This window comes from Dermacentor silvarum, chromosome 3 (genome assembly GCF_013339745.2).
Source record: "Dermacentor silvarum isolate Dsil-2018 chromosome 3, BIME_Dsil_1.4, whole genome shotgun sequence".
Classification (NCBI taxonomy): domain Eukaryota; kingdom Metazoa; phylum Arthropoda; class Arachnida; order Ixodida; family Ixodidae; genus Dermacentor; species Dermacentor silvarum.
In genome coordinates this window covers 200,158,895-200,433,894 of record NC_051156.1, presented here as the reverse complement: position 1 = coordinate 200,433,894, position 275,000 = coordinate 200,158,895, and the positions used below count along the sequence as shown (strand labels likewise).

The window sequence follows — 275,000 nt, the reverse complement described above, 5'->3', positions numbered from 1 at the left end:
ACAAAAAGCATAGGCTCAGAGATTTGTGGTGCGAGGCGGAACCCCGCGCCGATTCGACCATCTCGGAGGCAAACCCGCAGCTTGTTTACCTTCACTTGTCGAATGAGACGTCACGCTCGGCTGCGGTGCATGCGGCCAGTGCGGCTGCCTCGAGCGGCGCAGTCATTTGTTCGCGCAGAGACGTGGTCGCTGACATAAGGACTGTTTGCAGTGTGCGCCGAGCGTACGCCCGCGGACGACCGTAATTTATTTGGTCAGCTTGGGCGCAGCGGTCTCGCGTGTGTGCGTGCTCGCACGCGCGTGTGTGTGCGCACACGTGGCCATGCGTCGTGCAAAATCCATGCTCGGTTCTACACTCGTTCGCCGTTGTTTGGTCGAAGCGAAACGCGCCAGAATGAATCGTCGTCGGGTACGACACGACATCGCTCACTCGGGAGACGCAGAGAGAGAGAACACGACATTTGCCGAGGCCGCACGCTTTGCGTTGTCTTGCGTCAGCGGTGGAATCTATTTGGAGGTGCAGAGCGTGGCCTACGCGTAACATCAAGTTGCCTAGCGTGCTGACAAAGCTACAATGTACGCTTATTGTTGAGTGACTGCGCGATCAAGAACGAGCAGAGTAGAAGCCGTCGTGCCCCCCAAAGCATACGCTTCCCCAGCACCGAACGGAAGCCGCTGGTTAAGTTATTGGAGTGAATGAATCAGGGGAAGAATATTCAACGTAAGCGCAATAAGAAAGAAAGAAAAAAAAGAGGGGGAGGGGGGGGACAAACAAACAGAAACGATTAGAGTTTTCCTTACTTTCATGTTTCGTCGCTCCCGGTTCTTCGTTCCCGGTACTATTCAACGTACAAGCGTCGAAGCACAGAAGCAGTCGGCTAACTTCTAAATTTCCTGGTTGTGTTACCTCGTTTTCGCGAAGCTTGCCTGGGGACTTTACTGACTTCTGGAGACTCCGCGGTGCAGAGGCATGCCCAGATTTCTAAGCTGTTTCATAACTCTTGCAGTTCAAGAACTCGGGGCCCCTAGCAACTCCGGTCTTCTTCGGGCGGGGGATGCGGTCGTCGATATGGAATTTCTCAAAGGAGCGTAATCGAGGAACGCGAATAACGGTGTTTGTTTAATAGGTAATCGCAACTATAGTAGCACTTGATTTAGACGGGCTCTGTGCGTACTTCGCAATGCGCGCAACTCTCGACTTCTGATGAAGTCAGGATGACATGCTGATACTGTAAGTTCACATAGATAGATAGATAGATAGATAGATAGATAGATAGATAGATAGATAGATAGATAGATAGATAGATAGATAGATAGATAGATAGATAGATAGATAGATAGATAGATAGATAGATAGATAGATAGATAGATGCGGCCAATGAAAAGCTGGAGATCATCATATTCATGCATGGGAGTCGTCTGGATTTGAAACTTTGAAAAGTACTCGCTATCAATGTTCATCCTCCACTGTTTTCGTCCTCAACGTCAACACTTTTGTCTCTTTCTCTCTTTACTACCCGTTTCCCTTCTACATTGCTGAGTAGCAGGTAAGAACTTTGATTCAGGCAGGCCTCTAAGCTTTTCGACAATAATAACTGTATCTCTATCGCCGGAGATATTATTTGCAGCGCATGCTACTCCAGGTGCATGGTGCAAAATGTGATGTACACAGCGATTAAACAAATAAGAAACACTAGACAGCATACAATACGTAAACGAACATGCATACACGCAATAGAACAATGCACACAAATAAGTCTCATCGAGACACGTAGCTGCAGCTGTAAGTTGCTCTGTCCATGCGGCCAGCGAGAATGTTTCGGTACTCACCGAATTCACCTTTGTAGCCCCATTTCGCATTGCAGGAGCCTGTGAGAGAGAGCGAGAGAGAAAGAAAACGATACAGGTTAGGGCACATGAGACGTGGCCAAACGCAGCGTCATTAATTAGTCGATCACATCGCCTATATGTGATTCATGATAGCAATAATTTCTACAGCGGGAAATAGACGGGAACAATGAAAACAAGGCCCACACGCTTTCTGCAATAAATATTCTTATCACAGATTGCCAACTCGACCAAATGAATATGAAATGGTCGAATTTATAGCATTTAATTAACCACTTCACATAGATTCCAACACGTGCGTTGGATCTGTATCATTTTTACAGTTTTGATTTGTCTTACATCTTAGCACCACGGAGGGCTATAAACACGCGTTGACGAATTCGATACAAACTTTGTCCCCACCACACCAGACTGCTGAAACATCATCTCTCTCTCTCATTTTTTTTCCAACTTTCGAAGTAGGCGATATCTGTCGTGTTTCGCGCTGCTTGCGAACAAGTATTTTTCTCTCCTTTTCAAGCTAGTGGGCGTGGTGTTCCCCTTTCAGGAAACAATTACTAGCCTGCTTCTATACCACTTCTACCACTACTACTACTACTACTACTACTACTACTACTACTACTACTACTACTACTACTACTACTACTACTACTAATAATAATAATAATAATAATAATAATAATAATATGACAATAACTGAAACATAATAATAACTGAAAAAGAGTGACAAGGCATTCTCAGAAATCGCGGACGATGAGCTATTTGCAGCCGCTCGATAGTAAAATGCAGTGTTGCGTAGATGTATCACAGCGTTTGGGTGTTGCATTCTTAAGCGAGCGACAACCACAACGGGGGTGCATGCGGCGCACATTCGACGTAATCACGGCGTCGCTTCACCAGGCGTCAGCGAGTCCGCTTTGACTGCTCGGCAGAAATGTGCATACTATGCCTATACATCTACTAACTCAATCGCGTAGTACCCCCCAAAAATACGCACTTCGGACACAACAGAAGCGCGGTATATATATCAACCCGCAAGCAGGAAACGGACGTGTCAGCGACGGGGGACACCATGGCGCTATAAAGATCGTACAGGAAATCCGCTCCACATTATTGGCGAATGACATTTTCCAGCCGCGGTCGCCGTGGTACGCGAAATCTTGAAAAATCCGCCAGGGCTTTTTAAAGCAAGCAAGAAATGTGAAAAAAAAAGAATTATGCAGATCTAACAAGCACGTTGAAGTGTGTATACATGCGAAGCAGAGCTTTAGCGAACCGGTTAATGGTATAAATGGGATACAGCTGACGGTGATGCGGTTACAATTATGCTTATTTTCATCTTATGCAACACGTAACCTCATGCAATGTAAGATCCGCCGTGGTGGCGTAGTGGCTTTGGCGTTGCACTGCTAAGCCCGAGGTAGCGGGATCGAATCCCGACCGCGGCGGCCGCATTTCGATGGGGGCGAAATACAATTGGGGGCACGTTAAAGAACCCCAGGTGGTCAAAATTACGTCGTGCCTCATAATCATATCGCGGTTTTAGCACGTAAAACCCCAGAGTTACATTCCTGCAATGCAAGACAGGACATTTTACGGTAAACATTTGAAGAATGTGAAAAAGAAAGAAAAAAAAAAGAAAATTCGAAAGAGAGAGAACAGGCGCGGACACGAGGCTGAAGAAAGAAGGATACATCTCTGTGCCCAGGACCATTTTTGCCAGGCTATACACAAAGCGCTCCAAATCTCCGCAGTATGCCGAAATAAACAACGAAACCCGTGTTTCCGATCCAGGATCGAGAACAGGGTGTTTCTCGCATTGCCGAAAGATAAGCAAACGGATGGAGTCACCAGAGACTCGAACCGCGAACAGGAGAACTCAAGACGGTGCACGGTGAATCTTTCACGGAGCCCGGCCCCGGCAGCGCTTTGAAGGCGGGTAAAAATAAGTTGTTGCCTTCGATATAAACATCGCCTCAACTCCCAATGACCGCTCATCTATATACTTGGAAGTCATGCCGCCCTCGGGATCAGCGTGCCATGAATACACAGCGATCAGCGGCCGATTCGAGCGTTTAAAGCCGCTGCCCATCCGTCGGCCTGGAAATAGCACGAGCACCCCCCGACTGGCTTCCACGAAGGCGCCCGCCGGCATTCCTTGGTGCGGCACTCTGAAAGCCTCGGAAAACCGATCGCACTCTTCAACTTCGGGACAAGCAAGGGTTCGTTTGCGATACCACTGGCTTCGCTCTCCCTTACAAAAATGGCTCTTGAATTTCTGATTGCATCGTGATGTGTTTTTGATGATGCATCAGAGTGTTATGATACACTCAACAGCTAATGACTTTTAGCATCAAGTTTGGCAGCAGTCGCTCAGTAGAGAAATCACATCACGATTTTTGCAGAAAAACGTATGCAAATTTTCAGCTTATGTACCTGCTGTACAAACACTAGATAGATTTAACATAAAGTTTACAGCAGCCACTCAATAGAGAATACACACTAGGATTTTTGTAATTAAATGTACAAAGGTTTCTATACCGCTTACTGATGTATAAACAATTCATAGATACATACTCTAACCCATTCATGCAGTGTTCTAATATATATAAAAAGAAAAAAAAAGAAACTAAGATGTTTTAATAACTGCTTTGATAAAGCCAAGTTTCAGATTTTCGCTTCAAGTGCAACTGCCGCGATGTTTGTGGTGAGCGCAAGCGCAACATAACGTTAAAGCGAGGGTAAATCGCTTAGCGAAGTTCTTAAGAAACACTGAATGAAATTTCAAATCCAATAAAGCGGGAACATTTTTATGGTATAACCGTATATATCGATGCTCCATATATGTGGAAGCCTTAGTGTAACCTCTATGGAATGCAACCTACATGCACGTTTTCCTGCAAATATACAGCATAATTTGCTACATTACGTACGTCGCAAGTACAGAAATGTGACGGCGTTGGTTAGGTGTCGCTTTCCCGGGCATACTATTAGCAGAGAAGGGATTGATAGAACGGGAGTCGTTACAGGCACAGGAAACTGTACAATATACAGATAGGCAAAATGCTAGACAGCTATGCCTAATACATGATTATCTCAAGCAGGCTAGGTGACTACTTATCGACACCCCGTTTCCAAGAGGAAGCCGATAGAAATAATAATAATCATCACCATTACAAAAATTCTGAGGGTTTTACGTGCCAAAACCGTGATCTGATTATGAGGCACGCCACGTGTACGCTATAGTGGGGGGCTCCGGACTATAATTTTGACCAACTGGGGTTGTTTTAACGTTAGCTAACTGTAAGTGCACAAGCAAACGTTCTTACGTGACGCTCTCATCGGAATGTGGCCGCCGCGTTCTGAGTGACTGATTGATTGACCGATTGATAAACTTCGGCGTCGTATGTAAAGCAACGCAGAGGCTATGGATCCCCACCGCAGTTAAACGCTACGCGCATTTGCTTTTGACCCCGTGGGTTTACAACGTGCGCTTAAGCGTGAGTACATCGTGCGTGCTGTACCGTATAGTTCCCGCCCTACCGGGATGATGTGGTCCCCTCGGTCGGGAATCGAACCCGCGACCTCGTGCTCAGCGAGCAGTACGCCGTGTACCTATATACCAACGGTTACTTTGGTAGCCATGTACTAATGCAGTGCGGAGGGCCAATACCAACGTGAGCCGGAGACGTATAGCGTGAGCGGCGTCAGTGTTCTGGTGCCTTGCCGAGTAGATGATACTTATTTTTAAAAAAATATTCAATTACGTGTCCCTTGGTTGGATCAAACTTCCCTTTCCCAGTAGAGAAGCCCGACGCTCTAACCATTAGGCCACAATCGCACTTTTTTGTTTTTGTTTTCTTTATTGCATGAGAAGCCACACATGGTGCCAGCGCCAATTAACTTTTTGAGATGATCGTCACGAGTGCGCATGCGCGCGCACAAGTTTCCTTCGATCACGCCAGAGACGCGGGAAATGAAATGGGCAAATTTATAGCATTTGATTGACCATTTCACGAAAGCTTCGCTTCGCATAGATTCCAAGATGTGCGTTGGATATGTATATATATTTTTTTTCCTACTATGAACGCCACTATGTTCTGCTTAATATTTACCACAAAGAAATTGATTCACATCACTTGAGTTTGTCAATGTGTTCATTTCGCTCTAATCTAAACATATATCCCCTACAGTGGGGTGATCTTGATGGTGGGGGCCGAAAGAATGGTGTGCTTAGGTTCGTGCAAATACGGTATATAGTAGCGCTGCCTATAATTGTTCACCTGTCGCATTGCTGCTCTGTTTGTTTCATCAATTGTAGTGACGCAGTACAGGTTGTTGTTGTTAGCCGTCACTGGCGCCCATTTTTCTTATGCTCAGCAAACCAAGACTATCGCCTGTCTCGGTTCTTTCTCATAGGCGTCATCAATTACCCATCCAAGGAAAAATCATAAACGCTTTTATGGCGCGGTCGTTTTTCACTGCTTATAGTCTCTGAAACCATCTGGCTTTCGGTCCTATAACGCGCTCGCAGTTTCAGTTTTGAAATAAAAAGCCACGTTCGAACTATACGTAGCCTATTTTGCATGCTGTTCCTTCTCCATCTTTCGCGGGTACTAAATATTCTCGAATCACAACCTCGATCTAGAGAATATAATTCCTTCAGAAGCTTGCCTATATTAGCAGGCAGTTACCTGTTAGACACCTTAGCCTCCAACCATACCCCCCCCCCCCCCCCCTCAGCACCTACTCCCATAGAAAGAAAAAAGAAATGAAAAAAAAAAAACGCATTAGGCAGCTTCCTACCACCTATTGAGAGCGGGAAAAAATGCAGCCCCGCATTTGACAATACATTATTTTACGACGCGAATCTATACTGACCTAAAAAGGAAGGTCCTAAAAAAGGAAGGTAACTAATCCTAATCCTCGGTGATCATTTGCAAAATGGCCAGATGCGTAGTTAGGCAGATTAAAAAAAAAAGTTATTGCGACGCTTTCGCTCCACGATCTTCAAGGTTAGCAGGCAGCCTCGTCTTCTTCGTATTCAGCAGATTAAAAAAAAAAAGTGGAGACCACGTGCGTGCTCGTGCGTTGGCACGCACTCGCACACAAACGCGCATGCACTTTACTTGTATTATAGGAGGACGGCGCGCAGAGGACTTTCTTAATCTTTCTTTCTTTCCCAATCTAATGCGTGCGCGCGTGTACATGCACTATATAGGTATACGTATATCATCCCGACGATATGCCGGGCGGGAAAGAGGGGTGGTGGATATATTTACTATTACTTCTTTTCTCGGTGTCGCCTGGTCTTCGCCTATAAAAGTAAAGCGCGTGCGCGTGAATCCCCCGAACCGGAATCTCCGCAACATATAGATATCGAACGGAGATGGCGCCAAATGGTGAATGGCGTGCCCCGCATGCATAATCGATGTCAAGGGCAGTAGGGCGGAGGATAGCCGGCTCTGGCTTCGCCTTTGGATTAAAAAAATGAAAAAAAAAAAGAAAAAAGGACGAAGAAAGGCACGAGAGGAACCAAATTGGCGCTTAGTTCGCATTGTCGTTTTTTTTGTTTTTTTTTTTTTGTTTTTTTTTGTTTTTTAGTGAGAGCAGATGTACCTCAAAAGGTGCAGAAATTATAGGCAGGGATCACGACGGCGGCTCAGCCCACACCACCTAGATAGCACAAGGCCTGTGCACTTCGATCCATGACGTCATGCTACCTTCATGCCCGACTGCCATAGATTCTAGTGGGGATGCTCCCGAGTAAGCTGCGGTGATTTTGACGTCACCACTTTCGTCACGCCAGTCTCGGCAATGGGAATTTCGGGCCCAGGTAGCGTGACGTCATAGACCGGAGCGAACAGGCCTCGTGCTATCTATAGGTGGTCTTGGCTCAGCGCGGTATGCACTATTGTCCATCGCGGAGCACGCGCCTATATGCACCGACTCCTGTTACTAGGTGCCCGGCCGCTCACTCAGTGTGGGCGATGTACTCGTCCGACGTAATTTGGGTGAACGCTGGAAAATCGAACTATAACGGCGGCATGTATCGCTTACAGCTGAGAACGGTAGACACACGGGAAGCCTGCTCGATTGGTTGTTTCCTCGGTGTGTGGGGGATGGGCCGAGAAATCTGACGTTACATCTATAGGAGGGCTTAATAATATTAAAGAAGGGATTTTGAGAAGTGTCTCAGTGCGGGGGAACAAAATTTATTAACTGGGAATTTCGAACCTGTGAGAGATTGGGGGAAAGGCAGTAAAGTTGGCCACGGCAGCGCTCGGTTGGCTACCCTTCACTTGGGAAAAGGGGAAAAGAGGGAGAGCCAGCTGTGTACAGATATACTCTCGATCGTTCTACATAGGTTCCAGAAAGTAAGCGGAACATATTTACAGATATGTTCCACTTAGGTGGCGGAACTTAGGTGGAAAGAGATTATTATGTTCCACTTACTTATAAAAACTTGTGTTGAACAATATTAATAGTCACATAAAATGCCACCAGCATAATGTTGCACTGCTTTCATGTCCAAGAGCGTCGGTTTTCTTTCCGTCCACACACTTGACTAAGCGGCGCAACACGCGCCAAGCGCGCTTCGCCGCCTGCTTTACATACCGGCACCTAACATGAGGCATATGCATTACTACGCACGAATTCAATCAGGTTCGGAAGGAGCTCCAAATGACCTTCTCAGGGCAGCTTTCTTTCTTTGTACTTTCTTTCTTTTTTTTCTTTTGCTGAAATAGTTGGCCTTATATCTGACTATCGTGTTCACACTGCGTCAATAGCGAGCGGGTGGCTGTAGTCCAAGCTCCCCGAGGAGATCAGCCGAACACGCCATTGCTTAGGCAACAAATGAGCCGGAAACGTAACCGACGACGACGCGAGATCGAGACGGGACCTGCTGATAAAGCGCTCATCGCCTCGCATACTGCGCCGCATTATCGCGGGCGAAGAACGTGATCGGTCTCTCTGCCGTGTTCTTCCATGAGCAAATAGTTTTCAGTGTCCCGCGATGCCAGGGACCAAGCGTATACGGGCAGTTCCATTCGCGATGACGTCCCGATACCGTGGCGGAGTGACTTCTGAACGCCGTGTGCGCGTTCTTGAATGCGTTCAGAACGCGGCCTCTCTCTCTCTCTCTATGCACGTGGAGGCTTCAGGAAGCCGGCGGAGCACAGATGGCAGTCGGTGTATCAGTCTAAAGCCGGATATTGTCCTCAGAGCGGGGCTTGATTAGAAGTTGAATCAATGCTGCGCAGATGCCATCGAAAACGATCGCGACGCGCAATTTTCAAGGAAGTGTGGCTTCGAGGCGAACCGAGAGGGCATGCGGGAGTATATCCATCTCGCTATAGCAATGTCAGATATTGATCGGAATCTTATATCTCACTTTTGTTACGCTGTCTTTCTATACAGCGCGATTATCTGATACATCCTCCAACCTATTTGTATATATACGCGCGTAAACAGAAGTACGAAAGAGAAACAAACGATCGGTATCGTCAAACAACAGGGCGAGGCTGTCGTAACGCGCCCCATCTCAGGGGCGGCAGCCGCCAACTCTCTTACGACGCGTGTCGAACTGCTCAATCGTCTTCGCTGGAAACAAAAGGACGGCGCTCGGCGTTGGCTCGAAATACATGCTAGTTTTGTTTGTCTTCTTCGGAGTCCGGAGCCGCTACCGCGCTCCTGCGCAGTCGCGTATGCCGATAGAGTGATGAGCACGGAACAAAGAACAAGAAATGGAATGAATCATCATGGAAAAAGCGCTACTAAAACTACAGCAAAACAGATACCGCGTTCGGGTGAGTGTCTTCTTGGCAACGTTTTCACGGTATAGCGGAAGATCACACAAAACGAAATGTACGACTGATTATTCTTTCGCTGGTGAGAGTAAACAAGGAAGAGAGAGCCCGTGAGAAGAAAATAAACAAACAAGTAAACAAAGGCCCTGTACATTGAAGTACGATGAAAAAACTGGTTTAGAGAAAAGAATAGCAATAAGCATCAAAGTACCACCCGCACACGTCTTGTCGTGTATAAGTCCAGCGGCTCAACATAAACTGTATAGGGATGGTCGCTGATTGAGACATTAAGTTTTGAGAAAGGCTAATTACACTAATTCTGTCACGTACGCTATAAGGCGCTGAGTCGTGCTCCCTAAAGGGCTGCAGAAAATAGCGCCTCTACCTCTTCACAACCACAATCTCTACGCATTTGTTAACGCTGCTTGCGTTTGGTATAGTACGTTGGCATTTCGACATTATACCGCGTGCTACAGAATTGTAAAATCTCGCAAACAGAATTATATGATATCGCCTGCGGCAGATAGCATAATTCTAGTCATCGAGCTGGATTACTCAAAGAGGCGGACATTACTTGCACGAGAAATCGAAATGCATAATCGACTAATCAACCAAATTTAGCTAATTAACTTTCCACTTATTTACATTACGGCACATATCGCAATGCACGAATTGTAGCTGATGAGTTAGCAAGGCGTATTCAATTGGAACGAATTTTTCAGGATGACAGCAATTCTGATGACAGAAAGATCGTCGTTTGCCGAGTCAGGCAGCTCTTCACAATTTCAGGATGACAGCAGTCCGGATGACAGAAAGATCATCGTTTGCTGAGTCAGGCAGCTCTCTCTCTCTCCCCTCCCTACCCCCCCCCCCCCCAAAAAAAAAAGAAAAAAAAAGAAAACAACGGGTTTAGGAGAACTTCCGCGATGAAGGTCATGAAGGCGGCGTGACGATCACAGCATTGTATACGAGCTATAGCGCGCATTTGTATACACGTACCAGTCGTCTACGAGAACACACATGCACGCGGTAGACGCGAACACGGTTCCCGTCGGCAAGCGAACGTCTCTGATCAGACGGTCATGGTTGCATGCCTACGGTGGCAACCTCAACGTGGTACGGTTCCAAGGTGGACGACGTTCGATAGCTGCCATTACGAGTCACTTCCAGGTCGATTTGTTCGCATGCCAGTGACGTGGGCGGAGGACGCGCGCAGCGACGTTATAAGCGCAACCACCGTATCCGACGGCCGAAAGGCGTGCTTAGATTAAACGTCAAGAAATAGTTGTGCACGCCCTCCTAATGGTCCGCCTTGTCCGATGGCGCGGAGTCAGGGAGGCCGCGATTCGCAGCGGCGTCTCAGTCGAAGACCGTGGCGGCAGGCACAGTGGTGTACAGTTAAGCGTGCATGCCACAGGGGGACGAGGGCAAAAGGCGGGTCTGCTCTAGGGAGCCTACATGCAACGCTGTTGCACGTAGGCTCTTGCATGTAGGCTCCCTAGTCTACTCGTATGCGAAGCTACCTTGGGGCTGACCCATAGCTTCATGCACTACATATGAGCAGCCGCAGGGGCAACGGAGCAACGTTGTAAAACAGCACTTTTGGCCTATTTTTTTTGTGTGTGTGTGTCTGTGTGTATATCTTCCAAAGACCCCTTGTACAAAACATTGCACACTGCCTTCAACATTTTTTTTTCGACATTCACTCGGAAGTGATTACACAATATATTCATTCTGGGTGTGAAGTACGGTGCATGTGTAAATGTAAAGAAGTGGTTTACTCGTATTCTTGTCATCCGCTTTCGGGGAATTTGACACTCGATTGCTCTAGACCTCTGTGTCGTTCCAGACGGCCGAATGCAACCTTGAGGTGTGTTTCGAAATCGCTCAGATTGAGTGAAAATACCGGACGCGGAAGCAACATGGCAATGTACTACACATATTTCCATCTTCATCTGTGCGTTTAAGCAATGAAATGCAGTTTTTACCATAGCAAACATGAGGAGATGATGGAGATAGTGGAGACACGGAGAAGCAGCTTTTGGCCTTTAACCGTGGTATTTAAATTCTAAAATTTTTTTTTCGAGTTCATATATAGTATAGCAGTAGACAATAAAAACCCCCTTGAAGAGCGATGATGTCCCATAGTTGTGTTCGGGTCTCAGGAGGATATAGAGAGAGCGTTTAATGATATCTAGAGAAGTTAGCCTATAGCGACAGACCTGCATGCTATTAAAGGTACCCCAGGTGAGATGATGACGGACGAAAGAAAGGGAGTGAGTGAGGTAAAAAACAAAATTAAATTATGGGGTTTGCACGTGCCAAAACCACGATCTGATTATGAGGCACGCCATAGTGGAGGACTCGGGAATAATTTAGACCACCTGTGGTTCTTTAACGTGCACCTAAATCTAAGCACACGGGTGTTTTTCGCAATTCGCCCCCATCGAAATGCTGCCGCCGTGGCCGGGATTTGAACCCGCGACCTCGTGCTTAACAGCGCAACACCATATCCACTAAGTAACCAGAGCGCGCACAGTGAACTTGAACGTGAAGCGCCAGCAGAAACCTCGTCGACATGCACGTTGATAGGTGTATAGGGACTACCTCGCAATCGCGATCTTTCATGTCCCTCCAGAACAAACTTTATTAACAGGATTTTGAAACATTGAACGTGCGTATTCTGACGAAAAGAAAAAAAAATGTCACAGTTTCGCCCTAAGGGCGAAGCAATGAATGCGATAGCAACACAGCAATGTCATACGAAGTAAGGTGAGCGGCTTTGGTAGCAACAACACGCAGAACTGTTGTCGACGCCATCGGCGTTTTGCCCGCGTTAGCTCAAAATGCGTGCGGCGTTGGTGACTGTTGCTGGAGCCTCTGATATAAATAGGCACTTGGTGCCGCAGCTAAACGTCGCCTCCCTTCCCTCCCCCTCCCCCACGGCCTCTCGCGCGTCCGAAGAAGGCGCGTTTGCTCTACATATATGGTGATTGTAAAGGAGAAAAGAGACGCCTACTTCTGCAGCCCTTAAGCGAGCACGGCGCAGAACGCGCGTTTGTTCTCCGCCGTGCGTTCACTCCCCGTGAAAGACGCGCCCCTCGCGCCCTTTCACTCGCACATACAGCGTTCGGCGCGCGGCGACGATTTCATCTCCAAATGACGTCATACGGAACCTCACGGCGACGGCGACGGCGACGGCGATCGCAATCGCGATCTTTCAGGTCCCTCCAGAACAAACTTTATTAACAGGATTTTGAAACATTGAGCGTGCGTATTCGGACGAAAAGAAAAAAAATCACCACCCCTTCCACTCCGTCAAGATGGTCGTATAGTGAAGCTGTGCATTCGCGGCAGCTTGGCAGGCCCGAACGGCGCTATACTTGCGGGGGATGGGACTCGTCGGCGTCCACGAGCGACGGCGTCCCTAGCGCGTTGCGGGGGATGGATCGCGTAAACCAGCAAGCGAGCAGCGCGACCGTGCACCCACTACTGCAGCAGCCATATTGCTCACCGCATAATGATGATGATATTAGTTTAAATTTTGACAGCGCCACCTCTCGATCGTGTGTGTACTTTAGTTCACAACGCCAACGTTACACATATTTCCGTTCCATGGTGGAAGGCACAGTCGTGCACATTGCCTGTGGCCTGGCTATAAGAACCAGTTTCCACAGCCTTCACGCTAACCGTATTGCTTCGGATCCAAATTCTATAGGGCCAACATTGCCTGGAATCCATCACAAGGAACCCCATCACTTGCTCTAAGTTATATTGTCTATTTCGGTCAACATTTGCTTTAGCGCTTGCGACAATTGCTAAGCTTAAGTAGCATTCCTAACAAGTTCAATACTACGCATGTTTCTTTTTACTTAATCATGACGGCGTTCTTGTTGGAGACATCATATATAAAATAGTAGGATAATATTGTGAACACTGTGTCGTTTCAGAAAAGTATAGAATTCTTTCTCTGATTTCTTTTCCGTACTGGTACTCCTTCCAAACCAGTGGCGTACTCATTGCAAGAGAATCATCGCTCTTGCCAACACTCTATATTAATGGTAACGCGGCGATGCTTGAAGCTGTCGCTGCAGAGGCTCCCCTCTCTAGTCGGGGTCCAGGGCGACGAGGAGGCTGACGCCCTGGCAAAGGCAGCACACCATGCCAGTGTACCCCTCAGTACCGCTGTAACAACCTTCGACTTCGTATATGCAACGCACACCTTACGGCTCTTGACCCGGATCGGCGCGTCGCCAGCGGTCGACCCGCAGGTCCTTTTCCTGATCGCGGCCTCACAATACAGGAGGGGTCTTTCCTGCTGCGGCTCCCGACCGGCTGCTCCTGGACGGCATCCCGGAGGTACCGCAAAGGCCTGGCTCCATCCTCGGCCGGCTCAGCGCGCGGCCAGGTCGAAACATTCGAGCAACTCCTTTGTTTCTGCCCCGCTTTCCTCAAAATTTGACGAATCATTCCACTTGGTGAAGGTGGATGACCAGCAAAGCTGTAGCACATCTCACAAGGTTGGACAAGGGTACGTGCATTAAATTTTCACCATTTTGTAATGGTAGTGACGATAGCTTTGTGCTTACTCTGATATACACTGATTGGTTCGGTTACAACCTCAGACAGAATCCTGGCCTAAGTTAAATCTATACACGACCGCTGTTGAGTAGTTGAGTTGCTTGGATTGGTGTGGAACTTCAAACAAAACTCTTCTAGCACATACTGAGTGAAGCATTTCTTGTCTGGTTTTGAAATGTCCACATTGAAGTATCCAACGATGATCACAGGGGTAGTGACATCATGGCTAAACCATGCAAAGTGCGTGGTCATGAACATCTCGATATCACACTTGGGTGTGCCTGAAGATACATACGCAGTGGATATCACAATTCCATTTTTCGTTTGTACGGCACAGACATCCCCACAGTCGGTGGCGTTGTCCTCTGGCGAGCCAAGGGTGTACGGTTGTACGCAAGTATTGTCCTTTGCGTATATGGCAATGCCTCCTGCTCGTAAGTCTATGTGCTGTTCACAAACGATTCCAGCGTGCCCATCGACTTGAAACAATGCATCTTGATTGAATTATTTAATTATTATTATTATTATTATTATTATTATTATTATTATTATTATTATTATTATTATTATTATTATTATTATTATCATGGCGGAGTACTTGGAGCCTACTTCACCAACCGCCGCGGGTCGGCCCGGTACTGCACTACCTCCGGGATCGGCCCACATTTTTGCCCACGGACACGACAAATGCATTGGGAGGGTAGACGTACACAGCTTTGCTGTAAAAATCGCAGTCGGGAGAACACTGCCGTATGTAACAGGTAAGTATTGTAGGTCTCGACGAGACAACGAGTAATATAGACGACGCACGTATGTGCATGCGTGGTGCGTGCAGGAGGGAAAATCAGCTAAACGTCGTCGTCACGACAGCACCGCGGTCATTTGCTTTCCTTTTTTGTATTTGCTTTATGTTTTTGTTTTTCGCTTCGTTTCTTGTTTCTGTTCGTTACTCCGAAGACCTTTGTGCAAGCGGAACAAACGAGCTGCGCCCCGCCCAGGAAATGTCGAGCGCTAAACGGTACAATCGCCCCCCCTCCCATACCCACTTCTGTTCTCTCTGCCAACGTGTGCACGAGGCAGTCGGGATCGAACGGGACAAGACGAGACGGATAGAGTGAATGTGTGTGAGAGAGAGAGAGAGAGTAGATAATGAAGGGAGTAGGAGGGAGGGGTAACAAGAGTTGAGTTGACCTTATAAAGTAGTATAGTTCTGCGAGCACAGTCCTTCAACTCACCGTTTCGCGTACTGCACGAAAACAGGTGAAGCGAAAGGGCAGCCAGCCACGGTCCCCGCCTCTTGTTCATTAGACGAGTTGTACAACGAGCGAGGCCTCGAACATGGGCCGCCGCTTTGAAAGCGAGACGGCAAGTTTTCGGACGAAATCGAGCTCGCGTGCATCAGTCGGAAACAAGGATTTAAAGTTGATAGAAGGAGAGAGAAAGAAAAAGGTTGAGAGTAAGAACTAGTGGCTCAATGGCTGAACACGGGTGTGTTTTCCAGGCAACCCGCGAGCCCTCAATGAATCAGATAACGATTCCTTTTCATCTATTCGTTCTTGTTCTTGCTCGCATTGCTGTTCTTATCCTTTCGGAATAGCAGATATTCTTGTTGACGTGTTTCGTTGTATATTAGTGGTTCTGTGGATTTTGTGTCCGAGTTCGGTGAGTGTTGTGCTTGGAATGTGGCACACAGGAGAACCCTCACTTGCAAGTGTCCATGAACATTAATGTCGTGGGAACATTTATTTTGTGGAAAATTTTATATTGTTTACGCGAACTTGTTTACGTGAACTTGTGTACGCGATCTAAAGTCTCTGCGCTTTCTGTTTTTGCAGTTGTTGCTCTTGTTTTGAACGTTATGAGCAATACTACCAAGCCAGAGAAGAGACAGATGGCGCTCACATAGGCACGAAACGAACCTCTCTTTAAATTCAGTTTTCTTTTAATGCCGTCCTTGGAACGGGACGGTTCTTTGCATCAAAATACGCTCGCTACATTTAGTTCACCCTCGCCAGCCTACGTTCGTTTTAATTCCCTTTTCTTTACCACGTACAGTGAGGAATGGGGAGGGTAATCTAAGAAACACCAGTGCAGCGTCGAGCCCCGTTCTAGGAAGCGCAAATTGAGGCACTGAAATTCCAGGCTTAAAAGAATATAAACATGATAACGTGACAACTTCCACGACAAGTTTAGACGTTACGGCAATCTCGATTAGGCACGCGCGAGCGCCAGTCACAGAAACGCTGCACGAGCTGTACTTTCCATCGCATACGTACGCGTATACCATAGCGTACTATTAACAAGCGGTAAGCCTTTTCCATTATTATTATGATATTGTTCTTGTTGTTTTCCAAAAGAACTACAGTTATGAGTGAGATTGGATATCAAAGCAGTGAATTATTCAGCAATACGGCGTGCGGTTAGTTCAGTCGCGTTCTCCAAACGATTGAGAAAATTAGCTTTACTCAACCCAGAAGAACGACGCGAGGGTGAAAATAGCAACCGCATGAAAAAAGGCGCATGAATGCTTGTTCATTAACCAGACGATGAGTCTTGCGCCGGCTAAAAGAACGATTTTGGAGTCTCGTTGACCTTTTCAACACGACGCGGCCGGCAAGCCACGGTAACGTGCTGCAGTTCATGCCGCAGATTGTACAGAGTGCATGCTGATTAACTAGCGCGGCCGCTATCAGATAGCATATTGAAGAGTCGAAAGCTTTGCGCGCACAAATCGGACTCGGCGGAGTGGATGCATATTGCTTGTGTATTGATGCTTACATATTGCATATTGATGCATATTGATTACGAAATTTCCACTCCCCTGCATGCACGCGGGCACACACACACACACGCACGCACGCACGCACGCACACGCACACACACACACACACACACACACACACACACACACACACAAAACACACACACACACACACACACACACACACACACACACACACACACACACACACACACACACACACACACACACACACACACACACACACACACACACACACACACACACACACACACACACACACACACACACACACACACACACACACACACGTGAGCGCGCGCGCGCTTAGACTGATAATTTTACCGGATACGCAATGACGCAAAAGCAACAGACGGTATTTTAGCACAACTCGGGCATCACGCTTTAAATCTCAAATAAGTTCGCATTGCGATGCTTCCTCAAAGTCGGTGTTTCAAGGTCCGCTGCCAACCTTCAAGGAAGTTTTGCACCGCGATCGACGGTATGCGTCTGCACTGCTGCTTTTCGTCGAAGCATCGTCGTCGACCTTGCTACATATAGACCAGAGTAAAACGAGAGAACAGGACGCACTCTGAACCGATACATTGATGGTGGGCGGCCACTGAGATTTCCAAGCAAGATACGGCGGAGCTTCCGCCGGGAAAACCGCGTTCGCGTGCCGTACTATACGTCTTTCGTGAATCGCCGTAATTTGCCTGCGACATCCTTCTGAAGAAGACGCGATATAATCTACCGCTCAGGTTTAAAAAGTTGTGGAAACTCGATGTCTCTGCGCATGCCCCCACGCATCTATACAAGGCCTGCGTGATCTTCACGTACAGATTACTGACTCCCCCCTGAAACTTTCCGCCATCGAGAAAGCGGTTTTGTATCTTGCGCTTTGGAACGACGCTTTCAAAGTTTACTTGCAAGATCAAGAATGCTGTGTGATCATGATGACGACAGTGTGCACTGTAATTTGCGCAACGACCACATAGATATCGGTAACACAAAGCCGTTTCTCTCTCTCTCTCTCTCTGAATAGAAAATGCGGCTGCCGAGACACGAGTCGAACCTTCAAGTTCATGCAGGCGCTCACGCATGTCCTTGAATGTATAGCGCTAAACAGGGGGTTATATGGGAGAGAGTGCACACACCACTCTCTCCAAACCTTGCAACACTTTCACGGTTTCTTGAAACACACGCAAAGATATACACTTGCGTCGCGGTTCTATTTTCTTCCCGTGGTTGTATACACGTACGCCTATGACGATCACCGCAGGGTTGGGAATCGAACCAGTGTTCTCGTCGTATTCAGTAGCGGAACGCCAACAGTAGCTGAACCACATACCACTGCGAGAAAACAGTGGTACCTCTACAGGCTCGCTATAACGTTAGTCGAACATTACCCGCTTCTGGGTGAAATGCCGTGTTATTATAGATGCTGGTTGAGGTTGGTTATAGTTGAGTTGATTATTGTTGAGAACGAATTTAATCTTTTAAAAAGCTTCTTTGAGATTAAACGAGTCCTCGTCTAGGGGCTAGGAAGCTCGAATATCCGGCCCTTGGCACGACTTTCTTAATGTTCAGTGCCACGGTAGACAGACTTCGCTTTCTTATGCAGCGTGAGTCCGAACACGATTCCGGATAGAAGTCTTTCGGTTCAGTGATTGCCTGCAACACATCCGCTTCCTCATCCACAGTTGTCATATGCCTACAGCCTCCTCGATCGACTTCTTCACGCATCCCTTAGCGTGCAGTTGTTGCTGGCCATTATACTGGCCAGCTGGCCATTATACTGACTTGCTCCCAGAACGGCCTCTCTGCTCTTTGCGTAAGTAAGCGGTACTTATTTCATACACGCACGAGAGCTGACCCGGACACTTCGGAAAAGCCTATCGGACTAACGGCGGCAACTCCAGTCGATTCCGGCGTTATCCGAATAATTCCAATACGGGAAGCGATCCACCCGGAGAAAGCGAAGAAAACACAGTTCGTTTACCAACCGCGTGCGAAGCTCCGCTCATTTCTTTCTTTCTTTCTTTCTTTCTTTCTTTCTTTCTTTCGTTCTCTCCCCTAAACCCTTCCCTGATGTAGGGTAGCAAACCAAAAGCGTGTATTTTTTTACATACAAATTTAAAGGAGAGGTTGGCGCCTTGGCAGGGAAAACAAAAGCTCGAAATACGCTGAATACAGTCAAGTATCACGAACACTCGCGAAGTTCCCGTTTACATCACCATGTACGTTCCTTCCTTTATCTTTCAGGAAGTATTTCGGGCCGAAATCCGCTTGTGCTCAACCGGAGATACACGCGACTGCTGCTCCCTCGTGTTTCGCGGTTCGCGCTACTGCTCCCGCCTGCGGGCAGGCACTCGCAAGCTCTCTCGATTGGCTCAATCAGATTATACAAGCACGCCGGAGTTGCCATCCAATCTGATTGTGCGGCCGCACGACTGCCGTTGGACTGCGTGTAAACGGCCCTGCTGCGCCCGCTACGTGTACTCGGATATCGCGTAATCCACTATATAGCGACAGCGTCCCGTAGAATTTGTTTTGCGACTAAATTGCACACATGGGATGTACACTAGTCGCTTATCAGAACGATCCCCAACGTTCGTTTTCGGTGCATCCGTTTGGAAAGTGCGTCACGGCGCAAATTTTCCTTCTTTAAATGCGCAGAGAGAGCGAACAGAAGTTTTTGGCACGCCAACCACGAGATGTGTTAGTGCACCACAGCTTGCCAGGTGTGGGAAAAAAAAAAAAAAAAGGTTAGAAGAAAAAGTAGATAACAGTAGAAGATAACGACATTTTTAGAATAACTCGCACACACCGGTAATCGCCCGAATTGTGCGCCCGGTCAGTCAGTAAAGGACACGAACTCTTTTGCTGTAGAACTTCATTAAAATGGGCCCTGAAAGAGCTTTAGTTCAATACGGCTGCCAGTTTCTGTATACGTTCGTTTACACGAAGCTGACGCGAGCGCGTCGCGTCAGAAGTCGTAGTGAAATGGACCAACCCGACCACGTTTGTTTACCAGGCGATGAGTGGTTATGCAATTGTGCAAAGTTTGGTATGACCGTTTTGAATTGAATTTTCAATAGTAAGCATTACCGGTGATGGAGGCGGTTTCAAGCTCAGAAGCACTCTCGTTTATGTCGCGCATAGTACGTACGTGTGTGTGTGTGTGTGTGTGTGTGTGTGTGTGTGTGTGTGTGTGTGTGTGTGTGTGTGTGTGTGTGTGTGTGTGTGTGTGTGTGTGTGTGTGTGTGTGCGTGCGTGCGTGCGTGTGTGTGTGTGTGTGTGTGTGTGTGTGTGTGTGTGTGTGTGTGTGTGTGTGTGTGTGTGTGTGTGTGTGTGTGTGTGTGTGTGTGTGTGTGTGTGTGTGTGTGTGTGTGTGTGTGTGTGTGTGTGTGTGTGTGTGTGTGTGTGTGTGTGTGTGTGTGTGTGTGCGTGTGTGTGTCGACGGATGGATGGATGGAGTTAAACTGATTTGCCTCGTATTCAGAGCGCAGCACTACATAGCACAGAAGCAAGCCCTTGAGAGCCTGTAATTAGCCCTACGTCGCCGGACTCATGCGCAACGGGTATATCCGAGGCGAGAGAATCTCCCAACGAAGCTTTCTGTAATGGGCCGATCATGTTTGAACGGCTGACGGGCAATGCGCGCACCGTCGGTATAACGAGCTCGCTGACGAGCCGGCCGCGTCCGCCCATAAAGAATCCTGAACGGTTCCCGTACCGTTGTCCAGAACGGGCGCTTCAAAGAGTTTTCGCGTGTTGGCTCACATGACGACCCAAGCTCCTCGGAATACCCCGCAAGGGTCTCGAACCGTTGTCACCACGCGCTTGATCCTTCGTCGAAGCCACCGCACCTTTCCCGCTGCGATGCGACGTTACTTCGCCGCCGCCTCTGTCTTGGGGTGGCTTTTACGAAAGCCTACTCGTTACTCACTGTAATGGCTGACACAGCTATACGTATGTGCGACTCGTGGGGCTGAGTTGAGTCGCCTCTAGGGTTTTATTCTCTGTGACGGCGACCCAGCGCAACCTTGTTCGGACTGTCGTTACAGCGGCTAGATTCGAGACCATCCTCAGAAACGACTCTTGGATAGTGGCCACGCTTCGCTGGTACCGAAAGCAACGAAGGAATTATTGCAGCTCGTGAAGTCGACTGACCTCGGTGGACATCTGTAGACTTGATGTGCATGCCCACCGTTTGCGTGCAGCTAGCTATAGTCCTCTTTCGCTCGCTTCATCTTTAGTTTGGTCACCTTCTTCTGCTGAGGAGAGCCAATCCAAAGAGAGCTCATGTGTCGGCCAACTGTAGATATACGTATATAGATTGAACTTCTGCAAGGCAAGTTCTGTGAATTAGCTTAGTGCCTGTATTCTCCGCACAACTTTAGCAGCAATTTGTTTTCGACGTGTCCATTTCTTTTTCTGCCTATCTAATTCATGCGGTTTAATTTCGCAGACACTTATGTCCATTTCATTCCCCATCAAACCAAGTACAACGTCGTCAACTTCAATGCTCAGGCAGCCCATGCACATTTTCTAACCTCCCTACGTTATAAAGTGACTAGTCAACACCTGGAGAGATCTGGATGTCTTGCGGATCGCACTTGGTGGTATCTTTAAGATAAACAAGATTTCTCGCTCCACTCCAGGGGCTCATGTTGGCGGTTTGTGGGATGCTATCTTGACGCAGATGATGCGCCGAATCGGGCGCGCGGACGCGTGCGTCGTTCACAACAGACGACGTGGCCTTGATTGACCGCAAGTATTTCTGCTCGTCGAGTTGACATGGCAAACAACGTGTCGCAACTTGCATCATCGCGTGTTTCACGCCCTCCGAACGAAGATAAATCGTCACTCGACCAGATGTCGAATCGAAGGTGACAAAGGAAGAAAACGACTCGTCAATCATCGGCGCGTCAAGGGGGGAAAAGGTTAGCAGAGAATTAGGCAAGAACCGCGCTAATTGATTCTCTCACGCAGAAAGCTACTATAGAACGGGGTGACGCGAGATGGGACCGGGGAAGGACACAGTCAGGAAATGACGCCTAATTAGATAATTGAGGAGGAAAGAGGGCTCCGCTGGAGGCCTGATGGATAACACACGCTCAACGAAGACGGAACACACTGTGGAATAAATATTGACTCGCTACTTGCAAACAAGAAATAAGGAAATATTTTTATGAAGCTCTTTAAAACGGGGCACCCCAAAGAGCAGCACTGAATCAGTTTGCATTGATAAAGCGTTCTTTCAGAACTCTATCTTCATAAAGTTCATGGGGAGAGGTTGGTTTGTTGCTATGGCGTAGAAAATGACCGCCAAATATTCTTCTTTTTATTTCACGCCGAAACCACAGCGCCGATACGCCAGTGTGACGTCACAGATTTCAACGCTTTATCTTTCTTTTAAGGGGGGCGGGAGGGGGTAGAGGGAGCTAGACGGGGGCTATTTAATGCAATGAAAGTTGTCCAAACTCTCTAAGTTCAGTCTCATCATCGCTATTTTAGAGTACAATGTAGACCACCTTTACCAGTAAAAAAAAAAAAAAAAATACCTATTGCCTCAGCAGATGCCCTTAAATTTCACATCATGGTGAGCTCGTGTGCGAACTCCAAGGCAGTGTAGCAACCTGCCATTTAAAAAAAAAAATTCCTTGTTTACGTTTTCTGACTTACCAAGCCTTTTCTCACGCTAAGAGCGTTTCCTTTTCTCTTTCTTTTTTCTTTTTTAGTGGTATCGTAGAAAAGCTATTTCCTATTACAGCTCAAATAAATGAAAAATACAGGAGTCTGTCAGGCTATCCGCCCCACATTCAGATGAAAGCGAAGCCTCGTTCCATTCGACGAGCGTTGAAAGTGTTGCCAGTCAAGTGCTTCTACAAACACCACCTCCTGCGTACCCTCGACATGGGTACCACAACAGGACAATAAAAACAAACAGAACCTTCCGTATCTACGCGTTAGCGTGGTTTCACGGTATAACCTTTAAGAAACCCATATGGCGGCATACTTGCACAGGTAGTTATGTCACCGGAGCCAACGTTTCTATAGAGTTTGTATGTACAGTAACTCTATACGTTTCTAGAAGGGGACTTGTTTTCATCAAGTCTCCTTGAAATGTCTTGTTTTTGAGTTCCACCTAGGTATAGTATTATAGGAGAGTGTGCTATCGACGAGGTTGCAGCGCGTACAGCCTAGAATGCTGCCAGGGACATTCTCTGCGTTTCCTTTTTTTTTTAAATTCCTGGCAAATAACAACAGCGCACTGGAAAACGGAGACGAAGGAAGGCGTAGACTCAACACTAGCGCTTGTGTTGTGTCTACGTCTTCCTTCGTCTCCGTTTTCCAGTGAGCTGTAGATTTAGAGCGATAGCTCTACTACTCCAGGTACAAACCCAGAAAACACCTGGTTCCGTAAATCTGACCTTCAAGCTCAGCCAAGGTCAAACTGGGACTTAGCCTGCCACTACCGGCGGCTGCTGCGCACGCCGCGTGGGCGACCATGTCTTGAAAGCGATCTGCGATGTGGACAAAGTGCGCGGTCGCGCGGGCCTCATCTTCAAAGCGATCTGCGATGCGTACAAAGTGCGCCGAGTGCGGGTAGCTTCGTATGCGCTGTGCTTTCGACGCTTAGTTCGCGTTGAAGCGAGACGCAGCATGAAGGTCAATTCGCTACAGCTGCCGCGCCGAGCAGCGTCTGTGTGTTGTCTTGTGGTGCAACTGTAGATGCGGTAGTTGATGACTGCGCCGAGTAGCGTCTGTGTCTTTTCCCAAAGCAAGCGAAACCGTGCTATCGCTCGACAAACTTGGTTTAACCGCGTTCAACCACGGCAAATTTTTTAGCCACGAACCACTACCAACTAGCGCAGCTTTCTATACCCCAGAGTAGTTTTTTCCATATTACTGCGCCGTAGTGTATACATATCCGCTTCCCTTCTGCAATACGTACTAACGAGACTTTCTCTGGCGGATATACAGGCAGGATGCAAACGATCCGAGCGCCGTCGTCTCCGCGAGGCTTAAACAAAGAAAGCGTCGCCCATCACGTGTGCGGCGCTCGCCGCCGGCAAACGGAAATCTGCCGGAGAAGCTCGTGTTGCACGCGAGTGTCCGTCGGTTCCCACGACGCGCAATCGCCCTTCTAGACAGTTCTCGCGAGCCGCTCGCGTGCGAACACAAGCGCGACTGCAATGTGCGGGCGGCGCCGCGCGCGGCCCCACGCTGCGTAACCCTGGCCATAGCTATGCCCTGGCCCATTGCGAGAGCCCACCTTGACCAGAATGCACAGGCACGTCGTATATTGTTGAGAGCGCGGACATGCATCATACGCGCGTGTGCGCGTATTATACATGTCGCACAGGACATGTGGCTCGCGCGAGCGACCACATGTCCACAGACACAGACCAGGCATTTCGCAAGTGCAGCACCAACACCACCTAGATAGAGCACAAGGCCTGTTCACTCCGATCCATGACGTCATGCTATAACCTAGCCCCAAATTTCCATTGCCAGGGCTGGCATGACAAAAGCGGTGACGTCAAAATCACCACGGTTTACTCGGGAGCATTCCCGCTATAGATTCTATGTCAGTCGGGTCAGGTATAGCATGACGTCATGGATCGGAGTGAACAGGACTTCTGCTATCTAGGTGTTGTTGGCAGCACCTGCGGTATATGGATACGGTATAGAGGTCAGCGACGCAGCTCGCGCTTGCACTTCATCGCGCTTTCGCGCCTGTTAGCTTAGAAATCCAAACGAAGATAGTGGTAAACATGGAAAAGAGGGAGGCTCGATGTTATTAGCAGTGGAATGTCGCTGAATCCAACGTTTCGACAGAGGACGTCGTCTTCGTCAGAGCAGCAACAGCAGCCTGTAGGCTCCGACGAAGACAAGTCATCTCGTCAGAACGTTGGCTTCAGCGACATTCCTTACTGTACCACTGATAATCACTGTCAGCTTAGGGCTTAGGTTACTCGAGTGGCCGATGTACGGGCACGCTGTAAGAAGGGAGAAGTGCGCCTTGTGGTGGAGGCATGGCGCATCATTAATAGTGGCATAGCGCGTGCGTAAGTCAGCCCTCGATTCTCCTGCGCAAACAGGAATTGTCACGCCCAGAGGGTTATCCTTCGCGAAGGCCCGCACGTTTCCCTGATTAACGGGTTTGCGCGCTGCCTTCCCTTATTTGCTTGCGCAAATAAGTTTTGTGTCTTCTTTATTTTCCGCCACTGTGCCACCTTTCAATCGATACCCGGCGTTTTGAGTTGTTGTTATTGTTGTTGTTTCGTTACTACTTGTGTTCTTGATTGCACGCCTGCCATTCTGTAGCATACCCTCCCTATTCCAGCGTCAGCAAAAAAAAAAAAAAAGTAATTTATTACGCCTTACGTATAGGCTGTACCACTTGATTTTCACTCTCCACGCCTGGGCTGCAAAGAAATCATATTTCACTTTCGTAGCATCCGTGACCTTTAGACGTTTGCTCGTGACTGTATGTTCAATGTGAATGCGTGACATTGCTGCCAATAATAAGCGGTGCATGCTCCTGCGAAAACCAAGCAGGCCGAAAAACAAAATTTCACGCGTTCCTCGGAGATCGACACGACAAGGGGCAGGACCATCGCCGAAGGAATTCCTGTTAACCGAGGAAGAAGAGCAACTCCGCGACAAAAACAGAAAGAACCTCGGAACTCAGCCAGTCTAGAACGGGAGAGAGAGAGCGGCGACGACAGACTGCGACAACCATACCTCGCAGTGGTTGCGCCATAGGCAGAATGCATCGGCATCAACGAGAGGCCCTACGAGGCGGCCCCGCGAACAACGGAGAAATGAAACGGTTTATCCTAAGGCCGCGAAATCCGGAATGCACGGCCCTGCAGAATGAGTTCATGAGAGTGGCTCGTTGGGCTAGTTGGTATACATGGTTATACTAGGAGAATGCCAGCAAACTTGAAAAAAAAAAAAAATTAGAAGCAGACATAGACAAAGCGGCGGGAAGCCACCTTCCTGTCGCTTTGTTTATGTCTGCTTCTCGATTTTTTTTTCAAGTTTGCTGGCATTCTCCTAGTATAGCCCTGCAAAATACCCGAGCAACGACACATTCCTACAGAACGTGCTCGTTCGTCTCCTGAAGGGGGCACTTCGGAAACGCTTCTGACTGCATGCACCACTCCTCACCGCTCTAGGCTGTCGAGAATCGGGAAAAACAAAAGTTGAGGCGTCACATGAAGTTCACGTAGAAAGCATGCTGTTCGCACTCCCCCTGAAACAAGAATAAAGCGAATTCCGGATGAACTAAGGGAAGCGGTAAGGTCGCTGTCATGTGAGCAATGGGTCTGTTAAGCAAGCCTATTCCTCGACAGGTAAGCTGCACATGGCGATTAAAAAAAAAAAAAAAAGCCACAGCTGTTCCATAGAATACCAGCGAGTTTTAATGAATGGGGGCCCCCGGTTGAGTTACACACTGGGCAGCAGCTGCCGAAGATGAGTTCCCAGGAAGTAAAACGCGAGAACTTGCGCGGGCCATACATCACGTTGCACTGTATACGCGTGACATAAAGGCGCAACGCCAGCAGCCGGCAGAGGACTGACACAGCAGGGAAAACAATGACACCCTGGGAACGCAGCTGTCCTACACAGTACAGCACGGCAGACCAACTCCATGCCGCCCGACCAGGAAAAAAGAACGTAGAAATGGTCTCACGATACGTGAGTGGGTTGCGTCACGTGGCAGAGATATACCAGGTACGGCCGCAAAAGATGGTCTGCGTGGGGTATCCATATCCTCCAAGCGGCACAGGACGCACAGAACACAGGACGCTGGCAAACATCTGCACGTTCGAACATTCCTGATCGGGCATAAATAAGATCATATGGACGCCTGGCCAAGCGGGGTTGGAGGGAAAGGCGGTGGACAGGGTCGCTCGAGGGCCGATCACCCGATCACCCATCACCCTGCCCCTGAGGTACCCGTTCCAGTATCGTGTGACTATTCGTCCATTCTAACTTATAAGGGTACCCGAAAAAAATACCCCCCCCCCCCCCCCCCCCCCCCAACCCCCCAACCCCACCCCCGGCGTTCACTCACCAATGAGGAGGCCGACTTATCCAGACAGGTACCTACCCCGATTTCCACCTCCTCAGTAAAATCATAGTCCCCATAATAGATTGTGAGAAAGTATTGAGGGACTATGGTAAAATACACCACGTTACCCTTCACGCTGCCCGTGGTGTTCCGAGAATCCACTCTATTCCACATCACATGCCCGTGTCGTGGAATCACTACCTACCCCCTCCCCTCCCCCATCCAACACCCGAGCGCGGAGCGGTGGGAGTCGCTTCTAGCCAGCGAGGTCCTGGACGATCAGCTTAGCCAGATTGACAGGGCACGCGGGGCGGCGACGGGCGTGCAGAGCCCAGGACTGCCTCCTCCTCCCCCCCCCCCCGCCGCAGGACCAAGAGCCTCCGATCTTCGAAGACTAAGCGCGAATCTTACAATCGCCCAATAAAGGTTTTCATCCATCGGCTCAAGAAGGGGAAAGTCCCACGCATCTTGAATTTTTCGCTTAGCAATTTTCGAGAGTCATCAACCACACAGAGTCTGAAATACCACAGTGATGATAAACGAATCCTGAAAGGGAAAAAATTGCCATCCGCCCGACCATGCAGTAGCCGAAGCTACATAGAAAACCCCATGCGGGATTCTTTCCAGAAAAGAAATCTGCTCGCCTCCCTAGTTAGCTGAGATGGTAGAGCGACCGCCCCGGAATGGCGTTAGTCCCGGGTTCGATTCCCGTACCTGGGCAAGTTTGTTTCTTCATGCACGATGATTTATTTCCTGAGAGACCAATGCGGGTTTCTTTTGTATATCGTCGGCTATCTGTGGGGTGAATGCCAAACTTTCCCTGTCATGAATCTGCTCCCGCCTTGCGAGATTACGCAGAACTGGTTAGCAATAGACAAACTCTAAAAAACGAACACACGTGTCTAGGTTGCGTAGGAAAAAGTTTGGGGAGACAATGAACAAATATTGGCATTTTGAGGAACTGAGGGCTGTACCCGAGATGTCACCACACTCATCGAAGAGACATTAGTCTGTATGGCAGACTGTCTTCACCGGCGAGATATAAATGTAATGCCGGCGAACGATGTCATTTTTACAACGTTTATCGCGGGCAGCGCAAGATCCCGCACGTGTGGATATCTCCCTAAAGTACACGAAAAGGTATTAAGGTTAGAATAGGGAATAAAGGAGATCACTGACGAACCCCACGTGTAACAGAAGGGGCGCTTTTCCAGCCGTCCAGTTATACAGCTTGGTGGCGCAACCCACCACCTCGTTTCAAAGTGTTCATATTAGTGATGCAAAACTATCGGTAAATTGACTATTGATAGCATCGATAGTTGTTTTAAAACTATCGATGGTGCTACTTTCGATAAACTATCGATAGAGTGTCACCATCGATAGTGCAGTCGGTGTTACTATCGATAGTACCATCGGTAGTGCTTGTACGTCCTTGTATGTACGTGTGTATACATTCGTGAGCAGACTTGTTTAGAGCGCTGGACTAATGTGCTGCGGAATAAATAATAGTGCGCAGCTGCTGTGTCAAGGGCAACATGCTCGTTCCTTGCCTTTATGTCTATATGCAGCTTCGATTCAGTTCAAGCACTGACCTTGAAACCGAGCAAGCATATACGTGCCGAAGTAATAATTCCACTCGAATTCAGCTCAGAAGCAGGCGCGCCAAACCATGCATCTCGGGTCGCTGTTGCCAGAACAACGAGGACATTTGCGACACTAACACTTTATCCAGCAACTGTACGTAGGGTGCATCTGCAGAGCTCAGTGATGGGTAGACGGCGATAACGAAGAGTCATGTCATAGTTATCACCACCGCCATGATACCACGCACTCGGGGAACCAAGTTTATGCTGCAATTAGTTCACGCTGTTGATTTCATACTATCGATAGTACTATCGAAATTACTATCGATAGCGCTATGGAAAGTTTTTTTTTTACCATGGATAGTTCGATAGTGATTGAACTATCGATAGCATCGATAGTATTATCGACAGTTCTGCATCACTAGTTCATATGCATGCTTACAGCGCTTGAGCGCGCGCGTGTGTGAAGGCTTCCTATATAGATCTAAGAACAAAGTGTTGCGCAGCCGACTCACTAAACATGGATATGGTTATCAAACAATATAACGAGATCATGCCCCAAAACTGAAGCCAGACCGCCACCTGTGTGTCAATAGTTTTAGGCTGAGGTTCGAGCGTCTTGGCAAGTTTTATGTGAGGCCATGGTACCATAAGTACAGCCAAAGGCAGTACTTTAGCCAAGAACAACAAGCTTTTATGTTTCAGTTATCCATGCGCTTACATTAAAAGAACGAGATAACTTGAACTGTGAACGGAAATCTGCTGGGGGGGGGGGGGGGGGGGGGCTCTTTCAGACGGTATAGAGGCAAGCGCTACAGCTGCATCTTCCGCAACTGGAAAGAAGATGCAGGGCTGCCACTCGAGCTATTATGCCCGAAATGCTCGAGGGGCGCTTTCGCCGATGGCGCCGTCGTCTTAGTGCTGTCCCGTTATCGACGGCGTATGCGCCGCTAGCGCACGCCGTCAATATATATATATATATATATATATATATATATATATATATATATATGAAGGGCTTCGAGAGACACGGGGTGCCTGTTTTGGTAACGCGTGCTGGGAGCTGGACGTTCATCTGTTGTTGTTGCCTCCTAGAAGTTTTGTTTCTCGAACTTTTCTTTTTTCAGGCTTTGTCCTCTTTTTTTTCTAAGGACTTTTAAATTAAGTTGTAGGGTTTAACGTTCCTAAACTGCACACCGTGCGTTATGAGGGGCGCCCTCTAGTGAAGGGCTCCGTATTAATTTCGACCACGTGGGGATCTTCGACGGAATACTAAAGTGCTAAATCAGTTTCGACTGGTAAAGTATTCCTTCAAAACCCCATTTTCGTTGATTTCGCGCTAATTGGTCGGTTATTAGAAAACATAGACCAATGTTCCTTGTTTATTCTTTCTTTTTTTTTTTTTTTTTTTTTTAGTTTCGAGCAGAAATCTAAGCGCCGGTACGTCTGCGTGCCGTCACAGATCGCGAAGTATTTTAGCCGTTGTGCCTCAGTAAAAGTTCTTGCAACTTGTTAAATTCAGTCTCCGGATTTTTCAGAATACAATGTCGTCTATCTTCACAAAACATATATATATATATATATATATATATATATATATATATATATATATATATATATATATATATATAGTATAACTGGGTCCGAGCAGTCGCGTCAAATTCCATGACGTCACGGCTGGCTGGTGCGGGAACTTGAAGGCGGCGTCACCATCAGACCGTTGTTTTCGCGTCTGGATGGATGGATGGTTGGATACTATGAGCGTCCCCTTTTAAACGGGGTGGTATGTTGCGCCACCAAGCGCTTGTTCTTATTTTGCCTAATGTCCTACCTATATTTTTGTTTTTCTCTCTTACGAAGCTCCCTCCCGCAGAAAAAGTGTCTTTTTTTTTTTTTCGTAGAATAATAGTTTACTAATACAAACTCAGAATTGTTTTATCTTTAGTGTACCTTTAATAAAATGCAGCTGAACAGCAGCGTTTTTTGCATGAAGCCCCTGCCGAGATGCGGCTGCCGCGACCTGGAAATCAAAACCGCAATCTCGGGGGCCATAGCCATAACGTGGCATCTGAGATCACACTGACGCCGGTGCAATCTCAGAGGCCACGGACATGTGCCACCACGGCGCGCGTGCCAGAAATTCGAACGGCCGCGTTCGCGTACGAACAAAATCCATGACCCGTGTTCACAAAACGTTCTTATACGCTAGACCTTGTTCGTAAGATCAAATTTCAAGCCAATCTTGATGTTGGGCATATTATTAGCGAAGGTCGCTGGCCAATGGCAAATAGCGCTAACGAAAGAAGAGCTTTGTGAATTCGACCCCATGGTTTCTGTACTATTCAGTGATTGTCCGAGTGCTTCAAACACAACTGCGTCGTCTTTGCCGTTTTCAAAAGGGCGGTACGATACCCGCGTTATCGCACCTCAATTCCGCCAGCCACTACAAAAAGAAAGTTAGTAAGAACCAGACACGACCAGTTTTATATGACACTGGAGCTATAAGAAGTGTATATTCCCCTAGTCCGCGAGCATTTTCGCATCAGCGGCTTCTGTTTCTCCGACTGTATATCGCGCCTGCCCCGAAAGTGCTCGCCAACTGCAAGAAAAAGTTTTGAACACACTCGTGGAGCGCCATCAGAAGTTCCGCCCCAGCGAAGAAGCGCGAGAAATACAAAAAGGAGAGATAGGCTACGACGACGATGAAACGCTGGAAGGAGGAACCGACTGGGAGCAGAGTGCGAGGGCTGAGCACGGTATCTCGAAATTGGTTCGAAGAGAGGAACCGCCGGCAGAGTAAGCGATATAAACTGAATGAAACTAAAGAAAGAAAGAGATCACGATAGCGGAACGACCTGCGCACGTGGTCACTGAGGAAACTGGACTCGCAGAAACCCGCCTGCTCTATCTCAGCTTCCCCGTAAACTGCTTCGATTCAGAAGCGAGCAAAACAAAAATAAAGTAGAAAGAAAGAATAGGAAGAAGCAGGTGAAAGAAAAAAAAAGAGACGTATACATCAACAAGAGGTTGAAACAGAGGCGAGCTGTGTCATCATAGTAGTACCAAAGCGATTCCAGTTGCGGTCGCAGCTTCTCCACTTCTTTCTCTTTGATGTCCTTAGCTTCTTTTTCAATCTTCGCGTATAGCGATTTTGAAAAGACAAAAAAAAAAAAAAAACCGCCGGTTGTTCCGAGTCGGACAATACACACGCGGTTCAACTCGTTCAATTCTCAGATACCCGAGGAAAAAAAAAAAAAACACACAAAAACATATGGCATTGGAAAAGACACGAAACCGAAAGTATAGGCGTATATAGAAAGTGTTGGTGATGCACTCTGCAAGCAACCTGGTTTGCTGCGCGCGGAAGGGTAGTCCGGGACGGTGGGTATATGTAGCGCTGTACAGCGCAGCGGCGGCAGTTCGTATAAGTACGCGGCAGCGGTGAAGCCCGGGAGGAAGGAAAGGAGGAAATGAGGAAGGCGAGGGCGGTTGTTTGGCGCCCTGTTTCCTTCACTCACTCCGGGGCCGGCGGAGCTCGGCCGCTCGACCGTGAACTGAAAGTGCGGCGCTGGCGGTCGAGCGCTGACGCTGCGCGCCAGCGCGCTTATCGGACGACTTGGGCGGCCGGGGAACGCGTGAGAGAAGGGTTGGGGAGCGTGGCGGTACGTCTGAAGGGACCGTGACCGTGCGACCGTGAGCGAACTGCCCCGAGGCTGGCAGCATCCCTACGCTACCTACCTCGGGGAAGGGGTGGCCCGTTGGCTGGTTAAATTCTGTTGGTGTTGTCAACTTAAAGAATAAATAATGGGGTTTTACGCGCCAAACCACGATCTGATCATGAGGCACGCCGTAATGGGGGACTCCGGAATAATTTGGATCACCTGGGGTTCTTTAACGTGCACCTAAACCTAAGTACACGGGTGCTTTCGCATTTCGCCCCTATCGAAATGCGGCCGCCGTGGCGGGGATTTGATCTCGCGATCTCGCTTAAAGCAGCCCAACACCATAGCCACTAAGCAACCACGGCGGGTTTGTTGTTGTTGTTGTTGATGATGATGATGATGATGATGATTGCGCGCGTAGGAGAAGTTGGCATCGTGTGCGATGCCGGCTATTCCTTTCATGTATTCTAGTTCTTTTCATGTTTGCCTCCATGTAGCTCCAGAGTACACACTAGAGGCCGTCACACTTCTTTGTTTTTTTCGAATAATTAGATAAGGAATAATCAACGATGAAGATGATAATGTATCCACGCACACTCGCGCGCGATCCTTCATCACTGCCTATAAAGCCAAACAAGAGCGCAAGTTACGTACAAGCGCCCAATTGTCCCCGTACAATGACTCACCGCTGGTTGGGAGAAAGACGAACGCCGCGAGTTATGCCGGGGAACGCAGCACTAAGAAGAAGATCGCTAAACGAGGCCGTAATAGCGGAGCACGAGGTCACTCGGACGCACCACGTGAGCTCCTATACGCAAACACGAGGGACGCGCAGACCCAAAACAAGAAGGAAACCCAGTCATCCAACAATCATATATCATTACGTCCCGCCAGGCGAACATTTCGTTTCCCCGTCAACATTCGGTAAACGTAGACTTGGGTGGCCTCACCAAGAGGCTCGAAACGCACGTGGACCGTGTTACTTCTGCCTTTCCTTCAAGAAATAGACGAAAAAAAGGAAAGGCGGTATACAATCAAGCGATGTATTCGAGAAGCAGAGAACATACATTACCTCCCCATGTCACATATGCATAAATGCGCGGGATGCATAAGAAAGTGCAAGCATCAGCAACTGGCTGCGTATACATGGCAACGGCCACGGACCACGGAGACACGCATAGAAAGGACGTCGCTTGTCTCTCGTGTTCTCGGCGTCGTCGGTGCCGGTCGACGGAGCGTAAAACAAGCCGCGGCCGGTTTTCTCACATCCTTCACTCCTGACGTTCCCGCGTGTCCCTCGTTGAGCGCACGCAGAGAGAGGGAGAGAGTGACACGCGCACACGAAGGCGCATGCACAGACTACACGCGAGGAAGCGCGCGCTCCATTCCGCATCATTCTCCTTCTATCCTCGAGCGCGCGCTATCACACGCATACACGCACGCACACATATATGTACGGAGGTACGCAGACACATGGGCACGTATGCACTCTCATGCAAGCACACACAACGCAGCATCTCTTTCACATGGACATGAGAAGGTACGTAAATGCCCCCCCCCCCTCCTCGCCCCCTTCCCATGCGCGCGCACACACAAACATACACACAGAAAGACGCAGGACGTGTACGAACACGCACACGGCAAATCCACGCGTCCCCGGTAGAGCAAACCCACACACGCAGGCACACGCAGTACGTGCACACACACATACACACAAATGCACGCACGCGCGCCCGGTGGCATAAAACAAACGGACACACGACGGGGGCGAAGACAACCTCCTGCTGCGTGTAAGAAAAGAATCCTCTTCGCTTTGGCCCGCCTCCACTCATTGTGAGCAGGAGACAAGACGTGTGTGTGCGCCCCCCCCCCCCCCTCCCCCCTCCTTCCCCTCAGTTGGCGTAAGTACGGCAGTAAATGAAGACCACCCCGACCTTATTGCAGTCCCCCCCTTCCCCGACCTTCTCATTCTCTCTCGTTTCTACCGTGTTTGGCGAGCGGTGTCGCGTCGCGTTGTCCGGCGGCGCGTCCAAATTAGAAGTTCGCGTGTCAGCAGTCGTGAGCCTCCATTCTCGCTCGCCTTCAATCAGCACGGCCAGAGACAACGACGCTGCCGACGTTGTCGGAAAGGGGGAGTAGGTGCTTGTTACCGCTTCTCGTGTTCGTTGATTACGTTGCGGCCGAGAGGAGAAAAAAGAAATATTGTTTCCTTTGTGCGGGAGTTTCTGTTCTTTAATTGCCTTTCTCAGGCCGTATGGGTAAGTTGAAGCGCCGAGGGAAAAAAAGAAGCGCTTCGGAAAAGTATTTGCCCGAGCTCGTTGAATGCGCATCGCAAGAAAAGGTTTCCGGCAGAAAACACTGACACTGACCTGATGGGAAAGAAGACGCACGACACGCAATGCAGGCGAGTGTCACCGGAGAGCAACCTTTTCTGTGTTGACCGAAATAAAGGAGAAGAGATATGTGCGTACGGCCGAGAGACGTTCGCTCCGATCGCGCCTTGCACACTGAGGGCGAATGGTTTCAAACAGTGGGACCTTCGGCCCCATTAGAATCAATTATCGTCGTCAAGCTAATTGGAAAAGAGAGAGAGGAACAAATAAATAAAAAAAGTGCACACGTAAGGCGGAAAGGGAGACAAGTGGGCTGGCGGGGAACGCTTCACGACACTACTTCGTCACGAAGTAGTTTGCGAGGACAGGTGGACCTCCCGTCTCATTGTGAAAGACAAAAACAATAAGGACTTAAAAAAAAAAAAAAAACGGCGTAACCTGAGTATGAAGGCGATTCACAAGCCTTCTGCCACCATGTGCCACCTTGCTGCCACGGAGCACCAAATATATATATATATATAGCACGAAAGTAAGCAACTAGTGCTTTCTTCTGGCGTATAAAGTGTGCTTTCAAAATAAAAGGGCATTGATTATGCAAGCCACAGTGTTGTCGTTTAAACAACTGTACCTCATCGAGTTGCTTTGACGAGCTTGTAGTGGCTAAACCCACACGCCCAGCGTAAAGGTTCTCAATGAGACCCAACGTATATATAACGGAAAGAAAGCTGCTTGTTGTATATCAAGGTGTCAGATTCTAATTCAAGCATTACGAGTAACCGCTGCTTAAAAAAGCGAATGCCGTGTTCTGCTGCATAACTCTCGCACCTGTACGTTAATAATTCTTCGTTTCTCGCATTTATCCGATCATTTATTTATTATACGCGAAACGCTCCGAACGAAGGTAACCTTCCGCATAGGCAACAAATAGCGCCAACGTTGCGCACCTATAAAAACGCAGTCAGACGCGAATGCGCATGCTCTGCACTCGGCGTCTACATACCCTAGCTAAGTATAGCGTTGCCAATTAGGTTAGCATCAGACTGTCTTCCTGCCCTGACTTTCGTTCACCGCCCTGCGCGCTCTATTTTTAAGCCGGGGTCGACAGGTATACACCCCCTTGCCGTTCCGGTTAATAACCCCACTGTTTCCCCGGGAACGCTATACGGATTTAAAAAAATAACCAATAGTTAACCGCAAGCCTAATGAGAAGCTGTGTGCGAATGAACATGTTACATACTTGCATACATCTCTCATTCGTACCTGCTGTGCAGACATTCCCTCAGGTAAAGGTAGCTCGAAAGATGCTTACATGCACATGCACAAAATGAACGTTTGAACACCAGTGCTCTCCCTAGAGACCATAGAGTTGCCGTGGTCAAAAACTTTATCGGCTGAAGTTGTTGGTGAACGGATCTCCAACCGCACACGATGCCGACCCTATATGCTTCCTAGCATAGAATAGTGCGTCACAAGACGCGTTGAGTTGTGCTCACTGATTTGCGTTATACTCTCACTCACTCACTCACTCACTCACTCACTCACTCACTCACTCACTCACTCACTCACTCACTCACTCACTCACTCACTCACTCACTCACTCACTCACTCACTCACTCACTCACTCACTCACTCACTCACTCACTCACTCACTCACTCACTCACTCACTCACTCACTCACTCACTCACTCACTCACTCACTCACTCACTCACTCACTCACTCAAATGAAGTGGCAATTACTGCACTCAGCTCAACTCACATGTCACTCTGCACTAGGCAGAATTATTCACTCTTGCACTTTCACGTACGGAGCCAGAATATGCTGCGTGGACAAAGAAAGTGCTTCACGAAACGCGTACGTTAAATAGATACTGGTTTCGATCCCTTTGTCCCGTTCTAACAGACACGCGTTTCAGTTAAATTCTTCGTACAGAGCTTATCTACAGCGGTTTAAGGAGCAGTTCGCGTTCATCGGTCTTCCATTATACGCCTCTGTGCGATGCCATCACAAGGGCACTTCGAGCAAATCATGCGCCCTGACAATCTGTCGCGACAAGCCGGCCACTTAACCCTCGACGGGCGTCGTGGAAAAGCACTCCCCGATGCACTCGCGAGCACCTACGGATAGAGCAATGGGCATTCTCCACTCATTCACCGAGCGACACGAGCCGGTTATAAAAACATAAATAATAATAATAATAATAATAATAATAATAATAATAATAATAATAATAATAATAATAATAATAATAATAATAATAATAATAATAATAATAATAATAAATAAAAAAGGCACATGGACGTGTTTGACGCCTTGTGTGATTTCATTAAAATAATAAAACGTATACCAGCTTAATTATTTATTTCCTTACTATTCCTACCATACTTTTTTCTGAATTCCTTGCATTCGAAATTTTCAATGTATATGCCTTTATTTCTTTGAAAATATATTCGTCCATTCATCTAGTCTCACTTACCAACTGCACACTACTCTTTTGTCTGCAGTTTTGTTTCTTCAAGTTCATTTTTTCCTGAAATGATTAACTGTGCGTACAACCACCCGATTCTTGGCCCATCCGCCATAGTGGGTGCGGGGAGCCATATTTTAAATGTGCATCACCATCATCATCATCTTCACTGCTTTGGAAGCCACCGCACCTCGTTGTCAGTACGGGTATGACCTTGGCTATCTTTAGGTGCTACTTTCGAGGCTTGTCAACTGAATTCCGGCTCTTCTACTGCTCAATAGGTGACCCGTAAAATAGCGAGGGATTGTGGGATGCGCCGTCTGCTAGCTGATTCCGGTTCGAGTCAGCGCAGCCGCCGCCACCGCTTCGCCGTTGAATTCCATTGATGCGCTTGCAGTCCGTTGTTCTTTCTGGAGTTTTACGTGCCAAAACCCGTTCTGATTATGAGGCGCGCCGTAGTGCCCTGCACGAAGCTCCGGACTAATTTTGACCACCTGGGGTTCTTTAACATGCACTACAACACAAGCACACGGGCGTTTTCGCATTTCGCCGCCTTCGAAATGCAGCCCCCGCGGCCGGTATTCGATCCCGCGAGCTCGTACTCAGCAGCGCAACGCCTTAGCTGACTGAGCCACTTGCGCTTGCAGTCCGGCTTTGTCCCACTCGAAGATTACCCGGTTGCAGGGGCCTAGCAAAGCCATCGTCGGCTGTTCAGCCGTTGGCTGCTCAAATTCAAGCGTTAAAGGTGAACGCATGTAACTACTGCCTTGCAGCAACCCTTGCTGAGTCAGCTGCATGTGCACAAGCATCAGAGGAATGTCTGCCACTTCCAAACTGTAACAAGGCAGAGACCATCCGTGAACAAACAGAAAATTAACGTACAGTGCCACTTATCAGGCGGCGATTAGCTGTGTAAGGGCCGACACGAAATGATTCTCCAAGATATTTTTTTCTCTAACATTGACTCAGCCAACCAGAACTATTTCAGTACTCGCATGCACATATAGAGGTATTATGAAACGAGGTTTTAGGGCGTGAACTTAAGCTGGACACAGCGAGATACATACACAATACTCTTAACCAACTCGGCCTCCTTAGCTCCTTCAGCACAGATAGAGATAATGCGATACGGCCATTGTTGGCAAAAAAAAAAAAAAAAAAAGCGAGAACGTCTAACTACGTACCACTCCAAATGAACCTAGAGTTTCGACCGAGAAATGCCGGTGACAGCGCGAAAAGTTATTATTTTCAGCGCTAGCTAGCTGCACCGTTATACCGACGATATCGGTTTTTAGCTACGATCACAGAACAGCATGCACCGCTGTATAGCCATCGCCTCAGCACCCAATTTTCTAAGTAATGCTTCTATACGCTTGATAAATTATCAGATAACGATACCTTTTTCACCTGTCTGACTGACCCGCAGGCAGAGCAGTCAATGACGGTGCGTCCAAGCAATGGCAAATGTCGGAGAGCTAAACCTGGCAGAAACAAAAAAGGCCGCCGAAACCAAAACCAGAGTTCCTTTATGAATAAAAGCGTATCTTTGCCTTTCTTGGCTCATCATAGTCGCGCCCAGAGTGAACTGAAACCTAGAAATCAGCTGCATGAATGGTATGACATTGCTGGTCTACAAACCGGACGGAAAGCTTCGCGCGACTTGACAGTTGAAACCGCGTAGAAAAACAGGTGCGCCGCCGATGCCGCCGCGTCGTCCGTCGAACCGGAAGCTGCTAGCAGACGGCGCGCCCCACAATTCCCTGTGATTGCTCGTTTTACGGGTCACCTATTACATATATCCTGTGTTTGAAGTAAACAGCAGGCGTCACCATGGTACCATTACGTTTTGCATAAACATCCGCGTCCTGCACTATGACAAGAGCGTGCACTCGGCTAAACCACAATTTGATCCTGTCGTCCAATTGATAAGATGTAATAACAAGTTAATCGTTAGAACATGTCCCTCGCATCTGCGTTGAGTAGAGCGGAGTGTCGCTTTATGTACAGACAGTCGATTAAGTTGCCGCTTGGATGGTTCCTTGACTACTAGTTTTTCTAGTATAGGTATACAGCCCTGCCTGGATAGTGTTTGGCTAGTTAATGGGGGGCGGATTTTGCGGCTAATTTGCAAATGAGCACTCCCAAGCCTGTACACAACGTGCTCGCGTACGAACGCACGCAAACACAAACAAAAATAAAATAACTACAGAGGCAACTGCGCCATAAGCCCGCGAGGCAAACGCATCAACAACCTTTGCAACACGCATTTCAAAGAGACGTCAATGCTGCGACAGCCAGCATTCGTTACCACGCGGATACTGGATCACTGCCAATACGATCCATCGAAAGATGTGTAGCCAATTAAATTTCCTAATTAAACGCGCCTACTCGAATCGGCGAGCGAATATACTCGGCGTCGCGGAGCCATCATTATACATACACCGGTGGTAGCACGTGTTCGGAATGCCGCGCGCTCTGCTTCGAGAAAGTAGACGAAAAAAAAAAAAAAAAGCGATCAGCAGCGGTTGTCAAGGGAGGGAGGGAGTCTGAGTGCTTCCCGTTTAACGTCGCGCGCGTCAAGACGACAACGACGTCGGGGCGTGCCGCCGTCGCGGTGACCTCAAGGACGTCCTTGCCGGGCGCGTCTCCCACCCCAGCGCGTCGTCCCGTTCCAAGCACGGCTCTCCCTGCCTCACACACCTATATCCGATCCGCGAGGCGCACTTCAAGAGCAAACAAGAACAATGGAGCACCTACACTATAGTATACTCCGTCTCGGCAGCTCCGCACACAGCGAATACGGCAGATATAAGTTCTGCGGAAAGCCGCAAGGTGGAGCGAGAATCGTGAAAGGGAAAAACTGTCGTCCACCTGACTTGCAGCACGAAGGTATACGAATTAAACTCCGTGCAGTGTACAGCGAAAGAAACGGGTTGCGTCGGCCAATCGGAAAAGAGAACGAGCTAGAAAGTCTCTTCCTTTGCTCGCTTTTGATCGCGCTCGGATGAGCGACGCCGACTTATCGGAAGCTTCGGGGAAGGATTTGTAGCGTACATTCATAGATTAGTAGCGTATAGTAAATTAGTAGCGTAAGTTAGTAGATTTTTTTGTAGCGTATATTTATAGCAGCGAGGGAAAGCACTTCTCCTGCCCTTTTTGTAACAGGCTGCAGGTTCTTTTTACTAACTGGCTGACATGAGCAGCTGCACTGCGCGGAGTTGGCGAGATAAAATACAGATCTAAGCTAGATTATTTTCTTTCATGTGGCTTTTGCCATGCGAAATGTAAATGTGGGAATGAAATTATGTGTATGCATGTCTCAAGCAGATACTGCCGGGGTGATTTATGAAATCTGTTGATCATTGGCCATCGCTCACATTCGTTAACTTGGTCAGTTTTTTAACTTATTAAAGTGCTGAGCTGAGCGCACTTTCCCGGACGCGATTAGTCCCAGGGCATGTCCAAAGTAGATTCTGCGTATCCGCTGCTGGACGGAGTAGGAAACCTCGTACATTCGCACATCTATACACACCACCCTCTATATGAGGTGGCTAGGTTGCAGCGTGCAGCCCTTTCTTAAAAGCCTGGTCTTCCTCGCAGATTTGTTGCGGATTAAATTAAATTAGATTCAATTCAATTAGGCATGGCCTTCGGATGTTCTTCAGTGAACACAACGGCTACGAACACGCGGGAAAAGACTCCTCCTCTGTAATCTCGCACTCACACTCATGCTAAGAACATGGTCCACTGTATACCAAATAACCCAACTTAGCAAGCTTTCCTCGTCTCATATTCCACAAGGGCAAAATTCACAAAGCTCTTCGTTCGTGTAGCTGCTCTCTACATCTGGCTGGCCGCCTTAGCTGATATAGTATATCCAGCATCATGATTGACTGGAATTTGCTCTTAGGAGCAATTCTAGCATAACAGCTTTTTTTTTTTTGTGAGCACAGGACCTGATTCTTGTCACACAGTACACGGAGCGACCGCGCCTGTCAGCCAAATTCTCGCCAACTCTTACGTGTGCAAACCTCGTGAAAACCATCAGCAGAAAAAGAAAAAAAAAAAGAAAGGAAGGAAGAAAAAGAAAAGAAACTGCCGGCTCCGGGTCGCTCGCGGGACTTCATGCGTGCAGAGACGCACGCTCCATGCAAACCGCGTGAGCCTTTCCATTTTCGCGCGCTCGTGTTCGCGAGCGATATCCAAGACGCGTCTGAGAGGGCGGCGATCGCATGTCGCATTCTTCGCGCTATAACCGTATGCGTAGCCGTGAGAGGCAAATAGCACTTTCTCGCTGCCCGTGCACGCAGCTTCCTGTAAAAGCCGTCGAAGCCTTGGAACGCTGGCGGATAACGCACGGAGACGCGTGATTTGCAAATGTTCGTTGGCAAATAACTCGCCGTGTTTGTGACAAGTGCGCGCGCCACGAAACGCGCGCGCGCGCGCGTCGAAGTGAGGCTGCTTTATAGCGCACGCGCATTCTGGGAAAGCGGCGCGTAACGCATGCATAAATATCCGGAGGTGTTCTTCGAGAGCTCGAACTTTAGCGTGGAAGCACACAAGTATGCGGCAATGCGCCGTCAAGGTCGACGTCGAATTAGAAATTCAGCGCGCAAGCGCGCGCCTTCGGCGTCTCCCTCCCTCCCGCTTTCAGTTTTCGGTTGTAAACAGGGTTTCGTGCGGTTTTTCATTCGACCTGCGCGTCATGCACGATGTGTTCTTGCGTATAAGTTCGCTTTAGTATATATTAGGCCTCCCTATTAGAATGTCGCACGTATCAGGGATTTGTCGCACGTATCAGCATGAAGAAAGTCTCGGTTACTCCGAGCCACGCGGGGCTGGCTTTCAATGCTGCTGAGCTGTGGGTTCCTTGATTATCTTTCTTTCGCGGGCTATGCCATGCTGAATATACCATGGTAACGTGGCACTACAGAAAGAAGCAAAGCCGCACCATGTTTCGTTAGTCACGTGAGACGAGGACTACCTGAGAACGCCCAGTCGTCAGTGCTTCTGAAGAATAGTTTCCTAAGTGTCTAGCCTTTAGGAGGCATACAGTTATGGTGTCCGTCGGAGGAGGTTCTTCGTCCACTTTTACTTTTAGCAATTACATTTCTTTTCGTTCTCGAGTCTTCTTTGAATGCTCACATTTTCGCTTACAGATAGCTCTCATCGGTTTTTCATAACCTCAGTATTTCTTGTAAATTGCTTTACACGTTTCCCTTCGCGAACAGCTGAGAAACGTGGGTTCCTCTTCCTTCCCGCTTTTTTTTTCTATTTCGAGTTCCTTGCAGACCAGTTACATGACTATTAAAACAAACTCTCTTTTTTTTTGCCTTAATTTCATATTATGGCACGTTCATACATGTATAGATTCAGCGTGAAATGTAGTTCATATAGATCAAAGAGGGCACTGTGTCCGACCAAATTGTTCATCCTTAATTGCCAGATGTTGAAATTATAACTGAAATGTCAAAAATCGGTGCACAGCGATAAGTAAGCGCATATCTCACACCCCTTCCTCTTTTTTTTACACAAAACACACACAGTTCGTGCTTGTTTGTGGGTCAACAATTGTGATTAAAGTCACACCTATAACATGGACGAGCCGAAGAATTTCACGTGCACAGTCTATATACGGTGCTACATCTATAGTTGACCGTCATTGGTTCATCTAGTTCACTGCCACATGCCATCAATTAAGTGTAGACAAGTTGCTGGGAAGAAATATTCGCGAATGTAACGAACACGATGCATTACATATCGAAATATATAGACTGTGCATCATGCTCCTGCAATGAAAAATTATGCAAACAATACATTACATTGTCTTTAAAGAAATGGAAGAAACGACCGTCATTCTTATTCACATACAGTTTCTCCGATAATCCTAGTTTTCCACTCGCTCACGCGATAAGCAGCTCACCGCGGGAAAAATGGGAAAAAAAGCGACAAGTGACTAATGGAGTGAAAGTTTCGGCGAGAGTGATTCGCAGAAGGAGACGACAGAGGCGCAGTGCGGAAGCCACATAAAGGTGTTCCAGCATGAAGAAAAAAAAAAAAGGAATCAAAGAAGGAAACGATAGGAAATCCGAAGACGAGACGCAGACGGACAATCATGTTCACCACCAATTTTTTTTTAAATTTTATTTCTGTTCTGCCTAGTGAAATGAATACAGAGAGAGAGAGAGAGAGAGAGAGAGAGATAACAGCGTAAAGATGAAAGAAGGCGTCGTGGCATGAAAGGATCAAACCTGGTCGCAGAGAAAGGTGCTATAGGTCTCTCGGGCTGAGGGAACCCGAAGAGAGGGCGGTATATAGCTGTCAGGATGGAAGCAATTGAGAAGTGTGCTTTGAGACAAGCCAGACTCCAATAAACCCTACCGTTCTCCTCGACGTATTTCTCTACACAGAAAGATGCAGGGAAAAAAAAAAAAGCCGCTAAGGGAGTCTGGACCAAGGGTCGGGAATAGATGATCCTCATCCTCGGAAGTGAGACTTCCGGCATCTATATGGAAGCTAGGAAGCACGGATTCTTGGTTCGAGTCCAATTCCTGCGGTCGCTTACATCCGTTATCGCTCTTTTTTTTTTTTTAATCTCTCTCTCTTTTTCCAAAATTGTTTCTTGCTGTTTGGAATTCAGGGAATCACCCAAGTGGGCATCCTGCTAAAGGAAGACCAGCTCCCTCAAAAGATCGCCACGTTGGGTACTTCATGGCCACGTTGTGTACTTCCTCTTTTTTTTTTTTTTTTTTACTTCACACCAAGCGCGAGACCAGGTGGAATTGCGGTTAAAGGGCTGACGGCGTGATGTAAACACTCCACATGGCCTCGTTAGTTTAATGTAGCCCAGAGTGCGGTTATTTAAAAGGGGGGAGTGAAAGATTGCTTAATCAATCAGCTGCAGATAGACAGAAATAGCGATTTATTACGACCGAATAGCTTTTTTATGGCTGAATGTCCTTTTAAATACTCCTATTACGACTGTAAGTCACAAAGCAACTTCAACGACCCATTTTATTATTATTATTATTTTATTATGAGCGCGAGATATGAGAAGCTCCAACGTCCCTTTAAACACTCTACATTCTTCTTTTTGCCTGTGCAGTCTCCACTCAGTGCACTATTTTGCTAAAGGCCCTCACAGAGTGACTCATAAGGATGGGCACAGAATTAAGTCACCTCGCAATTTTCAGCATTGCAACGCTCGACCCCACCATGTTTCTTGCGGCGATTGAGGTAAACAAGTTGAAATGGCAACAATTACGAAGCCCAAGAAGTGTCCCACAGATCTTCGCTATCACAGCCTAAATTTGCGAGAAGAGCAATACAAGGATAGCAGATGCTGAAGATATAGAGAAAGCATTGGGGCAACTGATCCTCGTTTATTTACTTACAGGAGGAGGAGAACAAAACATTTATTTGAAACCCAAGGGCTGGTGTTTTTTTTTTTTTTTTTTTTTTTTTTTCCCACATGCGGGAGGAAACGGCGGTTAGCCGGCCTGGAGCCCCTGCTCCCTGGCGGCAGCCTCTGCCCGCCCTGTGACCCAGACCTGCTCATCTGGGTCGGAGCTGAGCAGTGTGGCCCCTCACTGCTACGTCGTGGTAATTTGCAAGCCCTGTGGACTACCGCGGATACGTATATACGGACAGCCTCACAGTATATGGAACAGGTGGTCTCGGGGAACTCTGCACAGCTTGCACTGCGGCGTAAAGGTTGCCGGATCAATGTATGAATACAGAATTGGTGTTGGGAAGGAGCCCGTCTGGAGCTGCCTCCAGATGAGCTCCTGCCGTTTGGTTAGTGATTCGTGAGCTAGGGGGGGATATAAGTCTGTCTAGTTTATAATATTGCGTAATTTCATTATACGTCACCATACGGTCTCGTGTCGACCACCCAAATTGCTCGGTCTCCTCATTCTCCTTTCCGACCTGGGCTGGGCCGTGGGCGCGGGAGGCGAAAGCTCGAGCCTGTTGGTGGGCGGCCTCATTGCCCGGGAGTGAGGAGTGGGCTGGGGCCCAATGAATTTGGACAGTGCGATACAGTTTACAGCAACTGCAGGGGAGGATGAAATTGTCTTCTATGTGCTCGCTCAAGCGTCAATTCACGTGGCACGCTGACCCCTTGACAGGTACTAAGCAACATGCGCACGTTAAAGAATACATCGTCGAGAAAGAAAAAAAAAAAAAAACGCTTTATTAGTGAATTCTCGTATACCCCCGCCGCGGTGGCTTAGCGGCTATGGTGTGGCGCTGCTAAGCACGAGGTCGCGGGATCAAATCCCGGCTGCGGCGGCTGCATTTCGATGCAGGTGAAATGCAAAAACGCCTGTGTCCCGTGCATTGGGGGCACGTTAAATATACCCTGGTGGTCAAAGTAACCCGGAGTTCCCCACTACGGCGCGCTTCATAATCAAATCGTGGTTTTGGCACATAAAACCCCAGAATTCAATTCAATTCAGTACATTCCCGTATCTTGGGGACAATTGTCTGTCACGAGACAGGAACTACATCTACAAGTGAGACAGTGAAATGCGTCGTGGCGTCAAGGCTCTCCTAAAAGAACAGTTGAGCGTGTACACTGCAACCGATCCAATCGAATTCGCAATCTCTTCGCGTTGAGCAGCAGGAAATACTGAACAATGACCATCGTTAACCAAACAGATTAAGCCTGAAATCGTCCTGAGTGGTGTGGATCAGCGTACTATACGTACATCTGCACACGGCTTGCGGTATCAGTTGTACAACTAAAGACGTGTTCGCGAGAAATGACCGGGGTATACGTCCACTTTGCTCCATCGCTTTTGCAGCCAAACGCCCCTCCACATGTCCGGAGACCCTCTAACCTTTCCGAGCGCGAGCGGCGCATGCGCCGTCGATACCGAGACAGCACGACGACGACGGCCACGCCGACGCACCTCGAGCGTCCTTATAATCAATTCCTGTCGCGATAAAAACAGCGACATTTATCATTCAACCAGCAATCGAAGGTGACCCGCCGTCAACGGTTACAAAACAGCAAACGAGGAAGCACACAAATTACGAGTAAACAGTCGGTCCATTGTGTACACCGGAAAGATGACATTTGCGCCAACCCCTTTCGGTTTACGCCATGGGCGTCAAACTAAATGCTTCTCGCCGCAGGAAGTGTAGCGAGCGCTGTCATTTGACCGAAAATAAGAGACTTGACACGAAGGCGGCCACGCGACATAACGCGCTTGTTTCGCTGTTTTTCCCTCCGCAGACGCACGCGAACCCGCACCGGCTTCCTATATTTACAGAGCAAACGCACGTTCCCGCCAGCAACAATTTCTGTCTCGAGGTTGCGCCGCTTTGCACAAAACTTGTGTACGTGCCAGAAATTGTGCTGTCCCCCTCGTTACTTATTTGCCCCCAGGGGCAAGCTGCTACCTGACTGTCGAATTTTGTAGCTGTGTCACCAGGCGACGGCTTCTGTGCCAGTCTGTATCAGGCCAGTCTGTATCTGCGCCAGTCTGTATCACGCGGAATACTTTGCCACACAATTTGGGAGTGCTCCGGCACACCAACGAACTTATTTTGAAGAGCGAGGGGAAAACAACTTCTTAGTTCATATTCTTCAGAGGTAAACCGTACACAGCAAAGCAAGACAGACGTAAAGCACGTACTACGCCTACAATGTGAAGTCAATGCAGAACAGCGGTGGCCATCATACACGACTTGGACGAAGACATCAGCAAAGTTGTGAAATAAGAACGTAGGAACGAATGCTACGCTTCTCTTGAATAACGCCACTTGAAGGATAGCGGTTAAAGCGAGGAAACGTCGTTGGGAGCCTTTCGTGGTGTCGTACAAGCTACCGTAATTTGTCATGACGTCACACCTCTTGTTTCGCTGAGAGCTTCGCTCGATTCGGTGTCGTGCTGGTGGAGACACGGACAGTCGCGCTGATCCTGTAGCACTGCCCGGCCTCCTGAAGACTTTCAAAAGAGAAGCCTTTCTGTTTACGCGGCTTCCTATTTGGCCGATGTACTAAGTCTTCATCTGGCTGGAAGGAATCCAATAGACTACAGACTTACCGAGCATCCCGTATACACCGGTTTGCAGTGTCCTTGAACGCGTTGGTGTTGTCATTGTATATCTCAACTTGCCCTAGCGCGTAGTAGTGAGTTCTGGGAGGGGGCATTGTCATAAAGTGATGTCCTTGTATAGTTTGGCAAGATAGATGGAATTATGGAGATGACCATGCTGTGCATATGTGAGGTAGAAAGCTGGACACGCACGAAACAAAGTTTAGAAAGTAAGAGGAAATCTGATGCTCCCGCGCACTATTCTGCGAGATAATAGTGAGACCGAGATCGTTTTATTATGCAGTGCCTTAGGAAGGCTTTTTGGGAAATCCGTAGGTGGAACGCCAATGTGTTCCGTGGCACATTTTGGAGGCGGGTATCTCAAAAGTGATCAACTGAGTAGAAGATAACTGGTGATAGTTTATTACGATCAGTTTATTGCACATCGTGAATCCGGGTGCAAGTATTTCCCGACCCTTCGGCCAATAATCTAGCCGAAGGGGAGGAATTACGCCATTTGAAGAATCGCTCGCAGCCAACTCTGTTCCAAATTAAAACATAATGGCTAGAGCGCAAATATTAATTTAGACCTCCGCCACCTCTCGCTTCACCTCGGCGCCATTCTTGCTAACCACTCACAATAACAATAACGATAACAAAGAAAGCAGCGTGAATGAGAGCACTGCTTTCTGCGAGCGGAGATTGTTTGAATCCATAATATTACGAAAAGCGGAGAGCTAGGCCTGACCACTCGCTGCGCGCATATGGCAGGACCTTAGTGCACCGCCTTGCATGTACGCCTTCATGATACGCAATGAATTCAAGTGTATATATAGCACTGTCAGATCAGTGGCTACATGCACATAAGGAATACAAGGAACACGCTAAAGCTAACAATCATGACGTGTCGCATAGTTTGCCTGGATTCTCGTGTTCGTATATAGGGCCCTTGGCGATTAAAGGTCGTTTCTCGCGAGGCAAGGCACTCCCAAACGGAAGTCTAATAACGCGCCTAGTTCTACCCCCGCAGGCAGCGAGCGATCAGGAGTTAAACGTCTTGTAACCACGAGCTAACCTTCGAACACGAAAGGAGGGTTCGCCACAGCCTTTCGCATGCCAGTTGGCATCGTATTGACCCGAAGAATCGATCAGGTCCGGCGGCATGAGTGACAAGTGAAAAAGGCGCGCGCGCTTTTAGATCGCAATTGTGCGCCTTTCATGTGTCGTCGAGTCCCGCCCCTTCGTTGGTTTGCTCAACGGCAACTAAAGAAATGTATATAAAACAAGAAAGCGTCTGTATACGGGGCTACGTCCGGCTTTCGTTTCGCAACTTGGCAACACAGACTTTAATGAAAGAAGAAAAAAATGGCTGGTCCTTTTCTAAAATTTCTCTCTCTTCTTTTTCTCGTGCAGATAGGGGTTGATTGATTCGACGGAAAGTGCGCGTTGCAAAGAACCGACCTTTGGCTCAGTTATTGCAGGTGCACGTGACAATTTGTGCGTCGGTGCGACCTTGCTTCAGGGCGACTCTGCCTCAATGCGCCACGTGGGGAGTGCTTCGTTGCTCTTGTTGCGTGCAGCGCAGCGGACGCTGGGGCAGCGGCTTTTCTAGTCATGGCAGGCAACTATAGTACAGCATGGCAACTAATCATAGTTCGCTATATACAAGCTGTAAGTGGATGGGCAAGACGTTTAGCAGATAGGTGATGCGTGCAAGAACAATATGTGACATAATTTTTGTTTGGCCACATGCCTCGCACAAAAATATACCCACGTTAATTTGTCCTTTTCGCTCGATGAACTTCGTCGCAATTCAGCGCTGTTTACTGTTTGCTTCTTGAAAATAAGCGAAATCGGTTCTGCGGAAACCCGAAAGATGTAGCAAGTTTCACGAAAGTTAATATTGTTATCCACCGCGAAAGTTGCATTCAGGTTCGGTCTCGCGCTGCCATCTGCTGCAGCCTCTTGGTTAGCTGAGACAAAATATAGCAAGTGAACCGGAAAAACATTGGTATATAGGGTTCTATCCCAATTAATACGAAGCATTATTTGCCTCTACCTCTGCGCACTTTGCGAGAGCTGCTGCATGCAGTCTTCGTTCATCTTGAGAGAAGGTAAGGCGTGCAGACACGGACGCAAGAGAAGAGAACCAGACAACACAAACAGACGGCGTTTGTGTTGTCTGGTTCTCTTCTCTTGTCTCAGTGTCTGCACGCCTAACCTTCTTCCATGATGAAGCCATACCAACTAGCTCAACTTTCTGTAGTTCTAAGTCCTGGTTCCTTGTTTAGTGCACTATAGCTTCGGGAATGGACGACGCATAGCATTTCTTCACTGGACGCCACATCACCTCGCGCTGAAGTTTTCCACAGTTGACAGCAGCGCCGGAACACAAAGCCTAGCGAGTGATGGAAGCAGAAGTCGTAGGGATGCGACAGACATTCGCCGTGGCATTTCCGATCCCTTTGCACGAGGGTCCAAGGTGTGGAAATGTCGGAACGCGAATGCGCATGCGTCATATGATATCCGAAGCACGAACCAATAGAGTTTCATACTACCGCTAGGGGAAACCGTGGCGCCAGTGTCGACGGGAGCTGCAGGCAAGGTGGTTTTTCAGCCAGCATGGGAGTGATAGATTTCTTGCCTAAAACTTCGTCCTTCTGGCTTAAAACACGACTTCGTGACTTCGATAACTGATCATCTTTAAAGAAAGCACTGCGTTAGAAATAACTGACCAAACGTTATCACAATTCTCCGATTGCAGGATTCGAACACATCACTTCTACGCACAGAAAGCCCGATATTGAACCATCACGCCGCGGACGCATGGACAAGCGGGACTGCAGCATTTAGCAGCGATTATGCGTTTTCACAGAGTCTTATTGCCTTCTGCATTTAAAAAAAGCATAGATTGCTTTTCAAGTTTAAGCCAATGAAGGCAAATAAAGCGTAATAAACGAAGCTACAGGAACGTCTAAATCCACGAGCACGAAGGTTGGACTAATCCATGAAACTAACCATCATTACGCATGACGGCCGAACGATCGCAGCGCAAGAGTTCGCTCTAGTAATTATTGTAGAAAACTCCCTGGCACGAACATTTGTGAGCGTGAGCTCTGTGAAGTTCGCTGCGTGTAACATTCGGACGAACGACGAAGAGTGGTTCGTTGTCGTTTGGAACGGGGTCTCATTTTCTTCGCGCCCCTAATGCGGCAGGTGTTGGCGACGCTGAGGTGCTAAATGAATACTAAGTGAAAACGTCGTAGCGCCCTCCGGCAGGTGCAAGATGCCTACACCGCAGACAGTGCAACAGCGGTCACGACAAACATGTACAAATTATAACGTCGCCTTATGGCGCGCGCAATCAGTGCAGTGCTATATCGCATTAACAGCAGATACGCATCGTGATGCGTTCCGCCTAATTTATGCAGATTATGTATTCAAAAGCTTCGCATAACAGTGATTCCTATCCAGTGCCTGGTACATCTATTTTTTTTTTAAACCTAATTCAGCTGCCATGCTTGGACGAGTTGAACGGTTCGTTATACTGATACGGCAATCACAGCACTACGACATAAGCAAGGACGCGCCGTCGGCCGCAATCTCCAAGCCGTTATATATTCCCTGAAACACAGATCTTGACACTGACCAATGAATCAGCTTCTGTGGCGCCGGCGGCATGATTCCAAGAGACTATTACGTTATGCCCGTATATAGCAATGCACAGCTCCGCCGCAAGCGGCGTTCGGTGCGAGCAACGACTCTCACAGCGGCATATGCTACAGCTCTCTCCTCATTGTGCATCCCGCTGGGCCAGCGAAGATCCGCGTGGACGCCGGTCTGCGCATCTTAAGTAGAAGCCGCTAAGCGCGCCGTGATGGAGCACCTGCCACAGCTCGCATCAGCTGCATCGCTCGCGGTGTTTACGCGCTTCTCTGCGGTGCACGCCTTGCACTCGAAGTCGTTCCTTTTATGCAGTGTGAGCTGTTGAGAACGTTTCCAGAGAAAGCCTATGTATAGCTGTGCTCTCCTATATGCGATCGACTGGGGACCGGTACACTTGCACGTGGTGTGTGCGCACGTACACGTCCGTGACGTTGTCAGTTCTTAATAAATCAATAAATAAAACGCTCCTGTACTTAGATTTCGGTGCGCGTCAAAGATCCCCAGCTGGTCAAAATTAATCTACAGCCCTCCACTATACGGCGCTTCTCGTGGACCGTATAGCAAACCGGACCTTCCCCTCTGGTTAACCTCCCTGCCTTTCCCCTTTCTTCACTCTCTCTCTCTCTCTCTTGTGGACCGGGTGTGGATTTCGCACTTTAAACCCAACTATAGTGAAAATCTATCATCTTAAAGGGACACTAAATAGAAAAAAAATAATTTCATATTCAGCCAGACGAGAAGGAATGTCGAGGTTCAACTCGACATGCCTTTTTATCTGGCTATGGCATGTCCTTGCAAGAGCACAGTATAATCTACATAATGACAGCCCTAACGACACCGTGGCAAGATCCTAAAGACCGTAATCAACATTACTAAAGTTTCGTTAAACTTTGGTAGTAGGTCGGGGGTGGGCATTGTCGCAGCAGGCGCGGTGAAAAGCCCTTAGAACGCACTACAGGAAAGAAAAAGAAAAATTGTAATGAAAGAAGAGGGATAAATATGAAGATCCCACGCCCAGTGGGAATCGATGTTATGCGAAGCATTTTTGCAGGCAGCAGTCCACCCAGCACCGTTTGACGTTCTGCCAAGCGTTATACCAGACGGACCCAACGTTGTTTCTGTAAAGAAAACTTCGCGCCGAAAAAAAGAATGGAGGACACCCGGGTCACGTATAGAGGAAAACGCGGTACACTTTCAAAGACGCGCATGCGATTCCACGATTCTCTCTTATCGCCACGCAGAATTAGGGCACCCATGAGCCTTATACGTACAGAGGTGCACTTCCCCAGCGGCTACTATACTGGAGATTACGCACGCCTAGCCACGCGTCAGCAGACGTGACAACGGACGGAATCACCGTCCGGAGCGGTAATCGAAAATTCGAAGCACGCACTCATCTCTCTAGCGCTACTTGTCGACGTGCTGCGACAACTATAGCACAGACATGCGTCGACGACGACGATGCGCGTTGACGCCCGCAGGTTATATCGGACTTCCCGCCCATGAGACTGCGAAGACGTGCGCTGGCTACGCGGAGCATACAGAAGCAACGGATCCTGCTTGTTACGTGAAACCGCACCTGCGATATGTATACCTCACCAAATGCGTGCAGCCCTGTCGACGCCTACGGAACTGGCATCAGGGTCCATCGTGCTCAACAACTCGGTAATTTAGGCAAGGGAAAAGCTTCTAAGCACATTTCTACAAAGCGAATAGACGGTCTATATAGCAAAGACTATTCGATTCGTACTGGAAATGTGGAATGTTCGCACAACCCTATTCACTTTTTTCGTTACTACTCACCCCCTCTTCCCTTAAGATGATTAACAACGTTCGTTTTCTTTATTATTATTATTATTATTATTAGTATTATTATATTATTATTATTATTATTATTATTATTATTATTATTATTATTATTATTATTATTATTATTAGATGTGAAACACGGGGAAGTTCTGCCACAAAAATAGCTGTTCCCTCCACCATAGAATACGGAAAGTGTAGGTTTATTTTTTCGCACGAAGCGATACGGGAGCAGCAGATAAGGCGTGTTTCTTCCAGCTACTCCAGTTATACCCCCTTTAAACCTGCCCCCCCCCCCCCCCCCATCTAGTGCACGATAACTTAATGTAATGCGGAGGTAAATCTAGGACAAGAACTCCCGCAATAGAGAGGACCACTTCCAATGATAGAACAAAGAGTCTTCATGCGTGTATATTGTCACGTGGTAGTGACAGCCAAGTCGCGAAAGGTTCTCACGTGAATACAAGATTTGCGAATCGGACTCCCGACGAGCCGACACCAAGCACTGTATAGCTTGTACTATACTACTACCATGCACGGATTTAATGAGAGCTGTATTCGCTTTCCACGTCTCCGCAACAACCGTCCACTTTCTGCATTTGTACTCGGACTCCTTGATGCACCAAGATCAGTTCGCTCTAGCTGAGCCGCGAAGTGTGGTACCATCTCTGACATTGCCGAGTGTAGAACAAAATAAGTAAGGAGAAGGCGGCAGTCTGGGAAAAGGGCGGTGGAGTAAAAAAAACTAAGAGAAATGCATAAAACAGGATCTTGGGCAAACTCGCGTGCGGCGAAGGATTACGAAACGTCGAGAAAGTGCGCAGGAAAAGAGACAGAGAGAGAAAGAACAAGAAACAAAGCAATGAGACTTGTCTTCGGGGCTAGTTTACAGCTGGACCATAGGTTGTGTAGCTATTTATAAATATGCAAGGCCAGTGCGAGTGGTGGACAGCTCGCGGGTTAACGCAACAACGGTGTCGGTACTTGGAACGCAGGAAGTTTGGAAAGCGGGATGTGACTTTCGGACTGCGAATGTGAGAAGCGATAAAAAAAAAGAAGGAAAAAGAAAAAAAAAAGTCTGCCACGTACAAGCGTGCGCTGCTTGAAAAAGACGAGATTCTTGCGCCGAACAAATTTATAGTTGCGATAGCATCTTTACGCTGCTCAAGTTTATTACCTGGGCACACTTGCAAGACCGTACTCGAAGCCCACTTTGTGAGTTAAGTACAGACTATCTTGTCGGGTCCTGTTGTAGCACTAGGTGTACAGCACTGAGTCGCCTGACGACTCGTATTGCACTGCTAAGTCAGGGAGTGCAACGCCTTTCAATCCGCGTGTCCAACCCTTACGAAAGCTTTTACAGAGTCTATATATTTTTTTCTTTGAGACCTGTAAAACACTACGGAGAGTTATCAGCGTTTTTTTTTTCTTTTTTTTTACGAGTGGCGGAGAAGTTAATGTGCAGCCCCGCAGGGGGAACTATAATGACCACGAAGATCAAAGTTAGCGCACATGGAGGGAACATTATGGCTAATGTTTTCTCGATGTAAAATGAGCGTGGATGCCTCTGCGAGAAATTACTTAAGTGCTCACTATCGCTGTACGCGATCAACCTTCTAAAGCATGTGGTTTAATTACTGAAACTATTGAAACTGCTCGAAAGACACAGCGTCGCTGGATATTAGGTTGTGATTCGGCAAGGTCGCACAAGTCTGCTGTCTTTTTTCTCAAATGCTGACGGCTCGAATATAACTAAACCCGACTAAACCACTTCCAAACGCTTCCGCAAGCATCTGATTTAATAATCGGGGTGGATATCTTGCGTTATCCTTACGAGTTAACATTAGGAAGGATGGGTGTGAAATTCGGCTGCTGCAGACATTAAGTGTGCGGTGTGTAGTGCAATCGATTAAAGGGACACTAAAAAAAAAAAGGGGGGGGGGGGGGTTGCAAATATTAAGTCGGGCTAGATTGAAAGATTATGCTTCTGTAATAACTCATTATTTATTTCGTGATGGAAACAGAGCTTTTAAGCCAGAAAATCGGAGTAGCGCCTTCTGTGGTATACCTCTTATGTGTGGCGTCAGCACCTCTGATTCACAGAGAGCGGCCGCAACCCACCACTGCGGACGTCATCGCTTTTCTCTACTTACAATGGCCGAGGCGGCACTTGACCATGCGCACCTGCCGGTTGCGGCAGCGAAGGCTCAAGTGACCGTATACCTGAACCTGAACTGTAACCTGAGCAAGTAACCTGAACAAGTAAGTAACCCGAACCCAAGCAGAGCCACATAGTGACTCACTCAAGCTGAACACCTGCACCCGTCAAGCAGTACGCTTCGTATATAGAGCTAAATAAAGAGTCTAAAAAAGAAATAACAACGGTCGGCACAGAGGGCGGTCACGTGGAGATGTCAAGTCCTCCGCTTTGGCGCGGGCGGTTCAAATTGAGGAGCAGCAGCGGGACCTTCGACGGCAATTTCCTAGGCAAGGAATTGATATCTTGGCATGCAGAAAACGATGATAGACTTCTAGACGAATACTCTCGCTCTAGCCCGACTTAATATTTTCCTTTGGGGTCCATTTAAAGCGACACTACAGGAAATTATTTCCCCTATTTTCCCTCAATGAAGTTATTTCTCTCTCTCTGCCACATACATAGATTCCAATGTGTGCGTTGGATCTGCATACCTTTTCTATGGTTTCTTTCTTTCTTTCTTTCTTTCTTTCTTTCTTTCTTTCTTTCTTTCTTTCTTTCTTTCTTTCTTTCTTTCTTTCTTTCTTTCTTTCTTTCTTCCTTCCTTCCTTCCTTCCTTCCTTCCTTCCTTCATTCTTTTTTTTTTTCTGTGCCCATGTTTAGATGATGTCCCAAAGCAAATAACTTACACACGAGTATGAAGGACACAGGGCCTTGAAAATGTGACGCGAAGTCGAAACGATAAAAAAAAAAAAAAAAAAAACTAAGCGAAGCAGGTTCTCGGTGAGTGTTTGTGAAGAACGTAGCAACTGCGTCAGTCTCTACAGTGACACGAAGGTGAACAGGATGCGCTCTTCACCTTGCGGCCGCAGCTTTTTGGCGGCCGGAAGCCCGGCGCAAATGTTTCCATCGAACTGACGTATGTTCAAGCGTACGGCCACGTACACTTTTGTTTCTTCTCGCGACAGTTGTTTCCGCCAATCGTCGCACCTGTCGCTATAGCACCGAAAGGCGAAGGTCTATAGGTCCCCTCGCATGAGCAGTTTGCACCAGAGCCAGCTTTTTTTTAGCAACAGTTTGCAATGGAGAAAGGGGCCTCGAACTTCGCCACGAACAAGAATAAACAAGCGTTCTTTTTGTTTTTTTTTAAATATAAATAAATAAAGAAGCTATTCTTCGGGAGATTACAGTGTTCGCTGTAAGAAACCGCCGCTGTCGCACTAAATGATTTAAGAAACTGAACAATCGTTGAAGTCCGCATATTTTTTTTTTTCTTTCGTACTGGGGTGGGGAAAGAGAGAGAGAGAGAGAGAGACTATCACGGCCTAGTAAGCACACGTAATTCACTGCTTAGGTCAGTAACGACTCGATATCAAATGTGCATCGAAAATCTCGGCACGCCAGTTCCTTTTGATAACCGCCCCGTCCAACGTAATGAGGCCGCGGTGGGCTGAAGTCGTGAAATAACGCTGCTTTTCGTTTAGATGTGTTTATGTAGATGCTGCTTCCTGCGTATCCGTGAGACGCTGCATACTTCTTCCTATATGGTACATTAAAAATGCACGAGAATGCTGTACGGGAGAAAAGAATTAAAACGCGTACGGCCCGACAATACAAAACACAGAATTGCGATCGGAAAGGAGCGCGTTCATGCCACGATATAATAAGCTGAAATTATGAAATTAAATTAAAAGCCGGAATGAAAGGACGAAAAAGAAAGAAAAACAGAAAAGCTACAGAAAAAAGGAAATCAAAACTACCAAGAGGGCGTTCGATCGGTACACTGATACGGAATCATTAAACAGGCTTCAATGTATATAGGTACGGCGCCAGCTTTCTCATGATCGAATGGGCGGCAAACTCCAATAAAAGTCCCAAGATGCAACTAGGTTCTGAAAAAAAAAAAGCTGCTGTTATCACTACGCGACACGAACGATAATGAGGCAATGATGAGCGATGACATTTATGGCTGGATCAAAGAGATCAGCAAGTAAGATATATGTTGTGCGAAAGTCACAGCTCGGCGCGCTTAATAACGCCTGCACGTAAAGTGCGTACGTATAGACCCACTTATAACATGCTAAGTACTATCAGCACTTTGCCAGGCAATTAAGGCCCGCTCAAGGTAATCGCAGAAAGGCTGAGAAGACGTGTTTGTATGCACTGGCGTATTTGTACGTTCTGACTCCGCTATAGCAGCATGTCTGTGTTGCGCTGGAGAACGTGAACGTCTGTGGTATTTCTTTCAAGGGAAGGAATTAAGTGGAACGTTATATGTTTACAGGCTGATATACTTCCAGCGTGGTGCAAATATCGACCATGTGTGGCTTCGCCTAATAAACTCATTCCCTACATTCGTTTTCCGATAAGATTATCGTTACGTCTGAGGATTGACCCAATGTCGCTGCTGAATTAATTCTTGAAGTACAATCGATTTTTGATAGCGTAAAGTGCAGCTTCGTTTCAATCACCAATGCCAGTGGCGCTGTAGAGTAAATTAGTAGCCCCGAAATGGCGACAACGTCCCTGAAACAGAGGGCGCGCTAATCGAGGTAGAAAAGCAAGTCGTTTGATTCGCCGATTGATCGAATTTTAACTTTCCAAGCTACGTCACGGGTTGCGAGAGACGCTGTAGCGGAGGGCAACGAATTCATTTGCAAAATTTATTATAGGCACGCTGTTGTGTTTTTATATATTGACCATCAGTTGCTCTCAATAGATTGTACGTTGAAATACAATTTAATAGCACGCATTACATATGTAAGGGTTAACTTCGAGCACCTGGTGTTTTTCTCTTCTTTTGTTTTTTTTTTTTTACTTTCTTTTCTTTCTTTTTTCTTTTTTTTGCGCGCTAAAATCTCGACACATGGGCGATTAAGCAGTTCGCCTCCCTCGGAATGCAGCCAAATGGTTAGTAGGAGAAACTGTGAAGAAATTGCTAATTAGAGAGTGACTTGTACAACTTGGGAAGTGGGTATCTACGCTGAGTATGTGCCCCAATAGACAGCTTGGGCCACGTGGGTATGGTGCCCATTTTTGGCAAGAGAGAGAAACAAGGAAATGCAGGGAAGCTAACCAGACCATTCTTGGCAATTGCCCCAGGATGAATTTGTACCCGAATAGGCAAGCAGGATAAGAGGCAAGGAGTGAATATGTCGGCAACAGAAACGGCCGAGTAAAATGAATAAACTTGGGCATGAGCGTCCATTGTTCGACGAAGCGTTGAGCTACAGATACGAGAAGGAGTCCGCAACAGAAAAATTGAAGAAGCCGGCTACAGAGAGATGAGTAACGTTCCATTCAAGTTGAGCGAATTTGTACAAACATTTCCGTCACTAAGGTTTCATTTTGCGTAACATTTACATTTAACATTTGCGCAAACATTAAAGCAAGCTTCGCTTAGCACCGATTTTCATGAGCACGGGATCCGCCGATTTTCTTTCTCACTATTCTTATTGAACAAGCGTAACATAGCATGAAATATACGGAATGTTTTAAGCTTTGTCGGTGCATGTACGTAGGCCCGGCAGATGGGACGTGGTTGGGGAATGGAGATGAAAACCCGTGGACGCCTTGCTTCTTGAACTTTACCTGCTCGTTTGCAACACGAGAGAGAGAGAGAGAGAGAGAGAGAGAGAGCTTATTTATAGGAAGTCATAGAGGAACAACACGGTTCCACTTTGCAACATGGTTGCATAGTTGACAATAGTTCTCCTGACGAATAGATAAACATAGCATATCGCAAAATCTGAATAAATGAGTGGATGAATGAATTATGACCGCGGTAGCCTCTGCTGAAGAAACCGATGTTCTTGTAGAAACGAGAATACGCCAAGTGGGTCACAGTGCAAGCATGTAACACGTAATGTCACCTTTTTCTTCATTTCCCATATTCCATGCTCAAGACTCCGGCTTTAAGAGGATTTTATTAGCATAGAATATAACTCTTTGAGCTTTACCTGCTTGTCCCGAGTACTTACCAACTGACTGACTGCCTGACTTGACTGACTTGACTTGACTTGACTGACTGACTGACTGACTGACTGACTGACTGACTGACTGACTGACTGACTGACTGACTGACTGACTGACTGACTGACTGACTGACTGACTGACTGACTGACTGGCTGGCTGGCTGACTGACTGACTGACTGACTGACTGACTGACTGACTGACTGACTGACTGACTGACTGACTGACTGACTGACTGACTGACTGACTGACTGACTGACTGACTTGACTTGACTTGACTTGACTTGAGTTAACTTGAGTGACTTGACTGACTGACTGACTGACTGACTGACTGACTGACTGACTGACCGACCGACCGACCGACCGACCGACCGACCGACTGACTGACTGACTGACTGACCTGACTGACTGACTGACCTGACTGACTGACCTGACCTGACTGACCTGACTGACTGACTGACTGACTGACTGACTGACTCAACGTCCCCGCCCACATAAGCCGCCCTAGGTCATTGTGTCATCACACCAGGAAGGAACGAACCGGAGGCCCTCGTCTTCCACCCAGCAGGGAAGCAGCCACTACAGTGTGACTCGGTTATTAGCAGAAACAAGTTGAAAGTGAACAGAGGCCGCGAAACTTAAAAGCACACGAAGAGGCGGGCTTTCCGGTGCCCCCGATTTCATCGCCGGATGCATGGGCTCATTCTCCCACCTCCCCTCCGCCTTCAAATGAAAACGAGCTACTTTCACGGGGGCAACTCTTCATAAAAGCCGGGTCAATATCTGTCCTTGGTCTCGCGCCGAAAGTGGGGTAAGAGAAATTCCGTACAGCACGGCAGCAGTTGAAAGAGTGCTAAGACACGCTCGTGCCGACTGCTCCGATGAGCAACGATGCTGTTTGTGTGTTTGTTGGTCAGAAATATAGCAGGGGATGCACCATCATACTCTAGAGGAATGACCCTTTCGTTCTTGCGGAATCGTTCGTTCGTTCGTTCGTTCGTTCGTTCGTTCGTTCGTTCGTTCGTTCGTTCGTTCGTTCGTTCGTTCGTTCGTTCGTTCGTTCGTTCGTTTCGTTCGCTCGCTCGCTCGCTCGCTCGTTCGTTCGTTCGTTTCGTTCGTTCGTTCGCTCGTTCGTTCGTTCGTTCGTTCGTTCGTTTCGTTCGTTCGTTCGTTCGTTTCGTTCGTTCGTTCGTTCGTTCGTTCGTTCGTTCGTTCGTTCGTTCGTTCGTTCGTTCGTTCGTTCGTTCGTTCGTTCGTTCGTTCGTTCGTTCGTTCGTTCGTTCGTTCGTTCGTTCGTTCGTGCTAGCAGCGCATGCATCGTGTACAAACTCTGCGCCAATGGGTGCTTTCTACATCCAGGAAATTCCCAAGTATATACCACCCGAAGGAAGTAAACGCGGACCAAAATAAGGAACGTTCCGTATTTTGTTCATTGCCGTATGACGTTTTCTGTAGTGACATTAATGCGCATATCGTGTTGCTTAACGTGCATTCGGAGCGCAAATTCCTCACTCTGGGACATGAAACGCGCCAGATGCTCACCTTTGAACAAAAGTGCTATATACTCGTATAGCGTTCCTGTGCACGTGTGGCTCTTTCATTTGACAAGCTCATTCTGCGCATATCCGACTACAATCGTCAGTCCGACTTGTCTGCTACAGTGACGGCTTTTTAATTATTATTAGCCCGAATTGAACTACGGAAATTTATCCCCTTCATATACTAGTATATTATAGTGTAGCTCGATTTGTGCAATATCGCTCGCAAATACCGGAGGTTCTCGGTACGATAACCAAGAAAGAAGTTTTGTCAATTTAAGGGGGGGGGGGGGGGGGGAATGCACGTAGGGTGATGTTGGCAGCTCCTAAAGGCGCCAACTACTGCTCTACTACGGCTTGTCATAAAAAGAAAAGCATTTTGCAAAGAACAAAGCCATGGCGACATACAAAAAGCAGCTAGGGGAGTTATACAAACAGTTCACAAGCCCTCTCACAGCTATACCGCACCAGAACGCAAGTTCAATTCAGCATCTGTAAGCAATCTAACGGAAAACCAACAAGCAAATCAATGTATTTCTAAAAATACGAGCGCTTCGCTCGTGTTTTTTGCTGGCTTCGCACTGACCCTTGGTGCCACAGATCCACTGCAGCTGCACGGAACTACAGTGGTCCGCACTGGCATTTCTGTCATCATCGTAAGGAGCGCCCCGAATAATCCCCTCTCCCAAGTAACCGAGGCGAGATTGCTTCCTATCTCGGCGTGAAAGAAATATAGTGCGACGCGGCCCGTTTCTAGTCTTTACTCACTCACTCACACACTGACCGGCGCCTAAAGAACGCGAAAAACGCCGGAACGGCCAACAGGCGTCGCGTCTCCCGGTCGTTGCCCTTGCGCAAGGCCACTGGCTCCGCGCTTTCCTCAGCGCCGATAAAAACGGACCGGAGCGTTGCTCGCTGCCGCCTCGAACTCTCTTCGCCTCTTGGCGAGCTCAAGGTTTGACCCGCGACGGAACGCACGTGACACCGCAGTCAAAATACGGAACAAAATACGGAACGTTCCGTATTTTGTTAACTGCCACGTTTTGATAGTTGTCGTATTTTGTTAACTGTAACTCTAGAGAGGCTGTGACGCTGAGCCAGAAGTACAGTGAGTTCGATACCCTGGCTGCATTTTTGATGAAGGAGAAATTCAAGTGCGCCAGTATACACGATTGAGGAACCCCCTGCTAAGTGGCCCAAATTATCCCCAAGCCTCCAGCTATACCAGCGGTAATCGAGTAGGGCACTACGGCCTCACGTGAACGTGATTTATTAGATGAGGTTCGCTGTGTATTGCGAGCACCACCTGGCGCTGCTAAGCTTTTCTCGCATTGGTGTGTATCTTCGTATGTGTACGCGTATAATGCGCGAAAAGACGTATCTGTCGCTAAGAAGACAAACACACAAAAGAAAAATACATTGACGAGGCAGTGCGTCGTCAATGTGGCTTCCTTTTTTTTATGTGTGTTTTCTTGGCGGCAAACAGCTAGGTCTTTCAGCAAATATCCACTAAGAAGCATTTCTCATGCATACTGTACTACTAGTTCCTGTGCTCTCTTTAATCGCTAAGCGCCCGCTATGTCAATTAAACAGAAAGTTAACCAGGAATGTACCGTCGTATACTCTAGCGGGGTCACGTTTTATTTCTTGCGGAATCCTTAGTTGATGCGCTCCCGGCCGCAAGCGAATTTAGAGTCTTACTAAAACCTGTATACGCAAGAAACCTCAAAAGGTAAATGCGCGGTGCACCTCACGCGTTTGTTCGCATGGTTGTAGGTATGTGTATATTGTGTGCGTGCGTGCGCTTCTTTTGTCTTACACTCTTTCATCCCACTTCACACATACTACACATGAAGTAGCATGCCGAAGCTTCACGATAGTCTATCCTTTCTAATTCTCATTAAACGTTCTCTTTAGAAGCTCAGCTATCAAGCCCCAGCCTGGATGACCAACGTAATCTGATCGACCGGACTCGGGAGATGGCTCGTGTCCACGGCTTCCTGGACTGAGGAGGCTATACCCACCTAGGGCGAAGACTTTTCGCCTGTTGTAAATAAAAGTTGATTCATCTCTCCCTCTCTGCCTGCCAACGCGTGAGACAATCACGCAAAGGCACGCGAACCTTATCTCGTTTGGTCACCGGGGCGCGCTCAGGCATCCGAAGGAACACGGAAACCCGAGTCTCTTGGCTTTCCGTATCTAAAACGAACAGGCCCTGGATGTCGCCATGGAATTCGCACGCGTGACAGTGGCCCTCCGCAGCTATACGGGCCGGACATCAGCTGTCCTGACGGCTGACCTGGGGAATGTTCCTGTGGCCTCACAACCAGAACTTCGCACAAATTCGGGCGGGCTCCCGGAGCAGAACAGAACACAGGGGGATGTCCCGAACCGATCGCGAACCTTGTTTGTAAGGGTATCGCGGACATCAGCAAAATAAACGAGCTTTGAGCCGGGGGGATGAATCTGTGACTTATGCCTGATGAACGAAGGCCGTTCCAGACAGTGCATCTTTTATTCAGTCGTGCGCGGATATGTCGTCCTTCTTTACTGAAAGTGATATTATATGATTTATAGTATGCCAGTGTGTGTTTATTTAGTTTGTGTCATTCGAATGACTAGATTGATTGACTTATGTGCGATTTCAGAAAGTGCGGAATGCAGTGTTGTTGCTGTTTTTGTTTTTCCATATACTGACTGTTCCAAGCAGGTTTACAAAATCCGCTCTCCTGCCGAAAAGTTTTTTCGTATTGGCTCGTGTTTATCACTCTGCGATCACTGAACAATTTATTCTTAGTGGAGAAATCGGCGACACCCCCAATACAAAATTCCAACATTTCTAATTCCATCCAAATAATTCCCTCACCCCCACCTAAATTTGCGTTTCTAAACCGGCGGAATACTTGCAGATGTAGCGAAGTTACAAAAAAAAAAATCGTAAGCCGAGGTGACGAAACACGTAGCTGCGCCAACCCAAGACATCGTAGTATCAAACCACTTGGTACTTCGCCCTGTATGGAGTTGTTGCACCAGTAGTGGCCGTGGGCCAAGTATTTCTTTAACGCATTGATTTTCTTTCAGGTGCACTATAGTCTGACGTCATGGCTCCGGGATTCCAGTCGTTCGAGCCTCGTGCTATCTCGGAGAAAAGTGTTGGCCGTGCTCGATCGCTGTACAGACAGACGGGAAAGACGAGACGGTGCAGCTGCCTCTTATCACGTGCTCACCTCCTCTCTCCCTTCCCTCTCCCGCTGCCAACAAGCGTGGTGCCGGCGGCTCGGCGTGAAAACGAACGGCGTTCGGTTCGAGCTCCATGCGCATAACTAGATTGAGAGTGTACGACCTAATATCTTGAAAAATGAAAAGCACGAAATAGTAAAAGAGATTTCAGTCAGCTACAATGTTGACGGATGCTCCTTTTTTTTACGTAATGGTAATATACGATGATAAGAAAGAATATTGTCAAACAAGAAATAACGGGACAGCTTCTGGAAATCTAGGGAGGAGTTAGATAACAGAGTAAACGAAGTCTATACATATATAGTCCTATAGATACAGTGGAATACTCCATGGCAAGAGACGAGGACCGGTTGCACCACACACTGTAGTGATTGCCGAGAAGCCGCGGAGGTATCAATGCAGAAAATGAAGGGCAATCGAAGTGAGAGCTTCGTGCGGGACGGCTAAAGAAGACACTGCCGTAGTAAAAGGGAAGCTGTTATTAAGAACCTATGCAAATGAAAATACATTACATATGAATGCCTGCTACATCTTGCGATTCTAGAAGGGTCCGCTATAGCTAGGGAGTTCTCGTTAAAAACAAAAGAAACAAAAAAGAAAACATGCACCAAATTTGTGTTTTTCCAGGAATCTATTGTAACCAAAAAGCGTCATGAAAGCAAGTTCACCAGAAAGCGAAGACGGCGATCGGCGCGCAGTTACAAAGTGTGTGCTTCGATGCAAGGCGGGGTTAAAGTCACGTGTAAGCCGGCCAACTAATTTTTTTTATCTTTCTTTTTAATTTGCGTTCGTTTTCCATGCCGCTGCGACGGAAATAAGAAGTAGGGGAACGAGGTTGTGAGAGGAGGGCGAGGGAAGGGGGGGAAGGGTGTTATGCGGGGTATCACGCAGAGGGGTCGGGGAAGACCGGGCCCTAGCAGTCTTTGCGCGGCGGCCATTGCGGTGGACGAACTGGGCAAGATCACTGAAGCCCTGATTTTTTTTTCTGTATTATGCGTTCGAACTCTGTACTGGCGTAATGTTACGAGTGAAGTCTCATTCTATATTTCTGTCCACAAATCAAATGCACTCGCTCGCAGTTCCTGCATAGTGGGAGGGTTTGCAAGAAAAGCTTTTTTTTTTTAAGTAATGCGAAGAACGAACGTGTTATCGGACATAGATAGAGAGAAAGAGAAAACACAAACACATTAAAAAAGATAGAAAAAGAAAGCGCAGGAGTGTCACAGTCGTTCATCTATATGCCGCTTGAACGGAGGAACTTCATTTCCGCAGTGCCACCGTCACCTTCTGGTGGGAGTCCTGCATAAGCCAGTATTCTAAGATATTCGGCTGGGAAAGCGGCGGCGCACACGCCGCAGCGATTAATATTATCAAAATAAATAGACTATTCTTTGTCGCCGTATGCTGGCGACGGCTGTTCTCACTCTCGCTCGGTTATTTCTGTCTCCGCCGAGAGAGCAGCCAATTTGTCTCGGAAGCGACTCCGCAAGCATTGCATTCAGCAACGAAAAGTCGCCGTCGTTCCACGGGCGGAAAAAGGAACAAATTTATCATCGCGTGCGCAGCAGGCAGACGGAAATTGCGAAGGGCTCACAAACGTCGCTTCTGACACTAAAAGAAAGAAAAATGCTCTATAACAGGTCATTATCATTTTTTTTTCTTTTTCAGATAGCTCATCTACACTATACGCCGAAGATTCTGCACACATTCTTATACCCCCCCCCCCCCCACACACACAGATCCCTATATATATATATATATATATATATATATATATATATATATATATATATATATATTATAAACGCGAGGAAAGGAAACGGAGGGACCCGGTTTTTATTAGTTATATCATAAGAAGCCAACAATGACACCAATGACAGCATATATATTATAATTTCCCCTATGCTGTCCTTGGTGTCATTGTTTGTTGGCTTCTTATGATATATACCGGGTGTTTCATAAAACACTTTCAAAATATTTTTTTAAAGGTGGCGTGTGGAGGATATAGCCTAGTCCTAGTTCATGAGTTTGTCTACTTGAAAAGACGGACATGCACAAAAAATTTAAATGCATGATCGAGTAATTAACAAAAGATCGCTAATTATATTTTCAACTGATTACCTTATGGCCCACATTGCTATTTACAAATTCTAGCCGTGGAGTTCGCAAGGCCGATCCAATTGAAACGAATTCTCAGGATGACACAAGTTTCGAGATAGTAATTCCCGAACTCTGCCGATAAATGCATTGACGTTCCAGTTACTTCTGTGCTTCAATGCACGAAACGACGTTTTATGCATTGTGAGTTATAAGTCACACTGAACTATTAATAAACTTCAGGCCTCGTTGTTGAAAGTTGCACAGACTGGAGTAATCACGTGAGTTTCATTACGACTGCCCATCATCAGTATTTTCCTTTCAGTGCATTTTTGGCGTGTACGCGAATGTGAGTGCGATAGACTGCACCTAAATTGGCCCTATCCAGGAGAGTGTTAAGGAACGCAGTCTCCATTTCAAGTGAAACGGCAAGTGAACATTACGACCATTTCCAAAGTTGTGTTTTTCGTAATTCTTCTCCGCGAATAGCAAACGCCGCGTTATTTCCTTGGACGTGTATTCATAACCGCGATACACGTGAGTGAAATGTTCCTTGTTATGTTGTGCGACTCCTATATTGCTTGTAACGCCGAAAGTACCGTTAGGTGAATAAAAATTGAGTGTATCGTGATTGAATGCCGCCAGTCTATTAGTTTTCCTGTTCGACAAAACATGCACGCGGGGCCGAACGGGACGGAGCGCGCGTGATAATTCCGGCGACAACCGGACGCTGGGACCCGGCCGTCAAAACAGCTCCCAATCATATCTCCTGCTTCTATCCTCTTCTAACGGTTCGGAAAGACTCGTTGCAACGCCCCGAAGGCGAATGATAAAGAAAAAAAGTAAGAAAGAAAGACGCAACAACAAGGAACCCCTTCCACGCCGATGAAGTGTGCAAGAAATAACCCTTATATGGAAATCAGTGCGGCAGGAACCAGCAAGAGTCACACGAAAGCGTTTAGAACTTCTCAACAGCTTCAAAATCCAATCACACGGCGCACTTTAGATCGTGATCGAGCCCGATCAGGATGCAACTTCTCGATCGCGATTAACTCTCTTCAACAGCTTTGCGCGAACGAGCCAATCGCGGTCGAGTAATTCGATCGCAATCGAAAGTGCGCCGTGCAACCCGGGGTATTAGACATTACGTTGGCCCCAATTTTAAGTCTGCAAATGCTGAACGCAATTAAGCATCAATGAAAAGTCTAATTTCAACGGAACAGTATACCGTTACTGTATAAAGGACACCTGTTAACATTGCGTGCACTAACTAATCAGCGTCGCCTTTGCACCATATATGTAAGGGTCAGGCGCGGAGTATATCGCTTTATAAGTTGTGAGTTTAATGTCCTGATACAAACTGCGCATTGCGCAATTATGAGGCACGCCGCAGTGAAGGGCTCCGCATTATTGTTCACCACCATGTTAAAGCGCAGCTAAATTTAGGTGCGAGCGCTTTTTGCATTTCGCCCCAATTACAATGCTGCCGCACGGCGGCCTGATAACGAACCCGCCACTTTGTGCACATCACCAGACCGCCGTAACCACGCACAGAGCCGACCGCGACGGATAGTGATTATATAAGCATGGAGACGGTAAAACAGGGACGGCAACAGTACTCAATATTATTGTGTTTTTCCAAAGCACCCAAGCACTCGGGAAATTTACCGCAGTTTACCCCACACTGCTAAATAATTTGCACCCTTAGAAGGGAATACGGGTGTAAATGTGTCTATAAATGGCACACTTACACCCTTCTGGGTGTAAGAACTTGTACCGTTTTGGGAAGAAAAGCAGGTAAGTTAACTGCACTATAATCGGACGACTCTCGCCAAGTTGGTGTTCTACACCCATTCAAGCTACGTGCACTGCATTCCACTATACTAGTATAATAGTATAAGCGCCATTACCGCAAGCGCCATTACCGTGAAAAAAAAAAAAAAAAGGCTGGTCGCGCTTATCAACACCAACTGAAGATATTCAAACTTACAAAACTGAGTTTTCTGCTCGATTAAATACCCGTGACCGTCACAATATGTATGCAGCTGGCAGTCCGCGCCTCTCATGTCCCTTGCGACGCGTTTCGGTTGCGCCATTCATACATTATCAACCGAAAAAAAAAAAAAACGCATAGCCGGCACCGTTTAAATGTGTCCAACATCTCCTATAAAGTATGCATTAAAATGAAATCCCATAATCACGCAATGTCAAACAAGTAAAGGAACCTCCAACGCAAGGATCGAAGCGATTTCATATTAACTATATTACATTGATAAGGGGCGCTCTTTATACGCCTAAAAGCTAAGTGCACTTACTCCGTGATAATACCGTCGCTTAATTGACCCGCTTGCGCAAACATTCTCATTGTTTTCTTTTGTTTTTAATAAATGCAGTTCACGAAAAGCTCTCCACCCCCCGTCCCCGATTATGCATTCACAGGAAGTCCACTGATGAAAAGGCCGCGCTGCAACGACACAATACATGCGCAGATCGATGGCAGTCGATCATGAAATGCGCCAGACGTTCAACTGCTCTAAAGCGTCCCGTAGCGTATACTATAGAAACAAACGATAGAAACGAAATATAATGCAGTGCACATTAATGTAACAGCGCATTGTTGTAACAGCAAGAGAAGAGCGCACGGCAAGCATGTTTTTAGAGGCGCCCTAGCTTTTGCCACCCACGAGCACGAACGCGCACATGCATACGAAAAGACACGCGCGAACACACATGTAAACGTGCGTACACAGGTACACATGTATATACCATACTCGTGGAATGAGACACGTCAATTCATGGCCAACTAATGCGCACACTTTCGTTTCCACCGTCTCCCGTTCGCGTGATCTCGGCGTAACTCCGTGCACTTACATCACATTCCGAAACACCTTTAGTGACCAGATTTGTAGCGACATCGCGTGGCACTCTCGAGTGATTGCACTAACGGTGCGTTCAACTTTGAAGTTTCTCTGACGCGTTTCATTGCGTGAGTATAGCACAGGCGCGCGCGCACACACACACACACACACACACGCACACACCTGCACGCAACAAGCACTTTGCCCGCAAACTCGCCTCACGAGTGATCTCACGAACCCTCAGCACATTACGCGTCTGGTCAGAGATTGATAGAGCCCGAACATGCGTTATATATGCATATACATTGTGGGCATTCATTCGCATTCATATATTCATTCGCATTCGCATCGATGACCCCTCGGCATGCTCCGCTCGCACAATACGCTTTTAAAAGCAACTTCTATTCATGCTTTTACTTTTAATGCGCTCGGGCTGCCAGCGTCTCCTGTCGTAATCGTCGTCGTCGTAGGTAAGCACGCGGCTCGTGCTCGCGCTCGGCACGCGCTCGTGCCACTGCTCCCGCGTTCGTCGTCGTCTTCCACAGCTGGCTGCGTTGCCGCTCATCATTCCAGCGTATAACTTCACTTCTCTTCTGTCGTCACAATGGGGAGGCCGCGTTTACGGGGTTATGAGCCATGCTTAAAGCAGTATGAGCCCATTAGCGGTGCATCACTGCATGCTTTGCACCTCCCCATAGGTTTCACGTCAGTGGAGCTGCATTTCGCTCAATGGGTCATTTTATTGCGATAGCAATTATATGACACTCCAAAGCGGATTTCTGCCGTCGGCGTCGCCGACGTCGTCGCCGTGAGGTTCCGTATGACGTCAACGGCGATGAAATCGTCGCCGCGCTCCGGACGCTGCATGTGCGAGTGAAAGGGCGCGAGGGACGCGCGCTTTCACGGGGAGCGAACGCACGTCGGATAGCAAACGCACGTTCTGCGCCGTGCTCCCTGAAGGGCTGCAGAATTACGCGTCTCTTTCCTCCTTTACAATCACCATATATAGAGAGCAAACGCGACTTCTTCCGTAGCGCGAAAGGCCGTGGGGGGACGGGAGGGAGGGAGGGAGGGGAGGCGACGTTTAGCTGCGGCACCAAATCCGTATTTATATAAAAACGTTGCGAGGCGAGAAGGTGGGTAAGATTTCTGGCGCAGCTCGACGAGTGTCCCATTCTGATCTCGTCGAAAACCTCCGAGCCGCCCCCAGAAGCACCGGCAACAGTCACCAACGCCGCGCGCGTTCGGTGCGAACGCGGGAAAAACGCCGACGGCGTCGACAACAGTTCTGCGCGTTGCTGGTGCTGCTGCATGTCCAAGTTTATACAGCTGATAAAACTACTATCATTACTCCGTATAGCTCTCTACTAATTTGCTATCGCAACTGATGCTTCGCCTTTCGGGTGAAACTGCGACAATTTTTTTTTTAATCTAACCAGATTGCCCTCTTAAGAAAATGGTTGAGACGCATGAGGTGTCCAGACGTGTATCATTTTGCCTCTTCAATTATACAGCCTTGTGGGGATCACACTGTTTCCTGCATGCCGATATTGTTTCCTCTAATCGGTCACACTTTTCCACTTTCTCCGACGCGCGCGTCGTAAACGCTCGGCGCTGTGCATAGCGGCCTTACAGACGTCACCGCCGTTGACGGGGACGGATGCGGCCTTCGGTTGCGGCGTTCGGATGCAGCGTTCTGTTAGGTATCACCCCACGGCAACGCGGCATGTATGTATTTATGTACGCATGTAACCGTCTTCCCGCCGAACTGCAGGGTCACTGGGTAGTCACTGGTCTATAATGCTGAGTGCCTCTCTCCAAGGAAAATCCTTCGTGCCAACATTGGTCACTGTATAGCCGCGCGACTGGGTAGGTACCACTTTTCGAAGAGTCTTTAGTGTCAGAAGGTGTGTGACACTCTCTATTGAACGTCTTTGACGCCAGCTTGGTTAACTAGGCATGCGCCCCGGGTAATGTGGCGCTCTACAATGACGAAAAAGGTCCCTTAGATTTCTCTGATGTTGAGCCAAATCTAACCCACGTCGCAAAGGTTCCTCAAGCAAAAAAAAAAAAAAAAAAGAGAGAGAGAGAGCCTGAAAAGCCCGAAAAGAGCGCGAGAGAGAAGTCCGGTTGGTCCATGACGCGCCATGCGTTTCGGCGGCCACGCGCAGGGTTCAGTGTGGCGCCGCTGTACGACGCCAAGTGTTCTTAGAGAAGTGTAAAAGAGTAGTCCCGCTGCAGTACACGCCTCATGCATAGGTAATTAGTTTTGACGGTGGCGAAACCTTGCGTTACTCACAATACTGATTCAATATAGTGGCAGTTCACAGCCATAGTGAGGTGGGTGTTGCCGTTTTTTTTTTTTTTGACTGAAGCAAAACGATTACCCTGCTAATTAACCCATGTAATCAATTTCCAGACAACCCATGTGAGCAGGGCGCACACCAAACAGCTCTGCTGTGACGTTTGTGAGAATGTTCCGAGTTCGCATCCTTCCTACCTGCCACCTAAAGCCTCCACACGACCCAGTCTATAGTTTGTCAGCACATGTACAGATCTGAGCTAATCTCGCACTGTCCTGTCCTCCCTCCGCGACGTCATAGTGGTTTTCCTGTGCATCACATTGCCACCGGTGTAGATCTTACAGTTATTGATGTCGATGACGACATCAATAACCTCGAAACACTTAGTCAGACCGAGTGGATCCTCATTCACGACTGTGGAATGAGAATCGTGAAACCTACACCTCCCATTGCCGAGCCGGTATTTTGTATATTGTTGGTAACAGTTCTGGTGTGTGTCCTGTAAGTAAATAAAGCATTCATATGAAATGATTTTCCTTCTATCGGTGGATATGGGGCACCCTTTTTAGGGTGTACCTTTAAGGAAGAGTCCTTTTCGTAATTGTTTCTTACCCTCACCGAGTGATCTGCAGAATGGAATCAGAAAGTCTACGATAGCGACAAAGGTGTACGTCGTTATGTGAGGGCCAGGGAGCGCATCTTGGACCATGTGACGCTCAGGGCCCGAAATCGCCTCGCGGGCGTCTTTAGAAGCGAGAGAGCTACCCGCCCAGAGAAGCTACCTGTCCAGAGAAGCGCCTGGACGAGAGAAACCAGAGAGCAAGCGAACACGCTTACAGGCGCTCTCAAAGCTGAAGGATTCTGTCCCAGTCATTGCCTATGTTGCTGGTTATTCGTACACATCACTCTGAAGAGGTTGAAATGCGACAAATGCAAAGAGCTCTTGACAATTGACAAGACTGTCGCAGTCTCGCCCGAAAATCACATGTACAGTTTAGTCAAACAAATTGACAAGGGAGGACTGGTTTACCCAGCAATGCCAGCTGTGAATGCTGTAGCTGACAATAACGTTGTCGTGAACGAGCTTTCCAAGCGTGCGGCATTTCTTAAAAGTCCAAAACCAATGCCAAGAGGACGCGGAACTGGCGCTCCAACTGCTCAGCGACGCGGAGCCTTCAGACTTCGACGACTGTGAAAAGGGACACACGAGTGTGGCGCTGCTGAAAAATATGTGTTGTGCTGGAGCACAGACATTCTCCTAACATTTTCTTACCCATTCTTATGGATTCAGCCGAAACCGGTGCCGCATTCCCCATTCCCTGCCCCGCTGCAAAAAGCCACAACATGCGGTGCGATCGACGGTAACAGTTCCAGCAAGGGGTAAAAAGAGAAAAAAAGAAGACTATAAGAAAGAATGAAAAGAAGAGAGAAGAGTCGGGCGGTCGACATGCCGACCTACACGCTATACCGGGGGTGAGCCCAAAAGCATGCGTGTCTAGAGAGCGCTGCCCCACCGCGGCCGAAAGCTGTTCGCCCGTGGTTTCGTTTCGGTTCCACAAAAGGGTCGAGAATGCACTTTTATCGGCCGGAAGCGGCGATGCCCAAATGCATACTGTATGCGCTCAGGTTAACCCCTTTCCATTTTGCCACGACTCGATCCTTCCTCTCACGCTCTCTCTCTCTCTCTCTATCAGCCTTTTCTCTCCGTCCTGCTCTACATTTTATTTTTTTGCCCGTCAGCATGGAAGCACGATATCCGACCGTATCCCACTTCGCGAACTCGTAACGTGACATTCTTGAAAAACAGCGATTCCCTTCTTTTAAGGCATTAAAGGGTAGTACGTTGTTGAACGCGCATGTGGTGGCTGTATTTTATAGCGTGTTTTTCTGTGTATATTTTCTATACCTAAATGTTCTTGCGGACTGACTGCGTTTATGGGTGTCGTGCGCCTAATTAACATCAGCTGAAAATTAGCAATTGACACACAGAAAGACAAACACGTAAAAGCAAAGACCAGTCGACGGTAGTACGCAATGACCGGCTGGCCTTTATTGTACGTGCGTAAGTGCGTGCAGTAGTCAGCATAATCATCGGCATAATTTAATACGCGATCAGTAAATAACTGATCAGACGCTTGCTACGAGTAATTACGTGAAAGCGCCACGTGTAATAGCTCAGTAGCCGATACCTAAGCGTGGAGTAGTCTCTGGACTCTGAATTTTGTCACTGCTTTAAACGCAGGTAAACCTCAAAACCGAACAACGCATTCGATAGTTTCGGAATAGTTCGCGCTTGAATTTATATTAATAGCACATAAGTACAAGATATTTTGCTCAGGACAGTGCGTATACGTACGTAGGCTTTCGATCTTGCTACGTACGCACGATTTCTCTCGTGGTTCAGGTCGCCAGGACCAGGAATTCCGCGATAAAGGCAATTTTCTTTGACTGCAGTCCAAACTTGGTATTGCAAACTTTCCTGTGCATAAATTCAGTTTTTCTTTCCGGTGAGCGTGCGGTCCATATACTTCTGCTCAAGGCTGTACGCACACACAGTAAACCGTTCTAAAGGGAAGCAGAAGTGCAGCGCGCGTTCTAATTTTGAAGCGCACCTGCTGATGGTTCGGGAAAACGATGTCCGCGTCACGGCAAAAAACCATCTTTGTGCGACGGCGTGTGTTTACGTAACGTTCGAACGTGATCGGAAGTCAGACTGCTCTACTTAACTATTTTTTTTCTCTCTCTCTCTCTCTCTCCCTCCTTTTTCTTAACCGTTTCGGGCCGTGCAATAACGACAAACGTCATCTGTACGTGACTGTGTGATTTACAAGTCGGAAATCAATTGCCTGCTTCCACTAACTCAAATAGCGAAGTTACGGCGCGCGGATAGTCGAACGGTTGGTGGTACTGAGCAGTCGAGCCAAGCGCGTGCACAAAATGAATGCGCGTCGACCGAAAGAAGCCATTAGCGAAACTGGCATTCGTTATAGCTCTCGCAGTTCTTTAATTTCATTCTTTTTCTATTTTGACACCTGTATTAAAACGGCATACGCGTTTATGCATCACTACCCATTCTATACCAACCGCACTTACCTCACTAGACGAAAATAAAATAAGATACAACCAGGGAGACGAGGAAATAAGATAAGATGACTAAACTATTGTATAAACTATTGTATAAACTATTGTTGAAACTATTGTATGACTCAACTGGCGTAGCCGAGAGATAAATAGTTTAGGTTCATCTTTAACGTTAGCTTGCCCATTCGGAATAAATAATTATGCTACACAGTCAACGGTTTAAGCCTAACGTTAGCCAGTCCACCAGTCGTGAAGTCGTGGAGTTGAGTCAAGTTACGTGTGGACTCGTTAACGTGCTCATTCGCCGCCATCCCTGACACACAGGTTTTCCCGGTCTGTCCTCACCGTGGTGTTGTAAAGCATCATTGAGTGCGGTGCAGAAGTCTATGCCTTATGGATTAGCACTATACGTCCTGTTTACTGCGTGGTCGAAATGAAAATAATTAAAGGACACGCGTGTTATACCGCGCCACCAAGGTCGAGTCCCGCAGCAAATGCTAGGTCATGTTGTAGTGTGTTATAGCGATATACTGGAGCCGAATGCTCGTCAAATGCCACGATTGTTAACTCCACGTTCCTGCACAAGAGTGCTAAGTTGGGATAATTGGTTGAAGAACACTCCTAGAAAACCGGTGTACAACAGGACCATTAAATAGAAAATTTGTCACCCCCCTCGACAACAGCCGAAGCTACGAAGGAAACCCAATTCGGGTTCCTACGGAAAATGAAGCCTAGCGTTGAATAAAAGTTGGTGTACCATATCAATAATTTACACGACTGCAGCGTCATGATTTCTCTGTTGTGATTTTAGCAGGAGAATGCGGCAAGGAGCGAATAAAGCCTAATTAAAAAGCAAAGAAAAAAAAACGAAAAAAAAAGAGGTCAGTGCTTGTCGGGTTTCTTCTAGCTCATAATCTGCATCATTATTATTTTTTTCGTTCGGGAAAGCTCCGAATTATCGCAAAGACTCTCGAGTATAAAAGTACCGACAGTGGTACGTGACATAGATAAAAGGAACAGGAGTGTCGGGTACTCGTATGATACGCCTCCTCGAAAGATGAAGCGCTGAAACGCATCTGCCTCTGTGACAAACCCGCTGCACTTCGTCCTACAGCGGGCACTCAGATGCCTTGAGCGGGTACGAAGCAAGTAAACGGATTGCCCCGTTTGAATACCGGATGGAAGCTTCTCTAATGCATCGAACAAGGACAGGATATATGCCCTTGCATGGTTATTTAAGATCGCTCTGTACTTCGGGCAAGGAGACAAGAGACATCGAACACGTTCTGTCACCTGCCGCCGGGTGCCGGAGTGGGTTTGGTGTTACGCTGCTAAGCCCAAGGGCCCGGGATCAAATCCCGGCAGCGACGCGGCCGCATTTCAATGGGGGCGAAATGCAAGAACAACACCCGTGTATTGTGAATTATATGTGCACGTTAAAGAACCCCGGGTGGTCGAAATTAATCCAGAGTCCCCCACTATGGCGTGCCTCATAATCATATCGTGGTATTGGCACGTAAAAGGCCAGAATTTAATTTTCTTTTGTTGAAGGTTGAATGGTTGAAGGAACGGACGCTCTTCCTTGAGAATCCACAGAAGAAAGGCGTCCCACATGCATGCGTTATACACCGTATGTTTCCAGAAGGATCCGCTATAGCCCACACGGAAGCTTCACGCCTTCTTACATTTCTAAGAGAGAGGCACTGATCTGTTTGACGTAAGTATAGCCCAGTCACACCACAAGAGACCTTCAGGCGGACCATTTGCCGGCCTCGATCACCAGGATAAAGCAGCCTGCGGCTACCAACGCATCACAACCACCACCACCACAAATATATTCGGATTGTTTTACAGTTACCCTCGGAAAAACCGTTCCGCTTAGTGTAACTTCTTTTGAAGCAGATATTCACTTTTTAATGCAAGTTCATGTGGTCACTGCGGTGGTTACGCACGAGGCGGTGATCATCTCTGATTTTCAATGAGTATGCCATCTCCTTTATATTGGAGTAACCTGCCTTCCTTGCTCAGCGCACGTTGTTACTAAGGAACTACAGTCGATTTGTCCTGCAGCGTATACAGGCATCGATTATTTCAATTTGAGTTGAAATTATTCCGCAATAAGGGTTGTGAGGATGACAGAGCGAAAAAAGCTGCTGGTTGCAGCTTGAGGGGCACCTGGCCACCTCATATATACAGGGCAGCTTCGTACCGTTTGACCAAAAGCTCGTGTAATAACCCACAAATATGGTCGCGGCAGCACCTGATAAGGTCACGCATTGAAGCCATGGAAACGTATCTGCGACAGGCCCCTGGTACACGGCTAGGCGCGTAAATACCTTTCAGAAAGCTCACCCAACATATCAGAACGAGATAACGCCAATACCTTCTTTCTCGTACACCCGTTAAAGCATCGAGAGTGCACTCAATCTGCGCTATCACGGAGGCTGTGGTGACTCCTTGGTATCGAACGAAAAATAATCCACACCCTAGAGGCGTTCCGATAAGCGACCGGGCTCTCTTCTCGATAACGCTGCGATGACAAAGACGTGCCAACCGCTCTTACGCGCTAAGCGGTCTGTGCACGCAAGACGTGAAAATAAGTCGGCAGACGCCTGCGCACTTTCGTTTCGTTCACATGCCATCTCTGTTTATACATACGAAGGGCAAGTCAGGTTCTATATTTACGCTAGGGGTCGTTAAGAAAAAGGAGTGTTCCCGACTGTACGGAACACGACGCGTTCGAACAGGGTTGAGAAGGGACCTGTAGGAAGAAGAAATGCTAAGAAGTTAGTATGTACACACAGTAGTTCGTATATTACTATACCGCTTGTGATGGCACCGTTTGCGATAGCAGACCGACAATAGAGAGCGGAGATTAGGGGCGCGATCTTGTACGCGTTCCAAAATGGAACGGAGGCGTTCCGTTCCATCGAGCCGCACACGATTGGCCAATTTCAACCGCGACGTTCAAATTGACCAATCGTGTGCGGCTCGATGGAACGGAACGCCTCCGTTCCATTTTGGAACGCGTACAAGATCGCGCCCCAGGTGCCGGTAAACAACCTGCAATTGTCCTACGCACGCACCATGCTTCACGACGGCACAGGATAGAAAACATAACGATATATTTCTTTTGTTCGAGATGAACCAACAAACTGATAGGCATTCAAGATTATGTAAAACAAGCTACAATATTTTGCGGCGCGCAATGCCTCAAAACGTGACATTAACATTAAGAGAAATTGTATTTTCGCGAGATAACTTGAGGTAAAATATCAAATGGCGTATGGGTGAAAGACATGCAAGAGAAAATGATGAGTGAAGCGCGCCATTTTTTTTAGGCCATTTCAAATCGCCACTCTTTTCCGCATAACGATAAGTAAACGGGATTGTTCCGCGTGCTGGCAACATTGTGAATATAACAGCGTTCAAGAGGCACGCATGCACGCACGCACGCACGGACGCACACCATACTTACACGCGTTACTGAAGAAGTAACCTATAAGAATTACAATTACTTTATTTTAAAAAAGTGTAATTGATTACAGCGACCAATTAATGCCCCACGAAAGTAATCGAGAAATCACTAAAAACTAATCGATTACTTTTACGTTACATTCTTTTATCCGAACTTCTATTAACATTGCACAGATGCAGCAGAATGAGCTGGCCCGGCACTTTCAGTGCGTTTTCTCTGCGGTCCTTCACACATTGTTCATCTTCACTAACAAATGCTTTTCAAAATTTTCGTCGGTCATCTTCTCTCGTTTTTCTTGTGAAGACATCAGGCAGTGATACCGGAAACTCGCTCTATGTGCTCACTGGAGGAAATGGTGTTATTGTAACGTACGAAGACCATGCGCACAAGATTGTGCTTACTCAATGATGCTCTCGCGTTCGGGTCCACTGTTAAGAGCAGCGCTTCATTGCTGGTGGGGCTCGATCGGACAAGGCTTTCCCGGTATAGGGCCAATGAAAAGCTGAAAAAATTCGTCCGTATGTGATTTCCTGGCGTCAACGTCCAAAGTGGCCGTCGCTATCGGGACGTACCCACCATCACAGTTTCAATTCGTCGGCTAATATCGGGTGGAACCGTTACATAAGAGAGGCAGGAAGCAAATACTGAGGCTGTATGCAAAATGCGCATCCGCGTAAGTGCTGCGTGGCGCGACCGCGTATACGTTCTACTGTAGTTCCCACCATATTCAAGTTGGGAAAGTTGCGTCGCCTGCTACAGCTTCTCTCGTCAGTAAAGTGACCGTGCACACAACGGTTACTGGAAAATATTATTGAATTAGAGTCAGCATTACCCGGTAAAAAAGGTATCGACCAACTACAAGACTGCCGATAATGTAATTGATTACGAGTAATCGATAAGTAAACGAAATTGTTTCGCATGCTGGCGATTAATTACGTGTAATTCATATCGTGCAAGTCTTACACACACACAAGCACATACGCACGCACGCACGCAGCTCTAGCAATCATGGTGGTATTGCCGGTGCGAACTTTCTTCCGTGGTTTTTGACACTGAGCAAAAGTATGCAGACAAATCATCGCTGACTGCACAGGTGGTGTGCACGCGCAGGCATGTACAGTGTAACTTGTGCGAGTCGCGTTACTAGTCGAGTGCACACCAACAGCTGCGACAAAGAAGAAACGGCACAAAAAAAAAAAACAACAAACAACAAACAAAAAACACCGCTGTTTGTCAGCTCTCTGGCTTTTACTTTCTGCGGATCACGTTTCCTTTGTTTTGTCTGCCCCAGCTCGCCCTAATTTTTTTACACTGGCACTGCACACGTCATCAGCACTCTTCCTGTTCAAGGTCGTTCCCACCTCGAAGTCATCCCACACCACGATAAAACCTAATCGATGGAGAAAAAAAAAAAAAAAACCCGAACGATCTGCGATGCCAGCAGCATGCATTACCCAGTTATAAGGTGCCAGGTTGCAAGAGCTAGCGCAAACACACGCAGGTTGTTCGTACAGGCAACCATAAGCCGGAACTTTGGGGCGCGTCGTCAACGTTGCGTAATGGCTGCAACGTGTCCGAGAAAGCTTGCACGGAACTGACAACTGTCGACGCAGCGCATCAACGAACACGCCCGAGAGATCAGTACGTTTTCGTTGGAGGGCACGCGCTGACACGGACACACCGTGTGGAAGGTAACGCTACGCTTCTTCATGCATTGGGGCCGGCGGGAGCGTGCAGCCTTATCTCCGGTGCACCAGACCCCGTTATTACGGAATCCACAGCTCCGATGCCTACATACGAGACTACAACATAGAAAACCTTCGCCTCAATGTGTTTCTACCTACGCATTCGCGGCATCCCTCCTTATTATCCGGCAGCTGGTATGGTAGTCAGCCTCGAGCATGTTTAGCAGACATAAGTTGCGTCGGCGGTCTATTTTTGTTTGGCAAATGGGGTGAAGGTATAACTCCCAACTGGAAAATACCCTTGAATCGCGCCTGCACACGAAAGGTCGACGGATGCATGTTGCAAAACAAGTTCAGATCTACGTATCTCGAGGAGGGGGATAATTAATACCTTCGCTGTCATGTAGTAATTCGCTCGGAGAATCTGTGAAGAACGCAGCGGTCGTCGAGCGTCGCTGCTATTCGAAGTGAATGCAGAAATGCGAAAACGCATCTTAGAAGGAGCTTTTCTGGGAGAGTCCGAGTGGGTGCCACGAGCGACAGCACGAGTGTGTGCGAATTCGGGAATGCTGGGTCGAATTCGACATTGTAGTATTTCAGTCCATTCAAATAAACGTCAGTTTATACAGTAGTCGCCTGTGGCATCCGAACTGCTTTGTGCCGTCTTTCGCGCTGCTACTATGACAATGCCATAAACGAGTTTGAATAAGTGACTCTGGGGCGTGGCATTAAAAGAAACAGTTTCAACCGGAGGTTTTTACTTAAAAGAGAGAGAGAGAGAAACGTGGCTTTTTGGTCGGCTCTAATACAATTTTGTTTTATCCGCCTAATTCTTGCCCAATCGCCAAAGCGGATATCAGCCACGAAATGAAATGAAAATGACAACAATAACATCAGCGCCTCTTGGTGAGTATGTCGCGCTATTGCACAAGCATTCCACGTGACAGAGACGGAATGCATGGAGAACGTGTTGGGAAGGCCTGACATTTATGATCTGTGACCTTATAGGACCGTGCCATAGTTGCGGTACGCTCGGATACGTGTTTAATGCTCTCTCCAAGGGTGAACCTTGCAATGGACTAGCCTCCTGCCCTTCGGTATAAATTGCTCGAACGTATGTAATGCATCTACTCAAGCAAAGAGATCACGCCACTCTCCTACAAATTTCAAAGAGCAGTTTCATTGCCATTTTATTGACAACTGTCGTACGTTATATAGGAGTCATAATTTTCCTAATTCGGGTATTCGGTAGAAAAACGTCTCGGAAATGTTTAATTTGCGTGCACTGTTTTGTCAAGCACTGGTTATGTCGTAAACGACGCGATGGTGAATACTCTTCCACTTGGATGTCAGCGTAATCCCGTTCCTATACGCGTCTACACATCTACATGTAAGCAAATTGTAAACACCTACATGGGATGAAGCTAAGTGTTAAACATCTCCAGTTACATGTCCATCAGCTTATGCTGCAACCCAAATTTTTGGCACGCTTTATGAAATATCATGCTTGAAGATTGTATGAAATTACGACACAATTAATGCTGCACTTAATTTGTACTGCCAAATTAGTTTGTACTGCAGTACAAATTCCTCGCTTCTTTTTCTTTTTATTAGCCCCCTCCTCACCACCCCGTAAGCTCACGGCAGGCGATTCCAAAGGTTTTCCGCATTATTTCGGGTCGACTGAGAAAAAAAAAAAGCGCTTCGCGATCCAATCTGAATGCACCAGTTGGCTCGCCCCCCACGGACAGCGAACTGTCTCTATTCCACAGTCCCGGTCGGTATACGAAGCGGCACAAGCACACCTCTCCATTGTTTCGGAGCCCCGGTGCGACACACAGCCGCGCACGCCCCAAACCGAGATGAGGCCCGCATGCGGCCCCCAGGTCGTCGTCGTCGCCGACGTAAACACACGCGCGTGCTTGAGACGCAGCCAGTACGCTAGTGCGCTCTCACCTCTGTCCGCCACCGCGATCAGAACGGCGAGCACTAGGAGAGGGGCCGGTGTCGCCAGCATGGTCTAAAGTCCCGGTGCAGCGGCGACGTGAGGGGAGCAGCGAGCGTGGTGGTGTCGTGCACTTGAAAAGGCGACCTCTCAAACAAGCCCCGAGCGGCTATGCTGCTCCTCTTCGGCAGCATGAAAAGCGAAACTGTTGGCAGGAATCCCCGCGGTCACGCTTAAAAAGTCGTCCCTCTCGCGCGCCCGAGCACCGCCGGCTGCTGCTGCTGTCACGCGGAGGGGCGGGAGCAGACCCGCCGGCAGCTTTGCCGAGAGAGAGAGAGAGGGGGGAAAGAGAAGAAGCGGCGGAGTCTGGCCGACGTGCGCTCACCTTCCGCTACGAAAGAGAGTGCGACCACGTGGCGTCACGGGGTCACGCGACCGATTCGCGCCAATGAGGAGCGCGAGCGCGGGAGCAGACGACGCGGTTCGTTTGACGGCTGCCGGTTGCCCGATGGGCGGCAAAGATAAAAATACTTACCGAGTGCGGCACGCCGCGCTGCCTGGCGTGCGTGAAGATATCAAGAAGGCGTTCCTTTTTCTCAACCTTAACTTTCCTTCTCTATTTGTCTCTCTTCTTCTCTTTCTTTTTTTCTTGTCCTTTTCTTTTATTTGACGATGAGGTTCGCTCTTATAGACCCCGTAGAGTTTTCTAGATCGTGAACCACGATAACCAGATTATTATTTTACTTGCTGTCTGCCCCCGTTTCTGGCTGGTCGGAGTGGTGCTCTTCTGTGAACACTGGACGTTTTTGTTGTTTTGAATCCTTGTGATCAATGGTGATCTTAGTTTCTGTCAGTCTTATTCATCCGCACCGTCCTTCGCGCTTATTGTTCGCTGCGTTCGTTGTCTCGTAATTAAAATTTTGAGCTAGCCGGCCGTCTTGCCTTCCCTTTCAGGACGATTCGGTCACGGCGTTCGGTTTGTGTGTTCCTCGTGAATGTCGTTTATCATAACTGAAGAGGAGCCGTGTGTACGCGCGCGCGCGCGTGTGTGTGTGTGTGTGTGTGTGTGTGTGTGTGTGTGTGTGTGTGTGTGTGTGTGTGTGTGTGTGTGTGTGTGTGTGTGTGTGTGTGTGTGTGTGTGTGTGTGTGTGTGGAGGGGGGGGGGAGTAGTTTGCATAACAATAGAAAGAAAAAAAAGCTCTCCACCAGACCCCAGCATTCAAACATTAAACAAGTACAGCGTGAAATTAGACCGTCCTGACTGAAGTTATATGCATTAAGGCTGAGGTCGTTTATTCTTCCAACGCAGGCATCCTGAAATATTTATGCGAACTTTCGCAACGCGGACAGGAACCTTCCGGTCATTGTCAACGCTGCCTGCCGTTCGCGTTTCTCTCAGCGGAAGTTAAGGTGTGCTGTTTCCGCTTTTCGTTCTTTGTGGAGTACTGCAGGGGAAACGTTACGGCACCTGCGTACCTGAGTCGATTGCGTCATCACTTGCTCGCAGCTTTTCCAGAAGAAAAAAGAAAGAAAGTAAACGTGCAGCTTAAGAAAAACTGATGTTTTTGACTTTCGTTAAAGACAGTCACAAAGTTAAAATGCGCAAGCTGGAACGGGGAGAAAAAGTAGCAGACTGCTGGCACTAGCACACGTGGTACTCTTCGCACGGTTGATGACTTCGTCGTTCAAGCGCTTGCACCTGTGCGTAGCCTGCAGGAAAAGCGTACGGGTCATTAATTACAAACACCTCAAGCACGTTATCGGTTTCGTAAAGTGTTTGCTTATAGCGTTATTTTTCGAGCGTCATTTTTCTATTGACGTGAGCATATCAGTTCAGCGGAAGCCTGTTAGGTGGACGAAGGATCTAATGAAAAGAAAACATTGTTATTGAACCGACTGTTGCACGAAGCTAGAAAATAAAGTCAATACAGGTTTCTCAGAAAGAAAGCGCGTCGCAGTTGAAGAAAAATTCGTGCCGGTTCGGTCGTTCTGCGATCTAAGCTAACAAGAAACAAATTATCAGAGCACAATAACCTCTGGAAAACACCGAGAACAGTGAACACATGTCTTAATGCTCAAAGTAAGTCACAGAATAGAATACAGAACACGTAGAAACAAACGCAGTTACGCATATAAGTGGAAACACTGAGAACGGTGTAAGAGCATGGAACACATGTGTTTATGCTCAAGGTAAGGCCACGGAATAAAGTACACGAGAACGGGGGCAGAAGAACACGTTTCCACAAATAAGTGAAAAACATTGTGAAGCAGGAGCACGGGCCGAAGTTCACAGTTTTGCAGACGAGAGTATTTTTACCTGGGAGATGCTCGGATGGAGTTAATTCAGGGTAAATTTTTGCAAGGCTACACGGCTCTTATATTAGCAACAACATCGACAACAAGAACGACAAACAACACCAGCAGTAACATGATCATTGTGACGGATTGTAATGGATGGTAAGCATGGAAACATCATTGTAAAGGGTGGCGGAAGGAAGAAAGCATTCGGAACGTGAACTCGGTGATTTGCACATTCGACTTTTCACATTCGTACGCCAGTTCCTATGTTTTGTACTCACACACAAACACACACACCTTCCAAGGTGTGTGTGTGTACGTTTGGATGAAGAACGCACGTGTGTATGCAGCTGAAGTGCACGCGCAATATGCGTGCGTGTTTTCGCGTTCGCTCTGTTTCGCTGTTGCAGCGGCGTGTAGTTTGTCCCGTGACTATTTTGTTACTTAGACGCTGCAATCATCATCATCATCATCATCATCATCATCATCATCATCATCATCACCATCATCATTATCCTTGAGCACAAGGAATATACCTTCTTAGCGCCAGTAGCTACTCGATGTCTTGACAGTGTGATCCGTTGAGCGCTGGCTTAAGGATTGAGAGAGCACAGGTTCTATTAATTGATTATTCATTTATTTATTTCCAACAGCACTCAAAGCAGCCACGCTTACTTTTTTGGTTACGCGCGCACAAACGTGAAAGCAAACTAATAAACACACATGCCCTCCCAATACTTCACTTATCCAAGGGTATTGGCGAAGCGGGCTTCGCCGCACCAAGACCTTTATTGTGGCAAAGCCAGCTTTGGCAAGACACAATTAGGGCGCATTTAAACACGGAAGCGGGTGTAGTATTTGAGGCGCGTCGGAAGTATTACAGAGTAGAGCAGAATAACCTGTTTTTCTGGCCCGGGCCCGGCGCGCGTCTGCGGTCTGAAACCCGAGCCCAGCTGGGACCCGTTGCTCCAAGCCCAGGCCCGGCCCGCACCTGCATGGCCGGTCTTATTTGAAAACTTGTGTGGACCAGCTTTACGTGTGTACACGGGACAGAGTGAGTGAGTGAGTGAGTGAGTGAGTGAGTGAGTGAGTGAGTGAGTGAGTGAGTGAGTGAGTGAGTGAGTGAGTGAGTGAGTGAGTGAGTGAGTGAGTGAGTGAGTGAGTGAGTGAGTGAGTGAGGGAGGGAGGGAGTGATTTTTTTCTATTTTACGTGAGTAGGGTTATGACCCAACATAAGTGTATGCATAACCAATGCTGCGCTACTGTTTATGCTGCAACCACCGTGGGTCGCAGAAGCACAGCTGTAGATCACACGAATACGCAGTCTTTTTGCCCCGCCGAGCTTTCGACGTTAGTCGCAACTTCCTGTCCCAGTTATCTGTCCTCCAACAACGAATGTAAAAGTAGTAAAGAATAATAAAAAAAAACAGACGCGCCCGAACGCCAAAAACGAACAACGTTTGCAACGTGCGAGTTGAGCTTGCAGCTGCAGAGACTGCTGCAGGCAGCCTGCGCTTTACCGCTTTGCAGCATGCTTCTTATAATGGCGCCAACCGGAAAACACAGCGACTTTATCAAACGCACGTCTGTATGTGTGCACAGGACGACTAATGCCAGTTCGTCGCAAACGAGACGTATTGGACGCGGTCTGAAAACGTGGAGCTCTCCACGTTGGAGACCTTCAAAGGGTGCCTAATGCATACTTGATGTGTTCGCCACACATTGTGCCAAAAGAGCGGGATAGTTAAGTAGGAAAACGTGCGAGAAAGCCTTGTACGCGCGTTAAGCAGGTGTAAGCAGATGCTTCTGCTGAAGGCCCCCTGAGTGGCTACGATGGAAAACCTCCCCAATCAATGCACCCATTTGCCTTACCGTTTTAACGTAACCCCTTCAAGTGACTAAGGGCACATGTCAAATTCTTGACCCTGGAGACACAATAGACGCGAAAAGCGTTAGCACTCAGCACTTGTATTCCGCCTTGACTGCGTAATGACCACAATTTCTGTTCAGTATCACTTCACAATCAATTGATCGATCAATCAACCAATTTTATTAACGTCCCCTGGAACAACCTGTTAGTATTGGTAGTGACACACATGAGAAATGGTATAACATACATATACAGGGTGTTTCAGCGAACACTTTAAAATTTTTTCACATTTTCCTGTGGCAGATAGCACAATTCTAGTTCATGAGCTGGTCTACTCGAAGAGGCGGACATTACTTGCACAAAAAATGGAAATGCATAATCGACTAATCAACAAAAATTCACTAATTAAGTTTTAACTAATTGCCTTATGGGCCCATATTGCAATTTACAAATTCTAGCCGTTGAGTTCGCAAGGGGGATCCACTTGGAACAAATTCTCAGGATGACCTCAGTTTCGAAATATTAATTCCGGAACTTTGCGGAGAAATGCATTGGCGTTCCAGTCACTTTTGTGCTTCAATGCGTAAAACGCGAAACAGAACGAAGCAATCTCCCTCTATTTTCTCCCATCTCGTTGCCTTCAACGTTTCTGCCAACCAAGGCAGAGGCAGAACAGAACGAGGGAAAAATAAATGAGAACAAGTAAACGTATGAAAACGATACGAAGGTCTTGAAACTTCTTGCGCCGCGCCTCCCACCTCGTTAGGTCGTTTTGGAAGTTTCTTCCCGTCATTCGTGGTGCAATCAAACGGAACTTTGAATGGTTCGAGGTCGTCGTGATCTTTATGCGGCCACGCACCTCGGGACGTAAGCCGTGTCGGGCCGCAGTGCTATAAGCGGTATCGACCACTGCGTTCACTTTATTCTTAGTTCGATATCTGGAACATCCGATACTGTACTAAAAAACATTGCGTAGAGAGCCGCTCACAGGAAAGCCTTAGGTGCCCTTCAAAAAGAGCGACAGCTGGTTCGGTTGCGAGAACGACAGCGGGACGACGGCGCGAAAACGCTGAGAACATCTCAAACAATGACGACAACGGCAACACAGGACACAGACGTTGATGACGGCAAGATGACCCTTACTATGACATTTACAGCAGTGAAAAGATGAGAAGGAACGATAGGCAGGACGACAACACTGAATACAACAATAACTATGGCAACATGTTCGACAAAGAGGACAATGACGGCACGACGGCCATTATGACAGTAGAACGAAGAGAAAACGACGATGGGACGAGGACGACACGACGACAAGAAGATGGTTCGCACGTCGTGGACTTGCAAGCTAGTCCAGGGAAGTGTAATAATGAAGTATTGCTCTTATTTTTTCCTAGCAGCTCCGTCTGCAAAGCAGACATGATGACGATAACCGTGATGATGGTAACTGCGACGGACGCCGTGAAAGCTAGATTAAGTATACCCTTAAATGGATACTAACGAGCGACACTTAATTAACTCACGCTAGTAAAATGTTCTTTCAAAAGTTCAATTTAATAAGCTTGGCGGGAAAAGGTTGAATATTACCAGATAAAAGGCAAAATGTCACTTTGTTTTTATTTTTTTAACTTCGTGCCGATACATCAGTGCCTGTGCGTTTCTGGTGTAATTTTTCACATATCTGGCTAGTTAAAGCCCATGGAAAATTCTCTAAATTCGCCAAGTTGAGCCTTTTCTTCCTTCAGAATGCAATTCAATTTTTTTTTCCAGAACCCTGAAACACATGACGTCACGGAGGGCTGGTGCGACTTTCTCAAGTGCGTCGCCACGCACCTTTCGTTTTTGCGCCTTTTATGAACTGAAAGGCGAGAGTGGGCCGATCCCAGAGATAGTGCAATACAGTAGGTGAATCGGTCTTCAAGAACTCCACCCCTAATAATATTAATACTAAATAATAATAAATGAAATAAATAAATAAAGATGCATTGTTTCTTGTCGATGGGTATACTGAAATCGTTTGTGAACAGCACATGGACTCACGAGCTGGTGGTGTTGCAACATATATGCAAAGCACAAAGTGTATGTACAACCATACAATCTTTACTCGCAAGAGGACAATGCCACCAAGTGTGGTGATGTCTGTGTCGTACAAACGAAAGACGGAATTGTTACATCCACTGTGTATATATCTCCAGGCACACCCAAGTGTGATATCGAGAAGTTCATGACCACGCACTTTGCATGGGTTAGCAGTGATGACACTACCTTTGTTTTCATCGTTGTAGACTTCAATGTTGAATATATAAATGGTTCACTCAGTTTGTGCTAGAAGAGTTTTGTTTGAAGTGCCACACCAATCCAAGCAACGCAACTACTCAACAGCGGTCGTGTATAGATTTAACATAGGCCAGGATTCTGTCTGAGGTTGTAACCGAACCAATCAGTGTATATCAGAGTAAGCACAAAGCTTTCGTCACTACCATTATTAAATCATCAAAATAAATGCACGTACCCTTGTCCAACCTTGTGAGATGTGATAGAACTTCGCTGGTCATCCGCCTTCACAGAGTGGAAAGGCTCCTCAAATTTTGTAGAAAGCGGGGCAGAAACAAAGGAGTTGCTCGAATGGTTCGGCCTGGCGGCGCGCTGAGCCGGCCGAGGATGGAGCCAGGCCTTTGCGGTACCTCCGGGATGCCGTCCAGGAGCAGCCGGTCGGGAGCCACAGCAGGAAAGACCCCTCCTGTCTTGTGAGGCCGCGATCAGGAAAAGGACCTGGGGGTCGAACGCTGGCGAGGCGCCGATCCGGGTGAAACGCCGTAAGGTGTGCGTTGCATATACGAAGTCGAAGGTTGTTACACCGGTACTGAGGGGTACACTGGCGTGGTGTGCTGCCTTTGCCAGGGCGTCGGCCTCCTCGTCGCCCTGGACCACGACTTAAGAGGGGAGCCTCTGCAGCGACAGCTTCAAGCATCGCCATGTTACCATTAACAGAGTGTTGGCAAGAGCAATGATTCTCTTGCAATGAGTACGCCACTGGTTTGGAAGGAGTACCAGTACGGGAAAGAAATCAGAAAAAAAATTATACTTTTCGGAAACGACACACTGTTCACAATATTATCCTACTATTTTACATATGTTGTCTCCAACAAGAACGCCGTCATGATTAAGTAAGAAGAAACATGCTTAATATTGAACTTGTTAGGAATGCTACTTAAACTTAGCAATTGTCGCAAGCGCTAAAGCAAATGTTTACCGAAATAGACAATATAACTTAGAGCAAGTGAGGGGGTGGATGTTTTGGATTCCAGGCAATGTTGGCCCTACAGAATTTGGTTGAGAAGCAATACAGTTTGCGGGATCTTGAGGCTGGTTCTTGTAGCCAGGCCACAGACAACCTACAACACCCTAGGCAAAGGAATCTGCACGACTGTACCTTCCACCGTGGAACGTGAATATGTGTAGCGTTGGCGTTGTGAACTAATAAAGTACACACACGATCGAGCGATGGCGCTGTCAAAATGTAAACTAATATTATCATCATTATGCGGTGAGCAATATGGCTGCTGCAGTAGTGGGTGATCGCGCTGCTCGCTCGCTGGTTTACGCGGCCCATCCCCTGCAACGCTCTAGGGACGCCGCCGCCCGTGGACGCCGACGAGTCCCATCCCCCGCAAGTATGCCGCCGTTCGGGCCAGCCAAGCTGCCGCGAATGCACAGCTTCACTGTACGATCATCTTGATGGAGTGGAAGGGGTGGCGCTTTTTTTTTTCTTCAGAATACGCACGCTCAATGTTTTATCATCACGAAGGCGAGTATTTTCACGGTATCTACAACCAGTACAAAAAAAAAATAAAGGAAAGAAGGAAGGAATGAAGAAGAACATGACGAAGGGTGTGTGTGTGACGACACCCTTCGTCATGTTCGTCTTCCTTCCTTCCTTCCTTCCTTCCTTCCTTCCTTCCTTCCTTCCTTCCTTCCTTCCTTCCTTCCTTCCTTCCTTCCTTCCTTCCTTCCTTCCTTCCTTCCTTCCTTCCTTCCTTCCTTCCTTCCTTCCTTCCTTTATTTATTTATTTATTTATAAGTACGTCAATGTGTAACATAAGAAGAAAAAGAACGGATGATACTTTCGCAAACTTTCCCTCATTAAGTACCATAAATCGGAGACTCATGTGCAGGGAAGCCATTACGTGAGCGGAGATTTTGTTATAAGAAGAACGTTACCGCGCCATCTCCTCATGCGCGAACCAGCTGCAGACCAGCAGTCGGGGCATTACAGATGCATCCGAATTAAGACACCAGACACAGCCGCCATCTTCTCGGCAGTACACCTATGCTATAATCAACGCTGCAAATCACCTCGGCACAGAGAGAGAGAGAGAGAGAGAGAAAACGAGGTATGAAGCAAAAGACGGGGAGATCGCGAACACGAGAATAGCATTGCAGGAGGCTGGCATCCCAGTCACAGAACTGCAGCTACGGTCCAGAGATGAAGAGATAAAACGAGGGAGCAGACAAACAGAGAGGTGTCCTATAGGAAACAATACGCCGTGGTTAGAAGAGCCGTAGTGTAAAAACAACAAGATGCAAATTGCAAGCTGCGCGATATAGGTCACAACGACCAAGATAGAACACGTGCCCGCGCCCCAGGTTGTACATTACACCTCTCTTCTCCCTCTATCCCTTTCTCTCTCTCTCCCTCTCTCTCTCTCTCTCTCTCTCTCTCTCTCTGTCTCTTCATTTTTCTAGGTAATCTGGCAGAACAGTGCCGGAAGTGAAGTGCAGTGAGAGGTGAGGGGCTGTCATGCGCAAGAGCATCACCGTGCCCGGCGAATGTTCGCTGTCTGAAAACGAGACACAATGTGCGTTAGAAGTCGGAGTGACAGAAGGGTGCGTGTGCAAAATGCAAAGTCATTAAGACTCTGCACGGGGACAGAACACGGCAACAACTATAGCAGCACGACGAGAAACCACGTAGCTATAGAAACCATAACATGTGACTCTAGTCTATGTCTATAAGCACACGGTGAACTGAACAGTATAGTTCTTTAAAGGAGGGGCGGGGCGGACAGATGGACGAGCGTACGGGAGATAGATAGATAGATAGATAGATAGATAGATAGATAGATAGATAGATAGATAGATAGATAGATAGATAGATAGATAGATAGATAGATAGATAGATAGATAGATAGATAGATAGATAGATAGATAGATAGATAGATAGATAGATAGATAGATAGATAGATAGATAGAATAGATAGAATAGATAGATAGATAGATAGATAGGAACGTGTATGATATAAGAAGGAAAGGCAGCAATACGGACGCATTCACACGTCGGTGGGATGTTAAATTCATATTGTGCTGATATGCAGCACAAATTCTTAAGGATCCTTAAGGATGTTAAAGGGTAGTGCAGTGTTTCCCACAAGGGCGTTCCTCGTAGGCGACATACAGTCTACGTTGTAAGGCCCAATAAATCAGTGTCGACATTAGAGTATCCCACGAGGAATCAGCTTAGTTGTCGTAAGCAACGTTATCCCGTCGCAAGATAGGACATGTGGACGGAACAAATTTTTCAATGGTGCACTGAATGAATGAATGAATGAATGAATGAATGAATGAATGAATGAAGGAAGGAAGGAAGGAAGGAAGGAAGGAAGGAAGGAAGGAAGGAAGGAAGGAAGCAAGGAAGGAAGGAAGGAAGGAAGGAAGGAAGGAAGGAAGGAAGGAAGGAAGGAAGGAAGGAAGGAAGGAAGGAAGGAAGGAAGGAAGGAAGGAATCTACCATCGCGCAAAGACGTGAAGCAGTTTGTGGATCAAGGAGGAGCAGGCGAGGGCAGAGTGGATCAGGAAAATCGGAGAGTAATCGAACTAGTGGCGCGTACTTCCAATATGACGAAATGAAGCCTTCTCTACATGCAAGCGACAGGAGCAGCGTACCGACAGTGCGCAAGGAATACGAAACGAGGTAGCTGTTCCTTAAATTAAGCTGTTGCTCTTGCAAAGCGCGTTCCTCGGTACAGTGTCGTCCTGTCTTCCGCGCAGAGAGCCGCAGTGTCACGACATTGTATTGAATAACACTGATTTGGCGCATGGGATACCCGTGGCAGTATGCTTCTACAGTTTGTCGCTGGTCATCGCACGGCGTTCAATGGTATATATCCTAGTGTGTGGTTCACCCTCGGTGACCTCACAAAAAAAAAAAAAAAACATTTTTGAATCTGCGTACATCTTAGTTTGTTATCTTTCGGACTTCAACTGCTTTCTTTCTTTCTTTTTTTTTCTTGCCGTACGCATCTTTCGAAGAAAAACATGTTACTGCTAGTTCTTGGACCGGCCGATATTGCCACAAGTCAGCGAAGATACCGTATTCGATAACCATTTCACCTTCCATGTTCCTATACATACACTTTCTTTGACCAATAAATCTCAATTGGTAGTCAGCGCTTGTGTTTGTACCCAAGGTATAAAGTTGGGCTAGTCGGAATTTGGACAAAGAAATGCTCCAACGCGTTTTAAAGAAAAACGGTGAAGAACGCAGAGACAGAGAAGACGACAGTGCAGCGTTCTACTTTACTTGTAGTGTTTTTTTTTTTTCTGCACTTTCTTCCGTTCTTCCTTACACGCTGGAACGTGTCTTTGTGTTTGTAAAATATATCTGTCCGCTATAACCACGGACCAATTTTCCCACTTTACGCTGCATTCACGCATTCGCGTGACATAATTACTGCATTTACTGGACCCTGCGTTTACTGCGTTTAATAGCAGCACTCCACCAACACCATAGCATGTGCACAGACATCACGGACAAGCAGCACAAAGTACCACAGACGTGATACTGTAAAGGAAAAGTAAAAAATAAGAAAAAAAAAAGCAAGGAACCTGTCGGCTGTGCAGAATGCAGCTTCTCCGTGTTTCCCGTGCGCCAGCAGAAGGCATCATGCGGAAATTACATTTCGCTGCCGTAGGTGGACACTGCACTGTCTACGTTCCACAAGGAGAGACTCGTATGTTCTCATTATACTTGATCTCCGGCGGCGGCAAAGACGAACGTGACCGTCGCCGTAAATCTATAGACAAGTGACCCTGAAGCATGCGGGCCGGCCTGCACAGTTATCTTTAAGCGTGTGGCTATCAAGCGCGTGGCAGCACAGCCCGTCAAACCTGATGACCGAAGGACGACCAGTACGGTGTCGTCTGCAGGCCAGGCGGAAAAGCAGACGATATAGCGGCACACAGGCCTATACAGCACGCGTGGCTTCTTTTTTACAGTGTTCCGCGTGAAATCTAAAACAGATCTGTCCACGAACGCGGCCAGCACAGAATGCACGTTCTCCGACGCCACACCCGTTGGTTTCCGCCCGTTCGAGTATGCGAGTCACACGAGAGATGAGTCGGGGCAAAGTGACCGCACATTTGTATTCAGGCGGTAATGGGATGCGGTCGCGATACGTGCGATAAAACAATGGCCGTTACTTATCGGTATAACGAAAACCAGCTGCATTACACTAACCACGCCGCGGGCGGGTCTTAACGCCGATAATTCGGACGCAACACGGTCTCCGCGATCTCTTATCGGCCGCTGTCGGCGCTTAGGAACGACCCCTTGCACGCCAGAGATCACACTACACCGTACGATACAATTATGCAGGAAGCACCTAAGGAGTACCTAGGTGTGCTCTGGTCGTAAGGTATAGCTTATAACGGTGTTTCGTCAGCCTTCCACCTTCTTCCGTAGATATCTTAGAGATAATATGCACGGTATATAGTTAAGCCTGCATCTTGGCGAATTTAGGCAGCTATCCAAACGGCTTGATCCACTTTTACTGTAGACGCATTGGGACTTCGTAACGAAGACCCGGACTTGTCTTGGTCTCGACTTCAAGGTCTGCGCCCCCCAGAAAACACGAGGTAATTCCCATCGTCTGCTGAGAAGTTGTTAATCGTCTCCAAGTCGCCGCCCGTTCCGAGTAATTGCGTCATTCGGCGTCATTTGAAGGTGAAGTAGAACGTCTTGCTCCTAGCTCAGTCGGTAGATTTTTTTAGCTTTCTCTTTCAAATGCACAAGCCTCGTAAAAAATAGGTTCAGTGGACGTCCGAGCAAAACGATTTCTCCGTTTCGATGTATTTAGATAGAAGCTCTTGGGGAGATGTTTACTGCTTTGAGGTAACGTTTACTATAGAGAGAGATGTGATAACAGAGAGAAGAAAGTAAAGAAGACAACTATTTACAATATATATGCAACAAAGCGATTAGATAAGATAGCCACAACTTACGATTGTTGCGCATATGTGTGCATAAACTAACTGCCTTGCTGTGTTTAGAAAACTGCGATTGCTTGGAAATTGAGAAAGACAAAGCGTGATAAATAACGACGCAGGAACATCTGAAGCCACAAACGCGAAGCCACAAACGCGAAGCCACAAACGCGATACGCGATACCGATCCATGTATTACCAACCAATCCCTTAGTATATGAGGAGGGTGGTTTTCTTGCCCAGTTAATACATGATGATAGGGATGGTTCCAGCAGGTGTAGACGCGAGCAGTAGAAAAAAAGAAACGCGCATGACAACTGAAGTTTATTTCGAACAAATTATATAGCTGAACGCGATCGCATCGCCTGAGTTTCCTCTAGTAACAAATGTGAGAAGCTCTATAGTATCTATAGGAGACCGCCTATAGTGTCCCTGTGCATCGTCCCACGTGTTCTCAGTACTCATTCTCTCCCTATCTTTCTCTTTCGATTCCCCCTTTCCCTTACCCCTAGTGCAGGGTAGCAAACCGGATGCTCTTCTGGTTGATCTCCCTGCTTTTCCTCTCCTTGCTCTCTCTCCCTCTCTCTCTATAGGATCTGAACCTCAGATGCACAATGTACGGCCCGCGAGCAGATTTATAGCGGTCCTCGGCCGAGTTTATACTTCTATATATGTTATGCTGGTGGCTGCAATCGGAGCATGATTATACCATGAGCGAAAAACGACAATTTTGTCGCCGAACACAAAGAACTCTTACCCGCCATGGTGGTGTAGTGGCTTTGGTGCTGCGCTGCATGTTAAGCCCGACGTCGCGGGATCGAATCCCAGCCGCGGCGCGCCGCATTTCGACGGGGGCGAAATGCAAAAGCCACCCGTGTGCCGTACGATTGGGTGCACGTTAGAGAACCCCAGTTGGTCAATGTTAGTCCGGAGTGCCTCATAATCATAACGTGGTTTCGGCGCGTAAAACCAATTTTTTTTTTTTTTAATATGGAGAACTCTTGTTGAGAGAAGACAAGAAAGGTACACGACCACCGAACGCGCCTTCATCGAGGTACGAACGCCAAGAGCGCACTATTGACGCAGAGTCCATCACTGAACATAACACGAACTTTCCGGGTATACTTCAACTGAATGACACTACCTTTCCGCGAGAAAAATATGCGATGTTTCCTACCCGTGTAGAGAAGCTGATTTTGGACCTTTTTGGTGGTTTCGAGCTGTGCAGCGCCGATCTATATATACAATAACGATACAGTGGGCGTTTTGTGAGTGACAAAGCACCGCGCATTTGCTGAGCAGTGTATGAACAAGTTGCGCTGCCGATTGTTGTGCATACTCTGTAACTGTAACAGTCCAGTACGCGGCAGCTATATATGCATCCTGCGAAGTGAGCTTGAAAGCGATGCCTCCTGTCAACCGCGACCGCGCGCAGTGTGCAGATCGGCCTGCATGCGTGTCGATATTTTCTACATTTGCTTCTTCTTTTTTTTTTGTGAACTACGAAGGGCACAGACGAAGGTAAGTTCAAATCAAATCAGGCAAGTAGGGGTATAGCACTACCGTATAATATGAGCAACAACAAAGAAGCGGAAAGCGCAAATCTTTTTCTAAAGTTATTAAATATAAAAATGCCGGTCACGGTATACGTATAAAATTTATATGCCTTATCAAGTCCTCAATACGGTCTTACGCTATACGGGGAATCTATTTTTGAAGCGATAAAATTATGCACCTGGTGAAAATCGCGAACTTTTTCAAAGCGGCCCTGGAAAGCGTTTTGAAGCCAATGATGCATTGCAGTCTTTTTTTAATTATTGTTATTATCAGTCGCATCGCGAGTTTATTACAATATACATTTGCTGCAGCGGAAGGCTGCACAAATAAATTGCTAGAAACTTCGATTGTTCACACAACAAAAAGAGATTACGACAAAAATAGGTGAATGATGCCTCGAGATCCGACAAAATCCAAGCACGTGCGTGAAGTATTATGCATCGCACAATACATAAGAGCTGTTTCTTTTCCTTTTTTTTTTTTTTTCTGCACGACTGGACATCATGGTGTTCGGTCTGGTTTCCTTTGTGACTGTTTTATTTGCGCTTACATGCACTCCAGTGTGTTTGTAGCTTTGAGTAGAATGAAGAAACGAAAATTGGATCATTTGGCTCATGAATGACAAATTATGGCCTCGTGAGATCGGCCAGGGCACAGCAAAAACACTGCGCGCAATCTCTTAGGCCATAAAGAAACTAGTTGCCTCGGGTTTCGCAAAAATTAAGGTATCGCAAGAGAGTGTCCAAGTCCAAAATGCTCTGAGAGAAAATTGCCGATGTTTACGCTGATCTGAACGTTTACGCGCTGTTGAAAAAAGAAAATTATGGTATTTTACGTGCCAAAACCACGATTTGATTATGAAGCACGCCGTAGTGGGGGACTCCGGAGATATGGATCACCTAGGGTTCTTTAACGTGCACCTAAATCTAAGTACACGGGTGTTTTCGCATTTCGCCCCCGTCTAAATGCGGCCGCCGTGGCCGGGATTCGATCCCGCGACCTCGTGCCCAGCAGCCCAACGCCATAGCCACCGAGCAACCACGGTGGATTTTACACGCGGTTTTCATTTTATACTGTACGTCTTACCAGTCTTCACATTGGAGAGAACATAATGCTAGATTTAGCGGATTTCAGTCTTCTTTGGCGCCAAAAAGCTTTTGTTCTAAATGGATTCTTTAGCGGATTTCGAGTAATGAGGTAACTAACGAAGGTTCAGCTTACCTGTATATTTTGCCTAATCATGTAAATTCGGAAACTTCATTGTCCAAACAAAATTTTGTTAAAAAAAGAAGAAAAACACAATTTTGGTACTTATTTGGCGGTGCATTGTTTTCTTATATAGGCGCTTGGTGAGCATTAGTAGAATAAGATTACGATGAAATACGTATATCTTCCACTTTGCAATGAAATCTGTCCTGGCAAAGAAACTTTCCAGCGCATTTTTTAATTATTGCAGTCCATAATTCGTGGTGCACTTTTCAAAGGTATTCCGCAAGCACTTTGCTGACGTTAACACATAACAATAATATCATAATAACATCATAATAATTAATGCAACTTTATATGTGCGGTTCTATTCTTTGTGCCACAGCTACGAAATTAGTAGTGAAAAATTAGTGCTAGAATGTCCTGTTTTTTACTTATGTTCGTTCTTTATTATTTCTCTTTGTTTTTTTCTCCCCCCTCTATATGTGAACCTTTAGGGAACCCACTGCAATATTTAACCGATTATAGCAGATCTCGGATTTTGATTTAACGTAATCGCTATATTACGTACCTTATTTAAATTACCGTAATCGCTAAATTACCTTATTACCCTAAATTACCTTATATTGCAATTTACACATTCTAGCCGTGGAGTTCGCAAGGCGGATCCACTAGGAACGAATTCTCAGAATGACACCAGTTTCGAGATTTTAATTCCCGAACTTTCCGGAGAAACGCATTGGCGTTCCAGTTGCTTTTGTGCTTCAATGCATAAGACGACGTTTTGTTAAGCAAGTAACTGAAACGACAATACATTGCTCCGCAAAGTTCGGGAATTAATATCTTGAAACTTGAGTCATCCTGAGAATTCGTTCCAAGTGGATCTGCCTTGTGAACTCCATGGCTATAATTTCTAAATTGCAATAGTTAAATCTTAATTAGTTAATTTTAGTTAATTACTTGATTATTCATTTCAGTTTTTGTGTACATGTCCGCTTCTTCGAGTACACCAGCTCATGAACTAGAATTGTGCTTTCTGCTGCAGGCAACCCTTAAACATTTCTGAAAGCGTTCGCTGAAACAACCTGTATATAGTGACACCTCGCGCTTCCTATCACATGACGTCACGCCGACGTTAAATATTTGCCGCGCGCCATCAAACAGGGATTGGGATTGCAGTTCGCTCCTTCGCAAAGGCCTTGTCACGAGAGGGATGCCCTCGTGTATACCCGGGGCGTAATAATGACGTCCGGGCGTCGTCGACATTCGACTCGTCCAGTTTGCGCGTCAGCAAACGTGTCGCAGACGAGCAGAACGCAGCAGCAGCAGCAGCAGTAGCCGAGACGGCAGAAGCAACAGCTGCTGCCGCCTCGGCTGCAGCGGCTGCAGTCACACATACGAGACGCAGTCATGCGAGGAGACGAGCAAACAGCGCACCGTCGTCCCACACCGTTAACTGCGGACAGCGCGCTCGCCTGACAACCCGTCAGAGGGTGCGGACAAGACAACACAATGCGTGGAATTTTTACTACTGGCGCGCCTGCGAGAACTCGGCGAATCAAACGAGCGGCCGCGGATCAGCCCTCTAGCTGTGCACCCTCTACTTTCTTTCTTCCCTTCACGTTTAAAACGTTGCTAAGTAGCTCACCCGAAACGACCGTTCTGAAGTTACTCGTTCCTCGCGTTTGTTGTTCCTTTTTCAAAATAGTTTGCTGTACAGGCGATGAATTTTGGTAAGAAACAAAAGAGGCCCTCCCATCCTCGGACCGTCTCTCTCTTTCCTCCATTGTCGCCCGAAAGTGGTGACACGCCGAGGTTTCTCTCCGTGCGCACGTTAGCTCGGCGTTCTGTTTCCTGCCCGGCTGACTGCACTCGCACCTGCGTGCAGGACGCATATCCGTCGCCGAGACCATCGCTGATGTCGCGTATAGGTAGGGTCGGAGGCCCGGGCCGGGCCCGGGAGTACCCGCGCGCGCCCGGGAGCGAAGAGGGGGGGTAGGAGCGACCCGTGAGTTATGACGGTATGCGTCGAAGACCATGCAGCTGGGATGAGGAGTGTATACGCTTAACTGTCGTCGTAAGAGAAAGTGCCAAGTTGTGCTCGCAAAGGATCCGCGTACCATGTATACATCATGTCATGTTCACTTTCAAGCATCACTGCATAAAGATGTATACCAACGGACTACAAGGTTGTAAGGTTGTCGAGCATAGAGTTCTTGCGCTGGGCGACCCTGCAGGTTTCACAACCCATCATCGGACACTCATTTTTCTTAAATATTTATTATTTATCGAATAAGCGCACGAAAAGAGGCGCGACCAAGCCATGCCCAGCTATATCCACCAGGAAGGAAGAAGGAAAGAAATAGTGGAGAAGGAAAGGCAGGGAGGTTAGCCAGTTCAGCACAACCGGTTTGCTACCCTACACCTGGGAGCGGGATGGGGGAGAATGAAAGATGGGGAGGAGAGAGAGCACATAGCACAGCACACACATCGTCCGTTACAGTTCGTCATTCCTGTGTGCATGGTACGTGACATCACTGTCACAGCCGCTTGTCCAAGCCCGTTTCCTTCAAAAATCTAAGCAGTCCTTTCGTCGCCTTCAGCTGCGATTTCTTCTGTCGACGACATGTAAAAATCGTTTCAACTGACATTGGTCTATTGCCAAGGTGCGCTAAAACGGATGCCAGGGACTATCTCTGAACATTATATTCAGGACAGTCGCATAAAATGTGTTCTAGCGTCTCATCACAAAGACAGGCATTGAAATTCACTAAATATGTGCAAATAATTCGATCTGCCCGCACGTCAAATGCCAAATAAGTTTCAATATAGTCGCAAAAGGAGACTGGCTGGCCAATACCGCAGGTGTCATTCCCGGTAAATACGTATGAAGTCGACTATCTCTGGGGTTGTTCGTTTTCGGGTTTATATAAATTCGGGGGATAAAAATCGGGTTCTATTTTTCAAGCTGATAATCGGGGAGTAATCGGGTTTTTTGCGGAACCTTTCCGAAATTCGATTTTTTTTTTCGGGTGAACTTTGTGTATGTACTAAGTAATACATTACATTCGGGCAGTGGCGCACTGACGGGGGGTGCTTCGGGGGTTGTAACCCCCCCTCCCCCCCCTGAGGCCGACCTAACCCCCCCTTTTGTTTAACCCCTTTTCTTTCCTTGCGCATTTGCGTACTGCAACTAAGATGTAAGACGCGCAATCGTCTGCACACTCGCAAAAGGCACATTTTTTGACAATTTCCCGTGAAGAAATTGAAATTAGTGCTGTTTAGATGGTATTGGCAAAATGTCAACCCCCTCCCCTGGCAGAGATCCTGGGTGCGCAACTGCATTCGTTTTTTTTTTTTTTTTTCTTTTTTTTTTTTTTTATCGGAGGGTATCACGAGCTCCTTAACGCTAACACCCTAAAACTAGGAATCTGTTTCAAGCTGGTAATCGGGGGGAAATAATGGTTTTCTAGCAAATAATCCAAAGTTCGGCGGTTGTAAGTAATAATGACAGTAAAGAGCATTGATAACTTCTAGGAGATTAAACATCTTATTCACGCATAGCTAGCTGGTCCTCAATTTCTCACACACCCTTGTTAACACACATCATCTGCATGCGCAACATGTCCGTCTCCATCCGACGCCTAGGTGTCCAATCTTTGAACGTATCTCAGCTGAGAGAAAGTTCTCTCGACATCACAGCTTCCAATAGCTAGGGACAACAATGTCAGTGCAGCATTTACCAGCCTGGGGTAGCGAGCGGTAGAGTCATGCCAATACTCAATGAGCTCGACAGCTGTGTTAGTGGGGCTTGCTTCCAGTAAGTACTGGTTAAACTCGTCGTGAAGCGAATCCACGTCGTCGATCGCGGAAATGAAGACAGGTATAGGTAGTCATCAAATGACTGACTCAGCAGACGCTTCTGCATTAGATCCAAGACTGCTCCCGACTGCCATAGCGTTAACTGGTTTTCGTCTTTGCCTGAGATGTTCCGTTTAACAGTGCAGTACCGTTTTGTGGCGTGTTTCGTGCAAAACTCTTCAGAACATGTTTTCATTGACGTGGCGCTGCTCTTGGGTAACATAGACAAAACTGGGTTGGTATGTAGTTTTGGAATTCGGGGGCAAATCGGGTTTAACCCGATTTCTCCCCGAAGACTGTAAGGCAGATGTTGGATGGATGGAAAGCCACCGTTAAAGAAGAGCCAAGATTCTGGATGACCTCGGCGTCGTGGCTGGAAAAGACAACAAGAACAACAAGAACCAGGAAATTAACAGAACAGAGAGACGCCGCACGCAGTCAGCCACGCCATCGCAAGCAGCCACAAGCACCGCGGCTGCCAGAATTACCAAAAGACGACATCAAAATTATTCTACGACCTATGACTGAACGTCTCCGAAAGAAGTCACGTGTCTCTAAGGAACGGAATCCTGAACGCAGCCGGGATCCACGCTAACGACGCCATCATAGACACGCTACGCACCAACAACTTCACGAACATAATCATAATCAGCACGCCAGACATGGCACGCGCTACAAGATACAGCGGCATAAAAGCAATCCTCATCCAAGGAAAGAGATACGAATAACGGCATACGCAACGTCCCAGCGTACGGACACCTTGAAGACACTACGAAAGGAATTATACATAACACCCCAGAAGCAGAGAGCGAAGAGGACATTGCCAACAGCCTGGTAAACATACGGAACCCGACAATATACACACAAGCACGAAGAATGGGCAAGACCACATTCGTAGTCATCGTCTTCAAAGATGAAGAAGTCCCATACTTCGTCTATTACAGGGGTACCGAATACAAGTGCTACCTGCACAAAAAGAAAAACGAAATCTGCGGAGCATGTGGCAGACTGGGACGCAGATCTGACGTCTGCCCGGAGCCGGAAAACAAAATATGCACGGACTGCGGGTGCAAGAATCCGCCGCAGAGCCATAAGCTGTGACCCCAAGTGCGCCTATATGTAGCAAGAACCACCGCACAGGAGATAAGATACGTAGCCAGCGCTACCAGGTCCCATTTCTCTTGAAAAAGCGGCAACTCGAGAAGAAGAAAACACAAGAACACTTCGCCGAGGGCAAAGCCAACAACAATCCAGACATATTAAATACAGGAAGGGAACGATCGGAATCCCCCCCTACCCATTTCGGACGGCGCGCGAAAACCACAGGACGACAGCAACAAGAAAACGACCGCCGACCACAAAGGACAAAGCTGCGACGGAACTCCTTCCAACACACGGGCGTCGAGATCACCGTTGAGACAGCGGTCTAGGTCCAGATTCAGGTCAAGATCCAGGTCCAAGTCCCAATCAATTAACGGGACAACCGGGGCATCGCATGGAGAAGACCAACCAAATAAGGTGAGCTGGGCAAAAACGGTCTCCCGGAGCTCCACAAAGCATACAAAAACGACGCACTAGCCGAAGTACAAGTATAATTGGCGAAACTCAAAAATCTTTTACATCTATCGATAGAAGAAAACCAATTACTCAAGGAAGAGATCAATAAGCTTAGAAACAAGAAGCACATTGATGACAACAATGAGATGGATCCAAGAAAGTCAGGAGAAGAGGCATGTAGCTAACGCTAACCAAGATTCCGCGTCCCCTCCCATCAAAACGAGGGCTACTGCCGAAATAACACAGAAAGAACAGGTAGCAGTCAAGCCCCCACAACCACAGTACATAGACGAAAAGATTCCTAATGACAAGTTACAGTAACTTCATGAGCAGACGGATCGCAAACTAGAAATTCTTAGTAATTCCTTTAGTGAAAGGATAAATGCAAGCATAGCAGGAATTATGGCCAAATACATGGGCAATATTAACGTTAGACTTGCTGTATTAGAAAATGCCACGCATGCGGAAGGCATGGGAGGACAAGTCGGACCCTAAGACCCAAACGCCGCATGCTAAGCCAACCCCAGTTGAATTAAACAGGGCTGCGAAGGATAGCCAATAACATCGCCAAGGCTACTAATAACACTTATACAATATGGCAATGGAACTGTCGCGGGTTTCGTAGGAAACCTACAACAGTTTGTAGATAATAAAGTGCAATCTGCCTACAAGAAACCGCATGGATGCACTGCCAAAAATTATGGGGATATCAAACATTCTGTCAAGAAAACCTGGCCAATATGTATGGAATCTGATCCGACATGATATAGGCATATAAGCCTGTACGCATATTAACAAGGAGGTTGGTTATTTGCCAACAAAATAAAAGCAGCTACCACAAGCGTCACTGCAATGGAGCCAAATACATACAGACATCTAACATACGATATTTTGAAAAGCCCCCGGACTTGCTCTGGCTATAGTCTGGACATTTCGTCTCTATATCTAATTTGCATTAAAAACATCGTTATAGTAAAAATTTACAGAAATTTATTTTTGCGATTCCTTCATATCCGTTAAAATAACAGCTTCACAAGCAAGGCAAATATGCCTGAAACTACCATATGTATTGACGCAAAACGCCTATTAGTATGGTAAGCGTAGGAATTAAATTGCTTGCTAAAACCGCATGTAACGAACACGTAATACTTATAGGGAGCCTTGTCTTAGCTCCCTAGTAATACTATTGACACACTTACTTCTTTATTTTTATCCGCGGTGACTGAATTTCAGCGGCTAACAAATGTTAAAGGTTATCGCTCAGCGCAAGACGCGCATTTCTGTACCGGAAGTTCATCGAATGTTATCGATGGTTCTATCTGTTGTCTCTTGTCACCGAGCCTCGTGCAATCTAATTCTGTGCGCGACGGACATACATTCTAGAACTTAAGCGAGCACCAATGATTACGCGGGAAGGTTCGTTGAGCCATGTACAAATAGCCGACGCGTCTGATTCGCAGATCAGATTTCGACGATCGTCGATTGTGCTCTCCGCTATATCGTTGTGCTTCAAGCGTAACTCTATTTTGTGGGCACAGGCACACCCAGTAAAAAGTTACTTTCGTGATTCGCAGTTTTGCTACTGTGTTCTTCACCCTCACTGCAACGTGACAATGTTATCGCTCATGTCTTTGCAGCCGTACTATACCACGTGGCTTACTTTGGTATCATTGTGTAGAGCAAAGACGCCGTTACTCGATCATCATGGGTCGCGTCGGCAGATGGCGCCATGTCACGCCGCGCCTATAGAGTTACTGTATATGCTCCCTACGACTCCCGTAGGGAGCATATCGCTGCAACTATGCTCCCTACGGGAGCATAGTTGCGCATAGGTCCGCCATCTTGCCCGCCGGCGCATCCGTGTCCAGCAGAAAAACCACTCCACTTGAATGCAGGATACGGCGCGGCTCAGCTGCCGAGTGTGCTTGCTCCTTCATTCCGCGAAGACCAGGTGGCGCGGCGGGCGGCAGTTCAGGCCTTAGAAATTATATGGTGCAGGCACAGCCGTGAAGTTGGCTTTCCTTCGAAAGTATGCTTTTTGCGCATGTGATCAGATTTGGCGAATAGGGGCGCGAGCAGTGAGTTCAATCAGATGCGCAACTCTGCTCCCCCAAGGGGAGCATATACAGTAACTCTAGCCGCGCAAGACGCGATCGGAGCTAAATTAGCCTCTCGCTCAGCGTTCAGAGCGGCTTAGCTCGGCAGAACGTTTGCCGTCGATCCGAGCGAGAGTGGTCCCGTTTGCGAGAGCTCAGACAGCCATAGAATCCATGAAGCTGAGACCTGTGCTAATCGGAAGTCGGACGGATTACAAGTCTGGCATTCGTTGCAGAAAATTGACGCTTGATCGGCTATGGCGCCCCCGCTTTCGACACGTACGGTCCAGGAATGACGCCAAGAGACTCGGGAAGCAAGGAAGAGGAATGCCTATTCGCGCGCACCACTTTTGACCACCGCGGGCCCACCACGAGCGGGGAGCAAGCACGGTTGCAAGACTTGCGCCGCAGTAGCCCCGCTAGCTGTAACATAAGCTCCACATGTAAGCTTTCTAATGCGTGAATAAATGTAACTTGTGTATTAATGCGTTAGCATTCTTAGGGTACTTCACCCAATTTTTGTGGTCTATCTATCTATCTATCTATCTATCTATCTATCTATCTATCTATCTATCTATCTATCTATCTATCTATCTATCTATCTATCTATCTATCTATCTATCTATCTATCTATCTATCTATCTATCTATCTATCTATCTCTAACCATTTTCTCGCCAACTTGGGTCACAGGGAAGTCCTTGGTCGAATGGGTAGAGCATCGGGTTGCTGTAATGAGGTGACCAGGTTCGAAACCGACCGCCGGTTTCGAACCCCAGTTGCCACTCTGCCCAGTTGCTACTCTGTTGCTAAACCCCAGTTGCTACTCTGCGATCGTGTCGTGTTTCTCTATCGGCCCTTGTTTATCGCGCTGTTCTTCGTCAGTTATGGAATAGCAACTCACCCAGCAATCAGTGCTTCTGTGTCAGCGTTACTGGCAGTGTAAGACAATGGCGGTTTGACCCTGTGACCATACTTTGACACTTTTTACTCACGGACCTGATTTCGCAGACTACAGCGGCGTCTCAGATCCCTTAGTCAGGGTACAACTCCTGCCTAGCTTAAAAAATGCGTAAGTGACATCCTGGCCGTTGGTTCTGCGATCAAGCTGAAATAGATATGTGCAGAAAATATCTTAGCGTTGCATTTTTTTTTTTTTTTTTTGCTTTCCAGGGTGATACAAAGCAGACAAAGACTCTGCACAAGACTGTGAATCCTGAGTTCAACGATACGTCCGTGTTCCACGCAGACAGCACTATCGACGAACGGAAGTTCAAGTAAATATTTATTTTATTTACACTTGACCGAAGTACCGCAAGGCATTGCGTGAAGGGGGGGGGGGGGGGGGGGGGGGGGGGACGTAGTATGGATCATAATATAGCGCAAATAACATTGCTAAATATAGAAAATAAAAAAATACAAATTAGTAAAATTTATACAATATATACAAAAATTATACAAAAATGCGTTCCAAACAAGAAATATACATCGGGAAAGACAATTTTATCGATATCGACATTGTGACAGGGAAGAGAAGATAATATCATTGTCAGTTATGTCAGCAACATCGCTGGAACCCGGTTTCATTCCTGTATTGTTCTTAAAATATCACCGCCCAAGCACTCCATACAGATGGTTAACCAGCAAAGCTGAAACGTGCCGCCCCGGTGTTCGTCACTGGCTTAATCCCAACGCTTCATTAAAATCTTTCTCAGTTATTGGTTACGTCTTTGTATTTCTTAATGAGGTTAAACACACGTTCGGCTGCGACGGAGAGAACGACGTCACTGACGGTATGCCCGCAGTGCGCCGTTGTCGCATGGCCGCTTGCGATTCCTCGAAATTAAATTGCTTCAAAATTAAATCTGTGCCTCACGGTAAGACAATGAATGGCCCATACCCCCTTAAGCAATGGCTCGTACCCCCGTAAACGCGGCCTCCCCATTACGACGACAGAAGAGAAGGGAAATTCTACGCTGGAATGATGAGCGGCAACGCAGTCAGATGTAGAAGACGACGACGACGAACGAGGGAGCAGTGGCACGAGCGCGTTCGCGCGGTTGCGTCGAGGGACGCCAACGAGCTAGCTGTGGAAGAAGACGACGACGCTCGAGGTCTTGCTGCTGATGATGATAGTTTTCGGCTAACAGGCGACACACGGACGAATCGGCTAGCCACATACAGCTAGGCTGTAAAAAGACAAAGGGAGACTACTGACAGTACCAAGTCGATCTGGGCGACAGAGCGAGAAGGGCAGCTAATTAAGGACGCCGGACTCCTGGGCCGCGATTTTGTGGCGATTACTTCTCCGACGATATTCCCATTTCGCACTTTTCGCGCTTTGTCAGTGGTCAGAGCAACGCCCCGCCCACGTTATCAAAGCGATCAGCCGGCCGTGAACGGTGGATGATAAGAGTGGCATATAATCGAGCGGAAGGCATCGCTACAAAATCGCGGCCCTGTACTGAGGGAACCACCCGCTGCAGAGCGGATGGATCCAGAACCCACGTTCGGTTTGCTCGCGTGCAGCTCTGGATCAATTTTACTTGCGATCTCTCTAAGAATGGCACATCTGTTACGACAGATGCTACAGAAAGGCCGCCGAGCCCTCGAGATAGCTGCAAGTGATGCGCAGTAATCTGTCGTCCACTTTCTACACGGCCGAAAAAGCCAGAGCATGATGGAGTCCTCTCGGACTGTCCTCTGGCCGAGTGTCGACGCAAAAGAAACGTGGCACATCTGCTCTCCGACCACACTACACAGGTACTCGGGCAAATAAAATAAAGAGCAGCGTCTCGTGCATTCCTTGACATTCAAGGACAAACCGAAGATACACTTTCAGGTCATCTGGCCTATATAGTATAGCAGCAGCCATCAAGAGAACCTGAAACGGACGAAAGACAACACGCATACTATACTGCAGGTAAAAAAAAATTTTAATGCCGGTACTATACCCTCCCAATTAAGTCAAGCACATAAACGCTTTCTCATGCCCAATGTTTTTTTTTTATTATTATTACCATCATGTCGCCCTCCTGGGAGCCCTCATGACAATTTGTCCATTAGCTCGCAGCTGTGCGCGGCTTCGACTTCAAGCGCCTATTCGTTGCCGACAATGGCGTTAGCGTTTTTCTTGCAAGCGCTTCAGCGAGAATACAGTGACGTGGCACATAAGCTAACCCAACGCTTTTGTAACAGTTCCTGAAGGACGCATCACCGACACAGCTAAGCCTTCCAGACCACAGCGTCCCGTCTCCCGCTTTCTATCAGCTATGAATGTCTAGATCTTGCTTTTGGAGGCAGAGAAGAATTTCGACGTGTCCGCACGTGGGCCTGACGTCACCCGCCGAAACCGCTGCCACGGTATCGGACAAGCTTCCCACAGCTTGGCCGTCAATCTTGCTTATAGATAATCCAGGATGTGCCATCTGCGCCCCGGATAATACAGCCAGCCTCACGATTTCGCTACTGTCCCAATAAGATTCGCCAGCCGGCCAGCGCGTCCAAGCCCTTTGTCTCCTTGGTAAAACCTTGTCTGTAGGCGTCAGAGGCAAAGGGCAGTCGGTGGCGAAACGTCGAGAGTTCACCCGTAGTCGGGACACTCTTCCTCGATGTGCACCACGCGTGCGGTGACCTGTCGATCGCGCGACGATCCTCGCGTCGACCGCGACGGTCCGGGCGGGTCCTCGAAGATGTGTACCACGCGGGACGAGCTGCGACGGTTCGCCATGCCGTCGTCCATGATGCGTATCGCCTGCATCGCGGGACAAGGCTCGGGAAGCAGCTGCTCGCAGCGCCGACCCATCGAGGAAGACGAGTCAGCCCGGATGCGCACACCGGTGAAGTTGCCGCTGCCGCCACCGCCACCGCTGCAGGTCGTGACAGTGGGTTGTTGGTAGCCGCCGTAGCCATCGCTGCTGCAGATGACCTGCGGTGAGAACGGGCGTAGAGAATAAAAGAAAAAAAAACATTAGGAATTGCTGCATTCAGTAGATGAAAACCCAAGATGTGTGCACGTTGCAGCGATAACAATCATACATAGCCAGCAGACGGCAGTTTCATTCCCTTCCCCACTTGCCAGTTAAGCGCGATCCTGTTCCGTTATATAGTGCGTAAATCTTACTGAATGCTGCACTCCTGCCTTTAGCGCTAATCAGTCATGTGATTCGGCGCAATAAAATCGCAGGACTCGCCGGACACCACTATGTAAGAATACTATCCAGGCAAAAGAAAGGACAACCCTGGAACTTACTAACCTTCTCGGGTACGTAGATTAGAAAACTATAGTCTAGCCTAATCAGCCTATCCTTAACGCGGTGCGCTGACTCGGACTTAAGTAATTACTGCTACGCGCAACAACGTCACGCCAAAGTGGCATATGGCGACAGCATAGACGTGTTGTGGTCATGATTCAGGTCGCTACTGAAAGGCCGTGCTCCCGACCAGGGGGCGACGACGAATTCACCAGGACTCGTGGACGTGAGAAGTGCCCTTAGCCCTATAGCGTCTTCAATCAGACTACGTTTTCCGGGACCTGCAGCGCGCCCGCTCCATCCCGCGCTCCAGAGAGTGGACTCACCTGCACACCGGGAGGGCCACACCCTCTGCTAGACGGCACAGGCGCGGGCCGTGGCTGTACCATCACCGGATTGCCGGGCTGCTCGTTGATGACGGTGACCGACGTCAGACCCGGCGCCGTCTCCTGGCCGAGCGTCGTCTCGAAGCAGATTGGCAGCCGCTTGTTTGCCAGCAGCGAGAGCGGGTCGCAAAGCTTGCTCTTCATGCTGGCCAGAGTGGCCAGCTTCGTTCCAGAGCCCGAGGCGGCGGCGGGCTTTGCGGCGGCCTTGTCCTTGTCCTTGTCCTTGTCTTTATTGTCGTCCTGGCACTCCTTGCAGCGGTCTCGCTCCCGCTTCTCTTCCTCTTCCTTGGTCAGCGGTTTGCCCACGGTGACCTCGAGGCCTCCCTCGGGCGTGATGCGCCAGTCGAGGCGCGACCCCTTGATTTTCGGGCACGCAGGCATGCCGATGGTCTCCACGGGGCCGCAGAAGACCTTGGTGAGCGAAGACTGGCAGGAAGCGGGCATCATCTGGGGCTGCTGCGCCGAGGGGTCGACCGCGATCACGCGCACGCCTCCGTCCATGCAGACCATGTCGTTGGGGTCGCCCAGCGTGATGACGCGAACGCTCCTGCCGGCCATGATGAAGCTGCTACTGTTAGTCCTACGTTGCGGACAACCCGAGCGCGGTTCCCTCACTATCGTCGGGGCGGGCGCGCTCCCGTCACACAGAGGCGGACGTAGCAGAATTTAGAGATCACATACGTCACCGGGAGAGGGCCCGCGGCAGCTGCCTACTTCGTAGGTCTTTGGCTGCCATTGCCGAGCTCCATCGGCGAGACGACGGACCTGCGGCTGCTGGTCCCCGTGTAGAACGCGAGCACGAGCCCTCGCGCGGCGGTTGACAATGATCATGATGATGATGACGACGACGACGACGCTGTGGCAATGTATTTCGTAGCAAGCGTCCCAAGATACGTGTCCCCTGGGGGAGGAAGAAGAGGAAGTGACCATTAATTAGAATTAATGAAAAGGAATAATTTCCTTTCGTCATTCAAAAATTTTCAAACGTGATCCTGATTAGACTCCGATAATTGTTTTCCTTCAATCACCCGATTCTTGGCCAATCCCCCATAGTGGGTACGAGCCACTTTTAAAGGCAAGCAAGCGAGCAAGCAAGCTAAGCTAGAAGGACCGTATCACTGAACCTCAGAGTTTTCATTGCAGCTTCATTCATGTTTTCCTGCTCCTTGGCCTAGATTTCATAGGACCCAGGCTACTTTTGAGCAGACTTAACTACATTCGACAATATTTTTTTTTCCGGACAATAGCGCACTCTAATTGAACTACTCCAAGATAGTTTCTCGACAATTTCGACAAACGTCTTCGCAATTGACGCATCACAGTGTGAAGAAAAATCGGACGTTGCAATCCTTCGTAGCGAACTCGATTTGCCATTTTCTTTTCGACTGCTATATTTTATACATATCTTTTTTCATGGCAGAGTTCATAGCAGCAATTCTCGTCCTACGTAAATGAACTTTTTCGATTATACCACAGCTGATATAGTCACAGATTGGCTATATGTGTGTCCGTCTCTACCCGTGCGCGTCTAGAAATTCTCCTCTATTACGACTATTCCTTTCCGTAGTCTCTGCTAATTTGCAACGTATTCGGTTAATTTGGATGCATGGTCACAAGGGTTTGTTTCTGAGTGAAGTTGCGGACTCACTCTCCAAATTATGCTGTCGGATACCCTCTTTGAATATTTACACACAGGCCTGGTTTAAGGCATTCCCCCCTTTGCATTTTAACGCGATACCCCATGTCGCAGAAAATCTGGCGCCGGCAACCGGCGTGCGATGTCGGCGGGTGACGGAGAAAATCACCCCCAACCACGCAGGCCCTCCGAATATATTCAGGTATGCCTCACCATTCTATCATTAATGTTGCTCATACCTTGTCTTGCATTCTTGGCAAAGCTATTCCTCGGAATTTTGAGAATGACAATCCACAAACAAATGTCATGAAACAAAACACCCACAGCGCATGCCTTTTATGTTACATCTTCTCAGACTGAAATATTAAAAGCACGAAACCAAAACGGAAACCTGAAAGTTATGCACTTTTTTTTGGCGCAGCTGTGCAATATCTCCGGAATCGCTACATACAAGAGGCCGCATTGGCCGCATTTCTACCAGAAAGCTCGCCTTCGTGCATAGATAGCGTTCGCCGCCAGTGTTTCCCGGTAACCATTGCGGTTGCTTAAGCTGCAGCTTGAGAAACAGTCAGGGATCTTTGAATGCTATCGCGTTCCAAGCTGGGCAGCGTCGGAACCCCGCAGGGCTCGGTGATCTCCCCGTTACTCTTCAACCTCGTGATGATCGGGGTGGGCAACCGGCTAGAAAGAGTAACGGGAGTCCGGCACACCATCTACGCCGACGACGTTACGCTATGGGTACCGGGAGGAAGCGACGGACACATTGAGACAACGCTGCAAGAAGCGGTCAACGCCATCGAGGAGCAGCTGGACGGGTCTGGACTCGTCTGCTCTCCGGCCAAGTCAGAGCTGCTAGTGATTCCACCGAAAGGAGCGGGTAGGAAAAGAAAGAATATGGAATTCAAGTACGAGCATCCCAAGATCACGATCAAGACGGCGGGAGGACAAGTAATACCGGAAGTCGAGAAGATTCGAGTGCTCGGGCTGCTCATTGAGCGAAATCGAGTAAACGGTGAAACGGTGAACAAGCTCGCGGGCAAAGCGGCCGCGGCAATGAGACTCATCAAGAGGGTGTCCAACAGAAGAGCGGGGATGAAGGAGGAGAGCCTGACTAGGCTCGTTCAATCCTTCGCAGTTAGCCACATAACGTACGTCGCCGCCTTCCACAACTGGAGGCCCAGTGAACGTAACAAGATAGACGCCACCATACGCAAGGCGTATAAGGCGGCACTCGGTCTCCTCGGGAGCACGAGCACCGAAAAATTCATGGCACTGGGAGTCCACAACACGCTGGACGAAATAGCCGAGGCACATAGAACAGCGCAACTCGAACGTCTCTCTGAAACGAGAACCGGAAGACAGATACTGCAGGACCTTGGCCTCGAGCCGAGCGAAGGCAAGCAGCAGAACAACGTACCTATACCGGATAGCATCAATAGAAAGCTCAGGGTCTGCCCGATCCCGAAGAACGTCAACCCCGAGCACAACAAGGAGCGGAGGTTGGCGAGGGCCAGGGCTCTCGTGGACCTCCACGCCAGAGAAGAAGGCACCGTCTACGTGGACGCGGTGGAGTATCGAGGCAGCAGCGACGCATACGCGGCTGTGGTCGTCGGAGCATCTACGGGTGCAACGAAGACCGCAGCGAGCGTCCGGACTCGAGAAGCGCACCAAGCGGAGGAGGTGGCTATCGCCTTGGCTGTCTCCGACCCCGGATGCACTACAGTGCTGTGTGACTCTAGAACGGCAGTGAAGAACTATGCCAAGGGTATGGTATGCAGTGAGGCCGCGCGCATACTGCGCAAGGTCGAAGACATCGGGCGCAAAAGTGCTGCTGTGATCAAGTGGTTTCCGGCCCACATGGGCAGTGACGTGTCGGAACGCGGGAACGCGAACCACAACGAGACGGCCAACGCGGCCGCGCGAGGACTAACCAACCGCGCGGCTGCAAACACGGCCGACTCGGAGTGTTGGTCGCGGTACAGTGCCAAGGACAAGATGACCACCTTCAACGAAATAGTGAAATGGTACAGACTGAACAGACAGACTATGCCCCCACCTCACCCGGGGCTTACCCGGAAGGAGGCAGTGTTATACAGACAATTACAGACAGGGTCCCTGCTCACCCCGGTGCTAGCTAAGCACGTGTGTCCGAGTGTGTACACGAGTGACGTGTGTAGACTGTGTGCGAAGGAGAGAGCTACCGCGGCTCACATCCTTTGGGACTGTGGTATAAATCCGAGAGAAGCCAGTGAGAAGACGACGATCCCGCCGCAGCTAGAGGCTGCTGCGAGGATCTACGATCAAGAGACACAACTCAAGGCCGTCCAGCAGGTCTCGGCAGCTCTAGGAAGGCAGCAACCTAGCGAAACCGAGGATAAGGGGGGCGGCACCCCCAGGAAGGGGGCGGCGGCCCTCTCGGACCCGCGGAAGTAGCGAGGGAGCAAGACCTCGAGGAGCATAACGCACGAGACTGACGTAGTGGCCGCGTCGCGATGAAAGGTCGTCCTCCCTGCGTGGAGGGAGCCTAATCGACTCTGCAGGCATTCTCAATAAAGTTATTCTCTCTCTCATCGCGTTCCACTCTTAAAAGCGAAGCTTAAGCCTGAGTGAGTGAAATAACTTTATTTAGGTCCAGAGAAGACGCAGGGGAGACCCCGTGTCACCCGGCTAGTCCCACGTAGGGACCGCCAAGCCGAGCTTGACGGCCCGATCGCGGCCACTCTGGACGGCCAGGGTTTGGTCGTTGAGTTCGAGGCTGCCCAGAAGCGCAGCCCTTCTACCCTCGCTGAAGGCGGAGTCGATGGCTTCACACTACCACAACACAAGGTTCAATGTTGCCGTTAGTCCACAGGCAGGGCAGTCCGCACTGGGATATCTTTCAGGCTATATAGCGTCCTCCAATTTTTTTTTCTAATGAGGAAGAAACATTAGATGAAAAGCGTAGATGACCCGTCTGTCAAATCAGCGAAATTATGTTTGTTGCCGCGAGGGAAGGGAGCGCTGGAGGCAGAAGGCGCTTGGAGGTGGAGAAGAGAATCGCCGCGTTCGCGCCCTTTGCGCTGGTGCTTCGACGCTGCGGAGCTCGCTGTGCGTCTCTTCTTTGCATGTGTATAATATGCGCTTTCCCGTGGCACACCAGGCATCGCACCGTCGAAATCAATGTTAAGGCTTTAATCAATGTAGCGTCTGCAAGAGCGTTCGCACCCTACTACTCCAGGTACAAAGCCTAAAACGCCTGGTTCCGTAAATCTGACCTTCAAGTTCAGCCAAGGTCAAACTGGGACTTAGCCTGCGTAATGCGTTTTGGACACGCGCGCGCCTCGGGGCAACAGCAAACAATTAATAAAATAAGAAAAAGGGGGCCTAGGGCCTTCATATTTTGATATAATAAGGCTTACCTTGCCCCTGGGAAAATGTCTTCCCAGCAATGCACTTGTGTTTAAAAATGAAGCCGACTTTAAGGGGATTGGTGTAAGCTTGGCGTAAGCGTCCTCCTCTTTTTTTCTTTTTTTTTTTTGTGTCGTGCCGCCGCCTTCACTATACCGAGAAAAAGGATCTTCGAAGTTCCCTTTCGCCTGGATCTGAAAATTTCATTCGGAGCTCCAACTCTCATGTGCAGTCACTGAGACCTTTGCGTCGCAGTCAAGAAATGTATTATTGGTTCCAAGCGACTTCCTGGTTAAACCTGCTGCCTCTATCATCCTCATCTTTAGTAAATTTGAATTCAAGCTATGTCATTCATTTTTCATTTTGATCAATTATCGACTTTCATTAAGCCTTATTCACCCGAGTCTTGGCCAATCACCCATAGTGGATGTGAACCACGATGTCTGAGGATAACAACAACAGCCTTGCCGTTCCAAATCTTCGCTTACTCATTTATTTTCCTTTTTTGTCATATTACCACAGTTGTACCGTTATATAAGGCATCATCATCTTCATCATCATGATGTCTTTGGGAGACTCCTCTCTAGGACATTGTCATAGGTATGTCTGTGCAGCTGTTGAGAAGCTTCTAACTGAACCAGGACGATTTCCTAGCCTAATTCTTAAACATTGGTCTTTTTTTACTTTTCTGTTTATTTATTAAAAATTTCTCATTAGTGTCGCTTTTTAAATCTGATTAATTATTTTACTAACTCATCCAACTATAAAGGCAAAACAACCAACCAATCACTGCAATCAGATGATCTCACATTTTACAATCACTTCATTCGCTAGTGAGGTATTAGTGAAGTATCGGTTAAGCTAAATTACATTAGTCCAGGTGTCTCGCCATAAAGGCTTGTTTATAAATGAAATGGTAGTTGGCTCTCGAGAGCACACCCATTAGCAGCCCTGTTATCTTCGTGCTTCCGGCATCAGCTTCTATAATAACTGGTCCTGTATAGGTTAGAAAGGCGCGCAATTGTGCTAGATTCCTTAAACCTATCTTTAACACATTAGCAAGGGTATCGACACCTCATTATTTCAAAGCGTGAAATTTGTACCGTACGGCCACAATCTAAGGTGACCCGACTGTACAGCGACGGACCACAAAAAGGAAACCTCCCTATGAATTCGCCGCCGATTGCCTGGGCGTTTTATTTAACCACCTCAAACCCGAAGCCCACTCAAGGCCATAATAACTTTTGAACCCGGTTCTTATTACCGATATTGGAGATCAAGTTTATCACACCATCAATGGCAGTATTACGGTCAAATCGTATTACCGAATTAATTTTTCACATCGGCTTATTATTGGAGGAGGTGGGAGAAATTGAATGCCCTGTTACCATACCACCAACAGAAGCACTCTGTTCCTTTGCTTCGAGTGCTCCCTTTAGGAAGTCCCTAAAGGGACCCTATAAAGTAACTGTAGCGTCCGCAAGCGACGTTCCTTGCCCTCTTCCTCCCATACCGGACGGAGCCAAGGGACTGCGTTGGAATCACGTGACAAAGTCCGGCCTCTTTTTTCCCCTTCCTTTTTTCCCTGCGCGGGACATTCCCGGTGGCGGCGTTCCGCATTGCACGATTTACCGAAATGACGTGGCATGGTGATCGACTTTGCTAGATCTACGTAACGGCGCTTGTGCACGTTACCTCGATTCTCTGGCTGGGAGCGCAGCTTCCTTGAGAGGGAGGACGAGGACACGCAGACCCGTTTGGTTTGTAATTTGACATGATATACATATTTTGCAGACACGATCGTAAGCGCGTGAAGTATTCGCTGCGCTTGTCTGTTTAAAATGGCCAAACCTGGTGAGGAACTTTCAAATTTCACTCCTGTTTTTGAGGTTGAGCTCTCTAGGCGATGGTTCTCGCGTTGCACAAGCTCCATTTAATGCTGTCACTGTTGTTACTATTGTTACGGGAAGATTCTCTTTGTTTGCTTTTCGCTTACTGTGCCTCATCAGATTCACAGGTATTAAAAGTGTTACTAAACTTCCTATCATTAGTTTCGTTTCACTTAAGTCGTATTACTATGCGTACCGTGCAGTGTTGTACGGAACGGCATTCCTGGAACTAGTTCCTTTTGGGAGGAACGCCACCGTTCCATTAAGGATCGGTGGAAACTGTAACAGTAACTCATTAGGCTTACGAAGGAACGGCAGAGGGAACGACGTTCCTTCTGTAAACGTTCCACGGCATTGAACAGACGCACGCACGTACGCAGCACATCATGCAGGGCGGATGGGCGACCGCGTGAGGCGCAAAGAACTACCACTTCGCTTCGTCGCCAGGGCCAAGGAGGCAGTGAAGGCCAGAGGGTTCCTGGAATGAGGAGACCTCTCCCATTTACAGTATCCCACCCGGGATACTGTTTCGAAATTAAACGTTTATTCCTCCTTCTCCTCCCTGTCACGTGACCATGGCGCATTTTTTTTCGTGAGTTCTCCGCTATATTTTTTATGACTAGGTTTCAAGATTGTCACGTGATCACGTGACTCTCCCTCCTGTAGACCATCAAGATAAATATAGAGTTGGCTGCAGAGACCAAACCAGCCAGCGCATACGTTGCCACCTCGTCCGCGCGCGAAGATTTATTCTCGTTCGGGCACCAAACCCTTCCAGCCGAGGAACAGGATGAGCTCTCGCGGTACCTCCTGGTACCAGTCAACCCGCTGTCACAGATGAAGAACTTTGGGGGACTGAGCCAACTTTTCCTCAAGTACAGCACGGCAGTACCCTCAAGCGCTTCGGCGGAACGGCTGTTCAACATTTCCAACGAAGTGCTGACGAAGAAACGGGTTCGTCTGTCGGACACCAACATCGAGATGCAACTCTTGCTGAGTTCAAACAAGGGATTTTACTAAGTTAGCGAATATGTATAGTGGACATTTTTCTTCCGCTCATACTGCAATATTGAATCAGCATTCATTAAACGTATGTATTGTTCCTTTCGACGCGGTTTCTTGTGCAAGAAATTTAATTTTTTTATGCATGTGAGTAACTTTCTATTTGCACATCTGAAGCGCAGTATCCTGACTGTGCATTTGAAGACCGAAGTGGAAGATGCCATATGTGTTGCACTTGTAATAGACGAGCATCAAAGTTGCAGTTATACATGCCTGGAGTATGTCCTGTACTCCCTGAACAAATTCGTTTAAGAGTGTTTCTTTGGATTTTTGTTTATCTCCGGATAATCTGCTGCCGGCGATGTTCAAATTCTTATAAAGTATACGTAGTTCGACTAGAGTTTTAAATTGCTCACTTTATTTCGCCTCAGGATTATCCGAAATTATATATTTAAACAGTCAAATGTAACGTTAACGTAACGACACGTTTCAATGTTCGAACTGGAGCGCGTTCCTTCGCATTAAAGGAACTTGCAACGGGAACTCGTTTAAATATTGGGAAGGAACGAGGAACGAGCTTTCGTTCCCGTTTTTCAGGAACGTGTACAACACTGGTACCGTGTCACAGCGAGTTATAGCGAGTTATATTTAAACGACCGACATGGCTGATTCGTTAGCGCGATCATCTCTGAATGGACCTGTAATTTCTACTCCCTCAGTATTGGCTTGCATCACGGCGATAAGATAATTGGGAGGACGCTTAAGCTTCGCTTTTAACGATAGCATTCAAAGATCCCTGACTGCTACTCATGGTTCCCGATGACTGCAGCTTATGCAACCGTAATGGTTACTAGAGAGGTTTAGCTTGTCCGGTAATCGGGTAAGCGCGGGCGGACCGGGCGTTGGGGCGTTTTGCCGGAACCGTAAACGTGAGCGGCCTGTATGGTGCTATCACCTGGTGGCGCAGAAATCAAACAGACAAAAAACTGTTAATGTTGCAGTAACCATGTGTATTCTACTTCTCTGCTGGTGTAAATTTTCGGCGGCAACACGATTACGCCACTGTCGAACATTTACACCAGCAGCGAAGTAGAATACACTTAGTTACTGCAATATTAGCTGTTTTTTGTCTGTTTGATTTCTGCGCCACCAGGTGATAGCACCATACAGGCCGCTCACGTTTACGGTTCCGGCAAAACGCTCCAACGCCAGGTCCGCTTGCGTTTACCCTATTACTGGACAAGCTAAACCTCTCTACTGACAAACAGTGGCGGCGAACGCTATGCACGTAGGCGAGCTTTCTGGTGGAAACGCGGCCTCTTGCGTGGACCGATCCCGGAGATAGTGCACAACCGCGCCAAAGAAATTACATAATTTTCAGGTTTCCGTATTTGTTTCACACATTTAATATTTCAATCTGAGAAGATTTAGTAACACAAAAGGCATGCGCTGTGGGCGTTTTGTTTCATGACATTTGTTTGTGGATTGTCATTCTTAAAATTCCGAGGAATAGCTTTGCCAAGAATGCAAGACAAGTTATGAGCAACATTAATGATAGAATGGTGTGGCATACCTAAACCTGGTTGGGGATGAATTTCTCGGCCGCGGGCGCCAATGCCAACGCCAGATTTTCTGCGAAACGGGGCCCTAAATGCTATCGCGTTAATATCGGAAGTTTTCAACACATAGAGACTCCATCGAAGCATCAATAACATCACTGCCAGACTTCCAACCAAGGAGGTTGAAAAAAAAAAAAAAAAAAAAAACTTCTGGAGTGGCGGCACCCGCTAATGTTTACCAGCAGGGGTGAAGCCAGCGCTTGCCCTGACTTCACCTCTGAAATAGTGCCGCGCAGGCTGCAGTCCGCGCACACCTCAAGTGCGTTTGTTGTGCGAATATAAACGCTAGGGTAAATGTAAAATAAAAGGTCGTTGTTTCTAGCTAAAAAATGCACCACGACATTCAGCTTTGCTCCTGAAAGCTGTGAAACAAAGGTGTACATTTAACAGGATCTTCACAGCGAAAATAGCCATCTGAAACATGAAGGAGGCGAAAAGCAGGCGTTTCCTATATTCCACTATTCCCTGATGTCTCTGCATGCCCTGAGTAAAATGGCGGCGGCCTGGCTTCACTTTCAAAGCAGCATTGCCACACCAGATTTTTTTTTTCAACTTCCTTGCTTCCAACATCTCAGGTTTCCCTGGAGAAATTAGTTTTGCCCATAACGACCATTAGAGGGATTGATTACAAGGCTACGTTGCCATACCCCCACTCCCCTCCTCCCATTAAGTCTCACGTTTGCTGTCGGCTGCTCAACCGAACCGAAATAACGCGCAAAGCGCGTTATTTTGGAGAGCAGAGTCGCTAATGTGCATATACGCTTATGTACAAGGAGATAGCTGGGAACTAACTCCCTTTCGCAGGAGTAATTGCTTTCCCCTTGTTAGACTCCCGTTTGAGTGTTCTCGTTTACCAACTTACTCTAAAAAGTTTACACCATTTGGGGAGTATCTTGCCCCCATACAATCGCCACCTTTCACATTTGCGTTTCCTTTTTCGCGAACTCTGCGCTCGCTACTTTGCTGTCAGTTATGCTATGTCACGCTGATAACGCGCGTGACGCTCGTGACCTGAAAGTACCGGGTGTGCAGCGTTACAGAAAGCAAAGGCATGTGAGATAGATTATTGTTTGACAACAAGATAAGCTCCAAAGGTGCAAACTTGCTTTGTATAGGACTATACCATTTGTCCGATGTAACTTGCGCCAAAATATGAAGATATGCAAGTGGCAGCTGGTCAGAACAGCCTGCGAAAGCCCGCGAGAAGTGCCGTGCGATATTGTGTTTCGCGTATACTTTCTTTCCAGGCTCGGAAAAAACTTTCATGGAGTACGTATTCAGCTGGATCGGGAATTTTTCAGGATGGCCTACAATATTCTCATTGGCACTTTTGCTCTAATATTTGAAGAAGTTGATGAATTAATAATAACGAATTTAGGCGAAATGCAAAAAAAAAAAAAAAATAGCCTGACTTGGTCTGAGCGACGGCAAACTAATGATTACCTTGGTTCGGTCCCAGCTACGTGGCACTTGCATTTTTTTTTTTTAATATTGGCGTAAGTTAGGCGGGACGCATGGTATATCACCCATATAATGCACAAGCAATGTAAACTTACTTAATCACGGAGTGCAAGAGTTCTGGAATATGGAGTTAAAAGATGGGAAAAGTAGAAATTTTTACATAGAGGTGTCGCCAGCACACCATTTTTTTTTTTTTTAAGTCTGTAAATGCAGTGCGCGTGCACGAAGAAGTAGCGCGGTACTTGTGAGGCTCCCGCTTTCTCCTCGAGTATACAATGCACAACAATTTAAGAGGAATCAGACGCGGCCGTTCTGCGACACCCTCAGATGTCCTCCAGCTCAGAGCCAGCGAGAATGCCAGAATCGTGTACGACGGCGCGGGCTACGCTCTCCGTCGCGCTGAACGAGGCGGACCGCGTGACCACGTTGATTCGACATGGACCCGAGTCCGCCAAGCGTCTCGCGAGTTCCTCGACGCACTCGACGCATGGTCGCAGCGGAGGCGGCGGTTCCTCCTGCTCGCCGACGCAGTCCGGCACGCTGCTACGGCGCCTCACGATGTACGCCGGTAGCGACGGACGTCTGGGAGACACCCTGCCGACAGGTCCCGCGACCGGCACGTCGAGGATCCGCACCGAAAAGGCGCTGGCCTGCCGCGTCGGAAGTGCAGTCTTCGCACCTAACGTCACCTCGAAGCTTACCGGCGCGCGAGGTCCGAGTTTGAACGACCAAGTCCTGTCGGGCTTGATGGACTCCGCTTTGCTTCCACCTCCTCCCGATGGCTGCGCCGAGGTCGAAGCGCCGGCAGGCGCTTCGGGCGTCGCGGCTGCCGGCGAGCCGTCCTTTTTCTCTTCAATGTCAGCCTTCTTGGTCGCGTCCTTATCCTTAGCTTGCTTGGCTTCCTCCTCCTCAGTTAGCGCCGGGCCGACACGCACTTCGAGGCGTCCGTCCGGCTGGAGCTTCCAGTCCAGTCGCGTCCCCGGCAGCGAGGCTTGACTACCGCTTCCGGCTGCCGCGATATGCCGAGTCTCGGGCATGTGGCAGTAGATGTTCGTCACCGAGCATTGGCTCGCGCTGGACTTTGGAAAGCAGAAGCGGGAAGGAAGCCGCGGCAGCGACGGCGATTGCCGGTGGGAGGTGCACGGTTCGGCGGGGAGCACCTCGACTTCAACGAGCTCCGCTGCCTGCGCCGGCATGGGCAGCTGCTCCGGTTCGTCGGTTGCGGAGACCACGCGAACGGCACGTACTCTTGTCGACATGTCGGCACCCTCTCGGCTTGCGGGTACGTGCCGCGATGACTGGCGCTTGCTTACGTGCGTTAATTGGTCTCACCGCCCTGAGAGATGTTGCGGGCTGTCGTTTCTTGCTGCCGCGGCAGCGCTGGATGCAAACCGCCATGTTGCGAAGGCAACATGCTGACGCGCGTGCTGAGGGAACGTTTCTGGTAAACACCGAGGAAGATGCACGGTTCGCTAACAACAACATGGTGTAATAACGCTTACATGTTAAGTGAGCATTGCTGGAAACAACTCCCAATTAGTGCAGCGTATTTTAGATAACAAGATGAAGACCCAGCCATAACAAGACGAAGACCTAGCCAAACACATAACAGTTGGTTCTTTATTCTATGGTAATATGGCGTATCAGAATCAAGTACACTAAACTGGGCTCGAACTGGTTGGACATTGCCACCAGAAGGTACACAAAGTGCAGCTGCTCTCTGTATATGGCTCCTGTAAGGGGCTATATCCTCCCGAGACCCGAACACAACTATGGGCTATAATGTCTTCAAGGTGCTTTTTATTGTGTACTGTTATGTTATGAACTTGAAAAACAATTTTTGAAATTTAAATGCCACGGTTAGATGCCAAACACTGCGTCTCCATGTACATGAAAAAAAAATAATAAAATAACCATCTCCATCATGCTATGGTAAAAACTGCATTTCATTGCTTAAACACAGAGATGAAGATGGAACTACGTGTAGTACATTGCCATGTTGCTGCTGTGTCCGGTATTTTCACGCAATCTCAGTGATTTCGAAACGTACCTCAAGGTTGCATTGGGCCGTCTGGGACGACACATAGGTCTAGATGAATTGAGTATCAAATTGTCTGCAGCTCATTAGAGATTTCACAGAAATGGGAAGACTGCCTAATGAAAAATACAGAGACAGGGGCTACAGAACTCTGCACATGAAACATTAATGCTATTTTATGATTAGCCAGGAACGCTACACTGACATCACTCAACAGTACTGCTAAGACGAAGTGTGCAGGGATAACATTTTGCCAGATTTAGCCTATGAAAGAAACGCACTGAAAATAGCAAAAACAGCACTGCCTCTGAACAAAGTGATGAGGTGCAGACTAAACCATTTACCAATTTCAGTGCTCAAAAACTATATCCACTCAACCATGGTCATCTGTGCAATGCTTGAATGGCACCATGTTTGCCTATGCTTAATGCACACATGCAAAAAGAGAAGAAAAAGAAAAGCTTTTCTTGCAAGCTTTATTTCAAAGCCATTTTTAATTGCACTGCAGCAGTCAAATCACAAATCCAGTCCATAATACTATACCTTTTTTTTTTTGTCTTCAAAGCATCTGACTGAAAATACGATTGTTAAATGTGCACGAGCTAAAAACAAGGTGTGAATCTTTGACAAATGCTCTGCTTGGAACTGCCTATGTACATGGGCCGTGGACGCCACCCGCATCCCTGCTGTCCAGTTTGAAACTAGCCCTAATAATCACTTGAGCCACCACAGGTAAGATTCTCGCCTCTGCAAAACACATGCTCGCAAAGTTTCGCATCAGCCAACTGAACCCATTTATTCAACAAACAAGATAAAAATTACGCTATATTTTCAACTTTAAAATGTCAGCAGCAGACAGTCAGTCAGCATGCACAAACACACATTATATAAAAAAAGAGGGGGGGGTCAAAAAAGGACTCTGCCAGCAAGGGCTCTCTCTCTCTCTCTCTCCCTCTGCTGGTATGTAAATCTAGGTTCTTTAAGTATGAGTGTTTCAATTACAACAAAACTCACTGTGTGTGATGATGATGCATACATTTCTCTCACGCGTACACAACTGCCTCGTGCAACGAACAAAAGAAATAACATTAGAAAGACAGACTAACTGTTAAAATAAACTGCACAATAATCAAAACATTTACAGGAAAAGAAAACGCATCAACAGTGTGTAAAAGAAAACTGGAAAAACAGACAGAATGAACATTACTTGGGCCCAGACCGTATGCTACTTATGCTGAACATTATCCTCGCACGCTTACAGTGCAACCAACATATTTCCTACTGCTCTTCGAATTGGCACTTTGACAAATGAACAATAATACTAGACCACAGGCCTGGCAAAGAACACCTAAGCCTCTTTTTTTGTCACACAACTTATCTAATCAACCAAAGAATAGAGAGAGAGAGACAGAAAAACAAAATGAATGGGAAAAATGGCAGGGTTGAGCCAAAACACTGCTGTTCAGGTTGGTGGTGCATCAGGGAGGTCTCTGTAAGACCCGTGACATATTTCACACCTATGTACAAAATCACACTTTTAAATACAGCCGTAGAGAAGTGAGTGAGCATTCAAAAGTGACCCACACAAGCATAGCAAAAACCGTCCATCCAACAAGTAAACCAGCTTGTTCCTTTCAAAACATGTCAGCTGTACACTAGCTTAGCGTAGCTGTATGTTTCGAACCCACGGGAAAAAAAAAAGGCTAAGGACAGAGGTGGCTTGTTCTGCTGCTCAGCATTCGAGACACAGGAAGTCTCTATGTTAATAAATAACAACCCTAATTGGCAGAAGAAAATATTACAGCAAAGGGGGAATTCATTTTCAAAGTTACACAAGACAAAGCAGGGGAGCGTGGGCAAGTGCTACTACGGCAATGAGAACGCAGGGGACATGGCACACAAATGCTGACTCTCTCCGCAGATGTGCCTCGGCAAACACAGCGAACAACAAACACAGACTATACCAACCAACAAAACAAGAGTGTATCCACAGCTGCACTTAATGTACATAACAGCCCCGTGTTTCCATGCAGCAGAGGGCACCAGAGCTGACCAGCATCACAGTGGGACCCAGTACCCCGCGCAAAACCTTTGCTTGTGAGGGGGGCCGAACTCTGGCAGTTCATGCCGCCCGCCTTTCGACACTGGAAATGCCATCCTCGTGTGCTTGGCAATGTGCTTGAGAGTCTACAGTAACAACCCTGCTGATGGCAAGAGAGTGCTTTGTGAACATGCCACACAGGCTGGGAAACCGAACACAGCAGGTGCCCCCAAAACGAACATTCAGCACAATAGCCAGCACACCAAAGGACTTTGCTTCCTCCACCCTATCTGCGGTACCCTGATGGCAGCGAAGGCCTCGAGAGAGCCGCAAGCTCTTACAAACACTCCGCCTGCGCTCACGACTACGGCAGGCAACGCGAGACATACAACACCAGCCGGCTAGACCGAAATCTCATAGTTCATGTCGTATACCGAGCGACGCTCGCCCGATGCAGGCACCGTGCCGTCAGCGTTGCGCTGCGGCCGCGCCCCCGACGAGCCCTTCTCAAGGGAGTCCGTCATCTCCAGCGCTTTCACGAATGACATGGGCCGGCGCGGGGCGGCGCGCCCCGGATAGTGGGTTCCTTCGAGCACCGATCCTTTGCTGCCTGCCCCCTGAGGCGGGGTGCCGCCGCCGCTCAACCGCCGCGCCGACACACTACTGCCTCCGGGCGTCGGCGTCGCCCTGACATCGCCACGCGATCCGGGCCGGGGCGGTGGTTGCCTCGACTCCCATCCCAGCAGTGTCCGATTCGCGGAGAGGTCCGTCGGCGCTGGCGGCGCACAGGGTGGGTAGTTGCCGTTCGCCTGGTCCAGTTCGCTCTCGGAGGCGAAGCGCCGGCCTGACGGGCTCGCACCGCCGCCGACCAGCCGGCGTGGTGCCGCTCCCGGTGATGGCAGCGGCGGACGGCGTAGCGGCGAGCCGACCGTCGGACTGGTCAGGCTGCGCGGAGGAGTGCGGCACGGGCTCTGCGGCCAGCGCAGGGGCTGCAGCGGGATGCTGTTGGAAGGGGCGCCGCCGAGGCTACTGGGGGGCACTGGGTGCTGCCGGGCCGCGGCGTCACCCGGCAGGAAGCCGCTGCCTGTTGGGCTGAAGAAGTTGGTCTTGGAGCCGTGGTGCAGTGGCTGCGGTGGCGAGGGTTCGCAGTCCCGCGACTGCGTCGCCTCGAACGCGTCAATGTCGGAAGGCTCGACCAGGCCCTGCGACATCTGTGGGCAAAATGGGGGGAGGGAGGAACAGGACGAAATTACATTATGGATCACTGTAACTGTTCTTAACTGCAACACGTTAACTTTATAAGGAAAATAAATGGATAGCATGGAACATTAGGCAGAGATCTAATCAAACAACGACAAAAATAGTATGCAGGTGTTCATGCTGTACCTCAGGCTGTAATAGATCTCAGACTACTAACTCATGTTCCCTTTAAGAGGAAGCTTTAGCTTGAAGGCTCCTTTCTAAATACATCGGAACAGAGAAATAGTTTTTCCGAGCAACCACTGTACCAAATTTGATGAGGCTTGTTACATTTAAAAGCAAAAGATCAAACCTAGTGACTGCTGGAAGCGAATTTTTATTTATGCCAGTGATTTTTTAAAAATAAAAACAGTTGAAAATTGCAGAATTTCAGAAAACGAAACTATCAAGTGTACAACTCCAACTCTGCAATGAAAAACGATATCACAATTCCGTAAACCACACCTAATAGTACACTTAAAGTGGACAAATTTGATAGTATAACTTGTACCTTACATGAATTAATTATAATGTTTATGAAAATCTCGCAAAAGTCCTACTCACATATTAGTGGTGTATTTGAGAGCAAGAGCGATACACAATGTACATCAATTTTGACCGCTTTTGATGCTCTAACAGATGCAGTTTACAGAACTGCAATATCTGTTTTTGGTGCAGAGCTACAGATTTGTAAAATTCGTGCTTATATTTTTTTGAAACATGCCATTTTCTAAAAAAATTATTTAAAAAAATCCAGGACCTAAATCAAAATCCTGCTTTCTACAGTCACTAGATTTTAACTTTCTATCTCAAATGCAACAAATTTCATTCAAATCAGTTAAGAGATTGCCTCATTGAAGCTGCATTTTACATGTATATGAATAGGCGGCATTGGAGTTGGCCCTGAGCTAACGCTTCCTCTTAAGAGTGCATTGTACTGCACATGCCATGCACCAGACGGCAGCTTTGCTGTTCACTAGACTAACAGGCTCGGCAATGTCCTGATGCTACTAAATCCCCTACAAAGGAATGAAAAGAACACCATCCCCAGCAGAACTGCTAAGTGTTTGTTTTGTTTATCATCAGTGTACCGATCCTATCAGGGTTGCTGTTCTTGACCCTGACTTCCCTCCACTTTGCTACATTATTTGGCCATTCAATCCTTGGCTTCTTGATTTGCACTTTAAGATCATTTTAGCCCCAGTTACAACAGCAGTGAGTAGGCAGGATCAAACCATAACTAAGGTGACCAGATTTCCTAATTTAGGCAGGACATGTCCTGCTTTTAGCGCTATGGTCCTGCTGTCCCACGGTTTACGTGTGGGACGGTGTTGTGTCCTGCAGTGGCCTCTCTGGACCCCAAGTTGTCCCGAAATTTCATGCCATCTTGCTTATCATGCATGTAGCGTTGGAAGCACATTAAATAATGCCAAAACGCAAGTGTAAGCTTACTGAATAGCTAGCAAAAGAGTTTCCCTTTACATAAACAAAACTTCAAACAAATGTTGAATCTCATTTCTATCTCAGACCGACCGCCCACCCCTTCTGTCCCGCCTTAGTGACCGCAGAGACTGGTCACATTAACCATAACTAACTCATGTCTGCCTGTAGATGTAATCTCTAACATGGTAACTGCAACAAGCTCACAGGGATCATTGATCAATGTACACCTCACACTAAACAACACTATAACACCCAGCTTAAGAAATGACGAGGGTTAAATCATATACAAGTATTGATACAGATCCAAGGTGGAAATTAAAACACACTAATATCTATTGAAAAAGAAAGCAAAAAAGGATCGTCTTGTGTTAACATACGACAGAATGCATCATTGGCCATGCAGCCACCAGCCATGCACATACACAAGCATTTATTTTTTCATAAACAATTAATGCTGCTAATATGCAGATCAGCAGCAATTTCTAAGCAATGCTCACATTTCTAAGTATGCAATACAATGCATGCTACGTGAGATCACTATAAATGTATCAGCACAAACAAGGTCAGATAACTTAGGCACTAGGATCTCCACCTCAAACTTCCAAGATTCTAGCTCTTCAGCTAAAGCTGCACAGTTTGCCTTTATAAGGGGCATACAAAAAGTCTGTTTTAGTGGCAAAGGGTTGGAATAAAGACAAATGACAGGCATTAATGCAAACAAGCATCTCTATGACTTCAGGGCACTACAGGCATACAAGCGCCACAAAGCCTCCCTAAACTGCAAAGTGAACAGCGTGTGTGGTCAAAGTTGAAGCACAGCCCTATCAAAAATGTAGATATGCCCCATATCAACCACATCCAATAATCACATATGAAACATACGGGAATCTATATAAAACCTTGTCGGCTTCCATATGTCATGCTGAGATTATTGAATATGGGAGTTATGGGGCATACGCGTTTTTTAGCTAGGGAGTCAATGAACTGTTATCTGTGTATGGATGAAAGCAATGCACAAGAGGTTAACATTAGGCTCATGAGAGTGTACTAAACAACCCTGGAATATGAATGAAGTGGCAACATAGATCATCAGAATAAGCGGATACACAATCATACTCATCCTCCGATATTTTTGCAGGTTACATGCTCACTCATGTGCTTTCATACTCATCTGCACTCAGTAACACTCACACAAGTTCACAGCCACTTCCATTCACACAAATACTCGAGTCCGCTCCCACTTACCGGCACTCACTCGTGTACATACATACCCACGTCCACTCACACTCGCCAACAGACGGCCACGTTCGTATTAATGTCCCACTCAAAATCAGTCAATGACTTTTGTCTGTGCTCACATTAACTGGCGCGCACTCTCATTCACAGTCACGCCCACTCACATCCTTTGCCACTCACTAACGCTTGTACCTCGCACCTGTGAGATGAGTGTGAGACGAGTATGCCGACCTATGAATGGCAAGCTGTCTCTCAGCGAGACCAGAAGATGTAGTAGTGCATGCGGAAGCTCCGAAGTTAATGGCTAATGGGTGGCTGTCAAGACAACAGCACAGAGTCTGTGCCAGCCGGGGGTCAGTGCACAACACCCGGCACAACTACCTGAACATTATGAACACACTGCCGAGCACTGGTTTCCATAGTTTTATTGATGCTCGTGCAAAGGACTTGTGGAAGCTAGCAGCATACAAAACCCAACACTGTCACCAACGTTAGAAATTATGAGGGAACCAGCAGCAGCATGTGAATTTGGTTGTGCTAAGAAAGCAGCGCTGTCATGAGGGAAGGTCATGACAAGTGCATTCGAGAACTGCCACAGTGTACTCCTACAGAATATGCCTGTAAGGGCAAAATGTTATAGGAAAATATTGCCATTGTCTGACAAAGTTACAAAAAGTCATCAAGGTGAAGTGTTGATAGAAGCTCACAACGAAAAGCGCCATGTGTAGCTCATGAGAATCCACTGGCTCATTTCACACAGGTGATAGTGATGCTCACTGCCTCTATGTGTTATCAAAACTTACTTTACTTTACCTCTTTCCCTTATCTCACAGGACAAGAATTTGTCTCCCCAATAACTACAATGTCATTCTTGAAATAAGTTAGTCCTGGTCGCTTGAAATAACATAACATTATCCAACTCTTATTCATGAATACTTGCTCATTCTTGGCAATAGTACAAACTTCATGCAAACCTTTTACACCATGCATTCCACTGTGGCAACCTAAAGTAAGTGCTAAAAGCACAAAATAACAAAGCATGATGCTATCTGCTAATCACAATTTCAGTTCACCACACTACTGCCCGTCGTGTCACTGCTGAGCAACCCTGTATGAGAATCGATTCAAGCCACTCTGGCATCACTGAGAGCAGGCCATAAAAACTTGAAACAATATTCAATGCAATTTGAACTAAATTACTACAACTGTCCTCAAGTGCAGCAAAGAAGTTTGGAAGCCTTGGATTAGATCTAGTGGCTCACAGGCATGGCTGCCAGTACATGACCGGTATTTTGTAGCGACGCGTTATGCTTTATTCTATACTAGTCTTATCATCCACCACTCATGGCCGGCTGATCCCGCTGATAACGTGAGCGGACCGGCACTCTGACCACTGACCAAGCGCGAAAAGGCATTAGCATCGGAAAGGCATCGCCACAAAATACCGGCCCATCTGTCTGTTCAGTATTCAAGAATCGCAAAGGCAATCTCTCTAGTGCAATACACAGCAAATAATGTGAACAGCATCTTCAGAAATTTCAATAATGACCAGGCATTGGAAAGGATGAATATCCAAACAACTTATCAATGTTGTCATACCTGTTGTACATATTGCAACCATAACCCCACCCCCGCTGACAGTCCCACAACCAGCAGTAAGTAGTACCAGATTTAGTGTCTGAAGAAACCTAAAGCCTCAGGCGCATGGAGCACACATTGCGTTTAGAATGTGGTGCTGCCTGGCATCAACGCATCTATTTCCCACTGCCTGATAACCACACTGTCACTATGGCTGAACTGCATACCACAAGCTGTCTGCATTAACAGGTGACCTTGTGCAATCCATGTTAGTGGAGGATCGCAGCATGGTCACTGAATAGCTTAAACAAATGCACTGACTGCAGGCAACACTACGTCAAAAGCATGTGGAAAGTACATTCCACGCAGTTTTAGCTTAACGGACACACAATGTCATTGTAAAGGGTAAATGAACTATATTCAACATGAACAAAGGAATATCTTCAACGTTAGTTGCAGCCTTGTAGCATGACAAGGACAAAAGCCAAGCGCATCCAAGCATGATACAAAAATCACAGTGTACACGTCACATTAGTAGCCAGGCAAAAAAAAAAAAGAAAGAAAGCTTCAAACATCACCAGCAGCAATGCATTAAAAAAACTTTGGGACTAAGTGAAATGCCACACACTATTAATAAGAAAGACTAAGAGAAAGATAAGCAATGGCATCTACAGTGAGTTCTGACCTGGGAAAAAGTGTCCAATCAGACAGGAGTGACATTATATATCTTAAAGAGAAGAGAGAGAGAGGGAAAGAGAGAAGAAAATGTCAGCAGGCTGTAGCTGAAGCTCACATAAAACAAACACAAAAAAGGAGCGTTGCAAGAGTGCGATTCCCTGCTTCTCATGTCTCGCACTTTGAGTTAGTAAGGAAAGAGAAAAAATCAAAAACAAAAAAATCCTTTCCAAACGTGGTATACCAATCTGAACAACTGATACCCCAAAGAGAGCGAAGCTGTACATAAGCAATTTCTCAGACCCTTTGTTGGAAGTACTACAGTTCTGTTTGCTGGCTGTTCATCACCAAGGCCCTGGTCATACAGACACTTCGGGGCTCCCACACAAGGCTGCATGGCTGGAATACGCTGTCTGCTATCACCGCTGCAGCCCTACAAACTCCTAACTGACATATGAAGTGGAGCCGATCAAATGCGACGTGAGAAGCAACAATTGTTGATTACTAGGTAAAAAAAAAAAAAAAAAACACGCAAAGAAGTTGTTGCCTATTTGCATGAGGTATATGCAAACTAACTTTTATTCTATAATTACCGATAACTACAGTACATTTCAAACCGAAAATTTAGGTCTCTGACGCAGATTGTGTTGCTGGATGTTTGATACCAAGCATGCTGTTGTTGCATGCCAGCCTTCACCACCACACGAAAACAGCTGTGAAACTCCCCTTAACAGCTTTACTGTAAAATGACATTATATAACAAGCTTTTGCTACTAGCTGAACAATGTTGCGCTTTTTGCCACTTGTTAGAACAAAGAACTTCGCCTATTCTTGAATCCCATATAACATATGAGCAACAAACAAATGTTCGTCTCGAATCAATAGGAAACTGCAAGAACTGCCAGATATCCTCGAGCTATAAGAATACTTCCACAGAAGGAAGTCATGCAGAATGCTCTCAATTTTCTGCGCCCTAGACGAACCCAATGTCATAATTGGGATCTAATGACTCACAGCATAAAAGCTTCACCTTCAGGATTGGCAAACAGTCACATTTCTAGAGCTTTCCATTTCCCCCAAACATTGGGGTAATTGTACAATCACCCCATGATGGCAAAAAAAAAAAAGAACTTTAAAAAAAATTTTTAAACTGGGCAGCTAGAAATGTCAGCGAAGTCGAGCAGGTGACCTACTTTTCATTACATACAGACACACATGCAGCAAGGCAGACATACCCTTCACACTTTATGGGAAATTTTATCTACATTTATATAATAGATCATGATCACTTGTAATGACTTGCATAATGTGTACGACTAAGATACTACCATGTTTAAGCTTTAATGTAAGTGGGTGCTCACAAGTATGCCACCATAATAACATTCCAAATAGTACAATTGTGAAAAAAACTCAATATTTTCAATCTACTGATGAAACAATTTTATAGATGAGTTTGCTGTGCTAGCACGCATCCGATCCCTAATACTATGGAAGCAAAGATTGTAGACAATGATGTAGTAAACTGGGTGCTGAATTTTTCCTCTGTGATTTGCTCAAGCAATACATTCGCTAGAGTACCTTGAAAGAACATTCACACGACAATGAAAAAACATCAACTATAAAGGGCACAGAAATGTTTCTGTGCCAGAATTATTCTGCACCGCATGGGTGCTCGCTAATCTGACCTGTAAGAAAAACTAGGCAGAAAAACAAGGCAAGTAAGAGCAACAAATAAAAAGCAGAGCCAAATGTTGAACCTATTACATTAAACCTCTCAGCTGAACAATTTTCCTTTGCATAGACTGCAGAGAGCCCCACAATTTATGGCCACTGCTGTTCTTTCAATCGATGCTTTCCGAGCTGGATCCCTTGACTCAGTATTCTCGATAGGTTGTTTTCGATGTCTATCGATTTCAGCACGCATTGACTGGCTCAAAGCCAAGAGGTAGGTGCTACAGAAGAAGCAACAGACCTCTTTGACTAGCTTTATTTTCACTAGCGGTGTGCGAATACTCGAAACTTCGAATATTTGATTCGATTCAAAAGGCACTTTCACTATTTGAAATATTCGAACCCACAAGAATTGCTGTTGTCGGTTCTTTAAGCCAGCTTCACCGCAGTACAGACATGTTATGCGGCGAAGCATACTTCCCGTGCAGTGAAGCATATGAAAAGTAAGAAGGGGCACTGTTATGGGGCCCCTGCTGGTGCTTATGGCTAACCGACACTATCAGTTCAGGTACCCACACTGTGCCGCCCCTTCACACATCTGGACAACACCAGCTACCAGGAGGAAACCTTTGTGTCTGCTACTAAATTTGACCAAGTACTAGTAGCAAGCTCGGCAATGTTTTTAGACTCTCATTCTAAAGTAGTTGAGTACCACCAGGATGCTTCAGTGGCAAACTGGATCAATACTTGGCTTTAAAGAAGCAAGGAAAATTTAAACGCCAAAGAACCCACATATGTCGCTCAACAACGAAAGCTTCTGAAGAGGCTCCTTCCACGTCAACACTGTCGAAAGACATCGATAAGCTATCAAGTGGCAGCTATTTTCACTACCACAAGCCAAGCACACGTTGAAAGATATGTGCATGACGAAATTTTGGGCCAAAAAGAAGATCCATGCGAGTGGTGGTGTAAGTATGGTGCTCACTGTTGGCTCAGCATGCGTAGAGATACCTGCTGATACCAGACGCTAGTGTGTGCAGCGAGAAGCTCTTATGACACTGTCAAGCAAAAGTGTTGTACTAGAGAATTTTGTTGACCACAAAGCATAACTTTCCTGTACGTTATGTGCTGCGCAATAAACCATATTTCTTTGCGTACCTCTGGTTGGTGAAAAAAATTGCATTTCTGAAAAACCAATAGTACCTAAATTTTAAAAATATTCAATTTGAATTGCTCTTGGTTTTCATTATTCGAATTCGCTTCGAAATTGAAAGTTTTATATTCGACCCCTAATTTTTCTATCATGTAGCTTTTCAAGGCTACTGAAAGAATGCCATTGCTCCAGTGAGGCCTCTTGCCATATGTTACACCCACACAAAAGTGAAAGTGTCCGCAAAAGGAAGCGATCAATCGAAAACACGACTTGAGTGGCCAACAACATGAGAGAAATGAAAGTCATACATCAAACTGCATAGCATGTGACACGCATATGGCGTAAAATATCATTCATTTAAAAAGCATGACTCGTAAAAGTCCCGACTAAATAATGTACCATTTAAAACAGCAATGAAACTGACAAATGTTATTAGGCAGCATCCATCAGAATACTATTTGGTTTGCTTAAATGATCTCTCACTCCCTCCTGCATCTTTTATGGCCCCCTCTATTATGCCCTACCTATGACATCATAGCCACGCATGACAGCCCACAGATGCCAGCTATTAGGTGATCGTTCGTGATCTTGACTTATACCACCATCAAACACGGCACTTCCGATCTCGATCAAATTTCTACTACATCGGTATTGGCTCTTTTGTGCAAGCTGAGGAAGGGAACCAATCACGATTAAGAAATTAGATGCAGATCCAGCACTATAGCAATTGAAAGAGCCCTGTGTGACATTTTATTCCGTCGGGCATGCATTTACAGCCCATCAATGTTCTAGCAAAACGAAAAAGTGGCGGTTTAACATGCCCTGCCTGTCCTGCTACAACTTTACGAGACGTCTGCCTTGAAGGATTACCATAAGTGCACCGTAGAAATAATAAAAAGAAAGCAGCGACAGGCACGGCAATGCTATTGACACAGACCCACCTGAGGGGAAACATGTTGAGATCGAATGGAAAAAACAAAAAACAAGCACTGTGCTTATTATTACACCTATGTTATTACTAAGTCCTTTTTCAAACATTTATGCAGGAATATACTATTGCAATCACTACAGTATGCTCTCAGTTTTGAAGTGAAGGCATTGCAAATCCCCTTTAACCCCAGAAGGCCCAATCACGATTCCACATCAAGAAAAATTAGAACTTGTTCACCTTTATTTCCGGTCACGGAGAGTACATTCGTACAGAGAATGCTATAAAATGTTGAGTAAAAATTTAATTAGTAAATGTGTGCAGAAGTATATACGATGGGCATTTTGAGGATTAACACCAAGCTGTAGTTATCCAGCCAATTCGTACCTACGTTGCCCATTATGGATCCTATTTGTTCATGGTGCACATTTCCTTGCCTGGCAGTAATGAGTCACTTTGCCTAGCTCCACTGATAACTGTTGGCTTTGAGTTGGCTCTGAGTGCAGAGAACATTTATTTACTTTAACAAACATTCCATGCTGAGGTATTACTGAATATTTCTACTGAATACAAGTAACAAAGCATACAATCAATACTTTTTTTAATGAGGCATTTTGTGTGGAAAAATGGGTTGATAAAAAAAAAAAAAAAGGGAGGGATGTGAAACAACACAGTCCGAGGCAGGCATATGTTGCTCAGCCAAATTTTGCAGTCGCGCGCGGCACATGGAGCTCACAAGCTGAACGCGAGGTCACCTTTTTCTCAAACACTTTTTGCTACAGAAGAAGCCTTATCCTCACTCTCTTCAGGGCTGCCATATTTCGTCATATAGCAGATTCCCATATGCAGCTGCTATTGGCCAATAGCTGACATCAATCAAGAGTGTTTGTATCAGTGCGCTACTTCCCACTGTTACTGTGTATATTTACTGATAAAATGTGATAAAAAGGCTGAAGCAAAAATCTGCATTTCAAATTTTGATAAGAATCATGTACTTCCACGTGTACGACTATCGTACTATTGTCTGCTAAAGCTCGACCACGCCCACCCGCCGTAGGGATGAAACTTTGGTCCCACTGCTTATCAGTGTCGCAGCCATCGGTCTCGCTAATTTTGAACACTCAACTTCACTTTGCCGTCGAACACATAACTTCGCTTCGTACTGCGCAAAATGCATAATTTGGAAATGGCTATTCTCCAATGGTCAAGCTGGTGCAGCACAAAGCCAGTCCACACCACGCAACACGTGGTGGAGTGTTCACACTACCCCGCTCCGCTGTAGCCTTCGCACTGCGAGGTTTTGAAGAAGGAAGAAGGATCAGGAGCACCACGAAGAGGATTAAAGGCGATCTTTGTTAATAACTCTGTTTCTGCTGAACACATTGAAGTACTTATTGCTGCAAAGTATTTCTCAAATAGTGTACTTTATTGTCAAATTGCATTTTTCAATAAAAATTGGTTCAGGACCCTTTTAAGGCACGCTGCAACCATTTTGTTCAAATATGAGAACACTCTGACAGTATTGCCTACAGATAGCTAATGTTTTTTCTTAGCGTGTTAAGAAAGTGCTGCAGTGTACCTTTAGAGGTTAATTAGGACATAAGTGCTTAGCAGAGAAGACCAAAATATGCCAGAGGGGAGTTAGGTAAAATTTTACAAAAAAAAAAAGCATGCTTTCTTCCAAGTTAAGTCAAACAGTAGCTCCTGCCATGGTATACTATTTTGTTCTCGACACAGCTGCCAATTATTCAGATTTGTCAGCCATGTTGGTATAGGTCCGGCAGCAGCGAAGCAGACAGGTGCCACAACTCGAATGGCACTTTAGTAAAAGCCAACGGCAACAATATTTTGGAGCTCGTAATAAGGCTACATTCAGATTGTGCAAATATGGAGCTGTCTCATGCAGAATTTTATGTTTGTAGTACGAGAGGATGTGTTACAAAAAGCTTGCAAAGACAAAAAGTTTTTGATACAGACATTTAGTGACAAGTAAGCAATGCTGTTACCACATGCCAGAAATTATGCAGAATCAGAAAAGCTGAGAATCCATACAGCGTGTGGCCATGACCTCCGATATTAGGTGGAGCTAGTAGCAACCTGAAAACCTTGGGGGCCAGGTTCTGGTATTTGCATCAGATACGCTAACCATCAGGTGCCCGCATCATCTCCATGGGTTAGTGAACTAGACAATTACCAGCCCTGCAGTTATGCCGAGACTTCTTCAATATTATATACTGCTCATTTATAGCCAATTTATCTAAAGTAAAATTTTGTTGCAGTTAGCCCTTAAATGTTGGCTTCTGAGAAAAACTATAGAGAGACTGAGAAAAAGGCTAATGTCCTTGGCAATTTTTTCTGAATAAGAACAAGTGGAACGACGATGCTTGCACTGGCTGAACAATGTTCATTGCGGCTAGCTTGGCAACGCTGCAGTGAAGCTTTCACTTCTGCTTACGTCACAGCCAAGCTGGAAAACAAAAACATGACATGTTTGTAATGTTACTTTGTTGCGAGTTAAAACTTGTAATTTCATAAAGCTGAGCTTACGAGGCTGACAATTTCATAGGCATTGACAAATTCCCAGCGTACCTCCATAAATTCCCAGAAATTGTTGTTGTTTTTTTTTGCAAAGACAGAACAAGCGCTTTTTATATGCGAACCCCAGATAGCAGAAATTATTGCGGAGGCCCCAGTTACAGTGACACTCAGCCCACGATTTGCAATTGGGTACTGAACGTCATCATTAAATTTTCAACCTCTAGCCCTGACATGCTTTACCCCATAATGAAATTTTAAATCACTAGCCTTGACGTCCTCCTAATAGCCTATTTTATATATAGTATAAGCAAAAAAGATGCGCTCCTGGCACTGGTGAATGGAAGCACTCAGAATGAAAAGTGAGTTGGAGGTCACTGAATAATCACTCCAATTGCCACAAAGGGGGAAAAAAAAAACTCCTAAGTAAGATACTTGTGGGTGCTTATTTGCAAGGCGTGCCAAATTTAAGCCCACTGACTAGGGTGGTATCGAATTCAAACATAGGTCTACTGTCAAATCACCTGCTTTTAAAAACGAAATCAGCTACCTGCACCAGACCTAGAATTTCTACATCAAAGAAGTTACAAGTCTGGAAGATTAAAGGAACCTGGAATGCGTCCAAGGCAGCAGTGATGCATACTATGTGATACGTGAAAGGATAAACTCAAGGTGACAATCTTCAACTTGAATTTACAGTTTCATGCAAGTTATAAATGCACTACAATGATAGGTTTTTGATAACTACATTACAGTTTGCTAGTAAACAGTACATTTTTGCCAATGTTTTCAGCCCGGCTTATCTTAAGTCATCAACAGGATGTCCCTGCATGTCACACCCATGTCTATTCATATGGTTGTCCTCCACCGTTCCACGTTATTTCTGCCTTCTCACATCAAAGTAGGTACAATACAGTTCAGCATTTAGCCAAGCTTGCGTACTTGTTTCCTAAAGTACCACACAGGAGTCGCCAAAACACATTTCACAACAAGCCCCTTCAAGTTTTCTTCTCGACAAACAATCTTCCACTCATATTAAATTGCTTGTGTAACAAGCTAGCATAAAAAAAAAAGTAAAAAAAAAGCTAGTGTAAACTGATAAAAAGAAATGAAACTGCAGCAAAGAAAAAAAATGCCAGGTCACTTGTTGAGTGCAACTGTTCAGGCACAGGATTACTCTTAGGAAAGCCAAGGGGCATAAATAAGAAATGTGCATTGACTGGCATCATACTTATTCTAGGAGCTATCAATGTCACATACCCGTTCCCAACAGTCTATTGTTTCACCTGGAAATGCTTCAGAAATCAACTGTGTATGTAAGTAGTAGCACGACAGGAACATGCACCCACTGAGAACTTAGGTGCAGTAGTCAAGGGTAGCCTGATGACAAACACCAACGTCATAAGAAGACCAGCTAGTCACTGCTTCTCTTATATTAAAGCAGTTTTAAAATTTCACCAATAAAACAATCTGGTGCACAGTCTAAATTGAACCAATACAACAGAATGTCAATGTTGGAGCTTGCCTCATGGTCCAAATTCTCTGCAAACCATGCTAAATGTGCAACTAAAACTATCAGGATGCCTCACAAAATTAGCCATATTTTCTCCAATAAATAGAGCTGGCCACACTGCGACTACAGTCAGTAAATCTACTAAGAAATCAATGCAGTGTCAACATACAAGTCAAGTAAGCCTCACTGGAACACAACACAAACACGTCTACCCAAAGAAGACACATGCAGTTCAGAAACTTTAAAAACAGTAACAACGAAGAACACATTTTAGCAGAAATTTCCGCATAGACATTGCCCTGTGTGGGCGCATATTTCTGGCATGATTAAGAAAAAAAGGAAGCCACGCTGGGTCACAGCTGCCTGATGACGAAATCTCTTCACGCGAGTTTCTAGCTCAGTAACAGAACACCACAAGGAATCGAGGTAATCAGTTCTGCTCATCCTTTCCACTAAAACCAGAAAAACAAAAATGGTGTCCTTTGTTAAACAACTTGAGATAATAAGGCAAGCAATTGAGGCAAATTAGTACCTCTCATGTTGTGCAAAGTGAACAAAATCAGAGAAAAAGCAACAGCTTATAGAGTATTTAAGTCACACATGAATGCTGTAAGTGGGATAAAAAAAATAATATTGATTTCTGTCTTATGTGGACAGGGCTCGACTCAAACAGTGCTCGTACATGCTTCCAGATTGTAAAGCGTGACAACTGCAAAGTCACATGGTGGTGTAAGCGTCTGTTGCCTGTTCGTGTGACGTGTCCATGCCGAAGTCCCAACCAAAATACTCTCTGTGTAGTTATCAGACAAAAGAAGAAAACAAAAATAACCATACATCATGAGACCAATGAACACAGCGGGTGGCCCACCACTAACCTTGTTGTATGCATTGCCTATGGGGCTACGCATGTTGGCGGCACTGTTGTCCGTGTATATTTTCACCTGGTTGTCATTCTTCTTGAGAAGGTTGGAGCAAGGAGGAGTGGCTGCTGTCTTTTTGGCCTTCTTGCGGTGGCTAGCGTAACTGAAACAAGGAAAACGAGATGCTGATTGTTAGGAATGATGCACCGACAACCTTAACTACACAGATGCCCTTGTAGTATCATCTTTAAAGACATCTTGCAAAGTCTTTTATAACAGGTGCGGAATATGCCTAGTGTTGAATGGCATCCCTGTTTTGTAATGCTCCAAAACAAAATGTGTTGTAATGCTCTTGGATGAGTGGAGTCATTGCTAATGACATTTTGCAGCCTTCCACTCCTTTTCACTGCTCCTAATGCACTTGAACCAGTGCAGTTGTGTAAAAAAAAAAAAAAAAAAAAGAGCAATGCCTGCGCTGCTCTGCGTTTCGGTATATGCATGGCCTTCAAATAACTCATGCATAATAAGACAGCGTTGTTGCTAACCAGTGGTGGAAAACAATACCACTATACCAATACTCCAGCCTTCAAGATCAGTCATTCCAGTGTTCTTGGAGGCCAGAGTACTGTTGGGACAGTGGTATTGTTTCTCACCACCAGATAGTATCAGTGCCTTATTATCAATCAATCACTCAATCACTTTGAAGTGCTTGTAAAGCTGAAACAGCTTGACAAGGGTCCTGCCCACGAGAGTTACTCATTTTTGTTTGTGTGGGAGGCAAGGCTTAGCTGTGGTATCTGAAGAAATCTCGCTAATACAGTTAAACCTGAACATAACGAAATTGACAAATTCCCGAAAAACTTCGTTATAAAGAGGATTTTGTTATATGCAAGTTCAGCACGAAAATTCAAAAAATAAACACTTAATTCTAACGCGCCCTCGATTGTAATGCGCAACCGTTTTCTGTGACCAAAAGAGAGGAAAAAAAATCCTTCACAGTACCGCGCACCTCATGCTTTCATACAAAAATACAACTATCGCTCAAGATTTACTCCCAATACACTAAAGTTGCGATGAACAAAGAAGTCCCAGGTTCGCCCAAAAGTGCGTAGGAGGCGGCCAAATTATATATTAAGCATATTATATATTAAGCATCGATAGCGACAGCAAATTAGCAGACAGTTATACGAAGTAAGGATAGTAGTTGTATCCGCCGTATAAACTTGTAAACATTCACTGTTTAACTAAATTGGTAGACTAATGCCTTAGCACAAGTACAAAAAAAAATATGGTCGAAGCTATGGGAGCAGGCTCGAAGTGCATAGGTGGCGGCCATATTATATACGTAGGAGGCGGACTAGCGTAAGGCGTCAGAAACGAAGAGCGAGCGACACGATGGCGGCGTAGTGTCGTATAGTGTCACCTAGTGTCAGGTTAAGTGCATGCGCAGAGCCTTGTGCAGTAACCAAAGAGTGGCGCTGTCAGCGTGTTAAAAAAAAAAAATGTTTTTTTTTCCCCCGTCGGCAACATCATCTGGAAAAGGAGAGTGCCGGCCTGGCGGGCTAGGCCAGCTGCAGCAAGCGGAGGGATCAGGTTTGAATGAAGGGACGAGCGCGCACGCACACGTGCGCTCGCTCTCGCCTAACAGTCGCCGTGAATTCGAGCGCGCCAAGCGCGCTGCCGCCGCTTCGCATTCCATCGTGGCAAAGAAGGTGCTTCCGGTTGCTGCTCGCGCAAAAATGACAAAATTTGGGGCAATATCTCTAGGTTGTCTTTGGGGACAATTCGTTATTTCGAGGGGGTCTCCCGCTGCCACTTCGTTACAAAGAGGTCTCAAATACATGTGCTTCTATGGAGTAACGGCGGGGAATAGAAAAACTTCGTTATATCCAGGAATTCGTTATATGGAGCTCCGGTATAAGCAGGTTTAACTGTAGTCATCGCACGTATTAATGCGTCGAGAAGTCGCGAATGCAAACGCAGTTAAGATGGCAGAGAAGTAGGTAATGTGATGAAATTTGTGGATTTGCAGGTGTCAGATGAGACAGGAGGAACTGGAGATTGCTGAGAGGGGCCTTCATCCTGCAGTGAATAAGGCTGATGATGATATTATTGCTTAACAAAAGCACAAAGGTGGTGAGAATTTCAAAAAATCGAAGGAAAGAGTGCCTACACAGCCTTGTGAGTAAAATTAAAGGTCCGCTGCTAAGTGTATAGGACTAATATTTGGCTCAGGTGTGCGTGGGAGCATTGTCTAACAAGGTAGGTTTGTCTGCCATGCTCAAAAGTGTGGCAAGGCCTCTTTTGATTTGAATTCTTTATCTGAATATAAAATTCAGACAGCACTTCAATGTGTTTGCTTAGCCCCCAGGAATGTCACAATATATCAAGTACACTTTCTGCCACAGCTTGTTGCAAAAAACAAGCAGATGAAAAAAAAAAAAAATTCTTACTCTCAATTTTGTCTGACTTGAAAAGCAGAACATTTCACGGACTGCTAAAGATTGCAAAGTGGGATAAATTCACACACGTGAACTTCATTATCGAGACCCAGCTCTCTCTTGCTTAACCGGCCCAGTTCTACCTAGGAGCATGTATTAATGCGCCGAGAAGTCGCGACTGTCACTAATTCATGAAGAGCAGCCAGGAGAAGTACGGATGGTAGCAAGACATAGATAGAAAAGAAAGAAGAATTTAACCCATCCAGCAACAATGGAGCTTCAGCACTATTAAACAGCTTATCTGAAGAACTCACCTAGGGTATTGAGGCCCGCATATGGTGTAGCAAATATTGTTCCAGCAACCCCTTGAGAATGGATTGTAGCCACCCCGGAACTTTCCTGTGACCTAGTTTGAGAGATAACCACAGGAGAGTGAAATTTGGGTACATTGATCTAACTATGCCACTCTATATGTAACCAAGTCACTCTGCAGATTGTACTTAAACTACACAAGCATAAAAATGAAGAGAGAGAAGAAAAAGAAAACTAAGTATGTTGAATGAACGAACAGCTGTAGGTAATTTTCGCAGTGCCAAACGACAGGGGGGCATGAACACACCAGCCAACTTTCCCGATATTATAGTAAAATGCCTGATTTTTAGACCTTGTTTACAAATGTCGTATTGACAATTTTGCAATTTTTTTTGTGCCTAGTTTAATGAAAAACTTATTCCCAAAGAATACAAACCCAGCTGCTGGCCAATTTTTCATAGCCTAACTTTTTCAACCCGTCCATTATACAGGCCTACAAACACAGCAGCAAAGCCAACTTGTGGAACCAACGTAAAATGGCAATCAATATTTCAGCCAGCGTTAAGTTAATATTTTACAAGTACTACTGGCATGAAACGAAATGTGAACAGCCGAGCGCGTGGCCGAAGCATAACTGAAAGTATAGTGTGCGCTGTACAGTCATCACCATTGACTGGCATGCACATCCTGTTTGACAGCACTGTGCGATGATGCTTCCCCTATACTGTGATATTTTCCTTTCTGTTCTGGTTCTCTTTTATTTGAAAGTGAGAAAAGAAAAATCAAATAAAACAAAAGCTAAAATATCGCAGTATACGGCTAGTATTAGCGCACAATGCTGCGAACTCTTATGTGCTATCGGCGTCAAATGAAACCTAAACAGCAGTGCGCGTGGTACTTAGCGCCAGTCGTCATTACTGCATTGTCGTCTTTTCTCGCTTTCAAAATAAAATAGCGGATATGTGCGTGCCTGTCGATGTTGATGACTGGACGGCACGCACTGTACACTCAGTTATGCTTCGGCCACGTGCTCCACTGTCCGCATTTCATTTGACGCCGATAGCACACTTCATAAACACCTGTGGCCCATGTCATTCGAGCTGCAAATATATAGTGCACTGTGCCTGTAGATAGTGTTCCTTCAGAGCAAAGCCTGCAAATATTTAATGAAGTCTACATCTTGAGTAGTAAAGTAATTTCCAGTATTTTTTGACCAATGGCAGTGGCAAAGTGGTTACGGTTTTCCGCTGCCGAGCGCGAGGTCAGGGGTTTGATTCCCAGCCAAGGTGCCCGCATTTTGAGGGGCGAAAAAAGTAAGAACACTTGTTTACTTAGATTAGGGATCACATTAAAGAACCTAAGGTGGTTAAAGTTAATCGGGAAGTCTACACTATGGCATTTCTCATAGTTGTGTTGCTTTCAGATGTTAAACACCATGAATTAATGAATTAATCAACCAATATATATATATAGTATGTACTATAGTACTTATATATATAGTAATATAGTACTATATTGTATATATATAGTAGTACTTTTTTCACAGAGATCTTTGTAATTTTGGCTATGACTGCTTCAAGTTCTAGAATTGGCAGGTCAACACATAACATACCACTGCAATTCGACTTGCAACCTAACACAATAGAATCCAGAATCAACACAAGCCCAAAAGTGTGCAGGTTCTTGAAGAGTGTCTATACCGGCCAGGTGACGCAAGTGTTGCTCTAGTTCAGCTGTCGTAGAAACTAACCTGCAGGGTCATTATTGATGTACCCGTTCCATCCTTCCTTTCACCCAACTAAGGCCTCGGGCCATACTGTACGATTAAAGATGTATTCCTCCCTTCCTTCATTCATTCAATAACCCTATGAATAAACAAGTGGCACCTCTTGTCTTTGAAATTTGTGCAGGATTAACCAAGTTTTTCAGATAAATCGAACCAAACATGAATGGACGAATGCTCACCTGCTCATTTGTGGTCCGGCCTCGAGAGACTAGAACTATGTGAAACCCCGTGAGGCCCAAGATGGGGATGAAGAGTACAGTACAGATCACTATAATGGCCATTCTGGTGGTGCAAAGAGTGCTGAGTCAAGGTCAGTTCATACGTGAATACTCACACTGGCACAAAACCGTGCACCTTCGCAACAACAGGGTATCGCTCTGATCAGACAAAATTGCTTCACAACAGCTAAAATGAATTCCATTTGAAATCAGATCAGTTTGACCAGCAATATAGCTAAATGGAGTAACAGCACGCAAGACAAACGACTATAAACGTACAATGCACATTGTCTCATTCCCTTCATCCTGTCCTATGCACTTACTCCATTTAGTTAGTTATGACATGTACCAACCAGCCCAAATTAGCAGCCTTTTGAATAGCAAAGCTCAGTGATTATTTAAAAGCACTGCTACTAAAACAGTACACGTGCTGAAGCATGAGTGAAACCCATTGCTTAAATACGAGGGGCAGTCAAAAAGTTCCCAGAATGGTGGTTCAGAGTGCTAATGTTACAACCAATGGCAATGCTTACATAATCACCTTTGAAGTAGAACCCTTGCGCGCACACACACACTTACACCATTGCTCCTGCCACTTTTGGAAGCAGCGGTTTCAGTGTGCAGTGGTGTCACTGCCTCATGTGACGTGGACACGAGTGGTGGGCAGTCGATGCAATGTCGCAGTTCGAACAGTGTGCGAACATCAAGTTCATGTGCAAATTGGGAAAATGACCTTTGGCTGTTCCCTACTCTGAAAATTGGCCTCAAGGGGACACCTTTTGCAACCATGGAGGACATCAAAGCGAATGCGACAGCTAAACTCAGACATATTCCGAAAGAAGCCTTCTACCACTGCTTCCAACAATGGCAGGAGCAATGGAGCAAGTGGGTGTGCGCGCAAGGGTCCTACTTCGAAGGTGATTAGATAAGCATTGCCATAGGTCATTACATTAGCACGCTGAGCCACTATTTCAGGAAATTCTTGACTGGCCCTCGTACAGTCATGCACAAGCATCAGCCTTTTTTGGAAGCATTCATGCTTTTCTCAAGGAGCCAGTGTTATGCACTTCTGCCTTCATTGCAAAACCTGAAGCTATTCAGTAAAAAGCACACCCTGATCTCACAAAATACTCTTTTTCTTTTCTTTTTTTTTTTTTTTGTTGACTGGCTGAACAATAAAAAGAGAAATACAGTAGACTTTCTTTAATTTGGCTCCGGCTAATTCGATCCTGACTGAAGGTCCTGGCACTGCCCATAAATCTCTAAGGGCCTAAACTTTCATAGTGTATATTCGGAAAATGGGCATCATGAGATAACTTGAAATGGACTGGTCGGCAGAAAAATTGTGCACAATGTTTCTGACCGTAATACATCACACTTCACCAATGAAGGCACTACATTACACAGGACAAAGAGGAACACCGTGCAGCAAGCAGGGGTGTATATGTCAAGGATACGTGATGATGCTATGGTGACTGTTGAGGCGATGGCGGTTATCCAGGATGTACACGAGGCACATGGCGAAGATGGAAATCATGTGGGTGCTGAGAAAGATCAGGAAGAGGAAGAAGTAGCGGTAGTTGCGCCGCCCTATGCAGTTGTTCACCCAGGGGCAGTGGTGGTCAAACGTCTGCACGATAAGAAGAAGAGAAAGGGAGATTGGGAGTTATGCACACTGTTGCAGTGGTTCAATAATCAAATGCCTACCTCACTCGAGAGAAAAACACCCACACAGGCACTTTGTGAGTTCAGTGCATTAGTAATAGTCTATGAGGAACCTCAAAGGGACAGTAAAGGCAAACATTATGCCTCACTAGAATGATAGATTAAGGTAAATAAAACCTCTGAGAGCTTGTTTTGCATGGAAGGTGACAGCAACTGAGGAAATTGCAGATGAAGGCAGCGTGTCTCTTGGAGAACAGACCACCAAGGAAAAGGGGCGAAGATACACTATTCCCATGTCGACTCACACAGAATACCAACACTTCGTTGGCAATCCTGAAACTATGCTATGCCAGGCAATACCATTTTGGTCAGTCAGGGCATGGCACACTCATGCAAATATTGCTGACAGGATAATGTGAGGAGGTGGTGTTGGCGAGTAGTTCTGCACAAAATATAAGCTTCACTCAGCTGTGCTTTCTAGAGTGTTTATTACATCAATTAACTAATGTTTACCTGTTTCAAATGGGGCATAAAATGTGCCACCGGAAGCTGGTTCTATTAACCGACGCTGCAAGCGTCGCTCACATGACGTCACGGCAAGGATTCGCGCCTGTCATCTGCTACAGTTCGGGCTGCATCCGGGCGCCTTCTGCAGTGTTTCCGTTTGTTCACTCTCGTTCCCTATGCTAGTACACTTATGACAGTTCTCTCAAATATATTTTTATGATGTCTTCGTTCGACAAAATTTATTGAAAGAGCTTTTTTCTTACACAACAATATATTTCTCAAAGACAATGTTACAGTGCCGGCCAACGGAGCTCAGTCCAGAGCGGTGTGGGTTTTTCATTCACAGTTCTACATTCTGCAGTGGTAGCATGCGTGGATAATAAAAGCATAAACACGAAAACATGGGATAGAACGATCCAGGCGACCATACTTGCCGTGTTGCAATAAGCATGTAACAAACGTTGCCTATATATGATTTATACAACATTTACCTTGACTTTCATGGCAAAATATCGAATTTTTGCATTTATTCACATGCACGTTCGGCAGTAGCACGAGGACTAAACAACACTGTAGTATAGATTCTGCCAGTGCCGTTTAATTTTTAAACGGCTTCTCAAAATTAATCCATTCTTAATCGGTTAATTTTAGGCCATGGTATTTTTGAAGTAAGAACATTGAGGCCACTAAACCACTATATTATGGTGAGCTGTTTAAGCTGCTTACCGCACACAAAAAGGCATGGACCAATATTTATTCTCTTTTCAGTGCTACACGCTCTACTCAGTTCAACAATTTACCGGTGCTTGTTGCTTGGGGAACCGATGCGACCGATCTGCTTGGCAAAACTGACACAGCTGCTCGGCGCAACTTTTTGGGCGAAATATGCCTTTTAGACCATATGGCTGCAGCCAGCAAGAAGCCGAAGCTTCATTCTTTAGTGGTATACGACACATTGAAAATATCAGCATTCACCGAAGGAGGTCAAAAATCAACTTCAGTTGATTTGAGGCTTGCATATAGTGCCGTCTTTATGAGGCGGGTATACGAGGGGGTCTTTCATGGACTGACGCTGTTGGTATAGTTAAACACCATTGTGGTTCGACACATCGTCATGCAAACGGTAGTTAGATTTTCCTCTTTCAGGCACCCAAGCTGCTTTCCAGTGCCTTGAGTATATCATAGGCATCTTGAAACTGCAGCACACACAGAAGAAACAAGGACACAAGGCAAAAGTAACACACAGGTGCTGGTGTGTTACCTTTGCCTTGTGTCCTCGTTTCTTGTGTGTGCGCTGCAGTTTCAAGATGAATAGGTACCAACTCGCCCAACTTTCAGTACTCTTATATTATAGGCATTTCCAATTGGCACCGTAAAGCACTGCTTCATGGTTCCAATTCGAAGTTGAAGTGAACGGATGGGTTTCGCAAACAATGTGTGCCTCGCTATGATGCTCTAACGATAGTCGGTTGCTTCCATTGCGGGAGGTATCTGCAGTATTGTCAATAAAGACCGCTTTAGGCCACTATGAAACATTACATCGCTTGTAAAGGCTTGGCTCTTGATCTTAACCACGACCCTTTTCTTCCAGGTGATTGCTATACATACATGAAGCGCAGTCGAGTTCAAATTCATGTAGAATGCTTTTTCGGGGCGGCTGTTTCGGATAATGATGAAAGTAGTAGCCAATTTCTTTTACTTAAAAAATGGGCATCTATCTGTTCCTTTTACGCATTACTACATCGCCCAGATTTGAGTAGAACTAACCAAAGCAATAAGAAGCTTGATGAAAGCGTCACCGGTATTATCGTATTCTAACATACTGATTTATATATAAAGTTGACACCAAATATGAATATTACTGTTCTGTGTAAAACGAAATGTCTGCCATAACTAAGTATTAAATGCTAAGTTTGGAGCGAACCATCGTAAAAATTAAATTCTTCATGCTGAATTTTCCTACATTTTTTTACACAGATTTTTTGGACAGACACGATGCAGACACAATGCACGATGCAAAAGCAGTAACCCCAGCAACTCTATACAGCTTTGATATTCAAGCAAGAAATTTTCGCAAATCATGCAGTTTCGAAAGAGACACTGTACTTTAGTTGTAACAGCGAACTGCTGTCTGCAGAAAGCATCCAAAACATCCTTGAGAAAGTACGGTTGGCGCGCCCCATGCACCGAGCATGCTCGAAGCGAACGAGCGCGCATGGCAGCTGAAGGAGCCGGAGCGAGCGGCATCCTGGCCGTGATGTCACCGCGAGAGGGTGCCTCTCCAATTTCTCGCAACTAATAGTTTCACGATGGTGGCATCAACAGATTATATGCTAGATTCTGCAAGCGCGCTACTTCACACACACCTTGTCTGACCTAACCAAGATCGTAGAGCTCAAACTAGAATCATAAATAATGCACTGGCATGCAGACTGGTACTGCCATACCTGCTGCCCTACCCAATCTTTGCAGCATCCATGCTTTCAAAATGCATCTCTCATATTCAACAGTGATATTAGTGGGAAGCAGGCCATGCCTAGCAAGTTGGATGCATATAAAAGGCTGCTTATGGTTTTTTCACATATTGTCTATGCTGCCCCCCCATTTGTATCATGTTACCACTTACAAAAACCGCACTCAGAAAGATGCCTTGGGGGTTTTGTAGACCTGAACATGCTCAGCTTATACTCGTGTCACAAGGGCATTTTTCAAGAGCTATTGAGTCGATGACCTTTGCAAATGATCAAACTATATTGGCTCTAGTTTTAGTGCCACAACACAGCAAGCTCGAGAGCTGTTGAAATGCTTCAGTAAAACGCATTTCTTATACGCTCAATGAAACGAGTTTTCTTTAACTGTCGCTCGAAGGCCTGCGAGATTTCAATAGAGTTATGCACAACTCCATTGACTCGGTAGACTATTGACTTGATGGGTGCTGGAGCTGCCCGTAGAGCAGCACCTACTACACTGGTTAGTCGAAAGACTATCAGTTTGAATGCCTTTAAAATGCTCGTGCGCACAGGCATTGGCGTTCCATTAAAGAAGATGAATGTACCTCCCATTCTTTACTACAAATCCCACAACAAATGAGAAATAATAGGCAGTCCCTTTCCCATTCCAATTATGACCAAAACGATTCTGCAGGAAAGGAAGCCAATCCATGCCAATCCAAGCCAAAGCTGCAACCTGACCTCTATGCAGCTGTTGCACACACTGCAGTGGGAGCAGCGCGGAGGACGGTAGAACTGGCATGTTGTGCACCACTTCATGCGAACCGTGATGCCGTTGATCTCCACATTCTTGTACAGTGGAAACCGGAAGTCATCGTCCTTCTCGTGATACGGCTTGTCTGAAAAAGCAAGGAAAAGGCAGACACACAAGCCCCAATGTTTCATTACTTATTAAACAAAAGTCTGCACTTACACGATGATTCCTCAGAAGATTTGATATGCAAGCAACATCACAGAGCAGAGAAAGGCTTTGTAGCCTGGTGCACTGACAAAGTGTATAAAATGTATCAACCTCTCAAGTATGCTGTTATCTCCGCCAACAGTGAAGCAATGATATTTACTTGCACACCAAGTGCCTGTACACACATGTTATTGTCCTTCTCATTCTGGTTTGAATAAATACGAATTGCCAGAGTTTTACTGCGAAGAATTATCAATAAACAGCATTCTCTAGAACTACTTGGACCATGGCACCATTTCTCCAAGATTATGTTCGGGTGGAATGATTGGTAATACAACAATAAAGAAAAAAGGGGGGAGGAGCAAATACATTACAAGGCGAAGACAGGACGCAAAGAAAAAGAATGCATGAGTGTAGTACTACATTCTTCTGCTCTGTGTCGTGTCTTCAAGCTGCTTTCTCGCAGCTCATTTCACTTTTACAATGAACCAATAATATAATTTTCAGTTGGCACAGCGGTTAGGTCAAAGACAGCAACAAAGAAACACACTGCACATAAACCACAAGACAAAGCAAATATAGTTACCCACAAGCAAAAGCACACAAAGAGCACAGAACTGACATCCAAATGAACAGTGGCACAAAAGCTAGAAAATTTGTAGACATTACCGGATATAGCCTGTGCTCAGTATGCATACAACAAATTTGCTGGGTGTGATCTAACAAGATGCTTCAAGACTTCCTCAAGTATTTCGCAGTTCCACCAAGATAGTGTGACTTCGTTCAACATAGTTCCGAGTAGTTAATCAAATTAGGGTCGTTACAGTGTAGCAGTTCCTATCGCTCTATTCTCTTCTTTTCTCATCATACAACAATCACGACCATCTGATTTTGGTGATAGAGTAGGCAGAGCACCGCTGAAACCACTAACAAAGCCCGAAAAGGAAAAGAATCCGAATAGAGCCATTCCATTATCTCGGCTGAGCATTAACTAGCATGGATTTGTCAAAATTCATACTAATCATGTCGTTTATGAGTTCAGAGGAGGAGTGCAGTTCTAGGCACTTATTGGAAACTATTGAAAACAATAATTTATGTATTCTGCAGTTGTTATACAGTTAGCCACTAATGAGTGGCTATGCTTCTGCAAACGAGCAAAACATCACCACCACCACCACCAGAGACATGACGGAGAGAGACGTCACACGAGCTATGAACGAATCCAAAGTAAAAAACCCACATTCACGAGCAATATCCTCGATCACTTTCACAGCATATGAGGGCTGACGTGTGCCTCTCTTTTCTATGTCAGAAAAAAAGGAAAAAAACAACAGAAAACAGGCAATCAAAAGCAGAATAGTGCAAACGGGCAAGTTCAACAACATACCTCCCAACAAGAAATGAGAGTTCCTTTCATAACAGCCACAGTCAGTGGGGTAACAAAAGCTTTGCGAAATCAGCCTGCGAAAACTTGTGACCAGAGAAGGCAGACTTCGTCTGTCATTGACTCACCCCCCTGCCCCTTTCTTGTCTCTCCAGGTAATCTTTCTTCACAAAGTCTGACAAACGAAATTCCTCATTTGCAACAGCACCCATTTTGCAACCCATAACCAACCTCACTTGATCATGCATGTAGCTTGAGAAAGTTGTGCGCATATACTAGCAAATACGAGTGACCATAGAAAGTAACATAACAGAAGTAACCTGTTTTTAAAGCAGCTGCTGAAGCTCACTGGCCTGTGAGACTCCTGACAAGACAATTGGGAATTGATGTCCGACAGCGAAATTTTAAAGCATCACTCAAATCACCAATAAAAATCAAAACAAAACCGAACTAACTTGCAGTGCGGCAACAAAAAACATTCACTAAGGAAAATAGCACAGTTGTATGCGCATAAGCAAAAAAGAAAAAAAGATCGAAGTGGCACATGAGGGTGCAGGCTAATCACAAGTTTTGCCTTGAGATGCAGCTTCACGGCACACTGCTGTGAAGCCACACCCAAAATCAACAATTGTGTACTTATTCACACCGCATTGCCATGCAGCCGCGCTGACTTTCACCAGTCAGCAGAAGTGAAAACTGTGTGATATCGGAGCATAAATAAATACATATATAAACAAATAGTGTTGGTTTTTTTTTTTTTTTTCATTCTTTGACCCTATATAAAAAAAAAGCTTTCCTGCAATGCAGAATTGTCCGAAATATGGCAGCCAGAAGGTCTTTAAAATCATGATTGCTAGAGCACAACGATAACTAGTGCACAAAATTATGAACAACGTACTTGCCACGCTATAATTACCTTTCAGCTATGCTTACACCGCTATATTATGGGAAATCATTTATATTTCACATTTAAGTGATGTCTATTGCTTTGAGTAATCCAGCCATAAACATAAACACTGCAGAAAAGCCAGCTTAGGTGTTTTTAAGGGGTCGACAGTGCCGGATTGCTTTTATAGCACTGGGATGCTGCCGTGCACAGTAATTTGCATGCACTAAACAAGCAGATTCCAATTCCCATTTCTACGAGGGCCTGCAATTGGTGATGCGGGGCGACGTCGAGCGAGCGTCTGACAATTTGTAGACCAAGCCTTGGAAGTTGCTTCCTCTTTTTTTTTTACTTCCGCCGCTCTGTGACATAGCTGGCGACAAGCAGCCGTGAGTGAGTTCGGTGCCAGACACGCGGTCTGAATGAATGACTCAAGCAGGGAGTGCAGTGATGCTATTACACCATTGACTACTTGGCAGAGAGCCAGACGGTTGCAGCTAGCTGTTACAGTTCTGGTTCGGGGAACTTGTGCATCTTTCTCCAGCTTTGGCGTCTCGGCTCTCAACACATACGTCACTGCGCATGCCTTTACACAGTCTTTACTGCTGCCCGCACTGGCACAATGCTTCCTAGCACTTCACCACACATGGGCGTCCCACTATTTCGTAACGAATTTGAAATTATTAGATCTCATTACAAGCTTTCCTTCATATTACAGGCTCTTTTATTGTTTGTTTCGTTTCCTTCAAAGTAGGTCTGTCGAGAGATAATGAAGTAGTCTCAGCAAAGAGCATCGAGTAGTTATAATCAGGACTGAAAAGATTAACAGACAAATAAATGGTCGCTACATGTGTATTAATTGAGAAAGACTGCGAAGAGCTTTCAGGCAGATAAAATTATTTGGTTAAAGACAAATGTGGTTCAATGTTCTACGAACATTCAATATGAAAAAAAGAGAAAGAGAAAGTTACGACAAATGAAATGGACATGCAAATGACAAAAGTGACAATGCTTTCTTTTTGTCATAAGGTGCACAAATATGACAGGTAATACGATATTTGAGCAAACACCAGCATTTAGCAAATGGTCACAATTTTATTCAGAGATCTCATTAAAACTTATTTCAAGCAAAAACGAAATCACACAAACAAATGATTCACTGACAGGCCAAAGTTTCCAGAAAGGGCTGTAACATCAAAAGAAGGTGAACCTATTTCTTCCCATCCACATGAACTAATGTCTTCGACAATATGTGTCCCAATTCTCTAGAATGAACATTTCCCTTCTGTTTCAAAATACTTAACGACTATTGCATTGGCACCATCATGATAAGAGCTTATCACAGCTGAAAGCATCTGCCACACAATGAAAAGATAAGAAATGGACACAGCAAGGTGCTGCTAATCACCTTTTGGGATGATGCCAGGATCCATAAATGTGGCCAGGGAGAAATTCACAAGCACGAAAAACGTCACGAAACCCTGCACAATGGGGATGCTGTAGTGGTACCGACCGGTCAATTCTGGGCAGCTGCAAATGTAGGAGAAGATGCCACAACTATTAACATGTGCTCTCACCTCATGTGAACTCACCTTGTACAGAGCACATCGTTTTTATTGTACCGACAGCATGTTGTGTATTAAACACAACATGCTGTCGGTACAATAAAAACGATATGCTCTGTACAAGGCGAGTTACTTTATATGTTATCAAAAACGAGAGTGGTTTGCAGGAATGTGGAGGAAGTGATTAAACGTGGTACAACAAGGATTGTCAAAATGTAGGCTTGAACAACATTCTTAATTCTATCACTTTTCATCCCTTTAATGTTATCACAAATTTTAAAAGTCACCTGTGGCAGATATTCAAATTCTACTCATTGGGCTGGATTACTCGGAGGTAGACATCACTTGAACATGAAATGTATTATCGACTGATCTAATAATCTAGCTAATAGACTTTAAGGCACATATTGCAATTCAAGAATTGGAGCCACTGAACTTGCAAGGCATATCCACTAGGAATGACATACGAGGATAACCCCGCTTAGACATATGCGATCCCAAATTGAGTGACGAAATGCATTAGTGTTCTTGTTAGATTTGTCTTGCAATGCTTCAGAAGGCAAAACGTTGAAAAGTAACCAGAACAACAGTGCATTTCAGTGAAATTATGGTGGCATTGATCTAAAAAACTGGTGCTAAAATCAAATTTGTTCCAAGCGGATGTACCTTGAGAACTCACTGGCTTCAATTCATAAATTGCAATGTTGCATAAGCTAATTATTTTTCAAAGTTTATTAGTGAAACTATTATTTAGTCCATTATGAATTTTAATTTCATGTGGTAGTAATGTACGCCTCTTGGAGTAATCCGGCTAAAGGATTAGAATTGTGCTATATGGTGCCAGGCAATTTTTTTTAATTTCTACACCAGGTATAACAAATGCAACCACAAATACACCTTGCTTTTGAGCTAATATGCATTAAAATTAGCATTTGCCTTAGGAATTTCTTTAACAATGTAAACAGCACAATGGAAATGAGAAACAAGTGTTTCTGCCAAAATTTTCAGTGCCAACTAGAAATGTATAATTTATCCTTGTAATGCCCAAATTCTGCACCGAGTTTAACAGCACAAAATTCTGATTTATGCTTAGGAAACAATGCACAGCCTATAGTTGCGTTCTTCATATGTCAGAGTGAGTCTTCAGCTGTCGATTCTTCAGCAAACAAATTCGTATAATAATTCAGTTTTTCTCAGGTAACGTAACACTTGTTCTTTACACAAATGCACTCTCCCTGGCCAGAAATAAATGTGAACAAGTTTTTTTCAAAATTTTCCTGATGTGGAACTGAGTTTGGGCATTACAGGGTCAACACACGTCTTGATGATAAAGACATCATTACTGCCATTAATCCTTTTAAGGCCAGATTAGCAAACTAAAGTGAGACAAAGTGCCATTTCAAACTTGAGGCTGGAATGGTGTGGAGGCAGAAATGTCATCCGCAGCGTCACGGTGCAAGCACAATAGGGAGGACATGCAGCAGTCCCATAGCATCTGCTCCTGGAGAGCTGCATGCAGAAATGACTAACGCAAACATGCTCTCTAGCAGGTCAGCCAACAAGACGCGCGACATTTCTCTGTAAATGCGACCTGGGAAACTGTAATTCCAGGCAAAATGGCTATTATTGCTATTTGAAATAGCATTTGCAACTCCTCTGGATCATGGACCTCATTTTGCAGTTCCTGTGTGCGAGAGGGCGCCGCTAGACATTTCAGTTGAAGCTGGTGGGCCATGTATTCCATCTTCCTGCACTTGTCAGACATCCAAGTTACAACATTATGAGTAGAATGAGCAGTTCCAACTACTATTAGCGGATTTTGTCGTGTAACCTTTCAATGGGTCATTCTTAAGTTCTTCCGTAACTTGCCATGGTTTTGATGTTCCAAGCTTTCAATTTAAGTTTATACTAAAAATGGCAATTTCAGTGATATTTCGCACTCACAGCATTTACAAGTCCTTTCATACGTTCAAACACATGGCCTGGGCTGGATCACTTACTTATGATCTGTAGCTCCTGCTCAAAGCGAGAATGGGAATTGAATGCTAACAGCAGCTTTCATTTCGCTACACCACATCATTGTAGCGGTGCATAATGACTAACAGTTTTTAACTGTTCTCTCCAGTAAAATTAGCCATTTCGTAAAACACATTTCAAAATATATTACTATACAAACCGCATTTTTAACTCAAACAATGCAGTTTTGTATAATGAGACATTCAGTTTTTTTTTTTCCCAAGTATTTTTTTAACAAGCCATACTGCTTATTTTAGCTTATCTTGAAAGGGCTATGCAGTGACGAACAGCCAGAATGATGGAACCTGCTGTCACAGAGCTCCATTCACAACAGTAGATCAATAACGTCTGACATTCATTTGTTTTCCAATTCCGATTTCCCAAGAGACCATATAGAACTGCATGTTGTTTCAAGCAGGTCTCCTTTGTGAACAATGGTGAAAACATGTGTCATTCATGGCCTGATGCTGTTCAGACACACTCTTGAATGGCCAACGCAACAGTTTTGAGGGTGCCATGTTCCAGCTGGTCGTGCTGCTGGCTGAAACGCCATTACGACAGAAATGTCATTTGGCAAGTACTGCAAGCGGCTTATCTAGGAGAATAAAGGTGCATACAATAGCCACTGCTAACGGTCAAAGCTGCCACAAGCACCGTTCCTCAGACATTACGTCTGTTGTTATCAGTGGTGATGCGTATGTCGCGTTGTGGCCACCGCGACTGCACCCGTCTGCAAATAGTCCACGTTAAAAGAGAAACGTCTGGTAACCCTCTTTCGTGCGAAGGAGACGCATAAAATGAATGTGAGCATCAATCTTCATTACATTGTCGTCGTTTGCCCCACATTGAGCACGGGAAGGCGCCTCAGAGCTGAGTTAAATGAAAACGACACGCCAATCGGTTAACACTGCCTCCCACGAATCCCCACCAGCGAAGCTGTGCAGACCGAGGAGGCATGACGGACGATCACTCATTCAACACCACAGAAACAGCGGGGTGAGCAAACCGATCCGCAGCGCACACGGCCCTCGGCATACGAGCTGTCAAAACTGCTCATGCATGCCAGGTCAAAAGAGCAGTGAACCTAGATCACCCGGTGATCCAACCGACGAAGCATACCATAAGCAACCAGCGGAACAAGCAGCAGATCACCGAAGGCGAGCGGCAAATTTCAAAATTTTCGGCTCATAGCGGGTAAGCCCGGGCTGTGGCGCAGACCACAAAGAATGACCGGACCCGTTTTGCAACGCCACATGAACACGTGGGGCGGCTCACACACGCGCCCAGCGAACTCTAATGAACCCGTCCGTGATGTATCGTTTCCGGACGCTTCATACTCGCCTGACACAATTATTATTGCGACAAACATCAAAATTAGGCTTAATGAGCCTACACGCAGGGCGAGAAGTAGTACTCACGGAAACACGAAAAACAACGTTGTCGCTGTGATCAACAGCGTCCAAGCACACGTCGCTGGTAGAAACCTCGTCTTCGACTTGCATTTGGGCATTTTTGCCGACAGTTTAGCCGCCCGATCGGAGTTTTTACGAGTCAATCATGGGTTAAACGCTTGTCACTGAGCAGCTTCAGGTTAACATGGCTGATGACCCTTCGCGTCCACTTGGAGTTGGAGCTCCTCGATGTTCCGTCGGAGAGCGACCATGATAGTCTCCTCAGGATCGGACACATTGAGTATGGCTAGAGATGGACGAAGTCGCCGTACACGAAACCATCCAAACCGACCGTACTACTGCTACACCACAAATTTGTCGCATCCACTCCCATCTCGATTCATCTCCGGCAGAAATCTCGCCTCACTGTGGCCAGGCTGGTTCTGCGTTACCAGCTCTTTCCGCTAACTTTTTACACAGTTGCGGTGCCGGTCACTTCTCGTAAGTATCCTTCATCAACCATACACAATTATATTAATCGCTGATTGGTAAACAAGGAAGTAGCTAATCATTTTACTATCAACAAACTGATTCTTTGCAAACAGACGCTACCCCGCATCACCAGCATGATACAGTAGATGCACAGTAGTGACTAGTTGAACAAAGCTAAAAATAATGAGCTTAAATTAAATTTTGTAACAATGTGCTTTTATTATACAATTAAAATAAATTATGAGAACCACAAAATACACAATTTTTTCTTGTTGTGATTAGCTTTGTTGTGGCTTGTTACTGTCCATTGGTGTTAAATAGAGCCAAAGCCAATCCAATCCTACAATCGTCAAATGCAAACCAATTTAAGAGCGTTGATGCAAACAGCGGCGGTGCGTCGGCCGAAGTTCTCGCAGTAACCTCCCAATTTCTGATTCGCGATCCCCTGCTGATGTCTTCCTCCTCACAACCTTCAGTTAGCTCATTGAAACATGCGGAAAAGAAAGGTAAGAACTCTTTTAGAGTGGTCAACTAAAATCTAGTTCATGTTCTTCTTGCGGCCGGTAAAGGAGCCGTCGCCGGTACTCGATAGGCAACTTGAGTTGGACATTGTATGTATTTGATTTGCTGGGGTGATCGGTGGAATCAGTTTTGCTACGACAGCTGGTATTGCGGTTGTTCAGTAATGAGCGTCATTGATACATTGAAGGTTTTTCCTTAGAAACGAATTGCGAAAGCGCAACGACCTCGAGGGAGTAACATAAACTTGAAAACGAAATAGTGTCAGGTTTGCATACGGGTAACTCCCTTGCCGACTTTGTTTCTCAGGGCTGACGCATGTCAGCGCGAGCATCGCTTTCATCCTCATCTTTGTCCTCGTGGGCTTGCCTGTGTGGTGGAAAACGACAACAGTCTACCGGGTGAATCTGCCGTACGATGAAATTGAGGCACTGAACACCGAGACGGTACGTGTTGCCTTGTTATCCAAGCATCCCGAATACAATACGGATGCATGTGAGGAGAAAAAGAAAATAGAGGGGAGGGTTGATCTCATTGACGAAGGGTTTCCTCACTGACTTTCTGAAAGACGTTTCATCAATGAGGCAAGCTGCAAGCTGTTTTGAACGACGCATGGGGAACCTGCTTCTGACATAAAAACCTGAGAGTAGTCGCACGCACGCTTTGTCTCTGTTTGTGTACACTGCGACATTTCACATTTGATCATCACGCATTATAAAAAGTAGTCTGAAACCATTGCATGTATTAGTTTAATTTGTTTTTGTTTTTAATTTGCTACAGGTTTTGTTGTATCTGCAAGCAAGTGTTAATGGCTTACCTTTGTTGTTGGCATCCTTGCATACATGGGATTATAATATGGCACAGGAATGTTCTATACAAGCTGTAAACAATGAAGCTGCGCAATGTTGGCTGTGAGTTGTGAAAAGCTTTGAGATGCTGCAGAACCCACTGCAGCCATGAAATAAAGAGGAGGTGGTGACCTTTTCGTGGCAAATGCTTAATGCTGTGCATGATGTCGATCATTTTTCAATTCCCATGACCGCATACAGCATGAAATTTCGCTATATCGTCATGTTCGTACTTGATAGTTCTAGGTACTGTAGGTACTGTTTTAGGCCTTCATTTATTCCACAGTGTGTTCCATAGTAGGCCATTGTTTATTCCACGAAGTGTCCCATCACTGTTCATTAAATCAGCAACTCATTTCACAGCCAGTGTACATATCATCCCATATAGATCGCAGCAGTAAGGCAGCTGTTCCTCGTTGCTGTACTGACATGTTCCTGCATTATTTTATGCCAAAATCCTGTTCTGAGTAGATCCATCTTCCACAATCCATATTCCACGAGTTCGCCACAATAGCCGATGCAGCATCATTCAAGACTGCTGTAACCAATCATTTTTTATTGCGATAGCAATTATATGGACACTCAAAAGCAGATTTCTGCCGTTGGCGTCGCCGTCGCCGTGAGGTTCCGTATGACGTCAATGGAGATGAAATCGTCGCCGCGTGCCGCCGAACGCTGTATGTGCGAGTGAAAGAGCGCGAGGGACGCGCGCTTTCACGGGGAGTGAACGCACGGCGGAGAACAAACGCGCGTTCTGCGCTTTGCTCCCTTAAGGGCTGCAGAAGTAGGCGTCTCTTTCCTCCTCTACAATCACCATATATGTAGAGTAAACGTACCTTCTTCCGACGCGCGAAAGGCTGTGGGGGAGGGCGGGGGAGGGGCAGGGAAGGGCGGCGACGTTTAGCTGCGGCACGAAGTGCCTATTTATATCAGAGGCTCCGGTAACAGTCACCAATGCCACACGCATTTTGAGCGAACGCGGGCAAAACGCCGGCGGCGTCGACAACAGTTCTGCGTGTTGCCGGTGCTGCTGCATGTCCAAGTTTATACAGCTGATAAAGCTGCTATCATTACTCCGTATAGCTCTCTTCAAATTTGCTATCGCAATTGATGCTTCGCCTTTCAGGTGAAACTGCGACAACTTTTTAAATGGCTCATGTCATTGTTTTTTCTTTATCTTTTTATTTGCTGTTTCTGCCTGTTTATCTTATTCTTGTCTTTTTAGGCTTGGATGTTTTTGTTTGTGTGTAAGCTATGTACCCACTCCCTCTGTAACGCCCATTGGGCTCTGAGGGTATGATAATGAATAAGTAAATACTGTATTTGTTGACAAGCAATGCATGCTGTAGTTGTACCACATTATAAAAAAAAATGTTTGTCTTACAATAGAGTACACTCAATGTTTTGGCAGTCGGTAATAATTTCAACAGCAGTTCTACTTCTCTAACAAAGTGCAACTTTTGAAATCAATTCTTACAAGCTGATCACATTCTCTCTGTTATGCAGGCCGTACACCGTATAAAGGTGGAAGTGGTGCCGTGTGACGCTAGTGCTCCAGTTCACAAAGGATTTATTCAGCGTCTTGAAGAGGCCAGCAGACGAGACGCCACAAACATCGCTGAGGTTAGCTTTGTCTATGAGTGGACCATGCGAGATGCCCATCCGAATGAAACGACGCTTTTTAAGAAGCAGCTCTCCGGTAAGCCTTGTGGTTACCCCTTGCCTCCTCGCTGGTATTTATTTTTATTCAAAAATCGCACCATGCTCTATGAAAATAATTCATAGAGCATGGTGTGATGGTGGGGACAGCAGGCTCTAAAACTTGTTGCTCCTCAAATTCTGTATTTTGGCTTTGCAACTGATGTGATAGGAAGGCAGACAATAAGCGAAGCCATTCATACATTACTTTTTCATACTGATTTTGCTTCTCTCTGTTAGAACACACCTGTACGCTGCATATTTACCACATTTCCTTTTTTATTCAGTTGCGACATTAGCACCATGTAAACCAGGTGTTGCCATGTAAAAACGGAGTCAGGACCGTAGTCAAGTCACTACGGCTTTTAGTCCTGGCCTCTCCTGTCAAAGAAAAAATAAATTTAGTTTAATTTGAAGATTACCATTTCAAATGTGTACTCGTGTGATGAAAAAAAAAATAATGTAATACGAAGCCAAATGAAGAACATGGATTTTTTACGTGATTGATTGTTTGATTGATCGAGTTAAGTTAGTGCATGAGTTATAGGTTTCAGAGCTGCACAGTGGGCTGTGAGAAATTCGGTAATGGAATGCTCCAGAATAAATTTGACTAGCTGGGGTTTTTTAATGTGCACTTTAGTCAGAGCGCTTGTGTGTTCTTTTGCATTTTGCTCCTATCTCAATGTAGCTTGTTGCAACCAGGCATCAAACCTGCAACCTCAGCAGCAGAATGCCATTACCACTGGGCCATCACTCTGGGTGCACATGCAAGAAATACTGTCAAGTAGGCTAGTTTATATAGGCTAACTGCAGAAAAAAAAAAAAAGAAATTGATGAGCTCTACTACAGTGAACCATTGTTAACTAAACTGCTGTTAACTCAACCATCCTTATAGCTTAAACTTCTTCAAAAGTCCAAAAAAAGCACCTATGCTTTTTAAGCATGTCTTTTAATTTAAACATCAGACAATTCATATTGGTTCTGGGTCTCCTGTTAGGTTCAATTTATGGACAGCAAGTGTAATGTAGTGTGTATTGTGGTGCAAATGTTAACGCTAGTAATTTAAAGGAGTAGGGACACAATATTGTCGACTGTTCATTTTCTTGCATTAAGTGAAGGCCTTATACATCTGTAAACTCTAGAAAAAAAATAGTGACAGGCCCCAGAGCACTGCAAATAATTTACTGTAATAATACCTTGTCTACAGCCAGCTTTGGTTTTATTTCTAAGAAAGATACTGTATGGTGGCATCATGACACAGTATGTGGTCAAGTAGGAACAAGACATTGCGGAGTTTTGTCGCTCGGTTGCTTCGTACGCTGCTGCTCGTTATGATGTCAGAGCTAGCAGCCTAGCGGACAACCGAACGAGCCGGAGTGAGTGTCAAAACATTGCAATGTCTTGATCTCACGTGACCACAGACTGCGTTGTGATGTCACAACACAGTATCCTTCTGAAAAACGAAGCAAGAACTGGCTGTATAAAAGCTGTTGTGTTAAATTATTTAGGGCACTCCGATGCTTGTATTTTTTTCTAGGGTTCATAGTTCCCAGACCTTCATTTCATCCAAAAAAGAAAAACACTCAAATATTGTTAGTACTCCATTTACGATGAACATGGGAAAATGAAACGTATGAATCCAATATCACCAGAAAGGTTTATTTTATGAATGCATTTGGTTTCTGAATTACGGCTTGTAAGTTAGGACCGACTGTGTGGTCACATTTCTTAATTGTTTGTTTTGATGATGACTTGTCTGCGTATAAATTAAAGCAGGTACAGTGTTGTGTGTGTATTAAATGTGTCTCTTCCTGTCGTTTCTCAATATTCTTTGGCTCAGGGCTGTCAAAGTGTACAGTGGTACCTCGATATAGCAAACACAAATATAGTATATTATCTGATATAAAGAAGTAAATAAAAATATTTGCCAAAATCATGGTGTAACGAAAATACGTTTATAGTGCATATCAGATATAACAGAGGTATTTTTGTGTCGGATGGGACTTTTGTTATAATCATATTTGACTACACTTTTGGAAGCAAAGCTACATTTTGTGTTGCTAATTTTAATAACAAAGAAAAGCTACTATAGGTGGAAGCAAGAAATAATAATAATTCTTGACTTGCAGAAGTTGATGAAGTTCTCCACAAGACAGGCCTCTTCAGATCTCGAAACCAGCTGTATGTTGTTATAGCTCCAGAAGGGAGCACTGATCAGTCTGTGACTGTTGGACTGCACCAGATTGTATATGTGAAGGCCAATAATGGTGAGTTATTTATCGGGGATTGTGGGATGTTGACATTGTTCAATGTGGCTTTTTAAGTTCAGCTGTATTCTTTTAAGTAATGTCGGTGGGCAAAAGTATTTCTTGTTTTGTTAGTAAGGTTTGTAGAAGGGCTAGTTGGCCTATCATGTTTACGTTTTGTTCCATTTTTTGCCCGTGTTGTCTGTCTGCCTGTTTATTTATTTCTTTCTTTCTTTATACTGTTAGCCCTCAACAAAAGTGGAAATAGAGGTCATAAGAGCTGGCAGGAATAATTTCACTTGCACCATTTTATGGCGGCCGGCAAATGGTTGCTCTGGTCACATTATGCACATCACAGACTAGACCTACAAGTTTTATGCAAAATAATCATTGCAAGCACTGTGTAGCATAACAGAGTAATTAAATCGAAGCATCAAAGCACTGCTTTATCAGAGTAAGCAAATGTACATAGCCCATTTAAACATGTGCTAAGATTAAAAGAACTAACCGAAGGATCTAGAAGCATGTTCCTTTCTACAATTACACTAGGAAAACAGCTGTATATTTAAAAGCCTAATTTCATGTTAATGATGGCAAACTATGCTTTCTTGTATATTGTGACGTGCAGCAGAATCTTGTAACCTGTGTAGCGCAACTTTCACTAACTTGTTTTGTTAGTTGTTGGTCATTGCTGTTTCACTCAGTGTTGTGGCACAAGTAACATGCGATCGAAAACCAGCTGTGTGCTTTCTCTAAAGTGTGACCGCCATCGTCACTTCCAGATGTTGGTGTCCTGTGCAACAACATCGTCGGTGCTGTGAGGCAGTATGCCATCAGGGAGAGCACACTGAAGAGATTGCATACTTCGGACAAGGTCACAGAGCGAGCAAAGGCAAGCATATATTGAATCTTGAAGTCTTGAGACGCGCAGACATTGCAGCAGAGCAGCTTGCCATAATTTAGCATTGTGGCGCTTTGTGATTATGCTACAAGCATCAGAATTGTATCACATTGCTTTGTTCTTTCAAGTGCTTTTCTTGCTTGAAACAGCATACGTATTGCAATTATGCAAATTGGTTCAAGTTCATCATGATGGCAACGCAAAAGGGACAGCGTGAAATCACCGAGGCTCTCCTTATAAAAAAAAAAAACATGAATTTTTCATGTCGGCTGCTTCTATCAATCTGCTTGAGCTTGAAATCATTCTTGGAAAGATTTGGCCTAAGCTAAGTTAAACCTGCTTATAACGAACCTCCATATAACGAATTCCTGGATATAACGAAGTTTTTCTATTCCCCGCCGTTACTCCCTAGAAGCACATGTATTTGAGACCTCTACGTAACGAAGTGGCAGCGGGAGACCCTCTCGATATAACGAATTTTCCCCTCCGACCACCTAGAGATTTCGCCCCAAATTTTGTCATTTTTGCGCGAGCAGCAACCGGAAGCACACTCTCCGCCGCGATGGAATGCGAAGCGAGCGCACGTGTGCGTGCGTGTGAGAGGCGGCCCTGCATCCCTCGACCCGGCGATCTTGCCGTCGCGGGCGTGACCTTTCCCCCTCCCTTCATTCAAATCTGATCCTGCCGCTTGCTGCAGCTGGCCTAGCCCGCCAAACCGGCACTCTCTCCTTTTCCAGCTGATGTTGCCGACGACGCGCTGGTACACGCTGTGGCACATCAGACTCGATGAGCGCGGACACGCGTTGTCAAACGCTGGCGGCGTGTGGAAGCGCCGCTGGAGAAGCGAGCGAAGTGACCTTCGTGCTGTTGTCTATCTCTTCAACGCAAACTGAGCGCCGAGAACACACAGCACGCAGAAAGCTACGAGCCGCCGACGCACCTACACTGCTAGACTCTGCCCCAACGCAGATCGCTTTCAAGACCGGGCTTCACGACCGCGCGCCGCCCCGCTATCCCTCCCCCCTCGCCGGTGCCACGAGCGCAACAGAAGGCGCGCTTCCTCCCTGCTTTCCTTGCGCGCGCGATATTTAGACGGGGTCGTCGGCTCCCCTCACACGTTTTCACTCGCACATACAGCATACGGCGCGCGGCGACTGCGTTATCGCCCTTGGAGTTTAGGGTACGGCCACGCTAGCGGCAAAAACACGCATCAAAAACGCGCGTCAGAAAAGCGCGGCAACGCGTCATGCCGCGCGCGGCAAAAGCGGCAGGAATCGGGGGTCTTGCGGCATGCCGCGCGAAATGGGTTCTGCGGCAAATGCCGCATGATGAAGAACCAATCAAGAGCGACGAGGGTGACATCATGGAGCCATCACAACCGGAACGCCGCCGGTCCGCGCCAGGTTTTCAAGCGACGATCGTCGTCTCTCGCATGAAACAACGAGCGCTCGCGGTGTTGCTCGCCCGTTCGGAGAGCGCGGGAGATCTTATTGCACTGCCGCGCGGCGAGACGACGCGCGTGCCACGGTGGCCTCGCGGCAAGGCGCTGACGCTCAGCAACTTGCCGCTCGCTGCATGACGCGCGCGTTTTTTGCCGCTAGCGTGGCCGTACCCTTATATACGGAATGTCTATGAGCCAAAACCAATTTTAGGGCCACAACGCGTCATGGACACCATCTTTATATAGCAAATACGGATCTCAAGGGCCATACTTTTGCTGGCAGAAACCGAAAATACGTCACAGTTGTCGCCCCCGGCACTTTGGGCGGCTAATGCCATCGTCAAGCCGCCAAGCCAAGCGACATGAAAAGTCAAAATGGCCTCTCGGGCCGGCGCGGGGTGGCAGTTCGCAACGTATGATGCAGGGAACGGCCCCACAGTTGCGACGCAACAGCGGGGTTACCAATGCATTGAGTTCTAAGGGAGCTGTGCTGGGACCGGTCGAAAACGACGTAACAGCCGCGAAAACGCAGCGTAACGTAACAGCGAGGTTCTACTGTAACACTATACAACGCTACGACGCCATCGTGACGCTCGCTTTTCTTTTCCGATGCCTCGCGCTTGTGCGAAACGACACGCGTCCACGCATCCGGTACCTGGTGTGACATTCCAGGATGAGTGCTTCGACGAAAACGGAAAACGGGTGCACGTTACAATTGAGGGCGCGTTAGAATCGAGTAAATACGGTAAACGTTTATTTTTCGAATTTTCGTGCCGAACCTGCATATAACGAAATCCTCTTTATAACGAAGATTTTCGGGAATTTGTCAATTTCGTTATATCCAGGTTTAACTGTAGTAGTATGAGGGTGTGAACACAGACAGGTTTCTTGTATTTATTCCTTGGAGTTTGCAATATACGGTCAGTTGTTATTTCTGCGCTTCTCCTGTGTACTTCTTTTTTCTGTGTCGCCGTCCATTTTGCATTGCTGTAATAGTGAACATACGTATGGTGCCAAAAAAATTTTACTCCCACTGCATTTGCGGAGCTTATGGGAGCCTCTAATCACGACATTGACTGGGACAAGGCTTCCATAATCACCGAGTGGATTGCATGGCATTATCTCAAGCCCCTTGCTATCCAGACTACAAGATAAACACTGAATTGCAACAATTGCAATCTTCTGGCTGCATACGTAAAATGCTTAGGTTGGGTACTATATAATGCTGTCATTGTTTCAAGCAGTTAGTGTTTGTGGACAAGGCTTCTGTAGGGAAGCCGAAATGTCTTACAGCTATCAACACCTTTTTGGTTGTTGTCCTCATTATTTTTTTTTTCATTATCATGAATTTACTGCCCAACCGGACAAGATGTCGTGAAACCATCTGTTTCAACCCAAGCGTAGTAGTTGCATAGTAACTGTAGCCACTGTAAACGTGAGAGCACCCACTGCTAAGCACATGGTTTGAGGATGCTACTTTTGTTCTTGCTGTACTCTAACATTACCACTGTGAGCACTGCTGCCATGAGTCACTCGTAGTTGCAGAAGTAGGTCACAACAACATTGAGAATAGTGGACGAAGACAAGACAGTCTAATCGTGCTTCTAATCGTGGCATGTCCGCACTACGAAGTGCTATTGGAAGAGCCTATCTACAACAAAACTTTCACTGCATACTTTGGAGAGAACGAAAAAGTGTTATCTTGTGGACTTTGTGCAGGCTACACCGTGAGCACTTTGAGGCTTGCCCAGATAGAATTGATTTGGGAATGCATCCCGGGACAAGTGAAACAGTGCAGGAAAGGCATATTTTCGTATGAACGGAAAACAGCTACCATCGACCCTTACGACTTATCTTTTTCATGATACCTCCTTCACTTTGCACATTTCCACAGAACTGATTTGCTGTAAGTCTTATTTTTCGCAGCATAGATGCATATAGTTTGTTGCATCTGCTTCTGTGTGCAGCTTGACAAGGAACGCATGAGACCCTTGAGCGCAGCCACAGAGTTTGACGTGACATTCACACTTGTTGTTCCTGAGCCGCAAACCCTGGACGTCTCATGGCGAATAGAGGACGCAGTTGAGGGTGAGCAAACCCTTTTTTTTTTCTTTTATTTCTTTCCTTTTCTTTTTTTCCACATTTTCCAAGAGGTTGTTGGTTGTTCAGACAGTAGCTGAATTTTGTCATAAACTGCATAGTCTTTTTTGTTTATTTGTTTTAAGGCAGTCTGGTTGTTATGACTGAACATGTATATTCTATTGTGCAGTGTACTTGAAGCCATTTCTGGACAAGATCTCACTGGTTGCCAAGGTGCACGTCAAGAGTCAGGTATTGTAACTCTTTAGAGGTGTGCTTCTTGTAAAGTAGTAGTCTAATTGTTGAACTGGTGGTTTTATTCTGCTCTGCCAGAAACTGCTTTCCACTGCTAGTTTTACATAATGTAACAAAATCGCAGTATTAATGCCTGTACTTTGTGCTCATCGGTTCTTCCCACGGAAATAGTTTCTGTAGTGTTTGTCTACCAGGTGCTTTAACTAGATCTTAGTAGCAAATTGTTTATATTTATATGTTTCAGCCACAGTATGACAAGGCAGCAAGAAATGTTGGCTCAATTTGCAATGATTATCACTCAGGTAATGGGTGTCATAGGAACCGAAATAATTTTTAATATGAATAGCACTATGTCAGTTGCGCTCTCCAGTGTCAATAACTGCTACAATTCCAAAAGCAAGCTCATTCATGTGTGGGAAATTGTTTTGCACATACTGCTTTAAAGTCTTTCAGCCAAGGGTCATGTACTTGAGTGCCTGTATTATTTTTTATTATGTTGTGGCACGTTTTGCTGACTGCTACACGCTATGTGCCACCACGATGTGTGCTGTATTTTCACGCACATAACCTGCCCCTGTATATTATCTGTACCCTGAATTGCAACACTTGGAATAAAAAGATGGGAGGAGGGTGCATCTGTGTCTGGTAACCTGGCTCAAAGCAAAGCCCATAAACCATCACATCTTGTATGTCTGGTCATCAGACTGAAAAGTCCAGAGCAGTTTCACTGCGATGAGAAATGCATTGTGGTGAAGCCGCAGTCAAAGGTAAAATTGGCGGATGATGTGGACCATGCTTTGTACTAATGTAATCCATTTACGCTTGCTATGCAGTGTGCAAAGTAACGTGTGGAGTTAATCACTATTATTTTGGCATTTCAATAGCTGTAGTACTTACTTTTGATTAGGGTAAGCAGTTACAATAGCAGTTTAATACAAGTTTCAACTTTGTATGCTTTCATGTTGTGCACTTTATCTGTATGTCATGTGGGATTAGTGATTGCACAACAAAATTAACTTTCACATTATTAAGTTTAGGTAAAGAATATCAGCCTGATATGCTCTTAGCAGCTTGAACACCTATTTGCAGCCTACCAAATAAACTTCTATTAATCAAGGTGTCATACTATATGCACACTGGCAAAAATCCCAAGAAAGTGCCAACCCATTGCTGTTGATTTTAGAGAGAGCTATATACTTCAAGCCTTTGCAAAGTTAATTACTAAGCCATATGATACCCTTAAATGATTTCTGATGTACACACTTGTTTCCAGTTGAAGTGTAAATTCAAGGCACATTGTCATCATCTGAACGACTTAAACCAGAGCTAAATGGAGGCAGATAATTTAACATTAGACGCAATGCTAATCTTTCCCAATCATTGTTCACTCTTTGTAATGGCTGGTGAATGCTTTCTCTTCAAAAATGCAGGTGTTATTTCTCACTCCACTGAAACTGAGGCGGCGCTTCAACCAAACCAGCGGTGCATACATAGCAACTGCTGACCAACTTTCGCTGATCATAAACCCAATCGAAGGAAGCACTGGTGAGTGAATCTCTCTTGTGTTATTTTCTGAAACTGTCATCACAGAATAAAATGGAAAAAAAAAAGTTGCGCCCAAAGAGTGAAGCAATGACATTGATTGCGAAACAACTCTAAAAGACTGCTGTTTGTGGTTCTTCCTTGTTCTTCTTTTGTTTTTCTTTCTTTCTGTCTTTTTCGTTGATTTCACTTTAGGTCTTGAGAGGCACATGGGGTGACGCTCAACTTTCTTGTGGAATTTTAATGGGGCAAAGTCACTGGCTATAATTTACATCACTGAAATGTCGCCAAGACTTCAAAAAGGCAATGCTGCCAAGGTGCCTCAAAACTCACTAAATTTAGCAACTTTCTCACTGAGTTACCAGCACTGCTTGCACCCCTGCAATCACTGGATGATCCCAAAGTGAGGGTACATCTGATGCATGAACACATATCATGCAGTAAGTTTAGTGAAGATGCTATAATGGCTGTCGATGGCAAAAGAAAAAGCTAGAACTTGCACGTAGGCCCGTAGTTGGCAGAATGTTTCACAAACGCTTGGTTTCAAATAGTCTGTGCCATCTTGTTTGACAGGAATGAAGAGTTTGTCAATGAAAGGAAAAAAAATGTCATCCAACCAAGGGCAGTTTAGATAGAGTGCATGAATGCCCAAAATTTCAAGTTGGAATCAAATACTTTTGTTCTCGTCTCTCTTTCATCACTTACATTTTTCTTCATTTATTTATTTCCTGTTAGCATAAATTGTGATTTACGCATTTCACTGCTCTTGCTTTTTGCTCCTCTCTCGCCAGGATTTCAAGCGTCAATTCGTCCCGTTCTCAACTTCGTTGTCTACGTGGTGCCACAAACTCATTATCCACTCTACATATATGATGACCAAGGTATGCATGAGCACTGTGCACAATGAAGCCAATATTCCTGCCAGGAGTTGTTTCGAGGCTTGTAAGAAAGCTGGCGCAATGTATTTTATTTTGTGGTTGTCGTAGCTTGAAACATAATTTATTTTATTTACATTTACCCTCAAGGTCATATGGGATAAGACAAGGGAGTTGTTACAGAGCGGCAGGATAATAGCAAAAAGTACTGCGAGATGTGATAATACCATGAAGATCCTCCTGATCATACAATATCAGCTGTCATTTCACAAAAAAGTTTGTTACTGGTGATGGCTACTACACTTGGGAGAAGCACTGGGGAGTGAATACCTCTTGTGTTACTGTATGTATATAATGTATGAACTGCACAGGCTTGTTGATGAGGCCTAGTTTTACACTTGTCATGGTGACTTTGAAAGTTTCGTTTTACTTGACCCTCGTCAATCACACAGTGCTCTTCTTCCACCAGGCAACCAGCTAGAGACCAACGCATTTCTATCGCCCAAGTGGGGTGGCGTTCTGTTCTACAACGTCGCCAAGTTTCCAGGTCCTGGTGACACTTTGCCTCAGCCTGTAGAGATTGACATGCGCTCCGTATTTCAAGTGTTCCTGGCCCAGCTCAGTCTTCTGGTTGGCCTGCCTGACAAAAGCTATGATCGCACAGTGCGCTATTTGGAGAGCCCAGTGCCTTCATATTTGGTGAGCTGCTGTTGTATGCTATTTCTACTGATGGACATTTGCCTTTAATTAGCTCTTTCAGTGTCCACAATTAGTCCACAAGCGAACTCCAGACCTCGACTCGAAACACTATTTTAGTTACACAAGTGGGATAGACTGTTTCATGGGCAGTACTACATTGGGAAAAATGCAGGCAGCGCAGAAATATGCCTGATCTAGATTACGCTACCGGCAAGCCCTCAGAACCAGTTCTTTCATTGCTCTTTTTCAATCGCTCTTGGTGTATAATAACCAATATTGCAGAGCAGGTCTAATTAGTAATGTCCCAAGATGTGTGTAATTAATTTCAAATGTCATTATTTTGGCTAGTTATTGTGATATACGTGTGATATAGTATGTTACCTTGGCGTGTACAATTGTAGACACAGTGCCACAAAGTGATATCCTGTCAGAAGCCTCATGTTGTGTGCAATATGAAACATGCACATTGTACATTTCTAGAAGCAGAAGCATTTGAATTGTGATCTTGTGACTTGTGACAATACAGATGGAAGCAAAATAAGCACACTGTCTTTCAATTTGTATTGATCATCTGTTGATTTGGTCATTTGCAATCGGAGGTAGAAAATTCTTTTGGGTCATTCAAGACAGATGATAAGGGTAGGCACTTCCAGATCACAAATGATATCTGTGTTCCCCATTGCCAGGGCCCATGCACCAGGTACTCTGTGTCTTCACAACAGAATCCTGTTTGCATTATAATGCTTTGTCGGGCAAGAAATCCCGGTGTAATGGACAGCATAAGCTGACGAAATCTTTAATATTCAAACAACAGCAATCTTGATGGTGTTATTTTAAATCGAATATGCACTACTTCGGAGTGAACAAGCTCTCGGCATTAGTTACAGACACACTACTACACATTGTGATGTATATTGAGGCAGAATATTTAGTTCAGACCTCCCTGCGTCCTAGAAGTTAACTCAGATTAACTAATTTATGGCATATTCATTTGGTCGTTTCAGGGCGCTCTGGCAGTGCTATAAATGTGTATGAGAGAAACTAAGTGTTAGTCGTAGCATGAGCGGGCTCAGGCAATGAAGTTAGATTATCACTACCATACCTGGTTATGCTTGCAATATAGTTTAGAGCTGTTTTTTCACAACCTTCATAGCAGTGACAGAGTTCTCTCAAACGACCAGCCAAATATGCCATTAGTCTTGTTGAACTGTTGATAAAATCAGTTCCCATCCAATGCAAAAGCAATCTTGTTGGCTGCAAGTCTTAGCTGGCTTGTTCTAACATAGTTTTATTGTAGCTATTTCTTTAGACTGCCATGCTTGCTATTGCTTAAATTTATGTGCATGGTCTTTTCTTGCGACTGCAAACAGCCCTCAACTCCAATCTGATTGTTATTTCCACTGTGTGGAGTATAGTGCTGCCCCTCAACAAAACTGAAGTAGTCATTGCACTTCAGTGACGTTTCTTGATGATCTTGCAGTAAGCAGTTGCTTGAGAAACACGCCTCCTTCTGACACTTCAATGCCTTCAAGTAAATGCTCAAAGTGCTTGATTTAAAAATTGTAACTTGGTAATAGCCAAGTGGCAATACTGATGTGCAGTGACTCATTCAGTAGAGGGACGGCGCAACATTCCACACAGCGGAGTCAAGAAATAAATTGGAGTCAAATCGCATTTGGGAACTGCTGCTTAGTCTTGAATGGACATCAATGTAGCACTTCTCTGGTTGCACTTAGTGCGGCAGTTATGTGGAGGCACCTGTGCTCACGTGAGACAGTTGACTTACTAGATCTTAACTGTCAGATTTTGTCTTTTCCTTGCTGTATTGCTGAACCCTAGATTACAATGTTTGTTTTTTTCTTTCAGGATGTTGCATTCCTACTTAGGCGTAGAACTCAGGACTACTTGTCCACGTCTAGCTCTTCCCTGAGCTCTCTCTCAGAATTGCTTAGCAAGATCTCCAATATCGTAGTCAAGGATGAAATCGGGGAACTTGTAAGTGTTCTTTTACTGGATATCAGGGCAACCTTTTTTCTGTTAGCACTCAACGCGACACAGGCGACAATGACACGCCCACTCTGTTGTTGTCTTTGTTGCGCTGAAAGCTAACATGTACAACTCGCCCAACAATGTGTACTGGTCGTGAATTGTATTTTTCCTACAATAGCCGTTGGCCGTGTCATGCTGAATGTGTCGTTATTGTCGCACCACCGAAGCTAAGCAGCATTAAGGTCAATCAGTCATTGGAAGGGAAGCCCTGCGAACGCCAAGTGCTAGTGGCTCTTCTGCTGCTGTGATGTCTGCACTGACCGGTACATTTATGGCATCTCCGACAGGAGGCGCCCCTTCCTTCACACCAATACCAAATGAGCACCAGCTAGCATCTGCAGGGTGGTGTGCCGCATATATATCTTTAATGCCAATAGCGTATTAGCACAAAATCGATGTGTGGCCGTGTTCAGCTCATAAGTAAAACTAACACATTAGATTAACAACTGTGCTACGAGTATTATAACGGTACATATTTCTGCACATGCACCAGTCCCAGTGTGAGCATACATCATAGTTACGAATTCACCATAGTTACAGACTGGCCATCGCGCCGTACTGAAACGTTGCACCGAGGGGCAAAACGTGCATGTGCCAGGGCAGCCGTGTTTGCACAGGGATGCAGTGTGTATGCGGATCACTGTAGTGGATCAAGACGTTGGTCCTAAAGCTCCAAGACAAGCATTCTTAATGCACTTCGATACTTTTCCATTGCCTCTATTCCATTGCAATGCACCGAGATAACACTCACTATTCGCAGACCCTCGCCTCCCATCGTCAAAGAGTGTCAGCTTTCCCGTTAGGTGTAGTCGCCCGGTGACTAAGCTTATTGCATTTTTGAAACGCGAAATCTAATGAGCCCCTCTATATGTTCGCAGCGTTGTTACATTCCTAGGCTGGCAATCCTGGAAAAAAATCTCGTTATGATCGTGCAGATCTATCCTTAGCAGGCTTCCCCGCACCCTTAGGGTGCAAAATGGTGGAACTTGGCGCCTTCCTGGAGAGCAACTAGTATTAATGTTTTCATCATGTTGCACTGCTTAGGGGCATTAAAAGGTGACTGTACAGGGGTGACAGATGGATTGAATCAGCATCTTACAGGTGCCCGTTTTACATGTTTTCTCCTCTTGACCCTGATCCCTTAGCCATTGTTGCTGCTTGTGGCGTCATGTCACACTTATACCAATGTATCATAGCCCCTTTTGCGACCTAAGAAAAAGCCCTGGCACCCTCATTTTGCCGTTATGGTAATCTTTAAATTGTGTTTGCTGAATCAGTATGTTTGAAACATTGTGCGCAGAGGTAGCTAAAAAAAAGAAAAAAAGAGAACCTGTAACCCCCCCCCCCCCCCCCCCGGGTAAAATCCAGGCTGCTATATTGAATTTGTAGACTACTGTCTGAAGCATAGACCATCATTGACAGTGTTTTATGCTCCTTAACCACTGCACTTTTTCTGAAGGCTTCATTTTCCTTATAGATTTACTCATCTGTATCATACGCAAAGCAAAGCTTTGATCTTTTGAACAGAGGAGATTTGGAGAACGCTTTCCGAAATGCCGAGGCTGCATTTTTGGCCTCTGGTAAGCCTTTTTTTTATATTGTTTAATGTTTGTACACCTGATTTAACGTTGTTCTTAGGTCTCAGGTCTCACCAACTTTATTTATTTACAGAGAAAGCCTTCTTCGATCCCTCATTGCTGGCACTTCTATACTTTCCTGACGATCAAAAGTAAGTTGCTACTTCACACTTAATGCGTCTAATTAAGGCAAGAGATACCCACCAAAAATACCTGCCTTAAAAACTGTTTAATGTCATTGGTGTTTGAAGGATATCGAGAAGGGTGCTCTCTCTCTTCATGATTTTTTAGAAGGCGTTAGCTGTAGTGCTTCCAAACTCAGCAATTGTCTTTGTTCAAGCATAATGGATTTATGCCAGTGCTATGCTGCCACTGTTTCTTCTGTAGTATTTCTTTTGTCATCTGAGCTTTATTCGTTAATTCTTAGTTGTTTATAATTTTGTTTTTATTTTTTCGTCCTCCTCATATCATTTTAGCCAACCTATATGAATGCAAACCCTGCTTATAGCAAGGCTGACGCCTTCAGCTTTCATTAAATCTCACTCTCTCTCTGTTTTCTTATACCGCAGCAAAAGAGACATCGTAGAATAACTGTTGCCCATGATTTATTTTCCTTTCTTTTTTTTCTTGGGGGAGATTCAGAAAAACAATACTGTTAAAAAGTCTGCTAGACTGTGATATTAATATTTGTGAATCTACTAAGAAATTTTCATCAAAGAGGATTATATTAACAAACACGCACACTCGCCTATTATCACACACAAAAAGATTAAGGTACAGAAAAACAAATGTTGCTATTTATTTTTTACTTTTCTTTCTGAAAAGAAGTCTGCTTAACAACACATTGAAGATCTAAGATCTGCCTGTATTCCTCCATAAATCAGTTAAAACTGTTTGAAGAATAATTGCTTTTAAAATTTTATCTGCTATAAGTTTATTATTGTCCCTAAACAAGCATAAAAATCAGCTCGATTTAGCAGGAAATCCACTAAGCTGGGCATTGCTGTACGCAGGCTGCCTGGCACCTGCCTGTAGACCATAGCCCTTGTCTGTTGGCACCACTGGTACTCGGCATAAGGGGGCTTTATTGGGGTTTAGGTACTCTGCTGTGTTATTCTACCATCTGCTGCCTTTCGTATTTGTAGTTGGGGCAGCAGTAACAGTCTCTAAAAGGTAAAGACGCATTTGCTTTCGAACTACAATGCACATCAGTGTGAGCCACAACTAGACAAGACAAGGATTCTGTGTAGAAGTATGGATGCAGCAGCACGTGAATTATTAGCGGCTTTTCACATTTAGAAGCAAGGGGTGTCGTGCATCAGCGACACGTCAGTTGCCATCTTTCTTTTGGAGAGACGCTTTATCGAGAGCCTGACCCGGGTGCAGTGATGCGCATTTTAAGTTCTTTAGTTTGCTGCGCAGTGCGTACTTCCATATATTGGATGTCTTTGTAGGCGGGATAAACAGTCGAAAGTTAGCGCTCGCCTTGTCCACTGCCCCTTTCTGTTTCGATTTTGTGCCAAGTGGACATAAACCTTATCTGAACTTGTTCACTGTGAACCGACAAGCCCAGCAATGCGTACTGCTGAGTAGCAGTCAACCTCTATCAATCTTGCATGTATCGAAGGCAATCCGAAGTACGTGGTACCGTAGAGTTGCCTACAAGAATTACTAGAGGGAAATCTGGCTAAAAATGCAACATATTGCAGTGATTATGCATAAGCGCAGGAGTCTCATTGCCTTCTGCTTTTTTGGGAAATTTCTTTGAAACATGGGCCAATAAAGGCAGATAGAGCACTAATTTAAGCCACAACAGACATATGAGGGTCACAGGCACGAAGATCAGAGAAATCCATGTATACAGTCAAACCTCGATATAAAGAACACAGATGCAACAAGTGATCAGATATAACGAATTAGACAAGTACCTCGCTGCTATAACAGTAACAGTTATATGTTTCTAACGAATATCTGATATAACGAAGCTATTTTTGTGTCGGATACGACTTTGTTATATCGAGGTTAGACTGTACTAACCATCGTCCCCATGGCAGCTGAACAACTGCAGCACCCGAGTTCCCTCTAGGAATTTGATAGGCAACTCTGTGCATTGTACAACGTGGTACGTGCAGTGTAGTACATGAGGAAGAGGAGAAAACTGAAGGAACCACTTCAGCCGGTACTTAGTCAGATCGTCGTGTTTTGTGGCGTGCCAATTGAAAATGTTTTTGCACATGATAGAAAAAAGAAGTGCCTAGTCCCGGACTTTCTCAAGCCCCAGAGTAGTATGAATCTCGTGAACAACCTTCAACTGTATTGTTAATTCCATTGGAGCATGAAGTAATTTTGCTCAGCATCCACTGCACCGACTTGGATGAAAACGGTTTGTTGTATTTACAAGGATAAGTTAGTCTGCCAGCTGTTGAGCATTTTTTGGGGAGGAGGGGGTGAATGAAGAAAATTTTTTTAATGAGAGCATAACATTTACTACTTCCTGAGCAAAAAAGAAAAAAACATTGCAATTCCGTAAACTGCATCTAGTATTGGGACACAATGTGGACAAAATTGATACATTATACAAAACTCTACATTGTACCGATTAGTTGACTGGGACTTTTGGAACAACTCATTAAGAGAAGCAATTTTGCATAAGTCGTAACTAGTACAGACATTACATTTGCTTGCCTTTAGATGATCTGACAGATGCAGTTTACAGAGCTGCTGTACCTGTTTTTAGGTTTTAAACTTTGTGCTTTCTTTCATTTGCAGATTTTTTCTAACTTTAGTAAAAAAAAAATATATATAGGCCCTAGATTCTGTTTTCAACTGTTGGTAGAATTCAAATTTCTCTCTAAAGTGCTACAAATTGAATTGAAATCATTTTGTCGGTTACCCAATGAAAGCATTTCTGTATTTCACCTTTATTCAAATAGGGGAATCGAAGTTGGCCCAGAAATAAAGCTTCTTCTTTACACGACACTAACCTTTTCCCTAGCACTAGAGAGAGAGAGAGACATTTATTAAATTAAAAAAAATGCAAATCTATTAAAAGGCAACCCCCGTGGTTTTTCCGGTGAAGTGTCCCTAGCAGTAGAAGCTAGCAAAATCTCAGTTGGTGTCCTGTTGTCATTGTCATAACTGACCAACCAGAAACATCCATGTAAGAGTGGCAAGTGCTTATCATCATCTCATGCATGAAATAAACCCTTGGCTAGCTGAGCTGATAATCAACTGCATTGGTATGTCTTGCAATAAGCTAGTCATGTCCCATGGTGTGATTTCATGTTGCTGTGAATTCATGTTACATAGCTCAAACGTTGCAAAAGAAAGAAAAAAAAAAAGAATTGCATGGTCTTATTAAAGCTTCCATTTTTTTTTTTTTTTTTCAATTACAGATATGCCATCTACATTCCTCTGTTCCTGCCCATCAGTCTGCCAGTAGTGCTGTCATTACGTGGCCTTTGGTGTTACTATAGGAACAGAAAAACGCCGAAAACAGAGAAGCAAGACTAAGCAGTGTTGCTTCAGACCACATATTAAGTTATTTTGACACAACTGTAAAAAATGTAAAATATACGTACGACCAACGCTTTTGTATAGACTGTGGCTTTGTGTGAATGCTTGCCGATTTGGTGTACGTTTTAGTTTCTGCTAAAATGTGAAAACTTGGCCGACCTTTCAAGGACACCCCAGATATAGAAGACTTTCAAAACAGCACAACAAGTTAGCCAACATTGTGTTGGCAGCCCTGTCAAGCTGCAGGTGAAATCGTTAGGACACATTAGATCATGTATCAACACTCGCTGCTTGCAGTGTGGCAGGGTCATCAAGAAGTGAACCTGCTGCAATGGTACTGCATAACAAGATGTTAGCATTATCTGACAGGCACTTTTTTTTTTTCTTTTGCATGCTTGTAGTCCTACTTGCATCTGTTTATAGGCCTACAGTGACTTGCTTAATTGCCATAAACAGCTAGTGAAAGGCAGAGGGAGCATTGAAGTTAGGCTTGTTTTGTCAGTGCACCAAAATATTTTGTCTGGCCAGGGACATGGGAAACAAGGCGTGGCTGACACCGTTCCATCTTCAGCCACGTGTAATCTCGCATTGTGGAGTATAGGCACCAAGGGGAACACAAGTGAATATCTTCCTCTTATTGTGAAACGTAGTACAGCACTAGGGAAGATGGACAAAAACAAGCTGCACAGGACAGGCTAATGTTTATGCCATTTTCCCTAGCACAGTAACTACGTTTCAAAATGCCAGTAACCAGCCAGCAAAACTTTTAAACATTGGTAATAGCACTTTCGTCCATTATTGGTGTGTTTCGCTTGGCACCTAAGACGCAGTGATTAATCCATTCCAACTAGCTCGTATTTCAGTTCATTAACGTTGAGTGTCCCATTCCTTGACCTGTGTATGCTGCAAGTGTCGTCAGTTCCAAAGAAGTCAAAACAGCCAGCTAATGTTAGCCACCAATACTTCAATGTGTTTTATTTCATTTTTATTTTTTTTTACAGTCAACTTCCACACTTTCGTTTGAACTCTTTCCATAACACCTGGCAAAGGCCAACAACTGAATGTGCTGCATAACTGTCGCGACGCGGTTTAGAAACGTGAAAATGAACCAACGTCAACCGGGCTTCTTACAGTATTCTGAACATGAGTAACATCCGGCTTCGTTATGTTACAGTAATCACGCGAACGTATCTCCACAAAATGAAAAATTATTCACACGGGTGTTCCACAGACTAAACTACACATGCACGCACATGCCAATGCATTCTGTGCTTCACGACAGCATTGCAACATGTTCATGCACATATATATATATATTTTTTTCTTTCCTCAAAGTAAAAGCTTAGCATAAAAGTACAACCACTGTTACAGCAGTAGAAACAAAAACTTGCTTACATTTTATACAGTTTTGAGGAAACGGGAATAGGGTTAGCTTTTTTCTTTCATTTCAGTGTTGGTGTCATCGTAAGACTCGACAAAGTAAGTAAACTCACGACTTCAACCACCATTTTCACCGTGGCACACATTGTACAGAACAAACTACACAATCTTAAATTTTGCTGCATGCTGCAGGTGGCATGATGAAACCGGGGCACTCACATCTTTAACAGTACGGTGCTAAGTAAAAAAAAAAAAGAAAATGAATGACAATGCTTGAAACAGCTGACAGCTGAATGTTTTCACATGCCAATAACTAAGACATCAAAGTGCTACATGGTAAGTCCGAGCATTTTGGCAGGTGTAGCTCGTTGGTTTAGCTCACAGTACAGTCAAGTACTCATTGGCGGTCGTAGAAAGTGGCCTGCTTCAATGACTCGCCCTTGTTTCCAGACATTCTCATTTAAATAGCCTTTGCTCGGCAAAGAGGCATCCCCCAGTTGACAACACTTGAAGAGGCTTAATAAGAAGTTCATTCACAATGAAAAGCACTATGTCAAAAAAGTCTAGGAAAGACTGAAATCCCGCAAACCTCCTCGTCTTTGATGGCTTAGACGGTAAACAAATCTACGCACCTACTAGCAGCATGCTAACAATGCACAAATGTGCTTACATATATCCACTAAAGGCGCTTGCATTGTCACATAAAATGTAGACTGGCCCCCTTATTCACAAACGGGCTCTGACTCAACGCACTTTCCTAGACTTGTGTTTGTAGGATGGCGTTGTCCATCAAATAAACTTGACTGATTCAACAGTTCCTCAGCGATTTCTGCGGCGAGGGTTTCCTGAGAAATGCACTTCCACTATAGTGTTTTTAAAACAGCATACATCGAGTGCCTGGTTACAAAATTTTAGCTCGGGAATTGCAGAGGAGAGTTACTGAAGGCGTGGCGACCACTTAAGTTGAGGTCGGCAGCACTGTCCGCTTTCTGTAGCCAAGGCAGCGTTGAGTCGAGGAACAATTAAGAATGTGCAGGGGCAAAGCTCCATTAACGTGGTTGACACCACAGTTTCGGCTTCTGAACCACTAGGAATCTACTGAATTCATTAGGCAGCTTCAGAAACGTGTTGTATCATCTTGTGTTAACAAAAGAAATGGCACAAAAAAACTAATTTGCACGTTATAACTAGTATGAGAAACAACCATTCTTTTCTTGCTCTGTGCCTGGATTTCGCAAGGCTACATGATGTTTACTCTCAGTGGAGATTGCACGTGTGCCAAGTGGTTTTTAAGTGGCTATGCCTTCGGCCTCGAAGCGTGGTGTGCAACTCCTCGACAGATGAGCAAAATGTGACGAAAGACTTGGCAACAAAAATAAATGTCTCACTACAGAGCTCGGGACGCACACCTTCCACTGGCTAATTAACACATAGGGCTTTGATGCTTCGCTTGCTCTTCCAACACAAAACATTCATATTCACACACATCCAATCGAAGATGAGCTGAAGAAAAGCCTAAGACCTTTTTTTTTTTTAATAGTGGAAGAATAAAATATAAAGAGCAATGCAGCAGCCACTGAGTAAAGAAGGGCCTTTAAAGTTTCAACTATACACTATGATCCAAAGCGACGGTTGGGTCGGGAATGTCCAGTACACGAAATGAAGAGACAAACTTACAAAAAAAATTTTTTCACAGCTCTACACACGAATCAGATGCCAACCAAGCACGCTAAGTCTGCAGTCCTTTCACACAGACGCAGTGACATAACTTAGGAATGTTGCACTTCTGCTTTGCATACATGCCACAAAAGAAAAAAAAAAAGGCAGGTCAGAGACTTAACTGCATCAAGGAAAAAAAAAATGGGGGGCATTGAGAAACATTCCCGTTCAGTCTTCTCAGCTGTGTAGGATAACTTCATATATCTGATGCACCCCTTGTGCCACTTCCAGCGCTCTCGTCTTCAAGGACAACTGCAATGAAGAAAGACCCGCAATGTGAAACTGTCGGCAGCAGTTCCCAATGGCAAAAACCAGAACTAATGGCCATATTCATGGTTTGCCTTGGCTTGACACTCCTCCCCCACTCCGTTTAACGGAGGGCAGTGGCTGCCCTCGAATGAAGCAGACTATATTTCAGTAACGAATGTATACTATCTGTGCAAAGAGTATTTGATGAAACATTCCTGCATTTCAGCAGTTTTACTATTTAGACAATAAATGTACATGTGCCCAATTACAAAATTTAGCTTGAGAGTTGCTTAGGAATGCCAGTGAAGTCTAGTGACTGCTTCAATCAAGGGACGGCACTGTCATCTATTGTCCATTGGGGTTTAAGGAAGAGCGAACCATGCAAAAGCAACTAGCAGGAGCTGTCACAAAATATGTATATACAGTTAAGCCTGCTTATAACGAACCTCCATATAACGAATTCCTAGATATAACAAAGTTGTTCTAATCCCCGCCGTTACTCCATAGAAGCACATGTATTTGAGACCTCTACGTAACGAAGTGGCAGCGGGAGACCCCCTCGAAATGACAATTTTCCCCACCTGACAACCCAGAGATTTCGCCCCAAATTTTGTCATTTTTGCGCAAGCAGCAACCGGAAGCACCTTCTCCGGACGACGGAACTGCGAAGCGGCGGTGTCGCGCTTGGCGCGCTCGAATTCATGTCGACTGCGAGGCGAGAGCGAGCGCACGGATGCGTGTGTGCGCGAGTTGGGTCTGCATCCCTCGACCCGGCGATCTTGCCGCCGCGAGCATGACCTTTCCCCTCCCTTCATTCAAACCTGATCTCGCTGCTTGCTGCAGCTGGCCTAGCCCGCCAAGCCGACACACTCCTTTTTCAGTTGATGTTGCCGAAGGAAAGAAAAAAAACTTATTTTTAGACGTGCTGGCAGCGCCACTCTTCGATTACCTGCGCAAGTCTCTGCGCTTCACTTCACTAACCTGACACTAGGCGACACTATACGCCGCTACGACGCCATCGTGTCGCTCGCTATTCGTTTCCGACGCCTCGCACTTGTGCGAAACGACACGCGTCCACGCAACCAGTACCTGGTGCGACATTCCAAGGATGAGTGCTTCGAAGAAAACGAAAAAGGGACGCGTTACAATCGAGGGCACGTTAGAATCGAGTAAATACGGTAAGCGTTTCTTTTCCAAATTTTCCTGCCGAACCTGCATATAACGAAATCCTCTTTATAACGATTTTTTTTCGGGAATTTGTCAATTTTGTAATATCCAGGTTTAACTGTAGTTAGTAGGCACACTCGACCCTCACACAACCATCATACTGTCGATCTGATGTTGACCAATACAAACTGTCCCTCTCTTTCAGCTGCAATCTCTGCTTCCCAAAGACAAGTAGAGAAAGGCACCACAATCTCTGTCATAGAATATGCACCTTGCGTAACAGGGACGGCATAATGAACTAGTTTTGTACTAGCTGCACTTCGTACTTCAACTTTTTATGAGTTACAATGTGTGTGTCCTGTGCACTTGTTCCAATGAACAAAAATAAATGCCACTCACAGTGATCCTGGGGTTCCCCGGTTGAACCTTCAGCTCGGCCAGCACCCAGATGCCGTTGGTGAGTTTCAGCGACTGGTACAGCATGTCCTGGCCATCGACGTTTCGCTTGGCGATGGTGAAGATGTTGTTCTGCTGCAGCCTCTGGGCCAGTTGGTCAGCAGACAGGGACCCCGCGTCCAGCGTAAACTGAAGCTCGTTCTGGGCTGGAATGTCCTTCCAGGTGGCTAGGAACACGCGTTTGTCCATCAGTCCGTCTTCCACAAACAACACGTGCAATGGAACCACACAACTGAAATAGAAGACGTCCACGTTGTTCTTGACGGCCACCTGCAATAACAGCAAAAGCCAGACACAATGTGACATACAGGAATTTCATTTTTTTGAAGCAATTGCCTTGGCCACACCAAGGTGACGTTACAGGCTTCCGGATTACAGTGTTGGTGCATAAATGTAATGCTACATCCCTTTCCCCTCAAATATTCAATGGGGTCAGTGACCATACACTTGTGCTGTGCAGGAAAGCCCGCATCTCAATGTCACGGCGCATGGGTCTCAAAACTTTCATTGGGCATTAGGCCATATACAATGGCATTTTACCTTTCAAACTTAGTACTTTTTCAGTCGAAGTGACAGAGAAAGCGGCACATGTCTGTTCGAGGGCTGCTCTGTGACATGATTAGTGGAGATAAGTCAATAACCTGAGATGCATGTAAGTCAGTGGGGTAGAAGGTGAAGACTTGGAAGGCCCTAGCGGCCCACAAAAGAATGCTCTGTGGGCCACACGTTGTAGGAAAGAATACAGAAACATGCAGAAAGCAGCACATGTCTTCAGGGAAATATGTGGAACAAGGACAGTACAAATGTGCATATCAGTGCGAAGGCCTTATCCACTGCTGGAGTACACTTTACTACAACAGCAATGAGTGTCTGAGGCCCACACCAAAAATTTTTAAAAACGTTACAGTAAAGTCGGGGTGCGGGTTATATGCAAATTTCGCATCACAAGTGTAGCTTCATGGCAGTGTGCTGCTGTGAAGCCACACCTCAAGGCAAGGTTCTCCTCCATTTAAAGTTTTGTTATCTCCTAGGGAACCCCATCCTCTCCCAACGCCTGCGTGCTGAAGCTCCTTCTCCCCTCTTTCATAGTCGCCCGTTTTCCTCCTCTTGACGGGTCGCCATTTTGCGTTTAGTAGTTAGCGAATGTTTATTCTGTGATTGCACGCAGCGCCTGCAAACTCATACGTACGTCACCCATTCCCACAGTGCTCCCTCAGTCTGCGCGAAGTGCTTCCCGATACGGACCGTTGGCATTTTCAGCTCGGTCATGTTTGCTCATCGCTGTTGCCCATGCAAGAACTGCTCCGTCCGCACTGTCATCCTCTGTCGTGCGTGTGAATGCTAGCTGCAAGGTGATCCGATTCACGTCACATATCACGTGACTGATTTGTCTGCGATAACGTCCGGCGTGTGAATCCAGCTTTGTCAGCATCACCGAAGGAAGGGGTAACTGGCAGAAGATATGATGTGGATGAGTCATGCATCCGTGAATGGAGACTGTTTTAGAAAAGATTTGAGTGTTGTGTACAGTTATTTCCGTGAATTATATGAGCGCATATCTGTTCTTTTTTTCTTTCTGGGCTGTCGTAATAGGGGGTGCAGGTTATACGCGGAAAAATATGGTATGCATTAGACAGTCCACTGCACGTCTCCCACGCAAGGCTGGTGGCAGGGCACTGGTGCCTAACCTGCAAGTTCGTGAGGGGGTCCATCTTCTGGACAGGGCCAGTAGTGGAGAGTGGTAGGCTTGCATCCGCTGGGAAGTTGGGCTGCAAGGGAGCCTGCACCTGCAGCGGCTGCGCGGGGGCCAGCCCGAAGCTGCACAGACAAGGGGCACAGTCTCAGCACCGTGCACAGATTTTAAAAAAAAAAAACATTGCGAGGAAAGCAGCATGAAAGACAAAAATACAAAGCGGAAAACAACAAACAGACAGGTGTTGGTCAGCACATGACCTATTGCTGTTCTCCATTTTTTGTTTCATTTCTTGCGCTGCATTCATCATGATGCTAGTGCACCAACTTGCAAAGTCATCCATCCTTTTGCTTCAAAAACCCACATGACTGCTTCTAGCAGCATGCACACTTTCTACAGACAAAGCACCAAGTATGGCTACTATACAGGCCTATAAAACCTTAATGAAAACTACCCATTAACCCTTTGAAGGTTTTTGCCGTATCTGTACGGCGGCGGTTTTCTGTCCCGCAAGGTCTTGCCGTACGGGTACGGTTTCGATCCTCCGTTTGAAATTTCGCGCCATAATGACGATGCATGCTCACCGGGAGGTGCTGCCACCTTTTAGGACTTACAAGAAGCGTTTGACATTTGTGCTACCTTCTTGCGGAGATAAACAGAACTGATTTCTAGTTTCAGCGCGTGCGTCGCGCAGACTGCGGCAACACCCCTTTCGCGGTTTCGATTTCGCCGCGTGATCGCAACGGAGGTGCGCAAAATGTGATTTTTCTCTTTGTCGGCACTCTCTTGCAGATGCGGCGGAAGCTGATTTCTACCTTGATTGGTGCTACCTTGATTGGCGCGATAAGGCACTGTGCGTACAACCGTGTTTCAAGGAATACCACACTCTGAAATATTATTGAACATTTGGAGTTCTGAGTGATGCCGACATCAAAATACTGTTTCTAATTTTTTTTCACTATTTATTCCCGACTTTATACATTTTGTACATTCAATATCCGCAATAAAGTAATTTGACCATCTGGGAAAGTTTTTTTCAAATAATTCGACCTTCAAAGGGTTAAGTGGTAATAAGAGGTGCCAAATTGTGTGCGCCCTCTTAATCTCATTCTAAGATCAATTGAGCACTGAGCCACGACCTCTCGTTCTACACCAAGCCCTTGTGACAAACAGCCACTGCAGCTGCATAATAGTGACTGCCATAGGCAGAGGCTGCAATATTGCTGACTGCAAGCAAGAATGTCGGGACTTCTCGCAAGAATGAGAGAAACGGCAGCGACGTTCGCTCACCTGTTTTTGTTGAACTGGATAGCAAAGGCAGTCATAGCCTGCATTGCTTTATTGCTGAAGGTCATGTCCATGAAGATTTGGCCATTTCTTCGTGTGAAGGAGCCTGCAATCTCCAAACCTTTTCCTCGTGCTGCAGGCAGCCAGATCTGCAAGATCGATTTTGCAAGTTGGGTTTTGGGACTCTAAAGGCATTAATTAGTGTGCACACAGTAGGCTGCCCAGTGCTTTCAATACAGTTGAACCCACTTATAATGATCCCAGATATAATGACTTACTGGTTGTAACTTTCCCCACATTTCCCTGCATTAACGATTTTCCGACACCTATTGAAACTGCGTCCACATATAATGAACATACTACAATGAACTGTTACAACGAACACTTCAAACTCAGCTGCAGTAAAAGGCGATGTTATGAAGCACAGAAGTGCGACTTAACTGGGCGCACAACAGCGCGGCCCCCACCCTAGTCCAACCGCAATGAAGGTATGACCGGCACCACGCGCGAATTTCAGAAGCCGCGAAGCAAAGTCCCTCGTTTTCAACCATGCTAGGGCATCCATGCTTCCAAAGCATGTCTCCAGCATGCGTCAGGGAGAGACAGTACAGCGTACAGCAGCCATGACTTCCAAGATAGCACTGGCTTCCGTGACAGTGCAATCTAGAAGGCCACGACGACAACACTAGTTTTTGCGCGGTTCTCAGTGTGGCACCGTGCGCAATTTCAGAAGCCACAACGGCAGCACTCAGGTTCTTGCATAATTCTCCATGCAGCACCTCATGCACTACGCCTATTTAGACGATTTGAACCAACAGCCACTCACGTGTTGCTATGGCACGATGTGCCACTGCCACACAAAGTTGCAAAGATTCGGCAGTTACTATGCTGTTATCTTGAGATCACAATTCATCGACGCTTTGTTTGCATTGTTGATAACGGTTGGCGATGACATTCTACCTTTTGAAATAAGTACTTTTTCGACCAAAGCAACAGAGAAAGTGAAACTGCACTGCTTTCATCGCGCATGTGGCTATTGCTGCAGTCGTAAGGGCAGGACCTAACGAAATGCTGTCATAGTTTCCAGTTCCAGCCAACTAGAACGCTTCGCTATAGTATGCAGAATCCACTTGTGTCCCGCTGATAACAAGATATATCGCAAGCTCTCAAAGAAAAAGCGGCAGCGGCTGCGCTCGTAGTTTCAAAATGTCAAGTGATCAGAACCGGCCAGGTGCCATTTTGAAAGAGCCGTGGCCCCAAATATTGTTTAGGTAAAATTTTTAATGGAAACTTGCAGTTAGATGCGAGAAAGTGTCTGAAACAAGAAAAGATACTAAAAATGGGACTATCAAACTAAAGTGGTGTGAATTGTAACTGGTGACACCAGCTTCAGTGGTGCTCATTATTGGGCGTTTTGATGGGAGAGTTCAGATAAAATGAACTACCGATACAGCGACCACTTAATGCAGAACTATCAAGTTCAATATACACATGTTCGACTGTGCTACCCTCAGTGGTGGCAGCATTACGTGCAGCGCAAAACATAAACTCAGCACGTGACAGAAAGTGGTGCCATTTTCAATATTAGTGGCAACTACATACACATGTCTTAGTGAGCCTGGGCAGTAGTTGAGTATACTTCCGTTAATTCGATCCTGACCGAAGGTCCCGGCCGGCGTACAGTAGCCGACCGATTTTCCGGACTTCGCGGGGACTGAAAAATAGTCCGAAAAATCGAGCAGTCCGAAAAACCAAACAGTGCGAAAAACTCGCCTCCCCCCGACCAAGAGAAAAAAATTATGAGGCTGAGAGCGGCTTAAGAAAAATGTCACAGTTTCGCCCAAAAAGCGGAGCATCGATTGCGATAGCAAATTAATAGACAGCAATACGAAGTAAGGATGTTAGCTTTATCGGCCGTATAAAGTTGTAAATGTGCGCTTACTAACTAAATAAGCACGGTGTCACGCAGCGCACAGGTTACATGAACACATCTCGCTCGATGACCGCAGGCAAATTGACCTTCGCGCTGTCTATTCTCTCGCTTCAACGCGAACATCGAAAAAAAGAAGAAAAGAACAGCGCGTACGAAGCTACTGGCACTCGGCGCACGCCCTTTGTATCCATTGCAGATCGCTTTCAAGATACGGTGCCTGCGCAGCAGCAGCCACAGGAGCTGAACGCAACTTCCCACCGCTTACGTCGCCTTCTCCGCGTGCCCCGCAAGCGAACGAAGTCCGCGCGCCTCCGGCCGCCTTCCTCTCTCGCGTGCGCGAGGCAAGCTTTCACCCGCACACAGGGTGTGGTGCAACCGAAACATTTAAAAAAAAAAACGGATTCCGCTTAAGTGATAATGACGATAGTGCTGAGCTGACCGAAAAAAAAAAAGCAAGTGCCGCTTTTTGGAACGTTTTGTCGGCCAAGGAAGAGTGGGCATGGTCTCGGAGACGGGTTGATAGCGTGCGTCTACCAATCTTGAAGGCTATACAGGGGGGGCACTGGAAGCCAAGCCCGGCCAAGCCAGTGGAAAATCCAACAAGGCGGCCCCCAAGATCGGGTAGCGGGGCTCGGAGCGTGCGATTTAGTCCGGAAAATCGAACATTGGCACCTAGATTCGTCCGAAAAATCGGTCGCGAAAATGCATTAGCTCTATGGGAATCCTGACGGTACATCTGTGAAGTCCGGAATATCCAACAAGTCCGAATTTTTGGAGTCCGAAAAATCCGTCGGCTACTGTATATGCATTTCTATGGGCTCAAACTTGCGTTATTTCAATCTCAAAATTGGCCTTCGCCGAATAATTTGAACTTCACTAATCAACTTTGCAGGAGAGCTGAAATCCGGGCCAGTTGGTACATCATTTACAGGAAAAACCAGTCAAAGAGACAGAGGACAAGAGAAAGGGATTCACACCACAGCTACTGGACTAAATCAGCTTTGCCACAATACAGCCATGTTATGCAGTAAAGCATACCAAGAATGGAAAGGGGCCACTGTCACGTGGCATAGCACAAGTTCCTTAATTATACACGTGCACACCCGCCATCTCCTGTCACTGCATGAGCACCTAGACACTAAATAAGCATACTGGCAGCCATTCAGAGCTGTTTCTGACGTTTCTGTGGCAATTTGAGCCCTCGTTTCACCCACCATGCACGTCTCGTAATCATCATCATCAGCCTATATTTATGTCCACTGCAGGACAAAGGTCTCTCCCTGCGATCTCCAATCGATCCAAGGCCTTGTCCACTGCTAGAGTACACTTTAACACAACAGCAATGAGGAGTGTCCGAGGCCTCGAGTATGCCAGCATAGATGCCGCATTTTTGTGCATATAACCAGCACCAAAAATTTTTTAAATCTTAATAAAAGTCGGGGTGCGGACATAGAATGGAAAAGGCGATCGTATATGAGCGTTCATGTGGCCTAGTATGCGTTCCTTAGTTATACACATGCACATGTGCTGTGCACCGAGAAGTGGAGAAAAAACATCTGTTTTGGGAAAGCTAGTGAAATAGAAGGCGGCAAGATAAAAAAAAACTCCAAAGGCCGAGGAGACGTTTAAAGTCAACATAAGAGCGGAGGTCTATCAAACTCTGAAGGCCTGCCAGTAAACACATTAGGTGTCTCTGTGCTCGTACTATGACTGAAGATGGGGCATGTGGGCGTGTTAATTAAGAAACACGTGCTATGTCTCACAACAGTGGCACCCTTCCTCGCTTGGCATGCTTCACCGCGTTACGGACTGTATTGTGCCGAAGCTAACTTTAAAGGCAAATACTGCCAGATGAATCAACACCATGTTTCGGCATCATTTCTGTCTTGTTTAATTCGACTCACTGGATAATTAGACCAGTTTCATTGGTCCCGTCAGGGTCAAATTAACGGAAGTCGACTGTACTAGTTGCCAAAATATAATGTCTGAATGATACACCTACACCTTGAGATTCCTAGACGAGGGTGTTATGTGTGGCAGCTCGAATAATTCTGGCCACCGGAGGTCTCTTAGCATGAGAACAGTCTAGATAAATAGGCGTTTCTGCATCTATTTCACCCACACTCTTATGTCACATTGTGATATATATATACATGTAATGAAAGGCACAGACAGATAACAGCAAATACAAGAATGTTTGTTCGATTGATTGAGTTTAACATTCCAAAGCAACATACTATGAAAGATGCTGTATTGGGCTTCGTATTTTGATCACCCTGTGTTCTGGTACTTCACCAGGCCCCATCACAAATTGCGGTTATACACTAGAAGTTGTGAAGCCCCATCCAGGGAGCGTTCTCGCGCAACAACTTTTACCAACGGTTTAGCTACGCTTGCCTGCCCTCTTCCATATGGTGATCCAAGTTCACTTGCCTGCTTTGGTGGCGTGTAGAAGGTGCTGGTGGAGCCCAGGCCAAATATGTCGCCCAGCAGTCCTGTCGTGTTGGTGGATCCCAATGGCGCCGGTGCCGCTGCTGGGATCGGAGCAGCTCCCGCACCGCCAAGAGGGTCGCCCAACTGCATGAAGCAGTTTATCCATAAATGTGCAAGTCCCTATAATTTGCAAGTCAGCTACCTGATAGCGCGTTGTAGCATGCAGCATGAGTGGGAGCCCCGAAGCGGCCTTATGATGAAGGCATCGGTGATGAATCATCACTAATACCCCTGTCAAGCGGGCAAGTTAAGTGCACTTACGGAGAGAGTCACTCGGTTTAAGTGCATTTTGCCAAATCTAAACATCGCAAGTGGAGTGTCACTCACTGCAGAGTGTACTCCGGTCGAAGTGCGTTCACGGAACGCACTTTGGTGGCCGAGTGCGTAGCCTCGTCGCCAGCGGTTTCAATGGTACAAAATGTAATGCATAAAAAAAGGACACAGAAGTTCATTTTAGTGGTTGAACAGCTCTTGCGCACAAATAATAGCCTAAAACACGTTCATATTCTCTTCGAGCAGGATCAAATGCCGCCTCGTCACACGCCGCTATGTCGTTCTGGATTGGCTAGGAATTTTTCTTGGCTGGCATTGACTTGACACACTCTTATAATAAAAAATATTTTCGTTTTTTGTTGAAAAAACAGATTAAGTTTGTTTTAATTAATACAATGTAAGACAATCACTCTTTAGAAGTACTTTTCTTTTAAATCTACATCTTCACAAAACGTGCTCGTAGTCTGTTGGCATTTCTTTTTACTGCGAGTGCACTGTTTTCCCGTTTAGAACCGCGTAGCCTAAAGTGTCACTCAAGGTCCCGAAGTGCACTCCCCGTAAGTGCACTTGCCCGCTTGACAGGGGTATAAGAACTGACAGCAAACGAACACCTAGTACTTTCGACAAAGGATGTGATAACTCACATATACACCTTCGCTGTCTTTGATGTATGTGTTGGTCAGAATGGCATACATCTATGAAGGACTTTAAGTGACCATGGAGAAGCATTAAGCTGCGTACGTATTTGTGTATTACGCATTAAAGACCAACAGATGCAAAATTTTAGTATCAACAAGCCAGTGGCTCAGCCACAAGAGCCCTTTATACCAGGCTCCCTTACACAGGCAACAGTATGTACTAAATACTTCCAATTTCGCAGCAAGGGCAGTGTGCCTTACCAAGCTGTCCAGACCGCCGCCAAAGATGTCCATGGCTGCCGATGGAGGGGCAGCTGGCGGCACCGGAACAGCTGCAGCGGGAGGCACAGGGGGCGGGGCTCCAATGTCCATGCTCAGAAGGTCTCCAATCAGCGTGTCAGCACTCGGGATAACCGTCGATTGGTCTCCAGCTCCTGCTGCTCCAGCCTCTTCTGCTGAGCCCACGCTATCAAAGGAACAGCAAAATGCACAGCTGTACAAAGCAGCTTGGAGCAGTGGCCACCGAAAAGGCAACCTTTCTTAATGCAGTGCCCTTGGTAAAGCATCGTGCAACTTCGTGGCAACGGCAATTGGTATTGCAAAACGCTGAATCGCAGAAGAATGCTTCATAACCATGCGCTCCTTTGCAGTGAAGCCTCAATGACAGGCAAAAGTTGTGGATGACCCAAGGTCTTCATGCTGGCACACACGCAAACACAGAAAAATACACACACACCCTTTGTAATTGTGTTCCCCAAATATGTCGTACGCATAATTCGTGCAGAAATGATACAATGTGCACTTTTCTCTCCCCTTCCACCTGCCACTTTCACTAGTCAAACCTCAATATAACAAACCTCGATTTAACGAAATTCGCGATGTATTTTTATTTCCTCATCTTAGTTCTATTGAATTATCTAAACCTCAATATAACGAAATTCTCGATATAACAAACTTTTTCGCTGCAAGTACAACTTCGTTATATCGAGGTTTGACAGTGGTGGTGTAGTGGTCCAACATACTTAGCCTAGGCAACCACGCACTAACACCTTCAACATTCCCTACCATTTACGAAAAACAACAAAGATGATTGAAAACGTTGCGGAAAAGCTGTGCCCTGAACGAAACACTATCACTCTAACAACATCAAAAAAAAAATAGAAAAGGTGACAGATAAGGCGGCAGTGTAAGCAAATTGGTTGCAGCTGATGCAATGTCTCCTACAGAACGAGAGAGAGTCTATCCAGTAATCTATTTACACCTTCTCCACTTAAAGGCAGCCTGCCTTTAAGTGGAGAAACTGCATACATTTGGGAAAACAAGGCAGGGTACTTACGAGTTGTGCCTGGGGGGTAGGGCACGGCGGAGACCAACACGCGATCCCTCGACGAAGGCCGACGGTGGCTTGTGGTAGACAGATGCGAGGCTGCCAATGTGGCAAATGAGCTCATCGAGTAGGCTGGGCTCAAGCAGGTCCGTCTCTTCGGAGATGAGTGGCTTCTCGGCCAGCACCACCTCCTTGGCAGCCGCAGGATCCGTCGAGAGCAGCCGCCAGTAGATGAAACCCCGGTCTCTGAGGTCGGGATTGTCGCTATCTTGGGTGGCCAAACTTAGAACCTGCAAGGTAAAGGTTGCATGAGCTATAAGGTACAGTCAACTAAAAGCTACAACGGATGTCAGCCTACAGCTGACATAAACTAGGTTCACCGACCCTACATGTCCTTTCAATCCAGGAAATGGCTGTTAACAGCTACTGCTGTAAATGAGAGTTTATTTGAGCAAATATGTACGTATTAAACTTGAACACAACTAAAAAATGCTGGTGACGGTGACACAGACCAAAAAGCTTGACGGACATTGGTCAAGCGATGCAGCTAAACAATATACTAAGGCCATCATTGTGCATTTTTGATCAGGTAGCAGCATTGCAAGAACCCGTGAATGTGGCATGCGTTGTGGATAATCTGAGAATGACAGGCTTGCCACTGTAGAAGGAACTACAATAATTGAGATTAAAGAGTTGGCACATCCAATGTCGAAGCATGGCATAACAGGAAATGGAACGAAATCAAAATGTCACATGTCCAAAGAAGAAAGAAAAACGTAATTTGTGTCAAAATAAGTTCCAATAATTACCTGCTGTACAAGCTCCTGGGTCTCTGTGGGTCGTTTCAAAAACAGCTTGACTATGGCTGTAAGCAATTGAAGTTGAACCTGCGAGAGAAAGAAGGAAAAGTTTAAAACTTGCGATACTCTTAGAACAGGCTGGCATGTCAACACTGCCTTAGCACATTACGTGTAATGTGTCACAATACGACAGGAACATAGACTCACCTGAGTATTCTCATCATGAAATCCTTCCAGAAAGCTTTCCAGCAGCTCATCCGCATTGTCAATGCGTTCAGCATACTCTCCAATGATCCAGATCATCGAGGCTCTAAGCAAGGCAAAACGTAAAACAACATTGTACAGGTACTTCCAAAGGACTGTTACGGTCAAAGCACTGGGAGCTCTTACAAGTGAAGTACAAAGAAAGAAGAGAACACTAAAGCTGCAACCACAAGGCACGATTTCTCACGTGATAAATGCACAACAGTGGAGCACGGTCATCATTTTTGACACCGAAATCTGCAGAAGTTGCGTCACCACCAATTTCTGTCCAAGCAGAAAAAAAAGACATGCTGCAATGCCATGCTTCCACCAATTACGGTGGAGAGTTCAGTCATGTGATGCAAAGCACAGTTCCTTTACAACACCACCAGATGGTAGCCCATCATGGACGGTGGAACCCACCAATGGATAGTCTTGTGGACCACCACAAACACGTTTTATTGCCGTGGCGCGGACATACGTTCAATTTCCTTGCGTCGGCAGCAGCACGGGCATATGTGGCCACACCGCACATTTCACGAGGCATCTTTCCTTGCGAAAAATGCAGCATGCGGTTGCAGCCTTAGAAGTCCTCGACAACACACCTGTTATGTGGGCTGCATACATGGACCTGTAAAGTTCTGTGTTGTGTGTTACTGTTTGAAATTTAAACATCTCCCTGCAGTTACAGAAAATTTCCTTTTACTGTGCTAGATTAGTGAATGATGGCATGTTCGCTCTTACACAACACAGGTCCCTTGTCAAATTCTGAACTAGAACACTGTAAACAATACAACTATAAAATAAAGATTAAAACATCACTAGTATTTCGATAGTCAGGTGCATAGTGAAATGAGTCGTTCAACGACAATTGGCTAGAATAACCTGAAGCAAGTATTCACTACAAGCAAAGCTTTTCTTAATCTTTCGAATGAATGTTGATACAGTTATGGTAAGCTGTAGATTAAGGATAAGCGCAAGTTAAAATTAAGCATTTATGTGTTGTCACTTTACCCGGAGAAACAAGACGTGCAACTTGCCTTGCTTCTGGTTCATCCAGCGTGTCCAGGTTTTCACACAGTGTGGATATAATGCTTTCGTACTTGTTTGGGTACTTCCTAAAGATGTCCTGCATAAAAAGTCACAATGAAAAAAGCAGTGAGAAGTTTTTTTCACGGAAAAAAAATTAACACTAGATGAAAATTTAAGGCAGCTGTCTCAACTTGCCGACACAGACTGCCGAGTGTCAACTGCAGAGTGAATTTGCACGCACTGTGTGCTCTCCTACAAGTAAACTTTACTGCCTGGATGAATGTATGTACCAAGCCAACTGTATCAAGTGCATAGGTATCACAAACACAAATTACCGAGAGTAACACTTTACCACCGAGCTACCATCATTCATGAGAACTTGGATATGGATCTGGCACTAACTTATCAGCTGTAAAATAAATAAGCATGACAATGCCATCAAGTGGTCAAAGGTAAGTTCCACGGCTGAGATGCTATTGTGTTGCGGAACTTCATAACTTCACCCTGGCCAGGTTATGGCTTCTGGGTAAGACAAGAGCTGTAAGGATGTGTGTGATAGTTATATGTTTGTATTGACGACTAATCTCTGAAGGAAAGTTTAATGCATCAATACTTGAAGTTTGTGCATTCACACTGCACATTCACTGCCAATTAAGTGCAGAATTACTAAGAAGGACGTTTTTTTTCTTCTTGAACTTACTGAGACCCCTTGTACAATGCATTGCACATTCCCGTCAACATTTTTTTAGAAATTCACTCGGAAGCGATCACACGAAATATTCATTCTGAGTATAAATTACAGTGCACGTGTAACTCAAGAAGTGGTTTACTCATATTCTTGTCATCTGCTTTCGAGACGTTTGACACTAAACTGATCTATACCTCTGTGTTGTACCACATGGATGAAAACAAGCTTGAGGTGTTTCGAAATCACCGAGATTGTATGAAAATACCAGATGTGGAAGCAACGTGAAAATGTACTACACGTAGTTATATCTTAATCTCCGAGTTTAAGCAATGAAATTCACTTTTTACCATAGCGAAGATGTGGAGATGGAGATAGTGGAGACATGGAGACGCAGCTTTTGGCATCTAGCCATGGTATTTAAATTTTATAAATAGCTATTTTTATGTTCATAACATAACAGTAGACAATAAAAGCCCCTTTGAAGAGCAATTACATCCCATACTTGTGTTCAGGTCTCAGGAGGTTATGGCATTCCTAAGGGGTCTTAATATGATATGATGGACCCTAAGTTATCGCACTCAGCCTTGTGGACCAAAGAAGCCAAGTCAAACTTATATTTTGTGCACATGAAGTGCTAACAATGTTACAGTAAACCCTCGTTATAATGCAGTGAACGAGACGGCAAAAAACTTCGATACAAGTGGTAATTCGATAAAAGCAGATGCGCCATAAAAGCTGTGACAATAGCGTCTCAGCTGTTTGGCAACGCCGCAGAAATAAAGGAAAAAATGCTCAAGAAATCCCGCCTCATTGATGGCTGTCCTTGCCTCTAAGTTGCAGAGCAAAGAGATCAGCTTTAGTCTGATGCAAGTTTCTGCATGCGTGTTGGTCAGGACAGCATGACACTTCGATTAAAGCGATAATTCAAATAGGCGACTTCGTTGTAATGAGAGCTTACTGTACTTTTTCGGTACCTTATTCAAGCACCTAAGCTCCTGCGAGTACCTATTAGCACGTGGTCTTTAGAAGCGAAGTCCCTTTGGCCGATTCAATTTATGTCCACTATACCCGATATGCTCCGTCGTCCCGTGGAAGCCGCAAGAAGTGCATCATGGGAAGCTCACCTTGATGACAACGATAGCTTCTTGGACAACATAGTTGACCTTGGTCTGGATGAGGTCGAGCAGCGTGCTGACACACCGCTCCGCTGACTGCTCCACCTTGATGGCACAGCGACCAATGGCACGCACAGCCTTGCGCACAAAGTCCACGTCCACTTCTGTTGCGTACCTTCACAGGAGAACGTGCAAGAAGGTTGAAGCTCAGCTTCAACATGACAAAGTCACTTGCGAGATGTAAATGGTAGGTAAACACAATTGTTAACTGAAAAATTAATTAAATTCTGGGGTTTTACATGCCAAAACCACAACATGATTATGAGGCATGCCGTATTGGGGACTCCGGATTAATATCAAACACCTGGGGGTTCTTTCACGTGCACCCAAGGCACGGTACACGGGCATTTTCACATATTCACTTTAATCGAAATGCAGCCACCGTGGCTGTGATTTGATCCCGCACCCTCGAGCTTTGCAGCGCAACGCCAAAGCCACTACACCACCACAGCGGGTCGTTATCAACTGAGTCAAGATGTAGCTGGGCAGGAAACCACATATCACAAAGCGTGTTACAATACCAGCTTCTGAGAGAAAAAATGTATAGATTGCACTTGATGCTCATAATGACGAATAACGTATTCTTAAACCACATCTGCTCAGAAGTCCAACAACAATTCACCCCAAAAATGAACTCATATGGGGAGATTCAATAGCCTATCTCACTTTTAAGACTACGAGACGAGCAAGCGGTAATTGGGCATGGCTTCAGTCACAAATTGTTATTCATGACATACACTGTTCCGGGGGCCTTCCCCCTCAACAACACATAGCTGACTGATACTTTACAAGGAACCGAATAACTACATGATATAGACAGATGGCTAATATCATTCATTCTAATAAAAGTCCACCTTTGTTTTTTTCTTCAAAAATATTACCCAAATCAAGCCATCAACCTACATTCGTGACCAAAGAATCTCTACCCATATTCGTGAACAAAGTTAGCAAAAGTACCGTGCTAACGGAACTTCGCTCTTGCACCTGCCATAAAGCCAGTCTAGAGAATATCCAGGCTGTCTAAGAAATCCTGCATATCCAGCACACTCGACAGAACCAAGGACGACGACATTTTGGCTGCCGAGGACGCCTGCGAAGCATTTGACGAGGACAACTTCTCTGGCAGTTCCGACTAAGATGCCGCTTATGGCATCAACTAGCGAGATTTAGTAGCCAAGCTTACGGTAAATAAATGTGTGTCATGTTCAAAGTTTTTCATTTGTCTAAAAAGTTATGGGTCGACCTATATCCGAATAATCTTTATTCTTTCTGGGCTAGTTCAATATACAGGAGTCGACCTAAGTTCGTATTCGACCTATCTTCGAGACGGCATAGAGGTTGCTCAATGTCACACTTTTATTTCACACCTTCAGTTTTTAACAGAACTTTGCCTAGTTGATGCTTGTCCAACTTGACTCAGAGAAAGACAAACATGTAGGAGCAGACGAACAGAGATAGTGCCCTGTTTGCCACATTCACATGTTGCCCTGTTCCTAGCTCATAATTGCGGTTCACAGCAAAATTTGTCCTACTCAGGGGACCAAACCCAACACCCCAGCCCTTCAGGATAAGTCAGTCTATTCATTGAGCAAACTACCTTCACCTCGTAGATTCCCACAAAACTGAATTGCTTATTAAAATTATAAAATGTCAAACAAGAAGCTAAATGCATAAACTGCACAGAAGTCCAAGTGCCCCAATGGTGGCATCGTGATCTCAGAAGTGGTGACGTAAAGTAAGAAATGCTTGACACTCACTCTTTCAGTTCAGCCAGAACTTGAGCAATGTTTGCTTGGGATGCAAGGCGGATCATTATGTCCAGTTTTTCCAACTTCACGTATATCGGGTCATTGTACTTGACAAAGAACACCTTCATTTCATGTTTAAGGATGTCGGGCCTGCAAAAGAAGCGAGAAGGATGAGTGTCGCCTGCTCTGCCTGCATGCCAAGACGTTCCCACACTGTACAAGTAATCGCACCATAACTATTGGAAGTGACTGCACCTGCACACAGGAATTAAGCCTTACCTTTTCTGCACAATAAGGTTGATGTTCCTGAGTGCCACATACTGCACTTCTGGTTCACTGGACAGCAGAGTGACCAGAGGAGGGGCCAGCTTCTTTGTCAGGGTGTTGATGAAGTCGCAGTCATTGCTCATCATCTCCATGAACTTCATCAGCACCTGAAGCAGTGAATGCATTCACAAGCATTAAAAAAAAAATTAAAATCTGTGATATTACGTGTTAAAATCACGATCCAATTACGAGGTGCACTGTAGTGGGCACCTTGGGATTCATTTTGACCCCCTGGGGTTCTTTTAAAGTGCGACTAAATTAAGTACGAGCGTTCTTGCATTTGACCCCCCCCCCCCCCCCCATCGAGTGTTCACTCATTCATGCCCCTCATAGCTCATAATAAACGCAGGCATCGATTACAATCACTGTGCCCTTCATGAAAGGGCCTTTTGCATGGATATTGCTTAGCGGGGAGAAGGATGTGGAATGCAAATATACAAGCAGGTTACAGGCAGTGGTGCAGTAAGTCAATACAACCTAGCAAGTCAGCATTTGCACTAAAAGAAGTTCGTACTGCCCAACAGGAAACAAGAAAAAGTCATTACAAAAAAAAAAAAAAAAAAAGGAACGAAACTGAAAGAAAGAATGGGGTTTAATGTCCTGAAGCTGCACAGTAGGTTATGAGAGACACCATGTGTCAGGGGGCTGTGGATTGACATGCACATAAACCTAAGTAAACAAGCAATTTTTCCATTCTGCCTTCATCACAATGCAGCAGCTGCAGCCCCAAAGTTGAAACGGTGACATCGTGCTCAGCAGCAAAACCACCGCATAGCCACTGCAGCCTGCCGGTTTATCAAGTGAACTAGTGTTTCAACCTCACATGAGATACATACCATCATCTCGAGTTTGAAAAATCATTCAGTACGATATGGCCAAGGCGACAAACACTGCATAGGAGTGGGGATAAGCTCGCACCAACCTTGACAGCCGACAACACCACGGCCGCGTTGGCGTGTGCCAGGCGCGGAGTGACCCGCTCGCAGATGCTTTGGGCCTCACGTTCGTCCTTGGGCGAGTAGTTGGAGAGAGAGTCAAGGATGAACACTTGACCCCACTCGGTGCACTCATTCAGTGCAGTCAGCAGCTTGTTGATGGTTGGCCCACTCATCTCGGACAGTGGCTGGCCACTGCTCGATGCCTCGTTCATCTCGGACAGCGCTGCCACAGCATTGGCCACTACCTGTATCACACCCGCAGTATGACGAGATCAGCAAGAACCGTGTGAAATAAATGGCACTGGTGCGCAGCATTATACTATCCAACCAACCCTCCAACAGAGCATATTGCTTCACAACTTGGCAAATGGACAGGGGCAAGTATTCTTTAACCCTATAATCGTATATGCTAGGCTGTTTTGATACCGCAAAGTTCCGATTTAAGCACGGGAAACGTACCGCATAGCCTACAATAGCATTTTGATACGCTGGAGTTTTCAATTATGGGTAGTTCAGCAAACCAATTACTAATTAATTAGATACTGTAAAGTTATAACAAAAAAAATTACTCTACATGGCCAGAAAACAAAGGTAACCAAGTTGTTCTAATTTTCTTTGACTTGGAACTGTTCTGACGTTACGAAGTTAATGTGGCACATCAGAACTAAAGCATATCTTGCTCCTTCTTATAGTTAAATGATACTCCTTAGGGCAGCTCTTCCTAAAGAAATGTTTAATTTCCTCTTAAATTCAGTGACATCTATACATTGCATCGGAAAATATGGAGCAGATCCAAAAGACGACACACCTCCAATAGCGTGAATATCATTCAACTTTCTTGCAATTACACCTGTGCTATGAGGTGTTGGGAAATTATCTTTCAGCTGGCGTTCGCCTGACCACACACACAGGTATACATGCATGTACTTCCAAAAGCTACGTAGCAATCATATGCCATAGGGTGATAATAGTGTACAAATTGTGTGCAATAGTAATATTTAACAATCGTACACTAGAGCAGGCTTAACTCCTCAAGTTTGCAGTATTGGTTACAAAACATTCTGATTTGAGTAGCAAATATGCCACTGCAAACAATTACAAAGGCTTCTGTGATCCTTGTGACAGTACCAAAAAGAAACACAAGAAACGTTGCAAATAGGAAGGACATTGTTGACTATCAAACGATGGAATTTATGCGACTGCCATTCATGAAAACATGCTGAAATGTAGAGCAGCAGTTTTACTGCAACATCAAAAGGTGGGCTGTAGGAAACATAGTGGTAGACTGCAGATTAAATTTCGAACGGATGGCATGCTTAAATGTTTACCAAAGTCTCTGCCCACGGACAGTTTTGCTTTTAGCCTCTGCCATAAAGTGGCCACACCACAGCCAGGTAATTATGATTTCATCGTTCAAGACGCCGTACCCATTAAGCTACTGCAGCAGATACTGACTGCACACATTAAGCATTCAATATTGTAGCGCAAGTTTTCCATGACGACTTTTTCCTTTATAAGTTTAGGAGAAGACGTCACATCTTAAGCTGTCAAGTGCTAGCATACGCACGACACTGCTTTAAATGTCGTAATTCTGCACCACAAAATTTATAGCCAGTAGCAAAGTCAAACATGGCCAGCTGCAAAAACAGTCATTTGACGTCTACACAAATTGCTGAAGTCAGGTACACAACCCTGTAGCCTCCATAAAGCTACTACTACAATGTGATTTCACCCAAGGATCAAGAAAATAAAGCGCACCATGGGATTGGAATCAGAGAGAAGGTCTCGCAGCTGATCCAAAAAGCCCTGGTCCTCCACGAGGGGGGCATTGATGTCATGCAACTTGGCGACGCACACGGCAGCCGTCTTTCGCACGTAGGGGTCCTCGTCTTTCAAGCACTTCCGCAGGGGTTCGCATAGGTACTCCGTTATCTTGTCCACGCGGATGCAACCCATGGTGCGTACCGCCAGCGCCCGGATGAGGGGGTTGCCGTCCTCACAGTCCTGAGGGAACACAAAACAGTGAGTATCATTTTATTCCTGGAAAGAAACAGCCGGTATGTTTTGGGAAGCAAGCCGCTTCTTAAATATCAAAGGCATCAGTATACATGTGTAAGTAGGAATGATGATGACTGACAAAGTTACGTCCCAAAGCTGAAACCTGTGTTATGAGGGATGCCATTCTGAACTTTTGACCATGTGGGGTTCTCTAATGTGCAGCCTAATCTATAAGCGCATTGGCATTTTTGCATCTGTCACAATCTGGTTATGCGAGCTGAACGTTGGAGACAGGCCTTAGGAGACATATAATGAAGCCTCGGATTTTAAGGTTTTTGCAGGTACTCATCATCCCCATGCCTCATAAGTGAAAACAAGCAACAACACCTTACATATTACAGCCATCCATTGTACAGCCATGGTGTTTACACTCCCTTCACCTTGCGGACTTTGCAGAAATCATTTGACATATTCAACAATGATGAGTTTGCTGCCTACCAAGGTGATCGTACGATACAGTCAGATGAATAAGAATGAGGTATCCATTGCCTGTGCTGCTATCACAGAACACACAATGCAATCAAAAACGCATGCTGACTGTTGCCACAGAACTTTCCCAATCACTCTTGCTGCCTTGAGTGATCAATGCATATGAAGGGTGAATAACCATTACAAAAATCAATGTGAGTGCTAAGTTTCCAATGCGTATGAATCATTCACAACTTAAAAAAGCAGAAAATATGAAGAACATTCGCTACTCACTTTTACAAATGTATTCACAGCCATTATAGCCATATCAGGTTGACTCTTAGCATAATTCATCAGGTAGAGGTAGACAAGCTTCTTCAGTTCTAAGTTGTCCGTCTGCATGCAGTTTACCACATCTGGAAACAGGGCACTGCGAGAAAATGCAATGCCTCAGTTGTTGAATTTGCACCATTCAATGCAAGGCAGGTACAGTAGCGAGCAAAAGTTTGGAGACCATGGCATCAGCAAAAAATTTAAATATTGATTCAAGTGCAGCTCCGCGGCCTCGTATTGGCTTAAGTTGTATTGGTCAAATACGTGCACGTAGGCGTGCGCTCTTGATTTCAGCCGGAATGCCCAGGCTGTGAAGAAAAAAAAATAAAATCGTGGCACCTTTGATCCACAAACTTTTGCTCGTGACTGTACATAATAGAACTGCAGCACAAGCCAGCAAGCTCCAGGTCATGTAATGGTACATAAGCTACAGCACTCATTCATGCCTGGAATTCTCTTGCCTATAACTTAAGAGATGTAAACCGTCAGAACTTGCCAAATCTCTTCAGCTTAAGTAGGCTGCCTCTAGATTGCTGAGCATGAGCGTTTTAAACTTAGCACACTTGATCAGACAGAGATATTAGATACCTGTAACGCATTACATGTCCTAGCAGAACTCGGAGCCCACTTGCAACACTAAACTTACAGGCATCGAACTAATAGCTAATGCCCTAGCGAGCCAGTCAACGAAACCAGGCTTTTACACTGTGTGGCATTTCTGTGTGCTTCAGTACAAGTGCGGTTGCTGAATGGCGTTGTTTCTGAACTCACAGGCATCGTTCACATTGCCGGACTGCCCCAGTTGCAGGGAATAGGGTCAGTTGCAGAGTCATTGAACAGAAGGCGAACTTATATCGACGGTGATATTTACCGATTACGACTGTGACCGGTCAGATTTTCACATACTGACCATTCCGTGATCATGCCGAAATGCGCGATCTCGATGGCACAGGTTCTGCAGACGAGTTTTGGATGTCGTTAAAGGCACAGACAGAAAAGCCAACCGGCGCGCCATTGGTAAAAAACGGTGCGAAAAACTACTGCGTAACAAGATCGTTACACAATAGTAACTTTACTAGGAACTGCAACAGTCGCTTATGTGCGGCTATTGCAACGCGGCGGTTGCTACCCTTAAAGGGAGGCGCGCTGCGCAAGAACGGCTAAATTCAGGGAACCGCGAGCTGAAAATTTGTAGTGACACTTCGATCTATGACACAAGTTTTCCGCAAGCACTAAGCAAATGCGAAGTTTATCAGCAGCAACGAAAACACACTCAGAAAAGTGTAAACACGCAATGCAGTGTCCGAAAGGTGGTCGCGCTACGGCGACAAGTCCCACCTGACATCCTTGCCGACTGTCATCGAGGCGATTACTTTCTTCACTGCTTCGCGTTTCTTCTCTTTTTTGTCGCTGTTCAGTTCGCTCTTCAGCTCGAATATTTCACCTGGAATCGGACAGCAACGGTCAGCTGACGGCCACGCACGCAAAAATTTGGTCGTCTCGAGCAAACGACTGAGAACATGAGCCGGTCGGCGTTGCCGCCCCCCTCAGAGCGAGAGCTGCAGACCAAAGGTTTCGCCGCCGGTAAAGAATCAAATTGGTTTTAAGATGTTAAGTGAGGCTGTATACAGAACATGTTCACTATCTGGGGGGCTACCTTCACATATGGTGCAAGAAAAAGAAGATAAAAGCGTGCTTAAACTAACCTTTCTTGGTCGTCGTGAAGTACTTCGCGTCAGTCATGATTGGCTAAAGTAGCGGTGCACGGTATTCTGTTGAGGCGAAGAGAAGAATGAACAACACTGGCAGACGACACGCGAGCGTGTCGCACCTCTCTAAACCACATGTAGTAACCGTGATAGCAGGGAGAAAGCCCATCTAATACGTCGAGACTCACCGAAAAGAACGTGATTTAGGCGTAGTTCAGCTCCCCTCTCTGAGCGATTCGCGTGTGAATGGGCGCTGTGTTCACTGAGCCGGTGGCACCATATCCAACCAGCCTCGATACTGGATAACTAGCGGGGCTGCTTTGGCAAAGAAGCGACTCTTCAATGCACGAAATCGCTTGACCACTTTCCTGGCATAAAGTGCATATACGCCCCTGAAGGAAACACTCCCGATTATTGCTTGTGCTGTGCTGCGCAAGCCCCGACGAAACTCGCACTTGACCCGCAGCGTGGCGCTGCTATCCGGCAATTTTTGTTCCCTCCCCTCGTGTCTCGTAGCAATGCCTGCTCGTATGGAGATACCGCAACGTGCGATTCGCGATTCCAGGAAGGAGTTTGAAGATTCTAGGTTTTCGCTTATTCAACACATTAACGTATAGTAAAGCTTTTTTCCTGTCGCTGTGAAAAAAAAAATGCTGGCGCTTACATAAAATTTGCAGCCGCCTCACGCATTGGCTGCACCATGAACACGCTAGTATGCGCTAGGGTTGCGCAAGGGTTTAAATTCTGCCAAGTGCTATGTCGTGAAACCAGAATTATTGTGGAAACTCCCTTATTTTTCTATGGGGGCGTTTCGTAAATGCCGCACCCTTCCATAGCAGCGGCCATTATTATTATTATTATTTTTATATAGCACCGGCCATCATTTACAGCCCCCCCCCCCCCCCCCCCCCCAACCTACGTGCACATTTAATGCCAGTAACAAAAAAAAAAAAAAAAATACAAGCAAATGTAAGCCGACATTTGATTAAAAGGTTTACCGCATGCTATGCAATCTCTCTTGTGCTTGTATCTCTCTTGGGCTTGTACATGGAAAATAAAACTTAATTAGTATGAATGATCATAACCTTAACCTAGACTACTATTAGTTAATAATGCAGAAACTGTGCATGTTTATGTTCTGCGTCATGCGTAGAAATGACAAATGGATACAGGGACAGCAGCTCTGCTTTATGCAAAAAAAGTTGAAGACACATGACTCGAACATCAGAATATGCTTAGTCACACTCCAGACTTGAAGGCTCTCTTCGGTCAGACTTCTCCTATGTGTACACTCTCCCAACGACAGTGATGATGGCTGAAGGCAACTCATTTGTAGAGCAGATGAGGCGACACGTGGTATGGAGTAAACAAAGCACAAGTGACTCACGCGCGATGGTTGATGTGTCTATATAAAATATGCACGTCTTGCACATTAATGCAGTAGTTAACACCAAGCTTCACAGGATGAAGAACACAATGCTAGTCACTTCGAGAGAAAAAAAAAAAAAAAAAAGGAACACTCAAGAGAAAGCTTCGCACTCGCGTATACAAATAGCTCTGGAGCCACTACATGTAAGTGTTTGTTGCGTGACCACATGATCATCGGCACTGACACAACAGACAACATGTGACAATCGCGCACGCTACTGTACTGCCTCAATCTGCTGGATGTACCACAGTTTAATTGGAACAGCTCCTACAATTAACAAGCCACTTCTAAAAACCGGTTACAGATAATGTTCCCCATGCAATGGAGACTTTAGTACAACTATCTGCGTTCCCCGAAGAATGTATGCACCTCCGGCAAGTTGGCAACTCATGCTCAGTCACAAACGGCACTCCCTTTCTCTCCCGTAAGAAAAATCTAAAACTCGTGCTGTTGCCGGTGCTTTACAAAGAACGAGTTTTGACGTTCTCGGGTGACCTTTGAAGCATGGCAAAGACAAGATGGATTCTCATGCACCAAGGTGATGCATTTTTGCGCGCACACACAAGGAAACAGCACTCTAACATTTCAACCTTTTGAAGTGTACTTTGCCAAAATAGCACTCTGAAAATTTTACACCTTTCCAAGCGAATTTCTGTATCTAAAACTTTGCCACCACTTTAGTGCTCTGCTGGGAAAGATCTCTGAAAATACTGCACAAATTATTTTGTCACGTAACAGTAATCGTAGTCATTCTTGCTGAAGTCCCTTTCCTTAATGCGGTGTGCCCAGTGACTATCCTGTCAGTAAAGATACAGTGGAGGGAAGTGTCCTCTGAAATGATGGTTATAGCACAGCATTTTTAATGCTACGCCCTTTCACACCACATATCATTCATTGTCTTCAAGGTCAAGAAATGCACACGAGATTGACGACAATCACTGCAGAGTAACAAATAAAAGTGCACCGTAAATGGTATACAATTTTTAGTGGCGTAGTGGGACAAATGTACACCCCAAAAGGTGCCAAGTTTCCAAGAGTAAGGAGTGCAACGGCAGGGAGTGGGGAGATTCTGCATTCCTTTAGGGACTGAATGTGTGATAAAAGACAGCATTCTGCATTTGCACCGAACCATGTGAAGAAAAAACAAAAACAAAAGAAACTGAAAAAAATAAATAATGGCTTAAGCTCATCAACTTGCATCTCCCCACGGCATTAAACAAGGCCACTTATTAATCTCTTAGTTCCAACGTGTCAGGTCCAGATTGAGACCCAACAATGACATTCCCAGCAGCATAATGTGAACAAACAAATAATAGAAACAGGCAAGTAATGAAGGAAATAAATACAGTGCTATTCCCTCAATACAAGATATATAAAGGCTTTATGTGACTAAAGTGCGCTGCACTGGCAGAGAACAAATATCGGCAGAAACATCTCAGTAGGGCGACAATAGCTGAAGTGCACAGACAGGCTCAATGTGGAGCAATATGGGCGATTCGAACGTGGATATTCCACTGCAATACGAACACAGCCAAGGGCAGGGTCCTCTGCTCTTATCTGCTGTACATCTATGGCTGTTAGCACAATAGTTGTAGATACGCTGATGAAGCAATTATTCACCATAAAAAAAAAAATCATGCCCACAATGCCTGGTAGCCAGCATGTTGGCTCTGCTGTGTTTAGTCATTCTGTCTGAAAGCTATAGGCATTCTTAACATGTGAAGGTTTGGTTTAAATAGACAGCAGTAACAGTAGATAATTATTTGATGCAGACAACCACAAATTTCATCAACAAACAGTAATCATCACATAAACTTCAGCCAACTAGAGTTCAACATAACGGGTAAACGGCCAGTGTGGCACAAGAACCAAGAGTGTGCTCAAGATGCGAGGACTGTAAAGCCAAGAACACCTTAAGGAGTTTGGATAGACAATTGCACTGAGGGCAAAAGGACCAGAACACCCTGACAGTGAAAGTTTTAAAAGATTTTGAAAGACCATGACAACAGCTTGCAATGAGCAATGCAATGAGACAAGGCTAGCAGAAGCTCTTTACAAATTAAGGTCAGGATTGAAAAATGTAGCCACAACTGTGTACAAAAAGAAAGCATCGCAAGACTCCTGAACCTGGCCACATAGTGAATAGAAAGCCCGGTAAACCTGGTCGCACAAGAAATCTTCGCCTCAAGGTTTTTGCAGATAACCGTCTGTACAAGCTAGTGGTTTTGTACCACGATACCAAGAGGGACGGAAATATAACATGGGCACAAATCTACGCAGGTGAAATTCATGAGTTTGGTTTGAAATTGGGCAATCACTGAATGTGCTTAAGAGGAAACATGCAGAAGAAAAGATGTGCAAAGACAAGATGCAACACAAAGACAAATACAGTGCTGCACTTGTGTGTTGCTTCACGTTTTCACATAGTTATCTTTCATTACATTCCTGCCCCAACCAGCCCATATGATCATCGCTCTCCACTTACGTGCCAGCAATTACAAGGTTGGTATAGTATAATGAAAGCAAACTAAAAGTACACAGCATAAAAAAAGATATGTTTTTGTCCAATCTTGAAGAGACTGAGTAAAAAAAATAAACCTAGACGTGCCATCTGTCAGTGCAAATTTCATGGAATGTCTCGTCAACTACAAGTACTTTTCAAGTATCTCATAGGGTTCACCATGAAAAATTGTAATCCTTCTTCGTTTCTGGGCCCTTGACGAGCAACTGAGAAAGGCAGGTAATGTTGTTTATAACTTATCACATAAGCATTTTCGGGCTTTCTTGAGCCAATGCAAATTGAACTCTTACAGATCAAATGCTGATGCACATCACGTTCAAGTGCACTTTACTTTGGTTCTGCTCTGCCCCGTTCACACTTCGTGCTTTGGAAACACTTGAAAGGTTCAGGGCAAACAGACCAGTGTGGATTGAAACTGCCCATGCGACAGGGGTACTAAGTGCTCATCGTATGTCTAAACTTGTTCTATAAATGTAGACCACCCCCACATTTTCATTCACTGGCATAGTCCAACCAACATTGAGGAGGGCTTGTAAAGCAAGTAATGATACTTGATAGGCGTGGAACCATTGCAGTAAGCAAACCTGCTGAAAAATCCCACAAGAGGTTTGCCAGAACAAGCCCCCATGCACTAGCCAGCAGTCTCCTCATATCACTGCGAGTGTTTTGGCAATTCTCAACTGATTTTCTGCAGTTAACAAGGTGACCTACACTAGCTAAAATGCTCGCACGTACATGCCATCAGCTCTGTTCAAGCATCCACTGTAACAGAAGCAACGTGAAATCTGGCCAAATCATCAAGATGACATCATTCATTGCCATGCATTGCATGCTGCTCTTCAATGTGAATGACGAGGAACACTGCAGTGATTCAGATCACAAAATGTTCAGAACTAGAAACAAGTTAGTAGCTGGTTGAACACGTAGCCCGAGAAACATTAAGGCAAAAATTTCACGAGGGAAAGGCTCACGTCTCTAGCTAATAAGAACTTTAGCCAAAAAATATGTCACAAGGCTTCAACTGAGCAATGCCAGGCTCAGCCAAGAATGGGCTGGTGCATACTCTCTTTTGGTGAAAATCAACGCTGCTAAAAGTAGAACTTTAATTTGTTGGGCACATTCAATGAAAGAATTTCACATCAACGCTGAAAAGTGAACGTGGCTAGCATCTACAAAAGCCACTGACTGCATGACATACAAGTAGACAATTTCTGCACTTGATGGTGCCCAGAGAGGTATTTGTGAATATAAGTTGGTCTGTTCTCACAAAATGTAGAGACAAAAAAAAAAGCCTTGGTGCTACACGCGAGATCACCGCTCCATATGCAACAGTTGTACTACTTATTAATAAACAAGGATGTGCCTTGTTATAAAGAATGAGCACTCATTATAAACAAAGATGCACAAATACTATACCCTGTTTGTGCTACAGATAAGTACACATCTTCCAGCATTGCCCAAAAAATCCTATTTTCTGCCCCTTCGTCCATATCTGCCTTGTGAAAGAATCTGCTCTCAACAACGTTGCTAATTTGACTGTTATGACGAATTGACCATTCCTCCCAAAAGTATTTGGCATTATTGTGAATGGGCATGGCCGTAAATGGCCATTCCTATATGCAGAGATTCCCTCTGGGTGCATATGCCCATACCCAGTAAGTCCCTACAGTCATACTGAAGAAAATGAACCGAGCACATGTAAAACAAAGAATCGACTTTGGCTGGATATTCTTATTTGACCTTCCAAGCAATCTTTCCGCTATCATATCCATGTGGCAAAGATCATGTAATGAAACTGATGTGCATTACGCTTAAAGAGTACAAGTTCTGAACCAGGTAACAGTGCTTCGAACAACTCAAGTGCCTTTGTTGCCGTTCAGTGTTAAGTGCTTATCATGTAACCATGTGTTAACCAATGTTAATTGGAAAAAGCTTTAGGGGCGCCATCCACAAGCTAAGATTTCAATTAAACACATTCAGAATCTATGTGCACAGTGGTGTGGATAGACACCAGTGCTTTTTACAATATACAGTCGTGTTCAATACGAGTTGCAACACGGGTGCTAGTAATTGAAGGGGCTTCAAGACTGCATGGCAGAACCAACAAACGAATAACTGCAGAACTAAACACAGTTAAAATTACCGGTATTTATTAAACCAATGTTTTGCATATAAGAGCCGCCATGCAGTCTCCAAGCTCTTTCAATCATGGGCACCGGTGTTGCAGCTCACATTGAACGCAACTGTACATGCATTGATGCACACAAGGTGACAAGTGCACAAACATTTTGTAGAACTCAAACCTTGTAGATTTCTGAAGAATCGAGTTGCTTAACAAATATTTCATGGCAGCTGCGGTGAAGTTGAAACCAGATTACTGGCAACAACAAAGAAAAACATTGATGTGCCCACAAGCATGGCAATGAACAATACGCACTACTTCCAGATTCTGTCTAGAATCCCTTTCTTCCCTTGTCCTGGTGAGCTAGATAAGCCCCAGCTGAATTTCTTGGCTTTATAAACCTGAGCTGCAAATATCTTGGCCACTGTTAAAAAGTTATAATAAAGATGAGCTGGTAGCTAGTTGGTTGGACAAAGTTTACATAAGCTACAGGGCATGTACAAACTACAAAAACATTGTTCTAAACCTTTGTTCGTAGTGCGTGCATGCCATATACCCCACGTAAACAGAGATGAGATGGCCTAACTGTCCAAACTTTAAACACATATACATGGAGCCAACATGAGAGGGAACACCTGATTTAAGTTCAAGGCTTTATGTTGAGAAAATTCAGAAGAGTCGGTTCATTGATGGTGACCTACCAGTTGCCTGCTGACACACTTCTGCAGCAATTGACCCTTTAGATAAGTTCCAAGCTGGCTTGCAATGCAGAATGCCCAAATATGGCAGCTCAATTGCATCGCTAAAATGTCTGTCAATGCATAGTGCATTGTTCTTGCTTTCGTGCACACCTTCCCGTCATGTTTAATGCACAAAAATAGCAACAGTGCATGAACTGTCCAGTAATCCCCATTTTATTTATGCACCAGCCACCTAGGGCAATTGTGCATAGCGAAAAAACTAACTAGCTTGGTGCATTCCTAAAAGGGTCTATCGTTGCTCTAGTACCATTAAACCGTCACCTTTCTTAACGGATCACCCTGTAAGCAACAGTAAGGAAATCCCAATAATCTTGTACAAGTTACCTTGCAAACAAAGGTACGATACAGAGCACAATATGGCCAAACAGCACCGGCTACCTATTGTTGTGTGTTGCCAGACAAGCGATTCTAGTGACCTCTCTTATTTCTACCCTGACTATCCAAGACGCCAAAAACGGTGAAATATTATCTCTTGCAGTTCTGAAACAACACAAGGCTTTGAATACTGTTGGTATAGTGTGCTTCTACAAGTGAAATTTCGCAGCAGCTTATACACATTGTGTACCCGCCAATTAACCAAAGTAATTGTAACAGCATGCACGTGCGAGTGCGCAAGGATTGTCGAAAACTGCCCTGGCAACAACTGCTAATGATTTCAGTAAACTGGTGAAGCAATGTATTTATTCAGGCCTTGCCTCACACAGTTGTGTCCAATGGCAGGTGCCAAAAACTGCCTATTAAAACTGTATGAGCGTGTCTGTGGGCTAAATTTAATTAAGTAGGACAACAAAAGGGTGAGAGAGACAAAAAAAAATAAAAAATTCGATTTCACACTGTGGCAAGATAAGTCCCAGTCATTCATAAATTGAGACAAGCAAGATGTGTGACGAGACATGCTTTGTCATGAATCACCTCCTCTAATGCTATGTTCAGTGTTTCACATGCATAGGCTGCACATTCCGCGCGGCCTGATCTCACATGTTGCAATCACGCTTATATTAAAGAAAGAAAAGTGCAAAAGAAATATAATCACAGATAAAACTTTGTTGTCATTGCAGGAAGCACTCGCAGCAAGTGTCGAGACAAACAAACAAACAACCAAACATAAACAACTGCAGACTAGAAGATGCAGAGAGAGAAAACATTCAATTAAGAGGACAAATGCAAACGCACACTAACACACGAAATAGTGCTGGTAAAGCCTTTAAAAAAACATCACGCCAAACTCCACACTTGTGATCGCTCAGACAGACAGACATTACACAAGCTTCATACGCATCTTGTGACCCAGATGAGACCCCACTCAGCCCATGTAAACAGTGTCCATCACACTTCACAGCAGCATCCGAGGTACAACACACACTGCATTCTCATACATTCAAAGATAATGATTTAAATTATTCGCAAGCACACACGCACGCACACACACACACAAGCATAACAGTATCATTTCTCCTCCCAACCCTCACCCTCAAAAACTCTGCACACACACACGCACGCACATTCTAAAATCCTCAAGTATAATGAGTAAAAAAAATCTTGACAACAATAAGCCCTAGGTCCCGCGGTACCTGACCATGCCTAGATGACGATACAATGGCATATTTGTCCTCGCAGCTGGCTTCGCTGCATCGTCATGGTGTCCCACCCAACAAATGACCGGGTGTCGGGAAAAAAAAAAACTTCCGCGCTTTTTCACCACAAGTCTTGTAGTGATCACATGACAACACAGTCCCTCACAGAGTCCTCTCGTGGCGAGTTTGTCATCGAGACAGAAGGGCCAACTTGGCGTCATAAACACAGCACTACTCGTTTTGAAGTTCATTTTGAAGAGGAGTTTCTTGTCCTGCACAACGTTTCTGCAGAACTTCTGCCTGTCCCCGACAGATCGTCACACCGGAATGGAACAGCAACTACCCCCACACTTTGCAGTGGGGTACATCAAAAACAAGTCTCCGCATCAACTACACTTTCAGACAACCAATCCATTCCACTTTTAGATATTTGTCTGATGACCACCCATGTGTGAGGCTAAGGAAACAATTCCAGCAGCAATTTCATTTGTTACACACCTCACAGCAACAGACTATATATGCTATGGTTCAAATGAGCTCTTAACACACCTGGCTTAATAGAGGAAACTTGTTTATGCTCCTATGTCAGAACAATTATTTTCATCACCCAGTTAATCTTGAGCACAAAACCTCGTAAGATCTGCATCAAGAAGTGGAGAATTTTTTTAGCGTTAATCTGAAGCACAGAAACATTGTCACATATTAAAACACTTCGCGGTACACTCTTTTTTTTTTTGTTCACCGAGCTAACCTGAAGTACAGGAACACCTTCCTACATAAAACATTTCCCTCAAGGTGTGCCGTATATCTTTTTCTCACCGAGCTATTGTGAAAGACAGAAATAAAACATTCACCCTCAAGAAGAGTGAAATGAAAAGCATACTATTTCTTGGCCCTTGTAGGGTGTTGTGCCAGTCTTGTCACCGGCAAGGTATGCGAATGCGTTAATCATGATTTAAGTTTTTGCGCCATTATGTTTAGGTCTCGCAAGTCGTGAAGTCTCTAATAATACCATGAGCAACAACTGCCTTGCAGTACAACCCCCCAATTACCCGTTGACGACTTCGTCTAGAAAGTTGAGCATGCGGCTTTGAGCAATAATGATTAACCGCGATTGCCCCAGTACACCTTCTTTACAAGCCCCCGAACAATGACACAAAATTATAATGAAACCCTAACCCTCTTTAAAAAACACCGGAACTAGTGAAAACTCAATTTGGCCTCAATCAAACAGGCACTTGCGAACGAGCACCTCACCGAGTTATCAAGGTATCCTGTCTCTTTTTACATTAGTCTCCCCTCAGCCTCGCCGAAAACGGCCGTGCAAATGGAAGGACGTGCCCTGGAGAAACGTGGCTTTCCAGAGACAGAAAAAAACAACAACAAAAGAACGACCAGTCGGGGAACAGGCAGGACCTGCTACACTAGCAATCGGGCAGACTTGACTCTTCTAGCATCAGGGACAGCTGATCTGTCTGAAGGCCATCCCACTTTGGCTGTGGCAATGCGGGTCCACCCTTCAGAAGGGTGGGAAGTACTGTGGCGGTGGGTGGCCATTGCGAAATAGGGCCACCACGGGGGAGGAAGGGGCCGACGACGATGAGGGTGGCGGCGGCGCGTCCTCTTCCTCCACCGGGGCGTGTTGTCAATCCCAGCCATTCTCCTTGATCATGTGAGCCAGCTCGATGATGTACTTGCCCTCCTTGTACTTCTGGCTTGACTCGAATGCATGTTCCTGCAGTTGTGAAGGGGAGACAGGCCAGTACAAAGTGTCATATAGGTGTAATGTCAAGATAAAAGTTATTAGAACCTCCATATTACTGTACGAAGATGAGACCCTCCCATTCAACAGAACATGTGCAGGCAATATGATAACGCAACAGCACGTTAATTTGCTGTAGATGGAGCAGTAAGGAATAGAAAACTTATTCGAATTGACCACTTCCAAGCAGGAGTTCAAGGCAAGAGGTCGACTTGACATTTCACATGCAGAGGCGATACAAAACGATGGTCAAGCCCAGGTAAACCCAGTTGGTGGCAACAAAGATTCGAGTGATGGGACGAGGCTAAGGAAGTTTCAGAGCTGTGCAGATGGCACCGGGTACAGACTGGTGAATAGTACTAGGAGAAGACTCTTTATGATCTGCAGTGGACTCAATTATGCTGGTGATGGTGATATATGGCTTTGCTGACAGGGAACCTGGAGGGACGAGGGGTTACTGCGACAACCCGAAGGTTCCGTTCAGAGTTGCATAGGCCAGTCACTTGGGTTTGGTCCAACGAGAGACTCGGGCATAAATGAGATGTTGCACACCTGATCCACTGCTTGCTCAAACTTCTGCGTGCAAATGTGAATACTCCCACAAATGCAGCCAAATGAGGGAGTAATCATGCTGCAGCATTTAAAGGGGCCCTGAACCACCCCTCGGGCTTGGTGAAATAACATAGTCCGCGAGTAGTATACGCTGTTGTGAACATCTCAGCCAAGTTCTGCTGTCGTACGCGGTCCGTGGAGCTCGCAAGCGGAGCGCGAAGTCACCTTTTTCTCAAACGCTCTCGTTTCAAGAACTCCATGATCCTCGCTCTTTTCTGTGTGCTTTATTTCGCAATAAAGCACACTCCAATACGCGGCTGCTATTGGTCGCTGCGGTCGGCTACACCACAGCAGCCGCTAGTCCACTGGATCAGCGCACTGTGGCTCGCTGAGGACAACCGCGTTTGGCTTACGTTTAGCGCTTCGTAGGCACCAAAATCGGAAGTCCAAAACGAAATTTGAACTGCGCGCCATGGTGATATCTCGGACGTCACGGTGACGTCTTCGCCATAGCCTTCGCAGAGCAAGTCATTGGAAGAGGAAGGGGACGTGTTTGATTGCCGATAACTCCGCTTCTGCTGAACGCATTGAACTACTCTTTGCAGCAAAGTGATTCTGAAATAGCCTATTTTCACTTCAAATGTCTTTCTCAACTTCGATAAAAAGGGGTTCAGGGCCCCTTTAAGCACACTTATGCACACTAAGCATATGCAGCTCTGCATTCAGCAGCTAATGGAGATACACGAGACAAAATAAGATTGGTCAAGTTTTATGTCCTAAAGCAAAAGGTAAGCCATGATAAGATGCTGTGTAGCAGAGGACTTCTGATTAATTTTGACCCTTTGGCATTCTTTGAAGTGCACTAAGTCCAAGCAAATTTTTGTATTCTGCAGAACAGTATGCCTATAGAGAAGTTTCTGCCTTGCGACCTTGGTAATGTGGCTACACCAATGAACAGCCCTAACCTCAAACACTGGGTTTGAACATGAGATGTGAGGGGCTAGGAAGTGACCAATAAGTTATCAAACCTAGAGCACTTTGACTCGTTTCAGCAGCAAGTCACAATAACAAGAGGAAAAAAAAAAAAAAAAAACAGAGACCCTAATTCCATCAATAAAAAGGAACGAAGGCATTCTTTAGCCTATAAGGAAACAGCCAACATGAAAGCATCTCATAGTGATTCATTTCATCACCATTCTGTTATCTTATCACCCAATGCACAGTGTGGCCAAAGCTGGTGGTAAGAGCAGTGCAATGGAGTATGAGCCAATGATACAAAAGTGGTGGTTACAACAACTTAGTTTAAGTACCCATTTCTTGAATTCAATGACCAGCTGCAGTGGCTCAGTGGCTGTGGCGTTCTACTGCCAAGCATGAAGTCACAGGTTGAATTCATGGCTACTTGTGGAGGACGCATTTTGATAGGGGCGAAATACAAAAACTGTTGAGTAATTAGAGTTAGGTGTATGTTAATCCTTTCTCTACCGCTGACGAGTATGGCTGTCACCGGTATTTGTACCAATATAGTCTATGACGAGCACAGTTGTCATGAAGCCATGTTTCTGGAAATATCTGGGGCATTTGGTAGACTTTTATATCTTACAGTACAGAAAGGGGTAAAAAACAAACAGGCAGTCAAAAATCCACAGCCTTGCACTATGGTGTCCCTCATGGCCCAAGTGTTGCTTTGGGATGCTAAACCACACGGATCAATCAATAAAATAAAATGTAATATGGGAGCAAAATGGAATCGCAACATCCTACACAGCTACGACGTAAATAAAATGCAACATCACGGTGCCAGTACTCACGTATTTCCAACCAAGTGTGGTTTTGCAGCATTCGCAGTAGATGTCAGCCACTGCATGGAGACCAGTGAGTAAGTAGCGCTCCTCTGCTGGCCCGCACCCGACATTCACCCTGCAATGGGATAGGGCAAATTATTGTAGAGGCAACAATTGTAGAGCACATTGCAACATGTACGGCACAGGCCGTTGCTAAAGGGAACACTCCACTGGTATTTGGCTAGCAATTACAGCTAGACTTTGGCAGGAAGGCATGCAGGTTCTTTTTAATGCAGAAATATCAGCTAAATGGGCGCTATCACGCAGCCATTAAAGGGAACTAGGCCTTCCCTTTAAGAGTGCAAAGTACTGTAAGTAAAACTACACTGCCGCATGCAGCAACAGTAGGTTTTATCTTTTAACTCTCTCAGTCACAGGCTTGTCAATGTGGAAACAGTGCATGGCCTGAAAATGGCAACCAAAACACGACTGTAGGATCCTCTTATTGTGAGATCAACTATACGACAGCAGATTAAAGGATCACTGTAGATTTAAGTTGCTTCTAGCAGTATATTGAGCAAAACGCAATGATACATATGCTCACTTCAAGAAACACAGCTTGTGTGTTTAAAGATGCAATGTGTTACGAACACTTTGTAAAACACGACAACAGAACTCAAGCCAAGCTCAAGAAATGCATGTGCATTACTTAAAACAACAACAAAATAATAATAATAATAAGAAGAAGAAGAAGAAGAAGAATAAACTTGTGCTGATTGAGACCAGTTTGAAGCAGCACAGCATTGTGTCAAAAGATTAGCTTAAGAACTGCTACGAAGAAAATTTCCCCACCACCTGTTCCTTTACAGCATTCCTTCTGTGAAAGATGCAACACCATGTTAGGTCCTATATGAGAATCTTGCAGATTTAACCAACCCAAGCAGACAGTCGCTGAACTGCGATAAGGTAGAGTCATAACAGCGGCCCGTTTCAAATGACGACAAGCTAGCAAAAACCGAGCAAGAGTACATCATCTAAACAGAATGACTCATTTCCAGGAACAATGAACAAGTGAAACTCACACTGAGTTAAAGAGGTAAGCCCTTCCTTGGCTTCCTTGGAATGACTGCAGAGGAAAACAAATAAAACAAATTAGGGCAACAAAAAACAGCCTCGCACCAGTCTCTTACCCAACATCAACAAACAAGCAAGCCTTCTCACAAACTGCAGTCTAAGGGCCGAAGATCAATGGTACTGTCAGCATTCTTCCATGTCTCACAGCACCGGTACAGGTGAGCAGCTCTTTGCTTCCAACTATACTGTAGTTTCAACTAAGTCAGTCAAGTCGGCCACAAAAGTTTGAAGCTGTTACGAGTAACTGCTAGCTCATTATTATGCTAGCTCATTACACTTTTCAAGCTGTGTCAGTAGCACGAAACATTGAACTGAAACATTTGCAGCAGTACGTGACCAATCTGCTTTGAAGGTGCACCCCAAGTAGCATTAAGTAATGGCAATGCTGGACCAACGTTGCCCAATGTAAGACCAACATGGCTCAACAGTGATCTAACATTGGCCCTACTTCCTGTGCCGCTAAGGACAGCTTCGATTTCTCATTTTTTCTATCCTTGTTGCTCGTTTCGCTTCGTTCACTCAGTGCTTGCTTATCGTCTTGTACACTATCACATGCTACAACCACTACCTATTGAAGGAATGCTGCTCTTGGAAATTGCGAATTGTTGGTGTCCTCGCATCAAAGTTGGTTGAAGCCCAAATTATCAGAAAAGAAGGCCCCGTGCTCGATCGATAATGGCCGAGATGCACCCCTTGCTTCAATTTTATGAATATTGCATTTATCATTGGCCTGATGACACAACAATCATTGTTACCTGGGTGACATTGCAACATCAGCCAAGCAGCAACATCTTTTACGCAGCTCTATAAGTTATCACAGTAAAGGAAAGAAGCTCCTTAAGGAGCTCCTTTTCTTAAACACTTAAAGGGAAAGATCCCCTTTTGGAATATAAACAACACAGATGACAGATGGCTGTCACAGCAGACAACTGTTAACTTGTAGACAGTCAACTGGCATTCTTGCTCTACAATACTAAACACCAGACCAGAATCAAGCTGTCTAACTGCACATACCACTAATGTCACATTTTATGTAAAGCCACACTTGTCATTCTTGACAGCTGCAAATCAAGCTACAGAAGGCCAGGAATAAACATTCCACAAAAGCCACATAAGAATGCACCATAACACTAGAGCTAATGCTCTGTAACTGCAAATCTTGTTTCTCTCGCACCATGTTCAATTGAATGGATTTCCCAAGAATGGCACTGTTCAGAAAAATATTTTATTCCTCCTTTTAGTTGCAATTAAACAAGATAAGCCTACCTATATTGACTCCACCTTACCTAACAGAGGCAGTTTTTTAAAGTTGTTTTAAGTTATTACAGCCACTGCATTTCAATCTTACACGTGATATGCACTATCACTTTACGCCGACATACATCAACATTAAGGTCAGTATTTCATCTCTAAGGACAAAAGCGTCATTCAATAACACTGCAAGCAACTTGCTTATTATGAGTCCTGCTTATTCTTTAAGGTTTACGAGGTCTTTAAATGCATCAAGACGCAGAATGCTAATTTCATGCAGTACCTAGACATTACAATTAGCATAATTGGTTGGTGGAAAAAAAAATTATGCATGGCTCTGATATCGCAAACACCAGAGACCAGCGGAGCTGGGGAAAGTCTAGTAAAGTAGTGGCGAACCACACACTTAGTCTAACTTTTGATGGGCTTCCCCATCTCCGCTGGTCTCTGGTGTTCGCGATAGCAGAGCCACGCATAAGATTAGCAATCTCTAGCTTCAGTCCTTCGGAAGCGACGAGTGTCCAGTTCTCTGGTCGAAACCTGCCGAGCCGCCGCCAGAGGGATCGGCTGCAGTCACGGACACCGGGCGCGGTCGGCGCGAACGTGGGGAAACGCGGTCGGCGTCGGCAGCAGCTCCTTCCGTCCCCACTACCACCTGCCTCATTCCTCCTCTCCACCTCGCATCCGCTCTGCTTTTACTCTCTTTCAGCTCTCTCTCTCCTCCAGCTTGGCGAAGCTGCGGACGACGGAATGATCATTATAGCGAGGTTCTAACAGCTCCGCTTTAATACAGCAGCTGTAACCAAACTACTGCCCTCTTCTCCTTCCAGTACATTATGCCCACAGTGATGCCGTGACCTTATGTTCACCTTATCACCTACTAACTCCTCTGGCAAACCAGAATAACAAAACAACAATGCTTGAAACACACAAAAATGAACACAAAGGTAACCCCTGTTGTCCGAGGCGTATAATCAGTTCCAACCACACATTCTATGTCCCTTGGCTAATGTTATTGAAAGACCGAACACTATAAAATCATCAGTGTCCTAAGTCCACTGCAGAACAAAGGCCTCTCCCAGAGATCTACAATTCCCAGCTGTCCTGTGTCTACCACAACTCCACCCAACATAATAATCTTACTTAAAGCCCAAACAATGTGAAATCATCATATTTTAAGCCCATTGCAAGACCTCTCAGAAATTTCTAATTACATCAGTCCACTGCCAACTGAGCCCACCTTATGCCCAGTAATTGCCTGGTCTTACAACCTTAATCTACTGCTAACCCTCAACCACGATTCCCTTCGCACTCAATCATTCCATTACTCCAACACACCACCAGTTATCTGTTCCATGTGCTGCATGACCCGTGAAATCATGTGTCTCCAATTTAATTCCGGCAAATGAATTCATTTCCAAGAGTTGGCACGTCTTCCTAAATGCTGCACAGCTCAACCGCCACTCCCCTTTTATCTGTGAGACATGGATGGAGGCCTCCTCCTCTGTGATCATCCTAAAGTGGCACTTGGCCCTAATTGATACTCAAGCTCATGGCCTCTCACACTTGACCTTAATTCAGGATCACGGCCAGGGAACAGACTACATGAAGGATAAGACAAGCCGATAAGTAACCCTGAAAAAGACAGTACAACATGCGCACTCATTCTAACAACAATAGAGTACTTAATTTAGTGAGCAAAATCAATGAAAGCACCAGACTAGAGCAAGTGCACAAGCACAGGACTAAATTAGATTTGCTCGACCAATTAGCCCACAGTAGACTTTTCCTTAATAATAGAGAACAAAAAAAAATGAGGAAAAAAAATTGGGAATCTGTTGTAAAGCAGTGTGAAATAGGATAACTTGCACTTAGCAACATCAAAGATTAGGATAGGTGGTTCCACACGATAAAAAATGTAGCAGCGTGACTTCAGATAAGGACATAAGCTGAATCGTGGGCCTTGCACACCACAGCCTAGTGTCTGCATGTTCAAGAAATATGTTTTAACTTTGGCATGTTTATAGTCCTTTTAATGACCAACTGATAGAGGAAGTAGCATTCCCGAAAGAAAAAATTTTCATCCACCTGTGCAGCACAAAGTTACAAATGAAACCCTCACGCATTCGTCAGAAAGAGAGCTTGGTAGAGTGAAATAAAGCTTCTTGTTGAGCTAGTTGGTTCATTAAGCTTAGAGAAATATACAATACACAGACGTTGAGACGAGAAGAGAGAGCACAAACTTTCAGCTAATTTTCAACTCGCAACTAGTTAGCAAAGACTGTAGTGGAGCTTTCATCACTAGACCTCCCCCCCCCCCCAGGATAAATTTTTCTTCAATTATAAAAATTCCTTTCCGAGGAACCCATTTTTGTTTGCTCACAATTGGATGCCAACTTTCTCTTTTACAAACTTTCCACCATCTTGCAAGATTCTCGTATTTCTTTGGCTAGAAAATTAGATCACCATATCTAGATATTTGCCAAAGGTTATATGCAGTCAGGACCATCAACCTCAGCATTTATTTACTTAGTACACTTCATTTACTTAGTGCACTTTATTTACTTAGTGCACTTTATTTACTTAGTGCACTTTATTTACTTAGTGCACTTTATTTACTTAGTGCACTTTATTTACTTAGTGCACTCATAACCTTGTGGCTTCCAAAACTGAGTCAATGTAGAAGCACAAAAAAAGCAAGCAACGTAAAAGTATGTGTGACGATCGTGAGAGCTAACAACATTCAAGCTAAGCTCCAATAGTGAATGATACAAAAAGTAACACAGACTCCAACACTTATAATGTCTCAAGCATTTTAACTCTATGTCATACATGTAGAGACGTTTTTGCAAGAAAAATGCCGCTGCAAGAAAACAAGTGCTAGTAAAACTAATATAAGAAAACAATTCCGCTCTGCCTGTTGGTTCACCATAAGTTGTCAGGAGAGTTACATGACTATCATATCCCCATCCTACTTTACTGTGAACATAAACTGCAGATTACCGAAGGAAACTAGTGACGGGAAGGACCCTTATTTTAGAGCAAAACTATTAAGCGGAATTCCGTATCAGTTTTCATGCAGCAGTGAAGGCCGGTGTGGTCGATATCAAATGTAAATGCAATGCATCACATGCCAGAGTCCTGATTTTGATTTGAAACACAATGATCAATAATTACAAAATAAAAGTTACCTTGTGTATATCCCACTCGAATATACAAGAATATAAAAGCCTGTATTTTTTAAGCAGTAATGCATAATTTTTGTTTCTCACGTCACATTATACCTGCTCTACGTTGAAGGTCAGCTAGGAGTCTTTTACAGCTGCAGCGATGAAAGCTGACGGCCGCAGTGAACGCAGCCACCGTGTTAGCCGCCACTAAGAACATCCAGCCATGGCTGTGAGCCAGCAAACAAATGCCTAGTACTTTCTAAAGGTGAAAGAACTCGCTTATACAGCTTCCCTGTCTTTGATATATCAGATGTAAGATTGGCATACAGCTGTAAGAAATTTCCCTTTTCCATTTCTGCATCTCATTATGCAAGTTCCGTGCAGAGCCTTAGAAGTCCTAGCTTCAGGTAGTGCGAAGGAGTACAAGAACATGTACTCCAAGCCTGAGCACAAAACTAAAGCAAAAGAGCTCTCAAACAATGATGAGATACTACTGACCACGTTAAATAATGCAGCTGCTCTTCTTCCTTGAACATTCACGTTCTGGCAGGAATAAAAAGAATAAAAACGCGACTTCTGCAGTCCCTTGACTTTAACGGGGCAGCCATTCCCCCGTCATTATGTAACGGCACACAAAATGCAACCAGGAAGAGCTCTGGTGTGATTAATTATGGACGCCTATTCTCCGCCCTAATTGGCTCACAGATCGTAACAACTGGGCGAACAAAAAGAAAAGGAGAAGGAAAACAATGCCAAACAATAAAACAATCATCCACCATTACCCCACACGGTTTTGCCCTCCCAGGTATCACACCGCAATCTCTAATCTCCAACTTCCTCCAACGTTAAAGAGCACGCAGAAGACCTCCGTGCATGCGGCTGCGCTTGGGAGAGTAGGAAGCCAGTCCCCTCGAAAGCCAGTGACCCATTAAGAAACCTGTTTTAGTTTTAATTATAGGCCACTGCCACAGTGAGCAGGCTTTTTCTGTTGGCCATTTTGTGAGTGGGCGTATCAAAACGTATGGACTAAGTGCCTTCTCAAGTGCACTTTCGGTTAATCTCACTGGCAGGTTTACGTAATGGTTGCAACAATGTATGAAACTCGCTTTCTTACATGTGTGAGGGCTTAAAAGTATTTTTAGATAACAAATGAGCTGGCTATGTCCTGTTTATCCAGCAGAATTTACATATGACTTACAATTAATTGTTAAGAATAGTTTCCGGCACTACTCTCAATTAGAGCTGTGATTACAGCACTCACGGTTAAAACATAGTTTCCATGTAGTACAGTGTTGCAGAGAGCATAGTGCAGCATGGTACACTGCTGAAATGCACTGATGTTCGAAAGGTCAGAACCTATTTCCTTCTTAAACTAATCGAAGACAACCTTAATAAACAAGAGAAGAGACATCTTTTTACATCAAGTGGCTCGATCAAGGAGCCCAAGTAACTGGGGTACGGAGCAATCCCAAAGACGAAATTATGAGCAGGGGAGACATAGCATACTAGCTCCAGGTCCTAGACAGCAAAGTTTATATGGCTGTGCTGAACTTTGTGGACGTATTGTGGCAGACGCAGGCTCCACAGGATGTCGCGCGGGTCACAAGAAGCACAAGTGAGAAAACTTGCATTCAAATTGATCGTGCAAGATCCTCAGTAGTGGTGCATTTAGCGAAAGTTGTGCAGCAAGATACTTATTCTAAAAGACATTGACTCCAGATCATGTTACATGGGTGACGGAAGAAGATGCATAAGCTAGATATCATCATCTGCCTATTTCATGTCTACTGCAGGATGAAGGCCCCCTCCCCAGCTATATTTAATTTTCCCGTTATCTAACTACAAAGCTTTCCCGCTGTCATGTTACTACAAACAAGTTTCAGTTTCAGCAGCCCACAAGGCACATGAATCATGACATCCTGACACCTTGGCTCGCCCCATTCCAGCTATTGCTCCGGCTGCCACACACAAGCACAGCAGGAAGAAACGTGGGAAGTGTTACTGTTCATATCCTCGAAAATATTTGCCAGTACTTCTTCAAGCAGTGCTGCCTACAAGACATCAGACAAACCACCACTCAAACCACACACTTAAAACCTGCAGTGATGCACGCAGCAAAGAAAACAAAACAAAAAAGAGACAGAGTGGACAGAGGTGAGTACCTTGGAGATGAGCTCGTCGTGGTTGGCCAGGTGGGCCCTGCAGTGAATGCAGCTGTAGGTGCGGTGGCAGGTCGGCAAGTATGCCTGGAAAGTCTTCACCATGCTGCTCTAGTCAGCTGCACGGCACCGCTGCTGCTACAAGCCTCTCCCACCGCCGCCCTCCCTGCCTGCCAGTGGGCTCCGCGTTGGTGCTGCACTGATGCTGATGCTTTGGGCCGACGCTGCTGCTGCTGCTAGCGGCGCACTTTCCCACGGCCAGGGCTCCAGAGAACCGCGGCGGGGGCCACACCGGGGCTAGTGTATCTGCGATGGATTGTGAAGGTGACAACCAGACATTACAGCCATGTTGAACTTGTTAGTTCCAAGTTTTACCTTCACCTTTATGTACCCTGTCTAACCCATAGTTCTACACTAAACACACACGAGCGAAATCTGGAGTTAGTGTCTACGCCCCATGAAGGTAAAGGGCTCTCCATCCAGCATGGTAAGTATTGGTGGTACATAGATCTGTCTAAACTTCTGGTTCCTCAAGTCTGCTGCAAGGTAATGATTAGCCTAATTTACCCTATAAATTTATATCACTGTATTGTTTTTGGAATGCTACAAATAAAAGGAACTTTCTGAAATATCCAAGAAATAGCCATTCGTGACAAGTATCACTAACCAAATGCAATCCAGAACTAGCAACACGTATAATTGGATAAATAATACAAACAAAATGGAATAGATGTCAATGTAAAATGCTCCAGTGCTCTAAAAAAAATGTGTGACTAGCATGCAACACACGCACACCACAATGACAAATAAAAATAAGTTGCAGTTTGTTTTCTCAACAACCCCTTGTCATATTATAGAACAATTCATGTATACTGCCCATAATTTCCATGGTCGCACCAGGGACATATAATGTAGCGATTCCTTCCACTCGATTCTATGACACTTTTATTGTCTCTCATTTGCAGCCAGCTAATCGAGTAATAACGTGGGCAGAGCACTGCTCACTACCGACGAAGCACGACAAGAAAAGGCATTGGAATAAAATAATTCCAATATTGCAGCCCAGATTTTGGTCCAGTAAGTTTAGCAGGAAACTATGATATCAACTACAATGCACATCAAAACCTATGGCTCATGTCCGCCATAAGAGGGGCCTATCCGAAGTCCGCAACTGATCTGGCTGCATATCATGTCAGCTGAATGGAAGAAGTGACTTTATCGGTAGACTAGTAATTGACTCACATCAGGTTGTTCACATTTCATACTATTCAACTATGAATACTATTATTATTGCTTCAAACATATGACTTCATGCTATTGTATACTGAATTGTATAATTTTGTTGACGTGCTATATCATTCTGCTTCTTGTTATTATATAATCTATTAGGTATGTGTGTTTAAATGTTCATTTTGCTTTTCTTTGCTGTCTCGTTGGTTATCATCTGGAAAATATACCACAGCTTATATTCTTAAATGCGGCATTTATCTTTCACTATTCCTGTTCATGGACGATTGTTTTCTTATTACTTTCCCTTTTTCCCATTAAATGTGTTGCATAGATTTTCTTTAATAGTGTCTTATGCATAAATTCTACGTATGGATATATATGAATATATAATGCCACGCTCTCAAATGAGAGTAGCAGTATTCTAAATAAATAAATAAATAAAATTGTGTTCGATGTCCCAAGGCAACAGAAGGGATATAAAACACGTCGCCCAATTTTTACTAACTGTAATTCCTTAACGGGCACCTAAAGCTCAGTACGTGAGCATTTTTATTAAGGAAGAATTAGCGACGTGCAATACACAGCCCTCCTCCTTCCGCGGAGACACGCTGACCATTCTCATGCCAAGACAAGACACTGACAAGACTCGGCTTCTGCTACTCCTGCACAGAACTGGCGAGATGAAGTCTCCGTCTCCACGATTCACCGAAACACATTGTAACTAAGACACAGCGGCAAAGTCGTAGTTAAAGGCACAGTAAGCTTGATAATAACCTGTGCAGAAGCTACCAAAATGAATTTTAAGATTTAAATTTTAGAGACCACTCACTTCATTCACTGTGCACAGTGCTCCTTGCTTAGCAAGTTTTATCAAGAAAGGTTTTATCTGTCTCTGCTACCTATACACCCAAAACTGCAAAATAACAATTCCCAAGCTAGTCCCTTGCGCAAGCTACAACAAACAAGACGGCTAGTCTAGTTCTCCGAAGATGACTAATACATTGGCCATGTTTCACAGGCTCTCCAAATCACTTTCTGTAGACTCAATTAAATCCAGTTCATCTTTCACTTTTAGAATTAATTTTTATATTTCAGCCTGCATTTACTACCCAACCTAGCCTTTACTGAGTGAAGATAGAGTGAAGCTTGCAGGATGAAGCAAATGTAGAGGTGCCTAATGAACATCGGATAATAAAAATGGGTAAAGGCTCCAAGAAAAGAGAGAGAGGAGCTGAACTTTCTTTCTTTAAAGCTCGCATTCGTGAAAATGGCAAAAATAATGTCAAAACCTCACTTCAGCGCACACTTGTGCCTTCTGGTGCAAGACGTCGTAAAGGGCCGATAAATATGCATACGTACAATGAAGTTATAAACATGTCCTGCTTCAGCTAGACCTCCTAGGGACAAAGAAAGAGCTTCTTCATCTGCACAAACACAGCGTCACCTTCTGCTAGCCACATCCGACACCCGATTCTCGCTCAATAGTGAAAATGTCTCGTCCACTGGACGCAAGAAGGCCTCAGCATCCCTGCCCAACACTGCCTGATAGACAAGGCAGAGATAAAAGAGGACCAATCAGTTGTCCCAGATTAAAAAGTTCCAAGGGCCGTCAGAAAATCGGAGGCGCGCTTCTTTCCATCTCCTGATGGAGCATGTCACGGGACCAAGACGGTAGAGGTCGTACGCGAGAAGCATTGCGTGCTGCACAGAGCTGACAAGATCTTTGGACCTCTCGAAAACGAGTCTTCTGATTCAATGCCTTCAGCAAAGGCGTGCCGAGGTCAAAGTTCGACACTGCTCACTTCAAGCGATTTTCAACTGCAATTAGTTCGTAGTGCAGATGCAGCACAGAAGGAATGAACACAGACTTGAACAGGATGAGTGCCTCATCTATACTATAAATATCACCTTCAGGTGATGCATGCGCAATTGTATACCCTAAGAAAACACCCTAAAAATAAAAAGCACAAGTGAAAATAATGATGTCCTAAATACGTCACAAAGAGCTTAGGACACTTCCAATTGGCCCTGCACTGTAATAGTGATTAATAAGGGTGTGCAAATATTCAAATAATGAATTAAATAGTCATAATTCGCAAGTATGAATAGTTTTCATATAGTTTTCGAACATTTTTCAGATGTCAACATTGAGCCACCAAACATAAAATTGGAGCATGAGTGCAATGAATTTTATCCCCGCTGGCATAGTATAGGCATAAAACATGCGAACTTACATGGTGGTGATAGCTACATTGCTCAGGGAGCCACACATTACTGGCTATACAGTGATCACTTGCACTCTCCGAAGAGTCCAGTCTTATGCAAATGAACTGTGTATTTGTTCCTAATGCTCCATTTGTGATTTTAATAAACAACGCTTCATAATGTTCAATGTTATGACCGAAACATGCTAACGTTATGTGAAAGTAGCCATAATCTGAAAACAATAAGGAAATGAGTTGGTGTAGGAGTCGTGTTCTCTGCTCTTTTAGAATCAAGTCTGTGAATACTGTTTTGCAGAAGCACCATGGATGTGGAAAGAAGCACTGCAACACATTTCTGTAATGCATGGAAAAAGTAGTTTATTCCATTAGCATGCAGGCAGAAAGAACACACTGGACAGACAGACTGATGCCTTCGTGGTTATGTGAACACCACATCCTAGTATAACGTTACATAATGTGAACATCGTTTTATATCAATTGTTAATTCAACTTGATTAACTTCTGGCACTATTGGATTAGTATTCAGTCTCAAAAATTACTATCTGCACATCGGTTAATATGCACCAAGTGAGTTTGTCAAGACAGTTAGATGACTTCGCATTTGTTGTGATGTTGGTCCATTGTCATGTAGCGGTTTCTCTTGTTTTTTGCCAGTACCAATCATTTGCACCATGCAGATTCCTGAAGTGGCATTCTCACACAGTTCCGCAGGCATCTGACCTGATATCTGAGATGAATATTTTACATAAGCATTTCTGAGTTAATTTCGAAAAGGATTGGAGGTAATGTGCGTTGTGTTGTTTCACAAAGATATCACAACAACCTTCCGAAGTGGCTGCCATGGGGGAGGATTGCCATGGGGGCAGGTTTCATCCCTGCGAAATAATTTTCTGGCTATGACACTTGACCTTCGCATATCAGGCTAAAGAAAAAAGCACACGCAGACGAAGAAATCGTAAGCTGCCAGACCTCTGTATATTAGTGTTTCAGTTCCTTATTAAAATTGTCAAGTGTGTATTATCAAGTGAATTGGACAGACAAATTGGGGTGAATGTGGTATGGATTGTGCAATAACACATGTTCGACCAGTGGGCCATCAATAATAAAACTTAACAAATGCAGGGACAGCCGAACCCGGATATATCGAACCCACAATTAACGAATTATTGTGTATATCGAACAGCTGTAAAATCCCCTTAAAATTCCCATGCAAATGTATAGGGCTGGTGCACATGTATATGGAACACCCGTTCACTAGCACGTTTGATATATCGAAGTCAGCTCTAAGCCGAAGACCTCAAAGTGCACTTCCTATCTGCACTTTGAGGTCTTCTGGCACCTGCAGGTGGAGAAGAGAATATGCAGTCAGTTGTGTGGGCGGTTGCCGCTGCAAGTGTAAAGAAAAGAATCAACTTGCACTTTGCAATGAAGTTGCAAGTGATCCAGCAATTTTTTTTTTTTTTGCAGGTTGTGCTTGCTTCCCCCCCCTCCTCCCCGAGTTGCGTGCAGTAACTAGCGGTCCTCAGACGCAAAAATCGGTAAGCCGCCGTTTGCCTCAGGGCCAATTCTTTTATATATTGAATTACCTATATATCGAACTTTCTTGTGATCCCCTTCAGATTCGATATATCTGGGTTCAACTGTATTACACAGCCGTCGCCTCCTAAGACACCCCGTTTTCATTTATCAGGGCCTGAAGAGAGACCATTGTGTTTGCCTTTGTAAATCTTGAGTAAAGTAATGCCAACTCAGATCAATTATCATAACTATGCCAACAACGTATACACAAAGAAATAAAATATATGCAATGAACAGCCTGAAAAGCTAATCTAGATAACTGGATCAAATATGCGAACAGCATGAAATAAAGAGGTGGACGAGCAGTTGCTATAGAAACAGAAAATGCAACAGGTCTGGGGGGGATTCTAGTGGGCACGTGCACCCCCCCCCCCCCCCCCCGCGCCAATAAAAAAAAGGAAAAAAAAAAAACATACCGCTATGCCATTGAGAAGGACTACAGATAAAAGCTTACAACTGAAAGGTAACAAGCAGAAGTAAAAGTGAAAACAAAAGTGTTTTGCAGAACAATGCAAAATCGGCATAAAGATGTGCACAATTGTGTAAAATTCAGCAAGAAAGAATCCTGCATTCCGAGGGGAGGAAAAAACGAAGTGTACTACACTAGAGAACAGAGTGTGTGCATACTTCTAAGCACAGCCCTGGGCTAGGAACTTCAACCCAACCCAACAAAATTTAAGATTGGTCACTGACACACGAGGGCAAACAACTGCTAAAGCTTAAAGAGAACCAGCCTCATTCTGAGATGCCGCCTTTAGCCAATACAAACAACTTCTGTTTGCACAGCTAAGCTCGCCGATTCAAGGCCTTTCGTTTGGCATGTTCTTCTGGGCATATGACGACGACCAGCTGGCATGAAAAATAGGCCAAATAGAAAGCACAGAAGTATTCCTCCAGATCTACCAAGGTCAGGCTCCGATGCAGGAAGCGCTGTTGTGCAGTGACATTATCAGCTGGCGAATCTCCACGACCTTGATTGGTGTATCGACGGAACAAAAACCACTGATATAGCAAGTGAGTTACGTATCTCGGGTAAAATAGTGCGCACTGCAATATCAATCTCCTAATAAAGAGGCCACACAATGGCTTGCTTGCACTCATTTGGTATTATTAAAAAAAGAATACTAATTAAAGTGCCGATCTATATGAAGCGATTGCTCATCGATGGCAGGATCGATCAATGCCACCATCACGCTGTGCGCGAAGTAGCAACGAACTGCAGTGAGAACGACCTATAATGAAGCGTTCTTTATTTGAGATCTCCTATTTTGGTTTGAGCAGGTGACTTAATTACTACCGGACAAAACGCAACTGATATCTTCCCACGTGGCGTAGCATAGTCATTCCTGCGTAATGCTGCAATAATGAGAAGTAATGACCACCGCTCATGCGCAGCTTTGCAATGACCTGAACGAGACAAAGGAGAAAAAAAAAAGAAAAAAAAAAGGTGTAGAATACAGGTCGAGTTAGCACGGTGGCCAATGCACTATCGAATTAAACGACAGGTCGCAGTCAATGACAGGTTTGCGTTCTCGACACTGTACAGGTGCCTGCGCCGCTGGGCCTTGCAGGTGCAGAGCAGCCATGGGAACCGCAGGCCTAGGCGACATGCGCGATGCAGTTCTGCATGACCTCATCGCGTGCAGATCCGTTGACAGTAACGGGTTTCCGGGCGCGACGCAGGCGACGTCCCTAAAGTAAACACGAGTTAACCTCGCCGCTTCCCAGGAAACGGCCGGGACCCGCTGCAACACTCCACGGCTCGCGAGCCCAGAGCACACGTGCCCATGCAGTAACGCGCGCGCATCTACACCACCAACCCCGATGTTGCACAAGATTTTTGTTGCTACGAGCCTCTTCCTGCCTCCGTCATGCCCCCTTGTGCTGCTGAGGGCCACGTGCGCGACTACATGCAACCGTTAGGAGGAGCGCCGCGCCACCGTCTTGGGTTTTCGAGGCAACAAAGACGGAAGGGGGGGGGGGGGGGGGGGGGGGGGAGCTGGTGGTCTGCCTTCCCACATGTCTGCGCGCGTCAGCTGTACTACGTCTGCGGCAAATGTGCGCATTTGTGCGTTTCGCGCGGCAAGCAGCTCTGCGCGCGACAGACGGTCTCGCTGCAAACGCCAACAAAGAACGCAGTAACGTAGCAGCTAACGATAATACGGTTTCTCCTTGGCCGACCTGCTGATTCGTCAAAGGTTACATCACGGACACAAGTTCGCAACAGTAGTAGTAGAGAGAGAGTTGGCGCTGCCATGCATGTTGGCGGGCGGCGCTTGCAAACTAGCGAGAGCAAAGTAAGAAAAAAAATAAAAAATCTCGTCTCGGCCGAGTCTGCACAGAATGCGCGCAGGCCTCAGTGTCACGATGCACGCAGTTGAAAGTGCCGCAATATGCAGCCACTCGCCATGTCACAACCTCTGGCCAGGTGCACCCGATTCTAGGTAAAGCAGGGCTGAGGCACGAAACGAAAACCAAACGCGTGCCAAACGCGCGTTGCGAGCCTACCTGAGAAAAAGCACGACCGAAACCATTAGGCCTAGACAACAGTAGACGCTAAAATAAATACGAGAAACGAAGAATAGCGAGCTCTGTCTTTTTTTTATTCGTCTCTTGTGGCACCGCTGCGCAGACACTTCGCGAAATTACCGAGGACAGACATCGCACTAGCCACCTTTGTTGAACTGCGACGCGCGGAGTTATCGTCCGCCAAGCGGGAAGCGATGCTCAGCATCGGCCGATAACGATACGCGTATCCGAACTTCACGCTACGTCGCTCCGCTCAGCGAGTCGTTACGGCGGCTTCCCGTGTTTATTCTGTCACCTCTGAACGCCCGACTCGTACAGGTAGCATTGGCAGGCGACACAATGAGAACGCCTTCACAAAGAAAAAGAACGCACGCACACCAGCAGCAGGCCAGCCCGCTCCTCTCGCCACGAGCGTCAGCTGATGGACGCACGCGAGCACACTTGCCTGTTCGTTTCCGCCTCTAAACGAAAGATCGCAAATGAGAACACCTTCAAGACCATGCCACTGACGGAGCGAGCCTGAACCACGAGACGCTCAGCTGCGTCGTTATTCTCCGACATCGCCACAAATGGGCAGTCTGAAAAGCAAAGTAGGCACTTAGCAACAAAGGAGAACGCGCTAGAACAGCGCGCCAGCGTTCACGGGAAGGAAACGTCTCCGTAACAGAGATCGGTGCTTATCGCGGGCAAATGCGCTGCCAGAAAGCAAAAACTGCTCGCGCTATTAGCAAAACGTGATACACGAACTGCGTCGCGGATTTGTGGCTGACCGGGATCTCGATCAACCTCGGCAAATTGTGCGTAGTACAAAGGGCGGCGAGCCGAGTCTTCGCGAGGCGGTTTCTTGCGAGAGATCCTTTTTTATATATTTCGCGCCAAGCGAAGACCAAAATTAGACGGGAGTTTCCAACGCGGAAATGTGCCGTTGCAGAGTGGTCAGGAACGGAACCGTACCTCAGACGACCGTCCGAAAATCGGCCAGCTCCATGCAAAGCCTCACGTAGCGGGCGCGTAATTACGTTTGCATAATACGCAGATATCCGGAATCGCAACAAAGCACTGCGCGCTGGGGAGCCGTCGTGAGGTACAGAACCTCGCGGCCTGGCCAAACGGGTTCCCCCCTATCATCGCACGCGGCCTGGGCATAGAACACAATACAGCAGGGCCGACTGCAGATATTAGAAAACAAAGAAAACGCGAAATGGCCATCCTCGCAGTGAACGGTCTTTTTTTTGCCTCCGAGATTCGAGCGACCGTGGCCCCGAATGTAGCGCGATTCGGGCCGCAGGTAACCGTAGGCTTCAAGCTTACTCCGTCGATCACAACGACAACCGAAGGTGCAGTTCGAGCACGCGAGACAAAGGTCAGCAGCAAAGCCAAACAAAGACCCCCGCTGGTGGCACCGAGCTTGATCTTCGCGTAAACAGAGATCGCTCGGCTCGCCGAGCAACTCTTGCTTACCAGCCACTCGTCCGAGTGTAAATCCATGGGTGGTCGCTCGGCGAATCGGCGTATCCAGACGATTTGGGCACTGACAAAGACCGTTTACTTCGGGGAGACACACTGCGTTGTTTTGGTCGCGAGGCGACAACCAGCTGTTCCTTACGCGAGGAGCGATTGCGCAGATGCGTGTCAAAAGCGAGACCGCTCGGCGCAGGCAACAAACAGCGACCTCGGCGACGCTACGGGCGGGAGCAGCCAATCGGAGCGGCCGCTGGGCGCTCTCGGCCCGTCGCAGAGCAGGGCATTGGCCCTCGGGCGAAAGGGCCGCTTTCGCGGGGCAGCCGCCGCTTTGCCGCGCTCAGCGGGCATTCGCGCGTGTAGTAGCTGCGAACCGTGGCTTCGTAAACCGACGCGCTTTTTCATCTAATTTAAAGGTAGCAACAAATACAAGCGCCATCTAGGTGCAATGAAACAAACTAAAATATTCATTTTTTAGCAAATAGTTTTTAATGTTTTTAAATATAAAAGCCATAGGTTACGCAAACGCTTGTAAATGGTCAACATCAAATTGACAAGTATGTGAGATCTTGAAGCGAGGAGTGTGGGGGTAGTATCGCAACTAGTGAAGCTAAAGGGTTCGGGCGCTCCGAGGGCCCCGATCGCTGGTTGGGAGTGCCTTATTTTTCGCAGAATTCAAACAAGTTGTTTTTTTTTTCGAGTGCGGTTACTACGGGGGAACGAACCAGTTGAGGAGTCACGATTCGCTAGAAAGGACCTCCTCTGCGCGAAGGCAGTGGGGAACGCGCAACCGAAAAGCCGCGCGCGTTGTTAGGGGTTGGTTGCATGAGTGTGCCTGTGTGTGTGTGAGCATATGCAGTTTCGGGAAAGACCCTTTTCCGTCTCAGCAGGGGAGTTCAATGTTCGCGCCTCCGCCACCACGTTGGTTCGGGCCGCGTAAAAGGAGCTAGGAGGCAGGGGTGGGCTCCTGGTGCCTTTGGTCGGCAACAAGAACACCCGCTGGCTTTTCTGTTAGCTCTTGTTCCTTTCTTCATTTCAGTTGTTTCTATAATCGGTTCGCTCTTCCTTTTTCACTTCCTCTCCTGGTTTCCAAGCACGGAGAAAAGAGCGCGCTCAACTGCGCCCGAACCCCCGGGCGTGCACTGTCCGCACTTCCCTTTCTTCCGTTCTACCTCCTACCCCCCTTTCCCACCTCCTCCTAAGCCCTGACAACCCGCCGGCAGCAGCTTCGCGAACCGTGAACCTCCTTGCGCGCACTTCCTCTTTTGTCGGAGCGCACTCAATGCAAGACCAAGTATGGGAGCGGGGTGTATAGGTGCACGCACGGAGGGTAACAAGAAAAGAAACCGTTCTTTTGAAGCGCGTTGCGTTTCCCGCACGGCCTCCGTCGCGCGGTGCCATTCACAAAAGCCGCGTGGCCGCTCCCAGGTTATTTTCTTTTGAACATGCTCATGAACGGCGTTCTTTCATTGAGCGGCCGACGCGGGAGGTAATTTTTTTTTTTTTTTTTTTTTTCACGCTCCGTTATAATCCCTCTACCACCCTTTCAAGCCCTTTGTGCAACAACCGTACGTTGCAACTTTAGTTTACATCGCTTCTGAGTCGAAAGTCGAACTAATTGCGTCCGGTGGATGTAACATCGCCCTCTTACAGAAATGTAACGGGCAGCGTTTCCCACGAAATACGTAGTTGGGGCATGAAAGCTCGGCCTTTGTTTCGTGTGCACGTGTCCGGCGCTCCGTGGCGAATTGGGAATGAAGCGGCACTTTGACATCGTCCGTGCGCAGTTTGTTCACAAACTGACGTTTCGTCAGATGTGCTAACGTTTTGATTATACCAAACAAATTGATGTAATTGTCTTAACTGCATGCACAGGTTTACGGACAGAGCAGCACGACGCAACGTCGTCTGCTGCTTTATTTTCCGAGCGCCTAGTATCGTGCTGCCACCTCTCGATTAGAAATAAAACTCCTCTCACTCGAAATAGCCACAAAACCCAGCCTTTGAGAGTGGCGTTACTTCGAGATCACCATTGCTGGGGTTGCGATTCGGGTACCACTCTCATAACCAATATTTTAAACTTCTCGCTAAATTAAGATGCCGCTGTACTACTATAAATTAAGTAGCGTAACTTTGTACTTAAGAGAAATTTTTGTAGGTATGCTTGCGCAAGCTTTTTTTTTTTTCAGGTTTTTGTTTCGGTAGCGCGGAAGGCGGCACGCGTGCTTCAATCCTGCTAGGGAGCCTACAGGCTACATGCAAACACATACAAGACCTATTCTATGTAAGCTCCCTGTACAATCGGGACCCGTTATCTATAAAAGCAGGGCAGTGCAAAAACGGCGCTCCCGTGACGTCAGAGGGGGAGGACTCTCCCGTGTCGGCAAAAATTTGCGTTGACAAAGCGGCATTGCAGTTGAATGCAAATTTCACAATTTTGCTTGTAATTACAGTAGCTTGGGGTTCCAAATGTAAAAGTTTTTCTGACAACAGAAGTATCGTTATTTTACTGAGAAGCGGTTTACTTTGAACATTAGTGGGGCACCACCCGCTATCCTTCCCAATTGCCAAGCATGCTTTGCACAATTCTCTTCCAAATAAATCTCATTACCACTTTCTAATGCAGAAAAAAAATTGTTTGTTTAGGTTAGAATAATACTAGTTTCGTTCAACGCACTTTCCGACCACCGGAAGCCACTCGGACAACATTATTTTATCAGCGTTAATAAAAATATTAAGTTAGAAATGCAGGAATGCTTGTAAACATTTCGCCTTTATCCGTATGCCTTCCCCCTCCTCCTTTTTCATTGTGTGTTTAGAGGTCCAGCAACTTATTCGGTATACTTCCCAGCAAACCTAAACTTATCGATTTTCTTGTTTTAGATTAGAATAGATATGACCCGCTTACAGAGCAAGATATATTGGAAACGGTGGTCTGAGAAAAAGTTGTCACCTGGTTTTGTTACACGATAGCACTAATTAGCATCGCTAGACGAATCTAGCTCGGCGAATGTGCACGCTACCCACGGCAGGAGCAATTGAGGAAAGAAAGGGTTACGCTGAGCCGACTAACATGCAGCGACGAGCTATGTGGTGGAAGTAATTGAATTTAATTAAAGATTATGTGAATGTCAGTACTGCAGCACAAGACTACGTAATTTTGTTTTGCTCACTAATTTTATTTGCCCTTGTATCAGACGTTCCAGACCACCTTTTGTTGCAATTCGAGATCACATGCGAACGTCAGAGCAATTATATGGACACTCAAGCACATTTTATTGCGATAGCAATTATATGGACACTTCTACCGGATTTCTGCCGTCGCCGTCGCCGTCGCCGTGAGGTTCCCTATAGATAAAATCTTCGCCGCGCGCCGTATGCCCGAGCGGAAGCGTGCGGGGACGCGCGCTAGGAGAGCGAACGCACTCAATCTCCCACGCGCAAGCAAGGAAGCGGAAAGCCAGCGCCGGAGGGAGCAGGGGGGGGGGGGGGGCACTTCTCTGCCAACAACCGCGCTCGTCGCTCGTCCGCACAGTCTCTTATCTCTCCCACGCGCAAGCAAGGAAGCGGGAAGCCAGCGCCGGAGGGAGCGCGGGGGGGGGGGGGGGGGGCACTTCTACGCTGCCAACAACCGCGCTCTTCGGTCGTCCGCACCGTCTCTTATCTCCACACGGCTCTGACCTTTATGCGCCGTGCATTCGCCGCTCAGTTTCCGTTGAAGCGATAGACCGCACGTACCTTCGCCCGCTGCTGCGGCGTATATATGCGCTTGCTGCCAGCGTTTTGACAGTCGTTGTCTGTAGTCATTCAGTGTGATCTATTCATGTTTGTTTGTGCGCGCTCACACCAGGCTTGTACAATCAGTTAGTAATAGTCGGGCCACATTTTCCAACGCACGCTACACATGCAATGCTGCCCGGGTCGGTAGTGCAGCGCTACAGGTGTGTCCCTTCGCACGCGCTGCCCACGGGAAGCGCTTCTCATCAACACCACCGTTTCACACGCGCCTCCTCGTGGTCATCGAGTCTCTCTTCATGTCGGTCTACTTACGCCACAGCACACCTGCTTACGTAATCAGCTCATGTTTACTACAATTCATATTGCTACCAAAGCCGCTCACCTTACTTCGTATGACATTGCTGTGTTGCTATCGCATTCATTGCTTCGCCCTTAGGGCGAAACTGTGACATTTTTTGCCGTCGCCGTGATGTTCCCTATAAAGTCCAACGATGATAAAATCGTCGCCGCGCGCCGCGCGTTGTGTGTGCGAGCGAAGGCTTGCGAGGGTGAGCCGGCAACTGCAGCTCACGCGACAGAGGAAGGCGGCCGGAAGCGCACGCTCTTCGCTCACGCGCGAGGAACGGGGACGAGCTGACGGAGACGGGAGGGTACGCGGCTGCTGCGCACGAAGCTATCTTGAAAGCGATCTGCGATGCTGCGGCCCGCGGCGGCCTCATCTTCAAAGCGATCTGCGATGGGCCAAAGGGCATTCGTCGAGTGCCTGTATATAATATAGTTTTGTAATCGCTGCGCTTTCGACGTTTAGTTCGCGTTGAAGCGAGAGCCAGCGCAAAGGTCAGTTTGCTCGCTACCTCTGGCGCGATTTCTCACTCCAGCGTTTTGACGTGCTCCCGCGGTCATCGAGCGAGATGTGTTCATGCTTACCTGTGCGCGCGTGACACTACATGTGCTTGTTTATTTAGTTAGTAAGCGAATATTTACAACTTTATATGGCCGATAAAACTACTATACTTACTTCGTATAGCTGTCTGCTAATTTGCTATCGCTACGCCTTTCGGGCGAAACTGCGACTTTTTTTTTTTTTCAGAACGCATGTATTGCTGGTATGACTTTGTGACTGGTGCACGAAAGTATTCTGAACTTGTCTAATGCTGCCATCTCTAATATGATATTTCATTAACCTAACTCTCAAATATACAAAAACAAATGAAAGGCAATTTTTCGTTCATACGAATATAGTGTCATTTTATTTCAATATGAACATGGTATGAACTTGAGCATTGCATAGAAATATGTACAAAAAAATCATTTCACATGTGAACTATAGTGCCATGTATTGCCAAATACAAAGAAGTTATTGTCAAATATTACAAAACAACATATCAATATAAACATGGCCCGCAAATGCAGCCAAAAAAAGGTTAGGATTCCAATGTCTTCAGCTTTCGCGTCTTTTCTTGTTTGCTGGTCGTAAGCTTATCATTTTTCTGATTACACAGATTGCTTAATAAAACATTAGCAACATTATCTACCCCGGTAGGAATATGATGCACAGGAAAACCACTATGACGTCGCGGAGGGAGGACCGGACAGTGCGAGAGTAGCTCAGATCTGTACATGTGCTGACAAACTATAGACTGGGTCATGTGGAGGTATAGAGAGGAAGGAAGGAAGGATGCGAACTCGGAATATTCTCACAAACGTCACAGCAGAGCTGTTTGGTATGCACCCTGCTCACATGGGTTGTCTGGAAATTGAGTACATGAGTTAATTAGCGGGGTAATCGTCTTGCTTCAGTCAAAAAAAAAAAAAAGTAGCAACGCCCACCTTAGCATGGCTGGGAAATACCGCTATACCGAATCAGTATTGTGAGTAACAGAAGGTTTCGCCACCGTCAAGACGAATTACACTGCAGCGGGACTACTCTTTTACACTTCTCTAAGAACACTTGGCGTCGTACAGCGGCGCCACACTGAATCCTGCGTGTGGCCGCCGAAACGCATGGCGCGTCATGCACCAACCGGACTTCTCTCTCGCGCTCTTTTCATGCTCTTTTTTTGCTTGACGAACCTTTGCGACGTGGGTTCGATTCGGCTCAACAGCAGAGAAATTCGGCTCAACAGCAGCAGAGAAATTCGATTCGGCTCAACAGCAGCAGGGACGTTTTTCGTCATTGTATATAGAGCGCTACATTCCCCGGGGCGCGTGCCTAGTTAACCAAGTTGGCGTCAAAGACGTTCAATAGAGAGTGTCACACACCTTCTGACACCAAAGAATCTTCGAAAAGTGGTACAGTGACCAATGTTGGCACTGTAGTGAAGAAGAGGGGCGCTGCAGTGGGGCATCCTCACCAGCGCTGTCTAGTGGGTCAGTCTCTCTAGCGCATCGCTCGGACTACGCCGCTCGCGCTCGCGGTTCCTTGAACTGATCCCACGGTTGGCCCTAACGCCTGCGTGCAATAAACGCCGTTACAAGTGGTGGAGAGTGCTACGCTCGAACGCATCCTGGAGCTTCGGTCCCGTACCCTCTCTTCAACTATGTCTCAGGACGCATCTCAGCCGACGTCCCAGCAAACACCTCCTGCACCCTCCGGCGTGTGCTCTGGCAATGCCTCCTAAAGAAACTGGTCTACCTCGCCACAAGGATTCTCCTGTTTTCAGCGGCACCGACTGACACCGACGTGGAGGACGGGCTGTCCACGTACGAGCGAGTAAGCGTCATCAATAAATGGGACGATGTCTGTTGTATCGTGCGTGATACTGAAAGGAGACATTACGTACAGACATTACTCAGTCCCTGACCGTTTATTCCATCTTTATCTTCCTCTTCAGGCCGGCTCCAAGCACGCGTCATCTAATGGCGCTGCAGTCGGCAGCGATGCCTTATACAACATATCCCCTTTTGGGGGGGGGGGGGGGGGGGGAAACACACAAAAAAAAACGAAAAGAAAAAAAAAACGGTTGTTTGTCCATTATTGCCTAACGTAGTCCTGCAGCTTCTTCGGAGTCTTCTTGTTACGGGCGCTTCTTCTCACGCGTGCTTCGCATCCCGGCAGATTAAATGAAGCTTGTTGCGTGCGCTCTGCAGCAGGTGCACGGTTCAGGTGCATTCTCATAGTTATCCGCGCTTGACGTGCCAGGTTGTGAAGGGTGATTTACAGCTGCAGTAGCGGAATAATCGAATGCCGGTGGCCAGTTCATGACAGCAGAGGTACCGAACTTCATTTTGCTGATAGCTTCGCGGTGAACGGCCGCTAACTTGGAAGCATTCCAGACACGCCCATCTTCCAAGAGGTAAGAGGCGGGTCCACGCTTCTCAACAATTTTCTTGGGCGCAGAAAACTGTGGAGATAGTTTCCCATAAACTGCAGGTATACTTTAACCCGCACGTAGTCACCAACGACGAAGTTGGGTTCCTTGGCACCGCGCTTTTCATCGGTGTAACGCTTCGACTTGATTTGCTTGTTCTTGATGCGCTCTCGCAACTCTGCAGTGCCTTTGAAGGGTCCGTGCTGAAACATTTGTCAGGCAATCCCACAATGTCGAGTCTGGTTCTAGGTTTGCGTCCATGAAGAACAACAGCGGGCGCAACGCCAGTAGTCGCATGAGGCGTACAGCGATATGTTTGCAGGTAATCAAGCATCGCTGTTCTCATATCACGGCGTTTCAGCAGGGTCAATTGAATATATGACTTTAATACCCTGTTAAATCTTTCAACCAAACCATTAGCTTGCGGGTAATACACAGAAGAGTTGTAATTAATGCGTGATTCCGCGCTCTGTGAGAAATTCTTCAAAATTCACTGAAGAAAATTGTGGTCCATGATCGGATACGATACCGCGTGGATATCCTTCTCTTGCGAAAAGTTCAAGTAGAAATTTCTTCACTGTAGACGTTGTCGCATCTCGTACGAAAGCCACCTCTGGCCACTTGCTGTAATAGTCAATAACTAATGGCAAAACGGCAGTCGGCTGAAGCTTGCGTGAAAGGTCCCACAATGTCGATAGCGACTTTTTCCCAGGCTAATTCTCGGGAAGAGTGACGGGCTGCATTGGAGCTGCAGATGTACGCGCGGATTTGTCGCATGACTGGCAAGTTACACATGTGCGCACGAGTTCTTCAATGTGATTATCCATGCATGGCCACCAATATGACTCTCTAAGGCGAGCTTTGGTGCGACTAATTTCTGGGTGTGACTCATGGGCCAGATCCATAAGACGGCGTGTCAAAGTTGTAGGCACGACAATCCTGTCACCCCGGCACAGAACGTCGCTAACAACAGAGAGTTCAGATGGCACGTGAAAGTACGCGTTAGCAGCTCTTTTGACAAGGATTTCTTGTCAGGCCAAGAAGTAGTGATAAACTGCTTCACTTGAGAGATAACCTGATCGGTGGCACATGCTTCTTGAAGCTCTTGCATGGTAACTACTGGCGACAGAAGACATATAAATTCTTCTTCGGGTGCATCGCGGTTCGCGGATGAAACTCTCTAGAGGGCAGCCGGGAGAGTGCGTCAGCCACGACGTTTTCGCTACCCTTCCTGTACTGCATAATGTAGTTGTAGCACAGCAACCGTGATGACCAGCGCGCAATCCTTAACGGACGGTGACCTGTGCCTTTCGTTGAAAGGAGCGTAACCACAGCAGCGTGGTCTGTCCGCAAAATGAAAGGTCGGCCACACAGGTAAACGTGCCAGTGCTCGCAGGCCCAGACGCAGGCAAGAGCCTCGCGTTCACCGACCGAGTACTTCCGTTCACGCGGTTGCAGAGTACGTGAGGCGAACGCGACAGTTTGCAGTGATGTTCCGTTATCCTGCTGCAGTACAGCACCTAGTCCATATCCTGAGGCATCAGTTGTAACCTACACAGGTAACTGAGGATCAAAAAGGTGAAGAACTTCGCAAGAGGTTATCAGAGTTTTCAGCTGCTCCAAGCCGCTTTGTGCTGCTGCAGTCCAAGCGAAATGCGCATTTCCTCGAAGCAAAGCACGCATTGGCTCCACAACATCAGAAAAATGCGGGATGAACTTGGAGTAGAAGCCTGCAAGTCCCAGCAGCGAGCGAAGTTCATTCATATTTGTAGGTGATGGTGCCTTGGTTATCGCCTCGATAGATGACGTCAGTGGGAATAACCCTTTGGTGCTGACAACATGGCCAAGGAAAGTCAACTCTGCAACGTCAAAAACGAATTTATGATTGAGCCTGAGACCAGCATCAGAGAGCCGTTTCAAAACCGCGCGCAAATTGACCAAGTGGTCCTCGCGGGAGCGTCCGTACACGATTATGTCGTCAATGTAAAATAATACGCATTTGTATCCTTTGAGGATCATATGCATCATCTTCTGAAACGCTGACGGTGCCGATGCCAGTCCGAAGCAAACCCTCTTGAAGCGGAATAGGCCGTCGTGCGTTATAAACGTCGTAAGATCACGACTTTCTGGACTTCGTGGCAACTGATGATATGCCGACGCTAAATCTAGCTTGGAGAATCGCTGTGCTCCAGCCAAGCTGTTCAAAAGTTCCTCAGTTTGTGGCAGGGGAAAACTGTCCACCACTATAGCTTTGTTTGGCTCTCGTAGGTCTACGCACATGCGAATCGAGCCATCCTTTTTTCTGGCTACGACAATTGGTGAGACCCACTCTGAAGAGTCGACGCGCTCAATGATGTCCTGCGCTTCTAATTTTTGTACTTCTGCCGAGACTTGCTCACGAATGACGAGTGGTAGTCGTCTCAGCTTGCTGGCCACTGGTTGAGCAGACGCTCGCACTCTGACCTTGTGAGTGAAACCCTTGACAGTTCCTAGCTGTTTTTAAAACAAGTGCTCGAACTCGGAACGCAATTCAGGAGGTAGCACAGGAGTTTCTGGTGTCATTAGCAGACACCTGAGCGGCGATCCTTGAATCTTCATATCCAGAGCCGCGATACCATCTAAACCAAGTATGGTTGTTCATCCAGGCACAACGTACAGAAGAACAGAAGTGCATCGGCTGTGAAATGTAGCTGGAGCAATGAAACATCCTTTTATAGGAATTGCTGACTTAGAATAATCGAGGAGCTGGACGGATGTTGATGTCAGAGGAAATGCAGTAGCAAAATGACGTTGGTAAAGTTCTTCGGCTAGGATTGAAACCGATGATCCAGTGTCAGTCAGGAACGATACGGAAATTCCTTCAATTTCCAACACGGCCTAAATTCCCTTCTTACGGCTCCAGATGTGACAAACACTTGAGTGATCGTCCGGGTCAGCTGTATCTTTGTCGTCTTCCGCGACATGCTGAACTTTTCGAAATGGCCAATCTTTCCACATTTACGACACTTATGTGTCCTAGCTTTGCAGAGAGGGCTATTCGCAAGATGGTCCAAAGAACCACAACGATGACACTCTTGCTCTTGCAAGGCTCGAACACTTTCAGTTTGCTTCTTATAGGCATGTACACGTGCCACAGTGCTTTTCTGTCATCTTTGAAGTGTTTTCGTCATGAACGTGATGCACTTGTGCTTCGTGTCGTGCAAGTTCTTTCGCTTCTCTTGTCGCTTGATCATGCTGTCTCGCAATGGTAAGAGCCCGAGAAAGCGTAAGAGACTCTTCCAGTAGAAGACGTTCGCGCAAATATGCACTGGTAGTTTTTTCCATGAGCTGATCGCCTATCATATCGTCCGCCAAGTCACCGAAATTTCATGCTCCAACGAGATCTCGTAGCACGGTGACGTAATCGACCGCAGTCTCACCTGGGGCTTGTGCACGTCGACGGAAACGGTGACGCGCTGCAGTGACTTTGACAGAGCTCTTGTAGTGGTCTTCAAGGATCACAATGGCGCGGTCGAACTCATCTGGGCCAGGAGACGTCAACGTCTCTCCAGCGGCGCTCGAAGCCAAAAGGCGCGGGTCGTCCTCGGCCGTCAGAGTCTGGAAGATACGTTGTCCTTCCAAGCCCAAGCAGTTGAGCAGAATCGCCTTCCGGCGCATGGCAGGTAGGTCGGAGGCGCCCGACGCCACCATGTAGTTCTTGAACGCTTGAATCCATTGCTCCCATGGAATGACCGGGTGTCCAGGTGAGGATAGGAATGGGGGTGGTGGTTGTAGCCCCGGAATACTCATCGTAGAGGATGATATAGGCCGCAATCGAAGGCACAGATGAAGGGCAAGCCGGTAGCACACGGGCTGTTAAATCCTCGTCGCCAAATATGTTGTATCGTGCGTGATACTGAAAGGAGACATTACAGACATTTGGTTTGGTTTGGTTTGGTGCCTATAGATATAGCACAACCCACTACGGGGGATTGGCCATGAATCGGGCGGCAGTGGGAAGAAAAATTAAGGATACCTAAATGGGATTTTCTTACTTAAGAATGAGATAATAAATGAATATAATCGTTAATATTAATTTTCATGCTATAGCATCTTAAAATTTGAAGCAAATATTTTTGTTCTCTTGTGAAAAAAAATTAGCATGGCAGTCTCCTTGTTTCCATTACAAAATTAAATATGGCATCACATACGTTCGTATTACAGTGTCCTAGTGCCGACGCCGCCAGAGATAGAATGATAGGTAACGTAATGGTCAATCCAAGTTGGCGAAGGGGACCTTCTAGAAGTCGTTTTCTATGCATGGTGAACCTACGACACTCTATAAAGAAATGATCCATAGTTTCGGGTTCATTGCAATAAAAGCATTGAGGGGAAGGCGCCAAACCAGACCTATGGGTATAGAAATTAAGCCTTGGTATTCGGCAACGCATTCTAGTAAACGACACTTCAAATTTTCTTGTTGAACACCATCTGCTGTGCCAAGGAAACCTAAGGCGTTGAAAATCGGTGTTATTGAGTACACATGATTTGGCCTGTTCTTCTTGGACAGAAAAGTTTTTAAATCTCGCAGAAGTGACGTATGCCGAAGGTCTTAGGATCCTCAGTACCGGGCCGTTAAGAGATGCCGCTGCTAGTGCGTCTGCAGATTCGTTTAACGTGAGTCCCACGTGCCCTGGCACCCATACCAGATGGATAAGGCGTAAATGTTGGGGGATGGATGAATGAAATTCTCGGAGAATGATAGATGAATTGGGCACTGATAAAGCGGAGCAAACAGACAAGGAGTCGGTTAAGATTACGGCTGAAGTAATAGATGTGGGAAGTTTTCGTAGAGCTAGGATGATCGCTAATAACTCCGCCTGAAATATTGGCGTAAAGTCGGGTAGTCGGGTACAGACATTACTCAGTCCCTGACCGTTTATTCCATCTTTATCTTCCTCTTCAGGCCGGCTCCAAGCACGCGCCATCTAATGGCGCTGCAGTCGGCAGCGATGCCTTATACAACAATGTCGCGAAACTAAGCAACGTGCTCTTTTACCTCGCCGGCGTGGCATTAAGCTTCTGGTACAACAACCACGAGACGGAAGTTCCGACATGGTCCGCGTTCAGGACCTCATTAGTAGCTGTGTTTGGTCGTCCTGCTGCGCGCAAGGTACGAGCAGAATCCCGCTTGCGAGAACGAGCCCAACAGCCGGGAGAGTCCTTCACTAGCTACATCAAACATATCCTGGACTTGTGTAAGCGCGTGGACGCGACGATGTCGGAATCGGACAGAATCAGAAACGTTATGAAAGGAATCGAGGACGCCGCTTTCAACATGCTGCTCGCTAAGAATCCGCAATCCGTCACAGAGATCGTTTGTTGTGCCAAAGTTACGAGGAGCTACGCAGGCAGCGCTCGTTGACTCGTCGGTCTCACATCGCTGATCTGGCTACCACCTTCGACCAGACCGCACTGCTTGCGGCAATGAAGGCATTCATTCGGGAGGAAGTAGCCCGCCAACTCTCCTTGGTACTAGGGAGCCTACATGCAAGCGCTGTTTAAAACACCGCTTGCATATAGGCTCCCTACTTGGTACCATTTGCTCAGCCGCCGCATGTGCCACAGCCCGCTTCGACTGTCGTGCCTCCGCTCCGCCGTGCCATCGAGCAAGAAATCGCCGAGGTCTTGCCCGACCAACGCCACCATGTTCCTGCGCCTGTGCCACTGAGCTACACCGAGGTCGTGGCACCACCCCAACAGGCCCCGGCACCAGCACCTGTCAGCTATGCTGAAGTTGTCGCGAGGCCCCACCCACTCTCTGCTCATGTGCACCTGACTTATGCCGACGCCGTGGCTCGGCCGCCAGTGCAGCCCGTTATACAGTCCTATCACCAGCCGCTCCATCCAGGGCGTGCTCCGACGTGGACGGGGGACGGGACCGGCTACAGCGAACCGGTGGCGCACCTCTGACAACCGGCCTATATGCTTTGCCTGCGGCTACGCCGGTCACGTGGCCCATTTCTGTAATCGTGTGCAGTCGCCCAGCGTCGAATCATCCATGACAAACCGTGCGCCCCGTCCATATTACGACCCACCATCCGGTGTGTCACCGACATACCGCCCGCCGCCGAACACCTGCCGTTCCTCATCTCCACGCTGGCGCTCGTTATCGCCGATGCGGCCTCGCGCCGCCCCTCGGGATGAGGAAAACTAACAGTCGCAGTCCAAGAGGCAAGGGCTGAGACAACGTCGAAGTGCACAAGTCCTCATTGCAGCCCATCCAATGTGATAGACATGTTTGTCGACGGTGTCCGCGCGTCTGCACTCGTGGACACAGGAACAGCCGTATGTGTTATGGACGCTACACTTTGCCGCTTACTTCGGAAAGTCACGACGCCCCTGTCCGGACTATCCCTTCGCACAGCCAGTGCTCAGAATATTCGAGCCTTGGCGTCTTGCACTGCTCGTGTAGAAATTCAGGACGTTGTATACGCCATATAATTCTTCTTCATTTCCTCCTGCTCTCACGATGTCATCCTCGGCTGGGATTTTCTCTCGCGCCACAATGCCGTTATCGATTGCGCACGGGCCGAAATAGAACTATCGCCGCTGCTAGATTTGACGCCCACTGACGCTCCGTCGCTTTCCAGGAAACTGGCCGTCGAAGCCGACACTCAGGTTGCTCCCAACGCCTCAATGATCGTGTCCATGCACTGCAGTGGCCTCTCGGACGCCATTGCATTACTTTTGCCATCTGGCCGTTTCCTCGCAAGGAAGGGCCTGTTGCTACCTTTTGCGACCATGGACATCACCAAGGGCACTAGCGCAATTTTTGTTTGCAACCCGTGCCCATACCCTGTCACGCTGCTCCGAGGAGAATGTTTTGGTACCGTGGAAGCCATCGACGACGTGCAAGTTATCGACGTGCCCGACTACCCGAATTGCGCAACCTACAGTACGCTCAGTGCTGTTTCTACATCAGACGCATTGCCCAGAGATGTATTTGGTTCCTCCATCGCTGGAACCCTTACAGCGGCCCAGCGTTCCCAGCTGCTGTCCCTCTTGGAAGAATTTCGTTCGTCTTTCGACATGGGGCAAGCTTCCCTGAGTCGGACTTCAACTGTCACGCATCACATTGACACTGACTCTCACCCACCATTGCCACAACGTCCGTATCGCGTTTCTGCCAGCGAACGTCGTGTGATTAACGAGCAAGTCAACGGCATGCTTCGGCGCGAAGTAATTCGACCCTCGAAAAGTCCATGGGCTTCGCCTGTCGTCCTTGTTGCAAAGAAGGACGGCTCCGTCAGGTTTTGCGTCGATTATCGCCGGCTTAACAAGATCACTCGCAAGGACGTCTATTCCCTGCCACGCATAGACGACGCAATTGACTGCCTGCAAGGCGCCGAGTTCTTTTCATCTCTGGATTTACGCTCCGGGTATTGGCAAGTGCCTATGGAAGAAGTCGATCGGCCGAAAACAGCCTTTATCACGCCCGACGGCTTGTACGAGTTCAACGTCATGCCTTTTGGACTCTGTAATGCGCCCGCGACATTCGAGCGCATGAGGGACACAGTTCTGCGAAGCTTAAAGTGGCACACATGTTTGTGTTATCTTGACGACATTGTCGTTTTCGCGCCTGACTTCACCACGCACCTCGAACACCTCCGGCGTGTTTTGACGTGTTTATCGAATGCCGGCCTACAATTAAACATAAAGAAGTGCCGATCTGCTGCGCAGCAACTCACGATACTTGGCTATGTGGTATCCAAGGACGAAATTCTCCCCGACCCCGACAAACTTCGCGCCGTTGCCGAGTTTCCCAAGCCAACGTCCATCAAAGAATTGCGCAGTTTCATCGGCCTGTGCTCCTACTTCCGACGCTTCATTCGGAATTTCGCCGCCATCGTATTGCCCCTGACGAAGCTCCTAGGGAGCAACAGGCTCCTCACCTCGTGGTCATCAGAGTGCGATGAGGCGTTCACGAGTCTTCGTCGTTTGCTGAGTCCCCCCCCCCCCCCCCCCCCCCCAATTTTGCGCCACTACGACCCGATGGCCCCTACAGAGGTACACACAGATGCCAGCGGTGTTGGCCTTGGCGCTGTCCTCGCGCAACGCAAGCAAGGGTTCCCTGAGTATGTCGTTGCTTATGCCAGCCGAACGCTTACGAAAGACGAGAATAATTATACAGTGACTGAAAAAGAATGTCTCTCGATCATCTGGGCTCTTAATAAGTTCCGGCATTATTTGTATGGCCGCCCATTTCACGGACCACCGCGCACTATGTTGGCTGGCCTCGTTGAAAGATCCGTCCGGCCGTCTTGCACGTTGGGCACTTCGCCTGCAAGACTACGACATCCGCGTACTCTATACCGCAGCGGGCGACACCACTCGGACGCCGATGCCCTCTCGCGCTCTCCCTTGGCTGACAACAATATATCTCGGTTGACTGTGTCTTCCATCGACCTTCGCACCATCGCTTCCGAGCAGCGCAAGGACCCCTGGATTGCGTCACTTCTAGGCTGGCTCTCTGATCCATCGACCAGGTCTACAACCCGCGCGTTGCGCCGTCAAGCTCACCATTTCGCCATTCGCGACGACCTGCTTCACCGGCGCAGTTACAGCTCCTACGGTCGCCAGTGGTTGTTAGTAGTGCCTCGCAGCCTGCGTTCTGAAATATGCGCAGCTTTCCACGCCGATCCACAGTGTGCCCATGCTGGCGTTTTCAAGACTTACCAGCGCCTTCAACAGCGGTACTACTGGCGAGGGATGTACAGCTACGTTCAAAAGTTCGTACGCTCTTGTCCCGATTGCCAGCGCCGGAAATCTTCACCCCGCCTCTCGCCAGCTGGGCTGCAACCTTTACCTTGCCCCACCCGGCCCATTGGGCCCGTCGGCATAGATTTGTACGGGCCCCTTCCCATGACTTCGGCTGGAAACCGCTGGGCCATTGTGGCAGTCGACCATCTTACGTGATACGCTGAAACTGCGGCGCTTCCGGCAGCTACAGCGCGTGACGTTGCCTCCTTCCTGCTTCGTCGATTCATCCTACGTCATGGGCCACCCCAGGAGCTGCTCAGTGACAGCGGACAGGTATTGTCTTGTTTGAGAACAGTCGAAGCTGTTCTCAAAGAGTGCCACGTTGTTCATCGCACAACAACGGCGTACCATCCTCAAACCAATGGACTCACGGAACGATTCAACCGTACGCTCGGTGACATGCTCTCAATGTACGTCTCCTCCGACCACACGAACTGGGACGCCATTCTGCCCTTCGTCACCTACGTATGCGTACAATACCGCTACGCAGAGCACTACTGGTTTTTCGCCATACTTCTTATTGTACGGCCGGCACCCATCGCACACCATCGACACAATGCTACCATACTGGCCCGACGCATCTGAATGTGCGCTCATTTCTGATACGGTGAGACATGCCGAAGCGTACCGCGACCTCGCCCGGGCCTTTACCTCCACTGACCAAGAGCGCCAGAAGAACACTCGCGGTGACACCACCTCTGCGCCCACCTTTCTTCCTGGAGTGCTTGTGTGGCTCTCAGTTCCTACCGCTGCACCTGGTCTGTCTTCCAAGTTAATTCCCAAGTATGAAGGTCCCTACCGTATCGTCGAGTATGCATCACCCGTCAACTATGTGATTGAGCCCATTGTACCATCTTCGGACATGCGCCGTCGCGGACGCGACATTGTCAACATCGAGTGCCTCAAACCATACTATGATCCACTAATAGTGACGAACTGTTTGGTCGCCGGACGGCTCCCTTTTTCGTCCCCGGGGTAATTGTAGTGAAGAGGAGGGACGATGCAGTGGGGCATCCTTACCAGCGCTGTCTAGTGGGTCAGCCTCTCCAGCGCATCGCTCGGACTACGCCGCTCGCGCTCGCTCTTCCTTGAACTGATCCAACGGTTGGCCCTAACGCCTGTGTGCAATAAACGCCTTTACAATCTATTTTTTAGACCCTCCAGGCCAGGACATTGCGTGTGTCCACCCGTTACAAAGGGGCTGGCCGCTACATCATCATCATCATCATCATCATCATCATCATCGTCGTCTGCTAGTCGGCGGGCGGCTGGGTGGCGTTCGAATGTGTGCGCCTGCTCTTCTGTGCCGGACGGCTAGCATATGCGAAGACAACAGCTAGTATGCCAAATTGTTTAAGTGTACTCATTGTAGTGATATATAATAACGTATAAAATAGTGCATGGATTCTTTCTAGGTTTTCCATTATGCGGGAATTTCGCGCCGCTCCACACAAGAAAAAATAAATAAATAAACAAATAACCCATCGAGTGATTGCTTACGTGTTTGTTCGGCGCGTCAAATATGCATCGCGAAGCTTTTATGAAAGTGTGAAAACTGATGCTAGATCCCTTGCTGTGTTCTGACTTACATAATACTTACATAATGGCACACAGCAGTATACCATAATGTGATCGTTCACGTTATCCCATCTGCAATTAACTCAAGAAAGCTGCATGTAGCCAAGGCCAATGCCTCCTTTACTAGTAAAGGAGGCATTGCCGAGGCTGAAGTTACATGCCTTCTGCAGCATCTGCAGGTTCTCGCAGCCTATTTGTGGTCCGCGTATACATATCTTCTGCGTGATTCTTTTAAATTTTCTCGTTCATATCAATATATTGTTATCAGCCAGTTGTCCGGCAGACAAAGAAGATGCTGAAGCATAGAGCCGAACAGACGAGGAAGGGGTGAAACTGTGGTTCGCCATCTTTGTTGTTGTTGGCCAACATTTAGTCTCCTTGTACATAGTGTGAATAAACCCCCTTTTCTGTAAATCTCCCCGTAACATCTTGGTGGAGGTGCGGGGTACATCATCAGCACATCACGGAACTTCGAAGCTGAAACCTCGTGGGCCCTTCGACCATGTCGACTGAGAGGCCCGCTGCTTCAGCTTCGGCTACCACAGCACCGATTGTCTTGACTCAACTCCGAGACCCTGGCGCCTTCTCGGGCACTGACAACAAGGACGTTGAAGACTGGCTAATCGAATACGAATGCGCCAGCAAGAGCAACCGTTGGGACCCGACTCTAATGCTGGCGAACATCATTTATTACCTCGAGGGAACGGCCCGTGTTTGGTTCCGAACACACGAGGAGGAATTGACCAGTTGGGACACTTGCAAGCAAAAACTGCAGGAACTCTTTGGGAAGCCACTTGGTCGCCAGCGAGCCGCCAAGAAGGAACTTTCGTGCCGGGCCCAAACATCGACTGAACCGTACGTTGCGTACATTCAAGATGTATTAGCACTCTGTCGGCGGGTCGATGACAATTAAGATGCTCGAAGCTGACAAGGTCAGCCACATTAAAGGCATCGCAGACGACGCCTTTAATTTACTCGTGTACAAGGACTGCTCGACGGTCGACGACATTATAAGAGAGTGCCGACGCTTTGAAGAAGCAAAGAGCCGTCGTGTCTCACAACAATTCGTTCGGCTCCCTAATACCACCGCTAGCTCATCGTGTGAAGACGTCCAGGCGCCTGGTACCGAAAACTTGCTGCGTCTTGTCCGGCGTGAGATTGAGGCTGCGTCTCCGTCGGTTCCCCCGATACGTTCTTACGATGAGTCCCGCCCGGCAGTATCTCTGATTCAAGCTGTCGTACGCGAAGAGCTGGCGAACGCAGGCATCCGTCCGATCTGTTCTGTAAGTAGCCCTACGGTCGGTAATTTCTTTCGACCTCCCCGCTCACAATCGACCTACCTCCGATACCGCGACCCAAACCAGTGGCGCACACATGACGACAAGCCCATATGCTTTAATTGCAATGGAGTTGGTCATATTTCCCGCCATTGTCGCTATCGTCAGATTTCGTCTCCTCGTCCCGCGTACGCTTACCGCCCAGAAGACAGCCGGTTCTCGCCTTTTCATGCCCGCAATGACCTGCCGCACTGTGATGTTGCTGCTCCGACTCCACACTACGATCGCCGCTCGCCGTCCCCACAGAACCGGCGTTCTCGCTCAGCGGTTGCCCGTCGCTCACCGTCGCCATACCTCCGCCGTCCCTCTTCGGAAAACTGACCGGTGCAGCTCCCGGAGGTGATGCTGCATTGACCAACCGACCCGGAAATCCTCTGTTGACCCTGACCACCCGACAAAACCTTTTGGACATAGAAGTGGACCTGTTTCGAAGAGCGCCTGTTTCGGCGCTCATAGACACGGGGGCGCAATTATCGGTTATGAGCGCTCGGCTTTCTCGTCGTCTCCGCAAGGTTCTGACGCCCGCGGCGTCGCCTGTCGTTCGTGTAGCCGACGGCGGCACATCTTGCGTCGTTGGGATGTGCACTGCGCGTGTGAGCTTCGCCAGTCACCAGACCTCAGTTCTATTCGCCGTTCTGCAGCAGTGTCCACATGAAGTCATCCTCGGCCACGACTTCCTGAGTACCCATTCTGCCCTCATCGACTGCTCTTCTGGCCTTCTCCAGTTGGAACTTCCTTTTGTACCCGATCTCCCCACCGAGTCACAGCCGCGTTTATGTGTCGCCGAGTTTGTTCGCCTTCGACCAGCCGCCGCGACGTATGTCACACTGACCTCTGATTCCGCCATTTGTGACGGCGACTACGTCATCTCTCCTTCCCTAGACGCTCTTTTAACAAGGCAGGTAGCCCTCTCTCACTCTGTTGTGACTGTTTCTGCGAACCGGGCATGTATCCCTATTCTGAACTTTGGACGGACTCCACAGTTTCTTCTCGAAGGTATCACGCTGGGACATATAGCACCTTTAGACGCACACGACCCCGTGGCCCTTACTATGGATGCGCCCCTGTCTTCTGGAAGCCCTGACACTAGTACTTCATTTGATGCACATTTTGACGCCATGATCGCCCCCGACCTTTCGGCTGCTCAGTCTGACGACCTTCGTCGTTTGCTAGCCGCTTACAGCGACGTTTTCGATTTTGCTTCGCCCCATCTCAGCCAGACAAAAGTTGTGACTCATCGCATTGACACCGGCAACGCCAGTCCCATCCATAGGCGTCCTTACAGAGTGTCTGCGACTGAACGGCGCGTAATTCAAACCGAAGTCGAGAAAATGCTTACAAAGGACATCATCGAACCATCTACGAGTCCTTGGGCGTCCCCTGTGGCACTTGTCAGAAAAAAAGACAACACCTGGCGGTTCTGCGTCGACTATCGCCACCTAAACAAGATTACTAAAAAGGACGTGTACCCTCTGCCGCGAATTGACGACGCCCTCGATTCTTTGCATGGCGCACAGTACTTTTCTTCTATAGACCTTCGGTCCGGCTATTGACAAATCGCCGTTGACGAAAAAGACAGGGAGAAGACCGCCTTTATAACACCCGATGGGCTCTACCAGTTCAAAGTTATGCCATTTGGCTTGTGCAATGCCCCCGCAACATTCGAAAGAATGATGGACTCCCTTCTTCGTGGTTTCAAGTGGTCTACTTGCCTGTGCTATCTCGATGACGTAGTCATTTTCTCGCCTACGTTCTCCAGTACTCTAAGTAGAATCTCGGCTATTCTGCGCATCCTTCGCAATGCCGGTCTTCAACTTAACTCTGCCAAATGCCGCTTCGGTCGCCGCGAGATCACAGTACTTGGCCATCTTGTCGATGCTACAGGTATACGGCCTGACCCTGCCAAAGTTAGCGCCGTTGCCAACTTTCCGACACCTCGCTCTACTCAGGACGTCCGTTCCTTTTTCGGCCTGTGTTCTTATTTTCGGCGGTTTGTGAAAGATTTTGCAGCACTAGCACGGCCCCTCACCTGCCTGCTTAAGAAAGACGCAACCTTTTCTTGGGGTCCTGCACAAGCGTCCGCCTTCTCACAGCTGATAGGAATACTGACATCACCACCAGTGTTGGCTCACTTCGACGAATCTGCGCCCACAGAAGTCCGTACCGACGCCAGTGGCCATGGCATCGGCGCAGTTCTAGCCCAACGTCAGCATGGTCAGGACTGCGTTATTGCTTATGCCAGTCGCCTTCTTTCCTCGGCTGAGCAAAACTATTCTATCACAGAGCGAGAGTGTCTCGCTCTAGTTTGGGCCATCGCCAAGTTTCGCCCTTACCTCTACGGCCGACCCTTCACCGTTATTACTGACCACCATGCTCTATGCTGGCTGTCCTCTCTCAAAGATCCCACTGGTCGCCTTGGTCGATGGGCACTGCGACTTCAAGAATACTCGTATACCGTCGTTTACAAGTCTGGCCGCTTGCACCAGGATGCCGACTGCCTCTCCAGATACCCAGTAGATCCACCAGACGCTGCCCTGAGCGACTCCAGCCCGTGTGTTCTTTCCATCTCTCAACTCTTCAACATCGCTGCCGAACAACGCCTTGACGAGTCTCTACGCAAGATCATCGACAAATTGCACTCCCACGCTCCTGATCCTTCCCTTCGCCTCTTTGTACTCCAAAACGACACGTTATATCGTCGCAGTTTACTCCCTGACGGTCCTGACCTGTTGTTAGTCATCCCGGCTCACCTCCGTTCCACTGTCCTGGAGCAGCTCCACGACGCACCAACGGCGGGACATCTTGGCGTGTCACGCACATACGACCGCGCGCGCCGCCGTTTCTATAGGCCTGGGATGTCCCGCTCAGTGCGCCGTTACGTGGGCTCATGCGACCTTTCTCAGTGCCGAAAAAAGTTGACTCTGCCGCCTGCAGGACATCTTCACCCTCTGGACATTCCTTACGAGCCTTTTCACCGCGTCGGTCTCGATTGACTTGGTCCGTTTCCCCTATCCACCTCTGGGAACAAGTGGATCGCCGTTGCCACAGATTATGCGACGCGGTTTGCCATTACGCGTGCACTTCCCACTAGCTGTGCCACCGACGTTGCAGACTTCTTGCTGCATAACGTCATACTCCAGCACGGAGCTCCTCGGCAACTGCTCACTGACCGTGGCAGACAGTTCCTGTCCAGGGTGATTGATGACATTCTAAGATCCTGCGCGACGCAACATAAACTGACTACAGCCTACCATCCACAGACGAATGGCTTGACAGAACGCCTGAACCGCACCCTTACTGACATGTTGGCCATGTATGTGTCTGCCGACCACCACGACTGGGACGTTGCACTACCGTTTGTGACATTCGCGTACAACACTTCCAGGCATGAGACCGCTGGCTATTCGCCGTTCTTCCTCTTATACGGTCGAAACCCTACATTGCCTATGGACACCCTGGTGCCTTCTTCTGGGTGCCCACCCACTGAATATGCTCAAGAGACCATTGCACGTGCCGACCATGCACGTCAAGTTGCTCGCACTCGATTTTCTGAGTCCCAAATCCACCAGCAGTCTCGCTACAACAGCCACCAGAGAACCACCCGCTTTGTCCCTGGATCGCTCGTTCTCCTGTGGTCCCCAGCACGACGCGTTGGCTTATCCGAAAAACTGCTCTTCCAGTACACCGGTCCATATCGCGTGTGCCGCCAAGTGTTGATGTTGATGTTGATGTTGAAGCCTATCACGCCTGTGGCTCCTACCCACGGAGGGGGATTGGCCAAGAAATGGGTGGATTAGTGACTCATGTCACTTATGAAATCGCTCCACTGCTGCCTTCGTCATCCTCTGCTCCTCTCCGCAAGGACATTGTACACGTTGTCCGTCTCAATTAAGCCCTATCGTGCCCCGGACACCCCTTAATACCTTGTGTGCTAGTTTTTTTTTTTTTTTTTTTTGTTCTTTTGTTCTTTTCATGTATCCTTCGTTCACCTGCACCGAGTCGGTGCTTTCGCCGCCGGAGGGTAGTGTTATCAGCCAGTTGTCCGGCAGACAAAGAAGATGCTGAAGCATAGAGCCGAACAGACGAGGAAGAGGTGAAACTGTGGTTCGCCATCTTTGTTGTTGTTGGCCAACATTTAGTCTCCTTGTACATAGTGTGAATAAACCCCCTTTTCTGTAAATCTCCCCGTAACAATATCAAGTTCTTTATTATCGTATTTCATTATTACTCCATTGCACTATATTTTATACTATGGCTCTTCTTGTAATCACATTTTTTTTCCCCTACTGTGAAGGCAACGGGAGGAAACGTTATCGTCTGCCGGCTGTACTCGGTGTTTTCCTTTCTTGCACCGCTCTTCCTACTCTACTTTGTGATTGAAATGAAAAGCAATCATTCGCAAATTTTGTTTTCTTTTTTTATTTGCGTGAATTTATGCATTTAGAAACAATGTAAACACTTTGTGACTGCCGAAATAGCGACACGAGCGCTGGAACACATCGCAGAAGCAGACGACAGCGAACATGTTATAGCTAGCGTCACTCTGCTCGTACGTTCTATCCCTCGCGGCAAAAGGGGTGAACTAGACCAGGCGTGCTGGAGCAGGGAGATGTGTGCTACCACAGCCTCCTATATAATCTATGCCTGCCGGATGAGCGCGAAAAGGCTGCCGTCTATGGCGGCGCCACCAACGTAGTTTAAAAATCAGCATATTGAAGGGAGAGGCAAACCTCGTCACGGAGATGTCGCAACTGCCGCATGATAGCAGTAACAGACGACGAAAGTTGTTCACACTCTTGTCATAATAAAGGTTTGAATCGGCGGTTGCGGTGGTAGCAGACGATTTCTTTTTTGGAAGCCGCAGAATTGGAAACATCGCTGTGAACGTTTCGCTGTTTTCCTTAAGTTTTTCATTTCAGCTATATCGTCAAAAATGCGAAGTTTACTTTCAAAAACTTTCAAAAAGCGCGCCTTAGACCCATACGTAAGTGGCGCCCTTATCACAAGTTTTGACGACAACCGCTTTATATTGCTATATTATTACAACACTAACACATATATGTATTTACACAATTTTTATTTACTTTTACGTATTTTTTGTCACCTATGAGCCCCGAAAACGTAAAAAGTTTGCACGTGACAACCCTACGTAAGTGGCGCCACCACCATACTTCCGACGATGGCCGCTATTCATGGGATCGCCGATAATCCGGCAGGCATAGAATATATATATATATATATAGGAGGCTATGGCTGAACCCATTGAAGTACTTTTTGCGGCAAGTTATTCCTAAAATAGCCTACTCAAATACATTTATCTACATCAATAAAACATGATTTATGGCCCATTTAAAGGCTATGCTTTTGCCGAACGCGATTACGGGAGCCGGAAGCACATCATAGAGCTTCGAAAACTATTTGTATGACATGTTTTCGGCTCTCAATATCGCTTCGGCTGCATTCAAGCAGCAAATTTAAAAGTTATCTTTTAAGATTCGCAATTAAATTTCAGATATACGCCGCGCTCTCCACGCTTGGCGACCCAGTGACCCAATCTAAAGGAGAATGCCAAATCGACATAGACATCACGTTGAACAAACCATCATAGAGAAAGAAATGCGAGAAGTTTGTATGGGTGTTCTGTGTCGTGGTTCTGTGATGCAACTATGAAACCACAGTGAACAAACGCAGAACAAACGCAACGTTTCGTTGAACCAAGTTGAACGCGGGAACTTCATACTATTCTACGCCCATGCTACGCCTGCAGCCTTGCGTCCTGCGTCGCCACACAGCCGAAACGCGCAGCGCGCTAGAAAGCTAAAACGTCGCAAGTACCGTCACCCCCAGTGCTAGAGTGCTAGAACTTCTACGCCTGCAGCCGATTTTTTTTTTTTTCACACGCGTAGCGCGCCAGAACACACTCTCGAACGACCATGTCGCAGTCCTCGGACGCCGGCGCGTCTGAGTCGCAGGAGAGTTCAGATACCATGATGGGACGCCATCTCCGGCACGCTTACCGCACTGGCATTGATCAGGTGGATGAGGCAGAGAATCGGCCTTATGAGACTCTGCAGGTGGCACAAGGGCTATTTGGAGACGTAGCTCGCACGCCTGAGGCCGTGCTGGACTCTGTCCTGGTTAGTTTGGCGGCATCCAAGGGACGTCAGCTGGCCACCGCGCTGCAAGTGAACCAACAGTGCAAGTTCGACCCGGAGGTGTTCGCAGTGCGGGTCCGCGACTTCGTGTCGGAACCGTCGCAGACCGATCCGCTGACGGAGAAGGCGTGGGCGGAGCTTGGGAAGCTTGCTCAAGGAACCGTAAAGACGAGCCAACCCTTCTGGTACTTGTACGGCTCGGCAGGCGATGCGCCGGCCAAGACGAGGCAGGCGCCAGTCAGGCGCACGGTGCAAGACGCTCCGGACAGGGCGCCGACCGTCCCTAAGCAGGTAATGCGCGCAGTGCCGTCCCAAGAAGTGACCGGTTCGCGAAGCTTTCCTTTATCTTAGCAACAGAAATGGTTGAGCTGGTCGATCATCCATACAGAGCATGAATGGGCAGTGACGAAGAAGGGTGTAACAGACAGAAGCGCCCACGCCCTTCTAAGCCCTTGCCCAATTTTGCGCTGTAGTCTTCGATTCAAAGTTCCTTTATTGTATTGCAGACTTCAGCAAAGCTTATGGTTACAGTCTGCGACTTCTCTTGGATTAAGTGCTGGCAGACCCTGTGTAAAAGCATCATGCAAGGGTGAAAACAGTTAGGTACAGATGTCCACATTTCTTCTTAGGGTGCTGCACTGCAAAGAAAGTAATAACATAGCAGGCGGCTAGGGTCAAGGTATCATGCAGAATACTGTGCCGCTTGCACAACCTGTGCCGTGTGCATTTCATAAGCATAGTCTCTCAAACCGACCAGCAACGCACAGACAGCAATATCTTTGCATCACAACGCACTGATATTCAGTCCCATAGACAAGTGTGGATGACTGTACTTCTGCCTCAGGCACTTATTAGTAGGGTAATGCAGATACTAACATCATTGAAAATCCACAACTGACATATTAACAAAAATCGTACAATTAAGAAACGCGTGTCAACAGCGGTTGGCATCAAAGAAAGACAAGGTCTTTTTGGGTGCATTAGTCTACGATGTGGTTTGTGGGGACTGCACTACCGTTGGAATTTGCCCACATTTCTAGACTGCACTATCTCAAGGATCGTTCCATATATTTTGTTGAGTAAAGCCACATTTCCGGTTTCGGTTTTAGGCGCGCAGTTTCAATGAGTGCATCTGAGTTTCATTTTGTCCTTGTTACGCTAATCACGTGTTACGACTGCTCCAAATTGCTAATTTAGTGCGTCTTTTTTGTTCTAAGCTTCATTTTGATGCCCTTTTCATTGTTCTACGTGCACTAGGTTTCAACTCGTCTAATTTGGCGAGACGAAAGTGGCCAGATACCCAGATCCCACAAAACAAACATTGATCTGAAGTCTCCAGTGAAGACCTCATCTTCAAGAAAATGTATTGCTTGGCTCAAGATTTGTTATCTAGTCTTGGAGGCCCGCACACAATGTTGGACCATGTTTATATTGCACTACACTCTTAAAAAAGTTTGCACCCTTTGGGGCTTGTGTTGTCCCACAACAATAATCATCATCTATCTTGGCAGCATTTCCTTTCTTTTAACGCGGCAAGACCAGTACTTCCAGGTAACGAATGACGTGCACATTATCAGCGTGACATAGCATTCTCGACTGGAAAGTAGCGAGCGCAGCATTTTCAAGAAAGGAAACACAAGCAAGGCGGATAACGGTTATTGTTGTGGGACAATATAAGCCCCAAAGGTGCAAACTTTTTTAAGAGTGTAGTCCACAGCAAAGGCTGTTAGAGTCTAGTCAAGTAGAGAGATATTGGGGCTGGATAAGATTTCACGTAGGGGCAGAGTGTGAGGAGGTGCTCCTGCACCGATTATAGCCTCTCAAGAAATAATTCTATTGAAGCCTCATTTTATTAAGTCAGTGGCAATTGTGAATTTGTATAGTCAAAAACTTGCTACATAGATGAACACTGATTTTCCTAATGAACTTTGGCACTTAACTGGTGTTTGTTAATACTTTTACTAAAGATAAAATCCACTTCAGAAGTTCCCCAAATACATAGCGAGCGCTCAGATTTTGCAAATCCAAATCTTCCGCCTAGAAACAAATTGTTCCGTGCCGTATCACAGCGGAAGCCATCGTGTGCAACCAGTTAGTGCAACAGGGTCTAACTGCCATTCACTGTTTTCTTATCAGCCTATGGTTAGTGAAGTTGCTGTCCCAAAGAGTGTGCTGTGTCCTGTGTGCTTGAAGTGTTGCATTGGCAAGAATCGCTAGGAAAGCTGTATGAAACAATAATGTTTTTTGGAACTACCATTCACAGCCACCCTTACTGTCAGCTTTTACTGTATTTACTCGCACAAGGGTCGCACTTTTTTCAAAGGAAATTGATGCGAAGTTGTGTGCAATAATTACACTGGGAAAATTTTCTGAGAGAATGTTCTAGGTGTTAAATAGAAAAATGGAGTGGCTGTAAATCAGCACTCTCATGCAAGCCACTGTAAGCTCATAAACATAAATATTACTTCCAAGAAGCTCTTACTTTTGTATTACAAGCTCAGCATATACACAAGCAGGACCTGCAGAAGCCCTTTATTTGCAGGCATCTGCTGAAGCTAGTCACTGGATTGGATTGTGGCTTGCGCTCCGATATTGCGCATGACGCCCAACAGATGACATTCGGCTGCCATGTACTGTCATCACCAGCCAAAACAAGCAGACGACTGTTGCTGCAGCAATCTTTATAGGGGCCCTGAACCACTTTTTATCGAAGTGGAGAAAGACATTTGAAGTGAAAATAGGCTATTTCAGAATCACTTTGCCACAAAAAGTACTTAAATGTGTTCAGCAGAAGCGGAGTTATTGGCAATCAAACACGACGTCCGTAGTGCTCCCCTTCCTCCTTCAATACCTTGCACTGCGAAGGCTACGGCGGAGGGGGGCGGGGCCACAACGCTCCACCTCCGAAACGTCACCGTGGCGCGCAGTTCAAATTTCATTTTGGACTTATGATTCCGGTGCCTATGAAGTGCTAAACATAAGCCAAACGCGGTTGTCCTCAGCGAGCCGCAGTGCGCTTAGCCAGTGGACTTGTGGCGGCACCTCGCGGCGGCCGCGGTGTAGCCAACCGTAGCGACCAATAGCAGCGTGTATTGGAGTGTGCTTTATTACGAAATAAAGCACACGGAAAAGAGCGAGGATCATGGGGTCTCTGGTTTCTCTCAAACCAGAGCGTTTGAGAGAAAGGTGACTTCGTGCTCCGGCTTGCGAGCTCCACGGACCGCATACAACAGCAGAACTTGGCTGAGATGTTCATAACAGCATATGCTACCCGCGGACTATGTTATTTCACCAAGCCCGAGAGCTGGTTCAAGGCTCCTTCAAGGGTGTGAGGCTCTCTAGAAGGCAAGAAAAACAACAAAAACATTTTTTTATGGCCAAAGTGAGGAGTGTGAGTATTATTATGCGAGTAAATATGGTACAACCAAAACCAAGCTCCTGCTGCCTCTCCTGTTCCTCTCAGCAGGTGGAAGTGACATGCAACACACCCATGAAGTTCTGGATGAATCAGTGCCTCGACTGCAGAGCAAGAGAGTGCTCTGCTGCGGAGTGAATTGATCTGAAGTGACCAGTGAAATATGGATGTCTTGCCACAAAGCAAAAAAAAAAAAAATTAAGCAGACTTATCTCCACTTAGCGTCTATGTTATGCAAAGCATGCTTGTTTTTGTAGAACATTGTTATGAAGATATAAGTATTCTGCAGCGAACGATAACTGCTCTTGTAACGTGTCTATCCTATGGCCCGGTCTATATATAATATATATACAGGGTGTTTCAGCGAACACTTTCAAAAATTCCTAAAAGTTGCCTGTGGCAGATAGCACAATTCTAGTTCATGAGCTGGTCTACTCGAAGAGGCAGTCATTACTTGCACAAGAAATTGAAATGCATAATCGAATAATTAACAAAAATTCACTAATTAGGTTTTAAACTAATTACCTGAGGGCCCATATTGCAATTTACAAATTGTAGCTGCGGAGTTCGCAAGACGGATCCACTTGGAACGAATTCTTGGGATGACACCAGTTTCGAGATAATAATTCCCGAACTTTGCGGTGAAATGCATTGGCGTTCCAGTTAGTTTCTTAACAAAACGTCGCTTTGTGCATTGAAGCACAAAATTAACTGGAACGCCAATGCACTTCTCTGCAAAGTTTGGGAATTAATATTTCGAAACTGGTGTCATTGTGAGAATTAATTCCAAGTGGAGCCTTGCGTACTCCATGGCTACAATTTGTTAATTGCAATATGGGCCCCCATGTAATTGGTTGAAAACTTAAATAGTGAATTTTTGTTAATTATTCGATTACCCATTTCAATTTCTTGTGCAAGTAATGTCCGCCTCTTTGAGTAGACCAGCTCATTAACTGGAAGTGGGCTATCTGCCACAGGGCAACCTTAAAGAAATTTTGAAAGTCTTCGCTGAAACACCCTGTATATATACACACACTTAAACATCGATATAACTAAGTCTGTATAATCGGCAATTTGCTTCGTTATATCGAAGTTTCATTGTTTAGAAATCCGATCTTTTATGCAAATATGGTACAGTCGCCGATCAATTTTTCTTACGTGGAAGGGGCCTCAACAGTTTTCTGAATTATCGGGTAATGGAAAAAAGCAAATTTGAAGAAAACAAATAATTTAGTTGAATTTGAGTCAGCGGCGAAAGGTACGGTTTCCTGCCGTGTTGACGATATCTTCACATTGGCGGTATGAATTAAGTGAAGCTAGCCACGGCGTTCATGTCCACGCCATCCCCGTGGCTGACAGTGTCGCCCGCAGTGGCACAATGCTATCATGAAAAGCGCTGGCAGCGGGGATCGAATGCTTCTCGCTTCAACGCGTTTCCGTAACTCTAGATTATGCAATCTTCTGCACTAAACGCGAGGGAATACAATGCACATAATGCCACGCCATCTCGGCATGCTCACTCCTTACACATGTGGCAGATTACTGCTAAAACAGGCCATGCGAGCCAAGGTATATGTAAACTGGTGGCGTAGCTTCCATAGAAGCCCACGTCAAGAAAATGGCGGCTCGTTGCAACCGTCGCCATCTACGTATCGGGGGGACAACTAACAGCTAGCAAAAAATAAAAAAGTGTTGTTGCAACCGCAAATGGCAGTAACGTCAAGACCTTGTGCTGCTTGGAGCGAATGTTTTCATTTCTTCTGCGTCCGGCATTTCGACCGCTACGCCAGCAGCTATGTTTCTTTTGAGGCTGAGGCGAGCTTGCAACTCGCCTCAGCTGAAGCACAAGCGTGTCATTAAACTATAGGAATGGTGTATGTCTTAATGTGATCATAATTAGGCTGTTATTGACAGCAATTGCTCCAGTAGGTTGCTTAGGAAGATGAGCGAATGGGATGGAAATAAATGACATTGCCACAGAGGGTTTCAAAAGCAACTTCACTTTTATTCGCCTAGAATAATGCAGCCAATATAATTGACCACAAGAAAAGTAGAAAGTTACCTATCAAGAAAGGGGTCAGGCAAGGAGACAATCTCTCCAATGCTATTCACTCCCTGCTTAGAAGTATTCAAGCTCTAGAAATTTAGAAATCCGCAGGCACTTAGGGTGGAGCGAGCTCAGTGTGGGTCTCTAGAGTGTTCTGGGAGCAACCCAAACAAAGTTGTACCAAACTTGAGCGGTTCCTAGCCTTTAATGCAATGCAGCTTCGCACATTTGCGTCATGGTTAATTATGCAGTTCTATGCAATTTCTTTCCTGGCACGAAGCTTTTAATGTAATTCAAGGAGTCATGTACAATGACTATCCAAACTGCAGTTTCTTTTTACTGGATGCTTCGTGAAAAAGGCCAGGTACATGACAAAAACTGGATTGACTGGCAAGAATGCTTGTCATCAAATAATTTTCTTTGGTCTTATCACTGGAATTTATTATCACTTTTCATACTTTCTTGGAGCACTTTGTGCTTCCTGACTTCTGCCCTGCAAGCCAGAAATCTCCAAAAGATATCAGTTGCATCCATGGAAGGGGACAAGATCCCCAAGGGAGCCTGTAATTATCTGAAACTTATTCACTTTTGGCCATTATCAAGGTTTCTGTTGCCCCTAACCCCACATACGTGTTTATGCCTGTGTTGTACATATGGATATTCAAGAGAGAACTCCAAAAGAAACCTTTGCTTTAAGGTTACCAGTGTTCTGGTAACCAGCAGATTATAGCAGTACTGGTAGCATCATGGCTGCCACTTCTCGGCCACTGCTTATTTTTCATAAAATCTCTGGTGGTTAAAATTTTGTTAAACAATGCAATAAAGTCTGGTGGCTTGCAGTTGGAGAATCAAAATGAGTTAAGTTGAAAAAATTCGTAAGAAGGGTTTCAGCAACAACTTGCTGGTGAAATCCACAGCGCTGCTTGCTGGTCTAGGCTTTCAAGTCGAGGTTTGCCTTAAGCTAATTTACAGAAGGAAGATAGCGGCAAGACAGATGAAGTATGCATGCACTCTAAGCGTGGTGAAGTCTGTCTCTTCAAAGCGCACACCTTTGTGCACTTGTGCAGGTTTAGTTGTGGCAGCTTGTCAAGCAAAACTGTCATGTCACGAAGTAAACACATCATACAGTACTGAAATGCAAGAAGAAAATAGGTGTGTGGTTTGTAAAGTATTAACACAAGCATTGAGTACTAAGTGTTGGTAGCTGGTAGTCAGCACTTGTGTTTCTACTTCTGCTAACCACATGCCTATTTTTTTCTCACACTTTTGTGCTTTGCACTGCATTTTCATCACGAACTTGACCAACTCGCTGAAATGGTTATCCTAAAGCTGTCACTGTAAACTGCACCCAAATTGCTGTTTTTGCCATACGTAAACCGAAAGCCTCAAATGCTGCAGACTTGTACAGATACAGGAAATACAGGAAAGACATGTTAGCCAGTGTATAAAAATACAGCTCGCACATGCCATGTAGATGAGGCTGTGAGGAAGTTCTCTTGATGCATCCTCTTACTGCCAAGGCTGTTTAGTGGGAAGCAGTTGGGAGTTTGGACTGTTGCCAAATAAAACTTTGTCTTAAAAACTACTTGGTGTCGTATTCTAGGCATGAATGTCAACTCTTGAATTTTTCATAAAAGTTTATGAATTTGGGCTCATTCCACGATTTTACTAATGTTGCGTAATGTTTTATTAAAGTGTTTTGTTTGCAAAATGTTTAAAGGTGTAAGACGGGAGTGGCACACAATTGTAGAGGTGTGCGAATATTCAACACTTTCGAATAACGATTCGAATGATGTCCTATACGATTCGGTCGTCGAATTGAATAGTCACCATTCGTAAATGCAAATATTTTTCGAATACTTTTGAAACATTTCAAGAAGTCAACTGTGTCTGAGTAAACATAAAAACTGAGCAAGAGTGTAGTAAATGCTTACCCCCACAAGCATAGTATAAAACTTGCGTTGTGGAGCAGGCTGCGTCACTTGGGTAGCAATACTTGACATGCTGTACAGCAATCATTTGCACTCTCTGAAGAGCCCTGTGCACAAGGAAACTACTGGTTTCCTCCTAATGTTCTATTTGTGCTTGTAATAAACGCTTCATAACATATTATGTAATGACAGAAACATGCTAACTTTAAGAATACTGGGATGCGAACATCGTTTTATGGTCATTGTGGTCACGGCTATTCATTACTCGAAAAGTAGTCGATTCGCTTCTGGAACTGTTCGATTCATATTCGATTCGGTCTCAAAAATTGCTACATACTTGCATACCTCAACACGATTGCAAAAAAAAACAAAAACAAAAAAAAACAAATGCATACAAAGTAAAAATTCTGCCTTGCCCTGCCCCCTTGTGGCAGGGCAAGGCATCATATACCAAACTGGTGCATGCTTTAAACGAGTTTATGGAGACAACTTCCTGAAGCAAGCTAAATCAGCAGCAGTAATGTCGCCGAAAAAGTAACTCTGGTATATACAGAAAATCTCTTGTTTCAAGTTTGCTGCTGCTTGCACATCCATTTGCCTCAAAACATGCGTGTTCACAGTAAACCTTAAAAAGAAGAAGAGAGAAACAAAGAAAGGAAAAAAAAAAAAGGCGGCACTGTGTGTCATGTCTGTGGGACCTTTATGAATCTTAAGGTTCACAGGTTGGTAGGCATATAGCATACTTATGTGGATTCTTGGTCATTCTGCTTATTTTTGTAGCCAGCTGCACTCACATGGGGGTGAAATACTGAAGTGTTCATGCATGTACTACAAAGATTGGGGAGCATCTTTATAAAAAGCATCAGGTAGTTACTATTTACCTGAGGCCCATCTTATGGTGTCTGTAATAGTCTGTGTTGCTTTGAAACGTTATTCATCATTCAACGAATGGGTATTTCTGTAATAGCACAAGAATGATGGAACCATGTTACCGGTACTCTACCAGTGACCTTCCAGCTTTTTGCATGCTACCCAAATCGTGCTGCGCAGGCACCAGAGTGGGCAGCATGGACTAGTTGGTGCGCGGGAAGCTGACGAGTGTGAAGGCTTTGGTAATATTGTTCTACTGTTTCCGAACACACCAATTTTCCCTGACTATACTTTACCCCCACTGGCCACTGTGTGCTTGGGCTGCTGACGTAAGAGACCAGTTTTTTTAACTAGTGTAACGGATTTTCTAGGTTATAACAAAATGACATTGTTAATGGGACACTAAAGAAAAATATTAATTTAGCTGTATTAGTATATTGCTTTTCTACAATAGCAAAAAAAGCCACTCTTACCAGGAGAGGAGGTTTAACAAGCCATAAAAGATGCAGAAAAGATATAATGGGTGGCATCGCCGCCTTGGAATTATCTGTACCATGGATTCTAACTGCATCTGCTCAAACCCAGTTTAGTGTTTATAAGTAAAGGTGGGCTGCGTTGTATTCTCAAGGATGCAAAGATTGATGTTGTCAAGTTTTGAGGATACTTACTATGCCACAAAGGCCTAAATATGAGAAGATACAAGACATCCACTATGTCACACTGACATATCACGGTGCTGGGTCTTCCGTACAAAATGTAAAAATTCAAAATTTGATCCTAATTTTCTTTTTTTTTTGTCGATAAACTTGTTACCACAAAATTAATGAAAATAGACTTGCCATACCTTGTCAGTCTAAATTGATTTAGTGTTTCTTATAGTGCCCCTTTAAAACAGAGCCTGCACTGAGCAAGGTTGTTTTGATATTTCCACCATGAATTTGAAATGTACTTCTTTCGTGTGGTTGTCCTTGTAGCATTTTGAAAGGGTTCATATAGCCAAGAGTTCCTTTCATGTGATTTCAGGTGCGCTCCGTGGAGCAGACGAATCAAGAGACAACAACTGAACGTGTCGGTGTGATCCACCAGCTTCTGAGAGACTTGTACGAGCAGTTTGGACACCCTCTACCATATATTGAATTCATACTCCACCCGCAGTCATTCGGCAAGACGTGTGAAAATATATTTCACCTGTCTTTCCTAATCAACGAGGGCCACGCCCGCATAAAGTGCGATGAGAGCAACCTACTGGTGGTGGAGCCCGTGTTTGGGAACACGAGCGCCGAGCGTGAGGCCAACAAAAATGGGGTCTTCGTAATGACCTTGAACTTTGTCCAGTGGCAAGATGCAGTCAAAACTTTGGGTGTCATGCAGCCCGTAATCCCAGATTTGTAGTATTTGTTGGATGCCTGGGTTGGAAACAACTCATTTATTAATAAAAAATTTGCAGCTCACAAAGTCCGATGCATGACGGACCGGCTCACAGCCTCCCCGAGTCCTCTTTTCGTCCGTCCCACAACAAACCGCCCTGACCGATGCTACCGGCAATGGTGTCTCTGAGGTAGGGGGCGCTACCAACTATATGCGAGCACAAAACAGTATTGAGCATATGTGTCCATATCCAGAAATGGTGCCTGCTAGTTCAGAACTGATTTCCTGTGGGTATTCTTTTGTTGCATGGCTCGCCATTGTTAAGTGAATGTCTTGGTTCTCCTGTAGAGGCCATTTGTAATCTTTGTGATGCCGTGCTTGTCGGTGGTAACCAGAAGCCACAAGAATATTGAGGTCCAAAATTAAAAAAGATGGCTGACTAATGGAGTAGCACACGAGGAATAAGGATTATAAACAGGATAAGGCCAGCCTTTCTGAGGCACCTTATCCCTGTTTATAATCCTTATTTCAAGAATATTGAGGTGTATTTCTCGTGCAGCTTTACGCAATTTTTGGAAGCACCAAGTGAATCCTAGCAGCCTCGTTCGCTTAATCACAGCCTCGTTCTTGTTCGCAGCCTCGTTTGCTGCAAGTTTACTTTGCTCTCCAGTGTCTATGGTTATACGCCGGAATATCTCACCGTGAAGATGGTCAGCAGTTGCCTTGAAGTTGGTGGGAAGTGTGAAAAGGAAAGCGAAGAGACGACTCGAGCTACAGGAAGTGAGAGTTTACCTGGCACTTCACCCTGTCTGGAAACCTCGAAGCTGAAGGAGTTTCCTCTACGTTGTCGTCACCTGGCGTGCAGACCATCCAAATACTTACATTGGAGTCTCCCAGCTCAAGGAGCCCCAAATGATTTGATTCATTCTAGTCATTTATTTATTTTATTTATTTATTTACTTACATATCTACAGTGCCCGGGCATTACACTAGAGGGAAGGAATATTATACATATGTGTGGTGTCTGGCTCAGGCCGGACGCATGACACTGGACCACGCAAGTGCAGTATGTACATCAACTTTTATTCGTCACAGTCAAGCCAAAACATACATACATATTATATATACATACATACAAAACATATATACGTACATATATACATACATACATATACAAACATATATATACCAATACATTGAATGGCAATGATGATATGTACACTGAAACAAACGAAACTGAAACAATAAAAAAGGATACAACATCGCCTCGTACTTGAAAATGCAACATAATAATTTGGAACAACAATATAACTAACTAAACACTTATATTCAGGTCAAGAAAACCCAAATCTTTCTAGAGGTCGGAGTACCCTAGCGTTGCGACGCAAAGTTTGTTCCAGCGAATCCTCCAAAGGAGCCACCAATTCTTCATTAACTTGAGCCGTTATTTCCAGAGATAGCAACATTTCACGCTGTTCACCGTCTGCGCCCTCTGTGCAGTTTTCAGCCCCAGCGGTACCCGACTAGTCACAACGAGGCAATTCCAATGCCCATTGTTCTGTTGTATCCGATTGGATGCACGGAACCCGAGCTAGTTTAGACGCATTCCAGCAACGACCTTCGCTCATCAAAAAGCTACTTCGAAACTGGCGCCACCAACCGCCGTGCTGCCGCCGTTGCTCTCACCTCCCCCTTCTAGCCACCGAGCATTGCGGTCATTGATTTGAAGGGCCGTGACGGCGTTGGCCTTCTCAAGCTTTCGAACGGCATATTTCTTTTATTGCGATAGCAATTATATGGACACTTCAACCGGATTTCTGCCGCCGCCGTCGCCGTGAGGTTCCGTATAGATAAAATCTGCACCGCGCGCCGTATGCCCGAGCGGAAGCGTGCGGGGACGCGCGCTGTCACGGAGAGCGAACGCACTCAATCTCCCACGCGCAAGCAACGAAGCGGGAAGCCAGCGCCGGAAAGAGGGGGGGGGGGGGAGGGGGGGCACTTCTACTCTGCTAACAACCGCGCTCGTCGCTCGACCGCACCGTCTCTTCTCTCTCCCACGCGCAAGCAAGGAAGCGGGAAGCCAGCGCCGGAGGGAGCGGGGGGGGGGGGGGGGGGCACTTCTACTCTGCCAACAACCGCGCTCATCGCTCGCCGCACCGTCTCTTATCTCCACACGGCTCTGACCTTTATGCACTGTGCATTCGCCGCTCAGTTTCTGTTGAAGCGATAGACCGCACGTACCTTCGCCCGCTGCAGCGTATGGGCTTGCTGCCAGCGTTTTGACAGTCGTTGTCTGCAGTCATTCAGTGTGATCTATTCATGTTTGTTTGTGCGCGCTCACACCACGCTTGTTCATTCTGTTAGTAATAGTCGGGCCACATTTTCCAACGCACGCTACACATGTAATGCTGCCCGGATCGGCAGTGCAGCGCTACAGGTGTGTCCCTTCGCACGCGCGCTGCCCACGGGAAGCGCTTCTCATCAACACCAACGTTTCACACGCGCCTTCTCGTGGTCAGCGAGTCTCTCTTCATGTCGGTCTACTTACGCCGCAGCACACCTGCTTACTTAATCAGCTCATGTTTACTACAATTCATATTGCTACCAAAGCCGCTCACCTTACTTCGTATGACATTGCTGTGTTGCTATCGCATTCATTGCTTCGCCCTTAGGGCGAAACTGTGACATTTTTTTCTTCGATGTGCACATGCTTGAAAAGTGGCCAATTTTTTCACAAGAGCGGCATCGCTTGTTTCTCCATATGTGATAACAAACCACACCTGTAGCAGCTTCCTTGCGGAGAGTCTGACCTTTTTCGCAGATCTTGAATGTTGTTCACAGAGCTACGCGCGAATTCCCCGAGCTCTTGTTGCATTTGCTCAATTTGCTTCCCGATGTCAATAGCACGCTGCAGCATAAGCGAAGACCCTTCATAAAGCATGCGTTCACGTGCTCGTGAAGAAGTGCCTTGGAGTAATTGATCTCGAATCATGCTATCGGTAGCACTGCCAAAATTGCAAGTAGATGCAAGATCCCAAAGACTGTTTGTAAAGGCTTGAAAGGCCTCACCAGGCAGTTACCGTCTTTGGCGAAACCGGCGCCGCTCCACCAAATAATTCGTAGCTCTCGCAAAATACGTGTCCATTGCAGCAAGCGCGACTTTGAACTGGTCCACCGTATCCTCGGTCTAGGCATCCGCGGTCATGTCTGCTCCTTGTGCAACGATGCTGTAGAATATTCTCTGGCCTTCAGCATCGAGCGAGTTTAGCAGAATCGCCCTGCAACGCTTGCGCTGCATTTCATCGCCGCCTATGGCCTTGTCACGGCTATCACCCATGTATACGCCGTCGGCGCCAAGTCGATCGACGGGGTATACAAGCCGGTTGGTCGTTCCGTACTCAAGCGAACACAGTGAAAGAGTCAGAGTCGGGAGTAAACAAAAAAAATGTGGTTGATCCCTCTTATATAGGAATCGGTATAGAACACGAAAGTGAAACGTGTCTTCACAGAAGTAGTGTAATGTTTATTGCACATTGATATATAATGTCTATTGGTGTTTTGTGGCTAAAGCGCCCTTAGGCGTTGATGCACCCACGCTGACGCCTGGTGGCACGTCTCCTCCATCACGACTACCAACGTCGATGACCATGAGCAACCGTCGTGCATATGGAAGCTGCACTACGCTGCACACGCTAGCACAACGCGAAAGACGAAGCACGTAACTGACACACTAATACAACGCGCAAGACAAAGCACGTAACTGAATCGTCACCGAGTCAAATCAGCGCGTACAGCGCGTCGTAATTGCAGCCTCCGCGATCAACTTCAGAAACATTTTCAGAGCTAATTGCGGAGGCCACGCTCCGCTGTGCTGAGTACGGTGAACGCCACCTAGGTGGCGTTGGTAGTGCTTCTTGATGCCAGCGTCCCTTCGAATGCTGGCATCGAGGCGTCGTAGTACTGAGACCACCGAAGCGTTCACTGTCGGTGCGCGTTAAGGCCGGAATACATGGAGCGAATAACCGGCGTCCGAGCGAAGAACTTCGTCGGGCGGCGAACGTCCGACGGCCGGCGTCAAGAAATTTGCCGTCCGCAGCCGATCTGCCTGTCCAAACATTTTCGTCGGGCGAACGCCGCCGCCGGAAGCGTCTAGCGCGCAGCGGTGGACGACAGCCAATCAGGAGGCACTAGTTCCGGTCGCAATGCATGCTGGTGTTTCGCGCGCGCGCGCCTTTTCGCGTCGTCTGCAATCGCGTTGGTGTTGCCGTGTCTGCATGTCTCTGCACCGATTGAGTAGTTCCTAGTATGATCTCTCAGGAATCGCGTTGTATTTGTACATCCCATATCCGCTGATCTGCGAGGAAACAGACAAGCAGTGCAAGCTCTCTACAACCTTCAACAGAAATCTTCTGATCTCAGAGGCCACATGCTGTCGTCATGCCCATCTCCCGACTTCCCCGATAGATGGCGTTGGCATCGGATATTTCTTTCGCTAGGCTTAGACGCGTTCGAAACGAGAAGCGATCTCGAAAACTACTCAAGGTTATCCATAATACTCTGTCGTCGAAGCGGCCTGAGACTAAGCGAAAGCCGTTTACGCAGTCATTTGCTTCCAACTAAGTGAATTCTACAAGGACAACGCCAAATTCAGTTCGAAGCGGGCGGCCGGGACCGCCGCCAACACGGCGGCCAACGCGCGGCGGCGTTCGCCGCATGTATTGCAACACAGCAAACATCCTGCGTCGTGTCGCCGCGTCGTTACTTGACGCGTGAAGTTCGTCGAGAAAGTTCGCTCCATGTATCCCGGGCTTTAGTGTCATAATGCAGTACTTCTCTTTTCTGCTCATAGGCGGCGGCACCGCCCCGAGCAAGAGCGCGGGTACACGGAGGAGTGTTATACCCCTGTCACACGGCACGTGTAATGGCATTCGCAGCGAATGAGATTACGTGTTAGTGCCATTTTTGTTGCTTCTACACGGGCATAGTGAATGACATTCACTGCTAATGGCATTCGCCCGTTGAATGAGTTTCCCGAACTCATTCACGCGCGACTTGTGTACTCTCGACGACAGGGGCTTGGCAAAAAATTACAAAATAGATAAGTTAAAACGAAATGTAATATATTTTCAGATGACCATCCAATGTTTACCATTGTATTGTTAACAATATAGTAAAAAGATGTAAACAACAAGCACGATTTGTAAGGTTTCGTTATCATAGCAGCCTGCCGATAAACATTGCCATCAATTGCGAATGCCATTTTGTTACATGCGTTTCGCCGCAGCTCGGCTGGACCCGGTGAACAATAGATGCTCTGACGTCACACGGGATTATTCCTCCCTAGGTTGTCCCCAGAAAATTTTTTTTCCCCTCTGTGCTTTCCTTATGACGCTGTGAAGTACCTGGCGCGTCACGTGAACATGAGAACATGGCCGGCGTGCTTGCAGGGAGATCGGAAAGATCACACGAGAGTTGAGATATACTGTAGTTGAGATCACCTGTTAACTGGGTCAACGGCTAAGTGCGTCAACCATCGCCGCGTGTTTTAGAGTAAACACTTAACTCAACGCAAGAACATCTGAGATCGCCGCAAGAAACATGTGGAGTGGTGACAAATGCGGCATGCGGTGACGTCCCTTCGTTGGAAAGTGTTTTGAGACCGAAAGAATCGCAGCGTGACGACGATAAGTTCCCGAGTACGTGGATTTGTCGTTAGAAAACGCGAAAGGTAAACATTACGCTGTATAATGGGGTTCGTTAGTTGTCTTTCTTGTTTTTTTTTTTTTTTTTTTTTTTTTTTTTTTTTTTTTTTTCAGATATTCTACGAGAATGCACAAAACCGTGAGCCGATGGTTTCGGCCGATGACTGTATACGAGGTGTTTTAAATCGTCTGTAATGTGAATAAATGTGTGGTGGGCGCTGTTTGCAGCTTCTCTTGAGTGAATTACCGCTGCGGTGTTGCAGACTGTGTAGCAAACCGAAATAAACTAGTACTCGTGTTTAGTTAAATCGAATGTTGTTGCATTGAATGACAAAAATGTTGAGTGCTAAATATTTCCCGCTGATAAAATCCGAACACGGCATGTCTAAGTTTGTGCAGCAGAAGTTCCCAGTGCAGCAGTGCAACCATGTTTTTGTTAATCCAAATGTTAAAATGTCTTGAGATGACTCACATTTATAACACAGCCAGTCTTGGGGATATCTGCAGGAATAGTATAGATGTAGTACATTGGAGTCGGGCGAAAATTTGTCCAATATAGTGCAGTAATAGGTAAACAGGTGTCACAGTACAAAAGATTGTCAACCAGATAATGGTTAGACTGAGCTGTAACACAGATGTTGCCCTTATATGGACAAGATCTCATGAGGGTGATCTCAACATCATTTGCTTTCAAAATTTGAGAGGCATTTGCAATATTCAGTACCTAATATCACTACATAGTCAGCATACACTCTTTAATTGTGCATGCTTACACCCTCACAATCAAAAACTATTTTGCTGTTCGTGGCTACCATGCAGCAAGGGCTGCTGATACTCAATTATCTAGTAGTGCATAAAATGGAAGGCCAATTCAGTGATGTTAAAGCTCTTTTACAAACTGCTTACACGAGGGAACAAAGAGAGGTCAGGACTTCTATTCATCACATGCAGAATCCGATCTCTGGTCCGTGCACCCACTGAATTTTGTTGAGTAAACATCGTAAATGACTCAAGTTCTTCATGCTTACATGCAGCACAAATGATGAGGACAAAATTGCTTATTTTAATACAGCCAATGAGCTCTTTCTCAATAGAGAAGCCCTTGAAAACGTTTCCTGCTGTACCTCAGTTAATCATGTCACATGGGTTTGATTCTTTTGAGCAACTAATGTGATCAGGATAGCTTAAACTGGAATATTCTTCACTCTGTTTACAACAAAGGTCTTCATTTTTTCTTGCATTGAATTATTCCACTGAAAAACTGGTGATAAATCCAACAGAAACCATCTGTCATAGACACCTGCAAGTTCCTTCCAGTGACATCAGTTCGGCTACTCTCGCAGTTCCAAGAAGTTCCAGTTGCGAAAGTGTCAGCATTTTCACATCTGCTAGTTAGTTTGACCTTGTACAAATAACATTGCCGCAAGGCAGTTTGTATAACGATTTTTTTGTCCTGTGCAGTGCTCTCAAAGTTGTGCATGGTATATATATATATATATATATATATATATATATATATATATGCAAAGCACGCAAATATTTTTATGTTATTAGAGGAAAGTGGGGTGTGCACACACAGATAAAAGAAGACGGGGACAGACAACTCAAGTTTTGCAGGGCAGTGCGTTAGGCGAGTTGGTGCATAGCTAAACGCATGAATTGTGGCGCAAGGTTGAAAAAAAAAAGTAAGCCAAAAAGGAGACAGGATAGGGCGCCAAACTTTCAACTATTTTTATTTCCAGCACATCACCGAAATATATCTAGTTCCAAAAAAATATGTGCACAAAGACATGGCGCAGCACGTGTCACAAGCTACCTCACTGCGCTATCTAAAACGAACATTCACTTTTGTAGAGGTCAACAAAGGGCACACTGATACAACCATCACCCCTTCTTCCTTAGTTGCAATTCACGTGCTAACACTACTCTGCTTCTTCCTACCACACGTGTTGTCAAACCGTGGAGCACAGCCATGCGAGGCACAATGGAACGGCAGGTGTGAACCGACACCATTTTTAATCGATAAAACATGCTCTTTTAGGCGGTCATTAACACAGCGGCCTGTTTGGCCTATATAAGACTTGCCACAGCTCATCGGAATTTCATATACGACGCCCACCATGCAACGCAGTAACGGTGTTTTCCTCGGCCCATAAGTTGTCTAACTTTGCGCCCGCATTTCTTCCCAAAAGCCCAAGCTTCCGTGTGGAATAAGCATGCCAGTAGCCAGAGTAAGTAAGCTTCTTTATTGCTTAAACTGGCATTAGATGAGACTGTGGATAGGTGTAAATATCTGTGTTGCAATCTCGATTTCCCTTGTATTCCTTGGGTTGTTGGTTGGTTATTCCTTTCTTACTTTCTTGCAATTACTCTGTGCTGGCAGACCTTTGTCTTCAGTAATCAAGTTATACTCATGTGGCAGGTTTCTCCACAGCTGTCCGCAACAGGGCTACCTATACTTGTATGTGGCAACTGAAGCTGACGCGTATGTCATAACTATTTTCTGCAATGTCCGAGTATGCCTTTACTGTTTGCTAAAGTAAAGTTTCAGTGAAGTAAATGAGTAATTGGCAGACTGAATTTGTTTTCAGTCTGTGAAGCCACTGATGGTGTAGTTTCCTACACACTTGTGAGAGAGAGAGAGGGGGGGGGGGTGACTTAAACTCTATAAACCGTTTCCCGTGGCTGAAATTGCCAATGTTAAGTCGCTGCTTGTTGCGTAGAGACTCCACATAGAGATCCTAATAGGATGCCCATTTAAAAAACTGCAGTCAAATTCGACAATTCGTAGCTTGGCTGTCTTGACTGAGT

The 275,000-nt window shown here is 46.2% G+C and overlaps 8 protein-coding genes and 1 pseudogene across 11 annotated transcripts in view; 3 read left to right on the top strand and 6 right to left on the bottom strand.

The window, feature by feature from the left end:
- LOC119446475 (carbonic anhydrase 7-like) overlaps positions 1-81,374 on the bottom strand; it is a 118,051-nt gene extending 36,677 nt beyond the window's left edge. The window contains exons 1-2 of one of the 3 annotated variants that reach the window (XM_037710910.2): positions 81,065-81,374; positions 1,831-1,869 (exon numbers count right to left, since the gene is read on the bottom strand). In XM_037710910.2, the coding sequence (XP_037566838.1) occupies positions 1,831-1,869; positions 81,065-81,125 (100 nt within the window). In that variant the 5' untranslated portion in view covers positions 81,126-81,374. The remainder of the gene's footprint in view (positions 1-1,830; positions 1,870-81,064) is intronic. The other 2 variants (XM_037710912.2, XM_037710913.2) reach the window with 2 other exon arrangements.
- LOC119446945 (U2 spliceosomal RNA) lies at positions 14,767-14,909 on the top strand (annotated as a pseudogene).
- Positions 81,375-106,740: 25,366 nt separating the features above from the next.
- On the bottom strand, positions 106,741-109,174 carry LOC119446474 (uncharacterized). Its single transcript, XM_037710909.2, has 2 exons — positions 108,337-109,174; positions 106,741-107,685 (listed from the first exon to the last, which is right to left on the bottom strand). Exons 1-2 carry the CDS (start codon positions 108,952-108,954, stop codon positions 107,341-107,343), a joined length of 963 nt encoding a protein of 320 aa, XP_037566837.1. The 5' UTR covers positions 108,955-109,174; the 3' UTR covers positions 106,741-107,340.
- On the bottom strand, positions 109,079-121,770 carry LOC125944130 (uncharacterized). The gene is made up of 2 exons (XM_049664175.1): positions 120,092-121,770; positions 109,079-109,297 (listed from the first exon to the last, which is right to left on the bottom strand). Exons 1-2 carry the CDS (start codon positions 120,647-120,649, stop codon positions 109,079-109,081), a joined length of 777 nt encoding a protein of 258 aa, XP_049520132.1. The 5' UTR covers positions 120,650-121,770.
- A 117-nt stretch (positions 121,771-121,887) lies between these two features.
- LOC119446473 (palmitoyltransferase ZDHHC8) lies at positions 121,888-156,390 on the bottom strand. 2 transcript variants are annotated; one of them, XM_037710907.2, is made up of 9 exons: positions 155,910-156,390; positions 152,319-152,440; positions 149,881-149,943; positions 148,421-148,578; positions 144,515-144,687; positions 143,019-143,121; positions 141,056-141,147; positions 138,316-138,463; positions 121,888-124,680 (listed from the first exon to the last, which is right to left on the bottom strand). In XM_037710907.2, the coding sequence occupies exons 1-9, from the start codon at positions 155,999-156,001 to the stop codon at positions 123,871-123,873; spliced, it is 1,761 nt and encodes a 586-aa protein (XP_037566835.1). In that variant the 5' UTR covers positions 156,002-156,390; the 3' UTR covers positions 121,888-123,870. The 2 variants fall into 2 exon arrangements, with proteins under 2 accessions (XP_037566835.1, XP_037566836.1); XM_037710908.2 differs by lacking the exon at positions 149,881-149,943 and having other exon boundaries at positions 155,910-156,347.
- A 334-nt stretch (positions 156,391-156,724) lies between these two features.
- On the top strand, positions 156,725-176,702 carry LOC119446470 (GPI transamidase component PIG-S). The gene is made up of 14 exons (XM_037710904.2): positions 156,725-156,880; positions 157,203-157,339; positions 159,248-159,440; positions 161,569-161,706; positions 162,468-162,577; positions 165,995-166,115; positions 166,297-166,358; positions 167,792-167,906; positions 168,695-168,784; positions 169,248-169,477; positions 171,344-171,472; positions 173,004-173,106; positions 173,198-173,255; positions 176,499-176,702. The coding sequence occupies exons 1-14, from the start codon at positions 156,826-156,828 to the stop codon at positions 176,614-176,616; spliced, it is 1,659 nt and encodes a 552-aa protein (XP_037566832.1). The 5' UTR covers positions 156,725-156,825; the 3' UTR covers positions 176,617-176,702.
- Positions 176,703-177,563: 861 nt separating this feature from the next.
- On the bottom strand, positions 177,564-203,198 carry LOC119446469 (AP-1 complex subunit beta-1-like). Its single transcript, XM_037710903.2, has 19 exons — positions 202,882-203,198; positions 202,691-202,756; positions 202,323-202,428; positions 200,946-201,081; positions 199,944-200,189; positions 198,170-198,430; positions 197,200-197,354; positions 196,930-197,070; positions 195,122-195,287; positions 193,318-193,406; positions 192,242-192,344; positions 192,044-192,121; positions 191,244-191,524; positions 190,169-190,373; positions 188,937-189,080; positions 184,574-184,719; positions 183,279-183,408; positions 181,534-181,860; positions 177,564-179,970 (listed from the first exon to the last, which is right to left on the bottom strand). The coding sequence occupies exons 2-19, from the start codon at positions 202,725-202,727 to the stop codon at positions 179,896-179,898; spliced, it is 2,826 nt and encodes a 941-aa protein (XP_037566831.1). The 5' UTR covers positions 202,728-202,756; positions 202,882-203,198; the 3' UTR covers positions 177,564-179,895.
- Positions 203,199-203,860: 662 nt separating this feature from the next.
- Positions 203,861-232,125, bottom strand: LOC119446471 (protein yippee-like 2). The gene is made up of 5 exons (XM_037710906.2): positions 231,936-232,125; positions 222,916-223,218; positions 216,281-216,324; positions 215,226-215,334; positions 203,861-212,835 (listed from the first exon to the last, which is right to left on the bottom strand). Exons 2-5 carry the CDS (start codon positions 223,015-223,017, stop codon positions 212,746-212,748), a joined length of 345 nt encoding a protein of 114 aa, XP_037566834.1. The 5' UTR covers positions 223,018-223,218; positions 231,936-232,125; the 3' UTR covers positions 203,861-212,745.
- A 24,172-nt stretch (positions 232,126-256,297) lies between these two features.
- On the top strand, positions 256,298-266,604 carry LOC119446468 (non-structural maintenance of chromosomes element 4 homolog A). The gene is made up of 2 exons (XM_037710902.2): positions 256,298-257,147; positions 266,143-266,604. Exons 1-2 carry the CDS (start codon positions 256,635-256,637, stop codon positions 266,509-266,511), a joined length of 882 nt encoding a protein of 293 aa, XP_037566830.1. The 5' UTR covers positions 256,298-256,634; the 3' UTR covers positions 266,512-266,604.
- The last annotated feature ends 8,396 nt before the right edge of the window (positions 266,605-275,000 follow it).

Excerpts from the sequence above, each read along its gene's own strand:
- LOC119446471 (XM_037710906.2), bottom strand. The coding sequence starts at position 223,017 with ATGGTGAAGACTTTCCAGGCATACTTGCCGACCTGCCACCGCACCTAC. Across the intron at positions 216,325-222,915 it reads ACGACGAGCTCATCTCCAAG|TCATTCCAAGGAAGCCAAGG; the intron begins GTACTCACCTCT and ends TTTCCTCTGCAG. Across the intron at positions 215,335-216,280 it reads GCTTACCTCTTTAACTCAGT|GGTGAATGTCGGGTGCGGGC; the intron begins GTGAGTTTCACT and ends ATCCCATTGCAG.
- LOC119446474 (XM_037710909.2), bottom strand. The coding sequence starts at position 108,954 with ATGGCCGGCAGGAGCGTTCGCGTCATCACGCTGGGCGACCCCAACGAC. Across the intron at positions 107,686-108,336 it reads GTGGCCCTCCCGGTGTGCAG|GTCATCTGCAGCAGCGATGG; the intron begins GTGAGTCCACTC and ends TTCTCACCGCAG.
- LOC119446468 (XM_037710902.2), top strand. The coding sequence starts at position 256,635 with ATGTCGCAGTCCTCGGACGCCGGCGCGTCTGAGTCGCAGGAGAGTTCA. Across the intron at positions 257,148-266,142 it reads CGCCGACCGTCCCTAAGCAG|GTGCGCTCCGTGGAGCAGAC; the intron begins GTAATGCGCGCA and ends ATGTGATTTCAG.
- LOC119446473 (XM_037710907.2), bottom strand. The coding sequence starts at position 156,001 with ATGCCCAAATGCAAGTCGAAGACGAGGTTTCTACCAGCGACGTGTGCT. Across the intron at positions 144,688-148,420 it reads TGTGCAACAGCTGCATAGAG|ACGTTTGACCACCACTGCCC; the intron begins GTCAGGTTGCAG and ends CTTATCGTGCAG. Across the intron at positions 138,464-141,055 it reads TGCGGGCCTCAATACCCTAG|TTACGCTAGCCACCGCAAGA; the intron begins GTGAGTTCTTCA and ends TCCTTGTTTCAG.
- LOC119446469 (XM_037710903.2), bottom strand. The coding sequence starts at position 202,727 with ATGACTGACGCGAAGTACTTCACGACGACCAAGAAAG. Across the intron at positions 183,409-184,573 it reads ATCCAGTTCAACAAAAACAG|CTTCGGGCTGGCCCCCGCGC; the intron begins GTGAGCGAACGT and ends TTGTCTGTGCAG. Across the intron at positions 179,971-181,533 it reads CGGGGAACCCCAGGATCACT|TTGTCCTTGAAGACGAGAGC; the intron begins GTGAGTGGCATT and ends TCTTCATTGCAG.
- LOC125944130 (XM_049664175.1), bottom strand. The coding sequence starts at position 120,649 with ATGTCGACAAGAGTACGTGCCGTTCGCGTGGTCTCCGCAACCGACGAA. Across the intron at positions 109,298-120,091 it reads AACTCGGACCTCGCGCGCCG|GGGACACGTATCTTGGGACG; the intron begins GTAAGCTTCGAG and ends TTCCTCCCCCAG.
- LOC119446470 (XM_037710904.2), top strand. The coding sequence starts at position 156,826 with ATGTCTTCCTCCTCACAACCTTCAGTTAGCTCATTGAAACATGCGGAA. Across the intron at positions 156,881-157,202 it reads GAAACATGCGGAAAAGAAAG|GGCTGACGCATGTCAGCGCG; the intron begins GTAAGAACTCTT and ends TTTGTTTCTCAG. Across the intron at positions 162,578-165,994 it reads AGGTCACAGAGCGAGCAAAG|CTTGACAAGGAACGCATGAG; the intron begins GCAAGCATATAT and ends TTCTGTGTGCAG.